Here is a 288,358-nt window from a genome sequence, read left to right as displayed (position 1 = left end):
ACTACTATCTGTCAGTTTCTTTACTTTCCTGTACTGTTCCTTAGTAGTTCTTGTCGTGTTGGTCTTCTTTCCCGACCTGCAGACTCTTGCTATATGTCCCATCTTCCCGCATTGCCTGCATATTTTGTCTTTAAACCAGCAGTCCTTCTGCTCATGGGTTGTTCTGCCGCAGCGATAGCACTTTTCGGCTCCATACGCCATTTCGTTAGCGCTGTATTCTTGTGGTTTCTGTTGTATTTCCGCAGCTCCCTGTGCTGCTGCTTCATAGGATACTGCCACGCTGAAAGCCTGTTCTAGCGTCAGGTCCTTTTTTGAAAGTAGTCGTTTCTGGGTTCCTTCACTCTGGAGCCCGCAGACAAACGTATCCCGTAAGGTGTCTGCCAGTCCTGCTCCGAACTGGCAGTGCTTCGATAACTTGCGTAGTTCCGTAAGATAGTCAGCATTGCTCTCATCTTTGTGCTGGTTTCTTTTATGGAACTTGAATCTTTCTGCTATCAGCAGTGGTGTAGGGCTTAGATGTTCCTGTAAGATATGAACAATCTCCTCAAAACTTTTCTCCATTGGTTTAGCTGGGGTAATTAAATTCCGCAATAGGCCGTACGTACCCGCACCCATCAGATTTAATAATACCGACGCCCTCTTTCCATCAGCCACCACATTTGCCTTGCAGTACACTTCAATTCTTTCCACATACGTGGTCCAGTCTTCTACCTCGTTGTCGAAAGCAGTGATACTGCCACTTTTCGGCATCTTGGGCGATTTAAAATGGCGCCTCCCGCGCTTTTGCTTCTTCCCCAATGGAATAAAATGGCGCCTCCCGCGCTTTTGCTTCTTCCCCAACGGGATAAAATGGCGCCTCCCGCGCTTTTGCTTCTCCCCCTTACTGCCATGCTGCTCCTAGCGTTCTACGGGGTAATGGCGGCGACCCGCAGCTTCAGTGCGTCTCGCTTTCCTTCCCCCCCGTTTAGTCTCTTTCCGCTGTCCTGTTCTCGAGCCCTGTGCGCTCCACCCTCTCTCTCTTGTTTTCTTTTCCCGGCGATGCTGCGCGGCCCGATTTGTAGAGCCGTTCGATCGAGCTTGAGCCCGCCACAGTCCGGAAGGGTCAGCGCGCTACCTGCCACCAGCACGATTCGCTGGAACCACAGTCTCTCCCGCAATTCTCCAAACACCGATGGATTCTTTGGGCGGTTGCCCTCGGTCGACGCCCGTTGCTCAGACTACGACCTTCCAGGACCTTTTTTTCAGGCGAGATCCCCGTGAGATGATGCCACACTGCAGGTGAGTGTAGTGATCAATAGCATGTCATTCTATAGTGGACACTAGGTGGAGCTGTATATAGCTGTATGTTTAAGACTACATTACCCATGAGGCACTAGGCTACCCAGAAGGCAACAGTCAAGATGGCAGCCTGCACACAGGAGCACACATGGAAGCCTCTACAGATACTGTACCTAGAGAACATGTACTGAATAAATAACTAGCTAGAAGCTAGCTGTGTTCATAATAAGAATGCCTAGTTATTAATGAACATAACATGGTACCAGGGTGGTGAAGATCTGCTGAAAATTGTGAAAAGCGACATGGAGAATTTGAAGCCACCAGGAGGTTTGAATCTCGAGGGAAATGTCGACTACAATTGGCGGATTTTTTAAACAACAATTCGAACTCTACATTGCAGCCATCGGATTCGGTACGAAGCCAGACGCAAGGAAGATAGCGTTGCTGCTTACGGTTGCAGGCCCACAGGCGATAGAGGTATTTAATACATTTGTATTTAATCCAGCGGAGAACAGAGAAAAATTAGAAGATGTGCTAAAAAAATTTGATGCACATTGCTCTCCCAAAAAGAATGAGACGTATGAAAGATACATCTTCCGTTCTCGGACACAGCAACAAAATGAGACTTTTGTTAGCTTTATAACTGATCTGAAACTGAAAGCACAGGCATGTAATTTCTCTGAGCTCAAAGCATCCATGATTCGTGACCAGATTGTGTTTGGTATTCATGATAAAAAAGTCAGGGAACGTCTGTTGAGAGAAACCGAACTAAATTTGGAAAATGCAGTGAAAATATGCAAAGCCAGCGAGTTAGCTCGAAATCACGCGAAGACTTTCAGTGAAATCAATAATGATGCGAATGTAATGAGTGATAATGCTGCTGTCGGTGCTGTGTCCTACAAGGGGAAGAAACGTGGGCAGAACAGAAATGAAAAGCAATCGGAGGATGAAATTTTTAATTGTAAACGCTGTGGTTACAAACACCAGTTAAGACAATGCCCAGCGTTTGGAAAAATGTGCACAAAGTGTAATGGAAAGAATCACTTTGCCAAACAATGCTTTTCAAAAGTAAAAACGACGAAAGGGCAACGAGTTAATGTGATTGAGGACATTGATGTAAGTGAGACATTTTTTGTAGGAATGGTGTCATGTGACGATATCAAAAAAGATACAGAAAATGTGCAGCCCTCAGAAATAGACAATGCTGAACATAAAGTTAATGCAGTAAAAGAGGACAAATGGATGATCCCACTGCAGATAAATGGAGCATTAGTTACATTGAAACTGGACACTGGGGCAAAAGCAAACTTAATCAGTATGAGTGATATTAACAATATGAAAGAAAAGCCCAAAATACAGAAAAAGTCAGTACTACTGAAGGACTATAATGGACAGAAAATAGATAGCTTCGGTGTATGCAGACTTAAAGTGACAGTCAAAGACAAAGTGCATCATCTCATGTTTTCTGTTGTGGCTGAAAGGCTTGATTCACTACTGGGTGACAAAGCTTGTGAGGACTTAGAACTGGTCAAAAGAGTCTACCGTATAAACTGTGCCATAAGCAGACCAGATGACTCGGTGGATTCTGTAGTGAATAATTTCCAGGATGTGTTCAAAGGATTTGGAGTTCTACCATTCATTTACAAGATCCAGCTAAAGCAGGATGCTCAGCCAGTGGTACATGCTCCACGAAGAGTTCCAGCACCCCTGCGTGACCGGCTCAAGAATGAACTGGACAGAATGACCACACTAGGAGTCATCAGGAAAGTCGAAGAGCCAACAGACTGGGTTAACTCCATGGTATGTGTAAAGAAAAAGAACAATGATCTAAGAATATGCATGGATCCAAAGGACTTAAATGCAAACATAAAACGTGAACACTACCAGATTCCCAAGCGAGAAGAAATCACCAGTGAAATGTCAGGTGCCAGATACTTTACAAAGCTCGATGCCTCACAAGGATTTTGGCAACTAAAACTGGATGAAGAGAGCACCAAATACTGTACCTTCAACACACCATTTGGCAGGTATTGTTTCCTCAGAATGCCTTTCGGGATAATATCTGCATCTGAAATCTTTCATAGAGCGATGGAACACATAATTGAAGGTCTGGAAGGAGTTCGGGTCTATGTTGATGACATCATCACCTGGGGCTCCACACTGAAAGAACACAATGAGAGACTGACTAAAGTGCTACAGAGCATACGCCGGATTGGACTGAAGCTCAACAAAGCCAAGTGTCAGTTTGGCGTCCAGGAAGTCACTTTCCTAGGAGATAATCTATCTGGTAAAGGAATAGAGCCAGATATGGAAAAAGTAAACGCCGTACTCAAAATGCCCCGACCCACTGACAAAAAAGGAGTGCTACGCATCATGGGGATGATAAACTTCATTGGAAAGTTCATTCCTAACTTGTCAGCCAAGACAGCCTGTCTGCGAGACCTGCTACATAAAACAAATGAGTTCGCATGGACAGAAAGACATGAACAAGAGTGGATAAACCTCAAAACAGTGCTGACAACCACACCTGTACTCACCTTCTTTGACCCAACCAAAAGAATCAAAGTGTCAACGGATGCATCAAAAGATGGCCTAGGTGCGGTCTTGCTACAAGCAGATGGTGAAGATTGGAAGCCTGTTGCCTATGCCTCCAGGCCTATGACTGATACTGAGTGTCGATACGCCCAGATTGAAAAGGAATGTCTAGGCTTGGTAGTTGGACTAGAAAAGTTTCATGGCTAAATATATAGACTTCCCACCTTCACAGTTGAGACAGACCACAGCCCTCTGGTTGCCATCATAAAAAAAAACCTGAATGAGATGTCTCCAAGGATTCAACGACTCATGATGAAGCTGCAAAGATATGACTTTGAACTGATCTACACACCAGGCAAATACATAGTGTTAGCAGATGCACTATCCCGAGCACCCACAATGAGTCATGTGAGCTCTACTGAAGAAGACGTGGATGTTCATGTGAGTATGGTCACTGCTGCGCTGCCCATGTCAGACACAAAATCAAAGCAAATAGCAGAAGAAACAGTAAAAGATACAGTATTACAAACAGTAATAGAGAACATTCATCATGGTTGGCCAAAAGGTTCCTGTCCAAAATATTTTCACATAAGGTCAGAATTGAGTGTCGCAAGTGGACTATTACTAAAACAGAACAGAATAGTCATTCCACAGGCTCTACGTCAAGACATGCTCAAAAGGATTCATGAGGGACACCTCGGAATTGAAAAATGCAAAAGGAGAGCAAGAGACACTGTTTATTGGCCTGGTATAAATAAGGACATTGAGAACATGATAGGCAAATGTGAGACATGTCAGAAACACCAAAGCAAACAAACAAAGGAACCAATGATAGTAGCTGACATACCAACAGCAGCATGGCAATAGGTTGGTATGGACCTTTTTCATTTAAATGGTAAAGACTATCTAATAGTGATTGACTACTATTCTAACTATCCTGAGATGGCGCTGCTCTCGAGCACCACAGCAAGCAGTGTCATAATGCATGTGAAATCCATCTTCGCCAGACATGGAATTCCCAGGATTGCCATTAGCGACAATGGTCTGTGCTTCAACTGTAAGGAGTGGCAACAGTTTGCAGCACATTATGACTTTCAGCACATCACATCCAGTCCTTTGTATGCTCAGTCAAATGGTAAGGCAGAGAAAGGTGTTCAAGTTCTCAAGCAGCTACTGAAGAAAGCGACAGAAAGCAAGTCTGATCCTTATCTCGCCCTGCTGAGCTACCGAGCCTCACCTTTAGACTGTGGTTCTTCACCTGCTGAACTACTAATGGGTCGCAAGTTGCGCACCACGCTACCCTGCTGTGCAAAAGAACAGCAAAGTAAGGAACTGAGACAGAGACTTCAACTGTTAAAGCTGAAACAGAAATCATGCTATGACAAGTCATCCAAAACTCTAAAACCATTGACAAAGGATGATGTTGTCAGGATTGAGGATCCAGATGCATGGAACAGGAAAGCTACAGTTCTTGAGGAAGTAGGACCAAGGTCATACACTGTTAGAACTGAGGAAGGACAGATTCTCAGGAGGAACCGCCGTTCCCTCCTAAAAATACCAGAGACTATTCAAGACCAGATTGATGACAATGCCGCAACTGCATCTTGTCATTCACCGCCAGAACAATCTCATGAAGACACATCAGACTTACCCGTGTTGAGAAGATCCACACGTGAAGTAAAAGAGCCTGATAGACTTAATCTTTGAGTACAATGTAAAGCTTTGAAAATGTGTTGACTGTTTTGAAAATGTTTATGTTTATAGAGCACTAACAAAAGTGTCACTGATATTATCTTTATTGTTTTCTTGAAAGTTGATTGATATTGATTTTGTTAAACCTCAAAGAAAGGGGGATGTAGTGATCAATAGCATGTCATTCTATAGTGGACACTAGGTGGAGCTGTGTAGAGCTGTGTATAGCTGTATGTTTAAGACTACATTACCCATGAGGCACTAGGCTACCCAGAAGGCAACAGTCAAGATGGCAGCCTGCACACAGGAGGACACATGGAAGCCTCTACAGATACTGTACCTAGAGAACGTGTACTGAATAAATAACTAGCTAGAAGCTAGCTGTGTTCATAATAAGAATGTCTAGTCATTAATGAACATAACAGTGAGTTTGAACTTACTCGTCGCCACTTTAAAGTCCGCGCCTCAATAATACACGGACTTTGGGAGAACAGTTTAACAGGTACTTTACTGAACAAGAGGCAGCTTGAAACTGAAACTACAGAAGCCTGCTAGGGCCTTTTATACAGGGGTGGTCACTGCCGGTACTGCAGTCTAAGACCAGTTATTCCCTTAAAGGTACATACACAACAGTAACAAAGGCACGGATGGGGGCCTCAGCAGCGGCTGAGCTGAGGCAGGGACGGAGTCGGGCGATGTTCTGGAGGTGGAAATAGGCGGCCTTAGTTTCTAGATGTACTTGATTGAGTTTTACCCAGTGGTGCAGCACCAGATCCTTTGGCCAAGGACCAAACTCAAACAAAAAGGTCAGCAGAACCTTTCTCTTAACTTTGGACAAACAAAGACAAAAAGGGAAAAGCTTCCTCGAAGCTACTCGTGCCAGCGTGAGTGGAGATTTCCCTCTAATTAATCTGCACTTGTTTCTGCACTTAACCGCTAATTATTTTCTGAATGCAGTCTTTCAATTCTGGTGCCCTTGCTCAGTCAATTTCCAGGGAGTTTCTCAGGTCTTTAAAATCATTTATTTCCTTGCCCTGTATTTCTACATATTGCATCACCTTTAGTTTAGGTATTTATTACTTGCCGGCCTCCCATGACAATGCATATGCATGGCACCTAGACCCAAGTGCTGTCTTCAGGTGAAATGGGGCTAATCCTGCAGTTTTGGGTGGGTTAAGTACAATGTCATCATGGGACCGCTCGGGTGTCATGGAGAGAGAGAGAGAGAGAGCAAGAAAAGAGATTAATTTTTAAATAAATAGCTAACTTCTGCCCACTGTCGATAGTGTTCGCTGTGGCTCAGTGGGTAGCACTCTCGCTTCTGAGTCGGAAGGTTGTGGGTTCACGTCTCACTCCAGAGACTTGAGCACATAATCCAGCTTGGCTCTGCCAGTGCAGCGCTGAGGGAGTGCTGCACTGTCGGAGGTGCCGTCTTTCGGATGAGACGTTAAACCGAGGCCCCGTCTGCTCTCTCAGGTGGATGTAAAAGATCCCCTATCAGTATTTCGAAGAAGAGCAGGGGAGTTCTCCCCGGTGTCTTGGGTCCAATATTTATCCCTCAACCAACATCACTAAAACAGATTTAACTGGTCATTATCGCATCAAAGTCACAAGTGACATCCTTTGTGACTGTGACAAAGGTAAACTATCCCTCCTCGTCCTTCTCGACTTGTCTGCAGCCTTTGACACGGTTGACCACTCCATCCTTCTCCAACGCCTCTCCACCGTCGTCCAGCTGGGTGGGACTGCACTCGCCTGGTTCCATTCTTATCTATCTAATCGGAGCCAGAGAATCACCTGCAACGGCTTCTCTTCCCGCTCCCGCATCGTTACCTCTGGTGTCCCCCAAGGATCTATCCTTGGCCCCTCCTATTTCTCATCTACATGTTGCCCCTTGGCGACATCATCCGAAAACGCAGTGTCAGTTTCCACATGTACGCTGACGACACCCAGCTCTACCTCACTACCTCTTCTCTCGACCCCTCCACGGTCTCTAAATTGTCAGACTGCTTGTTCGACATACAGTTCTGGATGAGCAGAAATTTTCTCCAATTAAATATTGGGAAGATCGAAGCCATTGTTTTCGGTCCCCGCCACAAACTCCGTTCCCTCGCCACCGACTCCATCCCTCTCCCTAACATCTGTCTGAGGCTGAACCACACTGTTCGCAACCTTGGTCTCATATTTGACCCTGAAATGAGCTTCTGACCACATATCCGCAGCATAACTAAGACCGCCTACTTCCACCTCCGTAACATCGCCCGTCTCCGCCCTTGCCTCAGCTCATCCGCTGCTGAGACCCTCATCCATGCCTTTGTTACCTCTAGACTTGACTATTCCAGCGCACTCCTGGCTGGTCTCCCATATTCCACCCTACGTAAACTTGAGGTCATCCAAAACTCGGCTGCCCGTGTCCTAACTCGCACCAAGTCCTGTTCCCCCATCACCACCCATGCTCGTTGACCTACATTGGCTCCCGGTTAAGCAGTGCCTCGATTTCAAAATTCTCACCCTTGTTTTCAAATCCCTCCATGGCCTCGCCCCCTCCCTATCTCTGTAATCTCCTCCAGCCCCACAACCCCCCGAGATATCTGCGCTCCTCTAATTCTGCCCTCTTGAGCCTCCCTGATTATAATCGCTCAACCATTGGTGGCCGTGCCTTCTGTTGCCTGGGCCCTAAGCTCTGGACCTCCCTGCCTAAACCTCTCCGCCTCGTTACCTCTCTTTCCTCCTTTAAGACGCTCCTTAAAACCTATCTCTTTGACCAAGCTTTTGGTCACCTGGCCTAATTTATCCTTATGTGGCTCAGTGTCAATTTTTTTGTCTTAAAATACTCCCGTGCGGAGCCTTGGGACGTTTTGCTATGTTAAAGGCGCTATATAAATACAAGTTGTTGTTGTTGTTGCTGTTTGTGGGATCTTGCTGTGTACACATTGGCAGCTGCGTTTCCTACATTACAACAGTAACTACACTAAAATAGTACAGTGCTTGGCTCTAAAGTGCTTTGGGATGTCCTGAGGCTGTGAAAGGCGCTGTATAAATGCAAATTTGTTGGCTAAAGCCTGTTATTGGAAGGATGATGGGGTGGGAAAGGTAATATTGCGTTCAGTTTACATGTCCAGAGTCACAAAAAAAGTAAACCGGAGGTTAAAAGACTAATTAAAAAGAAAAAAGATAATAAAATGGAACCTATTCTGTTAAAACAAAAGGTTAAAACTTAGATGCAAAACTTACCTGCTGAGCACTCAAGATGGCAGTTCCAACCTCTCAGTTATTTTAGAGGGGCTGAGAAGCTGTTAACAGTATAAAAGCAGGGAAGTCCTGCTCCAACTGTACAGGGTATTGGTGAGGCCACACCTGGAGTACTGCGTACAGTTTTTGCCTCCTTACTTAAGGAAGGATATACTTGCATTGGAGGCAGTTCAGAGACGATTCACTAGGTTAATTCCTGAGATGAGGGGGTTGACTTATGAAGAAAGGTTGAGCAAGTTGGGCCTATACTCATTGGAATTTAGAAGAATGAGAGATGATCTTATTGAAACATATAAGATACTGAGGGGGCTCGACAAGGTAGATGTAGAGAGGATGTTTCCCCTCGTGGGGAATTCTAGAACTCAGGGGGCATAGTTTCAGAATAAAGGGTCGCCCTTTTAGAAATGAGATGAGGAGGAATTTCTTCTCTCAGAGGGTCGTAAATCTGTGGAATTCTCTGCCCCAGAGAGCCGTGGAGGCTGGGTCATTAAATACATTTAAGGTGGAGATAGACAGATTTTTGCAAGATAAGGGAGTGAAGGGCTATGGGGAGCGGGCAGGGAAGTGGCTTTGAGCCCAAAACAACGCAAAATCGTCGAGCAGAAACTGATAGCCAAGTTCCGCACCCATGAGGATGGCCTCAACCGGGATCTTGGGTTCATGTCACGCTACATGTAACCCCACCTGACGCAGGGTCATCCAGACTCGAGTCGTCGTTGGCTTGTTCTCTCTACACGGATGTGGCCGGACCTGCTGTGATTTCCAGCAAAAAAAATGTTTTTTGTCTGTTTTTTTGTTTTTCATACAGACCCCAGCATCTGCAATATTTGACCCCTTGTGACCCCACCTCACTGTTCTTTGATGTAATGTTTTCCTGACTGACCTGTTTTGACGCCATTCACACCTTTGACTGCTGTGATTATCTCTCTGCCGAGGTGTGATAAATGGCAGTTGACAAGATTACCTGTAAACATCTGACATGATTCTCTGACTATATAAGCTGTGTCTTTATGCATTTCTCCACTTCACCTGACGAAGGAGCAGCGCTCCGAAAGCTTGTGATTTCAAATAAAGCTGTTGGACTATAACCTGGTGTTGTGTGACTTCTTACATTTGTCCACCCCAGTCCAACTCCGGCATCTCTACATTATGTTCTTATAACAGACTGGGCACAGAGCCACCCGGTGGTCACCATGTGCAACTACAGCATGACACATTTACATAGGCAAAACGCATTATAACTGTTGACATGGGGCAAAGTGTGGCAAAGGAACGTGACAGCAGGAGGCAAAGGAGTGCAGACTGGAAGTGCAATGCAGACACAACATTTTCCATATATTGTGGATGAGCAGATCTCCTGTGGCCATGCTCACAGGTAGTCTGAGGTCTGGAGCGCAGTTATGCTGTTTAGATGTGAACCTGATCTGTTCTTACTGCATAACTACTCACTGTGTAGGGGCATAGTGTAAGTGGACAAATCCAGATAATTGCAGTCGTTTAATAATCCCAAAGTTAATCACGGGCCAAACATAACTGCTTGTAAATTTCAGGCTTTGGGTTTGAAAGATTGTTTCTGAAATAGGAGCAGGAGTCGGCCATTCGGCCCCTCGAGCCTGCTCCGCCATTCAATAAGATCATGGCTGATCTTCGACCTCAACTCCACTTTCCCGCCCGATCTAAATATCCCTTGATTTCCCTGGAGTCCAAAAATCTATCGATCTCAGCCTTGAATATACTCAACGACTCAGCATCCACAGCCCTCTGGGGCAGAGAATTCCAAAGATTCACCGCCCTCTTGAGTGAAGAAATTCCTCCTCATCTCAGCCTTAAACGGCCGACCCCTTATCCTGAGACTATGACCTCTAGTTCTAAACTCTCCAGCCAGGGGGAAACAACCTCTCAGCATCTACCCTGTCAAGCCCTCTCAGAATCTTATCTGCTTCAATGAGATCGCCTCTCATTCTTCTAAACCCCAGAGAGTATAGGCCCAATCTAGTGTGACTTTTGGAGTGTGACGAATGTGTGCTTGGAGCAAGACTTTATAATCTATATATAACAGATCTCCTGTGGTGTTGTTCATGGTAAGTTAAATGATGCATTGTTTTCTAAAGACAGCAATGTTACACCATGTAATCCATAAGGCGTTATTCTGTTACGGTGGATTTGTGTCTCTTTAAAACCAAATCGCCCAATTGTTAAGTAAACACAGGGTATAGAGACTGTATCTTCGGGGAACTTTGAAGATTAGAATGTACTTGTCAATTTCAGGCTGAAAAGAGTTTGTGCAATTCAAGTTCAGTTTTATTTCAGCTTTCAAAAAACTCGGAAACTCTGTTAGATCAAGGGAGAAAGTCGTTGAGAAAAATAGATAAATTTTCTGTAAACCATGATTGCTTTTATCTTGGTCTAATCACATACCTGTCCGTGCCTCTCCATGAGATGGTATCTCCGCCTAAAGTAAGAACTTGTTGGAAACTAAAGTAAGAAGTGTTGGTACCTTGGAGCCTGTCGCCAGTTGGCTGAGGAAACAAGTATTTGGAGTGACTTAATTGGTACAGTTTCTGTTTTATTTTCATTAACAGATTTTCTGCAGTTCTCATCGGTGATCAACGGTAGAGTTCACCATAATAGGGTAAACGTTATATAATCTTCTTCTCTTAGGCAGTCCCTCGGAACCGAGGATGACTTGCTTCCACATTAAAAATGAGTTCTCAGGTGACTGATGAGCCCAATGCGGGACCTACAGTCTCTGTCACAGGTGGGGCAGACGGTGGTTGAAGGGGCGGGTGGGTGGGGTGCTTGGGTTGATGTGCGCTCCTTCCGCTGCCTGCGCTTGGCTTCCGCTTGCTCCCGGCGAAGAGACTCGAGGTGTTCCGCGCCTTCCCGAATGCTTCTCCTCCACTTTGTGCGGTCTTGGGCCAGGGATTCCCAGGTGTCGGTGGGGATGTTGCACTTTTTCAAGGAGGCTTTGAGGGTGTCCTTGAAGCGTTTCCTCTGCCCACCTGGGGCTCTTTTGCTGTGTCGGAGCTCTGAGTAGAGCGCTTGTTTTGGGAGTCTCGTATCGGTCATGCGGACGATGTGGCCCGTCCATCGGAGCTGATTGAGCGTGGTCAAAGCTTCGATGCTGTGGATGTTGGCCTGAGCAAGAACACTGACGTTGGTGCGTCTATCCTGCCAATGGATTTGCAGGATCTTGTGGAGGCAATGTTGGTGGTACCTCTCCAGTGCTTTGAGGTGCCTGCTGTACATGGTTCATCATAATAGGGTAAATGTTATATAACATATATATAATGTAATGTATATGATGTGTAGCAGTTTATTCCCTGTCAGTGTAATAACTAGCATAAAAGAAAAAACTTGCATTTATATAGCATCTTTTTTCACTTCAGGATGGTACAAAGGGCTTCACAGCAAATGTTCCCTCTAATATTTTTTCGTGTGTGTGTGTGAACATAAGAACATAAGAAATAGGAGCAGGAGTCGGCCATTCGGCCCCTCGAGCCTGCTCCGCCATTCAATGAGATCATGGCTGATCTTCTGCCTCAACTCCATTCACTGGCCCTATTGCCATATCCCTTGATGCCCTTACTAGTCAGAAATCTATCGACTTCTGTTTTGAATATACCCAATGACTGAGCCTCCACAGCCCTCTGGGGTAGAGAATTCCAAAGATTCACCACCCTCTGTGTGAAGAAATTTCTTCTCATCTCAGTCCTGAATGGCCTACCCTTTATCCTGAGGCTGTGGCCCCTGGTTCTAGACTCCCCAGCCAAGGGAAACATTCTCCCAGCATCCACCCTATCAAACCCTGTAATAATTTTGTATGCTTCAATGAGATCCCCTCTCATTCTTCTGAATTCAAGAGAATACAGGCCTAGTTTACTCAATCTCTTCTCATACGACAGTCCCGCCATCCCAGGAATCAACCTCGTGAACCTTCGTTGCACTCCCTCTATGTCAAGTATATCCTTCCTTAGGTAAGGAGACCAAAATTGTACATAGTACTCCAGGTGTGGTCTCACCAAGGCCCTATATAATGGGAGTAAGACTTCTTTACTCCTGTACGCAAATCCTCTTGTAATGAAGGCCAGCATACCACAGGAAACTCTTTGGTATCCGGCACCGACGGGACCGGCGTGTTGCCGGTTGATCAAAAATTACGGATGACGGAGAGGGTTATCTACCGAGGCTATTTTTAACAAAGAAAAATAAAAAAATCAAGAAATGTGCAATATACAGTAATTGGGTACTCACCTACAGAATGTTGTGTTAAAGGGATGGTGGAAGATGCTTGATTAAGTACAGTACTGCCAGTTGAGGGTAATGCAATGCAATGACTACCAGCAGCGTGGGAGACACACAGTACCCCTGTAAAATGGCGGATCAGAAGAGACTACCGGCAGTGCGGGAGAGTCAGACTCCTGTTGTTGAGGTGTTCCGACTTCCGACAGCGCCAAGAAGCCGAGTAGTGTCAATTTGGAGAACTACCCCCACTGACTAACTCGGCCACCGCGGGAGACTCGGACTCGGACTCCGCAACATTGCCGGTTATTGAGGTGTTGTTTTCGGAGTGAGAATTTTGCCGGTTAATAGAGAATTCCGGATATTTAGGTGCCGTTTAAACGAGAGTTTCCTGCATTTGCCTTCCTAATGGCTTGCTGCACCTGAACATTCACTTTCAGTGACTCATGTACCAGGACACCCAGGTCCCTTTGAGCATCTGCATTCCCCAATCTTTCACCATTTAGGAAATACTCTGCCTTTCTGTTTTTTCTACCAAAGTGAATAACTTCGCATGTATCCACATTATATTCCATCTGCCATGTTCTCGCCCACTCACTGAGCCTGTCGAGATCCCCTTGAAGCCTCTTCACATCCTCTTCGCAACTGACACTGCCACCTAGTTTTGTATCATCAGCAAATTTGGAAATGTTACATTTAGTCCCCTCATCCAAATCATTGTGTGTGGTCCCTTTAAATTTACTGCACAGCGTGCATGCGCGGTCACTTCCAATGGGAGCAGTTGGTGAGCGGCCTGCGCGGGACCTGCCGTTTGATGCCCTGCCCCTTAGGGGAGGGAACATCGCCTCCCAGCCACTAAAGCGCTTTGGGGATGTCCTGCAGTCATGAAAGGCGCTATAGAAATCCGAGTCTTTCTTTTTAAGAGCAGGAACCCGCCTAGATTTCTTTTAGTACCCCACCTCCCTCAGCACCGGGAGGGTGCAGTCAGCTGTCCTACCCTGGCACTACCTCAGTTGAACAAACTCAGCACAGACAAAGGATGGAATTTCCTGTGTAAGTGACTCAATTCCGCACCATGTGGTAGCTTTCGCTGTTCAAGATATCGGGGAATAACCATTTACCCTTTCTAAAATAAACTGTAGATTACAAGCTGTATTGGAAAGAATAACAGGAACACGCTATGGAATTTAAAGCTGTAATTTGATCTGGATTACTTGTGTGTGACTCCATGCCAGTTGTTTATGGTCCTATCTTATGCTCTTTGGGTGTTAATAATACTCACTAGCCAAAACTATGTTGACTGACTGGAGTAATGACAAATATATATTTCTCTGACTGCTTGCAACCTTGACCTCCTATTGGACCCAGAGATGAGCTTTCTTTTTTTTTAAACATGAAGGAGGAACAACACCCAACAAAATCACAATCTCGCGGTCGGTGATGTGGCTCATGTCCCACCGGTCGCGGAAAGCTCCGAGCTGGCATCCGCCTGGTCACTCAACGGGACCGCCAGGGGCGGCCACGAGGCCTTGGGAAGGGAAGCGGGCAAGTCGGAGCGACCCACTCCGTCCCCAGGACTGCCTACGTCTACCCCCCCCCCACTGTAACTTCGCCCGTCTTCGCCCCCTTGCCTCGGCTCAGCTGCTGCGGAAACCCTCAGCCATGCCACTGCTCCCGCTAGACTCGACTGTTCCGATGTTCTCCTGGCCGGCCTCTCACCTTGTACCCTCCGTAAACTTTCAAGACGGAGGTCGATAGGTTTTATGTTGGGTAAGGGTGCCAAGGGATATGGAGCAAAGGCGGGTAAATGGAGTTGGGGTACAGATCGGCTGCGATCTAACTGAACGGCGGAGCAGGCCGGAGGGGCTGAGTGGCCTCCTCCAGTTCCTATGGTCCTAAACACATAGGGGGAAAAATTCGGTATCGCCCCATTTGGGGCGCCATTATCGGCCGTGCGCAAAGTTTAGCGCCTGGCGCTAATTATCGCCTCCGACAGCAAACTTGGCTTTTATCGCCCCTGGAGGTGATTGGAGCGCTAAATCAGGCGCTTCACACCTATCTTAAGGCGCAAAGGCCGAGGAGCGAGGTGCTACCTCAGAGCGCTGGCGAAGCAAGGAAGGGCAAATCAAAATAAACCTGCAAAGTGCTGCTCAGTACTCAAAACTCCTTCACACAGCGTTGAATCTCTCCAGAAGTCTCTCTCTCTCTCTCTCAGAATGCGTGGTGCAAAAATGTCACCGACAAAAAAAGGCAGGAAGCGGTCGCCTTTAAATAGCGCTCCCCCAGTCCCTTTCTGACAGCAAAACGCTCCCCTCAACCTGTCGTTGCTAGCGGCAGGCGGTAAGGCAGGGGACGCCACTCAATTTCCGGTCCGGGGCGTTGCGCACTCGACTGACGTCACGATCTGCCGGCGCAGGAGATCGTGGCGGTAGCGTTTAGCGCCGCTGCAAAATGTCTAGTTAATTTCGCGAGCGGCGCAAACATCGCCGCGCCCGGGTGTTAGTTGCTTTGCGCCCCATTAGCGCCCTCTTAAGGCACTAACGGGAGGCGCAAACAACTGAATTTTTTCCCCATATTTTTTAGCAAGTGAAGGGAAATCTACCTCTAAATGGTGGAGTCCGTGAAGGAGCAGGTTGTACAGGACCAATGGGATTTTACTCTTACCATTTGAATCTTACATATTTCGTGCTTTTTTTCCAATGTCTCCGCAGCGTTTCTTTTTCAATTTCTTGACGCACTGTTGGATTATTATACTGCAGTACAATCGCTCTTTGTTTGTTCCCCTTCAGCTCTTGTCCTCCCCCTTCATTTTCTCTCTTCTGTTTGCTCCAACGCTGCTGCTCTCGCCCTTTAAGCTTGAGGGGCAGTTCCGCGGGTGCCTTCTGCTACTGTGGCCATCGGGCAGACGTGAGTCGGGCCCGAGCTCATCCGCACGGGAGGTCTCCATATGGACAGTGATTGGGACCTTTTGGCCCTGGTTAAGAACACAAGAAATAGGAGCAGGAATAGGCCACTTGGCCCCTCGAGCCTGCTCCACCATTCCATGAGATCCCGGCTGATCTTGGGCTCAAAGCCACTTCCCTGCCCGCTCCCCATAACCCTTCACTCCCTTCTCTTGCAAAACTCTGTCTTGAGAGTTGGGGCCCTCCCCTGCTCTTCTTCGAAATAGTGCCATGGGATCTTTTACATCCACCTGAGAGAGCAGACGGGGCCTCAGTTTAACGTCTCATCTGAAAGATGGCACCTCCGACAGTGCAGCGCTCCCTCAGTATCACACTGGGAGTGTCAGCCTAGATTTTTGAGATCAAGGGCTAGATTTTCGGGGCGCCGTCAGGCGGGGTTTCACGCATGTGGGGGGAAATCCCGAATTTGGGGGTCCCGCCACCATCCCGCCCAAAACCCCGCCCCACGTAAGTTTCAGGGGCAGCGGGTACCCGCCCCGCACTGGGACCCGCCGAAACCAGGCGGGAAGGGATTAGTGCCAATTAACTGCCTGTTAACAGGTAGTTAGTTAACAGGCAGTTTTTAGCCTAATCCCTATTTTGAGGGGTTTCGTGTGGGTTTCCCGACGGCTCCAAACCACGCCAGGTTGGAGCAGCGGGCCGTCGGGTTGAAGGGGTCGCGATGTCGGTGCTCAGGTGAGTGATGGGTGCATGAGTGTAAAGGTAAGTGTGTTTGGTGTGTCTAAAGTGTGTAAAGAACTTTTACTTACCTGTACTTACCTTAACAGCCTTTCTTCCTGTAGCCGTCGGGAGCCCATCATTCAGCCGGCACTTAAAGCTGAACGGCTGCGATCTGTCAAAAGTGACAGCCTTCAGCTTTGAGTGCTGCTGCGAGTTCGAACTGAGTCTGCGCAGAAGGACTCATGTCAGAACTCAGACTGTCAGAGTTTCACAGCTTCAAACAGCTGTAAAACACTGATATTTCATCTGTCAAGAACTCTTGACAGATGAGATTGCAGTCTGCGACGTCACCTGTTGCTGGGTGGCCCTTAATTGGCCTGCTGAGCCCGCTGGGCGGGCTCAACAAGGTCAATCAAGGGAAAATCGCGCGGATTGGCCGGACGTCGAAGTAGGCGGGTCAAAAACCCGAAAGGGGAAGTCCCGCCTTCTTCCCGACAGGTTCGGCAAAATCTACCCCCAAGTCTCTGGAGAGGGGACCTTCTAACTCAGAGGCACGAGTGCTACCCACTGAGCCAGATGAATTGGACCAACTGTTAAGAATGTTTTATTAGTGGGGTGGAGGGTGGGGCACTTGTAGTGATGTCACTGTCCTGGCGACACTGGGTTCCCACAGTGTCACCCTTTCTGGTCCAATTAAAATAGTCCCAATGCTGGGGCACTGAGGCCAATTGTGGTACCCCCTTATCTTAGTCCCATTTGAGATCAGTTCAGTACAAGACAGGATCAAACTTGGGACCAACCTTGGGTGTTTGACTAAGCTTCAAGGGACTTGAGCACCTAAATCGAGGCTGACACTCCCAGTGCAGTACTGAGGGAGCGCCGCACTGTCGGAGGAGCCGTCTTTCGGATGAGACGTAACACCGAGGCCCCGTCTGCTCTCTCAGGTGGATGTAAAAGATCCCACGGGCACTATTTCGAAGAAGAGCAGGGGGAGTTCTCCCCGATGTCCTGGGGCCAATATTCATCCCTCAATCAACATCACAAAAACAGATGATCTGCTCATTATCACATTGCTGTTTGTGGGAGCTTGCTGTGCGCAAATTGGCTGCCGCGTTTCCCACATTACAACAGCGACTACAATTCAAAAAGTACTTAATTGGCTGTAAAGCGCTTTAGGACATCCAGATGTGGCGAAAGGCGCTATAGAAATGTATGGGTTTTTTTTCTCACTGCCTTAACCTTTGTGGAAGCACTTTACAGCTTCACCTCCCCTCCCCTCTGTTTCCACAGGTCTCCTGTCCTCTGCACATTGTGTTTTTCTCCACACTTTTTTTCATGTCTCAATTTTCTCTCCCTCCCTCCCTCTCTCTCTCTCTCTCTCTCTTTCTCTGAATTTCCCTAACTTGAGTTCCGGAACCGCACCTCCCACCTGCTATTTCACAGGCCAGTGGGGACCGTGAATCACACAAACTTATTCCGACCCACCCCTCTCCTCAAGCCTGTGAACAATCTCCACTTCAATCACCCGGCCGCAACAAACGCTCGGCTCCACACACACACACACACTTTGACCGGCCCGCCCACTGCCCAAAAAAAAACACGTTTTCCCCCCTTTTTTTTTGGGTTAAATACAAAGGGACGGTGAATGTTTCTTTGCAGTTGCAGTTACTGTCACTTGTGATCCTGCGAGACAGAAGGAGTTCAAGCTAACACACGAGTCTTAAAACTTTTAAAACTTTGCTTAAGGTAAGAGAAACTTCTTTGAAAGTTTTGAATGCCATTACTTTGTTTTTATTCTTAGCATAAGTTTGTTGTTTGGAAATTGGTGTACTTCCCTCTCACAGTAGCTCTGATCAATTTCCGTATCGAATCGAAACTGCCTTTTGATCGATTTCTGTATTAACTCTACATGGGAGTTACAACTAACTTTATTTATGTTTGAAGTTCTGAACTCTTGGGATTGCGGCTTCACTTGCTGGGTCGTCGCCTCGCTTGTGTCAGACACACCGCTTTGCAAGACAAGCTTACACTGCGATTTTATAGCCCAGTAAAGTGGGGCTCATTTCGTGGAGTGGCTCTGTGTGTTTAAAAAGACTTGCATTTATATAGCGCCTTTCACGACTGCAGGACGTCCCAAAGCGCTTTACTGCCAATGAAGTACTTTTTAAAAAAGTGCAATCACTGTTATAATGTAGGCAGCCAATTTGCGCACAGCAAGCTCCCACAAACAGCAATGTCATCATTACCGGATCATCTGTTCTTTGTTATGCTGATTTGAGGGATAAATATTGGCCCCGGGACCAAATGTTCCCTTTAATTCTTTTTTCCGGGTGCGTGGCCCCTTTAAGCGGCTGCATGGCCAACTCCAAAAAACACGCATGGAGGGTTTATCCTATTTAAGAGCTGGCTGCGTGGGGACACGCAGAGTGCCGTGTGGCCACGCCGCTTTAAGGGGACATTGGCCAGGACACGGGGGAGAATCAGCTCTTCATTGAAATAGTGCCGCGCGGGGATCTTTTACGTCCACCTTAAGAGGGCAGACTGGGACCTCGGTTTGACGTCTCATCCGAAAGACGCCACCTCCGACAGTGCAACGCGGCACTGCAGTGTCCGCCTAGATTTTGCGTCCAAGTCCCGGGGTGGGAATTCTTTTTAAATGACCTTTTATCCCTGTCTGGCTTTGACGCGTCTCTGTACATCAATAGATTGCACGGGACCCTGGATAGATTTTCTGGTTCACCTACTCTCCCACCTGCGCACAAGTCAGCGTGCGCCTGTGTGCGTGGTGGACCAGATAGTCTATTTTTTGAGGGGCTTGACCGGGTAGATGCAGAGAGGATGTTTCCCCTCCATGAGGGGAAACTAGAACTATTTCAGAATAAGGGGAAACCCTTTTAAATCGGAAATGAGAAGGAATTTCTTCTGAGGGTGGTGAATCTTTGGAATTCTCTTCCCCAGAGAGCTGTGGAGGCGGGGTCATTGAATATATTTAAAGAGGAGATAGACAGATTTTTGAACGGTAAGGGAGTCAAGGGTTACGGGGAGTGGGCAGGGAAGTGGAGTTGAGGCCACGATCAGATCTGCCATGATCTTATTGAATGGCGGAGCAGGCTCGAGGGGGCCGACTGACCGACTCCTACGTCTTATGTTCTTCTGTTAAGTGGTGTTGATTGAGGGATAAATATTGGCCAGGACAACGGGGAGAACTCCCCTTCTCTGAAATAGTGCCGTCTGATTTTTCCGATCATCTGAGCGGTCACTGCAGTTCAATAATTCATTGTATGCAAAGTGCTTTGAGATTATTCTGAGCCCTAATAAGATTTTTATGAACACATCTTTTTGTGTGTGTACCCAAATCCATCTATTTGTAATTTCTGCAATTGCTCATGGGCTCAGAGGTCATGGGCTCAGATGAACGATAGTTAACGGCCCAGAAATTCGGGTCCCAACGCGTGAGTACGCACGGGGTACCCGAGAGAACGTGATTGAGGGGTGTGATGGAGAGCAGTGTATGGTATTAATATTTGGCACTAGGTGAATTTCAATGCTGTCTTCTATCTTTTTGTATAGTCCTGTATAATCTTTGTTTCCACAGCAGGGTAGTGTATATAATCATCCATGCCATTGTTCCCTCTAGACTCAACTATTCCAATGCTATCGTGGCTGACTCCCTAGAACTCTGCTCTCCCTAGAACTCTCCAAGGCCTGTTCACCCATCACCCCTGTGCTTGCTAACCCACATTGGCTCCCGGTTCAGCAACGCTTTGATTTATTTAAAAAAATTAAAACATTCTCATCCTTGTTTTCAATTCCCTCCAGGGCCTCTTCCCCCCTCCCTATCTCTGTAACCTCCTGCAGCCCCTACAACTCGCAGATCTCCGCGCTCCTCCAATTCTGGCCTCTTGCGCATCCCCGATTTCCTTTGACCCACCATTGACGGCCGTGCCTTCAGCTGCCTGGGCCCTAAGCTCTGGAATTCCCTCCCTAAACCCCTCCGCCTCGCTCCTCTTTAAGACGCTCCTTAAAACCGACCTGTTTTGACCAAGCTTTTGGCCACCTGTCCTAATATCTCTTTATGTGGCTCGGTGTCAAGTTTTGTCTGATAATCGCTCCTGTGAAGCGCCTTGGAACATTTGACTATGTTGAAGATGCTATATAAATGCAAGTTGTCATTGTCTCTGTGTGTGTCCCTGTCTCTTTCTGCCTCCCATCTCTTTTTCCACCCCCCACCCCTCCGTTTCCCCCTTGGTAAATTCCAGTGAAGTAACAGTGCCCCAATGTGCAGTGACTCTTTTCAGATTCTGACGAGGCTTGGTGAGAGACCGTGGTTTACCCCAGAATCAACCACTAAATAATCACATGATCGCTGCCAGTGAGCTGCTCACTCTTTTGAGTTCAGCAATGTGGTTGAGTTGGGACCTGTCTGCATTGCTAAGTTGTACAGGCCAGAAAGCCTGATTTCCACCCTGTTGATGTTGCTGATTATTGGCATCCACACCCCCAGGTTATGGAGGGCGGACTAATCGGCCAAGACTTCTGCTCTATCCACCCCTGGTAGAAGGACATAGAATCATAGAACGGTTACAGCACAGAAGGAGGCCATTCGGCCCGTCGAGCCAGTGCCGGCTCTCTGCAAGAGCACTTCACTAGTCCTACTCCCCTCCCCGCCCTATCCCCGTAGCCCTGCAATTTTGTTTCCTGCAGGTACTTATCCAATTCTCTTTTGGAAAGCCACGATTGAATCTGCCTCCACCACCCTTTCAGGCAGTACTTTCCAGATCCTCACCACTCGCTGCGTAAAAAAGTTATTCCTCATGTCGCCTTTGGTTCTTTTTGCCAGTCATCTTGATGTGTCCTCTGGTTCTTGACCCTTCTGCCAATGGGAACAGTTTCTCTCTATCTATTCTCTCTAGACCCATCATGATTTTGAACACCTCTGTCAAATCTTCTCTGCTCTAAGGAGAACCACCACGAGCTTCTCCAGCCTATCCACGTAACTGAAGTCCCTCATCACTGGAACCATTCTTGTAAATCTTTTCTGCACCCTCTCGAAGATCTTCACATCCTCCCTAAAGTGCGATGCCCAGAATTGGACACAATACTCCAGTTGAGGCCAAACCAGTGTTTTTTTTAAATAAAGGTTCATCATAACTTCTTTGCTTTTGTACTCTATGCCTCTATTTATGAAGCCCAGGATCCCGTATGCTTTCTTAATCACTTTCTCAACCTGCCCTGCCACCTTCAACGGTTTGTGCACATATACCCCCAGGTTCCTCTGTTCATGCACCCCTTTTAGGATTGTACCCTTTAGTTTAGTTTATATTGCCTCTCCTCCATTCTTCCTACCAGAATGTATCACTTCGCACTTTTCTGCGTTAAGTTTCATCTGCCACGTGCCTGCCCATTCCACCATATCTATGTGTCCTCTTGAAGTCGATCGCTATCCTCCTCACTGTTCACTATACTTCCAAGTATTGTGTCATCTGCAAATTTTGAAATTACACCCTGTACTCCCAAGTCCATGTGTGTAGACCTCTGGTGAGGACGGGACCAGGCTCTGATGATCTCCACAGTTGAGTAGATTGTCAACGCTCACTGTCTTAGGCTTCCCCATGAAGACTGGCCAGTCGAGTGAGGTGCTGGAGTTGTTGCCCCCTGCACCCATAGAGCGCGGGATGCCAGTGAGACATCTGGAGCGATCAAAGCAAAACCACACTTTCAGTACTTTGTATCGCAGTATGGCAGGGACTTGAGCACATAAAGCTAGGCTGAGACTCGCAGTGCTGAGGGGGTGCAACACTGTCGGAGGTGCCATCTTTCGGATGAGACATTAAACCGAGGCCCCCGTCTGCCCTCTCCGGGGGATGTAAAAGATCCCATGGCTTTATTTGGAAGAATAGCAGGGGAGTTCTCCCCGGTGTCCTGGGCCAATATTTATCACTCAATCAACATCACTAAGGGTGGGATATGTGTAGGGGTTACGGGGATCAGGTGGGATATGTGTCGGTGCAGGCTCGATGGGCCGAAATGGCCTCTATCTGCACTGTGGGGTTTCTGTGATTTCTGTGAAAACAGATTATCTGGTCATTACCACGTTGCTGTTTGTGGGAGCTTGCTGTGTGCAAATTGGCTGCTGCGTTTCCCACATTACAACAATGACTACACTTCAAAAGTACTTCATTGACTGTAAAGCACTTTGAGACGCCTGAAAGGCGCTATAGAAATGCAAGTCTGTCTTTTATGGCATAGGGACAAGTAGAGGGAGATCTGGTGGTGAGCAGAGTATTTCTGTAATGCTGATTATTATAGTGTGTGTGTGTGTTGCCTCTGAGTCAGAAGGTCGTAGGTTGAAGTCCCACTCCAACACGAAATCCACGCTGATGCTCCCAGTGCAGTGCTGAGGGAGCGCCGCACTGTCGGAGGTGCCGTCTTTCAGATGAGACATTCAACCGAGGCCCCGTCTGCCCTCTCTGGTGGACGTTTTTAAAAAAAAAAAAAAAAAAAAAAAAAAAAAAAAAAATCGCATGGCCACTATTTTGAAGAAGAGCAAGTGGCCGGGGGTGGGGGGAGTTCTCCCCTGTGTCCAGGGCCAATATTTCTCCTTCAGCCGACATCACTAAGAACCGATTATCTGGTCATTTATCTCGCTGCTGTTTGTTGGGAGCTTGCTGTGCGCAAATTGGCTGCTGCGTTTCCTACATTCCAACAGTGACCACACTTCAAAAAAGTACTTCATTGGCGGTAAAGTGCTTTGAGATGTCTTGAGGTCATAAAAGATGCTTTAGAAATGCAAGTTCTTTTAAAGGAAGAGGGACATGTACTTATGTGATCCAGTTTGCTTTTGAGACTGTTTGTCCTCTGATGAGGGAGTGCAGAACAAGAGGGCATAATCTTAAAATTCAGAGTGAAATCGGGAGGCATTTTTCTCAAAGGGTAGTGGAAATCTAGAACTTGCTCCCCAAAAGGCGCTGAATGCTGGGAGACAATTGAAATTTTCAAGACTGAGATTTTTTTGCTAGGCAAGGGATAGGGATCAAAGGCTGGTAAATACAGGAAACTTTCGATTAACCAGCACCTAAATAACCGGAAATGTCGGTTAACCGGCAAAATTCAGGAGTAGGTTCAGGTAACTTTTTTTACTCCATTTGTTGCTGTGCAAGGGTGTGGCTGCAGCTGTTGCTAAGCTACAGAGACACTTGCAGCTTGTGCCCATTGTTCTGAAGCACAGGGTTTGTTGCTTTATATGGAGCGCTCAGCTCCGTATCTTTTACTACAGCGTTCGGTTATCCGGAATTTTTGATGAACCGGCACCACGTCGGTCCCGTCCGTGCCGGATAAAAAAACGTTTCCTGTACAGGAAACTCGTTTAAGCGGCACCTAAATATCCGTAATTCTCTAATAACCGGCAAAATTCTCACTCTGAAAACTACAGTATACAGTCGTTTATAAGTTTTGTTTTACTGTTAAGTAATTAATTAAAGAGTTATGGATTACCCTCAACTGGCATTACTGTACTTAATCAAGCATCTTCCACCATCCATTTAACACAACATTCTGTAGGTGAGTACCCAATTACTGTATACTGCACGTTTCTTGATTTTTTTAAATTTTTGTTTGTTAAAAATAGCCTCGGTAGATATACCTCGCCGTTATCCGGAATTTTTAATCAACCGGCACCATCCCGGTCCCATCAGTGCCGGATACGAAAGAGTTTCCTGTAGAGCCGAGGTAAAGATCAGCCATGTTTTAATTGAATATCTACTTGCTATGGATACTTGAGTCTGCTGGATGCGGGTGGACCCCAATTGTAAAGGGCAGGTGGGGGCCTCTTTCGCCTCGGTTGCAGCCCACCTAAGAGAAGGTATTCCGAGTTTTTTTTTAAAAAACCCTGAGGTAGGCAACGGGAAACCACCTCAAACAAATCTTCCCTAGTAAGTGGCTCAAGAACCTCGTGCGTGAGACTTGAGTTAGGAGCTGCCCCAGGGATAGAACGCAGTGGACGGACGGGCTTGGTCTGATGTGGGGGAGGGCAGTTACAAGACCAAAGGAAACCCTGGTCAAAGGGCACTGAAGCAGCCCAACTGCTGGTTTTATCAGCGGACTCTGCCAACCCTGGGACCATCTGGTTTGTCTTTTTTTAAAAATCAGTGGAGCCTCCTAGCACTAGAGGTTTGCTTCCAAGTGCTTTTGGGTGCTGTAAACATCTCAATTTGAGAAACAACACCATGGACATTGTAGGGTCCACTAGGAGGAGGGGAGGTGGTCCTTCAAATTCCCTGAAAAATCCTCGTGAGCGAGCAAGGAGCCCTCCATGATCAAGTGGACGTTTAAAAATTACCTTTTCAGGATGTCCCAAAGCGAGTTTACAGCCAATGAAGTGCTTTTGAGGTGTAGTCATAGAAACATAGAAGATAGGAGTAGGCCCTTCGAGCCTGCTCCGCCATTCAACGAGATCATGGCTGATCATCCAAACCCTAGCACCCGGTCCCTACACCGACAGCCATCCCACCCAAGCCCTACCCCCGTAACCCCACGTATTTAATCCCCCCTAACACTAAGGGCCAATTTTTATCATGGCCAATCAACCTAACCCGCACATCTTTGGACTGTGGGAGGAAACCGGAGCACCCGGAGGAAACCCACGCAAACACGGGGAGAATGTGCAAACTCCACACAGACAGTCACCCGAGGCCGGATTTGAACCCGGGTCCCTGGCGCTGTGAGGCAACAGTGCTAACCACTATGCCACCGTGCTGCCACTGCTGTCATGTAGAAAAAGACAACATCCATGATTCACGTGCATCTCAAAATTGTGCAGAGATGTTTTACTGCTTTTCCATTCGGGCACAGTACCGTTATTTTTTTGGAGAAACCTGGGCCTAGAAATTGGGTTGAGGTGCCAAGTTCGCCTGGGCGCTGGTTTTTGTGCAGCGTTCGAAGCTGTAGCGATCGTCGGAAATTCAGTTGAAGTGCCCCTAGAGGGAGACGGGGCGAGGCTCGAGGCGCTCCGTGCCCCTCTTAGGGCGCTGAAACTGAATATCGCAGCGCAACGTGCCGCAGCGCCACACGCTGCGGCACGGCACGCTGCGGTACTGCAGGCCTTCCTCCCACTGTTAAGGGGGCGGGGCCTGCAACAGCGCGAACCCCGATCGCGAGTGCCGGCAAAAGAGCCCGGCACCAAGAAGTGCCGGGCTCTCGGGAAACAGCCGGCAATGCCGTGGCGGGGGGGGGGGACCAGGAGGCCGGGGACGGAGGTGCTGGCAGGCGGCCGCCAAAAAAGCGGCCGCCCCGCACCTCCACCTTAACTTGCGCCTCTGCCGGCGCAGCAAGGCCCCGTGAACCGGGCACGGGTAGCGCGTTCGCTACCAAATATTGCGTTTGGGGCGCTGCGCACACTGATGACGTCATCGGTGGCGGTGCAGCACAAATGGCTAACTCCACCATTAGCGCCCCTGCTGAATATCGCGGGAGGCGCAGCCAGTGGCGCTACAGCCACTGACTACCTCTTTAGGCGCTAACAGGTGGCGCTACTCACCCAATTTTTCCCCCAAGTCATTCCATCTAGAGAGAGCTGAGGATATTTGTTAATCCACTGCTTGGCTTCAGTTTCAAGCAAATGATTAAACCCATCATTTGAACATCAGCTGGAGAATCGGCTTGTGCAATGTGCTTACTTCCTTGGCTGGTGGGGTATCACCAGGAGAAATTAGAATGTGTTTTTTTTTTTGTCCATGCTCTGACCTGACCAAATGAGCAAAGGGATTCTCGCCGTATTACTTGCAAGGAAGAGATCTGGGATTAGGTGTGGCGAGGGAGGGGGAAATATTCCCCAACAGCACAGTTGATGTGTGGAATAAGCCCCCTTTTTTTTTCCCCCACAAGAAACAACTGAATCGGGGATTGAGGGTTATAGAGATACTGGGGTCGATTTTCATTAAGCTGTCGGGAAGGAGGCGGGACTACAACTTTCGGGTTTTAGTCCCGCCTACATCGACGTCCGGGCAACCCACGCTATTTTCCCTTGATTGACCTTGTTAAGCCCGCCTAGCGGGCTCAGCAGGCCAATTAAGGGCTACCAGGCAACAGGTGACGTCACAGACTGAAATTTCATCTGTCAAGAGTTTTTGACAGATGAAATATCCGCGTTTCACAGCTGTTTGAAGCTGTCAAACACTGACAGTCTGACTTCTAACCTGAGTCCTTCTACACAGACTCAGTTCGAACTCTCACCGGCACTAAAAGCTGCAGGCTGTCACTTTTGACATCGCAGCCATTTTGCTTTCAGTGCCGGCTGAATGATGGACTCCCGACGCCTACAGGAAGAAAGGCTGTTGAGGTAAGTACAGGTAATTTAAACTTCTTTAGACACACCAAACATACTTCGCTATGCACCCATCACTCACCTGAACACCAACATCGCGACCCCTCCAAGTCCTTCAACCCGACGGCCCGCCTGCTCTAACCTGGCGTGGTTTGGAGCCGTTGGGAATCCCACACGACACCCCTCAAAATAGGGATTAGGCTAAAAACTGCCTGTTAACTACCTGTTAACAGGCAGTTAATTGGCACTAATATCTTCCCGCCTTTTTTCTCTCTCTCTCTCTCTCTCTCTCTCTCTCATACAGCTAGGTAGGGGCGAGCAGCATGGTGCCAGGTTGCTAGGAGACTTTCCCTTCCCTCTCCCCGCCCCCCCCCCCCCCCCCCCCCCCCCAAAGTGTGTGGAGAGCTCTTCAATTGATTGTGTTGACTTGCAGATCAGGCCTGAGGGCCGTGCTAAGTGGCTAACCAAGTATTTCCTTGTGTTTTAAAGAGAGAAGTCTTTAATTGTGGAATGTAAAGCGTGGAGATGTTGAGATGAAATTTTATCCTGTATGTCCGAAGAGCTCATTAAAGGAACAACGATTGACGGTGAAGGAGCTGCTTGTGAGTACTTCCTCCCCTCCCGCCCTGTTCTATATTTGTTCCCCACTTCAATTTTCCAGTAGAGTAGTGACTCCCATGGTAGAATCATACAGCACAGAAGGAGGCCATTCGGCCTGTCGTGCCTGTGCCAGCCCTCTCAAACGTGCTACCAATTAGTCCCACTACTCAACGCTTTCCCCATCGCCCTGCAACTCTTTCCTTAAGTATCTGTCCAATTCCCTTTTGAAAATTACTATGGAATCTGCCTCCAGGTGTGGGCTCACCAGGGCCCTGTACACTTGCCGCAAGACTTCCTTACTCTTATACTCCAACCCCCTTGCAATAAAGGCCAACGTGCCATTTGCCTTCCTTATTGCTTGCTGTACCTGCATGCTAGCTTTCTGCGTTTGTGTACAAGGACACCTAAATCTCTCTGAACATCAATAGCTTCTCGCCTTTTTAAAAAGATATTCTGATTTTCTATTCTTCCTACCAAAGTGAATAACCTTATATTTCCCCACATTATACTCCATCTGCCACTTTCTTGCCCACTCACTTAACCTGTTCTATTCCTGTTGCAAGCTCTCTGTGTCCTCCTCGCAGCTTACTGTCCCACCTAGCTCTGTATCGCCCGCCAACTTGGATACATTGCACTCGGTCCCTTCATCTAAGTCATTGATCTAGATTGTAAATGGCTGAGGCCTAAGCACTGATCCTTGTGGCACTCCGAGTAACAGCCTGCCAACCCGAAAATGACCGGTTTATTCCTACCCTGTTTTCTGTCCTTTAACCGATCCTCTATCATAACAAATCACTGCATTTAAGAAAAAAATTCTCCTCATCTTCCCCTCTCGCTTTTATGTTCTTGAAAAGGAAAACCAAATCTCTGTTGAGTGATGGGAATACTGATATTGGAAGCTATTTTCTGGTTTTCCGGCTCCATGGGGTGGCATCTGGACAATAAAGTGACTCCGTAAGGGCAGACGCCTGATACAGGTGGAATATCGGCTCTTGACGTGGGTGCAGCATTTGCTTAAGTCTTGTGTAAATTTAATGTATTGACCCTGTGCTCGGAACCAAGGGTTATTCATCGTGGCTTGCACATGATGTCACGATCAGCCATACTGTCACGTCCGTTGAGGCGACTCATCCGCTTGTCATCCAACAGGGATTTTTCTGTTCGTGTTTTAAGAGCCAGTGTACAGATTCTCTCCATTTTAGATCAGTGGGCCCAAACATAAGAAATAGGAGCGGGAGTCAGCCCTTTGAGCCTGCTCCGCATTTCAATAAGATCATGGCTGATCCTCTACCTCGCCTCCACTTTCCCCATATCCCTTGATTCCCTTAATATTCAAAAATCTATTGATCTCTGTCTTGAATATACTCAACGACTGAGCCGCCACAGCCCTCTGGGGCAGAGAATTCCAAAGATTCACCGCCCTCTGAATGAAGAAATTTCTCATCTCAGTCCTCGATTGGGCTTATACTCACTGGAGTTTAGAAGAATGAGAGGGGATCTCATCAAAACTTATAAAATTCTAACAGGACTAGACAGACTAGATGCAGGAAGGATGTTCCCGATGGTCGGGGAGTCCAGAACCAGGGGTCACAGTCTAAGGATAAGGGGTAAGCCATTTAGGACTGATGAGGAGGAATTTCTTCACCCAGAGAGTGGCGAACCTGTGGAATTCTCTACCACACAAGGCAGTAGAGGCCAATTCATTAAATATATTCAAGAAGGAGTTGGATATATTTCTCAAGGCTAAAGGGATCAAGGGATATGGGGAGAAAGCAGGGACAGGGCACTGAATTTGGATGATCAGCCATGATCGCATTGAATGGCGGAGCAGGCTCGAGTGGCCTACTCCTATCTTCTATGTTTCTAAATGGCCGACCCCTTATTCTGAGACTGTGACCCCTGGTTCTAGACTCCCCAGCCAGGGGTAAACATCCTCCCTGCATCTACCCTGTCAAGCCCTGTAAGAATTTTGTATGTTTCAATGAGATCACCTCTCATTCTTCTAAACTCCAGAGAATATAGGCCTAGTCTACTCAATCTCTCCTCATAGGACAATCCCCTCATCCCAAGAATCAGTCTGGTGAACCTACGTTGCACTCCCTCTATGGCAAGTATATCCTTCCTTAGGTAAGGAGACCAAAACTGTACAGACTTGATCAGGATGAGCTCTCTCCCCCTCTCTCTTATTTGGATGAATGCCCTCTTCACTTGCTAGGTCCACTATGTGGAGCTGAGTCGTGCAGACCCCACGGTCACGGGTTTGACTACCGAGCGCTTGGTTTGAGTATAAAACAAGGCTTTACTCAACTGTTTCACAACCATGAGCTTTCTAGTTACATCACTAGTTCCTGGTTACAGAAACATCCTGAGCAAGCTGGGCCCAGGCCCGAGTATTTATACTCCTTGGACGGCGCCACCAGCTGGCTGCCCAGTGTTACTTCATGAGTCATGATCAGATTCATGACAGGGGGGTGGGGGTAGTGGGGGGGGAGGGGGTGAAGCAGTCCACGATCACAACTCTATGTTGCTGATCTTTGTTGCATTGCTTCTGTGTGTTGCTCGGGGAGGGGAGCAAGAACATTAGAACATAAGAAATAGGAGCAGGAGTCGGCCATTGGGCCCCTTGAGCCTGCTCCGCCATTCAATAAGCTCATGGCTGATCTGATCTTGGCCTCCACTCCACTTCCCTGCCCGCGCCCCATAACACTTGATTCCCCTGGTTTTTCAAACATCTACCTATGTCCGTCTTGAATATATTCACTGTCTCAGCCTCCACAGCTCTCTGGGGCAGAGAATTCCTTGGTTCACGATCCTCCGAGAGAAGAAATTCCTCCTCATCTCTGTTTTAAATGGGCAACCCCTTATCCTGAAACTATGCCCCCTAGTTCTAGATTTCCCCACGAGGGGAAACATCCTCTGCATTTACCTTGTCGAGCCCCCTCAGTATCTTATATGTTTCAATAAGATCACCTCTCATTCTTCTAAACTCCAATGAGTATAGGCTCAACCTTTCTTCATAAGTCAACCCTTTCAACTCCGGAATCAACCTAGAGAACCTTCTCCGAATATTGCTACTGGGGGGTGGAGAGAGGAGGGATTGACCTTGTTCCTCCAGAGGGGCAGAAATGAGGGGTATTTGTTTCTAGCCCCACCGGTGCACTTCCTGGTGACCACTTTGTAAAAGAAGACTGGAGACCTGTGAGATGGAGGGGGAGGCTGAAGGGGACAAAATGGGGGAGAGAATATCCTGTCTTTTTTTTAAATTGAATTTGTTGTAAAAGTAATTTTTTTTCTTTCCCAGGTGACTTTCTTCTTCTTAATTCTATTTTTATCAGAAAGATGTCGAGCTTGCGACTTTGGTAATTTTCGACCGCACACATCAACTTACGACCAGAGCATCGAGAAGCTGGTGAGTGCGGGGGACAGGGCGCGGTTACCTGCTCATCGAATCAGACAGCGCAGGAGGAGGCCATTCGGCCAATCATACCCGAGCTGGCTCTTTGCGAGAGCTATTCAATTGGTCGCATTCCCCTGCGCTCTTTCCCCCCCCGCCCCCCACATAGTTCTGCAAATTTTTCTTTTTCAAGTATTTATCCAATTCCCTTTTGAAAGTTATTATTGAATCTGCTTCCACTGCCCTTTCAGGCAGCACGTTCCACTCATTGCATAGAAAAAAATTCTCCTCATCTCATTTCCCCTTTTTGCTCCTTTCTCTCGTTACTGGCCCTCCGGCCAGTGCAAACAGCTTCTCCTTATTTACTCTATCAAAACCCTTCATAATTTTGAACACTTCCATTTAAATCTCCCCTAAACTTCTCTACTCTAAAGGAGCACAACCCCCCCCAACTTCCAGCCTCTCCACAGAATTGAAGTCCCTCATCCCTGGTACTGTTCTAATAAATCTCTGCACCCTCTCAAGGCCTAGATATCCTTCATAAAGCGTGGTGCCCAGAATTGGACACACATTCTCTCTGGTCTTTTCCTGAAGCTGAATCAAGTACATCGGGGTGCTAGGCTAGAAGCCCAGGCCCAAATTGCAATTCTTCTCCTGCCCCTCCACCCCAACCCCCTCCCCCTAATCCTCTTCTGAAGATGTTGCCTCTTGTGTTTTCTCCAATTAAATATTGGGAAGACCGAAGCCATTGTTTTCGGTCCCCGCCACAAACTCCGTTCCCTAGCCACCGACTCCATCCCTCTCCCTAACATCTGTCTGAGGCTGAACCACACTGTTCGCAACCTTGGTGTCATATTTGACCCTGAAATGAGTTTCCGACCACATGTCCGCGGCATAACGAAGACCGCCTATTTCCACCTCCGTAACATTGCCCGTCTCCGCCTTTGCCTCAGCTCATCCGCTGCTGAGACCCTCATCCATGCCTTTGTTACCTCTAGACTTGACTATTCCAACGCACTCCTGGTTGGCCTCCCACATTCCACCCTCCGTAAACTTGAGGTCATCCAAAACTTGGCTGCCCGTGTCCTAACTCGCACCAAGTCCCGTTCGCCCATCACCCCCTAGTGCTCGCTGACCTACATTGGCTCCCGGTTAAGCAGCGCCTCGATTTCAAAATTCTCATCCTTGTTTTCAAATCCCTCCATGGCCTCGCCCCTCCCTATCTCTGTAATCTCTTTCAGCCCCCCCTTCCGCCTTGCCCCCTTCCTATCTCTAATATCAAAGCTTAGCCCCACAATCTCCTGAGATATCTGCGCTCCTCTAATTCTGCCCTCTTGAGCATCTTTGTTTAATTCGCTCAACTTTTGGTGGCCGTGCCTTCTGTTGCCTGGGCCCTAAGCTCTGGAATTCCCTGCCTAAACCTCTCCGCTTCGCTACCTCTCCTCCTTTTAAGATGCTCCTTAAAACCAAGCTTTTGGTCACCTGCCCTAATTTATCCTTATGTGGCTCGGTGTCAAATTTTTTGTCTTAAAATACTCCTGTGCAGCACCTTGGGACGTTTTACTATGTTTAAAGGCGGTTAAGAAGGGAAATGGTATGTTGGCCTTCATAGCGAGAGGATTTGAGTACAGGAACAAGGATGTCTTGCTGCAGTTGTACAGGGCCTTGGTGAGACCACACCTTGAGTATTGTGTGCAGTTTTGGTCACCTTATCTGAGGAAGGATGTTCTTGCCATGGAAGGAGTGCAGCGAAGATTCACCAGGCTGATACCTGGAATGGCAGGAATGACGTATGAGGAGAGATTGGGACGATTGGGCTTGTACTCGCTGGAGTTTAGAAGAATGAGAGGGGATCTTATTGAAACTTATAAAATTCTGACAGGACTGGAGAGACTAGATGCAGGAAGGATGTTCCCGATGGTCGGGAAGTCCGGAACCAGGGGTCACAGTCTAAGGATAAGGGGTAAGCCATTTAGGACAGAGATGAGGAGGATTTTCTTCACCCAGAGAGAGTGGTGAACCTGTGGAATTCTCTACCACAGAAGGCAGTAGAGGCCAATCCATTAAATATATTCAAGAAGGAGTTGGATATATTGCTAAAGGGATCAAGGGGTTTGGGGAGAAAGCAGGGACAGGGTACTGAAATTGGATGATCAGCCATGATCGCATTGAATGGCGGAGCAGGCTCGAGGGGCCGAATGTTGATGAGGTGACTGCCAGATAGAGAAGCAACAACTTTGCAGTACATTACACTAGCCAGTTCCTGCTTGGGCCTTAGGCCTGTGGTTGATTCCAGCCCACCTGAGAGGCAGGGTGACAGTCTTCAGTCCATTAGTGTACCCCTCTAATGGCGAGTGGACTAGGCGGAGGCTTGGCAAGGAGTCACCTGCTATCCTGGTCACAGTGGAGACGCGCAGGGAGAGAAGTGTTTGAGGAGGAGGAGGGAGCAGAGAATAGAGGAAGTCCAACCTTCATTTTAAAAAATCTATCTGGGTAGCAGGGCTGCATACTTTGTATAAGGCCGCACATTCTCGAAATTGGGAAGCGCTTTCTCACACAAAGGGTAATGGCAATGTGGAACTCTTTCCCCCTCCGAGTCTTGAGATTGACAGATTTTATTTTAATTAGGTAAGGGCATCGAGGGATATGGGTCAAAGGCGGGAAGATGGAGTTGTGGCACAGATCTGCCAGGATCTAATTGAATGGCGGAACAGACTCGAGGGGCTGAATGGCCTCCTCCTCTGTACTTGGGAATGAAGTAAAACTTTACGTTTTATTTCTGATCTCGCTCATAATGGCATTTAACTGGCAGTCGAATGGTTTTCTGGCGAAGGAAGGGATGTGAAAGGGAGCAAAGGCTGTCGTATAATAACTGATCAAGCGGCTTTTTCCTGTTGTCAAAATGTGTTTTTTAATTCAATTAAAGCACCTGTCCTTTTTTTAAATTTAAAAGAAAAATCTCGCAAAATGAAGTTCTTTAAAAAAGAAATGTTTTTATTTTCAGAGAACCAGTCTTCCTACTGACTACAATCTCACCATATTCTTGCAGGACACTGCCAGTCTGGTAAGTTGCAGTTCACCCTGTTCTATTTACAGGAGAATTAGATTGTTCCGGGAGGTGGGGGGGGGGGGGCGGGGCGGGGTGGAGTCAATCCTCTCAATTGTGAAAGAGATTTTGCACAGGGACCAGAGCCTCTCGCTCTCCTGGGGAAATATTCTACACACTGACTGGATTCCCTCCTTCCATTGCCTTCCCTTTGGGCTCACCTTGGTTCCTATTCACGATGACCCCCTCCAGGGGAATTTTCTCAAACATTGAATCCCTGGCTACCTTTTTTTAACCAGTAGTTTGTAAAACATGAATTTATCCCGTTCCTTTTCTTCCTCTGTCTCCGCTGTGGCTCGGTGGGTAGCACCCTTGCCTCGGAGTCAGAAGGTTGTGTGTTCAAGTCCCACTCCAGGGACTTGAGCACATTTATTTAAAAAAAAAAAAAAAAAATCCAGGCTGACACTCCCAGTGCAGTGCTGAGGGAGTGCCGCACTGTCAGAGGTGCCGTCTTTCGGATGAGATGTTAAACCGAGGCCCCGTCTGCCCTCTCGGGTGGAGGTAAAAGATCCCATGACACTATTTTGAAGAAGAGCAGGGGGAGTTCTCCCCAGTGTCCTGGGCCAATATTTATCCCTCAATCAACATCACAAAAACAGATGCTCTGGTCATTATCACATTGCTGTTTGTGGGAGTTTGCTGTGCGCAAATTGGCTGCCGCGTTTCCTACATTATAACAGTGGTAAAGTACTTCATTGGCTGTAAAGCGTTTTGAGGCGTCCGGTGGTCGTGAAAGAGGCGTCCGGTGGTCGTGAAAGGCGCGCTAGAAATGCAAGCCTTTCCGTCTTTCTAAGTAACGAGGAATGAAAGATTTTCTGAAATTCAGAAGTGCGTATAAATGTCGTGGTTGTTTGTTTATAATAAATAGTCAGCTTGGCTTTCAAAAGGGAAAGTTTTTTTGGGGGGGATTTCCTCACGCTCTTAATTACACAACACAAAAGCAGGCATTTCGGTGTTCAGTCTTCACGGGAATATTTACCCTCTCCTACATGTTCGTTCTGCTTTTTAAATCGAGACTGTGCTGGCGTTCATCCTTTTCCCTAACCCCCTCCTCGATCCTTCCTTCCTCCGACCGACTACAGGAGGCTTTGAAAATCCATATTGATGTCGTCTGACCACGTCCTGATTTTTTTTTTTTTTCTTGGCCATTGTCTCTTTTCTCCTTATTCTCAACGTTTGGTTACCCTGCACAAAGAAATAAAAATGTTTCATTCAAGTACGCAGCCCACAGAGTTTAAATTATACATGTTCGCAATGTCTTTCTATCCTTTTGTGTGGGCCAGCACTCCGAAGCATGCTGGATAATACTCTGTAAATGGCTCTTTTTCAAAAGGTGTCGTATGAGGATGAAAACTGTCTGCTGAGCATGTTGTTGGGCACAGTGTGTGCTCCAGTTTAGTTGTACTTTATTATCTTTCATGCAACTTTGCAAACCAGAATTTATAAAAACAACTTTTAATTCAGTTGTGCTGCTGTTTCTTTGCACCAGATTGTCAATACGAGCTGTTTGAAGTCTCGAGGGTGGGAAAGTGCTGAACTTCACTTTCTTTGCTGTTGCAATAATTTATCTCAGATAAAAGATGAGATTTGCTCTTTACTTCCTCTGTTTATCTTCTGTCCCCTCACAGGCAGAAGTAGATAGAGCTTTACTCTGTATCTAACCCATGCTGTACCTGCCCTGGGAGTGTTTGATGGGACAGTGTAGAGGGAGCTTTACTCTGTATCTAACCCGTGCTGTACCTGCCCTGGGAGTGTTTGATGGGACAGTGTAGAGGGAGCTTTACTCTGTATCTAACCCGTGCTGTACCTGCCCTGGGAGTGTTTGATGGGACAGTGTAGAGGGAGCTTTACTCTGTATCTAACCCGTGCTGTACCTGCCCTGGGAGTGTTTGATGGGACAGTGTAGAGGGAGCTTTACTCTGTATCTAACCCGTGCTGTACCTGCCCTGGGAGTGTTTGATGGGACAGTGTAGAGGGAGCTTTACTCTGTATCTAACCCGTGCTGTACCTGCCCTGGGAGTGTTTGATGGGACAGTGTAGAGGGAGCTTTACTCTGTATCTAACCCGTGCTGTACCTGCCCTGGGAGTGTTTGATGGGACAGTGTAGAGGGAGCTTTACTCTGTATCTAACCCGTGCTGTACCTGCCCTGGGAGTGTTTGATGGGACAGTGTAGAGGGAGCTTTACTCTGTATCTAACCCGTGCTGTACCTGCCCTGGGAGTGTTTGATGGGACAGTGTAGAGGGAGCTTTACTCTGTATCTAACCCGTGCTGTACCTGCCCTGGGAGTGTTTGATGGGACAGTGTAGAGGGAGCTTTACTCTGTATCTAACCCGTGCTGTACCTGCCCTGGGAGTGTTTGATGGGACAGTGTAGAGGGAGCTTTACTCTGTATCTAACCCGTGCTGTACCTGCCCTGGGAGTGTTTGATGGGGCAGTGTAGAGGGAGCTTTACTCTGTATCTAACCCGTGCTGTACCTGCCCTGGGAGTGTTTGATGGGACAGTGCAGAGGGAGCTTTACTCTGTATCTAACCCGTGCTGTACCTGCCCTGGGAGTGTTTGATGGGACAGTGTAGATGGAGCTTTACTCTGTATCTAACCCGTGCTGTACCTGCCCTGGGAGTGTTTGATGGGACAGTGTAGAGGGAGCTTTACTCTGTATCTAACCCGTGCTGTACCTGCCCTGGGAGTGTTTGATGGGGCAGTGTAGAGGGAGCTTTACTCTGTATCTAACCCGTGCTGTACCTGCCCTGGGAGTGTTTGATGGGACAGTGTAGAGGGAGCTTTACTCTGTATCTAACCCGTGCTGTACCTGCCCTGGGAGTGTTTGATGGGACAGTGTAGAGGGAGCTTTACTCTGTATCTAACCCGTGCTGTACCTGCCCTGGGAGTGTTTGATGGGACAGTGTAGAGGGAGCTTTACTCTGTATCTAACCCGTGCTGTACCTGCCCTGGGAGTGTTTGATGGGACAGTGTAGAGGGAGCTTTACTCTGTATCTAACCCGTGCTGTACCTGCCCTGGGAGTGTTTGATGGGACAGTGCAGAGGGAGCTTTACTCTGTATCTAACCCGTGCTGTACCTGCCCTGGGAGTGTTTGATGGGACAGTGTAGAGGGAGGTTTACTCTGTATCTAACCCGTGCTGTACCTGCCCTGGGAGTGTTTGATGGGACAGTGTAGAGGGAGCTTTACTCTGTATCTAACCCGTGCTGTACCTGCCCTGGGAGTGTTTGATGGGACAGTGTAGAGGGAGCTTTACTCTGTATCTAACCCGTGCTGTACCTGCCCTGGGAGTGTTTGATGGGACAGTGTAGAGGGAGCTTTACTCTGTATCTAACCCGTGCTGTACCTGCCCTGGGAGTGTTTGATGGGACAGTGTAGAGGGAGCTTTACTCTGTATCTAACCCGTGCTGTACCTGCCCTGGGAGTGTTTGATGGGACAGTGTAGAGGGAGCTTTACTCTGTATCTAACCCGTGCTGTACCTGCCCTGGGAGTGTTTGATGGGACAGTGTAGAGGGAGCTTTACTCTGTATCTAACCCGTGCTGTACCTGCCCTGGGAGTGTTTGATGGGACAGTGTAGAGGGAGCTTTACTCTGTATCTAACCCGTGCTGTACCTGCCCTGGGAGTGTTTGATGGGGCAGTGTAGAGGGAGCTTTACTCTGTATCTAACCCGTGCTGTACCTGCCCTGGGAGTGTTTGATGGGACAGTGCAGAGGGAGCTTTACTCTGTATCTAACCCGTGCTGTACCTGCCCTGGGAGTGTTTGATGGGACAGTGTAGATGGAGCTTTACTCTGTATCTAACCCGTGCTGTACCTGCCCTGGGAGTGTTTGATGGGACAGTGTAGAGGGAGCTTTACTCTGTATCTAACCCGTGCTGTACCTGCCCTGGGAGTGTTTGATGGGGCAGTGTAGAGGGAGCTTTACTCTGTATCTAACCCGTGCTGTACCTGCCCTGGGAGTGTTTGATGGGACAGTGTAGAGGGAGCTTTACTCTGTATCTAACCCGTGCTGTACCTGCCCTGGGAGTGTTTGATGGGACAGTGTAGAGGGAGCTTTACTCTGTATCTAACCCGTGCTGTACCTGCCCTGGGAGTGTTTGATGGGACAGTGTAGAGGGAGCTTTACTCTGTATCTAACCCGTGCTGTACCTGCCCTGGGAGTGTTTGATGGGACAGTGTAGAGGGAGCTTTACTCTGTATCTAACCCGTGCTGTACCTGCCCTGGGAGTGTTTGATGGGACAGTGCAGAGGGAGCTTTACTCTGTATCTAACCCGTGCTGTACCTGCCCTGGGAGTGTTTGATGGGACAGTGTAGAGGGAGGTTTACTCTGTATCTAACCCGTGCTGTACCTGCCCTGGGAGTGTTTGATGGGACAGTGTAGAGGGAGCTTTACTCTGTATCTAACCCGTGCTGTACCTGCCCTGGGAGTGTTTGATGGGACAGTGTAGAGGGAGCTTTACTCTGTATCTAACCCATGCTGTACCTGCCCTGGGAGTGTTTGATGGGACAGTGTAGAGAGAGCTTTACTCTGTATCTAACCTGTGCTGTACCTGCCCTGGGAGTGTTTGATGGGACAGTGTAGATAGAGCTTTACTCTGTATCTAACCCGTGCTGTACCCGCCCTGGGAGTGTTTGATGGGACAGTGTAGATAGAGCTTTACTCTGTATCTAACCCGTGCTGTACCCGCCCTGGGAGTGTTTGATGGGACAGTGTAGAGGGAGCTTTACTCTGTATCTAACCCGTGCTGTACCTGCCCTGGGAGTGTTTGATGGGACAGTGCAGAGGGAGCTTTACTCTGTATCTAACCCGTGCTGTACCTGCCCTGGGAGTGTTTGATGGGACAGTGTAGATGGAGCTTTACTCTGTATCTAACCCGTGCTGTACCTGCCCTGGGAGTGTTTGATGGGACAGTGTAGAGGGAGCTTTACTCTGTATCTAACCCGTGCTGTACCTGCCCTGGGAGTGTTTGATGGGGCAGTGTAGAGGGAGCTTTACTCTGTATCTAACCCGTGCTGTACCTGCCCTGGGAGTGTTTGATGGGACAGTGTAGAGGGAGCTTTACTCTGTATCTAACCCGTGCTGTACCTGCCCTGGGAGTGTTTGATGGGACAGTGTAGAGGGAGCTTTACTCTGTATCTAACCCGTGCTGTACCTGCCCTGGGAGTGTTTGATGGGACAGTGTAGAGGGAGCTTTACTCTGTATCTAACCCGTGCTGTACCTGCCCTGGGAGTGTTTGATGGGACAGTGTAGAGGGAGCTTTACTCTGTATCTAACCCGTGCTGTACCTGCCCTGGGAGTGTTTGATGGGACAGTGCAGAGGGAGCTTTACTCTGTATCTAACCCGTGCTGTACCTGCCCTGGGAGTGTTTGATGGGACAGTGTAGAGGGAGGTTTACTCTGTATCTAACCCGTGCTGTACCTGCCCTGGGAGTGTTTGATGGGACAGTGTAGAGGGAGCTTTACTCTGTATCTAACCCGTGCTGTACCTGCCCTGGGAGTGTTTGATGGGACAGTGTAGAGGGAGCTTTACTCTGTATCTAACCCATGCTGTACCTGCCCTGGGAGTGTTTGATGGGACAGTGTAGAGAGAGCTTTACTCTGTATCTAACCTGTGCTGTACCTGCCCTGGGAGTGTTTGATGGGACAGTGTAGAGGGAGCTTTACTCTGTATCTAACCTGTGCTGTACCTGCCCTGGGAGTGTTTGATGGGACAGTGTAGAGGGAGCTTTACTCTGTATCTAACCCGTGCTGTACCTGCCCCGGGAGTGTTTGATGGGACAGTGTAGAGGGAGCTTTACTCTGTATCTAACCCGTGCTGTACCTGCCCTGGGAGTGTTTGATGGGACAGTGTAGAGGGAGCTTTACTCTGTATCTAACCCGTGCTGTACCTGCCCTGGGAGTGTTTGATGGGACAGTGTAGAGGGAGCTTTACTCTGTATCTAACCCATGCTGTACCTGCCCTGGGAGTGTTTGATGGGACAGTGTAGAGGGAGCTTTACTCTGTATCTAACCTGTGCTGTACCTGCCCTGGGAGTGTTTGATGGGACAGTGTAGAGGGAGCTTTACTCTGTATCTAACCCCTGCTGTATCTACCATGGGAGTGTTTGATGGGACAGTGTAGAGGGAGCTTTACTCTGTATCTAACCCGTGCTGTACCTGCCCTGGGAGTGTTTGAGGGGACAGTGTAGAGGGAGCTTTACTCTGTATCTAACCCATGCTGTACCTGCCCTGGGAGTGTTTGATGGGACAGTGTAGAGGGAGCTTTACTCTGTATCTAACCTGTGCTGTACCTGCCCTGGGAGTGTTTGATGGGACAGTGTAGAGGGAGCTTTACTCTGTATCTAACCTGTGCTGTACCTGCCCTGGGAGTGTTTGATGGGACAGTGTAGAGGGAGCTTTACTCTGTATCTAACCCGTGCTGTACCTGCCCCGGGAGTGTTTGATGGGACAGTGTAGAGGGAGCTTTACTCTGTATCTAACCCGTGCTGTACCTGCCCTGGGAGTGTTTGATGGGACAGTGTAGAGGGAGCTTTACTCTGTATCTAACCCGTGCTGTACCTGCCCTGGGAGTGTTTGATGGGACAGTGTAGAGGGAGCTTTACTCTGTATCTAACCCATGCTGTACCTGCCCTGGGAGTGTTTGATGGGACAGTGTAGAGGGAGCTTTACTCTGTATCTAACCTGTGCTGTACCTGCCCTGGGAGTGTTTGATGGGACAGTGTAGAGGGAGCTTTACTCTGTATCTAACCCCTGCTGTATCTACCATGGGAGTGTTTGATGGGACAGTGTAGAGGGAGCTTTACTCTGTATCTAACCCGTGCTGTACCTGCCCTGGGAGTGTTTGAGGGGACAGTGTAGAGGGAGCTTTACTCTGTATCTAACCCGTGCTGTACCTGCCCTGGGAGTGTTTGATGGGACAGTGTAGAGGGAGCTTTACTCTGTATCTAACCCCTGCTGTATCTACCATGGGAGTGTTTGATGGGACAGTGTAGAGGGAGCTTTACTCTGTATCTAACCCGTGCTGTACCTGCCCTGGGAGTGTTTGATGGGCCAGTGTAGAGGGAGCTTTACCCTGTATCTAACCCGTGCTGTACCTGCCCCGGGAGTGTTTGATGGGACAGTGCAGAGGGAGCTTTACTCTGTATCTAACCTGTGCTGTACCTGCCCTGGGGGTGTTTGATGGGACAGTGCAGAGGGAGCTTTACTCTGTATCTAACCTGTGCTGTACCTGCCCTGGGAGTGTTTGATGGGACAGTGCAGAGGGAGCTTTACTCTGTATCTAACCTGTGCTGTACCTGCCCTGGGGGTGTTTGATGGGACAGTGTAGAGGGAGCTGACAGATGCTCAACTTTCTTGAGGTGGGTGTATCATCAGGTTTGAGTACTGGTGTCTGGGACATGTGTTGCGGTGAAGTGGGGGGTTGGGACTATGAATTGGGAAATATTAAGGAAGGAAAGCTTTAAGTCTTTAAAATTATGAAAGGTTTTGATGGACTCTAGTTTTGCTCTCTCTTCTATCAATATAAGATAGTCACCAAGAAATCCAATAGGGAATTCAGAAGAAACTTCTTTACCCAGAGAGTGGTGAGAATGTGGAACTCGCTACCACAGGGAGTGGTTGAAGCGAATAAAGAAAAAGACTTGCATTTCTATAGCGCCTTTCACAACCATCGGACATCTCTAAGCGCTTCACGGCCAATGAAGTACCTTTTTTTGAAGTGTAGTCACTGTTGTAATGTGGGAAACGCGGCAGCCAATTTGCGCAGAGCAAGCTCCCACAAACAGCAACGTGATAATGACCAGATCATCTGTTTTTTAGTGTTGTTGATTGAGGGATAATGACTGGCCAGGACACCGGGGAGAACTCCCCTGCTCTTCTTCGAAATAGTGGTCATAGGATCTTTTCCATCCACCAGACGGGACCTCGCTTTAACATCTCATCCGAAAGACGGCACTTCCGACAGTGCAGCGCTCCCTCAGATAGTATGGAAGTATTTAAGGGGGAGGATAGATAAGGGAATAGCGGGTTATGCTGATGGAGTTAGATGAGGAAAGACTGGAGGAGGCGCGAGTGGAGCATAAACGCCGGCATGGACTGGTTGGGCCGAATGGCCTGAGTCTGTGCTGTATATTCAATGTAATCCTGTGTAGGAACTTTTTCCTCGTTCTGCCCTTCAACTTCAGCAGCTCCCTGCTGTCGCCCCCGCGGATCTAAGTTAGCTCAGTCCAACAGTGCTTATACACCCATTGTGGCTCTTGACTGCATCTGACCTAGGAATACTTGGTGCTAACACTGGGCACCAGAAATGTTCTATTACCCAACAAAGACCAATTGACTCTGCGTGCAGATTGCGAGAGGGGAAGCAAATGTGTCTTTTTTTTTTAATGTGTTCATTTCCAGTAAGAGACTTCCTGGCACAGAATTTTAGTTTTCATCCCAAGACTTTGAGTAGATGTGGTAGGACATGTGGCTTGTGTGTGGGTGTTGAGAGAGGCGAAGTGATTGACTTGTGTCAAATAATTTGGCAAATAATTCTAAATATTAAATTACTAGGATACTTAAAACTCCAGGTGGGAGCCGGGGGAGGGGTGGTGGTGGGAGAGGAGAACTAGGCATGCAGCAAGTCTCTGTGGAATGTTTGACCTAGCAATGGCCTATTCATAATATCACTGGATTCTAAACAAAATGTATTCCCTGCCCCCTCCATGCTGCCTTGAGCATGGTTTTAATCCTACAGTAGATGCTTCCTTTTAGCGTTTAGGATTGTGGTAATTTAATTTGGACTCTTTTTTTCCGTCTAGCAAAAATTGTATGTTCCTAAAATGGGGAATTTGCAAGAAATGGGAAGGATGCATTTTAACCGCTTGCAGCACCCCCTCCCCCCACCCCACCCAAGCTGTCTCTCCTGCTGATCAGGAAACATAGAAGATAGGAGCAGGAGTAGGCCATTCGGCCCCTCGAGCCTGCTCCGCCATTTAATGAGATCATGGCTGATCATCCAAATTCAGTACCCGGTCCCTGCCTTCTCCCCATATCCCTTGATCCCTTTAGCCTAAAGAACTATATCCAACTCCTTCTTGAATATATTTAATGAATTGGCCTCTACTGCCTTGTGTGGTAGAGAATTCCACAGGTTCACCACTCTCTGGGTGAAGAAATTCCTCCTCATCTCTGTCCTAAATGGCTTACCCCTTATCCTTAGACTGTGACCCCTGGTTCTGGACTCCCCCGCCATCGGGAACATCCTGCATCTAGTCTGTCTAGTCCTGTTAGAATTTTATAAGTTTCAATGAGATCCCCTCTCATTCTTCTAAAATCTAGCGAATACAAGCCCAATCGACCCAATCTCTCCTCCTACGTCATTCCTGCCATCCAAGGTATTGGTTCCAATTCCGCCTACATGGTGGTTAAGTCCACACTGGGAAGCAGACGACTGATTGATTAGCAAATCTGGCGCGATCCTTCGTCAGAACTCCCATTACCAGGCTTGTGTTGTCGGCACTTTAGTGTGACTTGTTTGCGGGACCTTACGGTCAGTGGCCGGTCTTTGCAGTGGACCTGAACCCCTGTGTAGTTCTGATGTGTGTTTATTTTTATCAAGGGGGCTGACTCTCTTCTACATAGAATTTTTCCTAGACCTTGGAGAGGGTGCAGAGAGATTTACCAGAATGGCACCAGGGCAGAGGGACCTCAGTTATGTGGAGAAGCTGGGGCTGTTCTCCATTTAGAGCAGAGAAGGTTAAGGGGCGGTTAAATAGAGGTGTTCAAAATCAGGAAGGGTTTTGGTAGAGTAAATAAGGAGAAAATGTTTCCACTGGCAGAAGGGTCGGTTACCAGAGGACACAGGTTTAAGGTGATTTGGTTAAAGAACCAGGGGAGATATGAGGAAACTTTTTTTTTACACAGCGAGTTGTTGCAATCTGGAATGCGCTGCCTGAAAGGGCGGTGGAATCCGATTCAATAATAACTTTCAAAAGAGAGTTGGATATATTCTTGTAGGGGAAGAATTTACAGGGCTGTGGGGAATGAGCGGGGAAGTGGGATTAATTGGATAGCTCTACCAAAGAGCCGGCACAGGCGCAATGGGCCGAATGGCCTCCCTCTGCTGTATCATTCTATAATTTATAGCACAGTAATGGGCTACTTGGCCCAACAGGCTTGTGCTCCCTGGGAGCCTTCTCCCACCTTCCTTCATCTCGCTTTGTAGTCATTTCTTTCTCCTTCATGCACTAATCTATCTTCCCCTTAAATGCATCTGTGCTATTCGTCTCAACAGCTCCCTGTGGTAGTGAGTTCCAGTCTCTTGAGTAAAGAAGTTTCTCCTGACTTCCCTCTAGGATTTATTAGTGACTACCATATATTTATGACCCCTAGTTTTGGACAAGTGGAAACCTCTTCTCTACATCTACAGTATCAAACCCCTTATTAGGTCAGCTCTCTTTTTTTCTTTTGAGAAGAGCCCCAGCCTATTAAGTCTGTCCCGCCGATTGTGCTGGGAATGATGGTTGATGACTGTTATCTCCTAACCGACCGTGACCTGTCGACCTCTTGTTTCACCCTCAGGACCACTGTTGCGTGGAGCTGCAGGCGATGTTGTCGCTGAATCAATCAATCGGGCACCTGTACCGTCACTCCATGGACCCTCTCCAAACCTTGACCTTCGATGTCCTACAAGAACTGATTTTTTTAAAGGACTGTCCTGTTTGGGTAAGTGTTCCATGTGCTTTTACTGGGGGGGCGGGGAGGGGAGTTCTATCCCTTTTTTTCCCCCCCCACCCCGACTCCTAACTAGCGTTTTGTACAGCTCCATCATAACCTCCCTCCTCTTATTCTATGCCTTGGCTAATGAAGGCAAGTATCCCATATGCCTTTTTAACCACCTTATCTACCTGTCCTACTGCCTTCAGGGATCTATGTACATGCACACCAAGGTTCCTCTGATCCTCTGTCCTTCCTAGGGTCCTACCATTCATTGTGTATTCCCTTGCCTTGTTAGTCCTCCCAAAATGCATCACCTCACACGTTTGAGGGTTAAATTCCATCTGACTAACCCGTCTATATCGTCCTGTAGCCTGAGGCTTCCCTCCTCGCTATTTACCACTCCCCCAAAGTGGAGTGTCAGCCTAGATTATGCGCTCGAGTCTCTGGAGTGGCAACCTTCTGAGTCCGAGGCGACGGCGCCACGGCTGACTCAACACTGAACGGCTTTATTGCTGCTGATTGTAACACTTTCATTTCCCACCCCCAGGAATCCTTCAACTGTGAAATGGGACGATGGAATTCCTCGCATCTTCTCCAGAACTTGATGGGACACTTCGGATCTTTTGATACGAAACACAATCAGAAGAGATGCAACTTTGGACGATGCACTTTATACACCTGCGTGACAGGTAAGGGCAGTCCTATTTCCGCAGCTTCGCTCATTGCTGTGACCGGTGTGTGGGTGGGGGGTCGTACTTCGCACTGGAGGGCAACGGTAACTTTTTGGGGGTGGGGGGGACGCTTAATTTTGGCTTTCACCACTTAGGAGATAACCTGGCTGGGCAATCTTTACCACCTTAGTCATAGAATGATGCAACACAGGAGGCCATTCGGCCCATCATGCTTGTGCCGGCTCTTTGAAAGAGCTCTCATAACCTAAGAAATAGGAGCAGGAGTCGGCCATTCGGGCCCTCGAGCCTGCTCCGCCATTCAATCATGGCTGATCTGATCTTGGCCTCAACTCCACTTTCCCGCCCGCTCCCATAACCCTCGACTCCTCTGTAGCTCAAATATCTGTCTTCTCTCCGCCTTGAATGTATGCAATGACTCCGCCTCCACAGCTCTCTGGTAGAGAATTCCAAATATTCACCACCCTCCAAGGAAATTCCTCCTCATCTCCGTTTTAAAAGGGTGACCCCTTATTCTGAAACTATGCCCCCTCGTTCTAGATTCCCCCACGAGGGGAACCATCCTCTCTGCATCTACCCTGTCAAGCCCCCTCAGAATCTTATGTTTCAATAAGATCCCCTCTCATTCTTCTGAACGCCAATGAGTATAGGCCCAACCTTCAGAAGACAACCCCTTCATCCTAGGCGTCAACCTAGTGAACCTTCTCTGCAAGTGTGCCCCTCCTTAAATAGGGAGACCAAAACTGCACGCAGTACTCCAGATGTGCTCTTCCCCAACTCCCTGTACAGTTGTAGCAAGACTTCCCTACTTTTATACCCCTTGCAATAAAGGCCAATCAGTCCCACTCCCCCTGCTCTTTCCCCATGGCCCTGCAAATGTTTCCTTTTCAAGTATTTATCCTGTTCCCCTTTTTTGAAAGATGCCATTGAAACTGTTTCCACCAAAGAGCCAGCACAGGCGCGCGATGGGCCAAATGGCCTCTTCCTGTGCTGTATGAGTCTATGACCGGCAGCTGTGGGTGGAGCTCGTCACCTGGTGCTTGGCAGTTTAATGTTGTTCCAGCGCACTAACCCTGCAGAGACACCAGTTTTGGGTCATCGTAACCCTCGGGTGTGTTTTATATACGGGAATGGATGGAAATTCCGAAGGAGTGCCTTTGCCCCCAGGCCAGCGATCATTAAGCAACGTTGGCAGAGGTGACGGAGTTCTCTGGCACTGCGATCGGCGAGTAAATCACTCGGTCAGAGAGAGAGGGGGATTATTCCAGCATTTGCTGACTTTCACCCAGTAGAGGCTGTGCCTTGTGTTCTCCCAGTGGCTCAGTCAAGTGACCGTGCTGCATTGTTTGGAACTGACCTGTGTAGAGGTTCCCAGATTTGATTCTGGTCTGCACAGTGCCTGTTTTTATCGGGTGCTAAGAAGGCTCCAATATGGCAGGCAAGAAGCGTGCGCACGTTTGTGGCCGGAAGTGCGCCGCCTGCCATATTGGGCAAGGATAAAGGATAGGCGTCCTTTGCACATGCCTGAAGCAGACGGGCTTTTTGCGTATGCAAATATGTGGGCGAATCTCTCTCTCTCTCTCTCTCTCTCTCTCTCTCTCCTTTTCCCCTTCCCCCCCCCCCATTGGTATCTTTTATTTAATCATTTGCAGGATGTGGGCATCGCTGGCAAGACCAGCATTTATTGGCTGCACTCCGGAAAACCAGACCTAGGGATTGCTAGCGGTGGCCCGATCTTGAACTACTCTTCGCCAGCTCCGTTACAATGAGGCCCAGGATCTGGGGCATGTAACCTGCGCCTCACCCACCCCGCCCCACCCCACACCCAAATATGGCTTAATTGGTAGCACTATCGCCTTTGATCAGAAGAGTGCAGTAGCCAAATAACCTTTTTTACACCCCTCTCGAATGTTTTAGGGCACGTTGAGACGGCTTTACCAACAGTAACACATGGCACATTTGCTTCAGTAGAAGAACCGGGAACTTTCGCCAATGGATCCAATGCCACTCTACCAGCAAGAAGCTACGCAACCAATCGCACTTCATCCTTAACCAATGGCACCCTAGCAACTGGAACCAATGCAACCAATCCCAGTCCATCCTTAATGAATGGCACCCTAGCAACTGGAACCAATGCAACCAATCCCAGTCCATCCTTAACCAATGGCACCCTAGCAACCGGAACCATTGCAACCAATCCCAGTCCATCCTTAACCAATGGCACCCTAGCAACCGGAACCAATGCAACCAATCGCAGTCCATCCTTAACCAATGGCACCCTAGCAACAGGCACCATTGCAACAATTCGCAGTCCATCCTTAACCAATGGCACCCTAGCAACCGGAACCAATGCAACCAATCGCAGTCCATCCTTAACCAGTGGCACCCTTGCAACCGGAACCAATGCAACCAATCGCAGTCCATCCTTAACCAGTGGCACCCTAGCAACCGGAACCAATGCAACCAATCGCAGTCCATCCTTAACCAATGGCACCCTAGCAACAGGCACCATTGCAACCAATCACAGTCCATCCTTAACCAGAGGCACCCTAGCAACCGAAACCAATGCCAGCTCAGCGTCTTTAAACAACAATGTTGGCATTATGGCAGCGACAATTGGGTGCAACACTGCGACCTCTCGCCTGACAAATCAGACAGTCGCGATCATTCTAGTAGCCAGCATCCTCTTCAACATGATGCTCCTCGGATGCTTACTGAAGAGGAACCGGCGGCCGGTAAGTAGACGTTTCCAAGAGATATCTGAATGAAGTCTTCCACAGTGCTCTACCTTTTTTTTGAATTAAGACAGGTGACCAAAAGCTTTTGGGGAGAGGGGGGTGGTGGCAGAAGTAGGTTTTAAGGAGCGTCTTAAAGGAAGAGAGAGAGAGGCGGTGAGGTTTTGGGGGGGTGCCCAGGCAGCTAAAAGCACAGCCGCCAATGTTGGAGCGATTGGAAAATCGGGGATGTGCACGAGGCTGGAATTGGAGGAGCACTGAGATCTCGGAGGGGTTGTGGTGCAGGAGGAGGTTACAGAGATTGGGAGGGGGCGAGGAGGCCACGGAGGGATTTGAAAACCAAGATGACAATTTTAAAATCGAAGCGTTGCTTAAACTGGGAGCCAATATAGGGCAGCGGGGCTGATGGATGAACGGGACTTGGTGTGAGTTAGGATGCGGGCAGTCGAGTTTACAGAAGATGCAAGGTCTGGAGCACTCCAGTTACCATAGATATATTTTTATGGGTCAATTTTGTTTTATGCTGATCAAGGTGAGAGATGTCTATGTTCAGGGGTTTTCTTACACTTGCTGGATGCCATACAGTTAAATGAGAGTAAACCTCTTGTCTGTGTAGAACATTGGAGTCTTTTTTTAAATTTTCGAAGCTCTGACCAACATGTGACCTCTGACCCTCGCAGATAGCCATGCATCTCTGCTTCAGTGTTGCACTACACTCCTTTCTACTTGCCATACAGGAAGTGCAACAAAGGTTCACCAGACTGGTTCCTGGGATGAGGGGGATTGTCCTAATGAGAACATAGAAACATAGGAGTAGGCCATTCAGCCCCTCGAGCCTGCTCCGCCATTCAGTGCGATCATGGCTGATCATCCAAATTCAGTACCCTGTCCCTGCTTTCTCCCCATATCCCTTGATCCCTTTAGCCTTAAGAAATATATCCAACTCCTTCTTGAATATATTTAATGTATTGGCCTCCACTGTCTACTGTGGTAGAGAATTCCACAGGTTCACCACTCTCTGGGTGAAGAAATTCCTCCTCCTCTCTGTCCTAAATGGCTTGCCCCATATCCTTAGACTGTGACCCCTGGTTCTGGACTCCCCCGCCATCGGGAACATCCTTCCTGCATCTAGTCCTGTTAGAATTTTATAAGTTTCAATGAGATCCTCTCTCATTCTTCTAAACTCTAGCGAATATAAGCCTAATCGACCCAATCTCTCTTCATACGTCATTCCTGCCATCCCAGGTATCAGTCTGGTGAATCTTCGCTGCACTCCCTCCATGGCGAGAACATCCTTCCTCAGAAGGCGACCAAAACTGCACACAGTACTCAAGGTGTGGTCTCACCAAGGCCCTGTACAACTGCAGCAAGACATCCTTGCTCCTGTACTCGAATCCTCTCGCTATGAAGGCCAACATACCATTTGCCGATTTAACCGCCTGCTGCACCTGCATGCTTACCTTCAGCGACTGGTGCACAAGGACACCCAGGTCTCGTTGCACTTCCCCTTTTCCCAATCTATTGCCATTCAGATAATAATCTGCCTTCCTGTTTTTGCCACCAAAGTGGATAACCTCGCATTTATCCACATCTGCCCAATCGCCCAACCTGTCCAAATCGTACTGGAGTTTCTCTGCATCCTCCTCACAGCACACACTCCCACCCAGCTTTGTGTCATCTGCAAACTTGGAGATATTGCATCTAGTTCCCTCGTCTAGATCATTAATATATATTGTGAATAACTGGGGTCCTAGCACCGATCCCTGCAGTACCCCACTAGTCACTGCCTTCCACTTGTTAAAAAAAGACCCTTTTATTCCAACTCTTTGCTTCCTGTCTGCCAACCAGTTTTTTCTATCCAAGTCAGTACCTTACCCCCAATCCCATGTGCTTTAACTTTGCATGCTAGTTTCTTATGCGGGACCTTATCGAAAGCCTTCTGCAAGTCCAAATACATCACATCCACTGGTTCTCCCTTATCTATTCTACCAGTTACATCCTCAAAAAATTCCAGTAGATTAGTCAAGCATGATTTACGAGACTAGGCCTATATTCTCTAGGGTTTAGAAGAATGAGAGGTGATCTTATTGAAACATACAAAATTCTTACAGGGCTTGACCGATGCAGGGCTGATGTCTCTCCTGGCTGGCGAGTCTAGAACCAGGGGTCACAGTCTCAGAATAAGGGGTCGGCCATTTTGGATTGAGATGAGGAGAAATTTCTTCACTCGGAAGGTGGTTAATCTTTGGAATTTTCTACTCCAGGGGGCTGTGGAGGCTCGGTCGTTGAGTATATTCAAGATGGAGATCAATAGATTTTTGGATATGGGGATAGTGCAGGAAAGTGGAGTTGAGGTCGAAGATCAGCCATGAGCTCATTGAATGGCGGAGCAGGCTCGAGGGGCCAAATGGCCGACTCCTGCTCCTATTTCTTCTGTTCTGTTGCAGCATTCCCATGTAGAAATCTCCCCCCCCCCCCCCCCCCCCCTCTCTCTAGTTAAGGATTCTCCAGGCCAAGAATCAAGCGAGACACTGTAGTTAATACAAAAAGAAAATACTGCGGATGCTGGAAATCTGAAATAAGAACAGAAAATGCTGGAAATACTCAGCAGGAAAGGCAGCATCTGCGGAGAGAGAAACAGAGTTAACGTTTCAGGTCGATGACCTTTCGTCAGAACTGGAATAAAGCAGGAAATGGAACAGATTTTTAAGCAAGTGTAGGGGCTGGGAAAGGGGGGAGGGGATGAAAGAACAAAAGGGAAGGTCTGTGATAGGATGGAAGGCAGGAGAGATTAAGAGACATTGAGAGATATTCAAGGCGAGAGGAGATGGTAATGGGACAGGTTAAGAAACAAAGGATGGTTCTAGATGAAGTGTAAATTGCGCTGGCAGAATGAAAGACAGCTGCCACGTGGGAGAGAAGAACAGCAGGCACAAACAAAGTGTGGATAAAAAAATGTATATATGATGGGGGCCGAGGTTATGATCTGAAGTTGTTGAACTCCCATGTTGAGCCCAGAAGGCTGTAAAGTGCCTAATTGAAAGATGAGGTGCTGTTCCTCGAGCTTACGCTGAGCTTCAGTGGAACAATGCAAGAGGACGGTGAGGTCTGAGTTGAGCGGATAATTAAAGTGACAGGCGACCGGAAGCTCGGGGTCCCCCTTACGGACTGGACACTAGTTATTTTCTAACTCAAAGAATTTTATTTAACGTTCAGACAACAGTTTTTACCAGAAAGAAAGGTATTGCTTCTCCTACAAGCTTTCTAGCTAGAGCAGCACCAGAGCGAAGGACTGATCTTTCCTTGGGAGATAAGGAGGTTCCTCTCCTATGTGGTCTTGCACAAATATTGCAGGTGGCTCTCCAGAGACTTGAGCACACAATCCAGGCAGACACATCGCGCTGCACTGTCGGAGGTGCCGACTTTCAGATGAGCTGCTAAACCAAGGCCCCGTCTACATTCTCTCTCGGGTGGACATAAAAGATCCCACGGCACCATTGGAAGATGAGCAGGGGAGTTCTCCCCGGTGTCCTGGGCTAATATTTATCCCTCAATCAGCATCACTTAAAAACAGATTACAGGAAACTCTCGCTTTACCGGCACCTAAATAACCGGAAATCTGTTAACCGGCAAAATTCAGGAGTAGGTTCAGGTAAGTTTTACTTCATATTAGTGGCCGTTCCTGCATCTGTGGCCGTGTAACCGGGGTTCCTGCATCTGTTGCTATGCAACAGGGATGCCTGGATCTGTGGCCGTGTATGGGGCTCTCGTACCTTTTAACTATACCTCTCTGTAATCCGGACTTTTTGATAAACCGGCACCACGCTGGTCCCGTCGGTGCCGGATGAAAGAGTTTCCTGTATCTGGCCATTATCTCATTGCTGTTTGTGGGAGCTTGCTGTGCGCAAATTGGCTGCCGCTTTTCCCACTTTACAGCAGTGACTACACTTCATAAGTACTTAATTGGCTGTAAAGTGTGTTGAGACGTCCTAAGGCTATATAAAAGGTGCTATATAAAATGCAAGTCTTTTTAAAAAGTTACTGGGAGCCTGTAGTTTTCTCCTTCTGGCTTGCGAATTTAGGCATGTTTTCCAGTTCTTCAGGCCTTGTATAGCCTACTAAGGTCTCCAACCAGCCTTGCATTCTCTCAAGCATCCTGGACAGTAAACAAAGACCTTGCACTCTGACTTTGGCCAGGCTGACTGCTTTCCTTTGCTGTTCGTTAACCAGGTTGAGGAATCTAGGACTAGGGGGCAGAGTCTAAAAATTAGAGCCCGGCCTTTCAGGAGTGAAGTTAGGAAACACTTCTACACGTGGAAGTTTAGAACTCTCTTCAAATGCCGGTTGATGCTAGATCAATTGTTGATTTTAAATCTGAGATTGATAGCTTTTTGTTGACCTAAGGGGTATATGGAGTAAAGGCGGGTGTATGGAGTTAGGTCACAGATCAGCCATGATCTCACGGGCTCGAGGGGCTAAATGGCCTCCCCCTGTTCCTAAGTTCTGCTCTGTTACCAAGCCCATTCTTTTCTTCCCAACAAGTCCATGTCAACGTCCCAATCCTTCACCCTCGACAACTGGCTGTTGGCAATAGATTGGGTTTCGTTCCTTTTTATCTAAGGATTGATTGTTTGAGAAGAATGGTTGGTTGTTTTGTTGTGCGGCGCTTTACAGCACAAGGAGGAAACATGCTAACTTGGAACGACTTCAAAAACTCTGCATTGAAAAACTTGGGGCCCCAAGGAATAGGTAATTGATTTCAAGCCAATACCACACTTCATTGTGGGCTTCCATGTACACGTGCTGTGTTTCTGTGGCTTCAGAAAACCTCACGCTTGACGTCAAAGCCGCCCCTTGGCTCAGTGGGTAGCACTTGCGTCTCTCCTGTCTGAAGGCTGTGGGTTCAACACCCACTCCAGAGACTTGAGCCCGAAATCTAGGCTGACGATCCCAGTGTAGCACTCCCTCCGTACTGTCGGAGGGTGCCGACTTTCGGATGAGACCGCTAAACCGACTCCCCGTCTGCCCTCCTTGGGTGGACCCAAGATCCCGTGGCCACTATTTCAAAGAAGAGCTGGTTAGTTCTCCCTGGTGTCCGGGCCAACATTTATCCCTCAACCAACATCACCTTTTTTTAAAAAACAACCCAGATGATCTGGTTATTATCTTATTGCTGTTTGCAGGAGCTTGCTGTGTATAAATTTGCAGCTGCGTTTCCTACATTACAACAGTGACTACACAAAAGTACTTCATTGGCTGTAAAGCACTTTGGGGGTGTCCTGAGGTCATGAAAGGCGCTATATAAATGCAAGTTCTTTTGTCCACTTGATCTTGAGGGCTCGATCACAAGGAGTTTTCAGGGAATTTTGGTGGACCACCTGTGCTCCTCACTGTGGACCTTACAATGTCCATTGTGTTGTTCATCAATTTAGACATTTACAGCACCTAATGACGTATGAGGAGAGATTGGGTCGATTGGGCTTATACTTGCTGGAGTTTAGAAGAATGAGAGGGGATCTCATTGAAACTTATAAAATTCTAACAGGACTAGACAGACTAGATGCAGGAAGGATGTTCCCGATGGTCGGAGTCCAGAACCAGGGGTCACAGTCTAAGGATAAGGGGTAAGCCATTTAGGAACGAGATGAGGAGGAATTTCTTCACCCAGAGAGTGGTGAACCTGTGGAATTCTCTACCACAGAAGGCAGTTGAGGCCAAATCATTAAATATGTTCAAGAAGGAGTTAGATATAGTTCTTGAGGCTAAAGGGATCAAGGGATATGAGGAGAAGGCAGGGACGGGGTACTGAATTTGGATGATCAGCCATGATCTCATTGAATGGTGGAGCAGGCTCGAGGGGCCGAATGGCCTACTCCTGCTCCTATTTTCTATGTTTCTATGTAATAGCACTTGGAAGTAAACCTCTAGTATCCTGTGGCTTCACTGGTAAAGGTCAAACCGTTTGATCCCAGGCTATGCCGAGCCCACTGATTTCAACGGCAGCGGTTGGGTTGCTTCAGTGTCCCCTTGGCCAGGGTGCCCGCTGTTGACCCCTGGGCAGTGACACCTAATGGAGCAAGCGCCCGTACAATTGCTGATTTTTGAGGATGGTTTGACGTAGTGTGATGCCTTGCACGGTCGACTCGCCAACCCTCGCGGATGTAGCATGGGCATTTGGACGATTGCCTGAGAGGGTTGTTGGTACCTGTGGAAAAGTTGGTCCCTTCAGGAGAGGAGCAGGAGGCGGAGTAGTAGAGAAACAGACCTGAGGGTCCTGTTATTGGGGTACAAAGTGAAGCTGTGGCAGAGATGTCCACTCTTAGTTTATGAGATGGATGCTGCAATGTGAAAGATGTATTGGCAGGAACTCTGCTTTTGCTTTGTGGAGTCCATCCATTTTGAATCCATGCACCTGGACACTTGCCAATAAGATGTCTGAAGTCCCCATTCCAACCACAGTCAGTGAATCTTGCCCAACGGGACTGAGGCACTTGACCCCAGGCCCCTCCAAAAAGTTTGGTGCGACATTAGTTTGGACGGTTCCAGCCCAGATTGTTTAAGACTTAAAAGAAGGGGGTGGGGAGAAATATGTCCACACTGAATTGTAATTATCCTCAAGCGAGATCATAGATTGCCAGGTGCGAGTAAAGGAAATCCTACTAGTGCAATAGGGAGTGCCCTTCTGAGATTGAACTTGTTGGGACAGAGTAGAGGATGATCCACCACTTCTCTCAACTCCTCCCCACCTTTTTTTATTTGAGTAATTCAAGCTAACAAAGATTCGATCAAGGAGTTGATCAGGTAGATAGAGAGAAACTATTTCCTCTGGTGCGGGGAGTCCAGAACAAGGGGGCATAACCTTAAAATCAGAGCTCCATTCAGGGGTGATGTCAGGAAGCACCACTTCACACAAAGGGTAGTGGAAATCTGGAACTCTCTCCCCTGAAAAGCTGTTGGAGGATCAATTGAAACTTTCAAAACTGAGATTTTGTTAGGTAAGGGTTATGGAACCAAGGCGGGTAGATGGGGTTACGATACAGATCGGCCACAATCTCATTGAATGGCGGAAGAGGTTCAAGGAGCTGAATGGCCTCCTCCTGTTTCAATTCACCAGCACTGATAACCCCTTGCCTTCATGCATTAGGAGTCTCTGGTTCAGTTATATTAAAGCGCTCGCTCGCTCTCTTTTGTCGCATAGGCCCCGCTACATATGACTGAAATGGAGCCATTGTCATCGACCGTTGTGGAGGTTCTGGAGCAATGAGCAAAGCACAGGAAGGAAAGCTTTGGCAAACAATGAAGAGGTGAGTTTCTTGCCTTGAACACCATGACGTAGCAACCAAAGGCAGGTTCTGTGTGAGGTGATTATAGACAACATCGAGGAATTCGCCAGTGAGGCTTATTCTTTTATTTACTTTACTAATTTACAGCCAGTGACCCTTGGTAACTAGGCTCCTGTCTCCCTTGGCAACCACAGCCAGCAAACCGTACCAATAGGACGGAGTCGCTGCAGCTGCAGTGACCCTTTCATACCGTATATGGACCTGGCTCTAAATTAGTTAACTGATTTTTAATGTTGCAAGTTTTAAACAAATAACGCGCTATGCCGACACCCATCACTGTGGTAAGATGCCAGCTCTCTGCTTCCAACAATAGGGCCACAATAACGCCTTGTCTAAGCTTTATTAAAACTTTAAACAAAGGCACGCCTTTAAGTTATCTTGATTTGTGTGTGTGTGTGTGTGCACACGCGTACGTGTATTTTTAACTTCTGCCTCATCCCCTAAAGGCACTGACTCTCTTCACTGGGTCGGAGTTGGAGGGGGGTAATGACCTCTTTCTCTGCCCCACCCCCAATCCCAGTCATTTTTTAAGTTCGGATAACCTGGTTTAAGGTAACACTCGGGCAGGAGGGGGGCGGGGGGTTTCCCAGTTGAGCCCAAATCTGCAATCTCGGCACCTTTTTCCCCACTTCCCCCAGTAAAATTCACCGGCCTGGGATCGGTATTGGAACCTCCCAGCGTTTTTGTTTCTTCCCCCCCCCGCCCAAGCTCTGAGTCACAATTGCCCTGCGGCCTCCCCACCCCGAGGTTAATTAACCCCGCTTAAGTTACACCGAGGTGCCGTCGGCCAACAGTTCGAGTGTGTGTTGTTCTATCGCGTTTACAGCATCTGCACCGTTCGCACTTTAGTGAGCCAAGTGGTTTATGTAATCTGAGGGAGTGGGTGTAGAGGGCGGACGTGAATTTAAAACCTTGGAAGATTGCCCAGAAGAAGGAGCTCCTGTGTAGTCTCATAGAAGTCACAGCACCGAAACAGGCCATTTCATGCCACACGAGCCTCCTCCCGCCCTACTTCATCTCCCCCCCCCCCTATCGGCATGTCCTTCTATTCCTTTCTCCCTGATGCGCTTGCCTCGCTTTCCCTTGGATGCATCCCTGCTATTCGCCTCAACTACTCGCTGTGGTGGCGAATTCCACATTCTCCCCACCATCTCTTAGTGTTATTGAGGGAATTAATCTGACTGCAGACAAAAGCAGAATACTGCAGATGCTGGAAATCTGAAATATAAGCCGAAAATACTCCGCCGGCACAGGCTGAATGGCCTCCTTCTGTGCTGTAACCATTCTGTGACCAGTCGGGCAGCATCTGTTTGGGTGGGGGGGGAAGAGCGAGAGAGAGAAGAGAAACGGAGTTAACGTTTCAGGTCGATGACCCTTTTCGTCAGAACTGGGAAAAAAGTTGGAGATGTAATGGGCTTTAAGCGAGTGCAGGGGCAGGGAAAGGGGTGAGGGGGAGGAAAGAACCAAAGGGATGGGGTGGAAGGCAGGAGAGATTAAATGACAAAAGGGATGGTGGTACAAAGTGAAAAAGGGGTGGTAATGGGACCAGCAAAGAAACCAAAGATGGGTCTAGAGGAGGTGTAAATGGCAACAGCAGAACTATTGCTATGTGGGGGGAAAAAATGGGAGCGGTGGTTTTACGATCTGATATTGTTGTACTCCATGTTGAAGGTTGTTAAACTGGTGGCTGTGGAAGTGAGTTTTTAGTTGCTACTGCCCAGAAAGCCCATGTTGTTCAAGCCTTGTATTTCAACAAGGTGCCATCTGATGGTCCCAGCCGCAGAAGATCTTCCTGTTCCATTGACTATCTGAATATCCTTCTTGCTATTATATCTGATGAGGGTTTATTGTTTCTTTTTTGTTACAGAGAATGTGCAAAGCAAGATGACTTCACAAGGAGCTTCTATGTTGAATGAGCCCTGCTTCACGCCATGTTCAAAGTCTCCAGCACGTGTCGTCTGGTCTATATTCTATGTCTTGTGCTGCTGTTGTGCCTCAACTCTTGTCCCCCCCCGCCCCCTCTTTTTTTTAAATTGCAAAATGGACTCTCCATCGGCAAGCTGAGGTGGGGGGAAAAGCTTTTCATTCATGGATAGAAAGGATGGTCAATCTAACGGACCTTTGGGGGAAGTGGGCGGAGGGGGACCTTTTGCCAAGAGAACTGTCGATCCCATTTTTTTTTGGTTCCCGCAGGCGATTTTTAAGACTGCTTAAATTTTCACTCCAGAGACAATTGGCGCCTTCACCGTAGAAAGCAGCCAACGACAATGTGTCGCGAGCGTGCAGGAGCGCGGCCCTCCATCTCCCAGTCCCCCTCCCCAAACCACAGGAAGGGAAGGAACTCCGTGTCGGAATTGAGCGGTAACCCCTTGGCCTGCTGCATTGTACAGAATTTTTACAGCACAGACAACAGGCCACACTCTGCCCGACAGGACGCATTGTAGTGACACGGAAGAGGAGAAAGCCGCTTTGTACAAAGCATTCGCACCGGTTGCTTCTTGGTTTTCTGATGCACCGTCACCTGTGAGGCTGCCCTTGCTGCTGGACACCGACCGGCTCAATGTTGATCCAAAGAAATGCACTGAAGATATTTTAACTATTGACTTTTTTTTTTTGCTGTTGTGTTTTATAATTTTTTTGTTGTTCTTGTTATCGATTTGTGTCTGTTCCTGCCTCGCTCGTCGTTCAGTATGGCTTCCACTCGGACTAGGGAGCAAACCTGGGCCACGAGGTCCATGGGACTAGACATAGACATAGAAGATAGGACATAGAAGATAGGAGCAGGAGTAGGCCCTTCGAGCCTGCTCCGCCATTCAACGAGATCATGGCTGATCATCCAAACCCTAGCACCCGGTCCCTACACCGACAGCCATCCCACCCAAGCCCTATCCCCGTAACCCCATGTATTTAATCCCCCCTAGCACTAAAGGTCAATTTTTATCATGGCCAATCAACCTAACCCGCACATCTTTGGACTGTGGGAGGAAACCGGAGCACCCGGAGGAAACCCACGCAAACACGGGGAGAATGTCTGTGTGGAGTTTGCACAGTCACCCAAGGCCGGATTTGAACCCGGGTCCCTGGCGCTGTGCGGCAACAGTGCTAACCACTATGCCACCGTGCTGTTGGGAGGTGGCACCATCTGATGGCATACTTGCTGTGGGTCTCCCTTCCGCTGATCCAGAATGAGGATGGAGCTGGGTTGGGGCAGCCTGGGAGGAGGGAGTGCCTGACTGAATTGGGAATGCCTTGAAGGAAGGAGACAAATGGCTATAGAAACATAGAAGATAGGAGCAGGAGTAGGCCATTCGGCCCCTCGAGCCTGTTCCGCCATTTAATGAGATCGTGGCTGATCATCCAAATTCAGTGCCCTGTCCCTGCTTTCTCCCCATATCCCTTGATCCCTTTAGCCTTAAGAAATATATCTAACTCCTGTTGTAGATAGTGGAGGAGGGGGGGGGGGGGGGGGTGGTGAATCTTCTGGAATATGATGTGGAGGGATGCACCAGAGAGGGGAAATGGCTGGGTTAGGAATGTGGAAGGAGCAATGGGGTTGGAATAGGGGCGGGAGGGAGGGAAAAGCTGGGGAAAGAATGTGCTGGACCATCTCTTGAAGAGAATAAAAATTTGAAAGCGCTCTTCTGGAGCAATGAAGATATAGTAGATGTGCCTTTTATTAAAAAAAATTGTATTTATACTCTGTGGTAAACCACTGTTTGTATTCCACTGTGTACATGTCTGTACATGCCTCGGCTGACTCCTCCCACGAGTCCAGGTATAAAGGTGACTGCTCCACAGTCCCTCTGTATTCTGGACTGGTCGACCACTCGAGGCACACCTTCATTCTCTTGTTAATAAAAGCCTGTTAGTTACTCGCTTAACCTCAGTCTTTTGAGTAATTGATAGCGCATCATACTCCCTATTTCATATGGAGTACACCGCCCTGTCAGGAGAGCTGGGAGGTGTTAGTGGATAGGCAAACCAGTCACTGGGTTTTGCCAACATCGAACGTCTTGGCTTCCGCTTGCGAACCCTGGCAATGTGGAGGATCCAGAGCGCGTTCCTCCGAGCCTGTTCCTCCACATTTGGAACCGTCATTGACCCACACCCAAGGGTCTCGTTGCTATTGGTCCAGGGTGCCAAGACTTGAGTCAAGCTAGTGACTGTACCAAATGGTAGATCTGAATGGCGTTACTGACTGACTGGTGCCTCCGCCATATGCGGGGTTCAACGCAAGGTGCTGTCGTGTGTTTGAAGTCTCGCTCAATGGCGAGCCGCATGGCTTTTCTCCTCCTGTGATTCATCAAGGGTTTGATAGCATGATCTCATCGGGGACATGCTGTGAGTTGTTGTGGTTTTTAAAAAATATATATAATGTATTACGGCTGTGCTGTATCATGCCCAGAGAATGTGAGCTTATAAAACAGATATTTATTTTTCATTCTTTAAAATAAAAGCAAATTTTGATAGTGATGGATTTTTTTGTTGTTGTTGTAAATAAATGCTTTCCTTTTTGGTTCTGATGGGTCTTATCGTGTTTGGGTACTGTGAGGGGGAGAGCGGGGTTTCTTGGATTGCTGTTGCACACACTACAGTTTTTTATTCGTTCCTGTGATGTGGGCATCATTGCCCATCCCTAATCGCCCTCGAGAAGGCGGTGGTGAGCTGCCATCTTGAACCGCTGCAGTTCGTGAAGTGAAGGTCTTTTCCTAGCGGTTTGATACGTACTTGAGTGGCTCGCTAGGCCATTTCACAGGGCAGTTAAGAGTCAACCACATTGCTGTGGGGGTCTGGAATCACATATCGGCCAGACCGGGTAAGGGTGTCAGATTTCCTTCTCGAAAGGGCATTACTGAACCAGATGGGGTTTTTACGACAATCCGGTAGTTTCATGGTCACCATTACTGATGCTAGCTTTTTTATTCCAGATTTATTCAATTAAATTCCAAATAAACTGATGTCTTCCGGGTCATTAGTCCAGGCCTCTGGATTACTAGCCCAGTAACATAACCACTATGCTACCGTTAAATCACTCTCGTAGGTGAGTTCTTAGCTCCTCGCATCCTTGAGTTACTGTCCTTGACATCTGGTTAAATTTTGGCAACATCCTCCAGATTAAAAAAACAGAACTTCTTTAAAATTGGTTACTGGAACTGTCTGCTTCAATCAAATCTGTTTCACTTCTTCAAAAAGTGGCGAAGTGTCACAACACCAGACCTTGAGTCAGTCTTTATAAACTATCAAGCAAATTATTCAAATAAACTAATTATAGGCTCTATAAAACCTTGTTTCCCATTGTCACATTTTTGTGTCAACTTTTCCCATTGTAAATACGGACATAGGAATTTATAATGTAAACTGCCTATGTAAACTTGTCACGCTGTAGTTACCTCCTTCTGCCAGTGGTGGTGTTGTAGCAACTCATTTTTGCATCTTCCAGCTCCTCCACCTGTACCACATAGAAACTCCTATATGCCAACCAACTCTCCCCAGATTGCAGTCAGTTTTGCTATTTAATTATAAATGATATACATATTATGTAAAAAAAAAGACAGAATTTATTACTTTAAAAAGCTTGCACTTTTGGTCCAAACTTAGTGAGCTGGTCAGACTCCAGAGTTGGCACTTTACGGAGAGGAGGAAGAGAGATCAATTAAGAAAAATAAGGAGGTCACCTATTGGGAAAATAAGAATCTAAATGGGGTAGAGGAGCAAAGGGAACTCGGAGTACAAATCCACAAATCACTAAAAGTTGTGGCACAGGTTCACAAGGCAAACCAAGCACTAGGGGGTTTATTTCTAGAGAGATAGAATTGAAAAGTAGGGAAGTTCTGCTAAACTTGTATTGAACCTTGGTTAGACCACACTTGGAGTACTATTATAAAATTGATTTTGAGGCACTGGAAAGGGTGCAAAAACTTTTTTTTACAAGGTTACCAGAAATGCGAGGGTATACCTATCAGGAAAGGATGAACAGGCTGGGTCTCTTTTCTCTTGAAAAGAGAAGGCTGAGGGGTGACCTAATGGAGGTCTTTAAGATTAGGAAAGGTTTTGATAGAGTGGATAGAGAGAGAATGTTTCCACTTGTGGGGAAGAGCAAAACTAGAGGCCGTCAATATAAGATAGTCACCAAGAAATCCAATGGGGAATTCAGGCGAAACTTCTTTACCCAGAGAGTGGTGCGAATGTGGAACTCGCTACCACAGGGAGTGGTTGAGGCGAATAGTATAGATGCATTTAAGGGGAGGCTAGACGAGCATATGAGGGAGAAGGGAATAGAGGGTCGTCGTCATACGTGTCTTCACACTGTTCCCTTTGGGGAACTGTATGAAGTGGTGGAAGGATTTCTGGCCGCGATTAACGCTTCTTCCGTGACCGTAACCATCTTCGTACCAGCCATTAGGGTGGTTAGTCCTATGGCGGGAGGGTTTTATGGGCTCCCACAACCCATACGAGGGGGCACCCACACCCATGGACGCAAGTATCCCGCTGAATGTCAACCCAGAATTTAGAGCCGGAGCTCCGACTCCACTTGCCGGGACTGTCTGGAGCGGGGTTTGGAAACCCTACGCCTTCTGGCCCAGCGGCGGGGATGCTACCGCTACGCCAAAGGCCCACTCCAATAGAGGGTTATGTTGATAGATTTAGATGAGGAAAGACGGGAGGAGGCTCGAGTGGAGCATAAACGCCGGCATAGACTGGTTGGGCCGAATGGCCTGTTTCTGTGCCGCACGTTCTATATAATTGTATGTAAAGTGGCATTTATTCCTGTTTTCACTTTCTGTGCTAAAATGGACCTCAAAACCGAGCCAGTTCTGATGAAAGACCATTGACCTGATTGATGTCTCTCCACCGATGCATATTTCCAACCATTTTCTGTTTTTACTTCAGATTTCCAGAGGCCGCACTATTTTGCCTTTCACAGAATCATGGAATGATGCAGCACGGAAGGAGGCCATTCGTCCCATCGTGCCTGTGCCGGCTCTTTGAAGGAGCTCTCCAATTAGTCTCACTCCGCCCCCCCCCGCACCCCCAGCCCTGCTCTTTCCCTGTAGCCCTGCAAATGTTTACCCTTCAAATATTTATTCAACTCTTTTGAATGTTATTATTGACTCTGCTTCCACCGCCCTTTCAGGCAGCGCATTCCAGATCACAACAACTCGCTGTGTTTAAAAAAATTTTAAAAAAAATTTTCCTCGAGTTTAGTTCTTCTGACAATCACTTTAAATCTGTGTCCTCTGGTTCGCGACCCTTCCGCCAATGTGAACAGTTTCTCTCTATCTACTCTGTCTCGACCCCTCATGATTTTGAACGCCTCTATCAATTCTCCCCTTAGCCTTCTCTGCTCCAGGAGAACAACCCCAGCTTTTCTAATCTCGCCACAGTAGAGAGACATATTTTTTGTCTTTGAAACATGCGGGTGCGTTTAGGGACAGAATTTTGTATGGCGTTGCCAATATATTACTGGAAGTCTGCTAAAGGTTATTAATCAACAGTCTGGGCTTCTGCCAAGGAGCAGACTCTTAAAGGGGCGTGTCTTTTTTTTTCTCTCATAGAAATATTGTTCGACTAACATTTTCTGTCTACAAAAGGAAAAGAGATAGAAGAGGCATGTATCCTAACCCGCACCGAGTCCCGTTCACCCATCACCCCCTGTGCTCGCTGCCCCGTGTCCTAACCCGCACCGAGTCCCGTTCACCCATCACCCGCTCTGCTCGCTGCCCCGTGTCCTAACCCGCACCGAGTCCCGTTCACCCATCACCCCCTGTACTCGCTGCCCCGTGTCCTAACCCGCACCGAGTCCCATTCACCCATCACCCCCTGTGCTCGCTGCCCCGTGTCCTAACCCGCACCGAGTCCCGTTCACCCATCACCCGCTCTGCTCACTGCCCCGTGTCCTAACCCGCACCGAGTCCCGTTCACCCATCACCCCCTGTGCTTGCTGCCCCGTGTCCTAACCCGCACCGAGTCCCGTTCACCCATCACCCTCTGTACTCGCTGCCCCGTGTCCTAACCCACACCGAGTCCCGTTCACCCATCACCCCCTGTGCTCGCTGCCCCGTGTCCTAACCCGCACCGAGTCCCGTTCACCCATCACCCCCTGTACTCGCTGCCCCGTGTCCTAACCTGCACCGAGTCCTGTTCACCCATCACTCCCTGTGCTCGCTGCCCCGTGTCCTAACCCGCACCGAGTCCCGTTCACCCATCACCCCCTGTACTCGCTGCCCCGTGTCCTAACCCGCACCGAGTCCCGTTCACCCATCACCCCCTGTACTCGCTGCCTGGTGTCCTAACCCGAACCAAGTCCCATTCACCCATCACCCCCTGTGCTCGCTGCCCCGTGTCCTAACCCGGACCGAGTCCCGTTCACCCATCACCCCCTGTACTCGCTGCCCCGTGTCCTACCCCGTACCAAGTCCCGTTCACCCATCACCCTCTGTGCTCGCCGGCCTTCATTGGCTCCCGGTTAAGCAACGCCTCGATTTTTAAAATTCTCATCCTTGTTTTCGAATCCCTCCACGGCCTCGCCTCCCCCTCCCTATCTCTGCAATCTCCTCCAGCCCCACAACTGCCCCGAGATCTCTGCGCTCCTCTAATTCTGGCCTCTTTGCGCATCCCCCGATTTGCATCACTCCACCATTGGTGGCCGTGCCTTCAGCTGCCTGGGCCCCAAGCTCTGGAATTCCCTCCCTAAACCTCTCCGCCTCTCCACCTCTCTTTCCTCCTTTAAGACGCTCATTAAAACCGACCTCTTTGACCAAGCCTGTCCTAATATCTCCTTATGTGGCTCGGTGTCAAATTTTGTTTGATTATCGCTCCTGTGAAGCGCCTTGGGACGTTTTACTCTGTTAAAGGCGCTGTATAAATGCAAGTAGTTGTTGTTGTTTTGATCTCTGTGATATTGCGTGCAAATGGCCGGTTTCAACCCCACTTGGCTTTCCAACAGATGTTTTATAAGTGCTTCTTCATTGGGAGGTGACTGGCAAGGTGGAGTTCTGGAAGTGAGAGCGAGAGGGAAAACAGCGAGAGTAATTTCTACCTGACACAAGTGCAATAGACGAGAAGGGAATACAACCAAACGCAGGAGAACTATCTCCGCAAGGAATCCTTCAAAATAAATCAGACGCAAGTAAAACAATCAACCTCATTAACAGGAAATTGTCTGTGGTTGATGACAGATTGTGGCAAGCTGGGGGAAATTCCAGAACACCAAGACAATAATCTAATTAGGACTATTTGCAATTCAGTGCTGACGTTTGTACTGGACCTAATCATAGCTGTTAAGTCTGTGTGTTATAGTGAGAATTACTACACAGACCACAAGAGTAAATTTTAACAGGTCTTTACTAGTCGAAGGTCAGGGCGGAACTGCCCAATAAATCATTACACAGCACTTATATACCGGTGTGGTCACCACCGGTATTACAGTATACAGCAGCCAAGATAAAGTAGTGCAACCCTTAAAATAGTTCTCTTAAAGGTGGAACGGTTACATACACTACAATCCTCCCTTTTTAGCTTAACAGTATATATTCCCCGTTAAACATAACATCATAACATATATACACAACTTCATGTAAAAACAGTTCACAGATTCAGTCTCTCTGGAGGCTTCCTGACTCGGTCCGGATAACGCCTCGGTGGTGTAGTAGTTTTCGGTGGTGTAGTAGGTTCTCGTTGCTGGGGTGACTCATCTAATAGTCCTTCACTGGACTTAACAGCTTGAACTTTCGTAACTTCAGAACCAGCATTGTTGACTTCTAAAGGCTCGAGTACCTTGGGAAGTTTTTCTACTTCCAGACTGATTTGGCTCAGTTCGGAGGGACCATGTGCGTGACCTGGTAGGGGTGATAATGGTTCAGATGAGTCATCATCTTCTGCTTCTTCTCTATTGTCTTCTATTTCCTCCATCACTTCAGCTTTTGCCTCTGCCACCAATTCCCTGAGTGGCTTATTACTGCTGACACTGCTCACAAAAGGGTGCTCTTTCTTCTTAGCTTTCAACTGATCGATGAATTTGACATATTTCCGTTCTTGCTCAGCTTGATTCGTTTGGCCTCATCGCGCAGACGGTTTGTGTGTTCCTGTTCCATTTTCTCAATCAGCTGCTTCTGCTGTCTTTCCAGATTCCCCCACTCTGTGTCAAAGAACTTTTTCTTTGCATTCATCTCTTGTTCAAAACGGCGAATCATTTGTTCTAATTGCTGTTGTAGTTTGAAATTGAGTTGAGTTCGAGCCCGGTGTTCCTCAGAAATGTGCATGTCTGTAGACTGGACAGACTCAGAATTCTCTGTCAAACTATGTTGTTGTTGTTCAGTGGAATTCTGTTCTGATACTTTGTTCTCTTCTGAAGCATTTATGCACTCCTTCGTTTTTCCATCATTAGTCTGCAAGTCCATTTTAGACTTGTCTTTTGCACATGGGCTGGTCTTACCATCATCAGTTCCAGAGTCTGAGCTGATTGTCTTCACCGAGTTCTCACTCTCTGCTTTGTCACTGTCACTGCTGCATATGCCCTCATCCAATATTCTGGACAATCGTTCAGGTTTGACATCTTTTTTTTTTCTGGAATCTACCGTTATTGCTTTTAGGGAGTGCCAGTCCATATTTATTATCCTGATCCACTCCCGTCCCAGAAGTGGTGGACCTCCCTCAGGTAGTACATATATGTCCATTCCTTGGTGTTCTTTGCCCTTGTGTACCACCTTGACTTTTATCTTTCCGATGGGGTATACTCTTTGCCCCGTGTATGTCTGCAATACTATCTCCGTATCCCGTAGGGGAATATGTGTGAATAACCTTTTGTAATCTTGCTTATTCATGACCGTCAACGCCGATCCGGTGTCCAATTCCATCTTCACTTGGACTCCTGCTATCTGAAGTGTGACCCAGATAGTTTGTAGGTCAGCTTCCTTACTCACATTGTGAATTCTCAGACTACCCAGTTCCTTGCTGTTGGAGTCCGAATCTGAATTCTGTTCATCCGAACTCTTCTCAGCCACCTTATGTACCTTTCTGCACTTTTCCTGCGGTGACTTTTTGTTGCTGGTCTTCTTTCCGGACCGGCATACTTTAGCTATGTGACCAAGCTTGCCACATTTTCTACATTCCTGGTTTTTAAACCAGCATTGGTTCTGATCATGTGTTGTCTTCCCACAACGATAACATTTCGTTGTACCCAAAGCCATTTGATCTACGCTGAGTACCGCTGCCTTCAGCTGCATTTCCGCAGTGCCTCTCGCTGCGGCTTCGTGCGATGCTGCAATAGTGACAGCCTTATCAAGTGTAAGATCATTCTCTTCAAGTAGCCGCTTTTGTGTTCCTTCTTTCGACAATCCACACACGAATTTGTCTCTCAGTGCCTCTGTCAGTCTTTCCCCAAACTGACAGTATTTCGCTAGCTTACGCAGTTCAATTAAATACTCCGCGTTGCTTTCCTCTTTCCGTTGCGTTCTCGCATAAAATTTAAATCGTTCCGCTAACATCAGCGGTGTGGGGTTCAAATGATTTCTCAGGACAGCAACAATATTAGCGAAAGTCTGATCCGCCGGTTTAGCTGGTGATAGAAGATGCTTCAATAGCCCGTATGTCTTCGCACCCATTGAGTTTAGTAAGGTTAGTGCTTTATCTTTATTTGATATTTTATTTGCCTTACGATAAATCTCTATGTGTTCTAAATACGTGGCCCAACCTTCAACATCGGAATCGAAATCGTTGATGTTACCACACTTAGGCATCCTTGCAATCTTCTTGAGAAACAAAAATAAATTTTTCTTTTATTTATTTATTTTTTTTCAAAATGGCGGTTTCCCGCGCTTGTCTTCTTCCCCCGCCTACGAAAATGGCGGTGTCCCGCGTTTGCCTTTCTCCTCCGCTGGCTGTAATGGCGATTGCCGTATTGCTGCGTTCGCCCTCCCCAGCGGTTTTCAAATCGTGCCTCCCAGCCCCTCTTGCAGTCCAGTCCTTTCCCCCGGCTGCGGCTGAGTTCTCCGCGTTTTTTTTTATTTTCTCCCGCGCCTTACGCTGACCCGGTCGCTGCGCCTCGCGGCCTCGGTAGCTGCCCGGCCTTTTTCACCGGTCGCGGTCGAGCTCTCTCTCGACGCTGTTGCGTCTCCCAGCCCGCTTGCAGCCCGGTCTTTTACACCGGCTGCGTTTGCATTCACCGCGGCTCCCGTGCCTTACGCTGCCCCAGTCTCAGCGCCTCTGGCCCCGACTTCTGTCCGGCTCTTTTCCCCGGCCGTGGTCGAGTTCTCCGCCCTTATATCCTCCGTTTTTCCCTCCCCTACTTCACAGCCAACGTGGCCGACTTGCTGCTCGTCGCTGATCGGCTTACCCACCACCGTGATAGAAGGGATGATCACTGCCTGTTGCTGATGGAAGGCTTCGTGTCAGAATTCTTCCTTTGCTCTTCAAACCCGTGTCTTTTCTCAGCAGGATGATGAGGGCGGATGCCTCCTCTCAACGTCCGTTAAACTGCCTTGGATGTATCTCTGCCGCAGGGTAAGATCGTACTCGTCGCCACTGTTAAGTCTGTGTGTTATAGTGAGAATTACTACACAGACCACAAGAGTAAATTTTAACAGGTCTTTACTAGTCGAAGGTCAGGGTGGAACTGCCCAATAAATCATTACACAGCACTTATATACCGGTGTGGTCACCACCGGTATTACAGTATACAGCAGCCAAGATAAAGTAGTGCAACTCTTGAAATAGTTCTCTTAAAGGTGGAACGGTTACATACACTACAATAGCAATAGGGATTTAAAAAAAAATTAACTTTCTTCTCTTCAGCTGTGGCCCAGTGGGCCACACCCTCACTTCTGAGTCAGAAGGTTGTGGATTCAAGTCCCACTCCATGAGACTCGAGCACAAAAATCTCGGCTGACACTCCCAGTGCACTGTTGAGGGAGTGCTGCACTGTCGGAGGGGCAGTACTGAGGGAGCACTGCACTGTCGGAGGGGCAGTACTGAGGGAGTGCTGCGCTGTTGGAGGGGCAGTACTGAGGGAGCGCCGCACTGTCGGAGGGGCAGTACTGAGGGAGCACTGCACTGTCGGAGGGGCAGTACTGAGGGAGTGCTGCACTGTCGGAGGGGCAGTGCTGAGGGAGTGCTGCGCTTTTGGAGGGGCAGTACTGAGGGAGCAGTGCACTGTCGGAGGGGCAGTACTGAGGGAGTGCTGCACTGTCGGAGGGGCAGTACTGAGGGAGCACTGCACTGTCGGAGGGGCAGTGCTGATGGAGTGCTGCGCTGTCGGAGGGGCAGTACTGAGGGAGCACTGCACTGTCGGAGGGGCAGTACTGAGGGAGCGCTGCACTGTCGGAGGGGCAGTACTGAGGGAGAACTGCACTGTCAGAGGGGCAGTACTGAGGGAGTGCTGCACTGTCAGAGGGGCAGTACTGAGGGAGCGCTGCACTGTCAGAGGGGCAGTACTGAGGGAGCACTGCACTGTCGGAGGGGCAGTACTGAGTGAGTGCTGCACTGTCGGAGGGGCAGTACTGAGGGAGTGCTGCACTGTCGGAGGGGCACTACTGAGTGAGTGCTGCACTGTCGGAGGGGCAGTACTGAGTGAGTGCTGCACTGTCGGAGGGGCAGTACTGAGGGAGTGCTGCACTGTCAGAGGGGCAGTACTGAGGGAACGCTGCACTGCCGGAGGTGCCGTCTTTCGGACGAGACGTTAAACCGAGGCCTCCGTCTGCTCTCTCAGGTAGACGCAAAAGGTCCCGCGGCAACTATTTCGAAGAAGAGCAGGGGGGAGTTCTCCCTGGTGTCCTGGCCAGTATTTATCCCTCAACCAACATCACTGAAACAGATGATCTGGTCATTATTACATTGCTTTTTTTTGGGACCTTGCCGTGTGCAGATTATTTGCTGCGTTTCCTACATTACAACAGTGACTACACTTCAAATGTTGGCTGTAAAGCGCTTTGGGATGTCCAAGGTCGTGAAAGGCGCTATATAAATGCAAGTCTTTCTTTCTTCTCCATAGCCAGCTGCCTTTTTGTCCAAGTGTTCTTCGTGCACAAGTCTTGATAAGCTATTCCACTATGGTGTGGGGTCACCACTGAGCCCCATCCTGTTGTCATCTGATGTTCATACCCGCGAGCAGGGGGCTACCAAGTAGTGTTGTAAGCTGTTCCGCCATGGGGGCAATCAGAGCTGAGCCCCATCTTGTCCTTAGCCAACATCCATGCACAAACACTTCACAACAGGAGTTAGCAGGACTGCGTTCGGGAGCAGGGTCCCAGGCTGTACTGGTTCCCCCACCCCGGGGAGAGAGCACAGTGTACACAGACTTTGACAGGCTGTTATATGGGAGATTATTAGAGCAGATTAAGAAGTATGGAAATGGGGAGAGGATGGCAAAGTGGATTAAGAATTGGTTAGAAGGGAGAAAACCAATAGCAGGAGTTAAGGGCAGTTTTTGGAAGTGCGTAGTGATGTCCACTTCTGTTCACTCTATAGAAACATAGAAAAATAGGAGCAGGAGTCGGCCATTCGGCCCTTCGAGCCTGCTCCGCCATTCAACATGATCATGGCAGATCCTCTATCTCAATACCATATTCCCGCTCTCTCCCCTTGATGCCTTTTGTGTCCAGAGATGCCTTTTGTGCATATCAATATCAATGACGTGGATCTCGGCTGAGAAGGAGTGCGTCAATATTTGCAGACGATACCAAAATATGTGGTATAGCTAATTCTTAAGAAGATCAAAGGAAGCTACAGAGATGCATTGATAAGACGGGGCGAGTGAGCTCGAAGGTGGTCGATGGAATTCAATGTCAGTAAGCATGAGGTGGTCCATTCTGGTTAAGAAAGCGCCAGCAGTATTTATGCTCTGAATAGAAGTGGGCTCAGTGCTGTGCAAGAGCAGAGGGATTTGCGGGGCGGGGGGGGGAGGTGGGGGGACAGGTTCACAGGACAGGAAAGGCAGAACTTCAGACTGATAATAAGGCTGCTATAAAGAAGCTAATGACATTCTACGTTTTATTACAGAGGGGCCATAGAATACGAAAGGCAAGAGCTATGCTGAGCCTTTATGAAACCTCAATAAGCCATCACTTAGAGTGCTGTGTGGCTTATTGGGCTCCGCACTATAGGAAGGATACAAATTATACGAATGTATATTTATACACTCAGGGATATATCTGTTTATACACTGTATGGATAGATCTGCGGTTATGTGTTCAACCATAAATGTTTTTCGATGCTTTGGCAACATAAGATGTACCTTGTCATGCCAATAAAGCGATTTGAATTTGAATTTGAATTTGAATTACTGAGGCTTCAGAGAGGGTACAACGCAGATTCACCAGAACGCTTTGCGGAACACCTCCTTTCAGTCCGTAAGGGTGACCCCGAGCTCCCGGTGGCCCGTCACTTTAATTCTCCGCTCCACTCCCACTCAGACCTCACCGTCCTCGGTCTCTTGCATTGTTCCACGGAAGCTCAGCGTAAGCTCGAGGAACAGCACCTCATCTTCCGATTAGGCACTTTACAGCCTTCTGGACTCAACATAGAGTTCAACAATTTCAGATCATAGCCTCGGCCCCTATCACATACATATATATATATTTTCTCTATTTTTTAATCCACACTTTTGTCTGGGCTTTTTTCTTCCCTCCCACAGGGCAGCTGTCCTTCATTCGGCCAGGGCCATTCACACTTCATCTAGAGCCATCCTTTGTTCCTTGAATATCTCGTAATGTCTCTCAATGTCTCTTAATCGCTCCTGCTTTCTGTTTGTTTTTTGTTTTAGGCAGTCCCTCGGAACCGAGGATGATTTACTTCCACATTAAAAATGAGTTCTCAGGTGACTGATGAGTCCAATGCGGGACCTACAGTCTCTGTCACAGATGGGGCAGACGGTGGTTGAAGGGGCGGGTGGGTGGGGTGCTTGGGTTGACGTGCGCTCCTTGCGCTGCCTGCGCTTGGCTTCCACTTGCTCCCAGCGAAGAGACTCGAGGTGTTCGGCGCCTTCCCGGATGCTTCTCCTCCACTTTGTGCGGTCTTGGGCCAGGGATTCCCAGGTGTCGGTGGGGATGTTACACCTTTTCAAGGAGGCTTTGAGGGTGTCCTTGAAGCCTTTCCTCTGCCCACCTGGGGCTCTCTTGCCGTGCCGGAGCTCCGAGTAGAGCGCTTGTTTTGGGAGTCTCGTATCGGGCATGCGGACAATGTGACCCGTCCATCGGAGCTGATTGAGCGTGGTCAGAGCTTCGATGCTGGGGATGTTGGCCTGAGCAAGAACACTGACGTTGGTGCGCCTATCCTGCCAATGGATTTGCAGGATCTTGTGGAGGCAATGTTGGTGGTACCTCTCCAGTGCTTTGAGGTGCCTGCTGTACATGGTCCATGTCTCTGAGGCATACAGCAGGGCGGGTATCACTGCTGCCCTGTAGACCATGAGCTTAGTGCCGGGTTTGAGGTCCTGGTCTTCAAACACTCTCTTCCTCAGGCGACCGAAGGCTGCACTGGCACACTGAAGGCGGTGGTGGACTTCGTCGTCGACATCTGCCCTTGTTGACAGTAGGCTCCCGAGGTATGGAAAGTGGTCCACGTTGTCCAAGGCCTTGTCGTGGATTTTGATAATCGGGAGGCAGCACTGTGTGGCGGGGGCAGGTTGGTAGAGGACCTTTGTCTTACGGATTCTTTAGCGCAGTCAAGACCATCTACGGCCCAAGCACTCAAGGCCCTTCCCCACTGCGGGCCAAGAACGGAGAGGTGCTCATCAAGGACAGGGAAGCAGTCAGTGCCCGCTGGAAGGAGCACTTCGAAGATCTCCTTAACCACGACTCCTGCTTTCTATCCTATCACTGACCTTCCCTTTTGTTCTTTCACCCCCTCCCCCTTTTCCCAGCCCCTATTTGCTGTAAAATCTATCCCTCTTCCTGCTTTTTTCTTCCAGTTCTGACGAAGGGTCATCGACCTGAAGCGTTAACTCTGTTTCTCTCTCCACCGATGCTGCCCTGGCCTGCTGAGTTTTTCCAGCGTTTTCTGCTGTTATTTCACCAGAATGCTGCCTGGTTTGAGGAAATACAAATAAAAGAAGAAAAAAACGTCTGAGATATCTTCTGAAGAAAGAAAGACTTGGCATTTCTATAGCGCCGTTCACGACCACCGGATGTCTCAAAGTGCTTTACAGCCAATGAAGTACTTTTGAAGTGTGGTCACTGTTGTGATGTAAGAAAGGCAGCAGCCAATTTGTGCACAGCAAGCTCCCACAAACAGCAATGTGATAAATGACCAGATCATCTGTTTTTAGTGATGTTGGTTGAGGGATAAATATCGGCCCCAGGACACCGGGGAGAACTCCCCCTGCTCTTCTTCGAAATAGTGGCCGTGGGATCTTTTACGTCCACCTGAGAGAGCAGACGGGGCCTCGGTTTAATGTCTCATCCGAAAGGCGGCCCCTCCGACAGCCCAGCACTCCCTCAGAGTGACAGCCTAGATTTATGTGCGCAAATCCAACTCAGGAACCCACAACCTTCTGACTCAGAGGCAATGGTGTTACCAACTGAGCCATTTGGAAAAAATGAGGTCTTTTTTCATTAGAACAGCACAGATTAAGGGGCAATATGATAGAAGTGTTCAAAACTATGAAAGGATGGGACAAGGCAGATAGAAGCAGACTGTTCCCAGTAGTTGAGGGGGCCAAGGGGCCATAGATACAGATTTTACATCTAAGGAATTTAGCACAGCGGGCAGGGGGAAACTTCTTTACGCAGAGAGTCGTGAGGCTGTGGACTTCACTTCCAGGATTAGTAGTTGAGGCAGAAACGAGGTCAATCTTCAAGATTAGGTTGGATAGGGGAATGAAGTAAAAGGTGATAAAGGGATATGGGAAGTGGGCGGGTAAGTGCGATTAGGACTCTTTGCTCTCGTCATCAACACTGATTGGTGGGGTGGAATGGCCTGTTTCCATGTTGTAACTTCTATGCATAAATTGAAGAAAAGCAGAGGAGAACTCCTGGTGTCCTGGCCAACATTTATCCTTGAACGAATATCACCAAACACAGATTATTTGGCCAACTATCTCTATGCTGTTTTGTGGGATCTTTCTGTGCACAAGTTGGCTGCCATGTTTGCCTACAGAGCAACAGTGACTACATTTTAAAAGCAATTCATTGGTTGTGAAGCACCTTTCGGAGGGCTTGAGGCTATGAAAGGCGCTGTGGAGATGCAAGTCCTCTCCTTTCTTTGGTGACAATATTTGAAAATGGGCAGAGCTGGGGCGGCTGAAATAGAAACATAGAAAACATAGAAGATAGGAGCAGGAGTAGGCCATTCGGCCCTTCGAGCCTGCTCCGCCATTTAATGAGATCATGGCTGATCATCCAAACTCACTACCGTGTCCCTGCCTTCTCCCCATACCCCTTGAACCCTTTAGCCTTAATAAATATATCTAACTCCTTCTTGAAGATATTTAATGAATTGGCCTCAACTGCCTTTTGTGGTAGAGAATTCCACAGGTTCACCACTCTCTGGGTGAAGAAATTCCTCCTCATCTCTGTCCTAAATGGCTTACCCCTTATCCTTAGACTGTGACCCCTGGTTCTGGACTCCCCGGACATCGGGAACATCCTTCCTGCATCTAGAAATTCAACACCGATTACACATTGGGATCGTGTGTTGGGGGTGGGGTGGGGTGGGGGGTGGTGAGGTAAAGGAATGGGAGACACTGGATTATGCCCCTATTCATAGTCCAGGAGGGAACAATCTAGCCCACTTAAACTCAACGAATTTTGTTTGAGCCAGTTAGGAAAGAGGCTGTGTTGGGAGTGTGATGGTTAGGCTTCTGCTGAGACATGGTGGGATGAGTGCTCGCTCAATTGGAACACCACAGGAATCTCTAATAATGGAATTGAGCCCCTGGGCCACGTTGGGGTCTGGGAGCTTATCGAAGGGGGTGGGGGCAAATGATGTGCTGCTGACCAAGGGTTAGGGGAATATTCAAAGGGATACAGCCACTTTAAGGGTCAACATTAACCGTGTCAGTCTTTAAAAAAGCATCTTTGAGCCTTTTCAAGATGGTTTTGGGGCAAAACCAGTGGTTGCTGTAATCAACACGGAGGTGGGAAGCAGCGTATGGGTTAGGGACAGCACTGCGTGTGGAGGAGAAAGTGGTGGCTTGTTGGCTGGTGGAGTTCCAACACAATTTTTTTTTAATTATTCATTCTGGGAAGGTGGGCATCGCTGGCGTTCATCAGAAATCCCCAGTTGCCCCTTGAGAAGGTGGTGGTGGGCCTTCTTCTTGAACCGCTGCAGCCCGTGTGGTGAAGGTGCTCCCACGGTGTTGTTGGCTGGGGAGTTCCAGGATTGTGACCCAGCGACGGTGAAGGAACGGCCGGTACATGTCCAAGTCAGGACAATGTTTGGAGGGGAACTTGGAGGTGATGGTGTTCCTTGTTGGTGTTGCTGCCCTTGACCTTCTAGGTGGTGAAGGTCACAGGTTTGGGAGGTGGTGGCGTTCCCCATGCACCTGCTGTCCTTGACCTTCTCGGTGGTGAAGGTCACAGGTTTGGGAGGTGGTGGTGTTCCCCATGCACCTGGTGCCCTTGACCTTCTCGGTGGTGAAGGTCACAGGTTTGGGAGGTGGTGGTGTCCCCATGCACCTGGTGCCCTTGACCTTCTAGGTGGTAAAGGTCGCAGGTTTGGGAGGTGGTGGTGTCCCCATGCACCTGCTGTCCTTGACCTACTAGGTGGTAAAGGTCGCAGGTTTGGGAGGTGCTGTCAAAGACCAGCAGGAAATGGAGCCGAGGAGAGCGCGCGGGTAACCTTCCTAAAAAAATATCTTCTGCCTAAACATTGGAAATGCAAACAACAGCAACTGCAGCTTGCGACTTTTGACGTAGAAAAACATCCCAAGGCGCTTCACAGAGGTGTAAGCTGAAGAAGGAGAGGTTAGATGGGGCAACGGAAAGCTTAGTCAAAGAGCTGGGTTTTAGGGAGGGTGTTAAAGGAGGTGGGGCAGAGGGGGTTTAGGGAGGGAATTCCACAGCTGAGCCTGATCAAAGGCCTTAATCAGCATACAGCATCTGTGGTTATCAAGACTCGCTCTCAAATGGAGAGGAAGTGATGGGCACCAGTTTATAGTCCCAACAGAAATAAGTGCAGCGTCGGCTTTGAGCCTAGGTTCCGGATGTGAAAGACCCGCTATGTCATCAGTTCCCTGTTTTAGTGCTGAGTGCGCTGCAACTCCCGGTTAAACCAGGAGCAGGAACGCGGTTGGTTTTCTGAGCTGACGTTTTCTTTTTTGTTCCTCCTTCCTTCTCGTTTCAAGATTAACTTGACACTTTACTGTTCAACTTGAAAACAAGGTGGGTGCAAAGGTTGAACGCGCCCGCTGGGGGTCCCATTCGCTCTTTCCCCCTCCCCCTTTATTTGATCATGGGGAGATCGGGCATACCGAGGCTGGTGAAGTTGGATCTCGCAGTGCCTCTTTTCCGGGTGCAAAGAGGTCCAATTGAAGAGGGCCAACCTCCCGCTCCCGAACAGCGCCAGGAAGACATCCAACGTCATATTGGTTCGGGCGCTGTAGAGGCGTCCTTTCTGGCTAATAAGGGGCCGACCGCCTGTTTTAGGACCCAGACGTTTGCCCCGGACGCGGTACGTTCAGGATTACCAGACCCGCCTGTGGGCTAACCAGTGGTCCTTAAAGGGACCACCACCAAGAAGACGCGCTTTGCAATAAATGCTTACCTTAATGTGGGGTCGGCAGGAGCGGGAGATCCCACTGTCGGCTCCACATCCATAAAAACATAGAAAACATAGAAGATAGGAGCAGGAGTAGGCCATTCGGCCCCTCGAGCCTGCTCCGCCATTCAATGAGATCATGGCTGATCATCCAAATTCAGTACCCTGTCCCTGCCTTCTCCCCATACCCCTTGATCCCTTTAGCCTTAAGAAATATATCCAACTCCTTCTTGAATATATTTAATGAATTGGCCTCAACTGCCTTGTGTGGTAGAGAATTCCACAGGTTCACCACTCTCTGGGTGAAGAAATTCCTCCTCATCTCAGTCCTAAATGGCTTACCCCTTATCCTTAGACTGTGACCCCTGGCTCTGGAATCCCCGCCATTGGGAACATCCTTCCTGCATCTAGTCTGTCGAGTCCTGTTAGAATTTTATAAGTTTCAATGAGATCCCCTCTCATTCTTCTAAACTCCAGCAAATATAAGCCTAATCGATCCAATCTCTCCTCATACGTCATTCCTGCCATCCCAGGTATCAGTCTGGTGAATCTTTGCTACACTCCTTCCATGGCAAGAACATCCAAACTGCGGGCTGCTGCCGCCCACCACTCGCCGTCCAAATCATTGCCTCCCTCCCCAACCGACGCACCCTCAATCTCGCTCCCCTTGCGACCGGTGACCTGCGGCTCGCCGCTATTTTCCTAATCAGAGCGCTGGGCCAAATTGCCATGGACCTCCCACTGGCCACATTAGAAAAGACAGACTTGCATTTATACCGCGCCTGTCATGACCTCAGGCTGTCCCAAAGCGCTTTACAGCCAATGAAACAGTTTTGAAGTGTAGTCGCTGTTGTAATGTCGGAAACGCTGCAGCCAATTTGCGCACAGCAAGCTCCCACAAGCAGCAATGTGATAAATGACCAGATAATCTGTTTTTCAGTGATGTTGGTTGAGGGATAAATATTGGCCCCAGGACACCGGGGAGAACTCCCCCTGCTCTTCTTCGATGAACGCCATGGGATGTTTTACGAGAAGACAGACGGGGCCTCGGTTTTTTTTTAATTCATTGATGGGATGTGGGCATCGCTGGCTAGGCCTGCATTTAGTGCCCATCCCTAATTGCCCTTGAGAAGATGGTGGTGAGCCGCCTTCTTGAACCGCTGCAGTCCATATGGTGTAGGTACACCCACAATGCTGTTAGGAAGGGAGTTCCAGGATTTTGGCCCAGCGACAGTGAAGGAACGGCGATACAGGTCCAAGTCAGGATGGTGTGTGGCTTGGAGGGGAACTTGTAGGTGGTGATGTTCCCATGCGTCTGCTGCCCTTGTCCTTCTAAGTGGTAGAGGTCACAGGTTTGGAAGGTGCTGTTGAAGGAGCTTTGGCGAGTTGCTGCAGTGCATCTTGTAGATGGTACACACTGCAGCCACAGTGCGCCGGTGGTGGAGGGAGTGAATGTTTAAGGTGGTGGATGGAGTGCCAATCAAGCGGGCTGCTTTATCCTGAATGGTGTCGAGCTTCTTGAGTGTTGTTGGAGCTGCACTCATCCAGGCAAGTGGAGAGTATTCCATCACACTCCTGACTTGTGCCTTGTAGATGGTGGAAAGGCTTTGGGGAGTCAGGAGGTGAGACACTCGCAGCAGAATTCCCAGCCTCTGGCCTGCTCTTGTAGCCACAGTATTTATATGGCTGGTCCAGTTCAGTTTCTGATCAATGGTAACCCCCAGGATGTTGATAGTGGGGGATTCAGCGATGGTAATGCCGTTGAATGTCAAGGGGAGATGGTTAGAGTCTCGCTTGTTGGAGATGGTCATTGCCTGGCACTTGTGTGGTGCGAATGTTACTTGCCACTTGTCAGTCCAAGTCTGAATGTTGTCCAGGTCTTGCTGCATATGGACACGGACTGCGTCAGCATCTGACGAGTCTCGAATGGTGCTGAACAGTGTGCAATCATCAGCGAACGTCCCCACTTCTGACCTTATTTAACGGCCCAACTGAAAGACCGCACCTCCGACAGTGCGGCACTCCCTCAGCACTGCACTGGGAGTGTCAGCCTAGATTTTTGTGCTCAAGTCTCTGGAGTGAGACTTGAACCCACAACTTTCTCAGGCGAGAATGCTATCACTCAGCTAAGACTAGTGTGTATTGTGGATGCCATCTGTATGATATGTTTGGATGTACATTTGTATAGTGCCTTTGATGTAGAAAAATGCCCCAAGATGCTTCACAGCCGGAGTGGGGTGGGGGGTGGGTCAGACCTGTGCTAGAATATGAGGGGAGCTTGGACCTTCTTTCAGCCCAATTGATACCAGGGCTAAAAGGGTTAAATTATGAGGACAGGTTGCATAGACTGGGCTTGTATTTCCTTGCATATAGAGGATTAAGTGGTGATCTAATTGAGGTGTTTAAGATGATTAAAGGATTTAATAGGATGGATAGCGAGAAACTAGTTCCTCTGATGTGGGAGCCCAGAACAAGGAGGCATAATCTCAAAATTAGAGCCAGGCCGTTCAGGGGTAATGTCAGGAAGCACTTCTTCACACAAAGGGTAGTGGAAATCTGGAACTCTCTCCCCCAAAAAGCTGTTGAGGCTAGGGGTCATTTAAAAATGTCGAAACTGAGATTGATAGTTTTTTGTTAGGCAAGGGTATTAAGGGATAGAGAATCAAGGCAGGCAGATGGAGTTAAGGTACAGATCAGCCATGATCTCATTGAATTATGCAGACGACACAAAGCTGGGTGGGCGTGTGTGCTGTGAGGAGGATGCCGAGAAACTCCAGTACGATTTGGACAGGTTGGGTGATTGGGCAGAAGCATGGCAGATGCAATATAATGTGGATAAATGCGAGGTTATCCACTTTGGTGGCAAAAGCAGGAAGGCAGATTATTATCTGAACGGCAATAGATTGGGAGAAGGGGAAGTGCAACGAGACCTGGGTGTCCTTGTGCACCAGTCGCTGAAGGTAAGCATGCAGGTGCAGCAGGCGGTTAAGAAGGCAAATGGTATGTTGGCCTTCGTAGCGAGAGGATTTGAGTACAGGAACAAGGATGTCTTGCTGCAGTTGTACAGGGCCTTGGTGAGACCACATCTTGAGTATTGTGTGCAGTTTTGGTCGCCTTATCTGAGGAAGGATGTTCTTGCCATGGAGGGAGTGCAGCGAAGATTCACCAGACTGATACCTGGGATGGCAGGAATGACGTATGAGGAGAGATTGGGTCAATTGGGCTTATACTCGCTGGAGTTTAGAAGAATGAGAGGGGATCTCATTGAAACATAAAATTCTAACAGGACTAGACAGACTAGATGCAGGAAGGATGTTCCCAATGTCCGGGGAGTCCAGAACCAGGGGTCACAGTCTAAGGATAAGGGGTAAGCCATTTAGGATAGAGACAAGGAGGAATTTCTTCACCCAGAGGGTGGTGAACCTGTGGAATTCTCTACCACAGAAGGCAGTGGAGGCCAATTCATTAAATATATTCAAGAAGGAGTTAGATATATTTCTTAAGGCTAGAGGGATCAAGGGATATGGGGAGAAGGCAGGGACAGGGTACTGAATTTGGATGTTCAGCGATGATCTCATTGAATGGCGAAGCAGGCTCGAGGGGCCGAATGGCCTACTCCTGCTCCTATCTTCCTATCTTCTATGAATGGCGGAACAGGCTCGAGGGGCTGAATGGCCTCCTCCAGCTCCTTTGTCCCTAAGCGTGTGACCAAAGGCAAAGTCAACAGGATTGTGAAGGTGGGGGAAGTTGTACCAAGGGGGAAGAGCTTTGGAGTTTGCGGACATTATGGCTGATGCTTCTGCCATGGATGGTAGGGTTGAGGGAGGAGGAACCTGGGATGGGGGGATTGTCCTATGAGGAGAGATTGAGTAAACTAGGCCTATATTCTCTGGAGTTTAGAAGAATGAGTGGTGATCTCATTGAAACATACAAAATTCTTACAGGGCTTGACAGGGTAGATGCAGGGAGGATGTTTCCCCTGGCTGGGGAGTCTAGAACCAGGGGTCACAGTCTCAGAATAAGGTCGGCCATTTAGGACTGAGATGAGGAGAAATTTCTTCACTCAGAGGGTGGTGAATCTTTGGAATTCTCTACCCCAGAGGGCTGTGGAGGCTCAGTCGTTGAGTATATTCAAGACAGAGATCAATAGATTTTTGGATATCAATGGAATCAAGGGATATGGGGATAGTACGGGAAGGTGGAGTTGAGGTCGAAGATCAGCCATGATCTTATTGAATGGCGGAGCAGGCTCGCGGGGCCGAATGGCCTACTCCTGCTCCTATTTCTTATGTTCTTATGTAACTTACGCTAGATCAAGGTTGGATGTCAGGATTGACGAGGCTGCAGAGCTTGCCTTCAAGAGGGAGCTGGATGGGGCAGGGATCGCATCATAGCGAAGGTAAGTGTCTTTATTAGTTGATGTGATCTCCTGGGCTGGTTTCAATCATCTGACGAATTTTCTTCCCCTTGTCGGTCCTGGTTTTTTCTCAGGTTTTTATTGCCTCTCTGAGGTGATTACATGGCAATGTTACTTCCTCTAGGAAAGGATGTGGGAGGGGAGGGGAGGGGAGGAGTGGGGGGGGGTGATGAGGGATGTTGCAGCACAGACCAAGGAGGAAGTAAACATTGGGCCAGAATGCAAGCGGAGTGGCACATTTAAAAAAAAGCTGGGCCAATCCAGGAGAGTTGGCAGCTGGTTGGGGCGGGGGGGGGGGGGGGCGGCAGGGAAGGGGTGATGGGGGTGGGGAGGGGGATGTAAGTGGTTAGTTACGATTACATAAGGTATATGGCACAGAAACAGGCCATTCGGCCCAACCAGTCCATGCCGGCGTTTATGCTCCACTCGAGCCTTTTTCTCCCAGGATTTGCTCTCGACAGTGCCTTGGGGATTAATCTTCAATTCCTGGAGTCTCCAGGGCCAATCCAGGAGGGTTGGCAACCCTATTAGACATTCATACGACCTCTCACTTGTGTACCAACAGGGACATTCCCCAGCCAAGTCCCCACCTGACCAGCTGCATTACACTTAGCCCAGCTTCTTTTAAATGAGTCCCTCAGCTTCCATTCCTGGCCCAATGCTCACCTCCTTCTCAGTCTGTGCTGCAACAGCCCCCAGGCCCCCACCTCCCCCATCCCCGCTCCCTTCCCCACATCCTCTCTTTCAGGAAGTATCATTGCAACACATTGAATGACATCACCACTTTCCGTCCTTTTTTTCTTAATCCCAACTTCCTTCTTCAAAAGACTTTGTTTGTTTTTCAGTTATGTATTACGGATCAGACATTAACTCGGCCAAGCTTGAATTACTTATCCTGCTGATTGTTTGAGGATATTCCCTCTGCGCCTCCAGCACCAGTGTTGTCTTTCATAAGCCGCCAATTAATTGTGTACACCAAGGTCACGAGATCTCAGGACTTGAGGATGGGACACGTAAGAACATAAAAAATAGGAGCAGGAGTAGGCCATACGGCCCCTCGAGCCTGCCCTGAGTAAACAGGGGTGTCCTGGCCAATATTTACCCCTCAATCAACATCAATAAAACAGATGATCTGGTCATTATCACATTGCTGTTTGTGCGAGCTTGCTGTGGTCAAATTGGCGGCCATGTTTCCTACATTACAAAAGTGACTACACTTCAAAAAGTACTTCGCTGGTTGTAAAGCGCTTTGGGACGTCCTGAGGTCACGAAAGGCGCGAGATAAATGCAAAGCTTTCTTTCTTTTGCAGTAAAGATCCTTCTGCATTGCCCGATAAAGCACCACCTAGCTACAACATGAGTTAGATACAGAGTAAAGCTCCCTCTACACTGTCCCATCAAACACTCCCAGGGCAGGTACAGCACGGGTTAGATACAGAGTAAAGCTCCCTCTACACTGTCCCATCAAACACTCCCAGGGCAGGTACAGCACAGGTTAGATACAGAGTAAAGCTCCCTCTACACTGTCCCATCAAACACTCCCAGGGCAGGTACAGCACGGGTTAGATATAGAGTAAAGCTCTCTCTACACTGTCCCATCAAACACTCCCAGGGCAGGTACAGCACGGGTTAGATACAGAGTAAAGCTCCCTCTACACTGTCCCATCAAACACTCCCAGGGCAGGTACAGCACAGGTTAGATACAGAGTAAAGCTCCCTCCACACTGTCCCATCAAACACTCCCAGAGCAGATACAGCACAGGGTTAGATACAGAGTAAAGCTCTCTCTACACTGTCCCATCAAACACCCCCAGGGCAGGTACAGCACGGGTTAGATACAGAGTAAAGCTCCCTCTACACTGTCCCATCAAACACTCCCAGAGCAGATACAGCACAGGGTTAGATACAGAGTAAAGCTCTCTCTACACTGTCCCATCAAACACCCCCAGGGCAGGTACAGCACAGGTTAGATACAGAGTAAAGCTCCCTCCACACTGTCCCATCAAACGCTCCCAGGGCAATTACAGCACGGGTTAGATACAGAGTAAAGCTCCCTCTACACTGTCCCATCAAACACTCCCAGGGCAGGGACAGCACGGGTTAGATACAGAGTAAAGCTCTCTCTACACTGTCCCATCAAACACTCCCAGGGCAAATACTGCACAGGTCAGAGAGAGAGTAAACCTCCCTCTACACTGTCCCATCAAACACTCCCAGGGCAGGTACAGCACGGGTTAGATACAGAGTAAAGCTCCCTCTACCACGTCCCAACAAACACTCCCAGGGCAGGTACAGCACAGGTTAGATACAGAGTAAAGCTCCCTCTACACTGTCCCATCAAACACTCCCAGGGCAGGTACAGCACGGGTTAGATAAAGAGTAAAGCTCCCTGTACACTGTCCCATCAAATACTCCCAGGCCAGGTACAGCACAGGTTAGTTACAGAGTAAAGCTCCCTCTACACAGCCCCATCTAAAACTCCCAGGGCAGATACAGCATGGGTTAGCTACAGAGTAAAGCTCCCTCTACACTGTCCCATCAAACACTCCCAGGGCAATTACAGCACGGGTTAGGTACAGAATAAATCTCCCTGTACACGGTCCCATCAAACACTCCTGGGGCAAGTACAGTATGGGTTAGATACAGAGTAAAGCTCCCTCTACACTGTCCCATCAAACACTCCCAGAGCAGATACAACACTGGTTAGATACAGAGTAAAGCTCCCTCTACACTGTCCCATCAAACACTCCCAGAGCAGTTACAGCACGGGTTAGATACAGAGTAAAGCTCCCTCTGCACTGTCCCATCAAACACTCCCAGGGCAGTTACAGCACGGGTTAGATACAGAGTAAAGCTCCCTCTACACTGCCCCATCAAACACTCCCAGGGCAGGTATAGCACGGGTTAGTTACAGAGTAAAGCTCCCTCTACACTGCCCCATCAAACACTCCCAGGACAGATACAGCACGGGTTAGATACAGAGCAAAGCTCCCTCTACACTGTACGAAAGGCTGATTTTTAAAGATATTTAGTCGATGAGAATCATATATGTATAGCTTTAAGTGTAGCCATTGACCAAATAATATTACCCATAATTACTCCTGTGTAACTAAAAAAAAAAGACTTGTTCAAAATGCAGCTGCGGGGACAGTCAAAAGCAGTTTTGACTAAGTTTTGATAACAAACAGCCATAGACTGCAAGTGAAGTTCAAATCATTAAATTGCTAAGAAAAACATATTGTAATGCTGAAGAGAACTTAGAATTCGCTTAACAAAACTAATTGCAACAATATTTAATGGATAATGAGTATAAATTCCAATAAAATGAGGGAGATCATGGAAGTTAAGGTATTTATCTGGTAGATTAAAGTGAGATAGTCTGGATACCTATCGCGACTAGTGAAACAGTGCTGAAATATTGGGCTGGGCCCTTGGTGTAGAGAAAGGCCTTGTGCTACTTGAAGCTGGAAATTAAAGAGATAAAATAAATTCCAATGGGGTGACAAGCTATAAACAAGATAACACGACAGCGGAACAGAGTTAATGGAAATATACCGGAAAAGGAGTGATCAGGTTACTAGCCTTAACCTGAGTGCCAATGGTATTTTGACCATTAGAACCAATTAAAGAAGGTGATTTTGTTGAAGACCATATATGGACACTGGCCAAACGAACTGTTGATAAGGAATGGGTTAAAACCTCGATATTCAAACAACAGTTTCACACAGAGATTTGCTGCAAAGATAAGGAACAGACCTGCGACGATGTTGCCCGTGTCCGAAGGGCTCCAGAAACCAGGGGCTGCGAACTATTCGTTTTATTATCGCCTAATGTTAAGTATTAATTACGCTGTAAGCTTAATAAATCTGATCTATTGCTCAAGCATACTGGCTGCTGCCTGTTTGTGTCTTGTCCAAGAATTCTGAGTGGTCACTTGACTGACTCACAAAGCTGTCCCATCAAACACTCCCAGGGCAGGTATAGCACGGGTTAGATACAGAGTAAAGCTCCCTCTACACTGTCCCATCAAACACTCCCAGGGCAGGTACAGCACGGGTTAGGTACAGAATAAATCTCCCTGTACACGGTCCCATCAAACACTCCTGGGGCAAGTACAGTATGGGTTAGATACAGAGTAAAGCTCCCTCTACACTGTCCCATCAAACACTCCCAGAGCAGATACAACACTGGTTAGATACAGAGTAAAGCTCCCTCTACACTGTCCCATCAAACACTCCCAGAGCAGATACAACACTGGTTAGATACAGAGTAAAGCTCCCTCTACACTGTCCCATCAAACACTCCCAGAGCAGTTACAGCACGGGTTAGATACAGAGTTAAGCTCCCTCTGCACTGTCCCATCAAACACTCCCAGGGCAGGTACAGCACGGGTTAGATACAGAGTAAAGCTCCCTCTACACTGTCCCATCAAACACTCCCAGAGCAGATACAACACTGGTTAGATACAGAGTAAAGCTCCCTCTACACTGTCCCATCAAACACTCCCAGAGCAGTTACAGCACGGGTTAGATACAGAGTAAAGCTCCCTCTGCACTGTCCCATCAAACACTCCCAGGGCAGGTACAGCACGGGTTAGATACAGAGTAAAGCTCCCTCTACACTGCCCCATCAAACACTCCCAGGGCAGGTATAGCACGGGTTAGTTACAGAGTAAAGCTCCCTCTACACTGCCCCATCAAACACTCCCAGGACAGATACAGCACGGGTTAGATACAGAGTAAAGCTCCCTCTACACTGCCCCATCAAACACTCCCAGGGCAGGTATAGCACGGGTTAGTTACAGAGTAAAGCTCCCTCTACACTGCCCCATCAAACACTCCCAGGACAGATACAGCACGGGTTAGATACAGAGCAAAGCTCCCTCTACACTGTACGAAAGGCTGATTTTTAAAGATATTTAGTCGATGAGAATCATATATGTATAGCTTTAAGTGTAGCCATTGACCAAATAATATTACCCATAATTACTCCTGTGTAACTAAAAAAAAAAGACTTGTTCAAAATGCAGCTGCGGGGACAGTCAAAAGCAGTTTTGACTAAGTTTTGATAACAAACAGCCATAGACTGCAAGTGAAGTTCAAATCATTAAATTGCTAAGAAAAACATATTGTAATGCTGAAGAGAACTTAGAATTCGCTTAACAAAACTAATTGCAACAATATTTAATGGATAATGAGTATAAATTCCAATAAAATGAGGGAGATCATGGAAGTTAAGGTATTTATCTGGTAGATTAAAGTGAGATAGTCTGGATACCTATCGCGACTAGTGAAACAGTGCTGAAATATTGGGCTGGGCCCTTGGTGTAGAGAAAGGCCTTGTGCTACTTGAAGCTGGAAATTAAAGAGATAAAATAAATTCCAATGGGGTGACAAGCTATAAACAAGATAACACGACAGCGGAACAGAGTTAATGGAAATATACCGGAAAAGGAGTGATCAGGTTACTAGCCTTAACCTGAGTGCCAATGGTATTTTGACCATTAGAACCAATTAAAGAAGGTGATTTTGTTGAAGACCATATATGGACACTGGCCAAACGAACTGTTGATAAGGAATGGGTTAAAACCTCGATATTCAAACAACAGTTTCACACAGAGATTTGCTGCAAAGATAAGGAACAGACCTGCGACGATGTTGCCCGTGTCCGAAGGGCTCCAGAAACCAGGGGCTGCGAACTATTCGTTTTATTATCGCCTAATGTTAAGTATTAATTACGCTGTAAGCTTAATAAATCTGATCTATTGCTCAAGCATACTGGCTGCTGCCTGTTTGTGTCTTGTCCAAGAATTCTGAGTGGTCACTTGACTGACTCACAAAGCTGTCCCATCAAACACTCCCAGGGCAGGTATAGCACGGGTTAGATACAGAGTAAAGCTCCCTCTACACTGTCCCATCAAACACTCCCAGGGCAGGTACAGCACGGGTTAGATACAGAGTAAAGATCGCTCTACACTGTCCCATCAAACACTCCCAGGGCAGGTACAGCACGGGTTAGATACAGAGTAAAGCTCCCTCTACACTGTCCCCATCAAACACTCCCAGGGCAGGAACAGCCCAGGTTAGATACAGAGTAAAGCTCCCTCTACACTGTCCCATCAAACACTCCCAGGGCAGGTACAGCACGGGTTAGATACAGAGTAAAGATCGCTCTACACTGTCCCATCAAACACTCCCAGGGCAGGTACAGCACGGGTTAGATACAGAGTAAAGCTCCCTCTACACTGTCCCATCAAACACTCCCAGGGCAGGTACAGCCCGGGTTGCATTAGCTAGTCTCAGACATGGTAGCAGTTGTTTTGCTGCCGAAGTTTCCAGTGCCCTTGGTCAGGTGACCAAACCTGCACAGGTTCGCAGTGACAATCACAATGCAGTGCCCCCCCCCCCCCCCAAGCTGGTGGGTGTGTTTGTGTGGATGAATGGTGAGGACAGGAGCGGGTTCTGTTGTGGTGCCCGCCATGACTGAATAGCCTGTCAAAGCTCCCAAACAATGAACGGCCCCTAAGATAAGGTACTGGCGGGTTTCTAGCACGCCTGTACTCTATGCCAGGAAGAGCCGATGCCTTCAAGCAAAGAGGGAAGATAAAAGATGAAGAATATTCACTTGTCTTATAACACACCTGTGAAGCGCCCTGGGACCTTTAATTCTGTTATAGGTGCTATATAAATGCAAGTTGTTGTTGTTGTTGTGATCAGCCAATGCCCATTGGATCATAAATTCCCAAAGGTTGCTATGACAGAGCTGGGAAATACATAAATGCAGTGCATTACATGCAGCGCTATGCTGCAATGTATGGTATGGCTGCACTTGAAATCATAGAAATTTACAGCACAGAAGGAGGCCATTCGGCCCATCGTGTCAGTGCCGGCCGACAAAGAGCTCTCCAGCCTAATCCCACTTTCCAGCTCTTGGTCCATAGCCTTGTAGGTTACTTCAAGTGCATATCCAAGTACCTTTTAAATGTGATGAGGGTTTCGGCCTCTACCACCCTTTCAGGCAGTGAGCTCCAGACCCCCACCGCCCCCTCAAGGGGCAACTTGGGATGGGTAATAAATGCTGTCCTTGTCAGCAATGTAATGCGTTCAGTTCCCTTCTGCCTTACAAGGATTCTTGGACTCTGGATTTACAGGAACAAAATATACACGACACAAAGGTTTAGGCTCAACCCAAAACTGTTAGTTTATTCAAACCAACAAACCACAGACAAAAACCCCTTCGAGATTTGGCTGGAACTTACAATCAGCTATGCGGCTGGTCGTTACCGATGTTGATTGTAGGCCTGGATCTGGAGGCGACCGGTCCCCCGTCCTTCTTCACCTGACTGCAGCAGTGTCCACGGGGCGATGTCGCTCCTTCTTAAAGTTCTTCAGTCACCTGGCCCCACGTCTGGGCCTCCCCCAACCAGTTTCGGTGGTCGGTTTGCTGAACTGTCCAACATTCACACCGCATCAACCCCTAATTCAATCACCGGAGGTATACAGAGCTGTGAGATCGAAGATAACTCCTTATCTTCTTTCCTGCTCTCTGTAACGCATGCACAATGTAATTTCTATTACTGTTGATGGGCGGTTAGCTGTTTGTCTGCTCAGGACCAGTGTGTCTTCCATTCATGTCAGGAAGTCGATTGCGACCCCATTATTTCAGTTAAGCTCAGAGCATTGTCCAGGTGCTAATTTTTCCCGTTGAAACCAGGACTAGTGTGTCTTCCATTCATGTCAGGAAGTCGATCGTGACCCCATTGCTTCAGTTAAACTCAGAGCATTGTCCAGATGTTAATTCTTCCCATCGAAACCAATCATGATTCAAGGCCTCACAGTTCAATGTCAATGTCTTTTTCATAGTTAATCATGAGTCAAAGCTTTCTTTGTCCAGTATCGATGTGTTTTCCAAGAACTGCAAACTTTAGATGACAGGCACCTTTTCTGTGCCTCGAAGTTTAACCGTTTCATGCCCTTCAGAGTTGGGGCCAAACTGTTCCATGAAACTGACAGCGGCGCCCAAAGACTGATAAAAAGATAGGATTAAACAGGAGACCAATTATGCAACTTTTATTGTTTAACTTTTTGCTTGACTTCTAAGGCAGTCCCTCGGAACCGAGGATGACTTGCTTCCACATTAAAAATGAGTTCGCAGGTGACTGATGAGTCCAATGCGGGACCTACAGTCTCTGTCACAGGTGGGGCAGATGGTGGTTGAAGGGGCGGGCGGGTGGGGTGCTTGGGTTGACGTGCGCTCCTTCCGCTGCCTGCGCTTGGTTTCCGCTTGCTCCCGGTGAAGAGACTCGAGGTGTTCGGCGCCTTTCCGGATGCTTCTCCTCCACTTTGTGCGGTCTTGGGCCAGGGATTCCCAGGTGTCGGTGGGGATGTTGCACTTTTTCAAGGAGGCTTTGAGGGTGTCTGAAGCGTTTCCATATACATTTCAATGAGATCACTTCTCATTCTTACTCCCTATTCTAATTAACATGCTCGTCTGGCATTCCACTGCCTGATATTTTTACAGAGGCATTTAAAATAAACAGGTTTAATGTCTCAAATGAAAGAGCAGGAAGGAGGAACCTCACACAAACGTGTTAAGTGTTCATCTACTAATATTGGCAGGTGACTGATGAGTCCAATGCGGGACCTACAGTCTCTGTCACAGGTGGGGCAGACGGTGGTTGAAGGGGCGGGTGGGTGGGGGTTGCTTGGGTTGACGTGCGCTCCTTGCGCTGCCTGCGCTTGGCTTCCGCTTGCTCCCGGCAAAGAGACTCGAGGTGTTCGGCGCCTTCCCGGATGCTTCTCCTCCACTTTGTGCGGTCTTGGGCCAGGGATTCCCAGGTGTCAGTGGGGATGTTACACTTTTTCAATGAGGCTTTGAGGGTGTCCTTGAAGCGTTTCCTCTGCCCACCTGGGGCTCTCTTGCCGTGCCGGAGCTCCGAGTAGAGCGCTTGTTTTGGGAGTCTCATATCGAGCATGCGGACAATGTGACCCGTCCATTGGAGCTGATTGAGCGTGGTCAAAGCTTCGATGCTGGGGATGTTGGCCTGAGCAAGAACACTGACGTTGGTGCGCCTATCCTGCCAATGGATTTGCAGGATCTTGCGGAGGCGGCGTTGGTGGTACCTCTCCAGTGCTTTGAGGTGCCTGCTGTACACGGTCCATGTCTCTGAGGCATACAGCAGGGCGGGTATCACTGCTGCTCTGTAGACCATGAGCTTAGTGTCGGGTTTGAGGTCCTGGTCTTCAAACACTCTCTCCCTCAGGCGACCGAAGGCTGCACTGGCACACTGAAGGCGGTGTTGGACTTCGTCGTCGACGTCTGCCCTTGTTAACAGTAGGCTCCCGAGGTATGGAAAGTGGCCCATGTTGTCCAAGGCCTTGTCGTGGATTTTGATGACCGGGGGGCAGCACTGTGTGGTGGGGGCAGGTTGGTAGAGGACATTTGTCTTACGGATGTTTAGTGTAAGGCCCATGCTCTCATACGCTTCGGTGAAGGTGTTGACGATGGTTTGGAGTTCGACCTCCGAGTGAGCGCAGTCGTAAGCGTCGTCTGCATACTGTAATTCGACGACAGAGGATGGGACGACCCTGGATCTAGACTGGAGGCGACGGAGGTTGAAGTTTCCCGTTTGTTCTGTAGATTAGCTCCACTCCTGTGGGGAGCTTACTGAGGGTGAGATGGAGCAATGCAGCAAGGAAGATCGAGAAGAGCGTTGGTGCGATGAGACAGCCTTGCTTGACCCCGGTTTGTACGTGAATTGGGTCTGTGGTGGAACCATTAGTCAGGATCACGGCTTGACTATAATAGCAGACACTCTCTTCCGAAACCGCAACTTTTGTTTGAATCGCGGCGAGACCGTTCCAATGTGTGCCAAGGCTCTGCCGCATCAGTGCAAATATTTTTTTTATTAATGCAGCCGTTTCTATACTTTTTTGTTTTGTTGCACGAGTGAAGGGAATTCGTTCACATTTTCGGAAACCGTCTCAGACGGGATGGAATTCCGTGAAAAGGTTCCTGACCTTCTGCTCTGAGACCCTGACCTGTGAGTGAAGTGTGCTACAGTGAGCAGGCTTACTTGGTGAACAGGCATGCAGCTTAAAGCTGCCTCGTGTAGGCCATCTAGTGGTGCTTTCAGATAATGGCAGTCGCTTCATCCACTTCAGAGAGCTGTGCTTACAGTCCACCTATTACATAGAAAGAAAGACTTGCATTTCTATAGCGCCTTTTACGACCTCGGGACATGCCAAAGCTCTTTACAGCCAATGAAGTACTTTTTTGAAGTGTCGTCACTGTTGTAATGTAGGAAACGCGACAGGCAATTTGCGCACAGCAAGCTCCCACAGACAGCAATGTGATAATGGCCAGATAATTGTTTCTTGGGTGTTGGTTGAGGGATTAATATTGGCCCCAAGGGAAGAATTCACCTGCTGTTCTTCGAAATAGTGCCTTGGGATCTTTTACGTCTATCTGAGAGGGCAGACGGGGCCTCGGTTTAACGTCTCATCCGAAAGACGGCACCTCCGACAGTGCAGCACTCCCTCAGCACTGCACTGGTAGCGTCCGCCTGGATTTTGTGCTCAAATTTCTGGAGTGGGACTTGAACCCACGACCTTATGACAATATTTCAGTGGGCAAGTGGTCAATCTATGGAACAGGCTTCCTAGGGAGACAATGTAAGCTGTTAGTATTGATTCATTCAAATGCAAATTAGATTACATTCAGAAAATAACATTTGGGGATCCAGTATCTGAGTAATTGGAGACATGACGTGTGGGGAGTGTAGTGTGCTCGGGAGGAACAGGTGACTTTGGGCCTATGGTTCCCAAAGCTCTCCACCACTGGGGGTTTTCCTCACCTCATGTCTGGGTCTGTTGTATACTCATTGATAGAGATCGATTGCTGTGATTAGTCAACAACTCCATTATCGTTGTATCGTGTGACTACCAGGATGGTAGAAGGGGAACTAGATGCAGGAGTTCCTCAGGACAGTGTCCTAGGTCCAACCATCTTCAGCTGCTTCATCGATGATCTTCCCTCCATCATAAGGTCAGAAGTGGGGATGTTCACTAAAGATTGCACAGTGTTCAGTCCCAATCGCGACTCCTCAGATAATGAAGCCATCCATGCCTGCATGCAGCAAGACCTGGACAACATCCAGACTTGAGCTGATAAGTGGCAAGTAATGTTTGTGACACACAAGTGCGAGTCAATGACCATCTCCAACAAGAGAGAATCTAACCACCTCCCCTTCCCCTCCAAGTCACACACTATCCTGACTTGGACATAAATCGGCCGATCCTTCGTCGTTGCTGGGTCAAAATCCTGGAACTCCCTCCTTAACAGCGCTATGGGAGCACCTTCACCACACGGACTGCAGCAGTTCAAGAAGGCGGCCCACCACCACCACCTTCTCAAGGGGCAATTAGGGATGGGTGATACACCCACATCCCGAGAATGAATAAATAAAAGAAAAGATGAACCTTGGGTCTCTCTTCGTCTAGCAATATCCTATGATCCTCGAACCGACAGCACTGCCAAGTCCCTGATCGCTACCTCTTTCTACTTCTCCATTGACCTGCTCTTTTCCATTCACCTTCATCTTTATAACTGCTTTAACCTGTCTGCTCATATTATCTCACTGGCCCCGCATTTTCTTTCACTCTTTTATTCTCTGAGGAACAAAGTGCAAACTCGGGAGTCTTTTGGGGAGTTCCTGATTTCTATTTAAGATTCGAATGGATTTCCTAATAGATCTTCACGCACAATCGACGCACATTCCATGTGCTACATTGCACTGTTTCCTCATCAATCTGTTTACGCTGTGCTTTAATCTTCCCATCTAATCCCTTGTTCATCAACTGCCCACCTCTGACAGTGCAACAACAATGCTTTTTTTCCAGTTCTGACGAAGGGTCTTCGACCTGAAACGTTGACCCTGTTTCTCTCTCCACCGATGCTGCCCTGGCCTGCTGAGTTTTTCCAGCGTTTTCTGTTGTTATTTCGGATTTCCAGTATCCGCAGTATTTTGCGATCGTATTAACAACGGTATGTCTGCCCTTTCCATTCTCTCGCTTATTCCTCTCTGCCTCTGTTCCTCTTTCTCTCTCTCTTTTAGGTTCTAGCTCTCTCTCTCGCGCACGTATACACACACGCCCACGAATTCCAGACACCCAGGGCTGAATTGTGACACTGGAGGCGTGCAGGAGGCGGGACTACAACTTTCGGGGTTGTAGTCCCGCCTTCATCGAGTTCTAGCCAACCCACGCGATTTTCACTTGATTGACCTTGTTGAGCCTGCCCAGCGGGCTCAGCAGGCCAATTAAGGGCCACCCGGCAACAGGTGACGTCACAGATTGACGTTTCATCTGTCAAGAGCTTTTGACAGATGAAATATCAGCGTTTGACAGCTCTTTGAAGCTGTCAAACACTGACAATCTGTACACTAAGTTAATTCCTTCCTCTCAGGCTGATTTAGAGATCTCTCCAGAACAGAAAGCTGAGGCTGCAACTTTTGACAGCTCGCAGCCATTCTGCTTTCTGTGCCGGTGAGATGAGGGACTCCCGAGACCTGAATGAAGGAAGGCTGTAAAGGGAAGTAAAGGTAAGTAAAACTTCTTTAAACACTTTACACACACCAAACACACTTACCTCTGCACTCATGCACCCATCACTCACCTGAACCCGACGGTCCGCCTCGCTACCTTGGCGTGGTTTGGAGCCGTCGGGAATCCCACACTTCAGGAATAAAAATAGGGATTTGGCTAAAAACTGCCTGTTAACTACCTGTTAATAGGCAGTTAATTGGCACTAATCCCCTTCCTGCCTCGGGGAGGCGGCTCCCAGCACAGGTCGGGTATCTGCCTCCTTTGAAAGTGGCATGAAGACGGGTTGGGGGGCGGGATGGGTTCGTGCCCCCCCCCCCGATTGTGTGATTTTAACCCCCCAAATGCCTCCAATCCCGCCTCCACAGCCCAAAGAAAATCCTGCCCTCAGCGCCTGATTAAATGATCTCTTTGCTCCTAATTCTGTATGGACAATTGTTGATTAAATTGAACTGGCCAAGGACCTATATTAGATGCACAGATTCTCTCTCACCCTCTCCACTAAAGCAACGGAGAGTCCTGAGTTATTTTTTTAAAAAGACCTCGGCCCCTTTCCAAGCTGAGTTGGATTAATTTATTTGAACATGTGTGCTCACTGACGCAAAAGCCGGCATTTATTTGATGCTGAGTGTGTCCTCCACTTACCCGCACATCTGGAATGTACTGTACTTGCTGCGGACATAGACGGACCGGCAGAGGTGAGTTTATTTCCTGCTTTTGGGCCAAACGGGAAGGTTTGGACTGAGAAAAAAGATGAGAACAGATTATTGTTCTTTGAACCCCTCGAGAGATGATCAAGTGGAGGGGCGATGGGGAAATGCAGCACTTTCCTTTTCAGGCACCCAGCGTCAGTGTCAAGCCTGAGTTTAGATAGAAAGGGGGGGAAAATTGCGTATCTTATAGCTTCTCGCAAATATAAATCATTAGCAGTGGGAACAGAAAAATGCTGGAAATTCAGAGAAGGTCAGAATCTGGAAGGACAGGTTTTAGGTGGGGGGAGAGATGGAAAGAAAAGAAAGACTTGCATTTATATAGCGCCTTTCACGACCACTGGATGTCCCAAAGCGCTTTACAGCCAATGAAGTACTTTTTGAAGTGTAGTCACTGTTTTAATGTGGGAAACGTGGCAGCCAATTTGCGCACAGCAAGCTCCCAAAAACAGCAATGTGATAATGACCAGATCATCTGTTTTTTTAGTGATGTTGGTTGAGGGATAAATATTGGCCCCAGGTCACCGGGGAGAACTCCCCCCTGCTCTTCTTCGAAATAGTGCCAGGGGATATTTTACGTCCACCTGGGAGAGCAGACGGGGCCTTGGTTTAACGTCTCATCCGAAAGACGGCACCTCCGACAGTGCAGCACTCCCTCAGCGCTGCACTGGGAGTGTCGGCCTAGATTTTTGCGCTCGAGTCTCTGAAGTGGGGACTCGAACCCACAACCTTCGGACTCAGAGGCGAGAGTGCGCTGCCCACTGAGCCACTGGCTGACAGGAGATGGCGAGAGGGAGATAGAGAGAGGGGAAAGAGAAATGCAGGAGCTGAATGGTCTGCACCTGAGATGCTAACCTGTCTGGTGGGCCTGCCGAGCATTGCCACCATTTAAAATTTGCTTTTCAGATTTCTAGCACTTGCAATTTTTTTTTCTTTATCTCTTGCTGTGTGGGCTTTTAGTGATGAATATTACACGGCCCCATCTGAGAAATACATGGAACCACCAAACAGTTACTAGGATGAGTGCAATAGAAACAAAAAAAAAATAGTTTGGATTTTCTGCCAGTCAATAAATTTTTGTCTTTAAGGGGTTAAAACATGATTACGTTCAAAACTAAATGATCGTGTGAGGTAAAATATGATTGAACATGAACTTAGAAATTTTAACTGTGACTTAACATGAATGTAGGAATTCCCCCATTCGACGGTCCTGGCAAGGGACAAGGAATGCTGTTTAGGAAACAGTGGGATTTCAGTTTCCGATCAATGCCCCCTGAGATTAATGGTCCATGCCGGTAGCTTCTGATAGGGGAATCAGCCTGTATACTTGTCCAGCTATGGATAAAGTAACACACTTCTAATGAGATAAGCAACATTTCTATTCAGTAACTTAGCAATCACCAGTAGTGATGAAGTGGTGCCAAGGCTGAACAAGCTGTTGTCTAATTCCTTGCTGCCATCTCGGATCGCTCGATATGAAGGTGACAAGCGGTCTTGCGATGATGTCTCTCATCGTGCATTCCGGCCCGCATCTGTGAAGCGGTTTCATGGTCTCGGGGTCCCTCCTTGCAGTTACTCAATCACAAGGCAGGTTTCTGAGGAACAATCCCTTGCACCAAGTCTCTTAACCATCGGATCTCAGCGAAAGTCCAATTATGCAGGGTTCAAAATTATGAGGGGTTTTGATCGAGTAGCTAGGAGGAAAGCATTTCCACTGGCCGGAGGGACAGTAACCAGAGGACGCAGATTGAAGATAATTGCCAAAAGCAGCAGCAGGGAGATGAGGAGAACTTTTTAATTTTTATTTTACGCAGCGAGTTGTTGCGATCAGGAATGTGCTGCCTGAAAAGGGCGGTGGAAGCAGATTCAGTAGTAGCTTTCTGAAAGGGAGTTGGATATATAACATAAAAAATATAAAAATTTGCAGGGCTATTGCGGGGGGGGGGGGGAAAGAGCAGGAGGAGTGGGACTGACTGGAGAGCTCTACCAAAGAGGCAGCACAGGCATGGTGGGCCGAGTGGCCTCCTCCTGCGCTGTATCATTCTATGACAGTCCAGTTCACTCCACAAAGAAACCAGAATGGGTTGCCTTGCCGTGTGTTTGTCTCACTCTACAGAGTGAGGGGTGGCTAGGCCGTCCCTGTTGGCCATTCAGTGCCCAATGGCAGTGATGGATCCAGGGCTGGAGATAGAGCCTGTGCAGTGGTATTATAAGTGTACAGCGCGTGCAGTTACTGCAAATACTGATATTCCTATCTCTTTGTCAATGTAACTAAGTGCAAGTATGAACCCATGTACAGGATGCATCTCCCATATTTCTCTCATTCTCAACCCATCGTATTTCTCTCTCTCTCTCTCTCGGTCTGTCTCTCTTTCTTTCATGCTAGGCTGTAAGACTCTCCAATGTCTTACTGCCTAGAATGTCCTGGGGCCAATATTTATCCCTCATCCAACATAATGAAAACAGATTATCTGGTTATTGTCACATTGCTGTTTGTGGGACCTTGCTGTGCGCAAATTGGCTGCTATGTTTCCTACATTACAACAGTGACTCCACTTCAAAAAAGTACTTCATTGGCTGTAAAGCGCTTTGAGACGTCCAGTGGTTGTGAAAGGCGCTATAGAAATGCAAGTCTTTCTTTCTCCGTGATTTGTCCGATTAAGTCACAATGGATAACACAAGAGGAACTGTATGAGCCAAGCAGCGTGTGGACTGAAGAGTGTGTTGCTTGGTGGGGTGGGGTGGGGTATGGACTAGACAGTGTGTTACCCAGAGTAGTTGTATGCAATAAACAGCATGGTACACGTGTCCTCGGCCTCTTACACTGTTCCAGTGAAGCTCGAGGTAAGCTCGAGGAACAGCACCTCATCTTTTGAATAGGCACTTTACAACCTTCTGGACTCAACATTGAGTTTAACAATTTCAGACCATAATCTCTGCCCCCATTTTTTCAGGTGGCAGCTGTTGATGATTCTGCCATCCCCATTTGCAACGTTTAATCGCTCCTACCTTCCATCCTAGCACAGACCGTCCCTTAAGTTCCTTCCTCCTCTCCCACCCCCCTCATTCCCTGTCTCTGCACCTTTTAAAACCTGTTACCAGGCTGACACCTGGGATGGCAGGAATGACGTATGAGGAACGATTGGGTCGATTGGGCTTATATTCACTGGAGTTTAGAAGAATGAGAGGGGATCTCATTGAAACTTGTAAAATTCTAACAGGACTAGACAAACTAGATGCAGGAAGGATGTTCCCGATGGCGGGGGAGTCCAGAACCAGGGGTCACAGTCTAAAGATAAGGGGTAAGCCATTTAGGACTGAGATGAGGAGGAATTTCTTCACCCAGAGAGTGGTGAACCTGTGGAATTCTCTACCACAGAAGGCAGTTGAGACCAATTCATTAAATATATTCAAGAAGGAGTTAGATATATTTCTTAAGGCTAAAGGGATCAAGGGATATGGGGAGAAAGCAGGGACAGGGTACTGAATCTGGATGATCAGCCATGATCTCATTAAATGGCGGAGCAGGCTCGAGGGGCCGAATGGCCTACTCCTGCTCCTATCTTCTGTGTTTCTATGTTACATCCCTAACTTTTTCCAGTTCTGACGAAGGGTCCCAGACCTGAAACGTTAACTCTGTTTCTCTCTCCACGGATGCTGCCCTGAACTGCTGAGTGTTTCCAGCATTTTCTGTTGTTATTTCAGATTTCCAGCATCCGCAGTATTTTGTTATGGCGCACAGGGGAGATGTATTGACCAGGCAGTGTTGCACAGGAGAGGTTATGGGACTGGACAGTGTGGTTCATTGGGTTGTGATCAGGAGCAGGAACCTTGATTGATTTTTGTCTCCCTCTGTAACTCGATAAAGAAATGCTTCCTGATTTCACTCCTGAAAGGCTCAGCTCTAATTTTATGATGTCCCCTTGGGTCTTGATTCCCCCAGCCAGAGGAAATAGTTTCTCCGTCTCTACCCTACCGAATCCTTTTAACATTTTAAGCACCTCGATCAGATCACCCCTCGATCTTCTAAACTCAACTGAATACAAGCCAGGTTTATGCAACCTGCCCTTGTAATTTAACCCCCTAAACTCCGGTATCATTCTGAAAAGCGACAAGCTTTTTAAATCTCTGTGTATTCTCTCTGAGCGGCAAAATACTGACTGCCCCTTTAAGAAGTACAGCAGCCGGGATTATTGCAGATTATTTAACATGGATGTTGGGAGGGATATGAAAAGCTTTCTTAACAAGGATCAGTGGCATCGCCCTGGCCCCAGATGCTACCCTTGGTTTTACGCTTGTGTTACTAATCCTGTTCAGAGACTCAGTAAAGCAGGCAGGATTCCTGATGCCACAGTAGATCAATCCAGTGAGCTAAATTTAACCGTGCCGTTTTATTTTAATGACAAGGATTTTTTAAAAACATTTCTTGTTTAGATTTCGCTCTTCAAGAAAGAAAGACTTGCATTTCTATAGCGTCTTTCGCGACCTCAGAACATCTCAAAGTGCTTCACAGCCAATGAAGTAATTTGAAGTGTAGTCACTGTTGTAATGTAGGAAACGCGGCAGCCAATTTGCGTACAGCAAGCTCCCACAAACAGCAATGTGATAATGACCAGACAATCTGTTTTAGTGATGTTGGTTGAGGGATAAATATTGGCCCAGGACACCGGGACGAACTCCCCCTGCTCTTCTTCGAAATAGTGCCATGGGATGTTTTATATCCACCCGAGAGAGCAGACGGGGGCCTCGGTTTAACGTCTCATCCGAAAGACGGCACCTCCCTCAGCACTGGCACTGGGAGTGTCAGCCTAGCTTTTTGTGCTCAAGTCTCTGGAGTGGGACTATGAAGCCACAACCTTCTGACTTAGAGGTGAGAAAATGCGACCCATTGAGCCACAGTCGACACAGGCCGCTCGCCCCGTGGGAGAAACCAATTTCATGCCTCCTGCCCCTCCAGCGGCAGCCATCAGAGTGTTCCCGGGAGTGGGGGCTAGTGTGGGCTATTGGGTTGGGGGCATGGTGTGGGGAGGGGCCAACCATGACTCCTATGGATTCGGGGGGTTGGTGGGGGGGGGGAGCACTCCTGCCCAGATTAAGGTTAAAGAAAGAAAGGACTTGCATTTCCAAAGCGCCTTTCATGACCTTAGGATGTCCCAAAGCGCTTTACAGCCAATGAAGTACTTTTTGGAGTGTAGTCACTGTTGTACTCTGGGAAACACGGCAGCCAATTGTGCACAGCAAGCTCCCACAAACAGCAATATGATAATGACCAGGTAATCTGTTTTAGTGATGTTGGTTGAGGGATAAATATTGGCCAGGCGTAAATAGAAACTAGAATAAAATAGTCTAGACTTTTATACTGTGCATCATCTACACTTTGTGGTTTATTTTTATCTCTTGCTCTTGCCTGGCCTGACTCTAAAGGCTTTGGTTGATCTCTTCAATTTCTGCCAGGCAGGCCTAGAAAAACCAAACAAATCTAAGTAGCCACCTGCTGAACTCAAAAAGCATTGCCAATAAAAGACATGATTGACCCAATCTCATAACACGTTTGTATTTGAATTTAATGGTTTTACCCTTCCCTTGTGCCCCTGGCTGATTCTACAACCATTATATATGCTAATAAACCAGGCCATGTTTATGAATGAAGATGGCTTTTTAAACCACTTATCTATCGTGGCTTTGAGGAACAAACCAATATCATGATACATGTTGGACAAATTGACTTCAGCAAAGGAGACCGAGAAAATGAATGGATATTTTTAAGTGCTATGTGGCCAATGCGGCATTACCTCGTCCTGCCATGGATGGGACAGCTTGTGGGTAGCGTGATTCCAGCTCACTGCTGGCTTACGACTTGTCTAGGCATCTGTGCTACAACGAGGGTGTGGTCAATGTTACTGAGAGTTACGCTGAGGGCTGTGGGCTATGTTGGTCCACTGAGGGGTGTGAGGTGAGTGATCTAGATGAGGGAACTAGATGTAATATCTCCACGTTTGCAGACGACACAAAGCTGGGTGGGCGCGTGTGCTGTGAGGAGGATGCCGAGAAGCTCCAGTATGATTTGGACAGGTTGGGTGATTGGGCAGAAGCATGGCAGATGCAGTATAATGTGGATAAATGCGAGGTTATCCACTTTGGTGGCAAAAACAGGACGACAGATTATTATCTGAACGGCAATAGATTGAGAGAAGGGGAAGTGCAACGAGACCTGGGTGTCCTTGTGCACCAGTCGCTGAAGGTAAGCATGCAGGTGCAGCAGGCAGTTAAGAAGGCAAATGGTATGTTGGCCTTCGTAGCGAGAGGATTCGAGTACAGGAGCAAGGATGTCTTGCTGCAGTTGTACAGGGCCTTGGTGAGACCACACCTTGAGTATTGTGTGCAGTTTTGGTCGCCTTATCTGAGAAAATATGTTCTTGCCATGGAGGGAGTGCAGCGAAGATTCACCAGACTGATACCTGGGATGGCAGGAATGACGTATGAAGAGAGATTGGGTCGATTAGGCTTATATTCACTGGAGTTTAGAAGAATGAGAGGGGATCTCATTGAAACTTATAAAATTCTAACAGGACTAGACAGACTAGATGCAGGGAGGATGTTCCCGATGGCGGGGGAGTCCAGAACCAGGGTTCACAGTCTAAGGATAAGGGGTAAGCCATTTAGGACAGAGATGAGGAGGAATTTCTTTGCCCAGAGAGTGGTGAACCTGTGGAATTCTCTACCACAGAAGGCAGTTGAGGCCAAGTCATTAAATATATTCAAGAAGGAGTTAGATATATTTCTTAAGGCTAAAGGGATCAAGGGATATGGGGAGAAGGCAGGGACAGGGTACTGAATTTGGATGATCGGCCATGATCTCATTAAATGGCGGAGCAGGCTCGAGGGGCCGAATGGCCTACTCCTGCTCCTATCCTCTATGTTTCTATGTGCTACAATCTCACTACAATGTTACGTTTTTTTTCCTCCAGTTTCCAGTGCATTTACAGAGATGACAAACCAATCAGACATTCATATTCCAGGCCGTCGCCAGAGCCTGGATGAATTGCCCAAACCTGGCTCTTCAAAGCACTGCAATTGGCTGGAAAGAAACCTGCTGCTCTTGCTGACCATCTTTGGTAAGACTGCGTCATCACTACTTGCGATTTAAGTTTCACCTCTTTACAACCTGATACCGGCGAGGGAAGGGAGTGTTAAATGAGATCTATTCTCACCCCAGATAATACAAGGGCTGGAATGTGACACACAGAACACTATAAAAACTTGCATTTATATAGCACCTTTCAGGACGTCTCAAAGCACTTTACAGCCAATGAAGTACTTTTTTTTTTGAAGTGTAGTCACTGTTGTAATGTGGGAAACCCGGCAGCCAATTTGCGCACAGCAAGCTCCCACAAACAGCAATGTGATAATGACCAGATAATCTGTTTTTAGTGATGCTGATTGAGGGATAAATATTGGCCCCAGGACATCAAGGGATAACTCCCCCCCCTACTCTTTTTCGCAATAGTGGCCGCGGGATCTTTTACGTCCACCTGAGGGGACAGACCGAGCCTCGGTTTAACGTCTCATCCGAAAGACGGCACCTCCCTCAGCACTGCGCTGGGATAGAAACATAAAAGATAGGAGCAGGAGTAGGCCATTCGGCCCTTCGAGCCTGCTCCGCCATTCAACGAGATCATGGCTGATCATCCAAACCCTAGCACCCGGTCCCTACACCGACAGCCATCCCACCCAAGCCCTATCCCCGTAACCCCATGTATTTAATCCCCCCTAACACTAAGGGCCAATTTTTTTTTTCATGGCCAATCAACCTAACCTGCACATCTTTGGACTGTGGGAGGAAACCGGAGCACCCGGAGAAAACCCACGCAAACACGGGGAGAATGTGCAAACTCCACACAGACAGTCACCCGAGGCCGGATTTGAACCCGGGTCCCTGGCGCTGTGAGGCAACAGTGCTAGCCACTATGCCACCGATGCACCAGCCTAGATTTTTGTGCTCAAGTCTCTGGAGTGGGGACTATGAACCCACAATGTTTCGACTCAGAGGCAAGAGTGCGCTGCTCACTGAGCCACGGCAGCCAAGTTGTGCGCAGCAAGATGCCACGGAGAGATAAATGACCCGATGTTTTGGGTGGTGTTGGTTCGAGGGATGAATGTTTGCCAGGACACTGGTGAGAACTCCCCGGCATTTCTCGAAACAGTGCCATGGGATCTTTAATAAGACATCATTTGAACCATGTCAGACAGGTAGCAGTGACCTCTCATAAACTTATGAGAGTGGCTTTTATTAAGAACAGCAGACCCCACTGAGACGTGTTTGCTCCTTGTCACATGCTACAGTGTGTCTTGTACTGTATATCACATAGAAACATAGAAACATAGAAGATAGGAGCAGGAGTAGGCCATTCAGCCCTTCAAGCCTGCTCCGCCATTTAATGAGATCATGGCTGATCATCCAAATTCAGTACCCTGTGATGTAAGAAAACTACTAGGCACTTGGTCTAAGCGTTAAACAAAGCTTTAATCAACTGTTTTACAACATGGAGGTCTAGTTGTGTCCTTCACTAGTTCCTGTTAAGAATGTCCTGCGCAAGCTGGGCCCGTGCCCGAGTATTTATACTTTCCCTGGACAGCGCCACCCGTAGGCCGCTCAGTATTATTTCATAAGTCTTTCTTTCATGAATGACTGATTCATGTCACCCTGTCCCTGCTTTCTCCCCATAGCCCTTGATTCCTTTAGCCTTAAGGATTATATCTAACTCCTTCTTGAATATATTTAATGAATTGGCCTCCACTGCCTTCTGTGGTAGAGAATTCCACAGGTTCACCACTCCCTGGGTGAAGAAATTCCTCCTCATCTCTTTCCTAAATGGTTTACCCCTTACCCTTAGACTGTGACCCCTGGTTCTGGACTCCCCGCCATCGGGAACATCGATCCTGCATCTAGTATGTCCAGTCCTGTTAGACTTACTTTTATACAGCCTTTCCTGACCTCAGGATGCCCCAAAGTGCTTCAGGGCCATTGAAGTACTTCCTGTTGTAATATAGGAAACGCAGCAGCCAATTTGTGCACAGCAAGCTCCCACAAATGTGTTAAGTGACCAGATAATCTGTTGGTTGAGGGATAAATATTGGCCAGGACACCGGGGATAACTCCATGGTGTCATGGGATCTTTTACGTCCACCTGAGAGAGCAGACGGGGCCTCGGTTTAACGTCTCATTCGAAAGATGGTCAACTCCGACAGTGCGGCGCTCCTTCAGTACCACACTGGAGTGTCAGCCTAGATTATGTGCTCAAGGCTCTGGAGTGGGGCTTGAACCAATGATCTTCTGACTCGGGCAGGTGTGCTACCCACTGAGCCGCACCTGACACCTCAAGGCATTAGCGGGCTAAGATGTGCAGTTGTTGCACCGTAAGGCAGAAGACTTCTTTCTGTGAACTTGTGCGGGACTCAACCTCTCTCCTGGGCTCAGTGAGCAGGAGAGAGCCATATTGAAGGATGCTAGGCCTCTCCGAGAATGTAGCAGTATACCGAACTCTTGTTCTCATTCTTGTTCCTGTTTGGTGGGTTAATTTGGAAGGAGGATGCAGAGGACACCAGTCACTGAAAAGAGATCTCTATGAGGGATGGACTGAGAGACACCAGTCAGTGTACAGATATCACCCTGAGAGAGGGGGACTGAGAGACACCAGTCAGTGTACAGATATCTCCCTGAGGACGAGGGACTGAGAGACACCAGTCAGTGTACAGATATCTCCCTGAGAGAGAGGGTCTGAGATGCACCAGTCAGTGTACAGATATCACCCTGAGAGAGAGGGGACTGAGAGACACCAGGCAGTGTACAGATATCTCCCTGAGAGAGAGGGACTGAGAGACACCAGCCAGTGTACAGATATCTCCCTGAGGGAGAGGAACTGAGAGACCCCAGTCAGTGTACAGCTATCTCCCTGAGGGAGAGGGACTGAGAGACCCCAGTGAGTGTACAAATATCTCCCTGAGAGAAAGGGACTGAGAGACCCCAGTCAGTGTACAGATATCTCCCCGAGGGAGAGGGACTGAGAGACACCAGTCAGTGTACAGATATCTCCCTGAGGGAGAGGAACTGAGAGACACCAGCCAGTGTACAGATATCACCCTGAGAGAGAGACAGAGAGACACCATTCAGTGTACAGATATCTCCCTGAGGGAGAGGGACTGAGTGACACCAGTCAGTGTACAGATATCACCCTGAGGGAGAGGGACTGAGAGACACCAGTCAGTGTACAGATATCTCCCTGAGAGAGAGAGACTGAGAGACACCAGCCAGTGTACAGATATCTCCCTGAGGGAGAGGAACTGAGAGACCCCAGTCAGTGTACAGATATCTCCCTGAGAGAGAGGGGACTGAGAGACACCAGGCAGTGTACAGATATCTCCCTGAGAGAGAGGGACTGAGAGACACCAGGCAGTGTACAGATATCTCCCTGAGAGAGAGGGACTGAGAGACACCAGCCAGTGTACAGATATCTCCCTGAGGGGGAGGAACTGAGAGACACCAGTCAGTGTACAGATATCTCCCTGAGAGAGAGGGACTGAGAGACACCAGTCAGTGTACAGATATCTCCCCGAGGGAGGGGGACTGAGAGACACCAGCCAGTGTACAGATATCACCCTGAGAGAGAGACTGAGAGACACCATTCAGTGTACAGATATCTCCCTGAGAGTGAGGGACTGAGTGACACCAGTCAGTGTACAGATATCTCCCTGAGAGAGAGGGGACTGAGAGACACCAGGCAGTGTACAGATATCTCCCTGAGAGAGAGGGACTGAGAGACACCAGGCAGTGTACAGATATCTCCCTGAGAGAGAGGGACTGAGAGACACCAGCCAGTGTACAGATATCTCCCTGAGGGAGAGGAACTGAGAGACACCAGTCAGTGTACAGATATCTCCCTGAGAGAGAGGGGCTGAGAGACACCAGTCAGTGTACAGATATCTCCCTGAGAGAGAGGGGACTGAGAGACACCAGTCAGTGTACAGATATCTCCCTGAGAGAGAGACTGAGAGACACCAGTCAGTGTACAGATATCTTCCCGAGAGAGAGGGGACTGAGAGAAACCAGTCAGTGTACAGATATCTCCCGGAGAGAGAGGGACTGAGAGACACCAGTCAGTGTACAGATATCTCCCTGAGAGAGAGGGACTGAGAGACACCAGTCAGTGTACAGATATCTCCCTGAGAGAGAGGGACTGAGAGACACCAGTCAGTGTACAGATATCTCCCTGAGAGAGAGGGGACTGAGAGACACCAGTCAGTGTACAGATATCTCCCTGAGGGAGAGGAACTGAGAGACCCCAGTCAGTGTACAGATATCTCCCTGAGAGAGAGACTGAGAGACACCAGTCAGTGTACAGATATCTCCCTGAGAGAGAGGGACAGAGGGACACCAGTCAGTGTACAGATATCTCCCTGAGAGAGAGACTGAGAGACACCAGTCAGTGTACAGATATCTCCCTGAGAGAGAGGGACTGAGAGACACCAGTCAGTGTACAGATATCTCCCTGAGAGAGAGGGGACTGAGAGACACCAGTCAGTGTACAGATATCTCCCTGAGGAAGAGGAACTGAGACACCAGTCAGTGTACAGATATCTCCCTGAGAGAGAGACTGAGAGACACCAGTCAGTGTACAGATATCTCCCTGAGAGAGAGGGACTGAGAGACACCAGTCAGTGTACAGATATTTCCCTGCGAGAGAGGGACTGAGAGACACCAGTCAGTGTACAGATATCTCCCTGAGAGAGAGGGACTGAGAGACACCAGTCAATGTACAGATAACCAGAGTGAGGAGGGGACTGAGAGACACCAGTCAATGTACAGATATCTCCCTGAGAGAAAGGGACTGAGGGACACCAGTCAGTGTACAGATAACCAGAGTGGGGAGGGGACTGAGGGACACCAGTCAGTGTACAGATATTTCCCTGAGGGAGAGGGACTGAGAGACACCAGTCAGTGTACAGATAACCAGAGTGGGGAGGGGACTGAGAGACACCAGTCAGTGTACAGATAACCAGAGTGGGGAGGGGACTGAGAAGTGCCAGTCATTGTCAGACATCTCTCTCTTTTTAATGCTGAAGATTATGTGGCAATTTTCAAGACTAGAGCTGCTCTTCAAAAGAAGATTACAGATCGAATTGAACCCAAGACCAGCATCACGTGCTTTGACTTGAATCGGCGAGCATGCCTTTAATTCATGTTTCTCTTGACCCCTTTGACGGTCCTGTAATTGCTTCTCGATCAGAAGGGATTTGAATTTCATTAGGGCTTCAATGTTCCTGCGTCAATACGAGGTAAATAAGAAATTAAAGTGGTAACAAATCCCTTGGACGGCTGTTGTTGGTTTATTTTTAAATCAGTCTCTGTCGGCATTTGAGGAAAGGAAAAGATGGTTGTCTCAAAGCCATTGAGTGTCACAAACCTGCCGTCCCAAGCATACTAAGTGTGCTCGCAATTCATTGAGTGAAACCACTTTGCTATTCATTAACCAGGTTTAAAACTAAATACCAGATTTAGATCTGCGAAAAATCTATTCTAAGCCTAGGTTGTCAGGGTACATTTTGTTGGTTGTAAGGTGGATGGTATCAGTGGGTCGCACCCACGCTCTCTGAGTCAGAAGGTTGTGGGTTCAAGTCCCAATCCAGAGACTTGAGCACATAATCCAGGCTGGCACTCCCAGCGCGGTACTGAGGGAGCGCCGCACTGTCGGAGGTGCCACCTTTCAGATGAGACGTTAAACCGAGGCCCCCGTCTGCCCTCTCAGGTGGACGTAAAATATCCCAAGGCCACTGACGTAATAAAACTCACTACACACTTGGTTTGAGTATAAAGCAAGGCTTTAATCAACTTGTTTCAGAACATGGAGGTCTAGTTGTATTTCACTAGCTCCTTGTCTTACAAAATGTCCCTGGGCAAGCTGGACCCACGCCCGAGTATTTATACTCCTTGGACGGCGCCACCAGCTGGCCATCCAGCATTATTTCATGAGTAGTTTCTTTATGAATGATGAGATTTATAACAGCCACTATTTCAAAAAAGAGCAGGATTTATCCCTCAGCCGACATCACTAAAAACAGATGATCTGGTCATTTATCACGCTGCTGTTTGTGGGATCTTGCTGTGCGCAAATTGGCTGCCGCGTTTCCCACATTACAACAGCGACCACACCTCGAAAAAAAAAAGCCGTTAATTGGTTGTAAAGTGCTTTGGGATGTCCTGAGCTTGTGATAGGCGCGATAGAAATGCAAGTCTTTCTCCAGTCTGTCCGTCGAGCCCATGTGTGTGTGTGTGTGTGTGTGTGTGTGTGTGTGTGTGTGTGTGTTTGTGTGTGTTTGTGTCAGTCTAGGGTTTGACACTTGCGAGTCTGACCGTGGTTTTAATCTGTGTGCTGCAGGTGTGATCCTGGGCGCAGTGTTCGGGTGTCTCCTGCGCATGGGGCCCGAGCTCGGCCCCAACTTTCTCCTGCTGGTCTCCTTCCCCGGCGACCTCCTCATGCGGATGCTGAAGATGCTGATTCTCCCGCTCATCGTCTCCAGCCTGATCTCAGGTGAGCAAACCCCCCCGGGTCCTGTTGCGTCTCCAGCGGTCTCCTCGCCTCCTCTTGCTCCTGTGGCTGCTGGTTCACAGAGCGGGGCAGCTCAATGGGCTCAGCGGACCGCTCCCCACCACACCCCCAGCGCCATACTCGTTCTTCAGCTGAGAGTCAGCAGGCTATTCAACCATGGGGGGCGGTACAGTAAGCCCCTGATCCTGTCCTCACCTTGAAGAGAGGTTAAGGCCAACTGTAACCTTCCTACCAACAACCTTGCTGAGATCAGTGAGCTCTAGGATGCACTGCCTGAGAGGGCGGTGGAAGCAGATTCAATAATACAGGAAACTTTCGATTTACCGGCAGCTAAATAAATGGAAATCTCGGTTAACCGGCAAAATTCAGGAGTAGGTTCAGGTAAGTTTTACTTCATATTGTACTTGCCTTCCTCATCTGTTGCTGTGCAAGGGTATGGCTGCAGCTGTTGCTAAGCTACAGAGACGCTTGGAACTTGTGGCCATTGTTCTGCACTTGTTGCTAAGCAACAGGGTTTGTTGCTTTATACGGAGCTGTCAGCTCTCCGTATCTTTTACTATAGCTTTCGGTTATCTGGAATTTTTGATGAACCGGCACCACATCGGTCCCGTCGGTGCCGGATAAAAAAAAGTTTCCTGTAATTTTCAGACGAGGAGCTGGATAAATACTTTTGAAGTGGAAAAATTTACAGGGCTATGAGGAAAGAGCGGGGGAGTGGAATTGGATAGCTCTTTCAAACCCGTGACATCCCCCCTCCCAAACCAGCGACCTCTACCGCCTAGAAGGACAAGGGGCAGCAGGCGCATGGGAACACCACCACCTCCAAGTTCCCCTCCAAGTCACACACCATCCTGACTTGGAAATATATCGGCCGACCCTTCATCGTCGTTGGGTCAAAATCCTGGAACTCCATCCCTAACAGCGCTGTGGGAGCACCTTCACCACACGGACTGCAGCGGTTCAAGAAGGCGGCTCATCACCACCTTCTCAAGGGGCAATTAGGGATGGGCAATAAATGCTGGGCCTTGCCAGCGACGCCCACGTCCCGTGAACAAATTTTTAAAAAATAGCCGGCACAGGCACAATGGGCTGAATGGCCTCCTTCTGTGCTGTATGATTCTATGAATACCGTTTGGGGGGGGTGGGAATCTCACCGGGACTGTCCTGCTCTGAATTGCCCTTGTGGGGGAATCTAGAACAAGGGGGGCATAATTTCAGAATAAGGGGTCGGCCATTTAGGACGGGGATGAGGAGAAATTTCTTCACTCAGAGGGTGGTGAACCTGTGGAATTCTCTGCCCCAGAGGGCTGTGGAGGCGGAGTCGTTGAGTATATTTAAGGTGGAGATGGACAGATTTTTGAAAAACGGGAGTCAAGGGTTCTGGCGAGTGGGCGGGAAAGTAGAGTTGAGGCCAAGATCAGGTCAGCCATGATCTTGTTGAATGGCGGAGCAGGCTCGAGGGGCCGAATGGCCGACTCCTGCTCCTATTTCTTATGTTATTTTGACTCCAGACCACCTGTGCAGTGCGTTGACCAATGATAGGGCTGGATGCCAACCCTCCAGGAATGTCCTACAGTCTCTTGGAAATAAGACTGAATCTCCCGGACATTGCTGCAGGTAGCTTGGGGAGAAACGTTGCAAGGGGCGTTGAAAAACAATTGCGTGGTTTTCTCTTTGAACACTTTCATTTTATCAATTCTAAAAAATATTGGGGCGGGGGGTGGGGTGGGGGGGGGGGGGAAAGAGGCTGTTTGACCGGGGTGGGGCTATTGGAGGGGAGAGGTCATGTGATGAATCCTCCAGGACTATGTCCAATCCTACCAATAAACTGCCTCAGATGTGAGCACACCAGTACTGAGCCCTGACAATTGCTTAATTTGGACGGGGGGAGGAGGGGGTGTTTTCTGAGTTGACATCCAGCGGGATACTCACGTCCAGTTGGTGTGGGTGGTCAACCCCCCAACCCCCCGGCCCCTTCTCCCATCGTGCTGATTGGGGGAGCCCATTAACCCCTCCCGCCATTTCGGACTAACCCCCATTATCGGCCGGTAGAAAGGCGGTTATGGCCACGGAAGGAGTGTTCGCACCCCGGCCCCTGTCAGACTGTCAATCAGCCTGCAAATCCTCCCACTCGTTCACACTAAGGGAAGAGCGAAGATGTGAGAAACAAACCCAATCCCCATTTCCTACTTCGGAAAAGTCCAGCTCTTTCAGGTTCATTCACATCTACCTTGTAGCTGGTCAGGTAGATAAGGTGGTTAAGAAGGCCTTTATTAGCTGAGGCATGGAATATAAGAGCAGGGAGGTTGTGCTTGAACTGTATAAAACACGAAAATAACAACAGAATGTGCTGGAAACACTCAGCAGGTCAGGTAGCATCGATACTGCCTGACCTGCTGAGTGTTTCCAGCACTTTCGGTTGTTATTTTAGATTTCCAGCATCCGCAGTGTTTTGCTATTGTATAAAACACTAGTTAGGCGGCAGCCAGAACACTGCGTGCAGTTCTGGTCACCACATCACAGGAAGGATGTGATTGCACTGGAGAGGGTACAGAGGAGATTTACGAGGATGTTGCCTGGGCTGGGGAATTTTAGCTATGAGGAAAGATTGGATAGGCTGGGGTTGTTTTCTTTGGAACAGAGGAGGCTGAGGGGAGACTTGATTGAGGGGCCTAGATAGAGTGGATAGGAAGGACCTATTTCCCTTAGCAGAAGGGTCAATAGCCAGGGGGCATAGATTGAAAGTAATTGGTCGGAGGTTTAGAGGGGATTTGAGGAGAAATTTTTTCACCCAGAGGGCAGTGGGGGTCTGGAACTCACTGCCTGAAAGGGTGGTAGAGGCAGGAACCCTCATCAAAAGTACTTGGATATACACTTGAAGTGCCGTAACCTACAGGGCTACGGACCAAGACCTGGAAAGTGGGATTAGGCTGGAGAGCTCTTTGTCGGCCGGCACGGACAAGATGGGCCGAATGGCCTCCTTCTGTGCCGTAAATTTCTATGATCCTATATTCAGGTTCATTCACATCTACCTTGTGCCTCTACAATACACTGAGAGAGTATAACTCTCAGGAAAGAGTGAACAGGCCGGGGTTCTTTAGGAAAGGCGAGGCTGAGGGGGGTGGCCTAATTAAGGTCTTTAAGATTATGAAAGGGTTCGATAGGGTAGATGTGGAGAAGATGTTTCCACTTGTGGGGGAGACCAGAACTAGGGGCCATCAATATAAGATAGTCACCAATAAATCAAATAGGGAATTCAGGATAAACTACTTTACCCAGAGAGTGGTGAGAATGTGGAACTCGCTACCACAGGGAGTGGTTGAGCTGATTAGCATAGATACATTTAAGAGGAAGCTAGATAAACACGATGGAGGAAGGAATAGAAGGATATGGTGATAGGGTGAGATGAAATAGGGTGGGGGGAGGTTCGTGTGGAGCATAAACACCGACATAGACTAATTGGGCCGAATGGCCTGTTTCTGTGCTGTAAATCCTGTGTATCCCTCCATTCCCTGATGAAGGAGGCATTTATCAACCAAAACTGCATTTACTGAGCTGAGTGGCAGTCTGTTACTATTCATGGACAATCTAGTCCAACCACATCAAGAGAACATCCTGCCCTCCTCCCCCCACCACAGCCGCCCCAAGGAAATTCCCGGGGTTAGAGTTCTACCGAACAACAATGAAGGCCCAAATCAGGATGGCATGTGACTGGGAGGTGACGGCGTTAAGCAATGGAAATAAAACAACAAATTGGTGGCCTCGCAAGGTCAAAGAAATCCGAGCTTGAGTCTGAATTACTGCAACAAAAAAATTGTTTCATAAGAACATAAGAATTAGGAGCAGGAGTCAGTCATACGGCCCCCTCGAGCCTGCTCTGCCATTCAATAAGATCATGGCTGATCATCGGCCTCAACTCCACTTTCCCGCCCGATCTCCATATCCCTTGATTCCCTTAATATCCAAAAATCTATCGCTCTCAGTCTTGAATGTACTTGAATATGTAATAGATCTCAGTCTTGAGTGTGTATTGGGTACTAACAGAAACCGCTGCGAATTACACGGCAAGTCAGCCAGCAGTGGAAAGGTTGATGTCGTGAGTGACATGATTTCATCAGGATTCACAAATCTCTCGCGCTGCAACGTGACCCTGATCATTGCTCTCTTGGCTCTCCAGGTCTTGCTGGCCTCGACGCCAAATCAAGCGGCCGGATGGGCTCCCGGGCCATGGCTTATTACATGTCCACGACGGTCATTGCAGCGGCTCTCGGTGTAATTCTGGTGATCACCATCCACCCTGGGAACCCAAAGCTCAAGAAGCAGATAAGCATGGCGTCTAAGAATCCGGAGGTGTCGAGTCTGGATGCCTTCCTGGATCTCATTCGGAATCTATTCCCGGAAAACCTCGTGCAAGCGTGTTTCCAACAGGTGACCCTCTTTTGCACTTCAAGTTATTAGCCACTTGGTTAGCCAATAGCATTGAGCCAACTCCCACTTCAGGTGCACTGTCCCATTTAAAAAAAAAAGCTTGCATTTCAATAACACCTATTCATGACCTCCCAAAGTGCTTTACAGCCATTGAAGTATAGTCACTGTTGTAATGTAGAAAGCACAGCAGCCAGTTTGCACACAGCAAGCTCCCACAAACAGCAATGTGCTAATGACCAGATAATCTGTTTGTTAGTGATAAATATTGGGCAGGATAGCAGGGAGCACTCCCCTGCGCTTTTTCAAACAATGCCATGGGATCTTGTACAGCTACCTGAGAGGGTAGGCTGGGCCTCGGTTTAACTGAAAGACGGCATCTCTGACAGTGCAGCACTCCCTCAGCATTACGCTGGGAATGTCAGCATAGATTTTGTACTCAAGCCTCAGACGCGGAACTTGAACCCACGACCTCTGACTCTCAAGGCAAGAGTGCTACCCACTGACCCACGGCCGACATCTGTTAAGCATTCGCAGGTGAGGTTATAGGAAAGCTTCCTCTGATCCACCCCGCCAACCACTTCCAGGTCAGGTACAACACAGGATAAATGTAAATCCACCTCTACACTGTACCAGGTATAGCGTGGGTCAGAATAAAGGTCCCTCTACACTGTCCCATCAAGCATTCCCAGGTCAGGTACAGCACAATTTCAATGCAGAATTAACCTCGCTCTACACTGTTGCATTAGACATGCCCACCTCAGTTACAACATAGATTAGATACAGGATAATGACTCCTATATTATTGTTTCAATAATGCACCTTAACCTTCAATTCAAATGAATTTTTCCCTACTTTATCACTTCCTACTTAATGTCTTGTGACCTCTCTGAGAAAGTTTGCCAGTTTAGCCGTGACTCAGCGGGCAGCACCCTCGCCTCTGAGTCAGAAGGTCATGGGTTCCAGGTCCCACTCCAGAGACTCGAGCACAAAAATCTAGGATGACACTCCAATGCAGTGCTGAGGGAGTGCTGCACTGTCGGAGGTGCCGTCTTACAGATGAGACAATAAACCGAGGCCCCGTCTGCTCTTGCAGGTGGATGCAAAAGATCCCATGGCCACTATTTTGAAGAAGAGCAGGGGGAGTTCTCCCCGGTGTCCTGGGGCCAGTATTTATCCCTCAACTATGAAGGTATGAGAGCGGAATTCAGTAGTGTGGATTGGGAAAATAGATTAAAGGGTAAGACGATACATGATCAGTGGTGTACATTTAAGGAGTTATTTTACAACTTCCAAAAAATATATATTCCACTGAGAAGAAAAGGGTGTAAAAGAAAAGACAACCATCCGTGGCTAAGTAAAGAAATTAAGGATAGTATTCGACTAAAAACAAGGGCATATAAGGTAGCCAAATCTAGTGGGAGGATAGAGGATTGGGAAAACTTTAAAAGACAGCAAAAAATAACAAAAAGATTGATTAAGAAAGGGAAGATAGATTATGAAAGTAAATTAGCAAAAAATATAAAAACAGATAGTAAGAGTTTTTATAGTTATATAAAAAGAAAAAGGGTGGCTAAAGTAAATGTTGGTCCCTTAGAGGATGAGACCGGGAAATTAATGGTGGGAAATATGGAGATGGCAAAAACACTGAATGAATATTTTATATCAGTCTTTACAGTAGAAGACACTAAGAATATCCCAACACTGGACAAACAGGGGGCTAAAGGGGGGGAGGAGCTAAACACGATCAAAATCACTAAGGAAGTGGTACTCGGTAAAATAATGGGACTCAAGGCGGATAAATCACCTGGACCTGATGGCTTACATCCTAGGGTCTTGAGGGAAGTGGCGGTAGGGATTGTGGATGCATTGGTAATAATTTTCCAAAACTCCCTGGACTCGGCAAAGGTCCCGGCAGACTGGAAAACTGCTAATGTAACACTCTTATTTAAAAAGGGCAGTAGACAGAAGGCTGGAAACTATAGACCGGTTAGCCTAACATCTGTGGTAGGTAAAATTTTGGAGTCCATTATTAAGGAGACAGTAACAGGACATTTGGATAATCATAATTTAATAGGACAAAGTCAGCATGGTTTTATGAAGGGGAAGTCATGTTTGACAAATTTGCTGGAGTTCTTTGAGGAAGTAACATATAGGGTGGATAAAGGGGAACCAGTGGACGTAGTGTATTTAGACTTCCAAAAGGCATTTGACAAGGTGCCACACAAAAGATTATTGCTTAAGATAAAAAATCACGGGATTGGGGGTAATATTCTGGCATGGATAGAGGATTGGCTATCTAACAGAAGGCAGAGAGTTGGGATAAATGGTTCATTCTCAGACTGGCAATCAGTAACTAGTGGTGTTCTGCAGGGGTCAGTGCTGGGTCCCCAACTCTTTACAATCTATATTAACGATTTGGAGGAGGGGACCGAGTGTAACATATCAAAGTTTGCAGATGATACTAAGATGGGAGGGAAAGTAGTGAGTGAGGAGGACATAAAAAACCTGCAAGGGGACATAGACAGGCTAAGTAAGTGGGCAGAGATTTGGCAGATGGAATACAATACTGGAAAGTGTGAGGTTATGCACTTTGGCAGGAAAAATCGTAGAGCAAGTTATTATCTTAATGGCAAGAAACTGGAAAGTACTGAAGTACAAAGGGATCTGGGGGTCCTGGTGCACGAAACTCAAAAGGTTAGTATGCAGGTGCAGCAAGTGATTAAGAAGGCCAATGGAATGTTGGCTTTCATTGCTAGGGGGATAGAATATAAAAATAGGGAGGTATTGCTTCAGTTGTACAAGGTATTGGTGAGACCGCACCTGGAATACTGCGTACAGTTTTGGTGTCCATACTTAAGAAAGGACATACTTGCTCTCGAGTCAGTACAAAGAAGGTTCACTCGGTTAATCCCGGGGATGAGGGGATGGACATATGAAGAGAGGTTGAGAAGATTGGGACTCTACTCATTGGAGTTCAGAAGAATGAGAGGCAATCTTATTGAAACATATAAGATTGTGAAGAGGTTGGATCGGGTGGATGCGGGGAGGATGTTCCCGATGATGGGTGAAACTAGAACTAGGGGGCATAGTCTTAGAATAAGGGGCTGCTCTTTCAAAACTGAGATGAGGAGGAACTACTTCACTCAGAGGGTGGTAGGTCCATGGAATATGCTGCCCCAAAAAGCTGTAGAAGCTACATCATTACATAAATTTAAAACAGAAATAGACAGTTTCCTAGAAGTAAAGGGAATTAAGGGTTACGGGGAGCGGGCAGGAATTTGGACATGAGTCTAGGTTCGGATCGGTCATGGCCCTGTGGGTAGCGAAGCGGGCCCAGGGGCCGTGTAGCCTGATCCTGCTCCTATTTCGTGTCTCTAATTCTGTTAGATTCAGGAGATGGTTCTGTGATAGTGGATTGGCGGTTAGGATCAGATCAGCCATGATCTTATTGAATGGCGGAGCAGGCTCGAGGGGCCGATTGGCCTACTCCTGCTCCTATTCTTATGTTCTTATCAACATCATAAAAACAGAATATCTGATCATTATCGCATTGCTGTTTGCGGGAGCTTGCTGTGCGCAAATAGGCTGCTGTGTTTCCAACATTACAACAGTGACTACACTTCGAAAAGTACTTCATTGGCTGTAAAGCGCTTTGGGACATCCTGAGGTCGTGAAAGGCGCGATATAGAAATGCAAGTCTTTTTTTTGTGTAGAGGGAGACTACCCGTGGTCACTTCATTCACCAACAACACAAAATGGATTTTTTCATGGTTCTGGGCTGGGTTTGAAGTGGGATCTGTGGCAGAGCTCCGAATCACTGACAGCGAGGAGTTTCCCCTCCCACCTCACCCAAATCATATAAATTCCTCCACGGTCTCCACCATCCTGTCTCTGCAGTTCCCTCCAATACTCTGATCATCTCGCTCCGCTCCACCCCGCTCTCTTCGCCCCACTACTGTGGGCAGTCTTGTGGGCCACCTCAGCCCTATTCTTCGGAACTCCCCTCCCTAAACCTTTTCACCTCTCTCTCTCTCCACCTTTAGGATGCTTCAGCCGCCTGGGCCCCGAAGCTCCGGAATTCCCTCCTTAAACACCTCCGCCTCTCTGCACCTCTCTCCTCCTCTAGGACGCTTCTTAAAACCTACATCTTTGACCAAGCCCTGTCCTAATATCTCCTCATGTGGCTCGGGGTCAAATTTTGTTCGCTAACGCTCTTGTGAAGCGCCTTGGGACGATTTGCTACTTTAAAGGTGCTGTATAGATGCAAGTTGTTGTTGTTGTAAATAGAAAGACATAGATAGATATTGGACGGATAGATCACACTGTCGATTTTGATGTTAATCTTAACTGTGAATATTGAAAGAAGCTCCAGAGCTTGATGGCTAAACTATGCTCAAAAAATCTGTGTTCTATGTTCTTTTTATTTACAATTTCTTTAAAAAAAAATCAATTGGCCTGTCCTACATTCTCTCTATCGTTGCCAGGGCCACCATTTTGAAATAGAAGATAGAAGCAGGAGTAGGCCATTTGGCCCCTCGAGCCTGCTCCGCCATTTAATGAGATCATGGCTGATCATCCAAACTCAGTACCCTGTCCCTGCTTTCTCCCCATACCCCTTGATCCCTTTAGCCTTAAGAAATATATCTAACTCCTTCTTGAATATATTTAATGAATTGGCCTCTACTGCCTTCTGTGGTAGAGAATTCCACAGGTTCACCACTCTCTGGGTGAAGAAATTCCTCCTCATCTCTGTCCTAAATGGCTTGCCCCTTATCCTTAGACTGTGACCCCTGGTTCTGGACTCCCCCCGCCATCGGGAACAGCCTTCCTGTATCTAGTTTGTCTAGTCCTGTTAGAATTTTATAAGCTTCAATGAGATCCCCTCTCATCCTTCTAAACTCCAGCAAATATAAGCCTAATCGACCCAATCTCTCCTCATACGTCATTCCTGCCATCCCTGGTATCAGTCTGGTGAATCTTCGCTGCACTCCCTCCATGGCAAGAACATCCTTCCTCAGATAAGGCAACCAAAACTGCACACAATACTCAAGGTGTGGTCTCACCAAGGCCCTGTACAACTGCAGCAAGACATCCTTGCTCCTGTACTCGAATCCTCTCGCTATGAAGGCCAAGATACCATTTGCCTTCTTAACCGCCTGCTGTACCTGCATGTTTACCTTCAGCGACTGGTGCACAAGGGCACCCAGGTCTCGTCGCACTTCCCCTTTTCCCAATCTATTGCCATTCAGATAATAATCTGCCTTCCTGTTTTTGCCACCAAATCAGGTCTCTGAATGGATTAAGCAGTCCCAGCATGCATCTGGGGTAGTGCCACATTAAACCTATATATCTAATGGAACGGGTTATTGGAAAATATTTCGGTAATGTATTTATTTTGCTGATCAATATGATTTGTTTGGGCACCTTAATTAGGTACAAACCGTATCAAAGAAGGTTCCAGTTGCTCTCCCCGATGCAATCAAACCCAACAACATAAGCCAGGCCCTGATGCCGAACGCCTCCTCGCTGAATGGAACACTTCCTGCTGTCAACGTCCGACAGATCTTCGTAACGAAGAAACAATTGGAACTCAAATGGGGAATGAATGTCCTAGGTAGGACTTTGGTTCACTGGCTCAAACCATGTTAACTCATTCTATTTCGCAGGAGGATTCGGTGAAACAGGGATGCCATATTGGAAGATCTCCAGATGGGACTCTCCTTTTGTAGTTTTCCGCGCTAGTGTCCCACACTATAATTCTTTCTGTCTTCCTCATTTTCAAAGGAGGAACAGCCGATATATTTCCAAGTTGGGATGGTGTCTGGCTTGGAGGGGAACGTGGAGGTAGTGGTGTTCCCATGCGCCTGCTGCCCTTGTCCTTCCAGGTGGAAGAGGTCGCGGGTTTGGGAGGTGCTGCCGAAGAAGCCTTGGCGAGTTGCTGCAGTGCATCTTGTAGATGCTACACACTGCAGCCACGGTGCACCGGTGGTGGAGGGAGTGACTGTTCAAGGTGGTGGAGGGGGTGCCGATCCAGCGGCCTGGATGGTGTCGAGCTTCTTGAGTGTTGTTGGATCTGTACCCATCCAAGAAAGTGTGTTTTATTACCCTACATTAATAGAAAAAGTGCACCTATGAATGATATTTGATTCTGCAGGGTCAAATCCCTGCTTTGAGAAGGGTTCCCACTCTATTGACTCACCCTGATAGGGGAAGTATTGGGCTCAGCGCTGATCTTCCAATGGGTTGCATACCATGCTGGCCTTACTGTCTAGGAGCACAGATGAAGATTAGTCACTTTGGTGAGATACTGGAGCTTAGCCAGTGCTTGCGGAGCCATAGTCCAGCAAGAGTTTAATTAACCAAAGGACTTTCTTCACCCAAACCTCTTTGAGTTGGTACCTTCAGGAGAGGAAGGTAGAAAAATGAAAGGAACCTCAACATATCTGCCGGTTGTACGACATGTTAGTTTACACCTCTCGCTGCCTTCGTGACCATCCATTTGTGTTTCTAATTAGAATTATTTAATTTTTTTTAATGTCATTTGCCCTCTAGGCCTGATTGGATTCTTCATTGCCTTCGGTATTTCCATGGGGAAGATGGGCGAAAGGGCTCAAATCGTGGCCGAATTCTTCAACGTGCTCAATGAGATCATCATGAAGCTGATCACGATGATCATGTGGTAAGGATGGCTAGCGTGACAAGCGCAGGTAGCGGCCACCGACCCAGGCGCAGATAACAAAAAGGAAATATACCGCATTTCGCAACCTCAAGATGTCCCAAGGCGCGTCGACAGCCAATGAAACACCTTTGAAGTGTAGTCACTGTTGTAGTCTGGATTTTGAATGGGGACTGTTCAGTGTTGGACTGGAAGCAGTCTGGGATTTGGTTTGGAGCCAGTCCGGATTTGATGGAGGCAGATTTCTGGATTTCAGAGGCAGATTTAAACTTGACACCAAAACTCTGGGTATTGAAGTCCATTCCCCCAATTACTCCCATGTTCAAATTTCTCTCCACGGATGTTGCCTGACCTGCTGAGTTTTTCCAGCATTTTCTGTTGTTATTTCGGATTTCCAACATCTGCAGTATTTTGCTATCGTACTTCATGACGGGATTGTTCATTTTTAAATTATTCTTTGGGATGCGGGCGTTGCTGGCAAGGCCGGCATTTATTGCCCATCCCTACTTAAAAGAAAAAACACTTGAATTTCTATAGCGCCTTTTCATGACCTCAGAACATCCCAAAACACCTTACTACAACAACAACAACTTGTATTTATATAGCGCCTTTAATGTAGTAAAACGTCCCAAGGCGCTGTTCAGGAGCATTTTAAGACAACAAATTTGACGCCGATCCACATAAGGATAAATTAGGGCAGGTGACCAAAAGCTTGGTCAAAGAGGTAGGTTTTAAGGAGCGTCTTAAAGGAGGAGAGAGAGGTAGCAAGGTGGAGAGGTTTAGGCAGGGAATTCCAGAGCTTAGGGCCCAGGCAACAGAAGGCATGGTAACATTTACAGCCAATGAAGTGTTGTAATGCAGGAAGCGCAGCAGCCAATTTGCACACAGCAAGCGCACGTAAACAGCAATGACCCACCCATCTGTTTTAAGTGATGTTGGTTGAGGGATAAACATTGGCCCCAGGACACCGGGGAGAACTCCCCCTGCTCTCCTTCGAAATAGTGCCCGTGGGATTTTTTACATCCACCTGAGAGGGCAGACGGGGGCCTCGGTTTAGCGTCTCATCTGAAAGACGGCACCTCCGACAGTGCAGCACTCCCTCAACACTGCACTGGGAGTGTTAGCCTGGATTTTGTGCTCAAGTCAATGGAGGGGGGACATGAACCCAAGAACCATTTGACTCAGAGGTGCGAGTGCTACCCACTGGGCCACGGCTAATCCCTAAGTTGCCCTTGAGAAGGTGTTGGTGGGTCTTATTGGTTACTATGGTCTTCGATGAGTCTTTCTCATCGGCAAATGAAACATCAGGACCTTTGCTGTGGACCCACCACCCTGCACTAACCATCCTTGCCCAACTTGCTTTGGGTCTTGGCAGCGGGCAGCAATTAGACGCAGAAGAGCGGAGCCCAGGGTAATGAGTGAATGTATTCCGTAGGGACCGCTCCCTCCGAGACACCCTAGTCCACTCCTCTATCACCCCCAGCACCCCTTCCCCTTCGCCTGGCACCTTCACGTGCAAGCGCAGGAGATGCAACACCTGCCCTTATACCTCCCCCCTTCCCACTGTCCAGGGCCCCAAACACCCCTTCCAGGTGAAACAGCGATTTACTTGTACTTCTTGCAATCTAGTATACTGTATTCGCTGCTCACGATGTGGTCTCCTCTACATTGGGGAGACCAACGCAGATTGGGTGACCGCTTTGCTGAACACCTCCGTTCAGTCTGTAAGGATGACCCCGAGCTTCCGGTCGCCTGTCATTTCAATTCACCACCCCATTCCCACTCAGACCTCACCATACTCGAGCTCTTGCATTGTTCCACGGAAGCTCACCGTAAACTCGAGGAACAGCACCTCATCTTCCGATTAGGCACTTTACAGCCTTCCGGACTCAATATCGAGTTCAACAATTTCAGATCATTACTTCGGCCCCTATTACATTTTTATTTATACTTTTTATCCACACCTTTGTTTTGGCCATTTCCCCCCCTCTTTTTCTCTCTCCCACATGGCAGCTGTCTCCCATTCTGCCAGCGCATTTCACACCTAATCTAGAGCCGTCTTTTGTCTCCACTAGTCCTATCACCATCTCGTCTGGTTTTGAATACCTCTTAATGTCTCTTCACTTCTCTCTTGTTCTCACATCCCCATTTCCCGGCCCCCAAACTGGCCTTTTAATCTGTTTCATTTCCTGTGCTTCTTCAGTCTTGACAAAGGGTTTTGACCCGAAACGTTGACTCTATTTTCTCTCCACGGATGTTGCCCTGGCCTGCTGAGTTTTTCCAACATTTTCTGCTGTTATTTCGGATTTCCAGCATCTGCAGTATTTTGCTAACATAATGAGTGAGTGTGTTCTGTTGCCAGGTATTCTCCAGTGGGAATTGCTTCCCTGATCTGTGGGAAGATTGCTGCCATCAAGGACCTGGAGGCTGTTGCTAGGCAGCTGGGAATGTACATGGTGACTGTGATAGTGGGCCTTATCATCCATGGCGGGATTATTCTCCCTTCCATTTATTTCATTATCACGAGGAAGAACCCGCTGGTGTTCTGCGGTGGAATATTTCAAGCCTGGATCACAGCTCTCGGAACAGCATCCAGGTGAGACTATCTCTTGGGTCTGGGGCCCCATTTTGAAGGAGGAAGCAGGTGTCAAAGTTGATTCCAAATGATAACCCGTGCTGTACCTGCCCTGGGAGTGTTTGATGGGACAGTATAGTCACAGGCAGAGAAATACTGATGAGTGATGAATGGAATATTTCATCACAGGGAGCTTTACTCTATATCTAACCTGTGCTGTACCTGCTCTGGGAGTGTTTGGCGGGATAGTGTAGAGGGAGCTTTACTCTGTATCTAACCCATGCTGTACCTGCCCAGGGAGTGTTTGATGGGGTCAGTGTAGAAGGAGCTTTACTCTGTATCTAACCCGTGCTGGTCCTGCCCTGGGAGTGTTTGATGGGAGAGTGTAGAGGGAGCTTTACTCTGTATCTAACCCGTGCTGTACCTGCCCTGGGAGTGTTTGATGGGGACAGTGTAGAGGGAACTTTACTCTGTATCTAACCTGTGCTGTACCTGCCCTGGGAGTGTTTGATGGGACAGTGTAGAGGGAGCTTTACTCTGTATCTAACCCGTGCTGTACCTGCCCTGGGAGTGTTTGATGGGACAGTGTAGAGGGAGCTTTACTCTGTATCTAACCCGTGCTGGTCCTGCCCTGGGAGTGTTTGATGGGAGAGTGTAGAGGGAGCTTTACTCTGTATCTAACCTGTGCTGTACCTGCCCTGGGAGTGTTTGATGGGACAGTGTAGAGGGAGCTTTACTCTGTATCTAACCCGTGCTGTACCTGCCCCGGGAGTGTTTGATGGGACAGTGTAGAGGGAACTTTACTCTGCAGCTGATCCATGGAGCAGCCATTACTGTAACTCTCATTCCTTTTCTTTCATACAGTGCAGGTACTCTACCTGTGACATTCCGGTGTCTTGAAGAAAACCTGCAAATCGACAAACGGGTGACCAGATTCGTGCTTCCGATTGGTGCCACCATAAACATGGACGGGACAGCCCTATATGAGGCCGTGGCGGCCATCTTTATTGCTCAAATGAATGGGATCGTGCTGGACCTTGGGCAGATAGTTACCGTGAGGTAAGTGATCCTTTACATGACAATTCCCCTTCCCAGTGATGCTACGTACTGTACGACTGAAGCGACTAAAAGCTTCACACAGCGTTCGAAATTGGCCGCTCCCCACACAAATGTCCCCTTTCAATTGCTGGGGTAGATTTTTTGATTCTTCCATTGTACTCCCCTCCTCTCTAATAGACAATGGGCCAGAAATTCAGGTCGGAGGCTTCCCACGGGTGCAAGCCCCCGACCTGCACTTACCTCGCGTGCCTGCCGTTGAGCTGTGGGCCCGCGTGGGATTCCGATCCTGGGCCTCCTCCAGCTGCCGGCGTGCAGTGCTCGCGTATCCCAGGGGCGCAGTTAGTTCGATGCGTCCCCTGGGATCACGTGGGCCATGGGGAGCCAATTGAAGCAGGGAATCTCCATTCATAGATTTGACAGGAGGACCTGTCAAATCTATGAATAGAGATCGGCCCCAAAACCTAAGTAAAACTTCAAATACATTTTTTTTTAAATCACATTTTTAAAATAACTATAAATTACATAAATTAACTATTTTAAACAAAAAATTAAATTTTTGAAAAAATTAATTAAAGTTTTTAACGGGGCTAAAAATAAACTTACCTTTCTTTAAAGTATTTTAAAATAATAAACCTGTGGAAAAAATGTTTTAATTTTACTTAATTAACCTCTTACCTTGTTAAAAGCAGGCCTTGCGACTGCTTTTTAAATGCGTAGTTGCTGGAGACTTACCCTCCCGGAGAAACCTGTAAAAAAATCGGAAGTTCCAGGTGTACGTGCTGCCTCTCCGGCGCACGCGTTTGACCTGTGAACCCCTTCCTTCGAAGGAATGGAAGTTCCGGTTTCCCGCGCCTGCGCAGTGCATGCACGAAACCGGCACTTTCGTTGGGCCTACGGGTGAGTACACAGCGCGTACTCACCCGTGGGGACCCGAATCTCTGGCCCACTGCCTCTTGCCGTGGAATAGAGCTTTGCTCAGTTATATAGAGCCTTGGCCAGACCTCATCTGGAGTGACTATGTTCAGTTCTGGGCTCCGCACCTCCGGAAGAACATGTTGGCCCTGGAGGCGGCGGGGGCTGGGGGGGACAGCACAGATTCACCATAATGGGACCGGGGCATAAAGGGTTAAATTATGAGGACAGGTTGCATAGACTAGGCTGGCACTCCCTAGAGTTTAGACGGTTGAGGGGTGATCTAATTGTGTAAAATGATAAAAGGATTCGATAGAGTAGATACAGAGAAGCTATTTCCTCTGGTGGCGGTGCGGGGGAGTCCAGAACAAAGGGGCATCACCTTAAAATCAGAGCCAGGCCGTCCAGGAGTGCATTCAGGAAGCACCTTTTCACCCAAAGGTGGTGGAAATGTGGAACTCGCTCCCCCCCAAAAGGCTGTGGATGCTGGGGGGTTCAATTGAAATTTTCAAGACTGAGATCGCTGGATTTTTATCAAGTAAGGGTATGAAGGGATATGGGATCAAAGGCAGATAACTGGAGATGAGGTACAGGTCAGCCATGATCTCATTGAATGGCGGGGCAAGCTCAAGGGGCTGAATGGCCTTCTCCTGCTCCTATCTTCTATGTTTCTATGACAGGCTCGAGGGGCCGAATGGCCTCCTCCTGTTGCTACGCCCCACAGGGACCAGACATGCTCCAGTACCTCACCCAGGCTGCAGGTGTCAACAGACCATGTGAGCTCAGGCAGTCAAACTCTGCAAGATATTTGACCATGGGGGACCTCACCGCTGAACCCAAAGCGGTCCTCCTCCGCCCACCCCCTCCCCCCTCCCTCAAAGACCACACGTGAGTGTTTTTTTTGCTTTTATTTGCTCTTGGGACGTGGGTAACACTGGCAAGGCAGCATCTATCACCCATTCCTAGGCAATGGGCTAGATTCTCAGCTTGCCACCCGGGCGCAAGACCGGCGCTGCGGATCGAGCGCCCGTTACAGACACCGCCTGATTTTTCAGTCCCATCGATTTCAATGGAAATGAAAAAAGCCAACAGTTCCTGTAAAGGGCGGGTGACCCGCAACGCTGACCTTACGCCCGGGTATCAAGTTGGGAATCTACCTCGACATGTAGGCTAGACCAGGTAGCGGCGAAGTGCATTAGTGAACTGGTTCCATCGAAGCCAGTGGAAAGGTCAATCAGACGGGGGATGTAGCGGGCAGGCGGCCTGCTACTGCCAGTTTGAGCCCCGCCAGAGCTGAACTGCAATCCCGTTGGGGGATTTTTTGCTGGTGCCAGCCCACAAATGGCCAACGTGCGGCGATGGGATTTGAACTCGCAAGGCCGTCTACGCTCATTCGGCTAAGATGCTGGAGGTGACTGGAGTCCCGTGGGTTTTTTGCACCTGATGGGGATGATGGAGCTAGCGATAGACGATCGGGGTGGAAAGTTGAATTTGGCAACTAATCTTTCGGACGTGTTTTCTGACTTCCTGCTTTGTTTGCTTTTCTCGCTAGCCTGACCGCCACCTTGGCGAGTGTTGGAGCGGCCAGCATCCCCAGCGCCGGCCTCGTTACAATGCTCCTCATTTTGGCGGCTGTGGGGCTTCCGACCCAGGACATCAGCCTTCTCATCGCAGTCGACTGGCTACTGTGAGTAGATCCTACGAGGGAGAGTTGGAGTGTAGAGCTGGAAGTGAAATGTGGGCCTGGAGGATGTTGGAGGAGTAGGGCGGGGTCATAGGAACATAGGGAAAAAAGACAGACTTGCATTTATGTAGCGCCTTTCACGACCACCGGATGCCCCAAAGCGCTTTACAGCCAATGAAGTACTTTTTGAAGTGCAGGCACTGTTGTAATGTAGGAAATGCGACAGCCAATTTGCGCACAGCAAGCTCCCACAAACAGCATTGAGATAATGACCAGATAACCTATTTTAGTGATGTTTGTTGAGAGATACATTTTTGGCCAGGACACCGGGGAGAACTCTCCCTGCTCTTCTTCAAAATAGCAGCATGGGATCTTCTATGTCCACCTGAGAGAGCAGACGGGGCCTCGGTTTAACTTCTCATTTGAAAGACGGCACCATCTGACAGTGCAGCGTTCCCTCAATACTGCACTGGATTCGTCAGTCTCGATTTTTGTGCTCATGTCCTTAGGGTGGGACTTGAACCCAGAACTTTCTGACTCAGAGGCAAAGGTGCTACCAACTGAGCCATGGATGGAATCATAGGACCTTAGGAAGGAACATAGGAGCAGAGGAAGGAACATAGAAATAGGAGAAGGCCATTCAGCCCCTCGAACCTGTTCCTCCATTCAATTATTTCATGGCTGATCATAGACAAATTTATCGAGCAGGAGTTTGAAATCAGTGCACTGAGCGATGGGGAATCAGTGGAGATCAGTGAGGACTGGGATGGTAGGTGAACATGGCCTCGTACAGGGTAAGGTGAGAATGATTGGGCTTTGGGACCAATTGGGGTTTGTGTTGGGTGAAGCTCGGGATGGCCGTGAGCAGGGTTTTGGGGAAGTTGAGCTGAGTGAATGGGAATATCTGCAGCGGTTTCACCATGATCAGATATGGAACAGAATTGACCATTGGTGATAGGATGACCACTGTGACCAATAGTGACAGGAGGACCATTGTGACCAATAGTGACAGAGAGGACCACAGTGACCAATCGTGACAGGAGGACCATTGTGACCAATAGTGACAGGGGGACCACTGTGACCAATAGTGACAGGAGGACCACTGTGACCAATAGTGACAGGAGGACCACTGTGACCAACAGTGACAGACAGGACCACTGTGACCAATAGTGACAGGAGGACCACTGTGAACAAAAGTGACAGGAGGACCACTGTGACCAACAGTGACAGACAGAAGCACTGTGACCAATAGTGACAGGAGGACCACTGTGACCAATAGTGACAGGAGGACCACTGTGAACAACAGTGACAGGAGGACCACTGTGACCAATAGTGACAGGAGGACCACTGTGAACAATAGTGACAGGAGGACCACTGTGACCAACAGTGACAGGAGGACCACTGTGAACAATAGTGACAGGAGGACCACTGTGAACAATAGTGACAGGAGGACCACTGTGCCCAATAGTGACAGGAGGACCACTGTGAACAATAGTCATAGGATGAGTACTGTGACCAACAGTGACAGGAGGGCCACTGTGACCAATAGTGACAGGAGGGCCACTGTGACCAATAGTGACAGGAGGACCACTGTGGCCAATAGTGACAGGAGGACCACTGTGACCAATAGTGACAGACAGGACCACTGTGACCAATAGTGACAGGAGGACCACTGTGACCAACAGTGGCAGGAGGACCACTGTGACCAATATTGACAGGAGGACCACTGTGACTAGTAGTGACAGACAGAACCACTGTGACCAATAGTGACAGGAGGACCACTGTGACCAACAGTGACAGGAGGACCACTGTGATCAATAGTGACAGGAGGACCACTGTGACCAATAGTGACAGGAGGACCACTGTGACCAATCATGACAGGAGGACCATTGTGAAGAATAGTGACAAGAGGACCACTGTGACCAATAGTGGCAGGAGGACCCCTGTGACCAACAGTGACAGGAGGACCCCTGTGACCAACAGTGACAGGAGGACCACTGTGACCAATAGTGACAGGAGGACCATTGTGACCTATAGTGACAGGAGGACCACTGTGAACAATAGTAACAGGATGAGCACTGTGACCAACAGTGACAGGAGGACCACTGTGACCAATAGTGACAGGAGGACCACTGTGACTAGTAGTGACAGACAGAACCACTGTGACCAATAGAGACAGGAGGACCACTGTGACCAACAGTGACAGGAGGACCACTGTGACCAATAGTGACAGGAGGACCATTGTGACCTATAGTGACAGGAGGACCACTGTGACCAATAGTGACAGCAGGACCACTGTGACCAATAGTGACAGGAGGACCACTGTGACCAATAGTGACAGGAGGACCACTGTGACCAATAGTGACAGGAGGACCACTGTGAACAATAGTGACAGGAGGACCACTGTGACCAACAGTGACAGACAGAACCACTGTGACCAATAGTGACAGGAGGACCACTGTGACCAACTGTGACAGGAGGACCACTGTGACCAACTGTGACAGGAGGACCACTGTGACCAATAGTGACAGGAAGACCACTGTGAACAATAGTGACAGGATGACCACTGTGACCAACAGTGACAGGAGGACCACTGTGAACAATAGTGACAGGAGGACCACTGTGACCAATAGTGACATACAGGACCACTGTGACAAATAGTGACAGGAGGACCACTGTGACCAACAGTGACAGGAGGACCACTGTGACCAATATTGACAGGAGGACCACTGTGACCAATATTGACAGGAGGACCACTGTGACCAACAGTGACAGGAGGACCACTGTGACCAATAGTGACAGGAGGACCATTGTGACCTATAGTGACAGGAGGACCACTGTGAACAATAGTAACAGGATGAGCACTGTGACCAACAGTGACAGGAGGACCACTGTGACCAATAGTGACAGGAGGATCACTGTGACCAATAGTGACAGGAGGACCACTGTGACTAGTAGTGACAGACAGAAGCACTGTGACCAATAGTGACAGGAGGACCACTGTGACCAACAGTGACAGGAGGACCACTGTGACCAATAGTGACAGGAGGACCATTGTGACCTATAGTGACAGGAGGACCACTGTGACCAATAGTGACAGGAGGACCACTGTGACCAATAGTGACAGGAGGACCACTGTGACCAATAGTGACAGGAGGACCACTGTGACCAATAGTGACAGGAGGACCACTGTGACCAATAGTGACAGGAGGACCACTGTGACCAATAGTGACAGGAGGACCACTGTGAACAATAGTGACAGGAGGACAACTGTGACCAACAGTGACAGACAGAAGCACTGTGACCAATAGTGACAGGAGGACCACTGTGACCAATAGTGACAGGAGGACCATTGTGACCTATAGTGACAGGAGGACCACTGTGAACAATAGTAACAGGATGAGCACTGTGACCAACAGTGACAGGAGGACCACTGTGACCAATAGTGACAGGAGGGCCACTGTGACTAGTAGTGACAGACAGAACCACTGTGACCAATAGTGACAGGAGGACCACTGTGACCAACAGTGACAGGAGGACCACTGTGACCAATAGTGACAGGAGGACCATTGTGACCTATAGTGACAGGAGGACCACTGTGACCAATAGTGACAGGAGGACCACTGTGATCAATAGTGACAGGAGGACCACTGTGACCAATAGTGACAGGAGGACCACTGTGACCAATAGTGACAGGAGGACCACTGTGAACAATAGTGACAGGAGGACCACTGTGACCAACAGTGACAGACAGAACCACTGTGACCAATAGTGACAGGGAGACCACTGTGAACAATAGTGACAGGATGACCACTGTGACCAACAGTGACAGGAGGACCACTGTGAACAATAGTGACAGGAGGACCACTGTGACCAATAGTGACAGGAGGACCACTGTGAACAACAGTGATAGGATGAGTACTGTGACCAACAGTGACAGGAGGACCACTGTGACCAATAGTGACAGGAGGACCACTGTGACCAATAGTGACAGGAGGACCACTGTGACCAATAGTGACAGGAGGACCACTGTGACCAATAGTGACAGGAGGACCACTGTGACCAATAGTGACAGACAGGACCACTGTGACCAATAGTGACAGGAGGACCACTGTGACCAACAGTGACAGGAGGACCACTGTGACCAATATTGACAGGAGGACCACTGTGACCAATATTGACAGGAGGAGCACTGTGACAAATAGTGACAGGAGGCCCACTGTGACCAATAGTGACAGGAGGACCACTGTGACTAGTAGTGACAGACAGAACCACTGTGACCAATAGTGACAGGAGGACCACTGTGACCAACAGTGACAGGAGGACCACTGTGACCAATAGTGACAGGAGGACCATTGTGACCTACAGTGACAGGAGGACCACTGTGACCAATAGTGACAGGAGGACCACTGTGACCAATAGTGACAGGAGGACCACTGTGACCAATAGTGACAGGAGGACCACTGTGACCAATAGTGACAGGAGGACCACTGTGACCAATAGTGACAGGAGGACCACTGTGACCAATAGTGACAGGAGGACCACTGTGACCAAAAGTGACAGGAGGACCACTGTGAACAATAGTGACAGGAGGACCACTGTGACCAACAGTGACAGACAGAACCACTGTGACCAATAGTGACAGGAGGACCACTGTGACCAATAGTGACAGGAGGACCACTGTGACCAACTGTGACAGGAGGACCACTGTGACCAACAGTGACAGGAGGACCACTGTGACCAACAGTGACAGGAGGACCACTGTGACCAATAGTGACAGGAGGACCACTGTGACCAATGGTGAAAGGAGGACCACTGTGACCAATAGTGACAGACAGGACCACGGTGACCAATAGTGACAGGAGGACCATTGTGACCAATAGTGGCAGGAGGACCACTGTGACCAATAGTGACAGGAGGACCACTGTGACCAATAGTGACAGGAGGACCTGACCAATAGTGACAGACAGGACCACTGTGACCAATAGTGACAGGAGGACCATTGTGACCAATAGTGACAGACAGAACCACTCTGACCAGTAGTGACAGGAGGACCACTGTGACCAACAGTGACAGACAGAACCACTGTGACCAATAGTGACAGGAGGACCACTGTGACCAACAGTGACAGGAGGACCACTGTGACCAATAGTGACAGGAGGACCACTGTGACCAATAGTGACAGGAGGACCACTGTGACCAATAGTGACAGGAGGACCATTGTGAACAATAGTGACAGGAGGACCACTGTGACCAATTGTGACAGGAGGACCACTGTGACCAATAGTGACAGGAGGACCACTGTGACCAATAGTGACAGGAGGACCACTGTGACCAATAGTGACAGGAGGACCACTGTGACCAATAGTGACAGGAGGACCATTGTGAACAATAGTGACAGGAGGACCACTGTGACCAATAGTGACAGGAGGACCACTGTGACCAACAGTGACAGGAGGACCACTGTGACCAATAGTGACAAGAGGACCACTGTGACCAATAGTGACAGGAGGACCATTGTGAACAATAGTGACAGGAGGACCACTGTGACCAATAGTGACAGGAGGACCACTGTGACCAATAGTGACAGGAGGACCACTGTGACCAATAGTGACAGGAGGACCACTGTGACCAATAGTGACAGGAGGACCACTGTGACCAATAGTGACAGGAGGACCATTGTGAACAATAGTGACAGGAGGACCACTGTGACCAATAGTGACAGGAGGACCACTGTGACCAATAGTGACAGGAGGACCATTGTGACCAATAGTGACAGACAGAACCACTCTGACCAGTAGTGACAGGAGGACCACTGTGACCAACAGTGACAGACAGAACCACTGTGACCAATAGTGACAGGAGGACCACTGTGACCAACAGTGACAGGAGGACCACTGTGACCAATAGTGACAGGAGGACCACTGTGACCAATAGTGACAGGAGGACCACTGTGACCAATAGTGACAGGAGGACCATTGTGAACAATAGTGACAGGAGGACCACTGTGACCAATAGTGACAGGAGGACCACTGTGACCAATAGTGACAGGAGGACCACTGTGACCAATAGTGACAGGAGGACCACTGTGACCAATAGTGACAGGAGGACCACTGTGACCAATAGTGACAGGAGGACCATTGTGAACAATAGTGACAGGAGGACCACTGTGACCAATAGTGACAGGAGGACCATTGTGAACAATAGTGACAGGAGGACCACTGTGACCAATAGTGACAGGAGGACCACTGTGACCAATAGTGACAGGAGGACCACTGTGACTAGTAGTGACAGACAGAACCACTGTGACCAATAGTGACAGGAGGACCACTGTGACCAACAGTAACAGGAGGACCACTGTGACCAATAGTGACAGGAGGACCACTGTGACCAACAGTGACAGGAGGACCACTGTGACCAATAGTGACAGGAGGACCACTGTGACCAACAGTGACAGGAGGACCACTGTGACCAACAGTGACAGACAGAACCACTGTGGCCAATAGTGACAGGAGGACCACTGTGACCAATACTGACAGGAGAACCATTGTGACCAATAGTGACAGATAGAACCACTGTGACCAATAGTGACAGGAGGACCACTGTGACCAATAGTGACAGGAGGACCACTGTGACCAACAGTGACAGACAGAACCACTGTGACCAATAGTGACAGGAGGACCACTGTGACCAATAGTGACAAGAGGACCACTGTGACCAATAGTGACGGGAGGACCATTGTGACCAATATTGACAGGAGGACCACTGTGACCAATCGTGACAGGAGGACCACTGTGACCAATAGTGACAGGAGGACCACTGTGACTAGTAGTGACAGACAGAACCACTGTGACCAATAGTGACAGGAGGACCACTGTGACCAACAGTGACAGGAGGACCACTGTGACCAACAGTGACAGACAGAACCACTGTGACCAATAGTGACAGGAGGACCACTGTGACCAATAGTGACAGGAGAACCATTGTGACCAATAGTGACTGATAGAACCATTGTGACCAATAGTGACAGGAGGACCACTGTGACCAATAGTGACAGGAGGACCACTGTGACCAACAGTGACAGACAGAACCACTGTGACCAATAGTGACAGGAGGACCACTGTGACCAACAGTGACAGGAGGACCATTGTGACCAATAGTGACAGGAGGACCACTGTGACCAATAGTGACAGGAGGACCACTGTGAACAATTGTGACAGGAGGACCACTGTGACTAGTAGTGACAGACAGAACCACTGTGACCAATAGTGACAGGAGGACCACTGTGACCAACAGTGACAGGAGGACCACTGTGACCAATCGTGACAGGAGGATCACTGTGACCAACAGTGACAGGAGGACCACTGTGACCAATAGTGACAGGAGGACCACTGTGACCAACAGTGACAGACAGAACCACTGTGACCAATAGTGACAGGAGGACCACTGTGACCAATAGTGACAGGAGGACCACTGTGACCAATAGTGACAGGAGGACCACTGTGACCAATAGTGACAAGAGGACCACATCCCGTGGCGCCACCCTTGTCTCCCCCTCTGCAATTCTATGAAGAATGCTACGTAGAAGCAGGAAGGACGAGGGTGATGGGGTTGGGAGAGCAGTGATTGGGCTTAAAAGGGAAAGAATGTGTTTGCAAAACTGAGTTTGAATAAAGCTGAAGAGAAATTACTCCTTTTACCAGATTGTGGGGGTGAAATTTGTTTTGGGCTGTCATGTAAAATGGGCAATAGTGAATTTCCAGCTTGCATTCCACCAGAATTTCTTTTCCATTGACTTAAAAATGGGCGATTGGCTATTGCCCGTTCTGCGCGACCGCCCAAGTCGATTTTATTTAGCACTTGGCAGCTGAACTTTGTGGTGTAGAACATTTAACTTCTGAAGGTGAAGGACAAGCAACTTATACAGCACCTCATCACGTCTCTCAAAGCACTTTATACTCAACTAATGACTTTGAAGTGCGGTCAAACACATCAGTCAGTTCTCATGCAGCAAGTACCTGCAAACAGCAATCACATGAATGCTCAGTGAGTCTGTTATTATTGAAAGAAAGACCTTGCATTGATTATAGTGCCTTCCACAACCTCAGGACATCTCAAAGTGCTTCATAGCCGATGAAGATTAATGAAGGGAGAACTCCCTCCTCTTCTTTTGTTCAATGACCTGGGGGGGGCGGGGGTGTAGTTTTATGGTCTCATACAATATTACCACACTCCCTCAGTGCTGAAGTGCTAGTCTAGGTTAAGCACTGAGGTCGTACTTGAACCCATGACCTTCTAACTTAGAGGCAAGTGGGCTACCAACTCAGCCTTAAGCTCGGAAGATGGCAGCTGAACAACGATCTTGCATTACGGATTGTTTTCTCTTTATTAAGCAGTTGCGTTAGAACTTGTTGATCCTCTACCTCTTAGCCAGAAGCACGCCAAATTACGAAGTGTTTACAGCACAGAAACTGGCTGACATGAATCAGTCATTCATGAAAGAAAGACTTATGAAATAATACTGAGCGGCCTGCGGGTGGCGCTGTCCAGGGAGAGTATAAATACTTGGGCATGGGCCCAGCTTGCGCAGGACATTCTTAACAGGAACTAGTGAAGGACACAACTAGACCTCCATGTTGTAAAAAGTTGATTAAAGCTTTGTTTAACGCTTAGACCAAGTGCCTAGTAGTTTCCTTACGTCACTGGCCATTCAGCCCAACTGGTCCGTGCCGGCGTTTATGCCCCACACGAGCCTCCTCCCACCCTTCTTCATCTCACCCCATCAATACAGCCTTCTAGTCCTTTCTCCCTCGTGTTATCTAGATCCTCCTTGAATGCATCTCTGCTGTTCGCCTCAACCACTCCCTGTGGTGGTGAGTGCCACAATCCCACCACTCTCTGGATAAAGAGGTTTCTTCTGAATTCCCGATTGGATTTAGTGGTGACCATCCTATATTTATGGCCGTTAGTTCTGGTCTCGTCCGCAAGTGGAAACATCTTCTCTACATTTACCTTATCAAACCCTTTCATAATCTTAATGACCTCTATCAGGTCACCCCTCAGTCTTCACTTTTCTAGAGAACTGAGCCCCAGCCTGTTCAATCTTTCCTGGTAGGTATAACCTCTCCGTTCTGGTACTGTTCTAATTAATAACAACCATATCTTCAGTCCTCTGCCGGGTGCCTTTTCCTTTAACACATTTCACCGTCAGGTTTTTGTATTTGCAGAGATCGTTTGAGAACATCGGTGAATGTGGTCGGCGACTCCTTTGGTGCTGGGATAGTGCACCATCTCTCCAAACTAGAACTGGCAGCCATTGATGCCCAGCACGCAGACCAAAATGACTTGGAAATGATTAAACTCCGGCCATCGCTTGATGATGAAAGAATCTACAAGATGGAGATCACAACCCTGCTTCCCTACGTGGGATATAATTCGATACCAACTGATGATTACGAAGTAAAGTTTCCCTTTGATCCACTTTCTATCAGCCATTCACGGGTTCGATGCTTAGCATTGGAGTATTGTGTCCAATTCTGGGCACCGCACTTTAGGAAGGATGTGAAGGCCTTAGAGAGGGTGCAGAAAAGATTTACGAGAATGATTCCAGGGATGAGGGACTTCAGTTACGTGGATAGACTGGAGAAGCTGGGGTTGTTCTCCTTAGAGCAGAGAAGTTTGAGAGGAGATTTGATAGAGGTGTTCAAAATCATGAGGGGTCTAGACAGAGTAGATAGAGAGAAACTGTTCCCATTGGCGGAAGGGCCGAGAACCAGAGGACACAGATTCAAGGTGATTGACAGAAGAACCAAAGGCGACATGAGGAAAAACTTATTTACGTAGCGAGTGGTTAGGATCTGGAGGGCGCCCGAGAGTGTGACGGAGGCAGACTCAATCATGGCTTTCAAAAGGGAATTGGATAAGTAACTGAAGGAAAAAAAATTGCAGGGCTACGGGGAAAGGGCGGGGGAGTGGGACGAGCTGAAGTGCTCTTGCAGAGGGTCGGCACGGGCTCGACGGGCCGAATGGCCTCCTTCTGTGCTGTAACCATTCTATGATTCTATACTTTAAGACTGCTAGAGAAAGAAAGACTTGCATTTATACAGCACCTTTCACGGCCTCAGGACGTCCCAAAGCGCTTTACAGCCAGTGAAGTAGATTTGCAGTGTAGTGACCGCTGTAATGTAGGAAACAAGTTCTCACAAACAGCAACGACCAGATAATGCTTTTAGTGGTGTTGGCTCAGGGATAATAACTGGCCAGGACACTGGGGAGAACTCCCCTCCTGTTCTTCAAATAATGCCATGGGATCTTTTACGTCCACCTGAGAGGGCAGACGGGGCCTCGGTTTAGCGAAAGACGGCACCTCTGGCAGTGCAGCACTCCATCGGTACTGCTCTGGAGTGGCAACCACTCTTTGCAACCCTTTGCGTACTCTTCACATAGGTTTCCCAATAGTGACATCGAAGAGCCCCAAATTAATCCTGCATCTCGTTTACATTACAGTCTTGGGGAGCTACTGCTGTTGACTGATACTGGCTTGGTCACCAGCGCTAACCCCGCTGATCTTTGTAGTTGTATTGTGTGCAGTTTTGGTCGCCTTATCTGAGGAGGGATGTTCTTGCCATGGAGGGAGTGTGGCGAAGATTCACCAGACTGATACCTGGGATGGCAGGAATGACATATGAGGAGAGATTGGGTCGATTGGGCTTATATTCACTGGAGTTTAGAAGACTGAGAGGGGATCTCATTGAAACTTATAAAATTCTAACAGGACTAGACAGACTAGATGCAGGAAGGATGTCCCCGATGGTCGGGGGGTCCAGAACCAGGGGTCACAGTCTAAGGATAAGGGGTAAGCCATTTAGGACAGAGATGAGGAGGAATTTCTTCACCAAGAAAGTGGTGAACCTGTGGAATTCTCTACCACAGAAGGCAGTGGAGGCCAATTCATTAAATATATTCAAGAAGGAGTTAGATATATTTCTTACGGCTAAAGGGATCAAGGGATATGGGAAGAAAGCAGGGACAGGGTACTGAAATTGGATGATCAGCCATGATCTCATTGAATGTCGGAGCAGGCTCGAGGGGCCGAATGGCCAACTCCTGCTCCTATCTTCTATGTTTCTATGTTTCTATCCTTTGCGGTCTTTCATTACTGACTAACTGTTGCTTATGATAATATCTCATCGCAGACCACAGACATCAAGAATGATAGCACAGAGCAAGATGACAATGAGCCAGGAGACATGGAGGAAGCAGACGAACTGCAGAACAACGAAGAAACAGAAAAAATGCCCAATTGTGATAAGGAAAAAGGAAACAAAGAGAGAGATGAGAATGGGGAAGAGGAATAATGTAATCTGTGAAATTGTTTAAAGCCTTTTCCCTTCTTAGAGAGCAAAAAAATAATCTTAGTCTAAAATAGAAGCACAGGAGTACTGTACAGTCAACCCTGTATTAGATGGCTAACTCATATTGCTGGTGAGGTTCGTGAGATGGGTTCCCATTAACCTTTAGCTTTAAATAAAGCACTTCAGTGTAGCTTAGTGGTTGCCAGCTCCTCCAGGATTGCCCTGGAGCCTCCAGGAATGAAAAATTAATCGCCTGGACCATGATCTGAGCAACCCAGGAAAGAAATCGTAGCGGCGTTAGAAATTGTGTTTTTTTAACAAAATGTTTTCTTTGAATACTTTTGTTATAAAGGTGTCGGACATGAGGGAATCAAAGCTGTCTGACTGACAGTCAGGTATCGCCCAGTGGGGTATTGAAGAGCCTACTCGCTTTCCGATGGGAGGCGGGGGGTTGCTTGCGAAGATGAGCGTGGTCGGGCGACCAATGGCAGGAGTTTGAGGGTGGGTGGGGGGCGGTTGGAGGTCATGTGATGGCACCTCCAGGAATATGTCCAATCAGAGTTGGCAACCCGAGTGTAGTTGCTTAAATTTTGTGGGGAGATTGAAATCCTGAGGGAAGAGCGGGGTGGAGGAGGGGGGCGTGGGAGGGGGTGGGGTTGGGGGGGTGGGAGGTGAGATTTATTGAGGAGATCAACGGAACCGAGAAAAGACAGAAGGAAAGAAGATAGTGTGAGGTAAAAGAGGCAATATTGAAATTGTGTGTGTATATATATATGTTGCTAAACGTGCCACTTGTATTTAATCGATGTGAGCTGAAGGTGTATATGTACAGGAAACTTTTTTTTATCCGGCACCGACGGGACCGACGTGGTGCCGGTTCATCAAAAATTCCGGATAACCGAACGCTATAGTAAAAGATACGGAGAGCTGAGAGCTCCGTATAAAGCAACAAACCCTGTTGCTTAGCAACAGGTTCAGAACAATGGCCACAAGCTCCAAGCGTCTCTGTAGCTTAGCAACAGCTGCAGCCACACCCTTGCACAGCAACAGATCGAGGAAGGCAAGTAGAATATGAAGTAAAACTTACCTGAACCTACTCCTGAATTTTGCCGGTTAACCGAGATTTCCGGTTATTTAGGTGCTGGTAAATCGAAAGTTTCCTGTACATACTTCCAACAATATTGTTTAGCCGTGATTTACATTTTAGAAAAATGATTTCTTTTGTTCCAAATCTGCCCGAACGTGCTGTAAATTTTGAGCTGTCCAGTCCGATGGATCCTGTGCCAATGTGTCGTGGAGAATGACGAACGTTTCTTCACTGGCAGGATGAAGCCATTGCTTCCTTGTCGTGCAGTGCATGATGAGAAGGACGACCTCGTTGTATCTTGGTTCAGCAGCCAACATAGATTTCCTTACGTTGTTGTTGCGTCGAATGACGTCGGTATTTCCAGGTTTGCTTTGCACCAGGCAGTATTGGCCTAGAAACGGTTTGGTGCCGGGGCATCTTGTAGAATAACCCTTGACGTAAGAAAACTACTAGGCACTCGGTCTAAGCGTTAAACAAAGCTTTAATCAACTGTTTTACAACATGGAGGTCTAGTTGTGTCCTTCACTAGTTCCTGTTAAGAATGTCCTGCGCAAGCTGGGCCTGTGCCCGAGTATTTATACTCTCCCTGGACAGCGCCACCCATAGGCCGCTCAGTTGATTTCATGTCAATCCTTACTTGCTCTTGCCATCAGTTTCAGCACAATGTCAATGAAAGGCCCCGTTTTTGAGGAAAGATTCGCGACATTTGGGGTTTTCAGTCTTGACAGGTGGCAGGGGAAAGGCGACCCTTTGGAGTCTGTAAGAAGGTCAAAGGTATAGAAAGAGTAACCCTGGAACGTTACGTCAAACTGGACCATGACAGTAGGACCAGAGGGCACAGAGGTTGAACTAGAAAAAAGGCAAATTTAGCACTCACGTCAGGATGTCCTTCTGCAGAGAAAGAGTGATCAACACAAGGGACCGATTCCCAGGTGAAATACTGGGGGTTAGATCCTGGAGTCATTTAAGGAATCATTGGATGCTGAAATGAAGGGATACTGTAGATTTGTTCCGAATGGATGAGCCAAGATAGGAAGACTAGCCTTCCTCAACTGTATAAATCTTGTGGTGTCATAGGATTATCATAGGAACCTACAGCACAGAAGGAGGCCATTCAGCCCATCATGTCTGTGCCGGCTCTTTGAAACAGCAGTCCAATTAATCCCACTCCCCAGATTATTCTCCGTAACACTGCAAATTAGCCCTCTTCAACTACATGCCCAATTGCCCTTTGAAAGACCCTATGAAATCTGATTCCACCACCCTTTCAGCTAGTGCGTTCCAGATTATAACATAGAAACATAGAAGATAGGGGCAGGAGTAGGCCATTTAGCCCCTCGAGCCTGCTCCGCCATTTAATGAGATCATGGCTGATCATCCAAATTCAGTACCCTGTCCCTGCTTTCTCCCCATATCCCTTGATCCCTTTAGCCTTAAGAAATATATCTAACTCCTTCTTGAATATATTTAATGAATTGGCCTCTACTGTCTTCTGTGGTAGAGAATTCCACAGGTTCACCACTCTCTGGGTGAAGAAATTCCTCCTCATCTTAGTCCTAAATGGCTTACCCTTATCTTTAGACTGTGACCCCTGGTTCTGGACTCCCCCGCCATCGGGAGCATCCTACCTGCATCTAGTCTGTCTAGTCCCGTTAGAATTTGATAAGTTTCAATGAGATCCCCTCTCATTCTTCTAAACTCTAGCGAATACAAGCCCAATCAACCCAATCTCTCTTCATACGTCATTCCTGCCATCCCAGGTATCAGTCTGGTGAATCTTCGTTGCACTCCCTCCATGGCAAGAACATCCTTCCTCAGATAAGGCGACCAAAACTGCACACAATACTCAAGGTGTGCTCTCACCAAGGCCCTGTACAACTGCAGCAAGACATCCTTGCTCCTGTACTCAAATCCTCTCGCTATGAAGGCCAACATACCATTTGCCTTCTTAACCGCCTGCTGCACCTGCATGCTTACCTTCAGCGACTGGTGCACAAGAACACCCAGGTCCACAACCCCCTGTGTGAAGAAATTTCTCCTCAATCCCCCTCTATTTCTTTTGCCAACTATTTTAAATCTATGACCTCTGGTTACTGACCCACTTGCCAGAGGAAATAGTTTCTCCCTACTTGTTCGACCAAAACCCCTCACAGTTTTGAATATTTCCTGTAAACCCTTATTGGACATGGCTGAAGATACTCAAGTTTAGTGTCAGCCTTGGCTCAGCTGGTTGCCTTCTCACCTTTGTGTCAGAGTTTGTGGGTTTGAGTCCCACTCAAGGACTTTCTAACAGCCAAGAGTCTTTCAAGATATTAAGGGGAACCGATAGGGTAGATAGAGAGAAACTATTTCCGCTGATTGGGGATTCTAGGACTAGGGGGGCAGAGTCTAAAAATTAGAGCCAGACCTTTCAGGAGTGAAATTGGGAAACACGTCTACACACAAAGGGTGGTAGAAGTTTGGAACTGAGATGAGGACAGAGATGAGGAGGAATTTCTTCACCCAGAGAGTGGTGAACCTGTGGAATTCTCTACCACAGAAGGCAGTTGAGGCCAATCCATTAAATATATTCAAGAAGGAGTTAGATATATTTCTTAAGGCTAAAGGAATCAAGGGATATGGGGAGAAAGCAGGGACAGGGTACTGAATTTGGATGATCAGCCATGATCTCATTAAATGGGGGAGCAGGCTCGAGGGGCCGAATGGCCTACTCCTATCTTCTGTGTTTCTATGGAACTCTCATCCACAAACGGCAATTGATGCTACATCAATTGTTAATTTTACATCTGAGATTGATAGCTTTTTGTTAACCAAAGGTATTAAGGGATATGGGCCAAAGGCGGGTAGATGGAGTTAGGTCGCAGATCAGCCATGACCTCATTGAATGGCGGAACAGGCTCGAGGGGCTGAAGGGCCTCCTCCTGTTCCTATGCTCCTAAACCAAACTAGTGGGAAAGCCACCCAGATAGACTCTCTGTCTGCCTAATATGATGTGGACACCCTTTCTGCAGGGAAACACGCCACAAAAAATGCAAACAAAGCACTGAGGTTCATTTCTAAAGGAATAGAATTGAAAAGCAAAGAAATTATATTAAACGTATATAGAAACTTGGTTAGACCATATTTAGAGTGCTGGGCGCAGTTCTGGTCTCCGTGTTACAAAAAAGGACATAGGCGCACTGGAGAAGGTGCAACAAAGGATGACACTAGAACTGAGAGGTTATAACTATCAGGAAACACCGAACAGGCTGGGGCTCTTTTCTCTAGAAAAGAGAAGGCTGAGGGGTGACCTGATGGAGGTCTTTAAAATTATGAAGGGGTTCGATAGGGTAGATGTAGAGAAGATGTTTCCACTTGTGGGGGAGACCAGAACTAGGGGCCATCAATATAAGAGAGTCACTAATAAATCCAATCAGGAATTCAGGAGAAACTTCTTTACCCAGAGAGTGGTGAGAATGTGGAACTCGCTACCACAGGGAGTTGTTGAGACGAATAGCAGAGATGCATTTAAGGGGAAACTAGATAAACACATGAGGGAGAAAGGAATAGAAGGACATGTTGATAGGGTGAGATGATTTAGGGTGGGAGGAGGCTCGTGTGGAGCATAAACACCACATGGATCAGTTGGGCTGAATGGCCTGATGCTGGGCTGTACACTCGATGTAATTCCACTTAAGTAAACCCAAGGATCGTAGATACAAGATGGCAGGAGCGGAGGAGTTGGGTCTCCGAGTGTGTTTAGGGACTCTGTTGCTGTTTAACCAGCTAAAACCGAGCACTGGTAAGCCTTCGGCTTCTCACCTAATTACAGCCACCCTACCCATCTGGGCCATTATCTTGTATGATTACGGATTAGGGAAAGACTCTCAGTCCCCAGTGACAGGTCGAGCCTCCACATCTCATCAAGGAACCATCATGGTTGGCCAATCGTGAACAGTGCCCAGGAGTGCTGTGGACCCGTCTAGCTCAGGTGTCTGGTTATCAAGTCTGACGCAAAGGGTGTTCTTGGCTCTACTCTTCCGTCTTGGAGCCAACTGAACCCCAAAGGGACATATGAAAATGAAGGACATGAAAAGTCCGGCTGGTCCATTAAGCCTGTTCCACGCTGTCACGGTGTGACTTTTCCACACGCCATCACCCACATCCGCCCCTCCAACACCAAGAGGGAATGGCGATGATCTTCCCAAAGAACTAAGTCCAGTTTGAAACCAGCTTTACTTACGGGCACGCTGGTATCTGGCTATCAGAGGGTGAAAGACGGGCAGGTGGCAGAATGAAGAGCCATAGAAAAACCCCAATAATTAATGTCTCCGCGTCACCAGTCACAGGACAAAATGGGAAATGAATTATAAAGGAAAACCTGGTCTTTGGGTTCTGTTTCCATTTCGGGATGTTTCGGACAACGCACTGAGAAAGAGCTCTCCGCGCAACACCAGGCAGGTGGCATGTCAACCAATCCACCAGCGAGGGGGCATCCCCTCTCCCACAGGAGAGACTGGACCTACTGATGGCAACTGGTTCTCAACACTCAGGGCTGGATTTTGTCAAGGGGGAGCTTTTGGAGGCGGGACTCCCACTTGTCGGGTTTTAGTCCCGCCTCCATTGACTTGTGGCCAACCCACGCTGTTTTACCTTGATTGACCTTGTTGAGCCCGCCCAGTGGGCTTAGCAGGCCAATTAAGGGGAAGCCGGTTACAGAGAACGTCAGCGTATGACGTTTCATCTGTCAAATTTTTGACAGATGAACTGTCATCGTTTGACAGCTCTGTGAAGCTGTCAAACACAGACATTCTCTGTTGTTTGATGAGTTCTTGAATTCAAGACTCATCAAACCTCTTTTGTGAGCAGAAATTAAATGGTTGTTGCGTCGGAGAATGCAGCAGCCATCTGTCATCTCTGCCGGTGAGATGCGAGGGTCTTCACATCCCCAACGTTTGAAGCCTGCAGGAAGAAACAAAGGTAAGTAAACATTTTCTATCACTTTCCACTCACCTCACATACTCACCTCTCCACACTTGCACCCATCACTTACCTCCACAGCGCACTTTTGCACCCCTCCGACCCCCCGCAGACCCACTGCTCGCCTCGGTGACCCTGGCGGAGTTTCCCGACGTCGGGAAGCCCGCGCCTCTGGTGGAAAAATGGGGATAATCCTCTTAACTACCTGTTAACTTTTTAACTACCTGTTAACAGGCAGTTCAGTGGCTGTAATCCCCTTCCCGCCTCCAGGAGACGGGACACGGCGCGGGTTGGCTACCCGCCTCCTGGGACGATGGCACGGAGGCGGGTTGGGGGTGGGATGGGCACCCGCCCCCAGATTCTGCCATTTTCCCGGCAGTCCCGCCTCCAAACCCGCCTCCCCAGGGCGGGCAAGATCGCGCCCCCTCAGTGTCTGTGTCTTTAGAAAACATTGGCGTGTAGTTGCAGTTCTGTAGCTGCTAGCGGCCATTCTATTCTGTTCGCCGTGTCACGTACTGTATTCACTGCTCTCTTGATGTTCCTGAAGTAACTGCAATAATATCGTGTTGTTTTAATAAACATTTGGGTGCTGTTCCATCACAGAACACTTTTCCGTTCTTCTGTTATGTGTGTGTCTGGATAAGTGTTTGCAAATGTGTGCGTGTGCATATGTGTGTGTGCACCCACATGTGTACCTGTGTACGTGTATGTACAAGAAGGTGCCTCACCACCACCTTCTCCAGAGCAATTGAAACATATAACATTCTTACAGGGCTTGACAGGGTAGATGCATGGAGGATGTTTCCCCTGGCTGGGGAGTCTAGAACCAGGGGTCACAGTCTCAGAATAAGGGGTCGGCTATTTAGGACTGAGATGAGGAGAAATTTCTTCACTCAGAGGGGGTTGAATCTTTGGAATTCTCTACCTCAGAGGGCTGTGGAGATTCAGTCATTGAGTATATTCAAGGACAGAGATCGATAGATTTTTGAATATTAAGGGATATGGGGATAGTTCAGGAAAGTGGGGATGAGGTAGAAGATCAGCCACGATCTTATTGAATGGCGGAGCAAGCTCAAGGGGCCAAATGGCCGACTCCTGCTCCTAATTCTGATGTTATGTAATTAGGGATGGGTGATAAATGCCGGCCTTGCCAGCGACGCCCACATCTCATGAACTAATTTTTTTTTTAAATGTGTGCACGCAGATGTGTGCGTGCTTTGTGTGCGTGTCTGCGCGTATGTGTGCATGAGCATGTATGTGTGCACGTGTGTGTCTACGCATGTGCACATGCGTGTGTGCACGCGTATGTGTGAGCACTTTGGCTCCTTGGACTTAACCAGAACAAGTGAATTTTACCAACTACATAATTCAGAAGCACTGATGCGGCTAAGAGCATCCAATCAAAATCTGGGTATCACATGAGAGATGCATTGCTCTCATGGACCAATGAGAGTCGTAGATTGTTTTCCATTTATTACTGACTTTCTTTTAAATAAACACAGATTGCCTACAAAAGAGAACAATATCACTCATGTCTTTATTAACTCATTGTCACCTCATTGAAGATTTTGTCGAAGATCCTGTTTTATTATTCTTAATTAAGTCATTGGCGGCTTATCCCCATGAACGATCAGCTCTGAGATTCGAGAAAGATTGGTTGAGGCCTTGGTGAGACCACACCTTGAGTATTGTGTGCAGTTTTGGTCGCCTTATCTGAGGAAGGATGTTCTTGCCATGGAGGGAGTGCAGTGAAGATTCACCAGACTGATACCTGGGATGGCAGGAATGACGTATGAAGAGAGATTGGGTCAATTGGGCTTGTACTCGCTGGAGTTTAGACTGAAACGTATAAAATTCTAACAGGACTAGACAGACTAGATGCAGGAAGGATGTGCCCGATGACAGGGGAGTCCAGAACCAGGGGGCACTGTCTAAGGATAAGGGGTAAGCCATTTAGGACAGATATGAGGAGGAATTTCTTCACACAGAGAGTGGTGAACCTGTGGAATTCTCTACCACAGAAGGCAGTTGAGGCCAAATTATTAAATATATTAAAGAAGGAGTTGGATATATTTCTTAAGGCTAAAGGGATCAAGGGATATGGGGAGAAGGCAGGGACAGGGTACTGAATTTGGATGATCAGCCATGATCTCATTAAATGGCGGAACAGGCTCGAGGGGCCGAATGGCCTACTCCTGCTCCTATCTTCTATGTTTCTATGAAACGGAGTCTCCTCTTATTCCTGGGATGTGATGGCAAGGTGAGTAAGCGGTTCAAAGTCTCGGTGCTGTTGTGGCAGGGAGTCAAAATGCCTCCCAGCTCGCAGTCCAGACATTATTGGCATTCCATAGCTGTTTGCCCAGTCTGGGGGGTGGTTAGGGCAAGAATGTCGGAGCGGCACCGTCACTAAGATTGGCTGCAATAGAATTCCATAACTCCCACCAGAATGATATTCTGGTCTCCATGTTAAAGAAAATGGATGTACAGGCATTGGAGAAGGTGCAAAAAGAGATTTACAAGGATGATACCAGAACTGAGAGGTTAGAACAAAGACCGAATAGGCTGGGGCTTTTTTCTCTAGAAAAGAGACCTGACAGAGGTCTTCAAGATTATGAAGCAGTTTGATAGGGTAGATGTAGAGAAGATGTTTCCACTTGTGGGGCTGTCCAAAACTAGAGGTCATAAATATAAGATAGTCTCTAATAAATACAATAGGGAATTCAGGAGAAACTTAGCATGTGGAACTTGCTCCATGAGCAGTAGTTGAGGTGAACAGCATCGATGCATTTAAGAGGAAACTAGATAAACACATGAGGGAGAAAGGAATACAGGAAACTTTCTGGTATCCGGCACGGACGGGACCGACGTGGTGCTGGTTCATCAACAATTCCGGATAACCGAACGCTGTAGTAAAAGATATGGAGCTCAGCGCTCCGTATAAAGCAACAAACCCTGTTAGCTTCAAAACAATTGGCACAAGTTGCAAGCATCTCTGTAGCTTAGCAACAGCTTCAGCTACACCCTTGCACAGCAACAAATGGAGTAAAAAAAGTAATAAAAGTAAAAAAAGTTACCTGAACGGACTCCTGAATTTTGCTGGTGGATAAAGCGTTCCAGTTATTTAGGGGCCGGTTAATCGAAAGCTTCCTGTAGAAGGATATCCTGATAGGGTGAGATGAAGAGGGTGGGAGGAGGCTCGTGTGGAGCATAAACGCCGGCATTGTTTCTGTGCTGTAAAGTCTATGTAATTCTATGTAAGTACCCCTGTATCATGCAGACATAGGATGCTTTGGGGGGGGAAATAACAGGGTGGGACTTCTGGCAAGTATTGACCTTCTGTCGGAATCTCACTTCATGGTAAAAAAAATAAGGGGGGCTGAATTGGGTCCTGTGCTAAATTCCAACCCCCGCCTCCCCCCCACCTCACCCCGCTCCCTGCCCAGCTCAAGCTTTAGCAGTGCCCTCGGGGGCCGCAGGAAGAAAGTTGACCAACAACTCAGCAGCCACGAAGTCCGCAAGAAATGCTATGGTGGAGATGAGGAGCGTTTGCGAAACAGTTTGGACAAGTCTCCCACCATTGTGGGGAATGGACCTACCCAGAGGCGCGACCTCGTGTTAAGGCTGGCGGGAGGAACGTCACGGGCAATTCGCAGAATTATAGAGCAAGATGGTATCCATGGCAAAATAATAATAATAATTGAGGGGGTCATGACCCCCCTCGTTCGCCACCTCCTCCCACCCCCCCCACAACACTGGTTGTGTTCATGGACCTGGGTGGTGTAACGGAGTTTTTCGGAAGCTAAAGTATTTTCATTGTCCATTATGACCCTTCCCTGATTCTTGCAAACTGGGAAGAGACTCAACAAGCTGGCCTCCCGGAGGTTGGTGTTTCCTTGTATTGCGGTGGAACTGTAAGATTTAGAAAGAAAGACTTGGATTTCTATAGCGCCTTTCACGACCTCAGGACGTCCCAAAGCGCTTTACAGCCAATGAAGTACCTTTTGAAGTGTAGTCACTGTTGTAATGTAGGTAACGCGGCAGCCAATTTGCGCACAGCAAGCTCCCACAATCAGCAATGTGATCATGACCAGATAATCTGTTATTTTTAGTGACGTTGGTTGAGGGATAAGTATTGGCTTCAGTATCACCTGCTCCGCTTCAAAATAGAGCCATGGGATTATTTACGTCCACCTGAGGGGGCAGTCGCAGCATCAGTTGAACGTCTTATCCGAAAGACGGCACCTCCGACAGTGCAGCACTCCCTCAGCACTACACAGATATTTATTTCATATACGGAATGAGGCTTGGGAAATATTCCATTTCCCAGTACCTACGCAGGTATAAAAGTAATAGGCCTCAACTGAGACCAGATGTTACAGGAAACATATCCCCCCACCGCCCCCCCACCGTCCCCAGATAGTGGACACGTGGAAACAAAGTCCCAGCAAGGGACTCAGATGACCAACTTCCTTCAACAGGGACTGAGCAAATATCTCATTGCGAACTGATGGTTGCAGGGACAGGTCCAGACTGAGATGATCAGATACACATGAGGGCAATGGCCCAAGTATTGCTGAGGGGTGGGGCGGGGGGCGGAGGGTATGTTGTTTGAAGGCCAGCAGGACAGAAGTGAATAATGGAGACGTGTGGAAGGATAAATACTTTAGAGTGTCAATGACTGCCTCTGGGATCTGAGTGTCTTTATGCCCAACTTTTCCCTCAAGAGAGTAAGGCTATTTTTACCGTGAATTTAACTTGTGTAAAGTAAGCTGGTTAAGTCCCGCATTAAAATAGCAGGGAGAGGAAGTTCATACAAATGCCTTAAGTGTAATATCGCAGAGTATAATTTAGAGTCCATGATGGGGTGGAGTCCATTTCCCTACCTCCCTTCACCCAACTATTGGAGGTTGGGCCTTCAGCTGCTTTAGGCCCTGCTCTCTAGAATGCCCTCCCTGTAGTCTCACCACCTCCTTTAAGGACCCTCCTTAAAACGCACTTCCCCCGACCAAGCTATTGATCATCCCTTCCAAATCTCTCCTCCTTCACAGCTTTTAGTGCACATTCGTTCTTCCAAATTCATTCATTCCATGGAACGTGGGCTTTGCCAACAAGGCCGGCATTTATTGCCCATCCCTAATTGACCTCGAGAAGGTGCAACCTATCATTGAAACAACTGACTGGCTGGCCGGGACATTTCAGAGAGCAGTTAGGAGTCGACCACATTGCTGTGGGTCTGGAGTCGCATATCGGCCAGACCGGGTCAGGGCGGCAGATTTCCTTCCCTAAAGGACATTAGTGAACCAGATGGGTTTTTACAACAATCCGGTAGTTTCATGGTTCCCATTACTGATACTAGCATTTTATTCCAGATTTATTTAATTAACAGAATTTAAATTCCCCGGCTGCCGTGGTGGGATTCGAACTCACGTCTGACTGGATTATTGGATTAACTACGACATAACCACTACGCAACCGTACCCCTTAGGCTGCCGCAAAGTGCCTGGGGATCTGTTTCCCACGTGGAGAAAATTGTTGTGGTCCGTGAAAAGGTATCGGGCTAGATGGTCGGATGGACGATTCCCGTCCAATACTGATGTTTCATCACCAAGCAGAGAAGAGCAAATAAATAAGTCGCAAAGCAAATGAAGCCATTTGGAGCGTAGAGCACCAACTAGAGGGACACCAAGCCAAAGGCAGCACATTTTCACTGTCTGTCACTGTAGAGTTTATTGACTTTACACACAGAAGCAGGCATCACCCAGACTAACAGAAATAAAAACAGCAAATGCTGGAAATAGTCAGTAGGTCAGGCAGCATCTGTGGTGAGAGATACAGAGTTAATGTTTCAGGTCTGTGACCCTTCGTCAGAACTCTGAATCTCATCGACCTGAAACGTTAACTCTTGTTTCTCTCTCCACAGATGCTGCCTGACCTGCCGAGTATTTCCAGCCTTTGCTGTTTTTATTTCAGATCTCCAGCATCCGCAGCATTTTGCTTTTGTGCCCAGACTAACAGTCCTGGTTCTAAAGAGTGAAAAATAAATAGCAGCATTTGAGGACACTGATGGCAATCCCCGCATCATCGCTCAGGGCCTCGTTCAGGATGGACTCGGGCTTCTGTTGCTGGAAGGTAACAATCGTAACATAGCGGCAGCTGCTGGACGAGCAGCTACAGCGGCAAGAGAAGGTTGGTTCATCTTTTACCATAACGTGACCGTCACCACTGAGCTCCACCGGAGAATTTCTCGGCACAGTCCTACGTTCTGGCTATTGCATTCTGTGCCGAAATTGCGAGTCATTGCTTTATAATAAATATGCAAAAAAAAAATCCTGTTAACATAAGAAATAGGAGCGGGAGTTGGCCACACGGGCCCCCTCGAGCCTGCTCCGCCATTCAATAAGATCATGGCTGATCTTCTACCTCGACGCCACCTTTCCCGCCCGCTCCCCACGTCTCCACCTAACGCTGCCCTCGCCCTCTCTAGTGATGTGAGCGCTAGTGTCGTACTTCAACATAAGTCCCGCTCCTGCCAGCGCGCGACTCGTTTCTTCCCACCTCCCCGCCCCTCCACCCTCGCTCTCAATCCGTAGGGCAAACTGGCAGCCTTGGCATAGCAAACCTTTGCCAGTGCCTCACGGGAGCAGTTGATCTGCAGATGCATATTTTTTTTTTGGTTTCGTTCCTGGGATGTGGGCGTCGCTGGCGAGGCCCAGCATTTTATTGCCCATCTCTGATTGCCCCTTGAGAAGGTGGTGGTGAGCCACCTTCTTGAACCGCTGCAGTCCATGTGGTGAAGGTACTCCCACACAGTGCTGTCAGGGAGGGAGTTCCAGGATTTTGACCCAGTGACGATGAAGGATCGGCCGATATACTTCTAAGTCAGGCTGGTGTGTGACTTGGAGGGGAACTTGGAGGTGGTGGTGTTCCCATGCGCCTGCTGCCCTTGTCCTTCTAGGTGGAAGAGGTCGCGGGTTTGGGAGGTGCTGCCGAAGAAGCCTTGGTGAGTTGCTGCAGTGCATCTTGTAGATGGTACACACTGCAGCCAGGGTGGGAGGAATCATTGAAGGACCATCTTCTAGCCCTAGATTCCCTTTCCCCAACTCCATGTAGTCAGTATCTGTCGTGGAAAACCCCCTTTTAAGGGTTTTTTGGTGAACTAAGTCTAGGTGCCAATAGGCCAAGCTTCCTGTTGGCACAAGGTCGCGGCACTAATTGGCTTTGGCGACTTCAGATGCTAATCTAGCTTTCTGGCACCAAGCTACGAGACATCTTGGTCATTATCTCTCGTGCCCTTCATCGTCGCTGGGTCAATAGCCCGGAATTTCCTACCTAACACCGTCATGGGAGAATCTTGACCACACGGACCACAGCGGTTCAAGGAGAGGACCCAATACCTTCTCGGGGCAACTAGGGGACGGGTGGATTAACGCAGCCTTGCCGCACCCCGGGAACAAGTAATAAAAATGATGGGGTCGTCACGTTGGTGTCCTAGAGAGGTGATGGGATTCCTTGTCAGGGTAACATGGGGTGGGGGAATGGGAAGCTATGTTAAAGGAAGACTAGACTTGGCTGGCTCCAACCAAGAAAATTGGGAGCGCTCTGTCGCGAAAAGCGTTTGCTCTTGTAAACAATCAAAGCCACCTTCAGAAATCTTCATCAACCCTACTTTACGCTTCTTTCAAACCTTCATTATATATTTTTAACTGAATAATTACATGTGCAGCCACCAAGCAAACAGCCACAAAAATGCATTTCTGAATATAATATCAAAATCTTATCAAAAGCTTTTACATTGACCCATAAATTCAATTTCTGTTTCTATTCCTCTGATTTTTTTCCCCCTGTCCTCTCTCTTCGTCAGGCTCGGCTAGGATGGGACAGCTCCCTCCGCAGGCCAGGGTCTTTCGATAGATGCTTGTCGGCTCTCGGAGATCATTGCAGCGGACATGGCCTCCCTCTGTAACAACGAGTCAAGTTGCTGAAGGACCCTTTGTGGAAAAAATAATTGGTTCCCTTGGCTCAAAATTGCTCACTGGTCCCAGCTCCATATCGACCAAATCTCAAAACCATTCTACTGCGATAGAGAGGCGGACATTTTCCAGTCATAGTGGAACATGCAAATGACGACAATTTCAGATCTGTACAACTCCATCCCTTAAAATGGCTGATTCTTATTATTGTACGTGCAGAACCGAAGATCAATCTACATTCTATGTACATTATTTTTTTTTTGGTAACTTGTGTTGTGAGGGCTACAATACTAATGTCACACATCTGCACACCTGATCACGGCAGCTGAGGTGTCCAAGGATTTGCCTGAAAAAAAAATATATAGTCTCTGTTCCTGGAATAAGTGTGTTTCCTCCGCCCCTCACAAGCTGGACGTTTTTATTTCAGAATCCACTTTTCTCTTCTGCTTTTCCATTATGGCTTCCAACTCTGTTATGTTCCGATTTTCCTGTGAGAAATTCGTTAACAAGAATGTTTTTAGGAATTGGGATAAAAAAGGCCTTTTAGACCCAACCGGGCCTTTCCATGCTTGATAGGTCAACATGACTGGCCCACCTTCTCACCATATTCCTCAATCTCGTTAGAAATGCCCCCCCCGCAAAGAAAGAGAAATCACAAGCTTAAAATGTGACTAAGGATATTTTTTTTTCCCTGGAGCAGAAACAGAAAATGTGAGAAATTCTTGGGTATCCAAAAAGAGAAGGCAGGTCCGATAAAGAATCTCTACTTGAAACATTAAAAAGAAAAGAAAGACTTGCATTTCTATCGCGCCTTTCATGACCACCGGACGTCTCAAAGCGCTTTACACCCAATGAAGTGCTTTTTGGAGTGTGGTCACTGTTGTAATCACGGCAGCCAATTTACGCACAGCAAGCTCCCACAAACAGCAATGTGATCATGACCAGATCATCTGTTTCTGTTATGTTGATTGAGGGATAAATATTGGCCCAGGACACCGGGGAGAACTCCCCCCTGCTCTTCTTCGAAATAGTGGCCGTGGGATCTATTAACGTCCACCTGAGAGGGCAGACGGGGGCCTCGGTTTAACGTCTCATCTGAAAGACGGCACCTCCGACAGTGCAGCACTCCCTCAGTGTCAGCCTAGATTTATATGCTCAAGTCTCATAGAATGGGGCTTTGAACCCACAACCATCTGACTCAGAGGCAAGTGTGCTACCAGCTGAGCCACGGCTTTCATGTTGACAGACGTACTGTGTATTCCCTACACTTCAGATCTAATCCTTCTTGACTGGGCTGAATGGCCTCCTTCGGTGCTGCATCATTCTATGATTCTATGATCCCTTTGGTTAACAAAAATCTATCAATCTCAGCCATTTAGACAAATGGGTTTCCGCCAACGGTTTCTGGTTAAAAGCAACAGAAATATCCTCTTACCTCGAGCAGTGATTTCTGAACCATTATCTGGCTGTAGACCCGAGATCCCTCCTCCGGACTCACTGACCGCAACTCGTCTTTCTGTAGGGAGAAGAGCTGAGCACCGGTCAGAATCCCGAGGGAATTCACCGTCCTGAGAGAGAGAGAGAGAGAGATGGGGATTACCGTCTGCTGTCGCTGGTGGTCTCCATTCTCTTCCACACTGTGTTGTAACTATGGTGTGCTTTAACCCAAGCGAGAGTAATGGGGGGGGGCAATCAGACGCTTCCCATTTACTCCCCCTCCTCGCTCCCGCCCCCCCCCACCCCCCACATACCAACAGCTTCCCTCCTGGCAGAATTGCAGAGCAGGAGTGAGAGAATCCTCACCTGGGTTCTGTCTCATAGGATTACATCGGGTCTACGGCACAGAACCAGGCCATTCGGCCCAACCAGTCCATGCCGGCGTTTATGCTCCACTCGAGCCTCCTCCCGTCTTTCCTCATCTAAATCTATCAGCATCACCCGCTATTCCCTTCTCCCTCATATGCTTGTCCAGCCTCCCCTTAAATCCATCGATACTATTCGCCTCAACCACTCCCTGTGGTAGCGAGTTCCACATTCTCCCCACTCTCTGGGTAAAGAAGTTTCTTCTGAATTCCCTATTGGATTTCTTGGTGACTATCTTTTATTGACGGCCTCTAGCCATGCTCTTCCCCACAAGTGGAAACGTTCTCTCTGTGTCTACTCTATCAAAAGCTTTCATAATTTTAAAGACCTTTATTAGGTCACCGCCTCAGCCTTCTCGGTTCAAGAGAGGGAAGTATGAAGCATTGGCCAGCTGCAGAGTGGCTCAGGCAGAGGCCTAGGGGTAGGGCTTACATCCTGACTACTAGGCCAAGGATTGTGTGTGGTGTAAGGAGAGGACGGGAGGAGAAGGAAGCAGCAAGTATTAAGGTAAATGACAAAAAGGTATATAGAGGCACTGGAGAAGGTGCCAAACATAGATTTACTGAGATGATACCAGAGGTTATACCTATCAGGAAAGACGGAACGGGCTGGGGCTCTTTTCTCTAGAAAAGACTGAGGGATGATCTGATAGAGGTCTTTAAGATTATGAAAGGGTTTGATAGGGTAGATTTAGAGAAGATGTTTCCACTTTCAGGTGAGACCAGAACTAGGGGCCATCAATATAAGATAGTCACGAATAAATCCAATAGGAAATTCAGGAGAAACTTCTTTACCCAGAGAGTGGTGAGAATGTGGAACTCACTACCACAGGGAGTGGTTGAGGCGAATAGTATAGATGCATTTAAGGGGAGGCTGGGTAAACACATGAGGGAGAAGGGAATAGAAGGATATGCTGATAGGGTGAGATGAAGAGGGGTGGGAGGAGGCTGGTGTGGAGTATGGCCTGTTTCTGTGCTGTAAATACAATGTAATATGTAATACATCCCCCCTACCCCCTCCACCATGCAATAGAAACAACCCAAGCCCATGAGGAACGGGGTTAAGATTTGCTAAAATGTCCTGTGGGATTTCACCCATCAGTCTGGGTTGCATTGGACCCCAGTTGAATGGGCACTCCGCCACCTAGCGGCTTAGTGACATATGGCAACAACACAAGAGGATTTAACTGGCGTCATCTCCATGGAAGCTGCATTGGCCCAGGAATTCGGGTCTCCACGGGTGAGTACGCACGGGGTACTCACCCGTAAGCCCAATGGAAGTGCCGGTTTCCTGCATGCACTGCGCATGCGCGGGAAACCGGCACTTCCGTTCCCCTGAACGAAGGGGTTCAGAGGTCGAACGCGTGCGCAGGAGAGGCAGCGCGTGCGCATCGCACTTATGTTTTTTTTGCAGGTTTTCCCGGGAGGGTAAGTCTCCAGAAGTTACACATATAAAAAGCAGTCGCAAGGCCTGCTTTATACAAGGTAAGTGGTGAATTAATTAAAATTTAAACATTTTTTCCACAGGTTTATTATTTTTAAATACTTTAAAGAAAGGTAAGTTTATTTTTAGCCCCGTTAGAAAATAACATTATTTTTTTCAAAAATTTATTGTTTAAAATAGTTATTTCATGTAATTTATAGTTTATTTAAAAAATGTGATTTTTTTTTTAAATTTATTTGAGGTTTTAGTGATGTTTTGGGGCTTATAGTATTTATGGTATTGACAGGTCAAACTTATGAATGAAGCATTCCCTGCTACCATTGGCTCTCCATGGCCCACGTGATCCCAGGGGACGCTTCGAACTAACTGCGCCCCTGGGATACACAAGCACTGCGCGCCGGCAGTTGGAGGAGGCCCAGGATCGGAATCCCACGCGGGCCCACAGCTCAACGGCAGGCGCGCTAGGTAAGTGCAGGTCGGGGGCTTGCACCCGCGGGAAGCCCCCGACCCGAATTTCTGGGCCATTGATATCGGTGGGCAAGGAACCAAGGCCGCATTTCCCAAGGCTACGCCGGCGGTTTTGGACACAGACTCTCCAGCATTGCCGGTGCCTGGGATTACACTGGACTTGTCTTCCTGTCATAGCCGGAAACAGGGGGTCACCAACTCTGGTGAGACGTATTCCTGGGAGGCTTCATCACATGACCTCCTGCCTCCAATCCCCCCCCCCGCCCCCACACTCTCGCCATTGGTCGCCCGACAGGAACATCCTTGCAGCGACCCACCGTCCCGCGCCAAGCGAGCACACTCTTTGTTATCCCATTGGATGATTTGTGACTTTGGAGTCAGGCCGCCTTGCGTTCTCAATCACCGATATTTTTTTGAATACACTTGTGAATTTTGCACCCGGGTGTTGCTTGCAAGAGTGTCCCGGAGATTAATCTTTAATTCCTGGACAATCCAGGAGGGTTGGTGAGCCTATAGCTGGACAGTGACCCAACTTACAGCTGGTTAAAGCCTTTGGCCTCCAGCCAGGCCTTGACCTCACTTGGGGAGGAATTGTAGTTCAGAGGTACTGAGGTATCAAGCGTCTTCTGGACTTGGAAGGTCTTGTGTTGTGTCGTCCGCCCATGTGCTATCCTCAGCAACAGCTCTTCATTGATTACGTTGATCTGGGTGTTGCGCTCTAAGGGAACAACATACAACGTAAGTTACTGCCAGTCTAGATCCGGTGGATGGCAGGCATCTTATACAAAGAAGGAGAGGAAGACTTGAGGACAATGAGCATTGATTGGCCTTGTGGGTAGATGCAGGGCTCACTGCAGTACCGAGCCTCTCACACCAGCCAGGTCCAGACTCATTCCCAGCCTGCGCTGAGCTAGCGGATCTGAACAGGGCGGGGGGTGGAGGGGCAGCGGCAGAGGTGATACACCGGGGCCGCAGGGCTCCTGGGCTGCTGATGCCCAGAATCGGCCAGGGTTCCTGTGCCTGTTCGTTATCCAGTGATGCCTTCTGGAAAGTGCATGTGTGTGTGTGTGTGTGTGTCTGCAGATGTGTGTGTGTGTGTGTGGGGGGGGGGGGGTGGGGGTAGGGGGGTATGGTTATATTAATATATACAGGAGTGTTATACCTGGTTACACACATTGCATTATTATATTATATATATATATATATACACAGGAGTGTTGTATCCAGTAACAAACGGTGCGTTATCTATATATATAAATCGGTACTTCTGTCATTCTGTCTGTCTATCTGTCTATCTGTCTATCTGTCTGTCATCGCGTGTGCGTTGCGGGTATGCACTCGAAAGTTACAGGGCGTACCTATGCGCGCGTTACCTCCAAAGAAAGCTTACGCTTCCGAGACGGTTTTAAGCGTATTTACGTTTCGGCCGGGCTAAAATTGCGCCCGCGGTATCCCAAAAACCTTCAACATTCCGCTCATTAGCATCTCATTATCCGCTCATTAGCGACAGAGTGACCTCGAGCTCGACCAATCGTACACCGGGTTGCTGGCGTGTGCCGCCAGGCCAATCGGTGCGCGTGTGGCCAGGCTTTATCGTTCTGAACCGAGGTGAGTCGCCGCCATCTTGATTCCAAACTTTTCCTTTCTTTTTCCCGCTTTCTGCGTCTTAAAAAAAAAACGTTGCTTTTAAAACACATTGTTTTTTTAAAAAATGATTTAGAAAGTAATTAACTTATCTAATCTCATTAATTTTCCTACCTTTCCCCCGTTTTTCCAGGTAGGCCTAGAAGCCTCGGCGTCTCCTCCGCACCCACGCCCGAGCTAGGCACCTCCCGGCCCCACTCGAAGGCTGGAGGGCCGAGCCTCAGCCCAGCGCCGCTAGGGTGCGCGCGCAGCAGAAGCTGAGACGTCTCTCTCTGCCGGGGCTTGCTGAGCGTCCAGCGTTACCCTGGCAACGGGCGCAATCGGCGGTCTTCACCTCGGGGGGAGGGGGGGCGGCCGCGACCCTCAGGGGAGGGGGGGGCCGCGACCCTCGGGGGGGGGGGGCCCGCGCGCGCAGCAGGAGCAGCTGAGACGCGGCGTCTCTCTCTCTGGCTTGGTCAGCGTCACGGTTGCCCTGGCAACCGGGCCCGCCGGCCGAGAGAGACGCCGCGTCTCAGCTTCCTGCTGCGCGCGCAATCGGCAGTCTTCACCTCCGGGGGGGGGGCGCGACCCTCGGGGGCCGCGACCCTCGGGGGGTGCGCCCGCCGCCCTCCCTCCCCTCCGCCCTCCATCCCCCCTCCCCTCCCCCGCCCTCCCTCCCCCCCTCCCGCCCTCCCTCCCCCTCCCCCCCCCGCCCTCCCTTCCCCTCCCTCCCCTCCCCCCCGCCCTCCCTTCCCCTCCCCTGCCCTCCCTTCCCCCCCTCCCTCCCTTCCTTCCCCCCTCCCCTCCCCCCGCCCTCCCTTCCCCGCCCTCCCCCTCCCTCCCTTCCCCGCCCTCCCCTCCCCTCCCCCACGCCCTCCCTTCCCCTCCCCCTCCCCTCCCTCCCCCTCCCCCTCCCCTCCCTCCCTCTCTTCCCCCCACCCCTCCCCTCCCTCTCTTCCCCCCAGTCGCTCTCATCTCTTCCCCCCAGTCGCTCTCTTCTCTTCCCCCCAGTCGCTCTCTCTCTCTCTCTTCCAACAACAACATGCCCTCGAAAAAGCCTCGGCACCGCCGGGCACTTCAGCTAGTATAATATATACAGGAGTGTTATACCCGGTAACACACGGTGTGTTATTTTATAATATATACAGAGTTTTATACCAGTAACACACGGTGTGTTATTATATAATATATATACAGGAGTGTTATACCCAGTAACACACGGTGTGTTATTATATAATATATACAGAGTTTTATACCCAGTAACACACGGTGTGTTATTATATAATATATAAACAGGAGTGTTATACCCAGTAACACACGGTGTGTTATTATATAATATATACAGAGTTTTATACCCAGTAACACACGGTGTGTTATTATATAATATATACAGAGTTTTATACCCAGTAACACACGGTGTGTTATTATATAATATATAAACAGTAGTGTTATACCCGTAACACACAGTGTGTTATTATATAATATATCCAGGAGTGTTATACCCAGTAACACACAGTGTGTTATTATATAATATATCCAGGAGTGTTATACCCAGTAACACATGGTGTGTTATTATATAATATATACAGGAGTTTTATACCCAGTAACACACGGTGTGTTATTATATAATATATCCAGGAGTGTTAAACCCATAACACATGGTGTGTTATTATATAATATATACAGGAGTTTTATACCCAGTAACACACGGTGTGTTATTATATAATATATCCAGGAGCATTATACCCAGTAACACACGGTGTGTTATTATATAATATATCCAGGACTGTTATACCCAGTAACACACGGTGTGTTATTATATAATATATACAGAGTGTTATACCCGGTAACACAGGGTGTGTTATTATATAATATATAAACAGGAGTGTTATACCCGGTAACACACGGTGTGTTATTATATAATATATCCAGGAGTGTTATACCCGGTAACACGTGGTGTGTTATTATATAATATATACAGGAGTTTTATACCCAGTAACACGCGGTGTGTTATTATATAATATATATACAGGAGTGTTATACCCAGTAACACATGGTGTGTTATTATATAATATATACAGGAGTTTTATACCCAGTAACACGCGGTGTGTTATTATATAATATATCCAGGACTGTTATACCCAGTAACACACGGTGTGTTATTATATGATATACACAGGAGTGTTATACCCGGTAACACACGGTGTGTTATTATATGATATACACAGGAGTGTTATACCCAGTAACACACGGTGTGTTATTATATGATATACACAGGAGTGTTATACCCAGTAACACACGGTGTGTTATTATATGATATACACAGGAGTGTTATACCCAGTAACGCACGGTGTGTTATTATATAATGTATACAGAGTGTTATACCCGGTAACACATGGTGTGTTATTATAATATATACAGAGTGTTATACCCAGTAACACAGAGATAGAGAGAGAGGGAGCTCACACTGTGTTAGTCTAGGTGTGTTATGTTGCTCACCTTTCTCTTTTTGAGTGACGACTACATTCTCGGGGTTAGAGTCCCAGGCCACGGGCATGCTGTTGGGTTGGATCACTTTTTTCGGGAGCGTGAGGGGAGGGGTGCCCTTTGTACTTTGTCGCTTCTCCTGCAAAACACAGAGGAGCGTTGAATGTCCCGGTGTCCGTCACACTTGAACGCTGAAACATTAAAACTTAGCTTCTGCTGGGTCAGTGTACGTGCATAGAATTATTTGCAGATTTTATTCCCCTATCTTCAACTCTAACCCCACAATTTTTTTTATCTTCCCCCTGCCCTCTCTTGTGAAAGAAAAAAAAGAACAAACTTGCATTTCTATAGTGCCTTTCACAACTTCAGGACGTCCCAAAGCGCTTTACAGCCAATGAAGTACTTTGTGAAGTGTGGTCACTGTTGTAATTTAGGAAACACGGCAGACAATCTGCGCACAGCAAGCTCCCACAAACAGCAATGTGATAATGACCAGATAATCTGTTTTACCGATGTTAGTTGAGGGATACATATTGGCCCCGGGACACCGGGGAGAACTCCCCCTGCTCTTCTTCAAAATAGTGCCGTGGGATCGTTATATTATTACATCGTTAAATGGAACTATTTGTTACATCATTATATGGAACTACTTTGGTTAGTGTATTTATATTGCTATGTGGCACACTGTGAAAGGCAGTGCGCAGCACAAGGTCGGACAGCTTGTATCACTCCGCTCCATGCGGCAGCAACATCATAAAAGCAAGAATACAACTGAGTGAAAGTCGTAAAGTAAATGAGTTAAAAGTGTCTGTATTACATAGTAATAAGAACACAAGGAGACACAACAAGTGCCGTGGGATCTTTTACTTCCATCCAGACGGGGCCTCGGTTTAACGTCTCATCCGAAAGACGGCACCTCCGATAGTGCAGCACTCCCTCAGCACTGGGACTGGGAGTGTCAGCCTGAATTATGTGCTTTGAGTCTGTGGAACAGGGCTTGGAACCCACAACCTTCTGACTCAGAGGCGAGAGTGCTGCCCACACGGAGCCACGGCCGGCATCGATTAGAACAGGACAATTAGGGGACTGATGTGGGGGAGGAGGAAGCAGCGAAGCGGGAAGGGTTCGAGAACAAAGATCGAATGCAACGGGAGAGAAACAGGTGCCGAGAAACGATTTGTAACCGGACCCACATTCTGTCAGTGGAGTGAGAGTGGCCTATACTGCTGGGGGAGTGCGGGTTACCTTGGGGAGCACTTGCGCATACAGGGCGGGGCTGTCGACCACATCCTGACCAGGAACGGGCTCCAGGATATTGAAGGGAACGTAGCCAATCTGCCCACTCTGATTCATCACCTTCCACCACCGTTTGGAGTCATCCAACACCTAGAGAGAGAGAGAGAGACAATGCAAGTCAGGCACCGCGGGGTATCGTAGAAATCTATCAGCACGTCCAGTGACAAATGGGAGGACTTGCTCTGTGAGTTGAGCGCCATTAGTGGACGGGTGAACAAACTCAATTCTAATAAGGAACAGGAAGAGGCCATTCCGCCCCTCGAGCCTGCTCGGCCATTCAATTAGATCATGGCTGGCCTACACCACAACAGATTCTAGTAACCCCCTGCTCCCTAGTTCCATGTTAAGGCGTCATGGCATGGTTCCTTCCGTGGAACATTAAATGAAGGTCCCACCTTCATGGTAGATCAAGTCCCACCGTCAATCATCACCAAGTAGAGTTCATCCCAAAATCTGACCACGGTTCTCCTCAAAGGCTCTCCCGGTGTAGTCCCTCCTTGTACTTTGTTAAGTCTGTGTGTTCTAGTTATTGTTAATAAGAATCACTGCACACAGACCACAAGAGTAAATTCAACAGGTCTTTACTAGTCGGAGGTCAGGCTGAACTGCCCAATAAATCATTACACAGCACTTATATACCGGTGTGGTCACCACCAGTATTACAGTATACAGCAGCCAAGATAAAGTAGTGCATCTCTTAAAATAGTTCTCTTAAAGGTGGAACGGTTACATACACCACAATCCTCCCTTTTTAGCTTAACAGTATATCGTCCCCATTAAACATAACATAATAACATATATACACAACTTCATGTAAAAACAGTTCACAGATTCAGTCTCTGAGGAGGCCTCCTGATCCGAGACGGATAACGCCTTTCAGGGGTCTCTGGTTCTCGTTGCTGGGGTGACTCATCTAGTTGATCCCCTATGGATAGGACATCATCATCAGGTATATTCACTTCTGAGGTAGATGCTTCAGGTTCACTAACTTCCTCCACGGTTGTCTCAGTCGTAACCATGGGCTCGACCCTTGTTCTCGATCCCACCAGTTGGTCAGCATGACGTCGCATTACATTTTCACCAACATCTACCGTGTACATCAGGGGTCCTTGTCTGGCCCGAATTGTTCCAGATTGCCATTTCTCGTTTTTATAGTTCCTGGCTAACGCCGGTTGTCCTATTTCAAAACTCCGAGTGGGCTTGTTATCGATATGCTGGAACTGTTTGTTTTCGACTTCCCTCCGCACATTTGGTTTTAACAAGTCCAACCTGGACCGCAACCTCCTGTTATAGAACATCATGGCAGGACTTTGGTTTGTTGTTGCATGGGTGGCGTTTCGATATGCCAGTAGGAAATTGTCCACCTTGTGTTGCAGTGGAATCTGATCTTCACTCATGGCCTTTATTGCCTTTTTGAACATCTGTACAAACCTCTCGGCCAGCCCATTCGTAGCTGGATGATATGGGGCAGAGGTATAATGCTTCACCCCATTCTTCTTCAGGAATTTCTGGAATTCCTCTGACACGAACTGTGGTCCGTTGTCTGAACATATTTGCTCTGGCAATCCATTTCTTGCAAATATCGTTCTTAGCACCGCGATCGTCTTCTCCGAGGTAGTGGTAGTCATTTTAATCACTTCTGGCCATTTAGAATGTGCGTCCACCGCAATTAAAAACATGGAATCCGTGAATGGACCAGCAAAGTCAATATGTACACGTTGCCATGGGGTTGCAGGCCATTCCCATGGATGCAGCGGTGCAATTGGAGGTGCATTTTGGACTTTTTGGCACCCTGAGCAGCTTTTCGTCAGATCCTCTATCTGTTGGTCGATACCCGGCCACCACACATAAGCCCTAGCAAGGCTTTTCATCTTGACTCCCCCCAGATGACCTTCATGTAGTTCTTTTAGAACTCTCTCTCTTAACTTAGGAGGGATAATCACCCTTGTTCCATACATCAATGTTCCCTGACAGATGGACAGCTGTTCTCGTCTTGCTGAGAATGCCGGTAACAGTGGATCACCATGGGCTGGCCATCCCTTTACTGTCAATTCGTAGACCCGGGACAGTGTCGGGTCATTCCTAGTCTCCCTTTCAATATTTGCATTGGTGACAGGTAAACATTCGATGATGGTCGAGTGAAATAACTCCACCGGGTCAACCGTCGGTGCCTCCTCCTCAGTAGGTAGTGGCAGGCGCGACAGCCCATCAGCATTACCATGCTGCTTTGTACCTTTGAATTCTATCTGATATTGATGTGCCCCTAGGAAAAGGGACCATCTCTGGAGCTTCTGTGCTGTCATCACCGAAACACCCTTCTTAGGGTTAAAAATGGATACCAACGGCTGGTGGTCTGTCAGCAGTGTAAACTTCTGGCCCTGCAGGTAATGATTAAACTTCTTTACTCCCCACACAAGGCTGAGAGCCTCCCTATCTATCTGAGCATAGTTGCGCTCAGCGGAGGTCAATGATCTGGATGCAAATGCGACTGGCCTTTCCAAGCCATTTGGCAACTTGTGTGAGAGTACTGCCCCAATACCTTATGGAGAAGCATCACAAGCTAAACGAATAGGTAGCGTTGGGTTGAAGTGAGCCAACACTTCCTCTGAGGTGATCAATGCCTTGCTTTTGCGAAAGGCCTTCTTACAGTCCTCGCTCCACTTCCATGGTACTTCTTTCTGCAAAAGAGCGTTCAGCGGGTGCAGCACCGTGGATAGATTTGGCAGAAACTTATGGTAATAGTTAATCAACCCTAGGAACGACCTCAACTGGGATACATTTTCCGGAGCGGGAGCCTTCACAACAGCTTCGATCTTGTCAGGTGACTTGTGCAGCCCCTCCTGGTCAATGACATGACCACAGTACGAGATCCGTTTCTGAAAGAACTCACATTTCTGGCGATTAACTCGAAGTCCATATTCCTTCAATCTGGTGAGCACCAGTTTCAAATTTGCAAGGTGTTCCTCATCGTCATCTCCTGTAATCAGGATATCGTCCAAGTAACATTGAGTGCTTGGAATTCCCTGTAATACCTGCTCCATGGCCCTCTGCCAAATTGCTGGAGCCGAAGCCACTCCAAAAACCAGTCTATTATATCGATACAAGCCTCTGTGCGTGTTGATTGTGAGATACTGGCGCGACTCTTCCTCAACTTCCATCTGTAAGTACGCTTGCGCCAGGTCTATCTTGGTGAAGTGTTTCCCACCAGACAATGAAGCAAAGATATCCTCAATCCGCGGAAGCGGATATTGCACCGTGTGAAGCACCGGATTAACCGTGATCTTGAAGTCTCCACAGATGCGGACCTTCCCCGGTTCCCCTGGCTTGTTACTCGATGAACGTTTCATGACGGGAACAATGGGCGTGGCCCACTCACTCCAGTCCACCTTAGACAGTACTCCTGAACGTTCTAGCCCTTCCAGCTCAGCTTCCACAGCAGGTCGTCTCGCATAAGGTACTGGTCTGGCTTTGAAAAATTTTGGGTTTGCATGTTCTGCAATCTTGATTTTTGCCGTAATTCCTCTCAGTGTTCCCAGTCCCTGTTGGAACACCTCTTTAACCTCATCCAATATTCTGGACAATCGTTCAGGTTTGACATCTTTTTTTCCGGAATCTACCGTTATTGCTTTTAGGGAGTGCCAGTCCATATTTATTTTCCTGATCCACTCCCGTCCCAGAAGTGGTGGACCTCCCTCAGGTAGTACATATAAGTCCATTCCTTGGTGTTCTTTGCCCTTGTGTACCACCTTGACTTTTATCTTTCCGATGGGGTATACTCTTTGCCCCGTGTATGTCTGCAATACTATCTCTGTATCCCGTAGGGGAATATGTGTGAATAACCTTTTGTAATCTTGCTTATTCATGACCGTCAATGCCGATCCGGTGTCCAATTCCATCTTCACTTGGACTCCTGCTATCTGAAGTGTGACCCAGATAGTTTGTAGGTCAGCTTCCTTACTCACATTGTGAATTCTCAGACTACCCAGTTCCTTGCTGTTGGAGTCTGAATCCGAATTCTGTTCATCCGAACTCTTCTCAGCCACCTCATGTACCTTTCTGCACTTTTCCTGTGGTGACTTTTTGTTGCTGGTCTTCTTTCCTGACCGGCATACTTTAGCTATGTGACCAAGCTTGCCACATTTTCTACATTCCTGATTTTTAAACCAGCATTGGTTCTGATCGTGTGTTGTCTTTCCACAACGATAACATTTCGCTGTACCCAAAGCCATTTGATCTACGCTGAATACCGCTGCCTTCAGCTGCATTTCCGCAGTGCCTCTCGCTGCGGCCTCGTGCGATGCTGCAATAGTGACAGCCTTATCAAGTGTAAGATCATTCTCTTCAAGCAGCCGCTTTTGTGTTCCTTCTTTCGACAATCCACACACGAATTTGTCTCTCAGTGCCTCTGTCAGTCTTTCCCCAAACTGACAGTATTTCGCTAGCTTACGCAGTTCAGTTAAATACTCCGCGTTGCTTTCCTCTTTCAGTTGCGTTCTCGCATAAAATTTAAATCGTTCCGCTAACATCAGCGGTGTGAGGTTCAAATGATTTCTCAGGACAGCAACAATATTAGCGAAAGTCTGATCCGCCGGTTTAGCTGGTGATAGAAGATGCTTCAATAGCCCGTATGTCTTCGCACCCATTGAGTTTAGTAAGGTTAGTGCTTTATCTTCATCTGATATTTTATTTGCCTTACAATAAATCTCTATGCGTTCTACATACGTGGCCCAATCTTCAACATCGGGATCGAAATCATTGATGTTACCACGCTTAGGCATCCTCGCAATCTTCTTGAGAAACAAAAAGAATTTTTTTTTTTTTTTTTCAAAATGGCGGTTTCCCGCGCTTGTCTTCTTCCCCCGCCTACGAAAATGGCGGCTTCCCGCGTTTGCCTTTCTCCCCCGCTGGCTGTAATGGCGATTGCCGTATTGCTGCGTTCGCCCTCCCCAGCGGTTCTCAAATCGTGCCTCCCAGCCCCTCTTGCAGTCCGGTCCTTTCCCCCGGCTGCGGCTGAGTTCTCCGCGTTTCTTTTTATTTTATCCCGCGCCTCGCGGCCTCGGTAGCTGCCCGGCCTTTTTCCCCGGTCGCGGTCGAGCTCTCTCTCGACGCTGTTGCGTCTCCCAGCCCGCTTGCAGCCCGGTCTTTTACACCGGCTGCGTTTGCATTCACCGCGGCTCCCGTGCCTTACGCTGCCCCAGTCTCAGCGCCTCTGGCCCCGACTTCTGTCCGGCTCTTTTCCCCGGCCGTGGTCGAGTTCTCCGCCCTTATATCCTCCGTTTTTCACTCCCCTACTTCACAGCCAACGTGGCCGACTTGCTGCTCGTCGCTGATCGGCTTACCCACCACCGTGATAGAAGGGATGATCACTGCCTGTTGCTGATGGAAGGCTTCGTGTCAGAATTCTTCCTTTGCTCTGCAGACCCGAGTCTTTTCTCAGCAGGATGATGAGGGCGGGTGCCTCTTCTCGACGCCCGTTAAACTGCCTTGGATATATCTCTGCCGCAGGGTAAGATCGTCATCGTCGCCACTGTTAAGTCTGTGTGTTCTAGTTATTGTTAATAAGAATCACTGCACACAGGCCACAAGAGTAAATTCAACAGGTCTTTACTAGTCGGAGGTCAGGCTGAACTGCCCAATAAATCATTACACAGCACTTATATACCGGTGTGCGCAGCGTCCCGGTTGCCATGCCGACGGGCCCCAGCGCCGACATTCAGTTGCGGCCGCCTCGCCCGTGGCAGCCGCAACTAAGACTCTGGCAACAGAGTCCAACATGTGTTTGCGCCGGCGCATTAAAGGCCCCGTGGCGGCCGGCCGCTTTCCCGCCGGCCGCCTGCCCGCAGCTCCCTCCCCGGACTTCTCCCCCGCCCCCCCCCCCCGGAACAGATGCAAGCCCGGCACTTGTCCGAGGTGCCGGGCTCATTTTTAAACAGATTTGCGCGGGACGCGGCCGGGTGCAGGCAGCTCCTCCTTAACGGAAGGAGGAGGCCTGCACTTCCCCAGCCTGCCGCACCACATCGGGTGCCGCAGCGCCGGAATTGCAGCGCTAAACGGCAGTTAGCGCCCTTTTCCAGGCGCTAAGACCCTTCAGTAGCGCCGGCAGCCGTTTGGGCGCGGCGCTACTGAATTTTTGGCGCGCGCAGGGGGACTTAGCGCCGGCACTAACTTCCGGCGCTAAAGCCCTGGCTAAGCCAAAACCCAATTTCTAGGCCAAGGAGTTTAAAGGATTCAACTAAAGGTTTTTAATCACTAAGAACATTGCAGGTCTTTACACATCGGGTTCGTCTGATAGAATGACTCATACAGCTCTTGAGACCTTTATATGACAAAAGACGGGGCGTAGCCAATACACACAATAGGAAAAAGGGGGCGGTACACACAATACAAAGCAGGTAAAACACACGGGCTGATGAAGGCATATATTTCATCACATTCACCCCTTCTACAGATTTAGTCTGTCCGGGGGTGTGATAGTCCTTCCTGAACGTCGCAACAGTACCTCGGGTTCCGACCGGGAGTCCGTGTTGCCCTCCTGGGCATACCCATGTGTTGGGGGTGTTGCGGGTACTTCTGGGGGTGGTGAGCCTGGGGATGGTGGAGGTTCTTCTGGGGATGGTGGTGATGGGTTGTCGTCGCTTCCTGCCGAGGCGAGGTCCTTTATGGACACGGTGTCCTCACGCCCGTCGGCGTGCTTGACGTACGCGTACTGTGGGTTTGCGTGGAGTAGGTGTACTGCTTCCACGAGTGGATCCGTTTTGTGGCCCCTCACATGCTTTCGTAATAGGACTGTCCCTGGGGTGGAGAGCCATGAGGGTAGGGACACTCCTGAGGTTGATTTGCAGGGAAAAACAAACATCTTCTCGTGAGGAGTGGCGTTAGTAGCAGTACACAGTAGCGACCTTATCGAGTGGAGTACGTCTGGGAGGACCTCTTGCCAGCGGGAGGTGGGGAGGCCTTTAGACCTTAGTGCTAAGGTGACCGCCTTCCACACTGTCGCGTTCTCCCTCTCCACTTGCCCATTACCCCGGGGGTTATAACTAGTGGTCCGACTCGTGGTTATCCCCTTCGACAGCAGGTATTGGCGCAGTTCGTCGCTCATGAACGACGCCCCCCTGTCAGTGTGGATGTAGTTAGGCATGCCGAACGTGCAAAACAGGTTGCCGAGGCACTTGATGACCGTGGCACTGGTCATGTCTGGGCAGGGGTAGGTGAATGGGAAGCGGGAGTACTCGTCCACAATGTTGAGAAAGTACACATTGCGGTCGGTGGAGGGGAGTGGTCCCTTGAAATCTAAGCTCAGGCGCTCGAATGGCCGTGTAGCTTTGATCAGGTGGGCTCGGTCAGGCCTGAAAAAACAGGGCTTGCATTCCGCACAGGTGCGGCAGTCCCTGGTCATAGACCGGACCTCCTCGATGGAATAGGGCAGGTTACGGGATTTTATAAAGTGGAATAGCCGGGTGATCCCCGGGTGGCAGAGGCCATTGTGGAGGCCCTGTAGCCTGTCCCCCTGAATGGTGGCACACATCCCTCGTGATAGGGCGTCGGGGGAATCGTTGAGGGCCCCCGGCCTATATATTATGTCGTACTCAAACGTGGAGAGTTCGATCCGCCACCTGAGAATTTTGTCGTTCTTGATCTTCCCCCTCTGTTTGTTGTTAAACATGAAGGCTACCGACCGCTGGTCGGTAAGCAGGGTGAAGCGTTTGCCGGCTAGGTAGTGCCTCCAGTGCCGCACTGCCTCCACTATGGCCTGGGCCTCCTTCTCTACCGAGGAGTGCCTGATCTCGGACCCTTGGAGGGTTCTTGAGAAAAAGGCTACGGGCCGCCCATCCTGGTTGAGGGTGGCTGCTAAAGCGAAGTCGGACGCATCGCTTTCGACCTGGAAAGGGATGTTTTCGTCCACTGCCCGCAGCGCGGCCTTCTCAATGTCGTGTTTAATGCTGTTGAAGGCGGCGTGGGCCTCGGCCGTGAGCGGGAAGGACGTTGATTTCAGGAGGGGACGGGCCTTGTCGGACTAATTGGGGACCCATTGGGCGTAATAGGAGAAGAACCCCAGGCACCTTTTCAGGGCCTTGGGAGTGTTTGGTAGGGGTAGCTCCCGTAGGGGGCGCAATCGGTCGGGATCCGGACCGATTTCCCCGTTTTCCACCACGCAGCCCAGGATACAGAGGCGCGTGGTGCTAAAGACACACTTATCCTCGTTGTAGGTGAGATTGAGTCTGAGGGCGGTTTTCAGAAATCTCGCGAGGTTCGAGTCGTGGTCTTTCTGGTCGTGGCCGCAGATGGTGACATTGTCTAGGTATGGGTAGGTGGCTGTTAACTGGTTCTCATCGACCATGCGGTCCATCTCCCGCTGGAAGACCGAGACCCCATTCGTTACCCCAAAGGGGACTCTGAGGAAGTGGTAGAGGCGTCCATTCGCCTCGAAGGCGGTGTATGGACGGTCCTCCGGCCTAATGGGGAGCTGGTGGTATGCCGATTTTAGGTCGATGGTGGAAAACACCCGGTATTGCGCGATTTGGTTAACCATATCCGCTATGCGGGGCAGAGGGTAGGCGTCTAGCTGGGTGTATAGATTAACCGTCTGGCTATAATCTATCACCATCCGCTTCTTTTCGCTACCCTTAACCACTACTACCTGGGCGCGCCACGGGCTGGTACTGCATTCAATCATACCCTCCCGCTTGAGTCTTTCTACTTCCGACGCAATGAACCGTCTGTCCCAGCTGTACCGCCTACTCTTGGTCGCTATGGGTCGACAGTTGGGTGCGAGGTTGGCGAACAGAGAGGGCGGCTTGACCTTCAGGGTAGCCAGACCGCACACTGTGAGGGGCGGCTGGGACCCACCGTAGGTAAGCGTGATACTTTGGTGGTGGCACTGGAAGTCCAGACCCATGGTCACGCTCACACAGAGATCTGGCATTATCAATAGTTTAAAATCTCTGTAATCAGTGCCTTTTACCGACAACATAACCGCGCAGAAACCTGTAATTTTTGAGGTATGAGTCTTATCAGCCATGGCGATTTTGCCCTGTGTGGGGACTATCGTTAGTGAAAGTCGTTTTACCAGGCTAGGATGAATAAAGCTTTCGGTGCTCCCGCAGTCAATCAAGCATTTAACCTTGTTCCCGTTTACCTCTATGTCCATCATCGATTTAGACAACGGATGCGGCCTGGATTGATCCACTGTGATCGAGGCCACCAGTGGGTCCTGGAGGTCCGTGTAGTCGGGGCAAGATGGTGGATTCCATGAGGGTGGACAAGATGGCGTCCAAGATGGCCGCTCCCACGGCGCGCACGCGGCGGTGGTGGAGTTGGAGGCGGGGTTCCCTCTGCAGACTTTGCTGAAATGTCCTTTCTTCCCGCATTTAAAACAGGTGGTGCCCTTCGCTGGGCACAGATGCCTGGAGTGTTTGTCCTGGCCGCAGAAGTAGCATTTCGGGCCCCGATGCATCGCGGCAGTAGTGGGGCTCCTGGGTGGGGGCTGGGGCTCCGATGCTGCTGGGCTGGCCTGAGACCTGGGAGGTGAAGATGGCTTCCAAGATGGCGGCCCCCACGGCGCGCACAAGGTGGAGTGGGCCGTGTGGCCTGAGGAACAGGATTCAGAGTTCCTCGGGGCCATATCCAGCGATCGCGCTATACCCATAGCCTGTTTTAAGTCCAGTCCCTCCTTTTCAAACAGTTTCTGCCGAATGTAATTTGAACTGAGGCCCGCAATAAAGGAGTCTCGGATCAGCTCCTCCGTGTACACGATGGCAGACACGGCCTTACAGTTACAGTCTCTGCCCAGTACTTTTAGGCTTAGCATAAAGTCCTCTAGTGACTCACCATGCCGCTGCGTGCGAGTAGTCAGAAGATGCCTGGCGTACACCTCGTTTATTGGCCGCACGTAGTGGGCCTTCAGAATGGTGCAGGCATCCCCGTAGCTGATGGCATCTTGGATGAGAGGGGAGACCCGATGGCTCACCCAGTTTCGCAGGATTCCCAGTTTCACGCCTCCGGTGGCGGTTGCGGCTGCTATGGCGGTGGATGAGTTTGCAATGAAAAATTCGAAGCATTGGAACCAGTGTCCGAACTGTGTGGCTGCGTCTGAGGCATGGGGGTCCAGATCCAAGCGCTCTGGTTTCAGGAGTCGATCCATCTTGGTGTTTTAGTGATTAAAATTGATGTGCCATCGATAACTCAAAGACAAGGGCCTAGAAATTGGGTTTTGGCGCAGCGACGGCTTTAGCGCCGGAAGTTAGTGCCGGAGCTAAGTCGCGCTGGGCGGGCCAAAAATGCATTACTTCTGCGCCCAAACGGCTGCCGGCGCTGCTGAAAGCTGTTAGCGCCTGAAAACTGGCGCTATGCGCTGAATTTCGGCGCTATTCCGGCGCTGCGGCGCCCGCTGCGGTGCGGCAGGTTCGGGAAGTGCAGGCCTCCTCCTTCCCTTAAGGAGGAGCTGCCTGCACCCGGCCGCGGCCCGCGATAATCTTTTTAAAAATGAGCCCGGCACCTCGGACAAGTGCCGGGCTTGCTTCTGTTCCGGGGGGGGGGGGGGGGAAGTCCGGGGAGGGAGCTGCGGCCAGGCGGGCGGCGGGAAAGCGGCCGGCCGCCGCGGGGCCTTTAATGCGCCGGCGCAACGTTCTGTAAGGCACCTCTGCCAGAACGTTGCTTGCGGCTGCCACGGGCGAGGCGGCCGCAACTCAATTTCCGAGTTCGGGCGGGTTACCATGGCAACCGGGACGCTGCGCACACCGATGACGTCATCGGTGCCGGCGCAGCGCTACCGGCCTAACGCCGATTTAGGGCCCCTGTCAATTTCAAAACTGGCCATAACTTCGCCGCTAGGCCCTCTAGCGCCTCAAAAGCGGCGCTAAGGCCAGTGAATTTCTAGGCCAAGGAGTTTAAAGGATTCAACTAAAGGCTTTTAATCACTAAGAACATTGCAGGTCTTTACACATCGGGTTCGTCTGATAGAATGACTCATACAGCTCTTGAGACCTTTATATGACAAAAGACAGGGGCGGAGCCAATACACACAATAGGAAAAAGGGGGCGGTTCACACAATACAAAGCAGGTAAAACACATTGGCTGATGAAGGCATATATTTCATCACAAGTTCCACGGGCGCTGGAAGCCCTCCAGCATCCAGCCCAAGGGACCATTGTCCATGTTTCAGCCTTGACAATGAGTAGTGGCAAGCTATGCATTTGAATCTGGAGAGCATCAAGACCCAACCTCATCCTACTCCCACAGGAGGTCCACACACATGGACTTTCCAATAGGGGGAGGGGAGGAGTCACCAAACACCAAGCTGGAGCAACCATCTGACTGATTTCTCCCCTCTGTAAATAGGAACATAAGAAATAGGAGCAGGAGTCGGCCATCCAGGCCCTTCGAGCCTGCTCCGCCATTCAATAAGATCAGGACTGATCTTCTACCTCATCTCCCACCCGATCCCCATATCCCTCGATTCCCCTAGAGTCCAAAAATCCAACGATCTCTGTCTTGAATATACTCAACGACTGAGCCTCCACAGCCCTCTGGGGCAGAGAATTCCAAAGATTCACCACCCTCTGAGTGAAGAAATTCCTCCTCATCTCAGTCCTAAATGGCCGACCCCTTATTCTGAGACTGTGACCCCTGGTTCTAGACTCTCCAGCCAGTTAATGCAGTTACATAATATAATTTATGAGGACAGGTTGCATAAACTTGGTTTGCATTCCCTCGAGTATAGAAGATTAAGGAGTGATCTAATCGAGGTGTTTAAAATGATAAAGGGATTCGATTGGGTGGACAGAGAGAAACTATTTCCTCTGGTGGGGCGGGGGGGGGGAGTCCAGAACAAGGGAGCATAACCTTAACATTAGAGCCAGGCCGTTTAGGAGTGAAATCAGGAAGCAAATCTTTACGCAACGGGTGGTGGAAATCTGGAACTCCCTACCCCCGCAAAAGGCTGTGGACGCTGGGGGTCAATTGAAACTTTAAAGACTGAGATCGATAGGTTTTTGTTGGGAAAGGGTATCGAGGGATTATGGAGCCAAGGGGAGAGGGGGGGGCGGGGAATGGAGTTGAGGAACAGATCAGCCACGATTTAATTGAATGGCGGAGCAGGTCCCAGCAACTGAACGGCCAACCTCCTGTTCTTAATATCTTCAACTGACGAGGCCGTGACCAGTGAACTCACCTCGACCACTTCGCCGGATATCACGGCGAGTTCGCTGCTGTTTCGGGCCACAAAGTCGTAACTGCATCTCATGTATTTCACCGCCACCTCGTGATTCCTGAAGGGGGGAAAGATTGACTCTTTTTAATCCCGGGAACGTGGAACAACTGTACAACATGACAAGAGGCCACCGTGTAGCCCGATTCATGAGTGAGGGGCGGGGGGCGTTGCTCCACCGGGTACGAGGCTCCACTTGAAATTTTCTCTTTCAATTGTTGACTTGACATGTTGGTGTGCAACCTTTAGAAATTTGTGACAATTGAATGTTCCCCTTTATAAATGACAATCTTATCATTAGAGTGTACTTGGAGACAGGAGCCTCTCAGTCCTCTTGAAGAGAGTTGAGTACTGATGACTTAGGGCGCGATCGGGCCCGCCCTGGGGAGGCGGGTTTGGGGGCGGGACTGCCGGGAAAATGGCAGAATCTGGGGGCGGGTGCCCATCCCGCTCCAACCCGCCTCCGTGCCATCTTGCCAGGAGGCGGGTAGCCGACCCGCACCGGGTCCCGTCTCCTTGGAGGCGGGAAAAGGATTACAGCCACTTAACTGTTTGTTAACAGGTAGTTAACAGGCAGATAAGAGGATTATCCCCATTTTACCCACACAAGTGTGGGCTTCCCGAAGGCTGCGAACCCCGCCAGGGCCACCGAGGCGAGTGGTGGGTCTGCGGGGGTCGGAGGGCTGCAGAAGTGCGCTGTGAAGGTAAGTGATGGGTGCAAGTGTGGAGAGGTGAGAATGTGAGGTAAGTGGAAAGTGTGAGAAAAAGTTTACTTACCTTTGTTTCTTCCTGCAGGCTTCAGTCGGTGGGGATGCGGAGAGTCTCGCACCTCCGCGGTAGAGATGCCAGATGGCCGCTGCATTCTCCAATGCAGCAACCATCTAATCTCTGCTAAAGAAAGAGGTTTGATGAGCTCTTGAATTCAAGAACTCATCAAACTACAGAGAATGTCAGTGTTTGACAGCTTCACAGAGATGTCAAAACGATGACAATTCATCTGCCAAAAATTTTTGACAGATGAAACGTCATACGCTGACGTTCTCTGTAACCGGTTTCCCCTTAATTGGCCTGCTATGCCCGCTGGACGGGCTCAGCAAGGTCAATCAAGGGAAAATAGCGTGGGTTGGGCACAAGTCGATGGAGACGGGACTGAAACCCGACAAGTGGGAGTCCCGCCTCCAAAAGCTCCCCATTGGCAAAACCCAGCCCTTAACTTGAGTACTTTTGAGATAAGGGTCCCTTGGTTTCCTGGCTATTTTATTAAGCTGAAATGGCACTTACCCATTGGTTTGAGGAATGGGGATAGTCTGCGGACCTGATTGCTGAAACACAGGAGACAAGAGAGTTAGAAACAGATAAACACACTCAATAAATGTCAGGACTGAGCAGAACTGGAAGCTATGAGGTAAAACGCATATGTATTATAAAAGATTGGATAGGCTGGGGTTGTTTTCTGTGGAACAGAGGAGGCTGAGGGGAGATTTAATTGAGGTGTATAAAATTATGAGGGGCCTAGATAGAGTGGATAGGAAGGACCGATTTCCCTTCGGAGAGAGGTCAATAACCAGGGGGCATAGATTTAAAGTAATTGGTCGAAGGATTAGAGGGGAGTTGAGGAGAACTTTTTTCGGGTGGTGGGGGTCTGGAGCTCACTGCCTGAAAGGGTGGGAGAGGCAGAAACCCTCATCACATTTAAAAAGTACTTGGATAAGCACTTGAAGTGCCAGAACCTACAGGGCCACGGACCAAGAGCGGGAAAGTGGGAAATGGCAACAGAAAATGCTGGAAACACTCAGCAGTTCAGGGCAGCATCCGTGGAGAGAGAAACAGAGTTAACGTTTCAGGTCTGGGACCCTTCGTCAGAACTGGAAAAAGCTGGAGATGTAAAGTGGGATTAGGCTGGGGCAGCTCCTTTTCGGCCGGCACAGGCAGGATGGGCCGAATGGCCTCCTTCTGTACCATAAATTTCTATTATTCTATAATTAGCAAATGAAAGATGCTTTGCCCAAAGTCATGTATTTAATCTTTGAACTCTGGACTGTTCATAGTTTCTGATAATCAAATTACTCTTAAATTCTGTGCTTTGTTAATAGAGAAATCAAGGTGAAGTCTCAAAATTTATAGTACTGTACAAGGGTGTCAGTAGGTTAGAAAAGAGTAAACGGAAACATGAGGTAAATCAGGACGCAGTGATCAGGTGATGCCAGTTTGGGTATTGAAGGTCTGAAGATTGTAAGAGTGAGATAGGCAGGTGGGAGAAGGAGACAGACTTAAAAGGGTCTCGCAATCACCTCAGTACGCTCTTGATATCCAGTGTCTGTGAGGCAGGTGTGGTCCAAAGAATTACATAGAACTTACAACACAGAAACAGGCCATTCGGCCCAACCAGTCCATGCCGGCGTTTATGCTCCACTCGAGCCTCCTCCCGTCTTTCCTCATCTAACTCTATCAGTATAACCCTCTATTCCCTTCTCCCTCATATGCTTGTCCAGCCTCCCCTTAAATCCATCTATACTATTCGCCTCAACCACTCCCTGTGGTAGCGAGTTCCACATTCTCACCACTCTCTGGGTAAAGAAGTTTCTCCTGAATTCCCTATTGGAATTCTTGGTGACTATCTTATGTTGATGGCCTCTAGTTATGCTCTTCCCCACAAGTGGAAACATTCTCTCTGTATCCACTCTATCAAAACCTTTCATAATTTTAAAGACCTCTATTAGGTCACCCCTCAGCCTTCTCTTTTCAAGAGAAAAGAGACCCAGCCTGTTCATCCTTTCCTGATATGTAAACCCTCGCATTTCTGGTATCATCCTTGTAAATCTTCTCTGCACCCTCTCCAGTGCCTCTATATCCTTTTTATAATATGGCGACCAGAACTGTACGCAGTACTCCAAGTGTGGTTCAACCAAGGTTCGATACAGGTTTAGCATAACTTCCCTACTTTTCGATTCTATCCCTCTAGAAATAAACCCTAGTGCTTGGTTTGCTTTTTTATGGCCTTGTTAACCTGTGTCGCAACTTTTAGTGATTTGTGTATTTGTACTCCGAGATCCCTTTGTTCCTCTACCCCACCTAGACTCGCACCCTCCAAGTAATAAGTCTTTTTATTATTCGTTCATGGGATGTGGGCGTCGCTGGCAAGGCCGGCATTTATTGCCCATCCCTAGTCGCCCCTTGAGAAGGTGGTGGTGAGTCGCCTTCTTGAGCCGCTGCAGTCCGTGTGGTGAAGGTGCTCCCACAGTGCTGTTAGGGAGGGAGTTCCAGGATTTTGACCCAGTGATGATGAAGGATCGGCGATATATTCCCAAGTCAGGATGGTGTGTGACTTGGAGGGGAACCTGGAGGTGGTGGTGTTCCCATGCGCCTGCTGCCCTTGTCCTTCTAGGTGGAAGAGGTCGCGGGTTTGGGAGGTGCTGCCGAAGAAGCCTTGGTGAGTTGCTGCAGTGCATCTTGTAGATGGTACACACGGTGCGCCGGTGACCTCCTTATTCTTCCGACCAAAGTGTAATACCTCCCATTTATCTGTGTTGAATTATGGAAGATTGAAGGTACGTTTACACCGCACGAGGCCTTTCAAACAGAGTGCCGCCTATCCACAGGGCAGAAGGTGCCACGTGGCCTCTGTTCACCAGATGCATTTGGGCAGCATCACCCCTTAGAACTTCTCTTTAAATCTCAGTTATTCTGACGGGAGTCGGGCCCCAAAATTATCCATCTCTGCAGCCGTCAGGTCCGAAGAAAGCTCATTTGTCTGTGCAATAACTCTTTCAGTTGATTATTAAAAATGAATAATTGAATATGATACGCTTGCTCTTAGTTGTGGGGGAGGGGAAAATGCTATATATATTTTATTTGCCCCCCGCACCTCCCAATATAAAATGCAATTGGAGCTCCAGCAGTTTATCAGTTTGAGCTACACTACCACTAAACTCCTGCTGGTGGCAGTGTTGGGCTTCACGAACAACCACAGGTTTCTCGGTGTCGCCGCCTGTAGGTAACAATGGAACTGCAGCCCTCGTTCCAAAACAAAGTGCATCCATTTTGGGGGGGGGGAAATTAGACTTGTATTTATACCGGGCCTTATCGTGTCTCTCACCTCCTGACTCCCCAAAGTCTTTTCACTATCTACAAGGCACAAGTCAGGAGTGTGATGGAATACTCTCCACTTGCCTGGATGAGTGCAGCTCCAACAACACTCAAGAAGCTCGACACCATCCAGGACAAAGCAGCCCGCTTGATTGGCACCCCATCCACCACCTTAAACATTCACTCCCTCCACCACCGGCGCACCGTGGCTGCAGTGTGTACCATCTACAAGATGCACTGCAGCAACTCGCCAAGGCTCCTTCGGCAGCACCTCCCAAACCCGCGACCTCTTCCACCTAGAAGGACAAGGGCAGCAGGCGCATGGGAACACCACCACCTCCAAGTTCTCCTCTAAGTCACACACCATCCTGACTTGGAAATATATCGGCCGATCCTTCATCGTTGCTGGGTCAAAATCCTGGAACTCCCTCCCTAACAGCACTGTGGGAGCACCTTCACCACACGGACTGCAGCGGTTCAAGAAGGCGGCTCACCACCACCTTCTCAAGGGGCAATTAGGGATGGGCACTAAATGCTGGCCTTGCCAGCGACGTCCACATCCCAGGAACGAGTAAAAGAAGAAACATCTCAAAGGGTTTTATACACAATGAATCATTCCGTAAAGCAGTCACTGTTATTCTGCAGGCATATCAGTGTTGAATTAGAAATTGCATTTATATTGTACCTTTGACGACCTAAGGACATCCCAAAGTAATTTGAAGGGTAGTCACAGTGGGGAAATGTGGCTCACAGCAAGATCCCGCAAACAGCAATCAAATAAATGACCAGGTGATCTGTTGGGACTCCAGGAGAACTCCCCCTGCTCTTCTTCGAAATAGTGGCCATGGGATGTTTTACGTCCACCTGAGAGAGCAGACGGGGGCCTCGGTTTAACGTCTCATCCGAAAGACGGCACCTCCGACGGTGCAGCACTCCCTCAGCACTGCACTGGAGTGTCAGCCTAGATTTATGTGCTCAAGACTCTAGCGAGGGATTTTATACCCACAGCAAGGTCAGAGTGCGACCCACTGAGCCAGGGCTATTTTTCAACAGTCACTTGAAAGAAGTTCCCGGGCTGTTTCGTTTAGTACGAAGTTTGTAAGAGAGAGAGCAGCATTGTGGATTTCAGATGGCTGCACAGTAACCAGCACATGTGTCAGCTGGGTCTCAGTGGGGAGCACCCTTGCCTCTGAGTCAGAAGGTCGTGGGTTCAAACATGCCGGTGCAGCAAGCAGTTAGGAAAGTAAATTGGTATGTTGGCCTTCATTACAAGAGGATTTGAGTACAGGAGCAAGGATGTCTTACTACAGTTATACAGGGCCTTGGTGAGACCACACCTGGAGTACTGTGTGCAGTTTTGGTCTCCTTACCTAGGAAAAGATATACTTGCCATAGAGGGAGTGCAGCGAAGGTACACCAGACTGATTCCTGGGATGGCAGGACTGTTGTATGAGGAGAGATTGGGTCTACTCGGCCTGTATTCACTAGAGTTTAGAAGAATGAGAGGGGATCTCATTGAAAAGTATAACATTCTAACAGGGCTAGACAGACTGGATGCAGGGAGGATGTTTCCCCTGGCTGGGGGGGTCTAGAACGAGGGGTCACAGTCTCAGGATACAGGGTAGGACATTTAGGACTGAGATGAGGAGAAATTTCTTCACTCAGAGGGTGGTGAACCTGCGGAATTCTCTACCACAGAAGGCTGTGGAGGCCAAGTCACTGAATATATTTAAGAAGGAGATAGATAGATTTCTCGACACAAAAGGCATGAAGAGGTACGGGGAGAGAGCGGGAATGTGGTATTGAGATGGAGGATCAGCCGTGATCATATTGAATGGCGGAGCAGGCTCGAGGGGCCGAATGCCCGACTCCTGCTCCTATTTTTCTATGTTTCTATGATTCTAAGTCCCCACTCCAGAGACTTGAGCACAAAATCTAGACCGACACTCCAGTGCAGTGCTGAGGGAGTGCTGCACTGTCGGAGGTGCTACCTTTCCGAGGGGACTTTAAACCAAGTCTTGTCTTGCTCTCTCAGGTGAATGTAAAAGATCCCGCAGCCACTATTTCGAAGAAGAGCGGGGGGAGTTCTCCCCGGTGTCCTGTGGCCAATATTTATCCCTCAATCAGCATCACTAAAAACAGATGATCTGGGTCATTATCACATTGCTGTTTGTGGGAGCTTGCTGTGCGCAAATTGGCTGCCGCGTTTCCCACATTACAACAGTGACTACACTTCAAAAAGTACTTCATTGGCTGTAAAGCGCTTTGGGACACCCTGAGGTGATGAAAGGCGCTACAGAAATGCAAGCCTTTCTTCTTTCTTTTACTAACTCTGAAATATTTTATTGATTACAGGCCAGTTGTAAATCACAATTACATAGACCGCGCTAATGCGGCAGCGATTATGTCAACAACAAGCACTCGCACAAAGCAGTGTGCTGAATGTCCAGTTAATCAGGTTTGTTTGGTGGTGTTATTTGAGGGAAGAGTGTTGGCCAGGATTCAGGGAGAGACTCCCTGCTATTCCTCAAACTCTGCCATGTGGTCACTAACGTACACCTGGGTGGACGACCAAGACAACTCCCATTTATACCACACCTTTGATGTAGAAAAACATCCCGAGGCACTTTGCAGAGGCCCGATCAAAACAGAGTCAACGCTGAGCCAAAGAAGGAGAGGTTAGGAAGGAGCGGGGCGGGGCGGTGGCGGGGGCGGGGGGAGGGGCGGTGATCCAAAAGCTTGGTCAAAGAGCTGGGTTTTTAAGGAGCACCTTAAAAGGGGGAGAGCGAGTCAGATCCCAAACGTGGCATGGCCCCTCTCCGACAATGCACCTCCCTCACCACTGCCAGCCTAGATTGCTTGCCCAAGTCCCAGAGCCTGGGGCAGTAAACTCACAACTCTCTGATGCGGAGGTGACGATGCGAATAAGTAAAGAAAGAACTTGCATTTCTATATTCGCTAAAGTTTAGAAGAATGAGAGGGGATGTCATTGAAACTTATAAAATTCTAACAGGACTAGACAGAGGAGGGTTGTTCCACGATGGCGGGGGAGTCCAGAACCAGGGGTCACAGTCTAAGGATAAGGGGTAAAAGCCATTTAGGGCTGAGATGAGGAGGAATTTCTTCACCCAGAGAGTGGTGAACCTGTGGAATTCTCTACCACAGAAGGCAGTTGAGGCCAATTCATTAAATATATTCAAGAGGGAGTTAGATATATTTCTTAAGGCTAAAGGGATCAAGGGATATGGGGAGAAGGCAGGGACAGGGTACTGAATTTGGATGATCAACCATGATCTCATTAAATGGCGGAGCAGGCTCAAGGGGCCGAATGGCCTACTCCTGCTCCTATAGTGCCATTCACCACCTCAGGACGTCCCAAAGCACTTTACAGTCAATGAAGTACTTTTTCAAGTGTAGTCACTGTTGTAATGTAGGAAACACGGCAGCCAATTTGTGCACAGCAAGCTCCCACAAACAGCAATGTGATAATGGCACAGATAATCTGTTTTTTAGTGATGTTGATTGAGGGATAAACATTGGCCCCAGGACACCGGGGAGAACTCCCCCTGCTCTTCTTCGAAATAGTGCCATGGGATCTTTTACATCCACCTGAGAGAGCTGACGGGGCTTCGGTTTAACGTCTCATCTGAAAGACAGCTCCTCCGACAGCGCTCCCAGAGTATTCTAGAGTCATAGAGCTATTGGGGTGTCAGTCTGGATTTATTGACTGGAGTGGGACTTGAACCCACAACCTTCAGTGAGTTTAAAGACAAGGGTGCTGCCCACTGAGCCAACCTGACACACAGGTGCTCGCCAGATTCTTTTCTATCCAGACCCAGTGCCAGGTTAAGGTGTTGCAGGAGCATTAGAATGCAATGTTGACAGCCCCATATGTGTGACATATGTGCTCAAAAATGGTTTTTGATTGTCTAGCTGTGGACGTCGACAGCAAAACTATCGATACTGACTTTTTCTTTTAATGACTCTTGATATGAGATGGATTGATGTTTTGACATTAATTTTTTTGTTGTTTTTTTTGGTCAGATTTCAACATAAAAGTTGCTAGAACCCCGTCTGTCTTTTAGTGCATTGTTTGCGGTCGTTTAAAGGGCGAGCACTGTTTAAAATGTTTTTGTTCCAAGGCTATGCTTACAGATTGGGAAGATCCCAGGTTTGGACCTTACTCTGTTGAGAGCTAAGAGATGGTAGCAGTCTGGTGCTACAGATGGCCTCCGGGCCCCTGGGTTTCTTCTGTTAAGGATGCGTGTGTACAGGATTTCACCAATCTATGGTGCCTGTCACTGTTTACTAGCCTGGTAACATTCAGTGCCTAGGTTGCATAGGAAGAATAACTGAGTTATATCTATCAGGAAAGGATGAACAGGCTGGGTCTCTTTTCTCTTGAAAAGAGAAGGCTGAGGGGTGACCTGATAGAGGTCTTTAAAATTATGAAAGGTTTTGATCGAGTGGATACAGAGAGAATGTTTCCACTTGTGGGGAAGAACAAAACTAGAGGCCATCAATATAAGATAGTCACCAAGAAATCCAATAGGGAATTCAGGAGAAACTTCTTTACCCAGAGAGTGGTGAGAATGTGGAACTCGCTACCACAGGGAGTGGTTGAGGCGAATAGTATCGACGCATTTAAGGGGAGGCTAGACAAGCACATGAGGGAGAAGGGAATAGAGGGTTATGCTGATAGAGTTAGATGAGGAAAGACGGGAGGAGGCTCGAGTGGAGCATAAACGCCGGCATGGACTGGTTGGGCCGAATGGCCTGTTTCTGTGCCGTATATTCAATGTTATTCAACGTTGCCTGTCTGCTGGCAATACTAACACATAACAACAACAACCACTTGCAGTTATACAGCGCCTTTAACATAGTAAAACATCCCAAGGCGCTTCACAGGAGCGTAAATCAGTCAAAATTTGACACCGAGCCGCATAAAGAGATATTAGGACAGGTGACCAAAAGCTTTGGTCAAAGAGATTGGTTTTAAGGAGCATCTTAAAGGAGGAGAGAGAGGCGGAGAGGTTTAGGAAGGGAATTCCAGAGCTCAGGGCCCAGGCAGCTGAAGGCACGGACACCAATGGTGGGACAATGAAAGCCTTCGCTGGGCCGCGGTTGCCAAGGACGACGTATATTCTACTCTTCTTAACCGACCAATCAGGATGACACTGTGTCGCCCCAGCTTCAGCAACCCAAATCAAAAATAACTGAACGAAAGGGCCCTCTTTTCAAAAGGGGCACAAACAACAAATACCCAAAGTAAGGTAGCTCAATGAATTAAATTCCAATATTTACACCGTCTACTATACACTCCAGTCCATGTGGTGCCCACCGGCCGCAGTAGGCCTCAGACGTACCGACGGACATCGGGCGCTCCCTCTCTGGGGGAGGGGGGACACACGGGTGCGGACAAGGCGGCGGAGGAGAGGCGGGCAGAGCGACCAATCGCGCCCCCCACCTCGGGGCGGTGTCCAACATGGTCCACCTCGGCCAGGCCCGGGAGCAGACTGACGAGGACGCCTCCGACTTGCCCGCTCCCCCTCCCAACTCCTCCACCGCAACTCCCCCCACAACTCCTCCCCCCAACTCCTCCCCCCCGCAACTCCTCACCCCCGCAACTCCTCACCCCCGCAACTCCCCCTCCCCCCAACTCTCCCCAATTCCCCCTCCCCCGCAACTCCCCCCGCAACTCCCCCCCCCAACTCCTCCTCCCCCGCACAACCCCCTCCCCCCCCCCCGCACACAGATCAGGCGACGTGCGTTCTAATGCCGAGCAGCCACTTGGTTACCGGGCGCGTCCCCCCATCCCTTCCGCACCTGCATCCGGAGTAACTCGTGCTTGTGTTGCAGTTCCACCGGATCCTCCCACGGCGCCCCGTTGGGGTCCAGAATGTCCGGCTGCCACCCCGACATGAATTGTATATTGTAGGGCGCCCCCCAATATTCGGCCGGCCATTCCAACCTGCGGAGAAGCAATAAAAAGGTCCAATCAGTTTGGGGTGACCCCCCACCATCAGGAATACAGTGCGACTCCGAGAATAGCGCCGCGGGCAAGAGGTGGTACGGGGCTATGACCAGGCCAGGAAGGTGCAGAATCCCCTGTGTTCTCTACTCAATTACCTCACGTCAACCAAGGCAGCAGTTGGGAGGCTGCATTGTGCTTGACTCCCACCGCACACCCCCCCTCCCCCACCCGCCATTGTGTTATTGGGAGAAGATGGTGGGGACGAAGAGGATATCAGCCCGGCTCCCTGCTCCCGATCGCACTCCACTGACCCCTGCGAGAAAGGTGAGTTGTACGGGCATCGATTGAAGACCGAGCTCGCAACACACGATCAGCTGAGGCTCACCACCCCACTGATATACCTATCAATTCGTCCAATGAAAAGCGACGAGTTAGGAAAGTAACCATAGGTTTTTATTGACTAAATAACAGAGCCCACCCTCATGGGTGATCGGATCCAACAAGGAGGAATACCAGCCAGTCGACTACCTTTATACCTGGGCAGGTAGGTGGAGCCATGGGCGGAGTCAGTGATGGTCAGCCCAGGTATAACAGTGTGACAAGAGGCGACCTCGTATAGTGATACAACCGTGAGAACAGTGATAACAATATAACAGTGATAACTATAGTGTAACGATAGTGAACGATAAAAGTGGTTTACCACACCCACCCACCCGCAAGATTGGCCAATTGGTTGGCAGACCTGGTGACCTTTGACACTGCATCGGAGCAGGAGTCGTCACCTTCAAGTGAGGGAGGAGGGGCAGAGATTGGAGGGGGAAAAAAATACACATACCCTGTGAGCTCAGTCCAGTGAACCTCCCCCCCGGGCAATCATAGAAACATAGAAGATAGGAGCAGGCCATTCGGCCCCTCGAGCCTGCTCCGCCATTCAATGAGATCATGGCTGATCATCCAAATCCAGTACCCTGTCCCTGCTTTCTCCCCATACCCCTTGATCCCTTTAGCCTTAAGAAATATATCTAACTCCTTCTTGAATATATTTAATGAATTGGCCTCAACTGCCTTCTGTGGTAGAGAATTCCACAGGTTCACCACTCTCTGGGTGAAGAAATTCCTCCTCATCTCTGTCCTAAATGGCCTACCCCTTATCTTTAGACTGTGACCCCTGGTTCTGGATACCCCCGCCATCGGGAACATCCTTCCTGCATCTAGACTGTCTAGTCCACTCCGCTCTTGGAGTCTCCCCAAACCATTAACCTGCAAAAGCAAGGTGAATGTCCGCAGGAAGGATTCGCATCAAGGGCTCCTGCCCGGAGGTAATGGAGAGGGATCTGAAGGGAAGGCCACAGTCGGTGCTCGGCCCAGGTTGATGGGCGGAAGGAATGGCCGCAATGCTCAGTACAGAATCACACAGCACAGAAGGAGGCCATTTGGCCCATCGTGCCTGTGCCGGCTCTTTGAAAGAGCTCTCCAATTAATCCCACTCCCCACCCCTCCCGCTCTTTCCCCACAGCCCAGTAAATTTTTCCTTTATCCAATTCCCTTTTGAGAGTTACTATTGAATCTGCTTCCACCGCCCTTTCAGGCAGCGCGTTCCAGATCACAACAACTCACTGCGTAAAGAAAATCCTCCTCCTGTCCCCCGCACCCCTCCAACCCTGGTTCTTTTGCCAGTTATCTTAAACCTGTGTCCTCTGGTTACTGACCCCGCTGCCCGTGGAAACACTATCTCCCTATTTACTCGCTCCAAACCCCTCATCATTTTGAACACCTCTATTAAATCTCCCTTTAACCTTCTCCGCTCTAAGGAGATTCGCTAAGAACGTCGAGAGAGGTTTTTCCGCTTGTGTGGGGATCCTTGCTTGCTGAGAGCACAGACTAGAAATTCAGGGGCCGGTGGGGGGGGTGGGGGGGTGGTGGTGGGTGGTCAACTGGCCATGCTTTTCCGCTTGGCGTGTTCTCGGAGGACGAGCCTCCCCCACCAGGAACACAAAACCAGATGACCCCATTTACATAGAATTTACAGCACAGAAACAGGCCTTTCGGCCCAACGTCGGTGACATGAATCAGTCATTCATGAAAGAAAGACTTATGAAATAATACTGAGCGGCCTGCTGGTGGCACTGTCCAGGGAGAGTATAAATACTCAGGCACGGGCCCAGCTTGCGCAGGACATTCTTAACAGGAACTAGTGAAGGACACAACTAGACCTCCATGTTGTAAAACAGTTGATTAAAGCTTTGTTTAACGTTTAGACCAAGTGCCTAGTAGTTTTCTTACGTCAGTCGGTGTTTATGCTCCACACCAACCTCCTCCCACCCCTCTTCATCTCACCCCATCAACATATCCTTCTATTCCCTTCTCCCTCATGTGTTTGTCCAGCTTCCCCTTAAATGCATCTATACTATTCGCCTCAACCACTCCCTGTGGGGGCGAGTTCCACATTCTCACCACTCTCTGGGTAAAGAAGTTTCTCCTGAATTCCTTATTGGATTTACTAGTGTCTATCTTATATTTATAGCCCCTAGTTTTGGACTCCCTCACAAGTGGAAACATCTCTACGCCTACCCTATCGAACCCTTTCATAATCGTAAAGACCCCTCAGCCTTCTCTTATCCAGAGAAAAGAGCCCCAGCCTGTTCAACCCTTCCAGCTAGTTATAACCTCTTAGTTCGGGTGATATCCTTGTAAGTCTTTTTTGGCACCTTCTCCAGTGCCTCTATAGCCGTTTTTGTAACATGGAGACTAGAACTTTGTTCCAACGTGAGGACACGGGCTGGTGGCTCCTACCTTGGCTTAGTCCAGTTCTCCCCCAGTGACTGCCATTGTGCCATCTCCGTCTCGTTGAGGGTGTTGGTCAACAGGTGGACGGCGTCTTTGGTCAAGAACGGGGTGGCAACTGAGCCGGCAACTTCCAAACCGGCGGTCTGCACCATCTGTGCTGGAGCAAAACAGAAAAAAAAACCCGGAAACACCGTTAAAAACCCGGCTTTGTTCAACCGAAGCTATACATGGACAGATATGTCAAAGAAGGGGAAGGGTCGTGATGCCTTTCTCAACTTATGTGGTGTGTACCATCTACAGGCTGCACTGCAGCAACTCTAAGGATAAGGGGTAAGCCATTTAGGACTGAGAAGGAGGAATTTCTTCACCCAGAGAGTGGTGAACCTGTGGAATTCTCTACCACAGAAGGCAGTTGAGGCCAATTCATTAAATATATTCAAGAAGGAGTTGGATATATTTCTTAAGGCTAAAGGGATCAAGGGATATGGGGAGAAGGCAGGGACCGGGTACTGAGTTTGGATGATCAGCCATGATCGCATTGAATGGCGGAGCAGGCTCGAGGGGCCGAATGGCCTACTCCTGCTCCTATCTTCGATGTAACTCGCCAAGGCTTCTCCAACAGCTCCTCCCAAGCCCACCACCTCCAAGTTCCCCAACAATTCACACACACTATCCTGACTTGGAAATATATCGCCCGTCCCTTCATCGTCGCTGGGTCAAAATCCTGGAACTCCCTCCCTAACAGCGCTGTGGGAGCACCTTCACCACACGGACTGCAGCGGTTCAAGATGGTGGCTCAACACCACCTTCTTGAGGGCTAATTAGGGATGGGCAATAAATGCTGGGTTTTGCCAGCGATGCCCACGTCCCAAGAATGAATGAAAAAAAAATTAAAATTGGCTCGATTGGTAACTCCACTGCACAAATCTTGGGTCTGTGCTCTTCGGGGATCTCCCGGCGCAACAGTTCATTTGTGCCAGTTCGCGCCTGGGCCGGTAGATGGCGCACTCTGCGGAGCTGTCGTTACGGAAAAGTCCACGAGACCCTCTGGGGGTTAGCACAAAATGGAGGCGGCGCGCAAAATGGAGGCTGCGCCGCATGCCGTCCCGCGGGCTAACTGGAGGAGAGGAGCAGCTGGCACGAAGCGAGGATTGTCGAAAGCCACCGTGCTTACCGTGGTGAGGGGTCCCAACAGGATGTGGATCAGTTCAGCGGCGTTGGGGTTTACGATGTGGCTCTTCACACGTGCCTAAAAACAAGAGCAAGCGCCGGTCAGGTTGAACCTCCCGGATCGACCAGTCAGCACAAAATCCCCAACCGCTCCCTCAACCCGCTCAGACCCACACACCTGCAAATTCTACACATCATTCACTTTAAAATCGCTCAGCGTCTATTTTTATTCTTTTGGTTTTTAAGGTCTTTGCTTTCTTACCATAGGCTCAAGGTGATAGATCTTACTATTGCGGAATGGAACAGCCCTCCACTCTGCACCCAGTGCCAGTATCAAACACTCCCAGGGCAGATACAGCACGGGTTAGATACAGAGTAAAGCTCCCTCTACACTGTCACATTAAACATTCCCAGGGCAGGTACAGCACGGGTTAGATACAGAGTAAAGCTCCCTCTACACTGTCACATTAAACATTCCCAGGGCAGGTACAGCACGGATTAGATACAGAGTGAAGCTCCCTCTACACTGTCTCATCAAACACTCCCAGGGCAGGTACAGCACGGAGTTAGATACAGAGTAAGGCTCCCTCTACACTATCCCATCAAACACTCCCAGGGCAGGTACAGTACGGGTTAGGTACAGAGTAAAGCTCCCTCTACACTGTCCCATCAAACACACTCAGGACAGGTACAGCACGGGTTAGATACAGAGTAAAGCTCCCTCTACACTGTCCCATCAAACATTCCCAGGGCAGGTACAGCACCGGTTAGATACAGAGTAAAGCTCCCTCTACACTGTCCCATCAAACAATCCCAGGGCAGGTACAGCACGGGTTAGATACAGAGTAAAGCTCCCTCTACACTATCCCATCAAACACTCTCAGGGCAGGTACAGCACGGGTTAGATACAGAGTAAAGCTCCCTCTACACTGTCCCATCAAACACACTCAGGACAGGTACAGCACGGGTTAGATACAGAGTAAAGCTCCCTCTACCCTGTCCCATCAAACACTCCCAGGGCAGGTACAGCACCGGTTAGATACAGAGTAAAGCTCCCTCTACACTGTCCCATCAAACACTCCCAGAGCAGGTACAGCATGGGTTAGATACAGAGTAAAGCTCCCTCTACACTATCCCATCAAACACTCTCAGGGCAGGTACAGCACAGGTTAGATACAGAGTAAAGCTCCCTCTACACTGTCCCATCAAACACTCCCAGGGCAGGTACAGCACGGGTTAGATACAGAGTAAAGCTCCCTCTACCCTGTCCCATCAAACACTCCCAGGGCAGGTACAGCACGGGTTAGATACAGAGTAAAGCTCCCTCTACACTGTCCCATCAAACACTCCCAGGGCAGGTACAGCACGGGTTAGATACAGAGTAAAGCTCCCTCTACCCTGTCCCATCAAACACTCCCAGAGCAGGTACAGCATGGGTTAGATACAGAGTAAAGCTCCCTCTACACTATCCCATCAAACACTCTCAGGGCAGGTACAGCACGGGTTAGATACAGAGTAAAGCTCCCTCTACACTGTCCCATCAAACACTCCCAGGGCAGGTACGGCACGGGTTAGATACAGAGTAAAGCTCCCTCTACACTGTCCCATCAAACACTCCCAGGGCAGGTACGGCACGGGTTAGATACAGAGTAAAGCTCCCTCTACACTGTCCCATCAAACACTCCCAGGGCAGGTACAGCATGGGTTAACATAAAGACAAGCTCCCTTTTTCCTCCCACAGCAATATAATGTAACCACAACATCAGAGGTCTTCGCATCTGCACCTGGGTGACATTTCCATTGCTCACGTTAGTCATCATCCCACCCCCTCTGAGTAAGAAAGATAATTGAGTGGAATTGGTAATGAATTATTGACAGTTTTGACCTAAAGACTAGTCTTTACTGTCAACTTAGTTGGGGCTGCCTTTAACTTATTTCATAAGGGCATATTACGACCGAGAGACAGAGGACAGTCCCATCCATCAGTCTGGGATGGATTTAAACTCAGGTCCCCGACACGAAAGATGGTGTTTAACCCACACTAGCATCCAATTCCGAATGTCTGGTTTAGTTGAATACCAGTCACTCTCTAGGTGACTGGCAGAGGTGTGTCACGAAGATGAAGGAATAAAGAATAGAGAGAATTCGGTCTGTAAACCGACAAATTCCCTACATTCAGCAGGGTAAGGATTACTCACTGTGTAACTGGACAGAGTCACTGTTTATTCAGCAGGTTAAGGGTCGCTCACTGTGTAACTGTATGAGTTCCTGTTTATTCAGCAGGGTAAGGGTCACTCACTGTGTAACTGTGCGGAGTTCCTGTTTATTCAGCAGGTTAAGGGTCACTCACTGTATAACTGTGCGGAGTTCCTGTTTATTCAGCAGGGTAAGGGTCACTCACTGTATAACTGTGCGGAGTTCCTATTTATTCAGCAGGGTAAGGGTCACTCACTGTGTAACTGGACAGAGTCCCTGTTTATTCAGCAGGGTAAGGGTCACTCACTGTATAACTGTGCGGAGTTCCTATTTATTCAGCAGGGTAAGGGTCACTCACTGTGTAACTGGACAGAGTCCCTGTTTATTCAGCAGGGTAAGGGTCACTCACTGTGTAACTGGACAGAGTCCCTGTTTATTCAGCAGGGTAAGGGTCACTCACTGTGTAACTGGACAGAGTCCCTGTTTATTCAGCAGGGTATGGGTTACTCACTATATAACTGTGCAGAGTTACTGTTTATTCAGGGTAAGGGTTGAGGCAGTCTCGCTGAAGTGATTGCCACTTGTCCCTGAGAGCCACAGTTGACACTGCAACTGAGAGCTTCAAGGTGATCCCTTTAAACACAACAACCGATTTAACATCACCAGCGCGATTCATTAACTGCAAACCTCTGCGGCCGCCAAGAATTTAAGTGGCGCTGAGAAGGCTGCTCTCAGTAATAAAAAAAAAAATTAATGACAAAACCCACAGCGACAACGCCCCAGAAAGGCATTCAGCGCTGACGTTTAGCTGTGAGCTAGGCAGGTTTGGCTGGTTGGGGAGACAAACTGCAGTAAGGTCATACGCGCTGGCATTCGCTACAGTCACACCGAGCCCCTTTTTGAAAGGCCCCAGGGCCTTTCTCTCTGCTTGACGTCTTGCTTACCAGCAGGCTGAAGGAGTATTTGTACTTCTGAAAGGCATTAACAAACTCCTCCTGGGTCGGGGGTCGAGCTCTCACCGTCAGCAGGCCCTCTGAAATCGGGAGGAAATTCGATTTTGAAGGCAACAATGCAAGCTTAACGCAAGTCTTTCCTTTCTTTACAAAAACAGGCAAAAAAGCTGTGAAGACTGGGAACACGGGAAATAAAAACAACAAAAAAAACCCCCAAACCATGACATGCTGCAGACACGCAGCCCGTTGAGCAGTATTTGAACGTGGAAGGGATCGGGGTCTAGACTACAGGTCTGACCTCTCATCGGAATCGCGGCCAGCCGTCTGGCTTTTCCGCGGAGAGAACTTGCATTTCTACAGCGCCTTTCAGCCCGTCGCAAAGCGCTTCACAGCCAATGAGGTGCTTTTTTTTGGCGAAGCATAGTCGCTGTTGTAATGTGGGCACACGTGGCCGCCAATCTGCGCACAGCAAGCTCCCACAAACAGTAATGTGATGACGACCAGATCATCTGTTTTCTCGTGATGTTGGTTGAGGGATAAATACTGGCCCCAGGACACCGGGGGAGAACTCAACCCCCCACCCCCCCCCCCCCCGCTTTTCTTCACAATAGTGGCCGCGGGATCTTTTTACGTCCACCTGAGAGGGCGGACGGGGCCTTGTTTTTTTAAATCCGCTTATGGGATGTGGGCGTCGCTGGCAAGGCCGGCATTTATTGCCCATCCCTAGTTGCCCCTTGAGAAGGTGGTGGTGAGCCGCCTTCTTGAACCGCGGCAGTCCGTGTGGTGAAGGTACTCCCACAGTGCTGTTAGGGAGGGAGTTCCAAGATTTTGACCCAGCGACGATGAAGGATCGGCGATATACTTCTAAGTCGGGATGGTGTGTGACTCGGAGGGGAACTTGGAGGTGGTGGTGTTCCCGTGCGCCTGCTGCCCTTGTATTTCTAGGTGGAAGAGGTCGCGGGTTTGGGAGGTGCTGCCGAAGAAGCCTTGGTGAGTTGCTGCAGTGCATCTTGTAGATGGTGCACACTGCAGCCACGGTGCGCCAGTGGTGGAGGGAGTGAATGCTTAAGGTGGTGGATGGGGTGCCGATCACACAGGCTGCTTTGTCCTGGATGGTGTCGAGCTTCTTGAGTGTTGTTGCAGCTGCACTCATCCAGGCAAGTGGAGAGTATTCCATCACACTCCTGACCTGTTTAAAGTCTCATCCCAAAGACAGTGCAGCGCTCCCTCTGTACTGCACTGAAGTGTCAGCCTCGGCTGTGGGCTCAAGAGCTGAAGTGGGGCCTTGACCTCAGAAGGTCGGGAGTGAGAGGCGAGCTGGCTACAACAGAGCCAAGGTTGATGCAAAGCTTCCCAAACTACTTGGCATTGACATTATTCAATTGCACTTGCGTCAATGCAAAGCGCTGCACTTCTAACGCAGTGAAACCGCCCAAGGCGCTTCACAGGAGCGATTATCAGACAAAAATTTGACACAGAGAAGATACAGGTTGAGTGTGTCCAAAATCCGGAGTTCCGGAATCGGTAAAATGTTCCGGAATCCGGACACCCTGGGGGAGGCTTACCAAAAATCGGAAATAGCGCAACCTGGGCCCAGGCATTTCCGGACTCGGCACGTGTTTCTGATGTCCGAAGTCTGGAAATATCGCAACCTGGGCTCGGGCGTTTCCGGACTTCGGACATCAGAAACAGGTTCCGAAGTCCGGAAAAACCCTCTCGGCCTCGGTCCCGAGATTGCGGGTTTCGGGACACTCAACCTGCATTAGGACTGGTGACCAAAAGCTTGGTCAAAGAGCCAGGTTTTAAGGAGCATCTTAAAGGAGGAGAGAGAGGCGGAGAGGTGTTGGACGGGAATTCCAGGGCTTAAGGTCTGGGCGGCTGGTTGATCAATCTAACCCAGAGACACGGAAGCCAATTGTAAAGCCTCCAATTGACACTTTGGTTGAGGTCTGACAGGAAATTGGACTTGAATTGGGGGCACTTCCATAGATGTCTCCCCACCCCCTCGGCAACAGCCTCGAAGGGCCCAGTTGGAGCCTGCCTCTGCTCTACCTACATACCCCCAGTGTCTTTTTGACTCTTCTTCCTCCCCATTCTGCTCTTCTTCCTCTGGTCCAGTATCTTGAAAGCTTCTGCTGTTTTTTGAAGCCTTGTCATGAAGTTCTCGATATCGTCGAAAGCGTGATTGAGAATTATCTGGCAGAGGAGGGAAACAAAGGGGTTCGGTTAACATCTATCACCAAAGCCAAGTTCCTGCACGTCCCTTCCTGCCAACTTTTGAACAGCCCCCAACCCCCCTGTTATAAATCTTATGATCCATGAAGAAAGACTCATGAAATAACACTGGACGGCCAGCTGGTGGCGCCGTCCAAGGAGAATAAATACTCGGGCGTGGGCCCAGCTTTCCCAGGGACATTTTGTAAGACAAGGAACTAGTGAAGTACAACTAGACCTCCATGTTCTGAAACAAGTTGATTAAAGCCTTGCTTTATACTCAAACCAAATGCGTAGTGAGTTTTATTACGTCACCCCTCCAATAGTCTCCCCCATCTATATGTGTGTTTAGATCCATACCCACCCCACGACCCCCATGTCTTTGAAGATCTGTGCAACCCCTTCTCCCACTCTACCCCCTTACACGTCTGTCCATTCAGGGCTTCCCTTCCTCCCCGCGCCCCCCCCAAACCTGCCTGTTCATGTAGAACTGCCCCCCCTTTCTGCCCACTTATCCATAAGGAAGTAAAGGCTTGCATTTCTATAGCCTCTTTCAGGACGTCCCAAAGCACTTTACAGCCAATTGAAGTACTTTATTGAAGTGTAGTCACTGTTGTAATGTAAGCAACACGGCAGCCAATTGGCGCACAGCAAGCTCCCACAAAGAGCAATGTGATAATGACCAGATCATCTGTTTTTATTTAGTGATGTTGGTTGAGGGATAAATATTGGCCCCAGGACACCGGGGAGAACTCCCCCTGCTCTTCTTCGGAATAGTGGCCGTGGGATCTTTTACCCCGAGGGGGCAGACGGTTCAATGCCTCATATGAAAGACGGCACCGCCGACAGTGCAGCACTCCATGTAGTGCTTCTCCCTCCGCCCCCCTCCCCTCACATGCCCGTTTGTTCTGCGCATTCCCCCTCATCCGTCTGCCAATAGCCTTCCCAGCTTGCTTATCCCTTTGTAAAGCCCAGCTCTGACTGACCATCGCCGATTCTCCAGAACGATACCGGGGCTTCGCGGGTTAAGTTATGAGGACAGGTTGCATAGACTAGGCTGTATTTCCTTGCGTATAGAAGATTAAGGGAGATCTAATTGAGATGTTTAAGATGATTAAAGGATTTGATAGGGTAGAGAGAGTGAAATTATTTCCTCTGATGGGAGAGTCTAGAATCTTAAAATTAGAGCTAGGCCGTTCAGGGGTGATGTCAGGAAGCACTTCTTCACACAAAGGGTGGTGGAAATCTGGAACTCTCTCCCCCAAAAAGCTGTTGCGTTTTGGGGGTCAGTTGAAAATGTAAAAACTAAGATTGATAGATTTTTGTTGGGCCAGGTTATTAAGGGTTACGGAACCAAGGCGGGTAGATGGAGTTAAGAGTCAGATCATCCATGATTGAATTGAATGGCGGAACAGGCTCGATGGGCTGAATGGCCAACTCCTGTTCCTATGAGAATGGCCTAAGTGAGACTGACCATTGAGAATGGGAGTCCAGTGAACGGTCAGTCCTGAGCTGTCAAACTCACCACATCGCGAATTGTCCTCTGTTCGGCTGTGTCCATTATGGCTCCACTGGTACCATTGGGTTCTACAACGAGAATAAAATATTGACAACAAATCAATAGCAGCGGTCAACTGAGACTGCAGCGCAATGAATGGCCTAATGTTTGATTAAATAAAAGTGATTACGTTTTGTTCAGTATTGGCCACAGCAGGGTCACTATCTATTGCCCAAGTCCAACACCATATGGCTAGGAGTGGATTAGGGTCGGGACCAGAGTGGGATTGGGATGGGAACTGGAGTGGGATTGGGATGAAGACTGGAATGGGATTGGGATGGGGACTGGAGTGGGATTGGGATGGGGACTGGAGCAGGATTGGGATAGGGACTGGAGCGGGATTGGGATGAGGACTGGAGTGGGATTGGGATGGGGACTGGAGTGGGATTGGGATGGGGACTGGAGCGGGATTGGGATGGAGACTGGAGCGGGATTGGGATGGAGACTGGAGCGGGATTTGGACGGGGACTGGAGCGGGATTGGGATGGGGACTGGAGCGGGATTGGGATGGAGACTGTAGCGGGATTGGGATGGGGACTGGAGTGGGATTGGGATGGGGACTGGAGTGGGATTGGGACGGGGACTGGAGCGGGATTGGGATGGGGACTGGAGAGGGATTGGGATGGGGACTGGAGTGGGATTGGGATGGGGACTGGAGTGGGATTGGGATGGGGACTGGAGAGGGATTGGGATGGGGACTGGAGCGGGATTGGGATGGGGACTGGAGCGGGATTGGGATGGGGACTGGAGCGGGATTGGGACGGGGACTGGAGCAGGATTGGGATGAAGACTGGAGCGGGATTGGGATGAGGACTGGAGCGGGATTGGGAGACCTTTTTTACTTATTGTAATGTCACTTTTTCTTTTACTTTCTATCTTGCTATTGCTCTTTGCTCTCTTATTCTCCCTTTCTCACTCACTCACTATTATTCCTTTCACTCTTTCCGTCCTGTCCTTAATCATTCTCACTTTCTCACAAATCCCTTTTCTCTTAATCTCTCTCATTCTCTCACTTTCTCTCTCACGCACCTGTTGTTCTCTCCCACTTCCTGACTCCTTCTTGCACTCAATCTATCTCCCCAGTTGTCTCACTCTTTCTCTCACTCATTCTTTCATTCTGTCTTTCATGTGCCCTTCCGTTGTTGCTTTCCATCACTTTCTTTCTTCCTTTCTCTCTTTCTCTCTCACTCACTTCTTTCCTTTTGCAATCTCTAAGTTGAATGCATGCTGAGCTATCAACATTTGGAGAGTCTTCACAGTGTTATAGGTAAGAGTGACACAGATTGCAAACCCATTTAAAGCATATGGCACTAAGTTTATTTTTGACTGTGACATACATAGCCAGTTCCCCGCAGTGACATTGTTGCATGAATTCATAAGATGGCCACATCAGAAATTGCCTCACTCTTTTAAAATGTTAAGGTAAGTAAGCTTGCAGACCTCAACGCACACACTGAATCATTTCTCTCGAGGTCAGATATGAGGAGTTTAATGACTCGATATACAGCTGTTTATACCTTTATCCGACTGAGTGAGAATCAGTTGCTTGCTTGATGTTAAGGAACGTTTCAGGGGAAATCTACCTTAGGAATCCCATAAATGTATATATGAGAGCTGTGAGTCTTGTCCAGGAGCTTTAATTCTCCATTGGGCTGTCTCTTTGTAACTGAAGTAGTCTAGATATCTAACAACTTACATTTATATAGCGCCTTTAACATAGTCAGATGTCCCGAGGCGCTTCACAGGAGCAACAAAATTTGGAGCCACATAAAGCGATATTAGGGTCAGGTGACCAAAGGTTGGTCCAAGAGGTCGGTTTGAAGGAGCGTCTTAAAGGAGGAGAGAGAGGCGGAGAGGTTTAGGGAGGGAATTCCAGAGCTTAGGGCCCAGGCAGCTGAAGGCGCGGCCGCCAATGGTGGAGCGATTAAAATCGGGGGCGGGGGGGATGCGCAAGAGGCCAGAATTGGGGGGGCGCAGAGATCTCGGAGGGTTGAAGAGCTGGAGGAGGTTACTGAAATAGGGAGGGGGAGGCGAGGAGGCCACGGAGGGAATTGAAAACGGGGATGAGTCGAGGCGTTGCCGGACTGGGAGCCAATGGATGTCGGCGAGCACAGGGGGCTGATGGGTGTGGTAAACCACTGTTATACCTGCCTGTGTGGGTGTTTGTATTCCACTGTGTACATGTCTGTACATGCCTCGGCTGACCCCTCCCACGAGTCCAGGTATAAAGGTGACTGCTCCACAGTCCCTCTGTATTCTGGACTGGTCGACCACTCGAGGCACACCTTCATTCTCTTGTTAATAAAAGCCTGTTAGTTACTCGCTTAACCTCAGTCTTTTGAGTAATTGATAGCGCATCAATGGGTGAACGGGACTCGGTGCGAGTGAGGAGACGGGGCAGCAGAGTTTGGGATGAGCTGAAGTTTATGGAGGGTGGAAGATGGGATTCCGGCCAGGACTTATACTTAATTGTAAATAAGTATAAAAACACGAGCTTCGTTCCTTACCCATGGCAGCCACTGCAGTCGCTGTTAAATATGATGCTGGTAATGGCGAGGTCCTTTGAATCTTGTTCAAGGCATTGTAGGTCGCTGGTGCCGTGGGGGCCATATTTTGGGGAGGTGAGGGCGGTGAGCTGCTTTGTTCTTTCATTTTCTCCTGGTTAAATCTGGAAAGAAGAATAACAGGAAAATGTGATCCTTTCATAGAATCACGCAGCACAGAAAAAAAAAAGAAAGACTTGCATTTATGTAGCGCCTTTCATGACCACCGGACATCTCAAAGCGCTTTACAGCCAATGAAGTGGAGTCACTGTTGTAATTTAGGAAACACGGCAGCCAATTTGCGCACAGCAAGCTCCCACAAACAGCAATGTGATGATGACCAGATAATCTGTTTTAATGATGTTGGTTGAAGGATAAACATTGACCCCAGGACACCAGGGAGAACTCCCCCTGCTCTTTTTCAAAATAGTGGCCACGGGATCTTTTACGTCCACCTGAGAGGGCAGACGGGGCCTCGGTTTAACGTCTCATCCGAAAGACGGCACCTCCGACAGTGCGTCGCTCCCTCAGTACTGGCACTGGGATTGTCAGCCTAGTTTTATGTGCTAAAGTCGCTGGAGTGCGGACTATTGAACCCACAACCTTCTGACTCAGAGGCGAGGGTGTTGCCCACTGAGCCACAGCTGACACTACAGGAGGCCATTCGGCCCATCGTGCCTGTGCCAGCTCTTTGAAAGAGCTCTCCAATTAGTCCCACTCCGCCCCCCTGCTCTTACCCCCGGGACGTGGTACAAGGGCGGCAGAGTTTTGGATGAGCTTAGGGAGGGTGGAAGATGAGAGGCGGGCTAGGAGAGTGTTGGAATCGCCATCAGCACCGCACTGGGCAGACACTAAGCCATTGGGGTCGGGGAGGAAGACAGGCCCAGTTCCGTACTTGACCCTCTCACTCTTTTCCCCCCTCCCTTTCCAGAAACTCACCTGAGAGCGTTTGGTCTCTCTGTTCTTCTTCCACTTCTCAGATCTGTGATCGCACTTTTGATATCGGACTTAATCAGGTCAGCCTGCAGAAATAGAACAGCGAGGCAGCGCTTAGTCAATGTTTAGTCGGTGCCTAGCTCGATCGCAGAGCCTCTGCTTTATGTTCCTTTGATTTCCATTAATCATAAACGTTAGTAATTTAATCTCCGACATAATTCTACACTAATTGCTGCCCCAGTGCTCTATTAGGTAAAAGGGAACAATTTGTTCCCCTCTGGTACTGTTCGGCTTGTGTGTCTGTTTTCAAATAGGCAGAGTGCACCCTCGATTGAAAAGGAATTGTTGACACTTGGGTACTGTACGCCTGGTGCCTCAGTGCCAGGGCTCGTACATGTACGGCACACATGAGGCGGGGGGTGAGGGGGTGCTGCTTGTGGGGAGAGGGAAACTATTACTCCTGTCTGGGACCATACATAAGAACATAAGAAACAGGAGCAGGAGTCGGCCATTTTGGCCCCTCGAGCCTGCTCCGCCATTCAATAAGATCATGGCTTGTGTGTGTCTCAGTGTCCTCTCCTGCACAAATGCAGCCTCTGCTGTTCTTTTGTGGGCCTTTGTCTCTGTATTAAACATTAGTACAACATTCATTTAACGATTGAAATATGCCTTTTGGGGTTGAATTTTCATTCAGTTCTGCCGATTTATGAAGGGGTTTTTTGATGGAGTAAATAAATGTTTCCCCTGGCAGGAGGGTCGGTAACCAGAGGACACGGATTGAAGATAATGGGCTGAAGAGCCAGAGGGGGCAGACGAGGAAACATTTTTTTACGCAGCGAGTGGTTGTGATCTGGAACGCGCTGCCTGAAAGGGCGGTGGAAGCAGATTCAATAGTAACTTTCAAAAGGGGAATTGGGTAAATACTTGAAGAGGAAAAGTTACAGTGCTCCAGGGAAAGAGCGGGGGAGTGGGGGGGGAGTGGAACTAATTGGATCGTGCTTTCAAAGAGCCGGCACAGGCATGATGGGCCGAATGGCCTCCTTCTGTGCTGCACCATTTTATGATCTCCAGCTGTAATGTGGTGGAAGATCAGCAGAGACCCAACACAATCGGCCCTTTAGGACAAAGCGCCGTCGAATTTATGGTGGGACAACAGAAGACCGCCCATGGAAATTCAATCCTTTACGTATGTCTGTCCTCCTGGTGGGTACTGCACCGCCATCCCTCCCATGCCCACACCACCCACCATTCGGACTGCCAACCGATGCCAATTGTGCCTTTATAACCACTCCCAGTAGGTAGACTAGGACAGCCAGGTTGGTGCTCAATCCAGTTTCCCTTGGACGCGATCGATCCCACAGGTAGGACGATGGGAATGAACCTCAGACTGGGAGGCACAGCAAACCAAAGGCCAAGTTTACAATTAACCCCACCCGCCCACCCCACCCACCCTTCAAACCGTTAGAGTGGGAGAGAAATGAGGTTGGCGTTTCCCCCCCCCCCCTCGCCTTCGCTCTGGCACTCACCCCGACCTCGGAGCACTGGAAGAAGTGGATGTCGGGTTTGGTCTGGTGGGCCTCCTTGCAGACGAGGATCAGCATCGAGTCAAACCTCCAGTTGTTCAGCAGCGAGTCGCACTGCTCGATCACAGCCAGCGGGTAGTTCTCCAGCTGGTCCTAAGTGGTGAAGAGCAACCGGTCAGAAGAAGGCGGTCACCAGCCACGGCGGAGATGACCAAGGCCCATTTAATTTATTTTTTGACCGCTTCGCCGTGGCAAAAAAAAACCCACGAGGTCCAATCACCAGCAGAAGAACCGTGCACGAGACCCCCTCCCCCCAGACTAGCGGTGGGCAATGCCCGCCGAGGCCGGGTAGTCCCCGAGGGCACTGGCGGGCGTACCTTGGACTCGATGTCCAGCAAGCTGACGGCCGAGCTGTTGACTTGCAGCAGCATCTCCTGTGTCCAGATTTTTCCTTTGCTGTCCAACATCTTCAGCTTCTTAATGGAATCCTCCACAGTCTGCGTCTCCTCCCCAGGACCCAGGGGGAAGGTGGTCAGGTGCTGCAGGGAACAAGCAAACGGTGGCGGAGAATTTGAAAAAAGGGAAAACCCGGACGGAAGTGAAAGGAGCATTTAGGACTGAGGTGAGGAGGAATTTCTTCACTCAGAGGGTGGTGAATCTTTGGAATTCTCTGCCCCAGAGGGCTGTGGATGCTGAGCGAGGATGGTAGTGTAGTGGTAATGTCACTGGGCTAGTAATCCAGAATTTCTGAACTAATGATCCAGAGACATGAGTTCAAATCCCTCCCACCAGTAGGTAGGGAATTAAAATTTATCAAAAAGGAGTTAAATATATTTCTTAAGGCTAAAGGGATCAAGGGATATGGGGAGAAAGCAGGGACAGGGTACTGACTTTGGATGATCAGCCATGATCGCATTGAATGGCGGAACAGGCTCAAGGGGCCGAATGGCCTACTCCTAGTTTCTATGAGTCGTTGAGTATATTCAAGGCTGAGATCGATAGATTTTTGGACTCTAGGGGAATCGAGGGATATGGAGATCGGGCGGGAAAGTGGAGTTGAGGTCGATGATCAGCCATGATCTTATTGAATGGCGGAGCAGGCTTGAGGGGCTGAATGGCCGACTCCTGCTCCTAATTCTTATGCTCTTATGTACCACATCATGTGGCCCAGGAGCATTGCAGGGGACTAAAGGAAAGATGACCATTCTTCCAAACTCTAGGGAATATAGGCCTAGTCTACTCAATCTCTCCTCATAGGGCAATCCCCCCCATCCCAGGAACCAGTCTAGTGAATCTTGGTTGCACTCCCCCTATGGCAACATAGAAACATAGAAGATAGGAGCAGGAGTAGGCCATTCGGCCCCTCGAGCCTGCTCCGCCATTCAATGAGATCATGGCTGATCATCCAAATTCAGTACCCTGTCCCTGCCTTCTCCCCATATCCCTTGATCCCTTTAGCCTTAAGAAATATATCCAACTCCTTCTTGAATATATTTAATGAATTGGCCTCAACTGCCTTCTGTGGTAGAGAATTCCACAGGTTCACCACTCTCTGGGTGAAGAAATTCCTCCTCATCTCAGTCCTAAATGGCTTACCCCTTATCCTTAGACTGTGACCCCTGGTTCTGGACTCCCCCGGCCATCGGGAACATCCTTCCTGCATCTAGTCTGTCCAGTCCTGTTAGAATTTTCTAGAGAGCTGTGGATGCTCAGTTGTTGAGTATATTCAAGGCTGAGATCGCTAGATTTTTGGACTCTAGGGGAATCAAGGGATATGGGGATCAGGCGGGAAAGTGGAGTTGAGGTCAATGATCAGCCACGATCTTATTAAATGGCGGAGCAGGCTTGAGGGGCCAAATGGCCAACTCCTGCTCCTATTTCTTATGTTCTTATGAGCATAGGGAGCAGCAAATATTGGGGTTGTAAGGCGAAAGGTCAGCGCGCCAACACACCATGTCATCTAGACGTCCATGAAATGAACTCTGAGGGAGTAATTAGTTTGGGCCTGTTTTTTGGGCAGCAGGTGGCCGAGCAAAGAAAGCAGGTCCTGAAATTGGTCCCCCGGGGCCTACATCTTCGGGCCGAGCTGGCGGCACTGGGTCGTACCTCCATCGGCAGCTCGCTTCACTAGAAAAATTACAACAGGTAAATTTGGAGGCGGATAGGGGTTGGGGGGGGGGGAGTTGGATCGGGCAACGGTGAGGGCAGCTGATCGCGAGGGGTGCAGAGGGCGAGGGAGCACTCCTGCTCCTCCTGGCTCCGCGGAAAACTTTCTCGAAAATATTAATTTTTTTTGAATACTTCTACAGGAAACTTTGTGCTATCCGGCACCGACGGGACCGAACTGCTGCCGTCCCATCAAAACTGCCGGACAAACCAACGCTAATGTTAAAACATATGGAAGCTTTTGAGCTCCGTATCTAGCAACAAACCCTGTTGCTTAGCAACAGCTTCTAAACAGTCGGCCGTAGCTTGCAAGCGTCCCTGTAGCTAAGCAACAGCTTTAGCTAGACCTTGCAGAGCCTGACTAGTGAAAAAAAAGCAACGAAAAGAAAAAAAACTTACTGAACCAACTCCTGAATTTTGCCGGTGGATCGAGCATTCCGGACAGTTAACCTCCGGATAAACCAAAGTTTCCTCTAGTTGGTGGCTGGAGAATGTTGAGGGTGGGTGGGGGAGGGTGTGGGGGAGTGCTAGGCCCGAAGCCTGCCCCGCTCACTGGTAACGGATCCTGTAGAGGTGTCCTTCAATGGGCGTTAGGACCCTCGCTGACATATTTAAAGGGTCTAATGCCTGTTTTAGGCACCCGCCTGGGTCCCGCCATGTAGAAGCGGGACCAACGCTTGCGCAGTTTGGGCGCCCGCCCGTCCCCACTGCTAAATCGGCCCGTCTTGCGCCGCAGGCTGTGTGAGGTGCTGGAGGGCTGTTGCTGTCCTTTGACCACTAGGCCAGTAAAGGGTAGGAGGGAAATAAAAACAGAAAATGCTGGAGACACTCGGCAGGTCAGGCAGCATCTGCGGAGAGAGAAACAGAGTCAACGTTTCAGGTCGATGACCTTTCGTCAGAACTGGAAAAAAGCCGGAAATGGAACAGATTCTTAAGCAAGTTTAGGGGCTGGGAAAGGGGGAGGGGAGGAAAGAACAAAAGGGAAGGTCTGTGATAGGGTGGAAGGCCGGAGAGATTAAGAGACATTAAGAGATATTCAAGGTGAGAGGAGATGGTAATGGGACAGGTTAAGAAACAAAGGATGGCTCTAGATGGAGTGTGAATTGCGCTGGCAGAATGAAGGACAGCTATGGCAGGAATGACGCATGAGGAGAGATTGGGTCGATTGGGCTTGTACTCGCTGGAGTTTAGAAGAATGAGAGGGGATCTCATTGAAACATATAAAATTCTAACAGAACTAGACAGACTAGATGCAGGAAGGATGTTCCCGATGGCGGAGGGAGTCCAGAACCAGGGGTCACAGTCTAAGGATAAGGGGTAAGCCATTTAGGACAGAGATGAGGAGGAATTTCTTCACCCAGAGAGTGGTGAACCTGTGGAATTCTCTACCACAGAAGGCAGTAGGGGCCAATTCATTAAATATATTCAAGAAGGAGTTGGATATATTTCTTAAGGCTAAAGGGATCAAGGGATATGGGGAGAAAGCAGGGACAGGGTACTGAATTTGGATGATCAGCCATGATCTCATTGAATGGCGGAGCAGGCTCGAGGGGCCGAATGGCCTACTCCTGCTCCTATCTTCTATGTTTCTATGTGGGAGAGAAGAAAAAAAGACACAGACAAAAAGTGTGGATGAAAAATATATATATGATTGGGGCCGAGGTTATGGTCTGAAATTGTTGAACTCTGTGTTGAGTGCAGAAGGCTGTAAAGTGCCTAATCGAAAGATGAGGTGCTGTTCCTCGAGGTAGGAGGGAATTGGAGGAGGAGGCCCCAGGCTCCTCAAACAGACCCCCCCCAAATCAAAAAGTAACCCAAACATTTGTCAATTTTACCAAGAAAATGTGAATGAGGTTCGCAGAGACGGGTGTGGTTACTTACGTTCACGTAGTACTGAGACTGATCGTCCATTATGAAATTGGAGTTTGAATATTTCTTCCTTTGTTCTGTAAGTCAAAATAAGCGTACTGTGAGGACAGGGCCTGGTGACAGCAATGTGAACAGACTGCTTCGGGCAGGAGTGCTACTTAAGATTTAGCAGGTGCAGGCGTGGCAAGTTAAATGTGACTCCCTCGTTATGCTAATCCAGCTACTCAAATTCAAATTCAAATTCAAATGCTTTATTGGCATGAAAGTTACTCTCTGTGCATGCCTGAAAGCACACGGATATTTGCAGTTTCTTTCAATGTCTTTCTCCCTGTTCTCTCCCTCCCTCTCTCGCTCTCTCCCTCCCTCTCGTTAACAGCATTGCCTTCAGCGTCTCTGCAGGGGAAATTGGATTAAATTGCTGCTGGCAAAAATGACCTTTTGCAGGATCTCAAAGGGAGTCTCTCTCGGATTCCTAACGCTGCCTGCAGAATCAGCTTCTCATTACCTGTTAAACCAGACCGTCAGGTTTCTGTTCATGGGAAAGGCAGGGACTGTTATCACTGGAACATCTCTGGATGCAATCTTTGCTTTTCCATTTACTGAGTCATGGTTACCTGACCGTGGACGACCTCTCTAAAAGATCGGTTGGTTTCTATTTTCTCTCCTTCTCCTCTCTCCATCTCTCGCTGGGAAAGGGGCAAAGCTCCACGGGCACTGATTGGCACCCCATCCACCACCTTAAACTTCCACTCCCTCCACCACCGGCGCACCGTGGCCGCAGTGTGTACCGTCTACAAGATGCACTGCTGCAACTCGCCAAGGCTTCTTCGGCAGCACCTCCCAAACCTGCGACTTCTTCCACCTAGAAGGACAAGGGGCAGCAGGCGCACAGGAACACCGTCACCTCCAAGTTCCCCTCCAAGTCACACACAGCATCCTGACTTGGAAATATATCGGCTGTTCCTTCATCGTCGCTGGGTCAAAATCCCGGAACTCCCTCCCTAACAGCACTGTGGGAGCACCTTCACCACACGGACTGCAGCGGTTCAAGAAGGAGGCTCACAAATCAAATCAAATCAAATCAACTTTTATTGTCATTGTTAGTGCACAAGTGCAGTACAACGAAATGTAGGCTTGCGGCTCCCGAGAGTGTACATTTGGATTAAGACATTTAAACATTCAACATACATTTGGCTTGTAGTATATTAACATAAATATGACCATAATAAAGTGCATTGGCAGATGTGCAGGCTTTAGAGTTTATTTGTGGAGTTCAGTAGGATGAAAGAAGCTGTTCCTAAATCTGGTCGTATGGGTGCGAATGCATCTGTAGCGTCTCCCAGATGGCAGGAGGGCGAACAGACTGTGGCTGGGGTGGGTAGGGTCCTTGATGATGGACCGTGACCTCCGTAGACAGCGTTTCTGGTATATGTGCTCTATGGTCGGTAGCCGGGTGCCGGTAATGCGTTGGGCAGTTTTGACTACCCGCTGCAGGGCTTTCCGGTCATAGTAGCTACAGCTGCCATACCATACTGTGATACAGTTCGTCAGGATGCTCTCTATTGTGCAGCGGTAAAAGTTAGAGAGGATCAGGGGTGACAGGTTACATCCCTTCAGCCTCCTTAGGAAATATAGGCGCTGCTGGGCCTTCTTCACCAGAGAGGAGGTGTTGAGGGACCAGGAGAGGTCCACCACCTTCTCAAGGGGCAGCTAGGGATGGGCAATAAATGCTGGGCCTTGCCAGCGACGCCCACATCCCGTGAATGAATAACTTAAAAAGAACACCCAACTGATCACTCTTCATGTGCCAAGCCAGACATCAGCAGGCTATTCAACCATGGTGGGAGCATCATAGCGAAACCCGACCTCTACATGCGCCCACATAGTGGGGGGGGGGGAGGCGGCGGAGGGAAGCGTTCACTGTACAACGATCGGGGCAGGGAATTCAGGCTGATTTATTCCCTCCTCCCCTCCTTCATATCCGAGGGGACAATGAGGCAAAAATCTCAGCAAAGCCATCGCTGCTCCCGTCTCAGATTGGCAAGGGTAGAGCGGACCAGGGATCAAACCTGGGACCATCTACCCACCGAGCCAACAGGAGTGTCCCGGCAGCAATGTATACCCCAGTCACTGGGTTGGCTCCTCTTGATTTTCTGATTGCTTTTGTTGAGTTTTTCTGGCCCCCATCACCCAGCTCTCCCTCGATGACGAAAACAGCAGCCAGCCTCGAACGCTCCGGGAAATGACAGGACCCATGATGGATCGCCGCTCCCTGCACTGCCTTGGGGAAGGGAAAGAGACACTCGCAAGGTGTCAGCCATGGCTCGGTAAGTAGCACTCTGAGTCGCAATGCCTTTGCTTCAAGCCCCACTCCAGAGACTTGAGCCCAAAATCTAGGCTGACACTCACAGTGCAGTACTGAGGGAGCGCTGCACTGTCAGAGGGGCCGTCTTTCGGAAGAGACGTTTGCCCTCTCAGGTAGACGTAAAAGATCCCATGGCCACTGACAAGAAAACTACTAGGCACTTGGTCTAAGCATTAAACAAAGCTTTAATCAACTGTTTTTCAACATGGAGATCTAGTTGTGTCCTTCACTAGTTTCTGTTAAAGAATGTCCTGAGCAAGCTGGGCCCATGCCCGAGTATTTATACTCTCCCTGGACAGCGCCACCAGCAGGCCGCCCAGTATTATTACATAAGTCATTTCCACATGAATGACAAGGTTCATGTTGGCCACTATTTTGAAGAAGAGCAGGGGGAGTTCTCCCCGGTGTCCCGGGGCAATATTTATCCCTCAACCAACATTGCTAAAAAAACAGATTATCTGGTTATTCTCATATTGCTGTTTGTGGGATCTTGCTGTGCACAAATTGGCTGCCGCGTTTCCCGCGTTACAGCAGTGACCACACTTCAAAAAGTACTTCATTGGCTGTAAAGCGCTTTGGAACAACCCGAGGCTGTGAAAGGCGCTACATAAATGCAAGTTCTTTCTTTTCCCCTCAGGTCCGATTCCTGATCTCAGCCGGGGAGACAGTTGGCGAAATAATCAGCCCGAGTGAACCTGGATTGGGGAGCAAAAGTCAGCCAGGGTTGCCGTTCCTGATCCCTGTCCTTCTGGAAACGTCGCGATGAGGATAAGGCAACAACAACAGCAACTTGCATTTATATAGCACCTTTAATGTAGTAAAATGTCCCACGGCGCTTCACAGGAGCGATTATCAAACAGAATTTGACACCGAGCCACAAAAGGAGATATTAGGACAGGCTGGTCAAAGAGGTAGGTTTTAGCAGCATCTTCTTCTTCTTAGGCAGTCCCTCGGAAGCGAGGATGACTTGCTTCCACATTAAAAATGAGTTCACAGGTGACTGATGAGTCCAATGCGGGACCTACAGTCTCAGTCACAGGTGGGGCAGACGGTGGTTGAAGGGGCGGGTGGGTGGGGTGCTTGGGTTGACGTGCGCTCCTTGTGTTGCCTGCGCTTGGCTTCCGCTTGCTCCCGGCGAAGAGACTCGAGGTGTTCGGCGCCTTCCCGGATGCTTCTCCTCCACTTTGTGCGGTCTTGGGCCAGGGATTCCCAGGTGTCGGTGGGGATGTTACACTTTTTCAAGGAGGCTTTGAGGGTGTCCTTGAAGCGTTTTCTCAACCCACCTGGGGCTCTCTTGCCGTGCCGGAGCTCCGAGTAGAGCGCTTGTTTTTGGGAGTCTCGTATCGGGCATGCGGACAATGTGACCCGTCCATCGGAGCTGATCGAGCGTGGTCAAAGCTTCGATGCTGGGGGATGTTGGCCTGAGGAGCGAGAACACTGACGTTGGTGGAGAGGCGGAGAGGTTTAGGGAGGGAATTCCAGATCTTAGGGCCTCGGCAGCTGAAGGCACGGCCGCCAATGGTGGGGCGATGAAAATTAAGACCGGGTTCAGCCGCGATCGAGTTGCCTGACGGCGGCGCCCCTCGAGGCTGGCACACAAGCAATGGGGGCACTCGGTGAGAAGTAGGTGAGTGCCCGCGGGGACCAAAGCCCACCAAGGAGCCAACGCCCTCAGGAGAGGGCAGGAAGGACGAGAGAAAACAAACAAGCGTCTAAAAGAAACAGTTTCTGCCAGACAATGTATTCTTGGGCCAATTGAAGGATCGCTTTGTCTTGTTCACATTGATTCCTGGAGTCATTCTTCATCTCTGAAACCGGCACCACAAAAGCTGGAGCCGAATAAAAGGAACCAATTTGCTGGCACTTTCAATATCTATCGTTTGTGGAGGAGATGTGTTTGATTTCAACAAGCAGCTTGTGTGGGTGTAACTCGACACCCCTTTGAATGTATCACACCAGTTGCCCAGTGGGTTTCTTGCGAAACGTTGTCGCATCGTTCTGATTTCAGCCACCGTCACCTGCTCCTGGTTTTCTTATGCTCATTGAAGTGAGGTTTCGTTTGGTCCCCCAGTGTCGGCACCAACCAATCTGACCTCCAACTCGGATGAATCGGGCTTGGATGAACACCAAGGCTCCTTCATAGCAACAGGAGGGGGCCATTCAGCCCCCTCGAGCCTGCTCCGCCATTCAATGAGATCCAGGCTGATCTGCGACCTAACTCCATCTACCCGCCTTTGCCCCACATCCCTTAATACCTTTGGTTAACAGAAAGCTATCAATCTCCGATTTAAAATTAACAATTGATCTAGCATCAATTGCCGTTTGCGGAAGAGAGTTCCAAACTTCTACCGCCCTTTGTGTGTAGAAGTGTTTCCTAATTTCACTCCTGAAAGGTCTGGCTCTAATTTTCAGACTCTGCCCCCAGTCCGAGACTCCTCAACCAGCGGAAATAGTTTCTCTCTATCTACCCTGTCAGTTCCCCTTAATATCTTGAAAACTTCGATCAGATCACCCCTTAACCATCTAAATTCTAGGGAATATAACCCTAGTTTGTGTAATCTCTCCTCGTAACTTAACCCCTGGAGTCCAGCTATCATTCTGGTAAACCTACGCTGCACTCCCTCCAAGGCTAATATATCCTTCCTAAGGTGTGGTGCCCAGAACTGCTCACAGTGCTCCAGGTGTGGTCTAACCAGGGCTTTGTCCAGCTGCAGCATAACTTCTACCCCCTTGTATTCTAGTCCTCTAGATATAAAGGCCAGCATTGCATTAGCCTTTTTGATTATTTTCTGTACCTGCCTTCCTCTCTGCCCCAACAAGGGCCCGGGTGTGGATATTGCCTGCACTCTCTATTTCTAGCAAAATGATAAACATTTGCCTCAGTCCCAACCTCAGAAGACTGTGCAACATTGTCCCTACTGCAGTTTGACGTTATTCCATTTCCCTAGTCAACCATCCCATGGCCTCTCTGAGTTAGAATGTGGGCTCATGCCCACCCGGAATTGGGTTGGTTGTTTTTGGGAGCTTGCTGTGTGCAAATTGGCTGGCGCGTTTCCTACGCAACAGCAGTGACTACACTTCCAAAAAGTGCTCACGCTGTTCCAATGAAGCTCAACACAAGCTCGAGGAACGGCACCTTGTCTTTCGATTAGGCACTTTACAGCCTTCTGGACTCAACATTGAGTTCAACAATTTCAGATCATAACCCCGCCCCTATTTTTTCACACGGCAGCTGTTGATGATTCTGCCATTCCCATTTACACCTCTTCTAGACTCATCTATTGTTCCTTTACTTGTCCCATTCACATCTCCTCGCACCATCATCCCTTTTGACATTGAGGGCTGGATTTTGATACTGGAGGCGTGTAGGAGGCGGGACTACAACTTTCGGGGTTGTAGTCCCGCCTCCATCGAGCTGTGGCCAACCCACGCGATTTTCCCTTGATTGACCTTGTTGAGCCCGCCCAGCGGGCCCAGCAGGCCAATTAAAAGCCACCTGGCAACAGGTGACGTCACAGATTGACATTTCATCTGTCAAGAGCTTTTGACAGATGAAATATCAGCGTTTGACAGCTGTTTGAAGCTGTCAAACACTGACAATCTGTACTCCCAAGTTAATTCCTTCCTCTCAGGCTGATTTAGCAATCTCTCCAGAACAGAAAGCTGAATGCTGCAACTTTTGACAGCTCGCGGCCATTCTGCTTTCTGTGCCGATGAGATGAGGGACTCCCGAGACCTGAAGGAAGGAAGGCGGTAAAGGGAAGTAAAGGGAAGTAAAACTTCTCTAAACACTTTACACACACCAAACACACTTACCTCTGCACTCATGCACCCATCACTCACCTGAACACCGGACATCTCGAACCCTCCAAGCCCTTCAGCCCGACGGCCCACCTCGCTAACTTGGCGTGGTTTGGAGCCGTCGGGAATCCCACACTTCACCAATAAAAATAGGGATTAGGCTAAAAACTGCCTGTTAACTACCTGTTAACAGGCAGTTAATTGGCACTAATCCCCTTCCCGCCTCGGGGAGGCGGGTCCCAGCACGGGTCGGGTACCCGCCTCCTGGGAAACGGGCATGGAGGCGGGTTGGGGGCGGGATGGGTTCGTGCCCCCCGATTTCGCGATTTTAAACCCCCCACACGCCTCCAATCCCGCCTCCACGGCCCAATGAAAATCCTGCCCTCAATCTCTCCTGCCTTCCACCCTATCACAGGCCTTCCCTTTTGTTCTTTCCTCCCCTCCCCCCTTTCCCTGCCTCTTAAAACCTATTTACGTCTCTAACTTTTTCCAGTTCTGATGAAGGGTCATTGACCTGAAACAATGGCCCAGTAATTCGGGTCCCAACGCGTGAGTACGCACGGCGTACCCACGCGTGGACCCGATAGAAGTGCCGATTTCTTGTATGCACAGCGCATGCGCGGGAAAACGGCACTTCCGGTCCCCTGAAAGCAGGGGTTAAGAGGTGAAACGCGTGCGACGTATGAGGCAGCGCGTGCGCGTTGAACTTCCTTTTTTTTGACAGGTTTGCCCGTGCATGAAGGCCTCCACCTTTTATACATTAAAAAAGCAGACGTAAGGACTTCATTTTAAAAGGTAAGTGGTCAATTAATTAAAATTAGAACATTTTTTCCACAGGTTTATTATTTTTAAATACTTTACAGTAAGGTAAGTGTATTTTTAGCTCTGATTTTCAAAAATTTAAAATTATTGTTTAAAATGGTTATTTAATGTTATTTATAGTTGATTTAAATAGTGTGATGTTTTAAAAAAAATTATTTTAAGGTTAAGTACTGTTTTGGGCGCCCAGAGTTTTCATGAGCTTGACAGGTCTTATGTCAAACTCATGAATGGACTTTCCCTCCTCCGATTGGTTGCCCAGTGCTCACGTGATCCCAGCCGACGCATCGCACTAACTACGCCGCTGGATCACGCCAGCACAGCGCGCCGGGAGCTGGAACGGGCCACCGACAGGAAATCCACGCAGGCCCAGGCCTCAACTGCCGGCGCGCTATGTAAGTGTAGGTCGGGGGCTTGCACCCGCGGGAAGCCCCCGACACGAATTTCTGGGCCGTTAACTCTGTTTCTCTCTCCGCAGATGCTGCCCGACCTGCTGAGTGTTTCTGTTTCTACTTCAAAAGTACGTCGTTGGTTGTAAAGCGTCGGGGGACGTCCTAAGGTCATGAGAGGCGCGACGCAAATGCAAGTCTTTCTTTCTTTCCTTCCTTCCTCCCTTCCTTCCTTCCTTCATCAACAATCTGGCAAACAGTAGATCTCAAGAGAGCCGCTCTGCAGCAGAAGAGCCATTGTTTACGAAGCTCACCTCTGTCGTGTTTACGTCTAGTTTGGTAATTCACCCCAAGAGAGCAGTCATCAAGAACTCCGTGTTCCGAGACTGAAGGGAACGAAAGTGAGGGTTTCACTATTAAGTCAAGGGTTGGCACATTTTGCAAGTCTCAAACTGGAGAAGGGGATGTGAATTCAGCAGAAAGAGCAGAGCAATATGACTTAAAGTTCCGGGATTGGCTTGACTGTTGCTGAGATTATGAAGGGATCTGAAGTCTCAGCGAATGATGTCTCGATGGTGTGGGAGAAGCAGACTTTTGGGCCTCCATTTTAACTGACCCGTGGAGTCGGGATTGGAGATGTGCGGGGGGTTAAAGTCCTGAATTCGGGGGTCCCGACACCATCCCGTCCCAAACCCGCCTCCATGTAAGTTTCAAAGGAGGCGGGGACCCGCCCCGCACTGGGAGCCACCTCCCCGAGGCGGGAAGGGATTAGTGACAATAAACTGCCTGTTAACAGGTAGTTAACAGGCAGTTTTCAGCCTAATCCCTATTTTAAAGCTTGAAGTGTGGGATTCCCGACTGCTCCAAACCACGCCAAGTTAGAGGAGTCGGGCCGTCGGGTTGAAGGACTTGCAGGGGGTGCGATGTCAGTCTTCAGGTGAGTGGTGGGTGCATAAGTGCAAAGGTAAGTGTGTTTGGTGTGTCTAAAGTGCGTAAAGAAGTTTAAATTACCTGTACTTACCTTTTTAGCCTTCCTTCCTCTAGGTTTCGGGAGTCCATCATCCAGCCGGCACAGAAAGCAGAACGGCTGCGAACTGTCAAAAGTGACAGCCTGCAGTTTTCTGTGCCGGTGAGATTTCTAACTGAGTCTGTGTAGAAGGACTCAGGTTAGAAGTCAGACTGTCAGTGTTTGACAGCTTCAAACAGCTGTAAAACACTGATATTTCATCTGTCAAAACGTCTTGACAGATGAAATTTCGGTCTGTGACGTCACCTGTTGCCGGGTGGCCCTTAATTGGCCTGCTGAGCCCGCTGGGCAGGCTCAACAAGGTCAATCAAGTTAAAATCGCGTGGATTGGCCGCATCTCAATGGAGGCGGGACTACAACCCCGAAAGTTGTAGTCCCGCCTCCTTCCCGACTTCTGAGTGAAAATCACCCCCATGGTACCCAGTTTACAATTTGGAACGTTCCAGAAAGCTCACTCCAATTCCAGCTAAGTTGCAACCCTTCGTATTAGTGGAGGGAGTTAGGCCTATTGGGATTAGCCATTCTCCCTGGCAGTAAACCGCTCCAGAGACGTGAGCGCATAATCCAGGTTGGCGCACCAGTGGCGGTGCTGAGGGAGTGCAGCACTGTCGGAGGTGCCATCTTTCAGATGAGATGATAAACCGAGGCCCCGTCTGCTCTCTCAGATGGACCTGAAAGATCCCGCGGCCACTATTTAGAAGAAGAGCAAAGGAGTTATCCCCGGTGTCCTGGGGCCAATATTTATCCCTCAGCCGACAGCGAAAAAAAGATGATGTGGTCATTATCACGTTGCTGTGTGTGGGAGCTTGCTGTGCGCAAATTGGCTGCCGTGTTTCCCACATTACAACACTTCACAAAGTACTTCATTGGCTGTAAAGCGCTTTGGGATGTCTTGAGGTTCTGAAAGGTGCTATAGAAATGCAAGTCCTGAACAGACCCCCTCTCCTACCCCAGCTCAGTTTTAATCTCTCCTGCCTTCCACCCTATCACAGACCTTCCCTTTAGCTCTTTCCTCCCCTCCCCTCTTTCCAAGCCCCTGCACTTGCTTAAAACCTGTTCCATCTCTAACTTCTTCCAGTTCTGACGAAAGTGTCACCGGCCTGCACCGTTAACTCTGTTTCTCTCTCCGCACAGGCTGCCTCCCGGACCCTGCTGAGCGGCCCCAACGTTTTGCTGCTTTTCATTTCAGGTACGCGGGGCTTGGCTCGCGGGGCTACATTTGTAGGGAAGGCCTGGCTGCTGTGGCTTTCGGCCGTGGCTGCAGCAGCCTCTGACCCCGCTGCCCTCTATGACTTGTGAGGTCACAAGGCAGGAGGGACTGCGCTGGGGCCGATCGGCAACCGGCCCGGGGGCTGAGCCGCTGCTACAGTGGAACGCCCACCAGCGCTCCCGAAAGCACTGACTCGTCCTGGGGAATGGTTCCCCTAGTGCGAGCTCTGGCGCGCGAGCTCCTCCTGGATTCCTGATAGAATCAGAGAACGATTCTTCTTAGGCAGTCCCTCGGAACTGAGGATGACTTGCTTCCACACTAGAAACGAGTTTGCAGGTGACTGATGAGTCCAATGCGGGACCTGCAGTCTCTGTCACAGGTGGGGCAGACGGTGGTTGAAGGGGCGGGTGGGTGGGGTGCTTGGGTTGACGTGCGCTCCTCCGCTGTTTGCACTTGGCTTCCGCTTGCTCCCAGCGAAGAGACTCGAGGTGTTCAGCCCCCTTCCTGGATGCTTCTCCTCCACTTTGTGTGGTCTTGGGCCAGGGATTCCCAGGTGTCGGTGGAGATGTTGCACTGTTTCAAGGAGGCTTTGAGGGTGTCCTTGAAGCGTTTCCTCTGCCCACCTGGGGCTCTCTTGCCGTGTCGGAGCTCCGAGTAGAGCGCTTGTTTTGGGAGTCTCGTATTGGGCATGCGGGTGATGTGACCCGTCCATCGGAGCTGATTGAGCGTGGTCAAAGCTTCGATGCTGGGGACATGGACCATGTACAGCAGACACCTCAAAGCACTGGAGAGGTACCACCAACGCTGCCTCCGCAAGATCCTGCAAATCCATTGGCAGGATAGGCGCACCAACGTCAGTGTTCGCGCTCAGGCCAACATAGAATGATACAGCACAGAAGGAGGCCATTCGGCCCCTCGCGTCTGCGTCGGCTCGTTCGAAGAGCAATCCAGTTAGTCCCACTCCCCCGTTCTTTCCCCACATCCCTGCAATTTTTTCTCCTTCAAGTATTTATCCGACTCCCTTTTGAAGGCTACTATTGAATCTGTATCCACCGCCCTATCAGGCAGCGCAGTCCAAATCCTAACCACTCGTTGCATAAAAGAAGGTTTTCCTCGCATTGCCTCTGGTTCTTTTGCCAATCACCTTAAATCTGCGCCCTCTGTCCTTCAGCCAGTCGTAAACATTGTGTTGAAAGGAGTGACTGGCACCTCATGATACTAGACTCCCTGTTAGCGCTGCAACAGGGGTGACGAGATAGCAAGCAGAGCACCCGCCTGATAGATTTGCCACTGCCCGGCCTCACCCTGCTGGAGAGCTGCTAACTTGGCACAGACGAGGGAATCAGTTCGGGTTTCTTTCTGCACAGGGGGGGTGACATGAATCAATCATCCATGAAAGAAAGACTTATGAAATAATACTGAGCGGCCTGCGGGTGGCGGTGTCCAGGGAGAGTATAAATACTCGGGCACGGGCCCAGCTTGCGCAGGACATTCTTAACAGGAACTAGTGAAGGACACAACCAGACCTCCATGTTGTAAAACAGTTGATTAAAGCTTTGTTTAACGCTTAGACCAAGTGTCTGGTAGTTTTCTTACATCAGGGGGTTTGCAAATCGAGTTGCCACACCCTCCAGGATTGCCCTAGTGTCACCATGAATCACAGATGACTCGCCCGAACACTGCCAGCAGACCCGGGAGAAAAATCAGAGGCATATATTAAAACAAAATGTGTGTCTATATGGGTGATGGCTGTTTGACTGATAGTCGAGATTCATCTAACCGGATAACAGAGAGTCTGCCCGCTTTCCAATTTCTTTTTCTTTTATTTGTTCATGGGATGTGGGCGTCGCTGGCAAGGCCAGCATTTATTGCCCATCCCTAGTTGCCCTTGAGAAGGTGGTGGTGAGCCGCCTTCTTGAACCGCTGCAGTCCGTGTGGTGCAGGTACTCCCACAGTGCCGTTAGGGAGGGAGTTCCAGGATTTTGACCCAGCGACGATGAAGGATCGGCCAATATATTTCTAAGTCAGGATGGTGTGTGACTTGGAGGGGAACTTGGAGCTGGTGGTGTTCCCATGCGCCTGCTGCCCTTGTCCTTCTAGGTGGAAGAGGTCGCGGGTTTGAGAAGTGCTTCCGAAGAAGCCTTGGCGAGCCGCTGCAGTGCATCTTGTAGATGGTCCACACTGCAGCCACGGTACACCGGTGGTGGAGGGAGTGAATGTTTAAGGTGGTGGATGGGGTGCCAATCAAGCGGGCTGCTTTGTCCTGGATTGTGTTGAAATTCTTGAACTACACTCATCCAGGCAAGTGGAGAGTATTCCATCACACTCCTTACTTGTGCCCTGTAGATGGTGGAAAGGCTTTGGGGAGTCAGGAGGTGAGACACTCAATGCCGAATACCCAGCCTCTGACCTGCTCTTGTTGCCACTGTATTTATGTGGCTGGTCCAGTTGAGTTTCTGGTCAATGGTGGCCCCCAGGATGTTGACAGTGGGGGATTCGGCGATGGTAATTGGAACAGGAAGGCGAGGCCCGAGCAAGAGTGGACGTGTCGGGCGAACAATGGCGGGAGGATTGGAGGTCATGTGACAAAGCCTCTTGGGATACTCCCAGCCTTTGTTGGCAACCCGTACCTCTACATGAATTTGGAATTGACCCAGTACAAATCCAGCTGGACTTTGGCTGCAAGCTCGATATGGATAAAGAGTGTTGGATTGATATGAAAATATAAACAAATGTGCCACCTGTTTTCTGCAGTATCATCGGGTAGCGGTCACGCCCCGCGGCCTGCTCATAGGCTGGTCTGAAGCCGGCAGGCAAATTCGAAACTCAAGTGCCGAACAATTTGATTGCAGTTGATCTTAAAGGGGCAGCCCGCCATCCCTTAAAGGGGTAATGTTTGGCAAACCACTTTTTCTTTCGCAAGGTGGTAAATCGAATTGCACCCCTGGCGCGCAACATCGCCACGACGGAAATAACGCACCTGAGATCTCTGGTCCTCCTCCTCATACTGAAAAGAGAGGTTTGCCAGACATCTTTGCAGGAGGAAGAGAGCGTCTTTACATAGCAGCATTCATCATTGGCAAGGCCCATTGGGCCAGAAATTCGGGTCCCCACGGGCGAGTACGCGCTGGGTACTCACCCGTAGGGCCAACGAAAGTGCCGGTTTCGTGCATGCACTGCGCAGGCGCGGGAAACCGGAACTTCCGTCCCCTTGAAAGAAAGGGTTCACAGGTCGAACGCATGCGCCGGAGAGGCAGTGCGTACGCCTGGAACTTATCTTTTTTTTCCAGATTTCTCCAGGAGGGTAAGTCTCCAGCAGCTACGTTTTTAAAAAGCAGTCGCAAGGCCTGCTTTTAACAAGGTAAGTGGTGAATTAAGTAAAATTAAAACATTTTTTCCACAGGTTTATTATTTTTAAATACTTTAAAGAAAGGTACGTTTATTTTTAGCCCCGTTAAAAACTGTAATTCATTTTTCAAAAATTTAAATTATTGTTTAAAATAGTTATTTTATGTAATTTATAGTTATTTTAAAAATGTGATTTAAAAAAAAATTTATTTGAAGTTTTAGTGATGTTTTGGGGCTGATTTGTATTTGTAGTTTTGGCAGGTCTTCCTGTCAAATCTATGAATAGAGATTCCCTGCTACCATTGGCTCTCCATGGCCCACGTGATCCCAGGGGACGCTCCGAACTAACTGCGCCCCTGGGATACACAAGCACTGCGCGCCGGCAGTTGGAGCAGGCCGAGGATCGGAATCCCACGCGGGCCCACAGCACAACGGCCGGCGCGCTAGGTAAGTGCAGGTCGGGGGCTTGCACCCACGGGAAGCCCCCTGACCCAAATTTCTGGGCCATTAGGGATGATATAGGGAAAGGGGAATGCAAAATCCAACAGTGTTCTACACAATATAAATTAAACTTGTTCTTTCTCTCGGTTGTCTTCCCAATCTATGTAATCTATCCACATCGCTCTCTCATGTATATAGAAATATAAATGATGCATCTAACTTCATTTTAGACATCAAATTTTAAAAAGAAAAACAGAAATGCTTGCATTTCTATAGCACCTTTCACGACCTCAAGACATTCCAAAGCACTTTACAGCCAATGAAGTACTTTTTGAAGTGTAGTCGCTGTTGTAATGTAGGAAAGGCGGCAGCCAATGTGCGCACAGCAAGCTCCCACAAACAGCAATGTGATAATGAGCAGATAATCTGTTTTAGTGATGTTGGTTGAGGGATAAATATTGGCCCCAGGACACTGGGGAGAACTCCCCCTGCTCTTCTTCGAAATAGTGGCCGTGGGATCTTTTGCGTCCACCTGAGAGAGCAGACGGGGGCCTCGGTTTAACGTCTCGTCCGAAAGACGGCACCTCCGACAGTGCGGCACTCCCTCAGCACCTCACTGGGAGCGTCGGCCTAGATTTATGTGCTCAAGTCTCTGGAGTGGGGACTTGAACCCACGGCCTTCTGGCTCAGAGGGGAGAGAGTGGTGCCCACTGGGCTGACCCAACAATCTTTAAGGAATAAAGAAAATCAGTCTGATTTTTATTGTTTTGTTTAACTTAATATAACCCAGGGGCTGAAGTTGGAGAATTTACATGCAGCTGCCTACTTTCAGAAACATCTTTTGGCAACCAGTCTCGAACTGTCCTGATTTAGACTACTTCCCTGCCAGGACTACCTGAGCAGGGACCTCAAAGGGAAAGGCCGGATTTAACACAATTCCACCTTAGCAGCTGAACGTCACATCCTATATGCACCAAACTCCCAGTTGAGCAATGCTACTGGAGATCAGCGTGTGTGTGCGTACATCTATACAATAATCCTCTGAGTCTGAAGGGTTGTGGGTTCGAAGTCCCCACTCCAGAGACTTTAGCACAAAAATCCAGGCTGACACTCCCAGTGCCAGTGCTGAGAGAGTGCCGCACTGTCGGAGGTGCCGTCTTTCGGATGAGATGTTAAACCGAGGCCCCATCTGCTCTCTCAGGTGGATGTAAAAGATCCCGCGGCCACTATTTCGAAGAAGAGCAGGGAGTTCTCCCCGGTGTCCTGGCCAATATTTATCCCTCAACCAAAAAAACCAGATTATCTGGTCATGCATCTCATTGCTGGTTGTGGGATCTTGCCCTGCCAAATTGCAGCCGTGTTTCCTACAGTGACTACACTTCAAAAAATACTTAATTGGCTGTAAAGCGCTTTGGGACGTCCTGAAGTTGTGAAAGGCGCTATAGAAATGCAAGTCTTTCTTATAAACCAGCTGTTCTCCCATGTCATTACAACCTAACGGCAAAATTGTTTTCAAATCCCTCCATGGCCTCGCTCCCCTTGCCTATCTCTGTAACCTCCTCCAGCCCTACAACCCTCCGAGATCTCTGCGCTCCTCCAATCCTGGTCTCCTGCGCATCCCCCGATTTTAATCGCTCCACCATTGGTGGCCGTGCCTTCAGCTGCCTGGGCCCTAAGCTCTGGAATTCCCTCCCTGAACCTCTTCGCCTCTCTACCTCTCTCTCCTCCTTTAAGACGCTCCTTAAAACCTACCTCTTTCACCAAGCAGTTGGCTGTCTGCCCTAATATCTCCTATGTAGCTCGGTGACCAATTTTGTTTGATAATTGCTGCTGTGAAGCACCTTGGGACCAGGGACAGGGTCACCAGCTCAAGGCTTGGAAGCTAAACAGAGCCAGGCCTGGTTGGTACCTGGAGGGGTGACCATCAGGGAAGACCAGGTGCAGAAGGTCATGGAAGGAGCCCCGAGGAGGGGTGAGAAGGTCACGGAAGGAGCCCCGAGGAGGGGCGGTTGGTGAGAAGGTCACGGACGGAGCCCCAGGAGGGGCGACTGGTAAGCAGGCCCGGGCGTTGGGCTGAAGATTGTCGGACAGGAGGAATGGTGGAAATGGAATGGCGGCGCACACAGACGCAGCGGCTTTGCTTCTCCCAGGACGGTGCTATTTACGTTTAATGTTATTTGTACTGGACTCATGGGAGCTTGCAAGATCACATTTCGTTGTACAATGACAAAGTTGAATTATTATTATTTACTACATTAAAGGCACTATATAAATGCAATTTTTTGTTGTTCACTCTGAATGTGCCCCCTACAATCAGGAAACCCAGATTCAATCAGGAGTGTAGCTCTCCCCTAAAACGCATTAAGCCTAATTTGAAAAATGAAGGACGACTATTAATCACCCAGAAGCTCCAATACAAAAAGTGTAGCTTTTTATTCCCCTCTCTCTCTCTCTCTCTCTCTCTCTCTCTCCTGTTGCCCGACTAAAGCTGAAGGAAAGGAGCCAAGTTTGCAGCCTGTTCTCTGGTGACTTTCAAAGGATAAAGGCAAGCGAGAACAAAGCACGAGACACTGGCACTAAGTTGTTCTTCACCCCACCCCAAAAAAAAACCTTTGGGGAGAGAAAATTCAAATACACCGTCGCCAAGCCAAGGATTATGGGGGAAGGTGTGTCTGTGTGCAGCGCTCTCCCACTTCCTGAAGCTTTCGTCTCCCTCACTTAAACCTCAAGCAGCAAGCATGCAGCTACCCTTTCAAAGTCCGATTGCTTACCTGCTTATAGGTGAGAGAGTTAGTCGGTGCGCCTGAAAACCTCTTTTCTCTGTGGCTAATTGGTCTGAGAGAAGGAACTGGCGATGCCTGTCTTCGCAGAGTGAATCTTTGTACTGCCTCAGAAAGGGAGTTCCTGGGCAGGTAACAGGTGAATGATTTCATCACCTTTTTTTTAAAATATATAATTTTAAAGGCAGGGCTAGAGTCAGGGATTAACCCCGTGAGTGCTTTCCTTGTCTGAGTCCCAGGCAGCCTATGTAGTGTGTGGAGCATTCGGTCTCCTGTTGTTTAATGAGCAGCAGGAATATATCAACAAATGCCATTTTCCGCGTCCCCCCCGGCCTCCCTCCGACACGACATAAGAACATAAGAATTAGGAGCAGGAGTCGGCCATACGGCCCCTCGAGCCTGCTCCACCATTCAATAAGATCATGGCTGATCTTCGACCTCAACTCCACTCTCCCGCCCGATCTCCATATCCCTCGATTCCCCTAGAGTCCAAAAATCTATCGATCTCAGTCTTGAATATACTCAACGACTCAGCATCCACAGCCCTCTGGGGCAGAGAATTCCAAAGATTCACTACCTTCCGAGTGAAGAAATTCCTCCTGATCTCGGTCTTAAATGGCCGACCCCTTATCCTTAGACTATGCCCCCTAGTTCTAGACACTCCAGCCAGGGGGAAACAACCTCTCAGCATCTACCCTGTCAATCCCCTTCAGAATCTTGTATGTTTCAATGAGAGCACCTCTCATTCTTCTAAACTCCAGAGAGTATCGGCCCATTCTACACAATCTCTCATCATAGGACAACCCTCTCATCCCAGGAATCAATCTAGTGAACCTTCGTTGCACCGCCTCCAAGGCAAGTATATCCTTCCTTAGATAAGGAGACCAGAACTGTGCACAGTGCTCCAGGTGTGGTCTCACCAAGGCCCTGTACAATTGTAGCAAGACTTCCTTACTCTTATACTCCAACCCCCTTGCAATAAAGGCCAACATGCCATTTGCCTTCCTTATTGCTTGCTGTACCTGCATGCTAGCTTTCTGTGTTTCTTGCACGAGGACACCCAAATCTCTCTGAACACCAACATTTGAAAGTTTCTCACCATTTAAAAAATATTCTATTCTTCCTACCAAAGTGAATAACCTCACATTTCCCTACATTATACTCCATCTGCCAACTTACTGCCCACTCATTGGGCAGGATTTTCACTGGGCCGTGGAGTCGGGATTGGAGGCGTGCGGGGGGTTAAAATCCCGAAATCAGGGGTCCCGACCCCATCCCGCACCCAAACCCACCTCCATGCCAGTTTCAAAGGAGGCGGGTACCCGCCCCGCACTGGGAGCCGCCTCCCCGAGGCGGGAAGGGGATTAGTGCCAATTAACTGCCTGTTAACAGGTAGTTAACAGGCAGTTTTTAGCCTAATCCCTATTTTTATTCCTGAAGTGTGGGATTCCCGACGGCTCCAAACCACGCCAAGTTAGAGGAGGCGGGCCGTCGGGATGAAGGGCTTGGAGGGGTCGAGATGTCCGGTGTTCAGGTGAGTGATGTGTGCATGAGTGCAAAGGTAAGTGTGTTTGGTGTGTCTAAAGTGATTAAAGAAGTTTAAATGACCTTTTCTTACCTTTTCAGCTTTTCTTTAGATTCCGGGAGTCCCTCATCTCACCAGCACTGAAAGCAGAATGGCTGCGAACTGTCAAAAGTGACAGCCTTCAGCTTTCTGTGCAGGAGAGATTTCTAACTGAGTCTGTGCAGAAGGACTCAGGTTAGAAGTAAGACTGTCAGTGTTTGACAGCTTCAAACAGCTGTGAATCGCTGATATTTCATCAAAACCTCTTGACAGATGAAATTTCAGTCTGTGACGTCACCTGTAACCGGGTGGCCCTTAATTGGCCTGCTGAGCCTGCTGGGCGGGCTCAACAAGGTCAATCAAGTTAAAATCGCGTGGGTTGGCTACAACTCGATGGAGGCGGGACTACAACCCCAAAAGTTGTAGTCCCGCCTCCAACCTGACTCCTGAATGAAAATCCTGCCCATTTAGTCTATCTATATCCCTTTGTAGACTCTCAAGGGTGTTCTTTTCGCAGCCTACTGACCCCCTCTGATGTTACGGTTAGGTCCCCTTGTCCTAGGAGCTAACCTTAAAATCAGAGCCAGGCCGTTCAGGAGTGAAGTTAGGAAACACCTCTTCACGCAAGGGGTGGTGGAAGTGTGGAACTCTCTCCCGCAGAAAGCAGCAGATGCTCAATTCATAATTTTAAATCCGAGATCGATAGATTTTTGCTCATCACGGGTATGAAAGGATATGGAGCCAAGGTAGATAGATGGGGTTAAGATACAGACCAGCCACGATCTCTTTGAATGGCAGAACAGGCTCGAGGGGCTGAATGGCCTCCTCTTGTTCCCATGTTCCCCTCCCAAGTTTCCAAATCTGGATAACGCTTAGTGACATGAATCAGTCATGAAAGAAAGACTTATGAAATAATACTGAACGGCCTACGGGTGGCGCTGTCCAGGGAGAGTATAAATACTCGGGCACGGGCCCAGCTTGCGCAGGACATTCTTAACAGGAACTAGTGAAGGACACAACTAGACCTCCATGTTGTAAAACAGTTGATTAAAGCTTTGTTTAACGCTTAGACCAAGTGCCTCGTTGTTTTCTTACGTCACTTAGTTTAACATTTTTTAAAGGATTGGATAGGGTAGATACGGAGAAATTACTTCCCCCAGTGGGGGAATCGAAAACAATGGGACATAATCTTAAAATTAGAGCGAGGTTGCTCAGGAGCGGAAATCAGGAAGCACTTTTTCCGCACAAAGGGTAGTGGAAATCTGGAACTTGCTCCACCAGAAGGCCGCAGATGCCGGGAGAAAATTGGAGCGGTGAAGACTGAGACAGAAAGACTTCTGTTGGGTGAGGGCATCTGGGGATATGGAGCTAAGGCGGGTAAATGGATTTGCGGTGCAGATCAGCCATGATCTAATTGAATGGCGGAGCAGGCTCAAGGGGCTGAACAGCCTCCTCTTGTTCCTAACACTGCAAAGGGATTATAACTCAACTTTTAAATTGAGCTTAAGTTACTACTTGGGATTGGCAGAGTCAGTGGCAAATCAAACACAGGGATGTAGGAATTGCCAGATGGAAAATGGTCCAAGGTCCATCTAGTTTGACTCTCCCATCCTGGTAGTCGCACGGTCCAACGATAATGGAGTTGTCGACTAATCACAGCGATCGATCTCTATCAGTGAGTCTACAACAGACCCAGACACGAGGCGAGGAAAACCCCCAGTGGGGGAGAGCTTTGGGGAACCAGAGGTCCAAAGTCACCTGTTCCTCCCAAGCTCGCTACACTCCCCGCACGTCATGTCTCCAATTACTCATATACTGGATCCCAAAATGTTATTGGCTACATATAGTGACACCAAAAGTCCTGGCCAGATGGAGATGATTGGGTAATTTCCTCCGTCAATCAAGCCTGGGGACCGCACTGCTGGTCTCTGCGTTCCTTCAATTCCGGCCTCTTGAGCATCCCCTATTTTCATCGCTCCGCCATTGGCGGCCGCTCCTTCAGCTGCCTAGGCCCTAAGCTCTGGAATTCCCTCCCTAAACCTCTCTGCCTCTCTCCCCTCCTTTAAGACTCTCCTTAAAACCGACCTCTTTGACCAAGCTTTTTGTCACCTGCCCTAATATCTCCTTATGTGGCTCGGTGTTAAATTTTACACAGGATTAAATAGGATATACAAGAGAGAAACAGGCCATTCGGCCCAACCAGTCCATGCCAATGTTTATGCTCCACTCGAGCCTCCTCCTGTCTGTTCTCATCCAACTCTATCAGCATCACCCTTCTCCTTCATGCTTATCTAACCGCCCCTTAAATGTATCTATACCATTCGCTTCAACCACTCCCTGTGGTAGCGAGTTCCACATTCTCACCACTCTCTGGGTAAAGAAGTTTCTTCTGAATTCCTTATTTGATTTCTTGGTGAATAGCAGCTTGTAATTTACTTCAAATTTAAATCACCACCATCAGCACTGACCTCAAAGTTTAAAAAAGCAGCCCTTGGTATTTCCAGTATATTTTGTCTAATAAATAACAGGTGCCCTGGAGTGACTTCATACCTGTGTCGAATGGTCCCATCATCTGCACCTAGTTGACATTGCGGCGTTCGAATTATTCCCAGGGATCTGGATAATTTTAGTAAGTAAATTCTGATTTACGTTATCGTGCCTTGCACTCTTTTCAACCTCGGTGGTGTCCCGCACTGTGAACCTTGGCCTTTCACCTTGGCTTCCCATTAACCCCTGCTGGTCTAGCAGTTATGTGTGTCCGTTATCCACCCTGGCGATCTGCCCCGCGCCACTGTGGAGCTGAAATAGGAGCTGTATGTAGCCTTGGGGCAGTGAATGGACGAGCCCACCTCGCACCACTCCGCACGTCACCTGTTGGCGCTCCTGACCGGCAGCACTTGATTTTAGCAGGAAAAGGATCGGCCAACAACTGGCTCAAAAATAAATCAGGCAGGATTTCAACCAGCGATCGTGCAAAGATCCGCAACACGCCATCAAAAACTCATCCGATGGCTTGCTCAACAATCGTGCAAAAAAAAAACCTCCAACCAAACGAGACAGCCAAGTAAAGCAGGCCTTAGGCTGGGATGGAGGGAGACATTGGGTGGAGCGTGGAAGAAGCCGCCGCTTGTACCTAAGATCGGCTCTTGATCTGAAACGTACGCCTCAGCCCGCAGCCTGTCAAGAGTCACCCCGCGGCCGTTCACCTTAACCCGTTCTTTCTCGGCTGCTCAAAGCTGCCAAGCACCTTACTGAGGGGGACTCGACAAGGTAGATGCAGAGAGGGTGATTCCCCTCGTGGGGAAATCTAGAACTCGGGGGCACAGTCTCAGAATAAAGGGTCGCCCTTTTAGAACCGAGATGAGGAGGAATTTCTTCTCTCAGAGGGTCGTAAATCTGTGGAATTCTCTGCCCCAGAGAACCGTAGAGGCTGGGTCATTAAATACATTTAAGGTGGAGATAGACAGATTTTTTTACAAGATAAGGGAGTGAAGGGTTATGGGGAGTGAGCAGGGAAGTGGCTTTGAGCCCAAGATCAGCCATGATCTTACTGAATGGCGGAGCAGGCTCGAGGGGCCAAGTGGCCTATTCCTGCTTCTATTTCTTATGTTCTTATGTCCCTCAGCGACCCCTTCCTACTACAATCTGTCGGATTTTGAAGCCCAATCTTGCCTCATCCAACCACCGCCACCATGAGTTAGCTTGTTCCCTTTCCTACGCTTTTCAACCTTGGTGGACTATGGGCCTTGACCCCCTCACTTCAGTTTCTCATCTTAAAGCAGTCCCACTTAACAAGCTGACGATGGAAGAGTGGAATGAAACTTACCATATATGGACCTGCCACTGGGCTTAGACACAACCTCGCTGTAACATGGAACAGAGAAAAAGGACTGGTTATGAATTTGGTCAAAATGTAATCCAAACTTTCTGTTATATCACTAACACAAAAGCAAAATACTGCGGATGCTGGAAATCTGAAATAAAAACAGAAAATGCTGGAAATGCTCGGCAGGTCAGGCAGCATCTGTGGAGAGAGAAAGAGAGTTAGCGTTTCAGGTCGATGACCCTTTGTCAGAACTTGCCCCATTACCATCATCCCTTTTGTCTCTTAATCTCTCCTGCCTTCCACCCTATCACAGACCTTCCCTTTTGTTCTTTCCTCCCCTCCCCCCTTTCCCGGCCCCTACATTTGCTTAAAAACCTGCTCCATCTCCAGCTTTTTCCAGTTCTGACGAAGGGTCATCGACCTGAAACGTTAACTCTTGTTTCTCTCTCCACAGATGCTGCCTGACCTGCTGAGTATTTCCAGCGTTTTCTGTTTTTATTTCTGTTATATCATCCTGTTTTGCCAGGGCCTTTTCAACAGGAATTTCCTGTCCAAACCAATAGCTTGCAATTGGAGCTTCCTGTTTGTAGGAAGCGTTTGCAATAGGACTCGAACTAATGTCATAATATCCAGCTGTTGGCCTAAAAAGACCATGACAGCCCGTTCCAAGTTGCTATGGTAATGATGTCATGAAGGCCGAGGCTCCAGCCACTGTTATATTTCTGATGTCCCAGTGTGTGGACAACGCCCAAATTATTTTCCCCAAATTTCTTCTCTTCCTTTCACGGAAGTATTGACTCTCCCTGGGGTGTAATCCCATAGGAGCGAGCAGCTCTCTGGTACACCACCTGGTCATTCTTCACAGATGAGCAAAGACAGTGGGTGTTGGGCTGTGCCATTTTACACATGCATGCGTGGATACACCAACAAATGCGCACACCAACATACGCTCACAGGCACCAATGCGCGCGCAGCAACGTACACCCACTCCTCGTGCGCACACACCAACACGCACAAACACACACCAACACGCACAACCACACACTTGCAAGCTCATAACACGCGCACACACACCAACACGCGCACACTAGCACCAACACGCGCAGACACACACCTGCAAGAGCACCAACACGCACACACGCGCCAACACACGTGCTCACACCAACTCGTGCGCACACACCAACACACACACGCCAACACGCGCACCGACTCATGCACACACACCAACACACACACGCCAACACATGCGCACACACCAACACACACACGCCAACACGTGCACACATACCAACACGCGCACACTAGCACCAACACACGCAGACACACACCTGCAAGAGCACCAACATGCGCACACATGCCAACACACGCGCTCACACCAACTTGTGCACACACACCAACACACACACACCAACACGCGTACCGACTCGTGTGCACACACACCAACACGTGCGCACACACCAACACACACACGCCAACACGTGCGCACACACCAACACACACACGCCAACACATACCCACACACCAACACGCGCACCAACTCATGCACACACACGCCAACACACGCACCAACACGCGTACACACACCAACACACACGCCAACACGCGCACTGACCCATGCACACACACCAACACGTGCGTGCACACCAACACACACATGCCAACACACGCGCACACACCAACACACACACGCCAACACGCGCACCGACTCATGCGCACACACGCCAACACACGCACCCACTCGTGCGCACACACGCCAACACGCGCACCCACTCGTGCGCACACAGCTAGATAGTTTTTTTTTTCCCTTTCCCTGATCCAGGGCCACATTTAAAATTTGACTGCTGTCTTATTGCTTTTTTTTTTGCACTTTAATAACTCAGTCAAGAGTCAGTCTAAAATAAGACACATCACCAAATCAACAAGCGCCGTTAACAGAACATAAAGTACTCCAAGGGGAACAGCCAATGTGCGTGGGTTGCTTGGACAATTATGACTACGGCTAAATGGTGCTAATTAACTCAATAAGGAGGAAATGAGATCCTTAACCCTTTCACTACCCTTTTTTCATTACATAACTCTGCTGCATTTGCTCTCCAGGCTGGTGCGGAGTTAGGTATTCCGTAACGTAAAGCAGGGCCAAAGTGATCTCCTGGACTGGTTTTGATTGCCTGAGGGGGTCAGAGAGGAAGTTTTTAGTTTTTTTGCCCCGCCCCTAATTTCCTCCTTGGGTTTTTAAAACATTTTTTTTTTGCCTCTCTCAGGAGATTACATGGTGGCGTTGGGATGGACGTGTCTTAATCGTGATGCGTAAGACATCACGACTGTGTGGGGCAGGCTGGACGGACCAGTAGATCTTTCCCTGTCTGTCATTTTAGGATAGTTGTAAGTTCTTTACACCATGGGGCAGGACAAGATGAGGGTAGGCTGAGCTGATTAGCAAAGGAATTACAATTGAAGTTTAGGAAAGGCTTGGATGTAGCAGATTCGGATTGGATATTCAAAATGGGTACTGGTGGTAAGATTAATGGTTATGCCTATTAAGCACATAGATAAAAATTAACGATAAATGCCAGACTATCTCCTTTCTCACTTGGTTCCTTGTCAGGTTACCACAGATACATAGAATTACATAGAATTTACAGCACAGAAACAGGCCATTCGGCCCAACCAGTCCATGCTGGCGTTTATGCTCCACTCGAGCCTCCTCCCGTCTTTCTTCATCTAAATCTATCAGCATAACCCTCTATTCCCTCCTCCCTCATATGCTTGTCTAGCCTCCCCTTAAATGGATCTATACTATTCGCCTCAACCACTCCCTGTGGTAGCGAGTTCCACATTCTCACCACTCTCTGGGTAAAGAAATTTCTTCTGAATTCCTTATTGGATTTCTTGGTGACTATCTTATATTGATGGCCTCTGGTTTTGCTCTTCCCCACAAGTGGAAACATTCTCTCTGTATCCACTCTCTCAAAACCTTTCATAATTTTAAAGACCTCTATTAGGTCACCCCTCAGCCTTCTCTTTTCAAGGGAAAAGAGACCCAGCCTGTTCATCCTTTCCTGATAGGTATAACCGCGCAGTTCTGGTATCATCCTTGTAAATTTATGCTGCGGTTCTTTCAGAAGAAACATGCCAAGTTCCTTAGGAAGGACAGCACTGAGGTCTATCGGGGGAGTGCGCCTTAGTTAAGTTCACCATGGGTTCCTGGTGCTTCCTTGATTGCTTTATGGAGTTGGGGAAGAATTTCCGAGCATTTTTCCTGAGGGAATTTTATTCCCCTCCATGTTTTCCATGAGGAGTTTAGGTGTCCTTGTATGTGAATCACAGAAAGTTAACATGCAGGTACAACAAGCAATTAGGAACACAAATGGTATGTTGGCCTTTATTGCAAGGGGGTTGGAGTATAAGAGTAAGGAAGTCTTGCTACAATTGTACAGGGCGTTGGTGAGACCACACCTGGAGTACTGTGCACAGTTCTGGTCTCCTTATCTAAGGAAGGATATACTCGCCTTAGAGGGGGTGCACCGAAGGTTCACTAGATTGATTCCTGGAGTAAGAGGGCTGTCCTATGATGAGAGATTGTGTAGAATGGGCCTATACTCTCTGGAGTTTAGAAGAATGAGAGGTGATCTCATTGAACTGTATAAAATTCTTAAAGGGCTTGACAGGGTAGTTGCTGAGAGGCTGTTTCCCCTGGCTGGGGAGTTGAGAACTAGTCTCAGGAAAAGTGGTTGGCCATTTAGGACCAAGATGAGGAGGAATTTCTTCACTCAGAGGGTGGTGAATCTTTGGAATTCTCTACCCCAGAGGGCTGTGGAGGCTCAGTCGTTGAGTATATTCAAGACTGAGATTGATAGATTTTTGGATACTAAGGGAATCAAGGGATATGGGGATCGGCCGGGAAAGTGGAGATGAGGTCGAAGATTAGCCATGATCTTATTGAATGGTGGAGCAGGCTCGAGGAGCCGAATGGCCTACTCCTGCTCTTATTTCTTATGCTCCGCTCCCCGTCTCCAGAGTTATCATTACAGGAGGTTGGGGAGGGCGCTGTAAGAGGCGGCACCCCCTAATGGATGGGAGTAGTAATTGTTGGGCCTGACAGCCTTTTCTCGGCCTTCTTTTTATTTGTTCACATTTGTACAAAAGTCGCAAACAGCCTATCATCAACAAACAGACGTATCTAACTTCTGAATGGGCCCTTTGGATGGCTTATCAATCAGGAGCTGGGCCTTTGTAGGCCAAGGAAGCCCTGGGTTTGATCTCTGGCATGTGCTAAAATTAGTTAGCCTCAGTCAGGCCTCACAGTAGCTGGGCTAGGGAAGGGAGAAATTAGTCAGGGCACCTGCTCCTGATCACTAGCCAGTGACTTCCAGTGGGATGTGTACTGGGTTGCCAATCCTCCAGGATTGTCCCAGAATCTCCACAGGGATTCAAGATTAAAGACTGCTGTGAGCAACCCAGGAGAAAAAAAATCAATGGGGCATTAAAAAGATGGTTTTATTAGTTATAAAAATGATGGAGGTGGGGAAAAAAGGTGCTTTGACTGACATTGAAGAATCATCCAATCAGGTAATCAGATCAACCATGATCTCATTGAATGGCGGAACAGGCCCGAGGGGCTGAATGGCCTTCTCCTATTCCTATGCTCCTATGGAATGAAGAGTCTGTTCGCTTTCCAATCGGCCGTGGGGGAAGGGGCGCTCTCCGAGGATGGATGTGTTGGCCGACCAATGGTGGGAGAGTTGGGGGGGGGGGGGGGCGGTTCGAGGTGAGCGGTCATGTGATGACACCTCCAGGAACATGCCCAACCAGTGTCAGCCAGTGGCTCAGTGGGCAGCGCTCTCGCCTCTGAGTCAGAAGGTTGTGGGTTCGAGTCCCACTCCAGAGACCTGAGCAGACAAAGCTAAGCTGACACTCCCAGTGCCAGTACTGAGGGAGTGCTGCACTGTCGGAGGTGCCGTCTTTCGGATGAGACATTAAACCGAGGTCCCGTCTGCTCCCTCAGGTGGACGTGAAAGATCCCAAGGCACTATTTCAAAGAAGAGCAGGGGGAGCTATCCCCGGTGTCCTGGCCAATATTCATCCTTCAACAAACATCACTAAAAAACAGATGATCCGGTCATTTTCACATTGCTGTTTGTGGGAGCTTGCTGTGCACAAATTGGCTGCCACGTTTCCCACATTACAACAGTGATTACACTTCAAAAAAAAAGTACTTCATTGGCTGTAAAGCGCTTTGGGATGTTTGGTGGGTTGTGAAAGGCGCTATAGAAATGCAAGTCTTTCTTTTTGACAACCCTGGTTGCATAGACTTGACAAAAGGTGGCAACCCCGTCTCTTCAAAAAGAACTTGCGCTACATTGCAAGGACTGTGAAGAGCATTGCGACCATTTGTACAACGGAGCTCGCACCAGTATCTGGTATTACAATGAGTCCCAGATCCACAGAGATCTAAACAGGTTTGAATACGAAGGGCTGCCTCTGGCCTTGAAACCAGGCTGCCTGCCAACCAGTGCTGACTGCATAGCATAGGTATTTGCCTCTCGATTCAACAAGGGCCGGGTTTGAGCGTGGACTGGGGGAGCGGGGCGGCTTATGTGGACTGACAAGTTCTCAGGTATAACAACACAGGCGAGGTTGCTTTGTGGCCGTGTGAAGAAAAGCAGTAAAAAAAACCACAATTTTGGCAAAAGAAAGGTTTGTGTTTATACGGCGCTTTGTCATGACTGTCAGAACCACCTCCAAGCAGTTGACACCCCGGCGAATTACTTTGAAGTGTGGTTACTTGTCCTGTGAGCAAAAGTGGCAGCCATTTTGTGCACAGCAAGATGCCACAAAAAAAAACCAGCAAAGCGCTGGGTGGATGAATAGCAGCGGGGAATTAATAAGTAATGAGAAGGACACTACGGATGAGGGACTTCAGTTAACCGGAGAGACTAGGGAAGCTGGGATTGTTCTTCTCTGAGCTGCGAAGGTCATGGGGAGATTTAGCCGAGGTGCTCAAGGTCATGATGGGTTTTTGATAGGGTAAGTCAGGAGAAACTGTTTCCACTGGCAGACGGGTCGGTAACCAGAGGTCACGGATTTTAAGATAATTGGCAAAAAGAGATGAGGAGGAGAATTTTTTTTTTACGCGGCGAGTTGCCGTGATCTGGAACGCCTTGCCCGACAGGCTGGTGGAAGCAGATTCAATAGTGACTTTCCAAAGGGGAATTGGATAAATACTTGAAAAGGAAAAACATTTGCAGGGCTGTGGGGAAAGAGTAGAGGGGGGGGGTGGGGAGCTGCATTCCTGCTAAGCTGCGGTCTGGCGGTCCCGCGCAGGCTGTTATAATGGTAGAAACCGCGCCCGCGCGGAAATCTGAACGGGCCGCGCAGCCAGTTAAAGGGAACGCGCGCGAAAAAAAAAATTCGAGGGTACATTACAACAGAAAACGCTGGAAAAACTCAGCAGGCCAGGGCAACATCCGTGGAGAGAGAAACAGAGTTAACGTTTCAGGTCGAAACCCTTCATCAGAACTGAGAAAAAAAACAGGAAAGGGGACAGATTTTAAAGCAAGTGTAGGGGCTGGGAAAAGGGGGAGGGATGAAAGAACAGAAGGGAAGGTCGGTGATAGGATAGAAAGCGGGAGAGATTAAGAGACATTGAGAGACATTAAGAGATATTCAAGGCGGGAGGAGGTGGTAATGGGACAGGTTAAGGAGCAAAGGATGGCTCTAGATGGGGTGTGAATGGCGCTGGCAGAATGAAGGACAGCTGCCACGTGGGAGGGAAGAAAAAGCCCAGACGAAAGTGTGGATTAAAAAAAAAGAAGAAAAAAATATATATATATGTGATAGGGGCCGAGTGGGGCTGATTGGATAGTTCGCTCAAAAAAGCCGGCACTGGCAAGATGGGCTGAATGGCCTCCTTCTGTGCTGTAAGATTCTATGTAAGGAGCTGGGGCCAATCTATGAGGGGAGTCTGAAACACGGACAGCAAGAAATGATCGAGAATAAAAATGGTGCAAGGCTCTCAAAAAACATCACATTCAGCAGAGGTGGAACGTGACAACTCGGGAGCAGGGGGGGGAGTTCTCCCCCGGTGTCCTGGGGCCAACATTTATCCCTCAACCAACATCACTAAAAAACAGATGATCTGGTCATTTATCACATTGCTGTTTGTGGGAGCTTGCTGTGCGCAAGTTGGCTGCCGCGTTTCCCACATTACAACAGTGACTCCACTTCAAAAAGTACTTCATTGGCTGTAAAGCGCTTTGAGATGTCTGGTGGTTGTGAAAGGCGCTACATAAATGCAAGTCTTTCTTTTTTCTTTAACTCACGGCCAATTTTTCTCCGTTTGAGCATGTAAGCGATGGCTTATTCTTGGATGCCAATTTAATTGCCTTCAATTCTCATTGACACTGGGCGGCAAACCGAACACGCCATCAAAACCTGCCTTGCCCGAGTCTGGCACATCAACACATGCACACACACTATAGGAGGCCCTTAGTTGAGCACACACACACCGATGCGCAATCGCTCACACACACTCCATCACTCACTCTCCTTCTTCAACCCCACTCTACATAAACGCACACACTCAACGGATGACGTGTGGTATACATAAGCTCCCTGATGCAGCATTGAGTAATAGAGACAGACACCTACCCATCCTGGAGGAAGCCTTTTAGACCTCTGGACCCGTAACTCATCGCTGATCTTCTTCTTGGCAGAACTCTGAAGAAAAAAAAAGGAATTGTTAAAATAGAAAAAATAATGAAAGGTTCCATAGCAACCATTGCCTCTTGCTTAATTCACCCTCATCTCCATCTCTTCCCACACTCAACACGGTCCATTTATTTATCCTGGAAGGTTCCTGGCCTTCATGTGCTCCCTCTATCATGATTGGCTACAGGAATTGGCTGGTGTGAAAATGCCAATTTCACCCTGGTGTTTTTCTAACACTGGGGTTAAGGTACAATGGTTGGGTTGAGAACATAGGGGCTTGAGATAGATGTGACTGTAAGAAATGAATATTATACCTGCTTGCCAGGAAAGCACAAACAATGGATTCCAAATGCAACAGCTGTGGCAAAGAGGGCAACAACAACAACAAGTTGTATTTATATAGCGCCTTTAACGTAGTAAAGACAGCGGGAGCCCAGGAGAGCGAGAGTTCAGAGCTACTAAAACAACGGCAGCCCAGGAGAGCGAGAGTTCGGAGTTACTAAAACAGCGGGACCCAAGAGAGCGAGAATTTGGAGCTACTAAAACAGCGGGAGCCCAGGAAAGCGAGAGTTCGGAGCTACTAAAACAGCGGGACCCAAGAGAGCGAGAGTTCGGAGATACTAAAGCAGCGGGAGCCCAGGAGAGCGAGAGTTCGGAGCTACTAAAACAGCGGGAGCCCAGGAGAGCGAGAGTTCGGAGATACTAAAACAGCGGGATCCCAGGAGAGCGGCTACGACAGACCGGTGAGTGTAAAGAAGTAAAAAGCAATCGAAGTGCGATGTCACCAGAAAGCAGCTAAGTGATTGGTTGGTGAGTATTTCTATATTTCTCACCTTTTTTTCCAAACTTGAGCATCTAAATTTAAGTGCCTTGGTGTAGATTAAAAGATATACGTGTTCCAAATTTTAAAACGAATTAATTAATTAATTGAGATGGGAGACCAGGCAAAGTGTTGTTGTTGTTGCTGCATGTGGGAGCTGGTGGACACCATTGAGGTCCAAGGCGACCAAATCTGCAGCAAATGTTGGCTGCTCGAGGAACTTCGACTCAGAGTTGATGAGCTGGAGTCCGAGATTCAGACACTGCGACACATTAGGGAGGGGGAGCGTTACCTGGACACTAAGTTCCAGGAGGCAGTCACACCCACTAGAGTAATTACTTCCAATTTGGCCCATGGTCAGGGACAGGAGGGTGTGACTACAAGCGAGGCAGGTATTGGGATCCAGGAGGTAGTGATGGAGGAGCCTCTGCCCTTGGCCTTGTCCAACAGGTACGAGATTCTTGCTCCCTGTGTGGACGAGGGCAGGAACTGCAGGGAGGATGTGCAAACTGACCACAGCACCGTGGTACAGGGAGCCATTCAAGTGGTGGGAGTAAAAAGAAATGTTGTAGTGATAGGGGACAGTATAGTGAGGGGGTTAGATACTGTTCTCTACAGCCGAGAGCGTGAATCCCGAAGGCTGTGTTGCCTGCCCGGTGCCAGGGTTAAGGACATCTCCTCTGGGCTGGAGAGAAACTTGGAGTGGGAGGGGGAAGATCCAGTTGTCATGGTCCACATAGGCACCAATGATATAGGTAGGACAAAGAAAGAGGTTCTGCTGAGAGAGTATGAGCAGCTAGGGGCTAAATTAAAAAGTAGAACCACAAAGGTAATAATCTCTGGATTACTACCTGAGCCATGAGCTAATCTGCATAGTGGTGCTGAGGGCCAAAACTCCTTCGGACAGCGTTAAAACCAAAAATTTTGCCGACAAGAAAAGGCAGGAAGCGCCCGCCTTTAAATAGCGCTCCCCCAGCCCCTTCCCGACTTGAAAACGTTCCCCTCTACCTGTCATTCCTAGCAGCAGGTGCTAAGGCAGGGGGCGCGACTCAATATCTGGTCTGGGGCACTGCCGGGGCGTTGCACGCTCGACTGACGTCACGATCTGCGGGCGCAGGAGACCGTGGTGGTGGTGTTTAGCGCCGCCGCAAAACGACTGGTCAATTTCGCGAGCGGCGCTAAAATCGCCGCGCTCGGGCGCTAACCAACCGAATTTCCCCCCCCACCCACAGTTTTAGTTAATAATCATTAACAGGGCCTTAACAAGGAAAGATCAACTTTTCACCAATATGCATTAATCCACTTTTGGAGGGTACGGTGAGCTTCGAAAAGCATTACCCAGGGTCAAATAGCCTGTTCAACTCCCTTCAATCACATTCCGCCATTTTTTAACACTGGTCAAACCCCTCATTAAATTCTTTCTCTCACTGGAACTCACTCCCTAACAGCACTGTGGGAGCACCTTCACCTGCAGCGGTTCAAGAAGGCGGCTCACCACATACGTCTGGAGGGCAATTCCGGATGGGCAATAATTGCCGGCCTTGCCAGCGACGCCCACTTCCTGTGAATACATTTCAAAACAAACCAGGCGCCTCCGTTTTATAACCTTGGTCAAACATCTCATTAAACTCTTTCCAACTACACCACGCTGCTGCTTAGCATTGTCTAAGAAGTATGGGAGGAGGCTGGTGTGGAGCATAAACACCAGCGTGGGCCCTATTGGGCCGAATGGCCTGTTTCTGGGCTGTAAATACTATGTAATACTTTGTAGTCCTGTTCTGCTGGAATGAACAATGATGTTCAGGCTTTAATTTTCAGCACCAGTACAGGATGTGGGTGTCGCTGGCAAGGCTCAGCATTTATCGTCCTTCCCTAATTGCTCCTCAAGAAGGTGGTGGTGAGCCGCCTTCTTGAACCGCTGCAGTCCGTGTGGTGAAGGTGCTCCCACAGTGCTGTGAGAGAGGGAGTTCCAGGATTTTGACCCAGCGACGATGAAGGATTGGCCGATATACTTCTAAGTCAGGATGGTGTGTGACTCGGAGGGGAACTTGGAGGTGGTGGTGTTCCCATGTGCCTGCTGCCCTTGTCCTTCTAGGTGGAAGAGGTCGCGGGTTTGGGAGGTGCTGCCGAAGAAGCCTTGGCGAGTTGCTGCACTGCATCTCGTAGATGGTACACACTGCAGCCACGGTGTGCCGGTGGTGGAGGGAGTGAATGTTTAAGGTGGCTGCTTTGTCCTGGATAGTGTTGAGTGTTGGAGTGCGTACATCACATCCCGAAATATAGGTTACACCAGTGGATGCAATGAACCCACAATTTAAATTTCATAAAAAGCCGAGTCAGCACAAAATCTAGGCTGACACACCCAGCGCTGTGCTGAGGGAGTGCTGCACTGCCTGAGGTGCCGTCTTTCGGATGAGATGTTAAACCGAGGCCCCGTCTGCTCTCTCAGGTGGATGTAAAAGATCCCGGGGCACTTATATCAAAGAAGAGCAGGGGAGTTCTCCCCGGTGTCCTGGCCAATTTTTATCTCTCAATCAACATCACCAAAAACAGATTATCTGGTCATTATCACATTACTGTTTGTGGGAGCTTGCTGTGCGCAAATTGGCTGCTGTGTTTCCTACATTACAACAGCGACTACACTTCAAAAGTACTTCATTGGCTGTAAAGCACTTTGGGATGTCCTGAGGCTGTGAAAGGCGCTATATAAATGCAAGACTTTCTTTTAATTTTCATTAACTCCCATGGTAAAGAAACCAAATGGACCCTACCTCTTGCCATTCACTCCCACTATATATAATTTCATATTATTCTGCATAATGTACATCACACTGAGCCCAGCTAACCCCAGTGTCATATCTCACCTGGCGACACCATAACATTGTAGAAAGCCGGTTACATTTCTTTATCGCAAGCTGCGTGTGGGTTTCATTGTGATCCATGAGCTGATTAAACAGTTATTATCAAAATGTTTTTTTCCCCCCCTCCTAATGTTTGTCTTGCAGCAGAGGTCAGTGCCCTGAATGTGTAGCTGTGCAATCACCATGAAAATTTCATCCTGCATTAAATTAGGAGACATTCGTATTTTCTTATATGGCTTTAGATGTACGGGGTAAATTCTTTAGAGTTAAGATGGAAGCGTTCTTATTTTTTAACTAAACTTCAAAAAATGGAGAGCAGAATCAAGCTATGTATAAGTAAGCAGGCTGGGATAATTAAATAATTAACAGATCTGGTAATTAACAGGTAAGAGGTGCTATCAGCGGGCAAAAGTTCAAATGTGCACTGTTTAAAGCTTGGTGGAAGTGAATCTGAAGTTCAGCCTCATCTTCCGATTCGGCACTTTACAGCCTTCTGGGCTCAATATCGAGTTCAACAATTTCAGATCATAACTTCGGCCCCGATTACATTTTTATATATTTTTTATCCACACCTTTGTTTTGGCCCTTCCCCCTTTTTCTCTCTCCCACATGGCAGCTGTCTCTCATTCTCCCAGCGCATTTCACACCTAATCTAGAGCCGTCTTTTGTCTCCACTGCCCTGTTACCATCTCGTCTGGTTTTGAATACCTCTTAATGTCTCTTCACTTCTCTTTTGTTCTCTCATCCCCATTTCCCAGCCCCCAAACTGGCCTTTTAATCTGTTTCATTTCCTGCTTTTTTCTCAGTCCTGACGAAGGGTTTCGACCTGAAACGTTGACTCTATTTCTCGCTCCACCGATGCTGCCTGGCCTGCTGAGTTTTTCCAGCGTTTTCTGTTGTTATTTTGGATTTCCAGCATCCACAGTATTTTGCTATCATAAGAGTGTTAACGTATTCATTCGTGAACCAGGGAAGTTCTTTGTATAACATCTTTGTTCTTGAGGGACGGTATCTGTTTTTGGAGAATTGGATAAGAGCTGAGAGATTTACCTTGGGCAAGATTTTAACTCAGGAGTCAGGTTGGAGGCGGGACTACAACTTTCAGGGTTGTAGTCCCGCCTCCATCGAGATGCGGCCAATCCACACGATTTTAACTTGATTGACCTTGTTGAGCCCGCCCAGTGGGCTCAGCAGGCCAATTAAGGGCCACCCGGCAACAGGTGACATCACAGACTGAAATTTCATCTGCCAAAAGGTTTTGACAGATGAAATATCAGCGTTTCCCAGCTGTTTGTAGCTGTCAAACACTGACAGTCTTACTTCTAACCTGAGTCCTTCTCCACAGACTCAGTTAGAAATCTCTCCTGCACAGAAAGCTGCAGGCTGTCACTTTTGACAGTTCGCAGCCATTCTGCTTTCTGTGCCGGTGAGATGAGGGACTCCCGGGACCGAAAGGAAGGAAGGCTGAAAAGGTAAGAAAAGGTAATTTAAACTTCTTTAATCACTTTAGACACACCAAACACACTTACCTTTGCACTCATGCACACATCACTCACCTGAACACTGACATCTCGACCCCTCCAAGTCCTTCAACCCGACGGCCCGCCTCGGCGTGGTTTGGAGCCATTGGGAATCCCACAGTTCAACCTTAAAAATCGGGATTAGGCTAAAAACTACCTGTTAACTACCTGTTAACAGGCAATTAATTGGCACTAATCCCTTCCCGCCTCGGGTAGGCGGGTCCCAGTGCGAGGTGGGTTTGGGTGCGGGATGGGGTCGGGACCCCTGATTTCAGGATTTTAATCCCCCCCCCATGCCTCCAATCCCGACTCCACGGCACAATGAAAATCCTGCCCATAATCTTTAATCCAGGTCAATATTTGTTTGAATCTAGGAATATCCCACCATCCATGAACAGATATCAAGTCAGAAAGTCGTATGATTTCTCCCAGATTTAAATCTTATAATTATGGGTAAGAAATATGTTCTAAAGATGTTCCAAAGGCTTATTTTCTGATTTTATCCTTATTATTTTCTGAATATTTCTCTTCTCTCTCTTCTCTTAGGCAGTCCCTCGGAACCGAGGATGACTTGCTTCCACATTTAAAATGAGTTCGCAGGTGACTGATGAGTCCAATGCGGGACCTACAGTCTCTGTCACAGGTGGGGCAGATGGTGGTTGAAGGGGCGGGTGGGTGGGTGGGGTGCTTGGGTTGACGTGCGCTCCTTGCGCTGCCTGCGCTTGGCTTCTGCTTGCTCCCAGCGAAGAGACTCGGTGTTCGGCGCCTTCCCAGATGCTTCTCCTCCACTTTGTGCGGTCTTGGGCCAGGGATTCCCAGGTGTCGGTGGGGATGTTGCACTTTGTCAAGGAGGCATTGAGGGTGTCCTTGAAGCGTTTCCTCTGCCCACCTGGGGCTCGCTTGCCGAGCCAGAGCTCTGAGTAGAGCGCTTGTTTTGGGAGTCTCGTATCGGGCATGTGGACGATGTGGCCCGTCCATCGGAGCCTGAGCAAGAACACTGATGTCCTCTGAATATTTACATCATTAGTATTTTGCTATGTTTTTCTATTTCTGTGTAATTATCCTGCTAGTAACTAAATCTGACCACTAGTTTTAGCCTGAATATGATGACCCAATAGTGGCTATTTACCACCTTTTGGAATAGACAGGAGAGCTTCCTGGGGATATTCCACATGGCCTGAGATCTTCAACACCCACCTGAACATACAGACAGAAGTCTGGTTTACTATTTCACCTGAAGGAGGGCACCTCCGACAGTGCAGCCCTCCCTCAGTGCTCCCTCAGGCACTAGAGTGCCAGATGAGATTCTGTGCTCAAGTCTCTGGAGTGGGACTTGAACCCGTGACTTTCTGATCTTGCTGTGGATCAAAAGGCTGTCTCCATAACAATATTCACTGCACTTCAGAGTGATTCATTGTGTGGGGAGTGCTATGAGACATTGGTGAGAAAATGAAGAAGGTGCAATATAATCACAAGGCTCCCTACTGATCAGCACCAAAACGGTATCTGCCACAAGCCCTCATAATGATGTTGCTGTGTGACAGTGATGCGGTGTGACAGTGACGCGGTGTGACAGTGACGCGGTGTGACAGTGACGCGGTGTGACAGTGACGCGGTGTGACAGTGACGTGGTGTGACAGTGACGTGGTGTGACAGTGACGCGGTGTGATAGTGATGCGGTGTGACAGTGATGCAGCGTGATAGTGACGTGGCGTGACAGTGATGCAGTGTGACAGTAACATGGCGTGACAGTGACACCGCGTGACAGTGGCGCATTGTGACAGTGACGCGGTGAGACAGTGATGCGGTGTGACAGTAACATGGCGTGACAGTGACACCACGTGACAGTGACACGGTGTTACAGTGATGCGGCGTGACAGTGACGCGGCGTGACAGTGATGCAGCGTGACAGTGACGCGGCGTGACAGTGATGCAGCATGACAGTGACGCAGCATGACAGTGACGCGGTGTGACAGTGACATGGCTTGACAGTGATGTCGTGTGACAGTGGCGCGGTGTGACAGTGACGCGCGTGACAGTGACGCGTGTGACAGTGTCGCGGCGTGACAGTGACGTGGCATGACAGTGACGCGCTGTTACAGTGGCACGGTGTGACAGTGATGTGGTGTGACAGTAACATGGCGTGACAGTGACACCACGTGACAGTGACGCGGTGTTACAGTGACGCGGCATGACAGTGACACGGCATGACAGTAACGTGGTGTGACAGTGATGTGGCGTGACAGTGACACGGCGTGACAGTAACGTGGTGTGACAGTGATGTGGCGTGACAGTGACATGGTGTGACAGTGACATGGCGTGACAGTGATGCCGTGTGACAGTGTCGCGGCGTGACAGTGATGCGGTGTGACAGTGACGCAGTGTGACAGTGACGCGGTGTGACAGTGACACAGTGTGACAGTGACGTGGTGTGACAGTGACGTGGTGTGACAGTGACGCGGTGTGATAGTGATGCGGTGTGACAGTGATGCAGTGTGACAGTAACATGGCGTGACAGTAACACCGCGTGACAGTGGCGCATTGTGAGAGTGACGCGGTGTGACAGTGACATGGCTTGACAGTGATGTCGTGTGACAGTGACGCGGTGTGACAGTGACGCGCGTGACAGTGTCGCGGCGTGACAGTGACACGGCATGACAGTGACGCGCTGTTACAGTGACACGGTGTGACAGTGATGTGGTGTGACAGTAACATGGCGTGACAGTGACACCGTGACAGTGACGCGGTGTTACAGTGACGCGGCGTGACAGTGACACGGCGTGACAATGACGTGGTGTGACAGTGACACGGCATGACAGTAACGTGGTGTGACAGTGATGTGGCGTGACAGTGACACGGCGTGACAGTAACGTGGTGTGACAGTGATGTGGCGTGACAGTGACGTGGTGTGACAGTGACATGGCGTGACAGTGATGCCGTGTGACAGTGTCGCGGCGTGACAGTGTCGCGGCGTGACAGTGATGCGGTGTGACAGTGATGCGGTGTGACAGTGACGCGGTGTGACAGTGACGCGGTGTGACAGTGACGCAGTGTGACAGTGACGTGGTGTGACAGTGACGTGGTGTGACAGTGACGCGGTGTGATAGTGATGCGGTGTGACAGTGATGCAGCGTGATAGTGACGTGGCGTGACAGTGATGCAGTGTGACAGTAACATGGCGTGACAGTGACACCGCGTGACAGTGGCGCATTGTGACAGTGATGCGGTGTGACAGTGACATGGCTTGACAGTGATGTCGTGTGACAGTGGCACGGTGTGACAGTGACGCGCGTGACAGTGACGCGCGTGACAGTGTCGCGGCGTGACAGTGACGTGGCATGACAGTGACGCGCTGTTACAGTGACACGGTGTGACAGTGATGTGGTGTGACAGTAACATGGCGTGACAGTGACACCACGTGACAGTGACGCGGTGTTACAGTGACACGGCGTGACAGTGACACGGCGTGACAATGACGTGGCGTGACAGTGACACGGCATGACAGTAACGTGGTGTGACAGTGATGTGGCGTGACAGTGACACGGCGTGACAGTAACGTGGTGTGACAGTGATGTGGCGTGACAGTGACGTGGTGTGACAGTGACATGGCGTGACAGTGATGCCGTGTGACAGTGTCACGGCGTGACAGTGATGCGGTGTGACAGTGACACGGCGTGACAGTGATGCGGTGTGACAGTGACATGGCGTGACAGTGACGCCGCGTGACAGTGACGTGGTGTGACAGTGACGCGGCGTGACAGTGACGCGGCGTGACAGTGACCCGGCGTGACAGTGACCCGGCGTGACAGTGACGTGGCGTGACAGTGACCCGGCGTGACAGTGACCTGGTGTGACAGTGATGCGGTGTGACAGTAACGTGGTGTGACAGTGACCCGGCGTGACAGTGACCTGGTGTGACAATGACCTGGTGTGACAGTGATGCGGTGTGACAGTGATGTGGTGTGACAGTGACCCGGCGTGACAGTGACAACTTGCCAAAGAAGACTTAAGTTCACAAGTCAGACTGTGATCAAAAGAGAGCTGCCCATCACTAATGCAGAAGACATGGGCTATTTGCTGAACCCTTGTGAGATACCAACTAATCCCAGCCGCATCAGCTACGCAGCCTGACCCCTCCCCAGCGTACCCAGTTTACAGGGTACATTTACACGCATGGGCTATTCAGTATCAGATGGGGAGGGCGGAACGACTGGTTCCTTTTAACCCGGTGTATACTGCACACGTACAAGGAGCCGGCACTGAGACACGCACTGAGCCCATACACAAGTGAATTTCTCTACATCTGCCCTTTGCACTTGTGAACAATGGGAGGCGCAGGGGATGGGAATCCATGCAGGCAGGTGAAAGGGGAGTGTTGAAAAGCAAGGTGCGGGAGAGAAAAATTTCAGTCAGTTTCATTACGCCCAGAAAGGTTTTGCAATAGAATTCTGCAAAATGTGAACCAGCCTCTTTTGCAAACAGAGAATGTTTGAAGAGTTGCTGCTTACATCAGTCTGTGATGTTAAGGCGTGTGTCAGCTGCAGTGATTGTGTTGGCCCTAATGACCTCATTGCAATTGGGGAGTTCAAAGGTCAGCTTTACACAATAATATCCAGAACTGTTGGACAGTGAGTCACCACTGAGTTATCACACTCTTATTTTTAAGTGTTTCCGATTCCCCACCGCGTTTCCATGGCTACCACTCGACTGTCCTGATTGAATTCCGACAATACAGCCTGACAGAAGTTTCAGTAATAATTTCTCTCAGCGTCTTTCACAGCCTCAGGACCTCACAAAGCGCTTTACAGCCAATGAAGTACTTTTTGAAGTGTGGTCACTGTTGCAATGTAGGGAAACACGGCAGCCAATTTGCGCACAGCAAGCTCCCACAAACAGCAATGCGATAATGACCAGATCAGCTGTTTTTAGCTGTTGGTTGAGGGGAATATATATCGTTTATTTGAAGGGGAGAACTTTTCTTCGAAATAGTGGCCGTGGGAACTTTTACGCCCACCTGAGAGAGCAGACGGGGGCCTCGGTTTAACGTCTCATCCGAAAGACGGCACCTCCGACAGTGCGGCACTCCCTCAGCTCTGCACTGGGGAGTGTCAGCCTAGATTTTTGTGCTCAAGTCTCTGGAGCGGGACTTGAACCCACAACCTTCTGACTCAGAGGCGAGAGCGCCGCCCACTGAGTCACGGCTGATAATCATGAGAGTCTTAAGACTCCCGGGTTGGCAGCATTAGCAAATGCATCGGTTCCACAGAAATTCGACCAACCACCCCCCCACCACCCCACCCCAAGAGCCAATCCGAATTAAACCCATTAAAAAAAAAAGTCTTTTTGCTTGCACATCGATGTGAGCGATATCAGTGGTGGGGGATGGGACATAGACAATACGTGTCATCATTAAGCACTCCCAGGTCAGGTACAGTCTGTCAGAAGCAGAGTAACGCTCCCTCTACTCTGCCCCAAACACATACCTTATCCCCAATCTCGGAAAACAGAAGACAAAAGAAAGACTTGCACCTTTCATGACCTCAGGACGTCCCAAAGCGCTTTACAGCCAATTAAGTACTTTTTGAAGTGTGGTCACTGTTGTAATGTAGGAAATGCGGCAGCCAATTTGCGCACAGCAAGCTCCCACAAACAGCAATGTGATAATGACCAGATAATCTGTTTTTTAGTGATGTTGGTTGAGGGATAAATATTGGCCCAGGACACCGGGGAGAACTCCCCTACTCTTCTTCGAAATAGTGGCCGTGAGATCTTTTACATTCACCTGAGAGAGCAGACGGGGCCTCGGTTTAATGTCTCATCTGAAAGACGGCACCTCCGACAGTGCGGCACTCCCTCAAATCAAATCAAATCAACTTTTATTGTCATTGTTAGTGCACAAGTGCAGTACAACGAAATGTAGGCTTGCGGCTCCCGAGAGTGCAGTGGGAGTGTCAGCCTAGATTTTTGTGTTCAAGTCTCTGGAGTGGGACTTGAACCCACAACCTTCTGACTCAGAGGTGAGATCGCTACCCACTGAGTCAAGGCTGAGGAGCTCACCTCCCCCCTTCTCCTCCTTCCCCAGTGCCCAGGTGCCAGTTTCCCAGTTCCCACGCCAGCCTCCATCACACCATTCCGAGTGACATCGGCAGTCAGTGCCAATGTGCCCGCTTTCCACAGACAAGCCCCACTCCAGAGGCTCGAGCACACAATCCAGGCTGACACTCCAGTGCTGTACTGCGGGAGTGCTGCACTGTCGGAGGTGCCGTCTCTTCAATAAAACCTTAAACGGAGACCCCGTTTGCCTGTTCCAATGGTGTAAGTGGGCGTGAAAGGTCCCAGGTACTATCGAGCCAAGCACCAAGTTCCTTGGGTCTCCAGATAAGCATTCCTCCCTCAACCAGCCCCACCAGACAAAGAGACCAGATTAACAGGCCATTTCTCTTCTTGCTGGCTGTGGGAGCTTGGTATATTGCTGCGCTTGTCTGTACAATAACAGTGACGGCATTTCAAAAGTAATTCATTGGCTGTGAAGCACTTTGGAACATCCCAAGAATTTGATGAAGTTCTTATATAAGCGGAAGCTCTCTCTAATCCTCACCCAATGCCCACATATACAGCTGAAATCATAGAATATTGAGAGAGTCTTTAGCAGTGCATATGGGATCTTGGGCTTCATAAATAGAGGCACAGAGTACAAAAGTAGAGAAGTTATGCTGAACCTTTATAAAGCGCTGGCTAGGCCACAACTGGAGTATTGCGTCCAGTTCTGGTCACCACACTTTAGGAAGGATGTGAAGGCCCTTGAGAGGGTGCAGAGGAGATTTACCAGAATGGTTCCGGGGATGGTGGATCTTAACTACAAGGACAGGTTGGAGAAGCTGGATTTGTTTTCATTAGAGCAAAGGAGGTTGTGGGGTGATTTGATAGAGGAGTACAAGATTATGATGGGTTTGGATAGGCTAGATGGGGAAAGGCTGTTCCCACTAGTTGATGATACAAGGACTAGGGGACACAGATATAAGGTTTTGGGCAAGAGATACGGGGGGGGGGGGACGTGAGGAAAAACTTTTTTACGCAGTGAGTGGTGAGGACCTGGAACTCGCTGCCGACGGAAGCGGTGGAAGCGGAGACACTCGATGTTTCAAGGGGAGACTGGATAGGCACTTGAGGGAAATAAACTTGCAGGGCTACGGGGATAGAGCGGGGGAATGGGACTGACTGGATTGCTCTACAGAGAGCCGGCACGGACTCGATGGGCCGAATGGCCTCCTTCTGTGCCGTTATGACTCTATGACTAATGATGCAGCACAGAAGGAGACCATTCGGCCCATCGTGCCTGTGCCAGCTCTTTGAAAGAGCTCTCCAATTAGTCCCACTCCCCCCTGCGTACAGTTTTGGTGTCCATACTTAAGAAAAGACATACTTGCTCTCGAGTCAGTACAAAGAAGGTTCACTCGGTTAATCCCGGGGATGAGGGGATGGACATATGAGGAGAGGTTGAGTAGATTGGGACTCTACTCATTGGAGTTCAGAAGAATGAGAGGCGATCTTATTGAAACATATAAGATTGTGAAGGGGTTGGATCGGGTGGATGCGGGGAGGATGTTCCCGATGATGGGTGAAACTAGAACTAGGGGGCATAGTCTTAGAATAAGGGGCTGCTCTTTCAAAACTGAGATGAGGAGGAACTACTTCACTCAGAGGGTGGTAGGTCCATGGAATATGCTGCCCCAAAAAGCTGTAGAAGCTACATCATTACAAAAAATTAAAACAGAAATAGACAGTTTCCTAGAAGTAAAGGGAATAAAGGGTTATGGGGAGCGGGCAGGAATTTGGACATGAGTCTAGGTTCGGATCGGTCATGGCCCTGTGGGTAGTGGAGCAGGCCCAGGGGCCGTGTAGCCTGATCCTGCTCCTATTTCGTGTGTCTAATTCTGTTAGATTCAGGAGATGGTTCTGTGATAGTAGATTGGCGATTAGGATCAGATCAGCCATGATCTTATTGAATGGCGGAGCAGGCTGGAGGGGCCGACTGGCCTACTCCTGCTCCTATTTCTTATGTTCTTATGTTCTTATGTTCTACTCTTGCCCCACAGCCCTGCAAAATTTTTCCTTTTCAAATGTATATCCAGTTCCCCTTTTGAAAGTTACTATTGAATCTCCTTCCACCGCCTTTTCAGGCAGCGCATTCCAGATCATAACTGGCTGCGTAAAAATTTTTTTTTCTGATCTCTCCTCTGATTCTTTTGCCAATCACCTTAACTCTGTGTCCTCTGGTTACCGACCCTCCTGCCACTGGAAACAGTTTCACCCTATTTACTCTGTCAAAACCCCTCGTGATTTTGAACACCTCTGTCAAATCGCCCCTAAACCTTCCCTGCTCTAAGGAGAACGACACCAGCTATTCCAGCCTCTCCGCGCAACTGAAGAGACCCTCACCCTTGGCACCATTCTCGCAAGTCTCTGCTGCAGCCTCGCCAAGCCCTTGGCATCCTTCCCAAAGAGTGCTGCCCAAAATTGAACACAATGCTCCAATTGAGGTCTAACCCAGTGATTTGTAAAATCACTAATTAACGATCACCTTTCCCTAGCCTCGAGGCGCTGCTGCCGATTGTAGCACTCAAACTGCAGCCCCGACAGAGTCATAGAAACACAGCACAGGAGGAGGCCATTCGGCCCGTCGAGCCCGTTCCGCCATTTAATGAGATCATGGCTGATCATCCAAACTCAATACCCTGTCCCTGCTTTCTCCCCATATCCCTTGATCCCTTTAGCCTCAAGAAATATATCTAACTCCTTCTTGAATATATTTAATGAATTGGCCTCAACTGCCTTCTGTGGTAGAGAATTCCACAGGTTCACCACTCACTGGGTGAAGAAATTCCTCCTCATCTCAGTCCTAAATGGCTTACCCCTTATCCTTAGACTGTGACCCCTGGTTCTGGACCCCCCCGCCATCGGGAACATCCTTCCTGCATCTAGTCTGTCTAGTCCTGTTAGAATTTTATAAGTTTTAATGAGATCCCCCCTCATTCTTCTAAACTCCAGCAAGTATAAGCCCAATCGACCCAATCTCTCCTCATATGTCATTCCTGCCATCCCAGGTATCAGTCATGGTCAGTCCCACACCCCCGCTTTTTATCCGTAACCCTGTAAGATCCTCATCCTCAATTTCATCTAAAATTATTGATGGAATCAGCTTCCACCACCTTTTCAGGTGGAACGTTCCAGATCCCGACAACTCTCCGAGTGAAAAAAATCCTCCTCGTCTCCCCTTCGAGATCTTTTGCCAACGATTTTAAATCTATGACCTCTGGTTTTTGACCCACTCGCCAGAGGTCAACTAACTCAGCACAGTCCGAGGAACACCTCGCAAACCCGCGACCTCTTCCACCTAGAAGGACGAGGGCAGCAGGCGCATGGGAGCACCGCCACCTCCAAGTTCCCCTCCGAGTCACACACCATCCTGACTTGGAAGCATATCGGCCGTTCCTTCATCGTCGCTGGGTCAAAATCCTGGAACTCCCTCCCTAACAGCGCCGTGGGAGCACCTTCACCACACGGACTGCAGCGGTTCTAGAAGACGGCTCCCCACCACCTTCTCAAGGGCGATTAGGGGATGGGCAATAAATGCTGGGCCTTGCCGAGCGACGCCCACATCTCCGAAAATTCGTTTTCACAAGTATCAAAGCTGGGTCCGAATGGCCCAGTGTTTCACCAAGCCATGTTTTCCTTACCGTGTCAGCCGTGGCTCAGTGGGTAGCACTTTCACTTCTGAGTCAGAAGGTTGTAGGTTCAAGTCCCACCCCAGGGATTTGAACATAAAAATCCAGGCTGACACTCCCAGCGCAGCATTGAGGGAGTGCCGCACTGTCGGAGGTGCCATCTTTCAAATGAGACGTTAAACCGTCTGCCCTCTCAGGTGGACGTAAAAGGTCCTGTTGTACTATTTATCCCTCAACCAACATTAGTAAATCAGATGATCTGGTCATTATCACATTGCTGTTTGTGGGAGCTTGCTGTGCGCAAATTGGCTGCTGCGTTTCCCACATTACAACAGTGACTACACTTCAAGAAGTACTTCATTGGCTTTGAGACGTCCTGAGATCGTGAAAGACGCTATAGAAATGCGAACCTTTCTTTTTTTTACATGAAAAGGTCAGCCAAGTAATGCAGATAATGTCGTCGCATACCAGATAACATTATTTGAGTCAAAAGGGGTGACAACAGATAGCTGATATGTTGAGGTAAAAACTAATTTTGGCTGCTCCCAGATGTTGGGAAGACCCAGTTGTAAAACGGGGCCCGAGAGAGGGACAATTTGCAGTTAAGTCCTCAAAACAAACGGTTCTCCCGGGCACAATGTGGGAGGGAAGCTGTCCCTTCCCCCAAAGCCCCCTCCCTTCCACCTTGGAAGGGAAGGATTTGGTCGGGGGGGGGGGAACCACTTGACTTGTTGGTTGAAAAAGCAGACGCAATGCACTGGAGAGGGTTAACAGCAGCTAAAAAAATATAAACTCACAAAGCAATTCGCCAGCCTTGTCCGCAGTCAATTCAATAAAATCCACAAACGCAGTAGTAACACTCCAACGGTAACGCCAAAGATCTTGCAGGTCCCAGTGAGTGGTCTTCCTCTTGCGTGTGCCTGTGCGGTGTGTGCACTTTTATTTTTGTGCGACTTGCAGCTCTTTCCGAGTTAAGCTCATGCACGAGGGTGTGGACCCAGATCACTGACCTCATGACTCAAAACAGTAACACACGCAGACGATCGTGGCCCCGCCTCATGGAGCTATTGCACCTGCCATTTCCCCCCTCTCCTTAAAAATCTAACGGCACCACATTCCATCGCTGCATTTTTTTTTTGCCAAGGAGGGGCACAGTCCTGCTTGTCAACCTGCTGGATTTCAGAATCAAAGGCTTTGACAAGTCGTAAATCCAGCCCCACTCGACAGCAGGTTTATTATTAACCGACCGGCTCGGGAGGCCGATCTCCTGAGGGCTTCTTGTCCTTCGACAATGTAGGCCCGAGCTTTCTTTGTTTATTACCAAACAGAATCTTGTTACTGGGCCGCCTGCAACCGCAATCCACAGTAACAACTTATGACGAGGTGCTGTTTGCACTGTTTCACCTTTCTGGCAAGAGGCTAATTCAACCTTGTCATTGTTACTGCTAAAGTTTAACCTTTGCTGAGGTGACTTATTGCATCTCACACATACCCAGCAGTTGATTTTGAACTCGAAACACTGGGGCTGTAAAGGACTGTGTTTGAGCACAAGGGTGAAATATGCTGGACACTCTAGAACATAGAAACATCGAACATAGAAAAATAGGAGCAGGAGTCGGCCATTCGGCCCTTCGAGCCTGCTCCGCCATTCAATATGATCATGGCTGATCCTCTATCTCAATACCATATTCCTGCTCTCTCCCCATACCCCTTGATGCCTTTTGTGTCTAGTTTGAATCCTGACCCTCCTTTAAGAACATAAGAGTTAGGCAGGAGCAGGCCATTCGGCCCTTCAAACCTGCTCCCCCGTTCAATAAGATCATGGCTGATCTTCTACCTCAACTCCACCTTCCTGCACTATCCCCAAATCCCTTGATACCCTTAGTATCCAAAAATCTACCGATTTCTATCTTGAATATATTTGCTCTGTGCCCCTCTCCACTCCATCCCCTCCCCCGCCACCCTGGCATGTACCCATCAGTAGGAAGTTGATGCTCCTCTCTCCCTCGCCCCCAGAAACCCCAACGAACCCTTGGAATAGCAAGCCGATGATTATGGCTGGTTGTCCACGAGCACAAGATTAAGGCATGGGGAGAACAATCAGGCGAAATGCCCTCTCTCCAGATACACTCCGCACATTGGGACTGAGGCATACAGACCAGGGGTGTCGGGGGTTCGGTTTCTGGTCAGTAGGAGTGATAGGCACTTAGACATGGCTCAGTTGGTAGCACTCTCACCTCTGAATCATGAAGGTTGTGGGTTCTACTCCCACTCCATAAATAAGACTTGAGCTCAAAATCTAGTCTGACAGTCCAGGGCAGTACTGAGGGAGTGCCGCACTGTCGGAGGTGCCGTCTTTCAGATGAGATGTTAAACCGAGGCCCCCGTCTGCCCTCTCAGGTGGACTTAAAGGACCCCATGACACTATTTCGAAGAAGGGCTGGGGAGTTCTCCTGGCCAATATGTATTCCTCAACCAACACCTAAAACAGATGGGCCTAGAAATTGGGTTGGGGCGCCAAAGTGGTGCAAAAGTCGCCTGAGCGCAGGATTTAGCGCAGCGATCGGAGTGATACCGATCGCCAGAAATTCAGTTTCAGTGCCGCTCGAGGGAGACGGGGCGAGGCTCGAGGCGCTCCGCGTCCCTCTTAGGGCGCTGAAACTGATTATCGCAGCGCAACGTGCCGCAGCGCCACACGCTGCGGCACGGCACGCTGCGGTACTGCAGGCCTTCCTCCCACTGTTAAGGGGGAGGTGCCTGCAACAGCGTGATCCCCGCTCGCGAGTGCCGGCAAATGAGCCCGGCACCAAGGAGAAGTGCCGGGCTCTCGGGAAACAGCCGGCAATGCCGCGGGGGGGGGGGGCGGTTAGGAGGCCGGGGACGGAGGTGCTGGCAGGCGGCCGCCGGAAAAGCGGCCGCCCCGCACCTCCACCTTAACTTGCGCCGCTGCCGGCACAGTAAGGCCCCGTGAACCGGGCGCGGGTAGCGAGCGGCGCAACTGCGGCGTTCGCTACCAAATATCTCGAACGGGGCACAAATGGGGCGCTGCGCACACCGATGATGTCATCGGTGGCGGCACAGCGCAAATGCCTAACGCCACCATTAGCGCCCCTACTGAATATCGCCGGAGACGCAGCCAGTGGCGCTACAGCCATTGCCTGCCTCTTCAGGCACTAACAGGTGGCGCTACTCACCCAATTTCTCCCCCATGGTCTAGTCATTATGACATTGCTGTTTGTGGGAGCTTGCTGTGCACAAATTAGCTGCCGCGTTTCCTACATTACAACAGTGACTACACTTCAAAAAGTACTTGATTGGCTGTAAAGTGCTTTGGGACATCCTGAAGTTGTGAAAGGTGCTATATAAATGCAAGTTCTTTCTTTCTTTCACGGTCTCAGTGACAGGGTCAGTCAATTCCGTTGCCGTTTGACAAGATTTGTTCCCTCCCTTTTCTCAGAGCGCCTCGTTTCTCTTCTCCCGCAACCCCCCGCCTCCTCTCAGCAACTGAAGCTGGCGCCTGGCTCCACGGGCACAGCTCTTGCCCAGGTGGCTGCCCCCGGCACACCGATGCCTCCCAGTGCCGACCGGCGGGTATTGGGTGTTGATCCTTGGGGATCTTCCCGGCCTCTGTGGCCCAGTACCACATCGGGCGGCAACATAAGAACATAAGAAGTAGGAGCAGGAGTAGGCCATACGGCCCCTCGGGCCTGCTCCGCCATTCAATAGGATCATGGCTGATCCGAACCTAGACTCACGTCCACTTCCCTGCCCGCTCCCCGTAACCCCTAATTCCCTTATCGGCTAGGAAACTGTCTATCTCCGTTTTAAATTTATTTAATGTCGCAGCTTCCACAGCTCTCTGAGGTAGCAAATTCCATAGATTTACTACCCTCTGAGTGAAGAAGTTTCTCCTCATCTCAGTTTTGAAAGGGCAGCCCCTTATTCTAAGATTATGCCCCCTAGTTCTAGTCTCACCCATCAGTGGAAACATCCTCCCCGCATCCACCCGATCAAGCCCCCTCACAATCTTATATGTTTCGATAAGATACCTTTTCATCCACCGCGTCACCGCGAGTGTTTGGCCTGGCTGCAGTCCCGGCACTGGAAGGGTTACGGCGTCAGCTTATGTGGAACCCTGCACAGGTAGCCCGTGTGTTTACAGTAACCAGCAGCACTGGGCGAGTGCGGGGTGCGGGCCTATGGCTGCAAGCACACACAAGCAAGGAGTCCGGCTCAATCAATCACCTGAAAAAGGGGGAGGGGGTTTAACCTCACCTAGGTGGGGGAGGGGCGGGGAGGGGCCGCAGGGAGACACAGTTTCTTGAACAGGCTGTAACATTAAAGTTGCCATTGGCAACCCCTGGTCGAAGGTATTCACACGGTCTCCCACTCCTCCGCCCACCCCCCGCATCTCTCTTTCCAATTGTTTCCACCTCCTCCCTCCCCCTCTCCTCACACTGTTAGTTATGGTTCCGCCAATCCCAACTCTCCCCTGGCACCAACACCTCGTTAAGGCCCTTAGCAACGCTGGTCACCGAGGCTGCCCTTACTGCCGAAGGGGAAGAATTTAATCAATTTTGTTCCACAAACTTGCCTCCGGCCCCCGACCCCCAAACCCAGCCCATCCTCCTCCCCACCCCACCCCACTCTCCCCCCACCCCCTTCTCTGCTCCAAGGAGAACAATCCCAGCTTCTCCGGCCTCGCCACATAACTGAAGTCCCTCATCCCCTGGTACCGTTCTGGTGAATCTCCTCCGCGCTCTCTCCAAGGACAGTGCAATTGAGCTCAGCATTCCCGGGGCGCTTGGATGGCGGGGGTGGGAAGGGGAAATCAGTCAGGGTTCCCTGCTCCTGTGCACTATTCAGGAAGCCTGATGGATGAGGACTGGTTTGGGGGGGGGGTGCATGGGGGGGGTGTCAGCTGATGCCTTCCGTGGTCGAATAGCCATTCTTCTTCTTCTTAGGCAGCCCCTCGGAACCGAGGATGACTTGCTTCCACATTAAAAATGAGTTCGCAGGTGACTGATGAGTCCAATGCGAGACCTACAGTCTCTGTCACAGGTGGGGCAGACGGTGGTTGAAGGGGCGGGTGGGTGGGGTGCTTGGGTTATAGAAACATAGAAGATAGGAGCAGGAGTAGGCCATTCGGCCCTTCGAGCCTGCTCCGCCATTCAACGAGATCATGGCTGATCATCCAAACCCTAGCACCCGGTCCCTACACCGACAGCCATCCCACCCAAGCCCTATCCCCGTAACCCCACGTATTTAATCCCCCTAACACGAAGGGCCAATTTATATCATGGCCAATCAACCTAACCTGCACATCTTTGGACTGTGGGAGGAAACCGGAGCACCCGGAGGAAACCCATGCAAACACGGGGAGAATGTGCAAACTCCACACAGACAGTCACCCGAGGCCGGATTTGAACCCGGGTCCCTGACGCTGTGAGGCAACAGTGCTAACCACTATGCCACCGTGCGCTCCTTGCGCTGCCTGCGCTTGGCTTCTGCTTGCTCCCGGCGAAGAGACTCGAGGTGTTTGGCTGCCTTCCCGGATGCTTCTCCTCCAATTTGTGCAGTCTTGGGCCAGGGATTCCCAGGTGTCGGTGGGGATGTTACACTTTTTCAAGACTAGACACATGCTAGACTGACTATAGCACAGGGAGAATGACCATTTGGGCAAGGTACACGAGGAGCCTGCTGGGTCCCTTGGAACGGGAACCGTGCATGAGTCAACACCTTCAGGAGAGAAGGGGACTGGGTCTCGAAGTAGGGGTCACAGTCTCAGAATAAGGGGTCGGCCATTTAGGACTGAGGTGAGGAGAAATTTCTTCACTCAGAAGGTTGTGAATCATTGGAATTCTCTGCCCCAGAGGGCTGTAGATGCTCAGCTGTTGAGTATATTCAAGGCCGTGATCGATGGATTTTTGGTCTCTAAGGGAATCAAGGGATATGGGGATCGGGCGGGATCGAGGTCGAAGACCAGCCATGATCTTATTGAATGGCGGAGCAGGCTCGAGGGGCCGAATGGCCTACTCCTGCTCCTATTTCTTATGTTCTTAAAAGGTGGTAACTGTAAGTGCCAGAGTGTCTGAGTATTAAATACAGACACAGAAAGATCCAAAAATGATGCATGTGATGAATGTTTACATGCCACTCGATAAGAAACTTGAGTATGTGCATGCTTAGAGAGGGTGTAGGTCGCAGAACTGCCTGTGAAATTCTTTGTGCATGAGACAACATAGATATCAAGATCTACTGTCTTTACCTGAAGGGGGTGAGGCCCAGAAATATTTGTTACTGTGCATACATCAGAGGGAAATAGACAATGAGCCTTTGATCCCTCTGCTTTCCTGCGAGCTGGACTCCAGCTCTGGAGATTGGACCACACCCTCGAGGATTGCCATTAGCAAATTCCACTGGGATGCAACAGGGATTCGAAGCCAATCTAAGATTCTCGGGGGGAAATTTAACTTCTGGCGACAGCGCAAAATGGACAAGAACTGAACGGCCGCCCGTTATGTAACTCTCCCGATTCTGCCCAGCCGTTGACTTCAATAGAAAAAGAACTTGCATTTCTATCGCGCCTTTCCTGACCTCATAGAAACACAGAAGCATAGAAGATAGGAGCAGGAGTAGGCCATTCGGCCCCTCGAGCCTGTTCCACCATTTAATGAGATCATGGCTGATCATCCAAATTCAGTGCCCTGTCCCTGCCTTCTCCCCATACCCCTTGATCCCTTTAGCCTTAAGAAATATATCTAACGCCTTCTTGAATATATTTAATGAATTGGCCTCAACTGCCTTCTGTGGTACAGAATTCCACAGGTTCACCACTCTCTGGGTGAAGAAATTCCTCCTCATCTCTGGCCTAAATGGCTTACCCCTTATCCTTAGACTGTGACCCCTGGTTCCAGACTCCCCGACCATCGGGAACATCCTTCCTGCATCTAGTCTGTCTAGTCCTGTTAGAATTTTATAAGTTTCAATGAGATCCCCTCTCATTCTTCTAAACTCCAGCGAGTATAAGCCCAATCGTCCCAATCTCTCCTCATACGTCATTCCTGCCATCCCAGGTATCAGTCTGGACGTCCCAAAGTGCTTTACAGCCAACGAAGCACTTTTTAAAGCGTGGTCACTGTTGTAATGTAGGGAAATGCGGCCGACAATTTGCGCACAGCAAGGTCTCACAAAGAACAATGTGATAATGACCAGATAATGTTGGTTGAGGGATAAATATTGGCCCCGGGATACCCGGCGGGAAATTACCCCCGCTCTTCTTTGAATGGTGCCGTGGGTCTTGGGCAGGTGTCGGTTTAATGTCTCAGCCGAATGACGGCACCTCCGACAGTGCAGCACTCCCTCAGTACTGGCACTGGGAGCGTCGGCCTGGGTTATGTGCTCAAGTCTCTGGAGTGGGGCTTGAAGCCACAACCTTCTGACTCAGAGGCGAGATGTGTTAGCACTGAGCCACGGCCGGCGCCGGAAAGAAAAATTGGGCCTGGTGTTTACCGGACGGTTAATTGGATAGCGCCCATTTCACGCTATCGCCCAAACTTGAAACGCCCCCTGTCTGAGCGAGCCGCGGACCTGGCCCCTAAAAAAGAATGTCGTAGCTAAGATTTCCACCGTAACTGATTCCAATCCCCACCCAAGTCCAAAAGGCCTGCACACACTAGGGGCGGAGCGCCCGAGAAAGCCGCAACCTTCACAAATTAAAAAAAAGTCTCAGTATAAAAGGTTCGATGGTGTGGGCAAAATTGGCCGAGGGAAAGCTGCCTGCTTTGTATTGCCAAGCTGGCAGAGCAGGCGGGGGTAGGCACTGGAGGGTGGGGCAGCATGTCAGAGATATTTACAGGGCGGGACGGTCAGAATGGGAGGCAGGAGTCTGCCCTGCTAACATCTTTCCTGTCACAAATGTTTCCATTGCACAAATATAATACAGGGATCTATTAATAGATGAGATGTCAATCATTATCTGATTTTTTTTTAAATCTCCCGGTCAACAAATATTTAGCGGGGCGGTGAGCTCATCCGACTGATGGGTATCGGGGCTGGTGAAAGAAAAAAGAAAGACTTGCATTTATATAGCGCTTTTCACATCCTCAGGATGTTCCCAAAGCGCTTTACAGCCAATGAAGTACTTTTTAAAGTGTAGTCACTGTTGTAATATGGGAAACACGGCAGCCAATTTGTGCACAGCAAGCTCCCACAAACAGCGATGTGAAAATGACCAGATCATCTGTTTTAGTGATGTTGATTGAGGGATAAATATTGGCCCAGGACACCGGGGAGAACTCCCCCTGCTCTTCTTCGAAATAATGCCGCGGGATCTTTTACGTCCACCTGAGAGAGCAGACGGGGGACCTCGGTTTAACGTCTCATCGGAAAGACAGCACCTCCGACAGTGCAGCACTCCCTCAGCACGGCACTGGGGAGCGTCAGCCTAGATTTTTGTGCTCAAGTCTCTGGAGTGGGGACTGTGAACCCAGAGCCTTCTGTCTCAGAGGTGAGAGTGCGGCCCACTGAGTCACGGCTGCAAAACTGAAGCCAGAACTATCCCCGTATCAGCCACGTCAGTATCACCAGCGATCTCCAGTGTGAATCAGCCGTGGCTCAGCGGGCCGCACTCTCGCCTCCAAGCCAGAAGGTCGTGGGTTCATCAGACCCACTCCAGAGATGTGAGTGCACAGTCTAGGTCGACACTCCCAGTGCGGTGCTGAGCGAGTGCTGCACTGTCGGAGGTGCCGTCTTTCAGATGAGACATTAAAACCGAGGCCCCGTCTGCTCTCTCGTGGTGGATGTAAAAGACCCTGACATGAATCAGTCATTCATGAAAGAAAGACTTATGAAATAATACTGAGCGGCCTACGGGTGGCGCTGTCCAGGGAGAGTATAAATACTCGGGCACGGGCCCAGCTTGCGCAGGACATTCTTAACAGGAACTAGTGAAGGACACAACTAGACCTCCATGTTGTAAAACAGTTGATTAAAGCTTTGTTTAACGCTTAGACCAAGTGCCGAGTAGTTTTCTTACGTCAGACCCCATAGCCACTATTTTGGAGAAGAGCAGAGGAGTTCTCCCTGGCTTTTAAATTTTGTTTGGTAATTGCTCCTGTGCGGCGCCTTGGGACGTTTTACTACGTTAAAGGCGCTATATAAATGCAAATTGTTGTTGTTGGTGTCCTGGCCAATATTTATCCCTCAAACAGCATCCGATTAAACCCAGATGATCTGGTCATTAACACATTGCTGTTTGTGGGAGCTTGCTGTGCGCACACTGGCTGCCGCGTTTCCCACATCACAACAGTGACACCCGTTCAAAATTGGCTGTTAAAGCCCTTTGGGACGTCCTGAGGTCGTGAAAGGCGCGATATAAACCCAAGCTCTTTCTTTCAGTCACATGGCACGTTGTCACTATTGCTGACATGGCGTAGGTCATGTGGCACCCTCAGTCTGCGATGTCACGGCAACGCTAGCCAATCTTCTCCCACTTTACCGCTTCCATTAGTTACTCGCTCGCTCGGTAACATTAGCACAGAATCCACTGCTGTCCTATACACACCTGCTCCTCCCTCTCTAATATATACAAAGTCTAATATTTCCTATAATATGCAGCATCCATTCCTAAGTATCCATTATTTCTACATACATAGATAGATTCCAACCTGAAACCCACACCCAGGTATGGGTTATGTAAATCACTGAGTGAGTCACATTCCATTTCAAAGTGCCATTGATAAGCTCTAGATCAGCTTTCTCAATGGGATAACCCATTATAAAAGTGTCAATATTTATTGCAGTGCACAAGACCATAAGAACATAAGAAATAGGAGCAGGAGTCGGCCATTCGGCCCCTCGAACCTGCTCCGCCATTCAATAAGATCATGGCTGATCTGATCTTGGCCTCAACTCCACTTTCCCGCCCGCTCCCCATAACCCTCGACTCCCCTGTAGCTCAAATATCTGTCGATCTCCGCCTTGAATATATTCAATGACTCCGCCTCCACAGCTCTCTGGGGAAGAGAATTCCAAAGATTCACGGCCCTCTGAGAAGAAATTCCTCCTCATCTCCGTCTTAAATGGGTGCCCCCTTATTCTGAAACTATGCCCCCTAGTTCTAGATTCCCCCACGAGGGGAAATATCCTCCCGGCATCTACCCTGTTGAGCCCCCTCAGTATCTTATATGTTTCAATAAGATCACCTCTCATTCTTCTAAACTCCAATGAGTGTAGGCCCAACCTGCTCAACCTTTCTTCAGAAGACAGCCCCTTCATCTCAGGAATCAACCTCGTGAACCTTCCCTGAACTGCCTCCAATGCAAGTATATCCCTCCTTAAATAAGGAGACCAAAACTGTACGCAGTACTCCAGGTGTGGTCTCACCAACGCCCTGTACAGTTGTACCGGTTATGCCAGTAGAGGTGAAAGACGTCACCTCTGGCAGTGTGTCCCTCTCTGACGTGTCTGCCCCAATAGGGTGGCCAGTGCCCCAAGAACTGTTCTCCAGTGAGAGTCAGTATCGTCAGGAGAGGTGGAGAGGATTGAGTGAGAGGTTGAGCGTCTGATCTACAGATTCATTCCAAGGGATGGGGGGGGCATTGAATTATCAGACTTGACTGAGAGCTCCAGTCCTCCCTCATCAGCCAGTGGCTCAGTGGGCAGCACTCACGCCTCTGAGTCAGAAGGTCGTGGGTTCATAGTCCCACTCCAGAGACTTGAGCAGATAATCTAAGGCAGACACTCCCAGTGTAGTACAGGAAACTTTCTGGTATCCGGCACTGACGGGACCAAGCTGGTGCCGTACCATTAAAACTGCCGTAGAAACCAGCACTAATGTTAAAACATATGGGCCTAGAAATTCAGTTGTTTGCGCCAGCTGCTAGCGCCTTAGGAGGAGGAGATGTGGGGCACTAGGCGGCTAGCGGCCGGGCGCAGCGCGATCTGCGCCTCTCCCCAACTTCAGTAAAGATTTAGCGGCGGCGCAAAGCCTTTGCGCGCGCTCAGCTGCGCGCGCAGATCCTGACGTCATTTCATCGTGCAACGCCCTTTGTGCGCCCCAAACCGGAAATTCAGTGGCGCCGGCCTATTGTGCGCCTGGCGCCCCTAGCGGCTGGTAGAGGGGAACGGTTCCCAGTCGCTGCGGGGCGCGGGGGGCGCAAATTAAAGGGCACTCCTCCTGCAGTAGAAAAGGCAGCCATTTTGCAAAACTCCTTCTTTGTGAGAGACGGACCTTTGCAGAGAGACAAAGGTAGAGAGCTTTCTGGTTTGGCTCAACACTCGCACAGGTACTTGTGGCTTCAGGCCACAGCTTTGCACTTGTCTTTAACTTCAGAGCCAAATCATTGATTGGAAACATATAATGGGGGCTGCAATGGGTGCAAACGTTGGCCTTCTCCATTGCATTCAAAGGGCTCAGAGACGCCGTGAGAGAGTGGCAGTCATGGCCAGACGGAGAGGGGGCAACAGGCGTCGGCAAAGGAGGCCTTACCCACCCAGGGTGTACCGCCAGCAGTTCTCATATCTGAACATGTCTGACGAGCAGTGTGTTCGGAGGCTGCGATTCCGAAGGGCGGTGGTCACTGAGATCTGCCACCTGCTTCGCGGAGATCTGCAGCCACATCTGAGGAGCAGGACGTCTCTGTCGGTGGCAGTGAAGGTGACGGTGTCTCTCAACTTCTATGCCACCAACGCCTTCCAATCCGCTACTGGGGACATTTCCAACATCTCCCAGTTTGCCGTACATTGCTGCATCTGCCAGGTGACCAATGCCCTTTTCAGAAGGAGACGTCAGTTCATCTCCTTTTCCATGGCCCTTGTCAAGCAGCAACAGCGTGCAATGGGCTTTGCAGCATTAGCGGGCTTCCCCATGGTGCAGGGCGCCATTGACTGCACGCATGTGGCTTTGCGGGCACCTCTAGAGAATGCCGAGGATTACCGCAACCGGAAGGGCTACCATTCGCTCAACGTGCAGTTGGTGTGTGACCACAGGCAGCTCATCCTAGCTGTCAATGCCCGCTTTCCAGGCAGCAGCCACGATGCCTTCATCCTGCGCCAGACTTCTGTGGCAGACATGTTCCAGGCCCAGCCTCACCCACGAGGATGGCTTCTCGGGGACAAAGGCTATCCTTTGTGCACCTGGCTGATGACCCCGCTCCGTGCGCCCAGCACCCCTGCTGAAGAGGGATACAATGACAGCCATCAAGCAACCAGGAACCTCATTGAGCAAACAATCGGCGTCCTGAAGCAACGGTTCCGCTGTCTGGATCGTTCCGGAGGAGCCCTACAGTATTCGCCTGAGCGAGTCTCCCATTTCGTGGTCGTGTGCTGCATGCTGCACAACCTGGCTATCCGCAGGACTCAGCCACTGCCACCAGACATTGGAGGACCACCAGAGGAGGAGGAGGAGGAGGAGGACCAGCACAGGAGGGAGGCAGAAAGTGCAAGGGCCGCCCGTCGGCGGCTTATTGAACGTCGGTTCTAGGCCCCCTCTCAGGGAATGGCTTGTGCCAATGCACAAGATGAATGTAGCCACTCCACAAGCCCTCAGCCGAGCAGGGCAACCAGGACTTCCAAAAGAAAGCATGGACAGTGCGATTTAAGAACATTTATTACTTTGATACCTCTGCCCTTCCCACATAACAAACTAATGGAGAGAAGCCCCCCCAAAAAACACAAATCGACCAGTCTCGGCCTTTCAAAAAACACAAATCGACCAGTCTCGGCCTTTCAAAAAACACAAATCGACCAGTCTCGGCCTTTACATGTGAAACAAAACATTTGGGCACACCTTCTACTTTTTGCCCTGCGAGGGTGATGCCTTTCGCATCCGTGACTGGCCCCTGCCCGCCCTGCAGCTCCTCCTCAATGGGACCCCAGTGGCTGCAGCAAGGCTGGGGGAAGGCTGCTGAGGGTCAGATGGCGAGACGGCAGATGCCCTTGGGGGTCGGCCTGGACCAGCTCTGGCCCTGGAGGGGCCGGCTGCTGACTGCTCCAACTCTGCTTGTGCGGCAGCAGTCTGTCCAGCGGCTGGTGGCAGCTGCAATGGAGGAGTGGCAGTGCCGGCTGCAGGAATGCTGCCAACCTGACAGATCACAGGTACTCCCTGGTCGCCTGAGACAGTGGCACTCGCACGGGCCAGCACTGCAGCATGCGCAGCAATCTGCTGAAGCACAGACTGCTGGGCTGCTGCTGCATGGCGAGTGCCCTGGCGATGCCTGGCCGATCCAGTGAGGGTGGCAGCAGTTAGTGCCCGTGTGGCCCTGGTCTGTGTCCACATGACACCAGCCAGTGAATGGACGGCACGACTGAGCACTTGGCTAGAAGCCGCCTGTGCTGCCCTGAATTCCTGCACACTCCTTGACAGTGACTCTATGGAGTCAGGCATCCTTGCCACTGCAGCCATGAGCTCAGTGTGCCTGCGCTCAGCCTGGGTGGCCATTTCCTCTAGGAGCCGCACCTCCTCTGCGCTCACCGTCGCAGGACTGGAGGCCGCACTCACCCTCCGGGGAGAAGTCCGCCGAGCTTCCCCACCCCTCCCGCGTTGCTGCAGGCCGCTGGGCCCCGGAGCTTCACTCTCCTCCGACCCTTCCCCCCGGCTCCCCTCCAGGGAAGACGTGTCCCCATCATCGCCATGGGCTGCCTCGGCTGAGGGTGGCACTGATGGTCCGGCTTCCTCTTCCTCTTCCTCCTCCTCGCCCTCCGATTCACTCACAGTGCCAGGTTGAGGGCCCGCCTCCTCACCTGGCGATTCAGCATCTGAAAGCAGGGAGGCACAAGAGTTGCTTTAGAGTGAGGACAGGGCGGCAGCGAGGGAGGCATGAGTGCTGCTATGCACTGCATTGGTCGGACAGTGGCAAAGGATGCTGTTCTGAGGCGCAAGTGGAAAGAGAGAGGTCAAAAAGGTGATGCCCTTACCATTGGGGCCCAGAACAGGGTCGGCATCTCCACTGGCGACGGGGCCAATCAGCCGGCCTGACATAATGCGCTCCACACGCTGGTCCAGGCCGGAGAGCTGTTTGAGGTCAGGATGGACTCCCCCGGTCTCACGCTGCTGCCTTCGGTTGTGCGCCACCTTGGCCTGCAAGAGAAAGGACGGCCTCTAAGTACAGTGTGAAGCCCTGATCTTGTCTGCACTGCCTCCCATGGTGGACTAGCCCTGACAGTGTGAAGCCCTGATCTTGGTTGTACTGCCTCCCATGGTCGAAGAGCTGGTACAGTGTGTAAAGTGCTGAATGTGCAAGTGATTTTCATGACAGTCCCATAGCTGCTGGATGTGGGCTGGTCATTAGGGCTTTCAGGTCCCTTTGCCCATAAACTGAGGTGCACATGCAGGGATGAGGAGGACACTGCAAAGGGTACTCACCCTGACAACCCGAGTGAGGTCGTTGAACTTTTTCCGGCATTGCACAGGAGTCCTGGCAACCACGCTGTTGGAGGTCACCCTGTTTGACACCTCCCTCCAGGCTTTCCGATAGGCGCTGGGCAGCGGCCTCCTGCCACCTTCAGGGAACAGAACATGGCGCCTGCGCTCCACTGCGCCAACCAGCACCCTCAGGTCACCTTCGCTGAAGCGCTGCGCTCTCTCCCTGGGCCTTCTCCATAGTCCTGGGCGTTGCACAGATCAAGCAGCAGTGGTCAGGCCTTGCTTCAGGGCTGCAGTGTGCAGGGCGTGGCAGGCAAACAAATCCACCCTCCCCCTTTAAGAGCTCACCGGCGCCAGAGTGTCTACCGTCAATCAGCAACTCGCCACACCTGCGCTGCGCCCGCCCTCGGGGGTTTCGCCCCGGGCCGCCGGCTTAGCGCCTAATGATAGTCGTGCATCGCCTGTTTTAGTGCAGCAGCAACCTCTTGGGGCGATGCCACTGAATATCGGCGAAGGTGGCGCGAAGTTGCGCCGGGCGCAAACTTTAGCGGCCGCCCGGCTGTAGCGCCCCAAACGTGGCTATACTGAATTTCTAGGCCATGGAGCTTTTGAGCTCCGTGTGAATCAACAAACCCTGTTGCTTAGCAACAGCTTCAAAACAGTCGGCCGCAGCTTAAAAGCGTCTCTGTAGCTAAGCAACAGCTTCAGCTAGACCTTGCAGAGCCTGACTGGAAAAAAAAAGCAATGAGAAATAAAAAAACTTACAGGAAACGGCTCCTGAATTTTGCCGGTAGATAGAGCTTTCCGGACATTTAACCTCCGGTTAAACGAGAGTTTCCTGTACTGAGGGAATGCCGAACTGTCGGAGGTGCCGTCTTTCAGATGAGAAGTTAAACTGAGCCCCGTCTGCCCTCTCAGGTGGATGTAAAAGATCCCACGGCCACTAGTTCGAAGAAGAGCAGGGGGGAGTTCTCCCCGGTGTCCTGGGCCAATATTTATCCCTCAACCAAACAGATTATCTGGTCATTTATCACATTGCTGTTGGTGGGACTTTGCTGGGTGCAAATTGGCTGCCACGTTTCGTACATTACGACAGTGACTCCACTTTAAAAAAGCTTCGAAGCGCTTTGGGACGTCCTGTGACCATGAAAGACGCTTTGTAAATGCAGGTTTTTCTTTCTGGGGCACAGACACTAATCAATAGGAGCCTCCGATGCTCTGAGTTGGATGTCTAGCCGCTGGCTGTCTAACTGATTGAGCAGTAGCTCGACAACAGGTCAATAACTTATGGACCCTCTCCACTTCAAAGCAAGCAATTTAGAAATGATTTCTCCTTATGGATCAGCCCTGTGATCAGGTGATGCCCAGTGGAGATGACATTTATTGATGGGAATTAATCCTGATTTAAACATATTTAATTTTCTTAGTAAATCGTGCTTCAAAAGCCATGGAACTGGAGGCTGGCTGGATCTGTCACCGTGTGAATCTGTGGCAATGCATTCTCGTATAATGGTCACTATTCATTATTATCCTGTCTTCTGTACTGCTTTATACTACCTTCTGTTATTCGTCATATACTAGCTGATCTCCTGCGGCATTGCTCATGGTAAGTCAGATGGAGCATCATGCCATGCCGTGTGCAGTGTATTATTCTGCTGGTAAGTATGTTCCAATGACGACCACAAGACCAAATTACCGATGGAGGCTGACTCCTCCTCCGTAGATCTCGAGGTCAATTAGAGGTTAATTGTTTCTCTGTGGGTTGGCGGCTGCTGGTAAATCCGTGCTCCTCCCCAAAGACAGGACAACCAATTGCAATCGATTTTCCAATTTTAAAATTGTTTTACATCTATAACACCTGATAGGCTCAGAGTGTGATGGATTGAAAATCTGTGTGTGTGTGTGTGTGTGTGTGTGTGTACGTGGATTTCCCTTGGCAGCAGAATTGTGCACCATGTAACAAAGTATTATTCTGCTGCTAAGGTGTGTCCCGATATGGCTGCAGGAGCTAATTTTTCTATACTCTTGAAATGAATGTTCAGGTCAGATATGTTGTGGAAGTTACCCACAGTTTAATTGTTTGGTCAGGGACCTTTAAGTCCTGACTTTAACTGTGGGCGGGAAACGGGTGGCAGGGTCGCACAGCAAACGCCCCCTGATGACGCCAGCGTGAGACTTGGGCACAATTAACTCCCGGGCCTCATTTTGTAGGCCTCAGGTCACTTTCCGGCCCACAGGAGTGCCGTTAGGGAAACGGGGGTGATCAGGGGAGGGGAGAGGAAGCCCAGGGCTCCCTATGATATCTGTATCTGTGTTCCTGTCTGATATCTGTATCTGTGTTCCTGTCTGATATCTGTATCTGTGTTCCTGTCCGATACCTGTACCTGTGTTCCTGTCTGATATCTGTATCTGTGTTCCTGTCTGATATCTGTATCTGTGCTCCTGTCTGATATCTGTATCTGTGTTCCTGTCTGATATCTGTATCTGTGTTCCAGTCTGATATCTGTATCTGTGTTCCTGTCTGATATCTGTATCGGTGTTCCTGTCTGATATCTGTATCTGTGTTCCTGTCTGATACCTGTACCTGTGTTCCTGTCTGATATCTGTATCTGTGTTCCTGTCTGATATCTGTATCTGTGTTCCTGTCTGATATCTGTATCTGTGTTCCTGTCTGATATCTGTATCTGTGTTCCTCTCTGATATCTGTACCTGTGTTCCTGTCTGATATCTGTATAGGTGTTCCTGTCTGATATCTGTATCGGTGTTCCTGTCTGATATCTGTATCTGTGTTCCTGTCTGATATCTGTATCTGTGTTCCTGTCTGATATCTGTACCTGTGTTCCTGTCTGATATCTGTATCTGTGTTCCTGTCTGATATCTGTATCTGTGTTCCTGTCTGATATCTGTATCTGTGTTCCTGTCTGATATCTGTATCTGTGTTCCTATCTGATATCTGTATCTGTGTTCCTGTCTGATATCTGTACCTGTGTTCCTGTCTGATATCTGTACCTGTGTTCCTGTCTGATATCTGTAACTGTGTTCCTGTCTGATATCTGTATCTGTGTTCCTGTCTGATATCTGTATCTGTGTTCCTGTCTGATATCTGTATCTGTGTTCCTATCTGATATCTGTACCTGTGTTCCTGTCTGATATCTGTATCGGTGTTCCTGTCTGATATCTGTATCGGTGTTCCTGTCTGATATCTGTATCTGTGTTCCTGTCTGATATCTGTATATGTGTTCCTGTCTGATATCTGTATCTGTGTTCCTGTCTGATACCTGTACCTGTGTTCCTGTCTGATATCTGTATCTGTGTTCCTGTCTGATATCTTTATCTGTGTTCCTGTCTGATATCTGTATCTGTGTTCCTGTCTGATATCTGTATCTGTGTTCCTGTCTGATATCTGTATCTGTGTTCCTGTCTGATATCTGTATCGGTGTTCCTGTCTGATATCTGTATCTGTGTTCCTGTCTGATATATGTATTTGTGTTCCTGTCTGATATCTGTATCTGTGTTCCTGTCTGATATCTGTATCGGTGTTCCTGTCTGATATCTGTATCTGTGTTCCTGTCTGATATCTGTGATATACCTATCAATTCATCCAATGAAAAGCGACGAGTTAAGAAAGTAACTATAGGTTTTTATTGGCTAAATAACAGAGCCCACCCTCGTGGGTGATCGGATCCAACAAGGAGGAATACCAGCCAGTCGGCCACCTTTATACCTGGGCAGGTAGGTGGAGCCATGGGCGGAGTCAGCAGTGGTCAGCCCAGGTATAACAGCGTGACAAGAGGCGACCTCATGCAGTGATACAACAGTGTAACAGTGATAACCATAGTGTAACGATATAACAGTGGAAAACATAGTGTAACGATAGTGAACGATAAAAGTGGTTTACCACATTCACCCCTTGTTTAGATTTGAGTCCGGCGGGGTGAAGTGTATTACCAGTTCGGGTATGTCAGTCTGTCCGGAGGCCTCGTAAGCCTTTCCGATCGTTGCAGCAGCGGCGGCGGTGTTGCAGTATTCGATGTTGTTGCTGGTGTCTGCGTGGTCGGCGAAGGCTCGTGGGGTTCCGGCATGCCATCTACCTGGGCTGGATTAGGGGGGGTGGTGGGGGGGGGGTAGCGGTGGTGTCTCAGGAATGCCCGAGGGTGCGAGGTCTCGTAAAGAGACTGTGTCCTCCCGCCCGTCTGGGTACGCCACATAGGCGTACTGGGGGTTGGCTTGCAGGAGGTCCACCCTCTCGACCAGGGGGTCCATTTTATGGGCCCTCACGTGCTTTCGCAGCAAGATGGGCCCCGGAGAGGTCAGCCAGGTTGGTAGCGTGGTTCCCGTAGTCGACTTCCTGGGGAAAACGAACATTCGTTCATGGGGGTTGGCGTTAATGGCAGTGCAAAGCAGTGACCGGATGGAGTGCAGCGCTGCCGGGAGGACTTCCTGCCAGCGAGAGGTTGGGAGGCCCTTAGACTTTAAGGCTAAGAGGACGGCCTTCCATACAGTCGCGTTCTCTCTTTCCACCTGGCCGTTCCCTCGGGGGTTGTAGCTGGTGGTCCTGCTTGCAGCAATACCTCTCGCTAGTAGGAACTGGTGAAGTTCCTTGCTCATGAAGGAGGAGGCCCGGTCGCTATGTATATAGTTTGGGAACCCGAACAAGGCGAAGAGGTCGTTCAGGCATTTGATGACCGTGGTACTGGTCATGTCTGGGCAGGGGAAGGCAAAGGGGAAACGGGAGTACTCATCAATAATGTTGAGGAAGTACACATTACGGTCAGAGGACGGGAGGGGCCCCTTAAAATCGATCCTCAAGCGCTCGAAGGGGCGGGTGGCCTTGATCAGGCTTGCTCTGTCCGGCCTAAAGAAATGCGGTTTGCATTCGGCACAGGTTTGGCAGTTCCTGGTCATGGTCCTGACCTCCTCGATGGAGTATGGCAGGTTGCGGGCCTTAATGAAGTGGTAAAGTCTGGTGACCCCGGGGTGGCAGAGGTCGTTGTGGAGGGTCTGCAGTCTATCAATTTGCGCGTTGGCGCATGTACTTCGTGATAGGGCATCTGGGGGTTCATTCAGTTTACCAGGCCGGTACAAGATGTCATAATCATAGGTGGAGAGCTCGATTCTCCACCTCAAGATCTTGTCGTTCTTGATTTTGCCCCTCAGCTTGTTATTAAACATAAAAGCGACCGAACGCTGGTCGGTGAGGAGGGTAAATCGTTTGCCTGCCAGGTAGTGCCTCCAGCATCGTACAGCCTCCACAATCGCCTGGGCCTCCTTCTCGACCGAAGAGTGTCGGATCTCAGGGCCCTGGAGGGTCCTTGAGAAGAAGGCCACCGGTCTCCCCTCCTGGTTAAGGGTTGTGGCTAGGGCGAAGTCGGATGCATCGCTCTCCAATTGGAATGGGATGGACTCATCCACCGCGTGCATTGTGGCCTTAGCAATGTCTCCCTTAATGAGGGAGAAGGCTGCGCACGCTTCCGCCGTAAGGGGGAAGGAGGTGGACTTCATGAGGGGTCTGGCTTTGTCTGCGTAATTGGGCACCCATTGGGCATAGTAGGTGAAGAGCCCCAGGGTTCTCTTCAGCGCCTTTGGACAGTGGGGGAGGGGTAACTCCATGAGGGGGCGCATTCTTTCGGGATCGGGGCCGATGACTCCGTTCTCTACTACGCAGCCGAGGATGGCAAGGCGCGAGGTGTTAAACACACATTTCTCCTTATTGTAAGTGAGGTTCAGCCGTTGGGCTGTACGGAGGAATCTTTCCAGATTAACATCATGGTCCTGCCGGTCGCGGCCGCAGATGGTGACGTTATCTAGATAGGGGAACGTGGCGTGCAGCCCGTTCTGGTCAACCATCCGGTCTATCTCCCTTTGGAAGACCGAAACCCCGTTGGTGACGCCGAAGGGAACCCTAAGGAAGTGGTAGAGGCGGCCATTCGCCTCGAAGGCGGTATACTGGCGGTCCTCGGGGCGGATAGGGAGTTGGTGGTAGGCCGACTTAAGGTCGATGGTAGAGAATACCCGGTACTGCGCAATCTGATTGACCATATCAGATATGCGGGGAAGGGGGTATGCATCCAGCTGGGTGTACCGGTTTATGGTTTGGCTGTAGTCGATGACCAGGCGGTTTTTATTGCCGGTCTTAACGACTACGACCTGGGCACGCCAGGGGCTGGTGCTCCCCTCAATGATGCCCTCCTTCAGGAGACGCTGCACCTCAGAGCTAATGAAAGCTCTGTCCCCGGCGCTGTACCGCCTGCTCTTGGTAGCGACGGGTTTACAGTCGGGGGTGAGGTTAGCGAACAGGGAAGGGGGCGGGACCTTGAGGGTGGAAAGGCCGCAGGTGTTACGCGGTGGGCGGTTTAAAAGCTGCTGGTTGTCGACTGTGAGTGGGGGGAGGGGTCCACCGTATGCCAAAGTGACACTTTGAAGGTGGGATTGGAAGTCCAGCCCTAGTAGGACGGCAGCGCAGAGCTGGGGCAGGACGAGGAGTTTAAAATTTTTATACTCCGTGCCCCTAACCGACAGGGTCACAACACAGTAGCCGCTGATGTCTGTAGAATGGGACCTCGATGCCATCGAGATCCGGTTGCGCGTTGGCCGGACAGTGAGGGAGTAGTGGCTCACCGTGTCTGGGTGGATGAAACTCTCCGTGCTTCCGCTGTCAAACAGGCAGGTCGTGGCGTGGCCGTTTACTCCGATGTCCATCATGGACTTGGACAGGTGATGCGGGCGAGCTTGGTCCAGTGTGACGGAGGCTAGTGTATGGCTGAGTGAGCTGCTGTAGTCTGCAGACGAGGCGGTGGTCGGGTCTGGAGGCGAGGTGGCGGTCGAGTGTGGTGGGCAAAATGGCGGCGCCCACGAGGTTGGATAAAATGGCGGAGAAGATGGCTGCCCCCACAACTCACATGAGGCACTGCTGGTGTCGGTGGCCTTGATCAAAGATGGCCGCCCCCACGATTCACACAAGGGGATGCTGGCATCTGTGGCCACCTTGATTAAAGATGGCCAGCCCCACAACTCGCATGAGGCACTGCTAGGGTCTGTGGCTCTCCCTCTGCAGGCCTTAGCGAAGTGGCCTTTCTTCTGGCAGCTGGAACAAGTCGCGTTTCTTGCCGGGCAGCGCGACCTCGGGTGTTTCGCCTGGCCACAGAAGAAGCAGCCGGCGGCCCGATTGCGGGGCTCCGATGTCGCGGCCGGTACCGGGGGTGGCGGTCCCGATCGGGTCCGGGACGTCGACGCTGAGGTAGGTCCCAGGGGCGGCGTTGCGAGGGGTATTGCGGCCGGGGTCAGGCCCGAGTCCCAGGGTCGCGCAGTACAGTACCTTGAATACGCCTCGAGGTCCCGATGGGCCACTTTCAGGGAGCGAGCGAGGGCTGCAGCTGTGTTCAGGTCGAGGTCCTTAGATTCAAGCAGTCTTTGCCGTGAGTAGTCAGACTGCAGGCCTTTCACGAAGGAATCGCGGATATTATCTTCGGTATTTTCTGCAGCCGTTACCGCTTTAAAGTCACAGTCCCTGCCGAGTGTTTGTAGCGCCCGTAAAAATTCATCTACAGACTCTCCTGGCTGTTGCGGGCGGGATCTTAGGAGATGTCTGGCATACATGGAATTTACCGGGCTCCGGTACTGCTGTTTCAGCAGGTTGATGGCGGCGTCGTATGTAGTGATGTCCTGGATGAGTGCGAATACTTTAGGGCTCGCTTGGGCGGTCAGAACTCTTAGTTTGGATCTCTGAGGTACGCCGGATTCTTCCAGGTAGGATTCGAAGCAGCTCAGCCAGTGTTTGAAGTCGAGGGCTGAGTTTGCTGCCTGTGGGTTTAGATCCAGGTACGGCGGTCGGAGGGCTCGCAGCCAGGCCGGTTGCTGTGGCTGTTGTAGCTGGGCGTCTGACTGGTCTGACGGTTCGGTAGACATTTCAAAATTTAGCCAATAAAATTGATATACCTATCAATTCATCCAATGAAAAGCGACGAGTTAAGAAAGTAACTATAGGTTTTTATTGGCTAAATAACAGAGCCCACCCTCGTGGGTGATCGGATCCAACAAGGAGGAATACCAGCCAGTCGGCCACCTTTATACCTGGGCAGGTAGGTGGAGCCATGGGCGGAGTCAGCAGTGGTCAGCCCAGGTATAACAGCGTGACAAGAGGCAACCTCATGTAGTGATACAACAGTGTAACAGTGATAACCATAGTGTAACGATATAACAGTGGAAAACATAGTGTAACGATAGTGAACGATAAAAGTGGTTTACCACAATCTGTATCTGTGTTCCTGTCTGATATCTGTATCTGTGTTCCTGTCTGATATCTGTATCTGTGTTCCTGTCTGATATCTGTATCTGTGTTCCTGTCTGATATCTGTATCTGTGTTCCTGTCTGATATCTGTACCTGTGTTCCTGTCTGATATCTGTATCTGTGTTCCTGTCTGATATCTGTATCTGTGTTCCTGTCTGATATCTGTATCGGTGTTCCTGTCTGATATCTGTATCGGTGTTCCTGTCTGATATCTGTATCTGTGTTCCTGTCTGATATCTGTATCTGTGTTCCTGTCTGATATCTGTATCTGTGTTCCTGTCTGATATCTGTATCTGTGCTCCTGTCTGATATCTGCATCTGTGTTCCTGTCTGATATCTGCATCTGTGTTCCTGTCTGATATCTGTATCTGTGTTTCACCAGAACTGGTCCAGACAGGGAATGGTAACCCATCCTTATCGGGGTGCCAGAGAAGCTCCTTAATAGGACTGACCAACAAAGAGGGGTGAAGAGATCTAAAGTTGGAGCTCTCGAGTTAGTTAATGGGTTTAATGGCCAGTAAATGGCCTTTACAATGTAGGAAAGAGGTGAAAAGTGCCCCGTGATGCTCAAGATCAATTCGGTCTGATTGTGGAAAAGTTTTAGAAAGGTGTAAACAGTTGTGAAATAGGAGGAGTCCTGACCTTTATGACTTCACAGTACAGACACTCGCGAACCCACCAGGAGCCATAAGAATAAGACAGTCGCTAATCAATCCAATGGTTAACTCAGGGGGAACTCCTTCACCCAGAGAGTGGTGAGAACGTGGGACTCGCTAGCACAGGGAGTGGTTGAGGCGAAGAGCACAGAGGCAGTTAAGCAGAAGTTAGCTAAACATGTGAGGGAGAAAGGAATAGAAGGATATGCTGAAAGGATGAGCTGGAGAAGGGTGGCCTCGGCCCCTATTACATTTTAATATATTTTTTTTATCCACACCTTTGTTTTGGCCCTTTTCCCCCCCCTTTTTTTTCTCTCCCACATGGCAGCTGTCTCTCATTCTCCCAGCGCATTTCACACCGAATCTAGAGCCATCTTTTGTCTCCACTAGTCCTATCACCATCTCGTCTGGTTTTGAATACCTCTTAATGTCTCTTCACTTCTCTTTTGTTCTTTCATCCCCATTTCCCAGCCCCCAAACTGGCCTTTTAATCTGTTTCATTTCCTGCGCTTTTTCTCAGTCCTGACGAAGGGTTTCGACCTGAAACGTTGACTCTATTTCTCTCTCCACGGATGTTGCCTGGCCTGCTGAGTTTTTCCAGCATTTTCTGTTGTCGTTTCGGATTTCCAGCATCTGCAGTATTTTGCTATCGTAAGGGTGGAAGGAGGCTGGTGTGGAGCAGCAACACCGGCACGGACTGGTTGGATTGATTGGCCTTGTTTCTGTGCCTTCAGCTGCCCTGGGCCCCTAAGCTCTGGAATTCCCTCCCTAAACCTCTCCGCCTCTCTCTCCTCCTTTAAGACGCTCCTTAAAACCGACCTCTTTGACCAATCTGCCCTAATACCTTCTTAGGTGGCTCGGTGTCAAATTTTGTTTGATAAACACTCCTGTGAAGCACCTTGGGATGTTTCACTAAAATAAAGGCGCTATATTAATGCACGTGGTTGTGCACACTATGTAATTCCCTACGTAGACGCAGTGAAGCAGCGTTCATAGGGAAAAGTATCTAATGCTCCACAAACGAGACTTAACTCAGTAATTTTTCCTTATGTAGGCCGGTTTGCTCTCTAGATGTTCCCGAAAGGCAGGCATTTCATCAACTTTTACAGCTTGTCAGCTGGCTGTTTATAATAACACTGTAATTACGAACACCCCCAGCTAGCCCATGTGAACGTGTGAAATTAGCCCTCTGGTGCTCTGCAGTGGGAAGTGAGCAAGTTGGAGAATCGCAATTTAAAAGATATTCATGTGGGCTAGAAATTCGGCTCATTTGCGCCTGCTGTTAGTGCCTCCGGGGGGGCGCTAACGGGGCACAAAGGGCTTATCACGCTGGGGGTGGGGGGGTGGGTGGCGAATAAAAGGCGGCTCCCGAGAAATTCGGCGGGGGCGTTGCTGAGGCGTTACCCGATAGCGCCGCGCCCCCGCCGCCCCCCCCCCCGGCGGTAACATCATCGCCGTGCGCTGCAACCCCTTAGCGCCCCGCAGCAGAAATTCGGCTGCGTCCCCCCGCGAGGCTGCCGCGGGCGGTATTTAAAGGGGAGGTGCGCGCCGCCCTGGTGGCCCTGCGGAGTGGCCCATCCTGAAGGGGGATGGGGTTGAAACGCGGCAGCGCTCCAACGTCGCCTCAGAGAGCACCCCGAGATTGCGCTCCACTTCCGGTGCGGGGCGGTAAGCCGGATTTAGCAGCCGGGGCGGAACTTGCGCGCTGGGCGCTAAATGTCCGGCCTTAACTCAGTCACAGCCCCCAGACGGGGCGTCACCAAATTCCGCGCCCATGAAATCAAAATGGAGCCGGAGCAGGAATCGAACGCCTTTGCGAAGTCGGGGCTCCGGTTTCTCTGTTGCCGGGGAGACGCGCTCGTGTGCTGCTGGTGTCCAATTTGTGCAACGCTTCGAATTTGGTCTTCAGGTCTTACACTTCAATCACTACAGCCTTAGATCAACAAAGAGCGCGCGCTCCTTATTCTCTCCCCCACCTCCCCAACCCTCGCCCATTCCTCTTCCTTGTCCTATCTGCCCCCCCACCCCACCACAGGCGCACGAACGTAGGGACTTCGACCACATATCCGCGCCATCACTAATTTTGCCTATTTCCACCTCCGTAACTTCACCCAACTCCTTCCTTGCCTCAGCTCATCCGCTGCTGAAACCCTCATCCCTGCCTTTGTTACCTCTAGACTTGACTATTCCAACGCACTCCTGGCTGGCCTCCCACATTCCACCCTACGTAAACTTGAGGTCATCCAAAACTCGGCTGCCCGTGTCCTAACTCGCACCAAGTCCTGTTCACCCATCGCCCCTGTGCTCGTTGACCTACATTGGCTCCCGGTTAAGAAACGCCTCAATTTTAAAATTCTCATCCTTGTTTTCAAATCCCTCCATGGCCTCGCCCCCTCTCCTCCCTATCTCTGTAACCTCCTCCAACCCCACAACCCCCCGAGATATCTGCGCTCCTCTAACTCTGGCCTCTTGAGCATCCCTGATTATAATCACTCCACCATTGTGGCCGTGCCTTCTGTTACCTAGGCCCTAAGCTCTGGAATTCCCTCTCTAAACCTCTTTGCCTCTCTCTCTCTCCAACTTTAAGAAGCTGATTAAAACCTACTGACATGAATCAGTCATTCATGAAAGAAAGACTTATGAAATAATACTGGGCGGCCTGCTGGTGGCGCTGTCCAGGGAGAGTATAAATACTCGGGCACAGGCCCAGCTTGCTCAGGACATTCTTAACAGGAACCAGTGAAGGACACAACTAGACCTCCATGTTGTAAAACAGTTGATTAAAGCTTTGTTTAACGCTTAGACCAAGTGCCGAGTAGTTTTCTTACTTCACCTACCTCTTTGACCAAGCTTTTGGTCACCTGTCCCAATATCTCCTTATGTGGCTTGGTGTCAAATTCTGTTTGATAATCGCTCCTGTGAAACACCTTGGGACGTTTTACTACGTTAAAGGCGCTATATAAATACAAGCTGTTGTTGTTGATAATTGGAAATTGTTCTGCCTCCTCCCCGGTGGGTTGGTGGAAGCATAGAAACATAGAAGATAGGAGCAGGAGTCGGCCATTCGGCCCCTCGAGCCTGCTCCGCCATTCAATGAGATCATGGCTGATCATCCAAATTCAGTACCCTGTCCCTGCCTTCTCCCCATATCCCTTGATCCCTTTAGCCTTAAGAAATATATCCAACTCCTTCTTGAATATATTTAATGAATTGGCCTCTACGGCCTTCTGTGGTAGAGAATTCCACAGGTTCACCACTCTCTGGGTGAAGAAATTCCTCCTCATCTCTGTCCTAAATGGCTTACCCCTTATCCTTAGACTGTGACCCCTGATTCTGGACGCCCCCGCCATCGGGAACATCCTTCCAGCATCTAGTCTGTCTAGTCCTGGGGTACCACCTGCTACTGAGCCACACCGGCCAGGACAGTCCCAGGGTTTGTGATTCTTGCTCCGCACTGACTCAGCGAAGGTTTTCTTTTGAACAATTTGTCGCCAGATAAACATTAATTCTTTCAAAGGTGCACGGGCAAAGATAAACCCCTCAGTGCGCAGCGAGAGTCCAATGTAGAAAGCCGAGAAAGAAAGACTTGCATCTATATAGCGCCTTTCACCACCTCAGGACGTCCCAAAGCACTTTACCGCCAATGAAGTACTTTTTGAAGTGTAGTCGCTGTTGTAATGTAGGAAACGCGGCAGCCAATTTGCGCACAGCAAGCTCCCACAAACAGCAATGAAATAAATGACCAGATAATCTGTTTTTAGTGATGTTGGTTGAGGGATAAATATTGGGCCCAGGACACCGGGGGAGAACTCCCCTACTCTCCTTCGAAATAGTGGCCGTGGGATCTTTTATGCCCACCCGAGAGAGCAGACGGGGGCCTCGGTTTAATGTCTCATCCGAAAGACGGCACCTCCGACAGTGCGGCACTCCCTCAGCACCGCACTGGGAGGAGTGGGGACTCGAACCCACAACCTGTCTGGCTCAGGAGGTCGAGAGAGAGAGTGCTACTGAGCCACGACTGACACAGGGGAAGGTGTCTCGAATGTTAATGGGCAGCGTGCAGCAAGAAACGCAGTTGCTTGTCTCTCACATCCCAAATGAACGTTTGTAACAGCCTCCCTGTATTAACTCTGCTGCAGTCAGTGACAAACTTAATTGATGCCGTGTTTCTCCGACAGCTCCCAACTAGGACAGAGCACAATACAACCAACTTAGCTGGTGCAGTCAAAGCTTTAACAGCACTGCATGCTGCTCATTAACCTTCAAGTCACCTTTGCTTTTTAATTAGCTTAGAATCACAGAATCTGACCGCACAGAAGGAGGCCATTCGGCCCATCGTGCCTGTGCCGGCTCTTGGAAAGAGCGCTCCAATTAGTCCCACTCCCCCCCCCGCCACTGCTCTTGCCCCCACAGCCCCTGCAATTTTCTCCCTTTCAAGTATTAATTCAATTTCCCTTTTGAAAGTTGCTATTGAATCTGCTTCCAACAACCTTTTCAGGCAGCGCGTTCCAGATCACAATAACTCGCTGAGTAAAAAAAAAAAAAAATCTCCTCATCTCCCCTCTGCTTTTTTTTTGCCAGTTATCTTAAATCTGTTTCACCTGGAAGGGGTGTTTGGGGCCCTGGACAGTGGGAAGGGAGGAGGTAAAAGGGCAGGTGTTGCATCTCCTGCGTTTGCACAGGAAGGTGCCGGGCGAAGACCAAACGCAGATTGGGCGACCGCTTTGCGGAACACCTCCGTTCAGTCCGTAAGGGTGACCCTGAGCTTCCGGTCGCCTGTCACTTTAATTCACCGCTTCACTCCCACTCTGATCTCTCCGTCCTCGGCCTATTACATTGTTCCAATGAAGCTCAACGTAAGCTCGAGGAACAGCACCTCATCTTTCGATTGGGCACTTTGCAGCCTTCCGGACTCAACATTGAGTTCAACAATTTCAGATCATAACCTCGGCCCCCATTTTTCATGCAGTATGATTTTGCCATTCCCATTTGCAACATTTTCACAGGATGTTCTTTCAATTCCTTCCTCCCCTCCTAAACACCCGCCCCCCCCCTGTCTCTGCATCTGCTTAATATCTGTTACATCTCCAGCTTTTATCCAGTTCTGACGAAGGGTCCCAGACCTGAAACGTTAACTCTGTTTCTCTCTCCACGGATGCTGCCTGGCCTGCTGAGTATTTCCAGCGTTTCCTGTTGTTATTGCAGATTGTAACAACTTTTTTGATCATGTTGAGATTCAGTGATGTTGGTTGAGGGATAAATATTGGGCCCAGGACACCGTGGGGAGAACTCCCCCTGCTCTTCTTCGAAATAGAGGACCGCGGGGTCTTTTACGTCCCCCTTGGGAGGGCAGACGGGGCCTCGGTTTAACGTCTCAGCCGAAAGACGGCACCTCTGACAGTGCGGCACTCCCTCAGCACTGCGCTGGTTGTGTCAGCCTAGATTTTTGTGCTCAAGTGTCTGAAGTAGGGCTTGAACCCACGACCTTCTGACTCAGAGATGAGTGTGCTGTGAGCTATGGCTGACACCTGTTAACGAGATTGGTAGATCCCACAAGGGTGTTCCTGAGTCCTGAGGTGATTGCCTCACATTCTCACATAGAAACCTAGAAGATAGGAGCAGGAGTAGGCCATTCGGCCCCTCGAGCCTGCTCCGCCATTCAATGTGATCCTGGCTGATCATCCAAATTCAGTACCCTGTCTCTGCCTTCTCCCCATATCCCTTGATCCCTTTAGCCTTAAGAAATATATCTAACACCTTCTTGAATATATTTAATGAATTGGCCTCAACTGCCTTCTGAGGTAGAGAATTCCACAGGTTCACCACTCTCTGGGTAAAGAAATTCCTCCTCATCTCAGTCCTAAATGGCTTACCCCTTATCCTTAGACTGTGACCCCTGGTTCTGGACTCCCCCGCCATCGGGAACAGCCTTCCTGCATCTAGTCTGTCTAGTCCTGTTAGAATTTTATAAGTTTCAATGAGATCCCCTCTCATTCTTCTAAACTCTAGCGAACATTAGCCTAATCGACCCAATCTTTCTTCATACATCATTCCTGCCATCCCAGGTATCAGTCTGGTGAATCTTCGCTGCACTCCCTCCATGGCAAGAACATCCTTCCTCAGATAAGGCGACCAAAACTGCACACAATACTCAAGATGTGGTCTCACCAAGGCCCTGTACAACTGCAGCAAGACATCCTTGTTCCTGTACTCGAATCCTCTCACTACGAAGGCCAACATACCATTTGCCTTCTTAACCACCTGCTGCACCTGCGTGCTTACCTTCAGCGACTGGTGCACAAGGACACCCAGGTCTCGTTGCACCTCCCCTTTTCCCAATCTACATCCTTGTACGTCTTTGTTTTCTCACCCTTTTTACAGACCTCAGAAACGTGGGCCTCTTTCCATTCTTCAAGCCGCCCTCCCCCCTCTGACCTTCAGGCTTGTCGTCACCGGATTCGCCACTTCTTGAACGACCTCATCCTCTCTCACTCTGTTTGACCTTGGTGCTGTCCTGCACCCTTGGCCTTTGACCCTTCCACTCAGCTGCTCAAAAGGTGGCAGCCAGACACCCTGAGGCCTCTGAAAATGGTGCCGATGAGGCAGCCACTGGGAGGTGAACAAGAGGAACCGGGGGTGGGGGCAGAGTGGGGGAAGCAGTGGTTCGGTATTGGAACTTCTCCTGCATCGGTAAGCAGAGGTCATAGATTTTAAATAATTGGCAAAAGAACCAGTGGGGAAATGAGGAGAAATGTCTTCACACAGGGGACTTTATCATCTGCAGTGCACTACCTGAAAGGCTGGTAGAATTAGTTTCCATAGGAACTTTTAAAAGGCAATTAAAAAAAAAATTGTTTATGGGATCTGGGCGTCGCTGGCGAGGCCCAGCATTTATTGCCCATCCCTAATTGCCCCTTGAGAAGGTGGTAGTGAGCCGCCTTCTTGAATCGCTGCAGTCCGTGTGGTGAAGGTGCTCCCACAGTGCTGTTAGGGAGGGAGTTCCAGGATTTTGACCCAGCGATGATGAAGGATCGGCCAATATATTTCCAAGCCAGGATGGTGTGTGACTTGGAGGGGAACTTGGAGGTGGTGGTGTTCCCATGTGCCTGCTGCCCTTGTCATTCCAGGTGGAAGAGGTTGCGGGTTTGGGAGGTGCTGCCGAAGAAGCCTTGGCGAGTTGCTGCAGTGCATCTTGTAGACGGTCCACACTGCAGCCATGGTACGCTGGTGGTGGAGGGAGTGAATGTTTGAGGTGGTGGATGGGGTGCTGATCAAGCGGGCTGCTTTGCCCTGGATGGTGTCGACGTGTATTTGAAGAGGATGAATTTTCAGAGTTATGGGGGTGCAAAAGCTGAGGAGTGGGACTAAATTGGAGAGCTCTTTCAAAGAACCAGCACAGGAATGACGGGCTGTAAGATTCTATCCCTGGGTAGTGGGGGGAATGGCCGACACTTCCCACAAAAACTTTCATGGTGTAGTTAGCATAGCTTTGCCTCATTGAATTGAATCAACAGTCTTTGAGTCGAGGGGCGTGGTCGTTGCTAATGTTCCAGGGTTTGGAGAGCAGTTCACCTTCTAGCTCAATGCAGCGAGGTCATTGCCTCGCCAATCCAGCTCTACTTGCAGACACAATAAGGAAATTCGCCCCGTGGCTCCGTGATAGCGGCAACGCCCGGTGTAGGCCTGAGTCACCGAGCCCAGCAAGGCCGCAGGCTTTGAGGCCTGTTCTGTGCTCGGTCAGCTGATCTCAGCTCGGGTCGCCAGCCCTCCAGGATTGGCCTGGAGTCTCCAGGAATCGAAGATTCATCTCCAGCACACAGCTGTGAGCAAAAAAAACCCGGGAGAGAAAAATCGTCGGCGTATAACAAAATGTGCGTCTTTTTTCATTTTCTTTGAACACTTCTGTTTGTGAGTCATAAAAATATTGGCGGGGGGGGCGGGATTAAAGGCTCTTTGACTGACGGTCAAGAACCATCCAATCGGGGAACGAGGAGTCTGTTCGCTTTCCAATTGGGTTGGGAAGGCGGGGCTCCGCGAGGATGGACATGCCGGGCGACCAATGGTGGGAGGGTGGGGGCGGGGCCTGTTGGAGACAAGTGCTCATGTGATGAAACATCCAAGATTACGACCAGCCCGAGTTGGCAACCCGAATCTCAGGCTGATATGGCAGTGGAGAAATGTGGCCTGAGGGCCCCTGGAAACGGGGGGGGAAAATGCATCTGGATTTCCTGCGTCTGATCAGCGACTCCCCCTCCTCCCGCTGGAAAGCCCATCGGGCAAAGACAGGATCGGGCTTTGTCTGAGATTTCCCTCAGGCATGTATAAAGAAAGAAAGAAATTACATTTCTCTAGCGCCTTTCACAACCTCAAGATGTCCCAAAGTGCTTTACAGCCAATGAAGTACTTTTGAAGTGTAGTCACTGTTGTAATGTGGGAAACACGGCAGCCAATTTGCGCACAGCAAGCTCCCGCAAACAGCAATGAGATAATGACCAGATAACGTGATTTAGTGATGTTGGTTGAGGGATGAATATTGGGCCCAGGACACCGGGGACAACTTCCCCCCTGCTCTTCTTCGAAATAGCGCCACGGGATCTTTTACGTCCACCTGAGAGGGCAGCAGACAGGGGGCCTCGGTTTAACGTCTCACCCGAGAGACGGCACCTCAGACAGTGCAGCACTCCCTCAGTAACTGCACTGGGAGCGTCAGCCTAGAGTTTTGTGCTCCAGTCTCACGGAGTGGGGACTTTGAACCCACAACCTTCCGACTCAGAGGCGAGAGTGCGACCCACTGAGCCACAGCCTGCCCCCAGTCAATGTCTAGACACAGGCATGAAGAATGGCCACTTGGATGAGGCCTGCCGCTGTCCGCGGAGCCTAATCCAGCAGGACAACGGAGGAGAAATATTAAAGAAATGATAATTATCATGTAAGACACATTGGAGATGATTGCTCTGTGTGCTAACTGTAGTACTTATATAGTTCTAATTAACAATTTTGTTATCCTTGGTACGGAGAGGAAACATTCTCTTATTACCATAGTGACAACAGTCACATGAGTTGCCGGTGATGATTACATTTGGCAACCCACTGCAGTACCGCTGAGAGTCCTCAGGTGGCACTGCTGAGCTTGTAGACATGGCACTGGAGCCCTAGATAAACATAAATTGAATCCAGACAGCGGATGATCTCCATTCACTGCTTCATTGACCCAGTTACTTTGTAACTGTTGTATTTTCAACCAAAAAAAATCACTAAGGCCGAGGTGGGGTGGGGTGGGGTGGGTGGGGGGCGGGGGGCTCGGTGGCACAGTGGGTGAAGACAAGTTGAGTGAGTGGGCAAATACATGGCAGATGCAGTATAACGCGGATAAATGTGAAGTTATCCACTTGGGTAGGAAAAACAGAAAGGCAGAGTATTATTTAAATGGGGCTAGATTAGGAAATGTTGATGTACAAAGGCACTTGGGTGTCCTTGAACACCAGTCACTGAAAGCAAGCATGCAGGTGCAGCAAGCAAATGGTACGTTGGCCTTCATTGCAAGAGGATTTGAGTACAGGAGCAAGGATGTTTTACTACAGTTGTACAGGGCCTTGGTGAGACCACACCTGGAGTACTGTGTGCAGTTTTGGTCTCCTTACCTAAGAAAGGATATACTTGCCATAGAGGGAGTGCAGCGAAGGTTCACCAGACTGATTCCTGGGATGGCAGGACGGTCGTATGAGGAGAGATTAGGTCGACGAGGCCTGTATTCACTCGAGTTTAGAAGAACGAGAGGGGATCTCTTTGAAACGTATAAAATTCTGATAGGGCTAGACAGACTGGATGCAGGGAGGATGTTTCCCCTGGCTGGGGGGTCTAGAACGAGGGGTCACAGTCTCAGGATACGGGGTAGGACATTTAGGACTGAGATGAGGAGAAATTTCTTCACTCAGAGGGTGGTGAACCTGTGGAATTCCCTACCACAGAAGGCTGTGGCGGCCAAGTCACTGAATATACTTAAGAAAGAGATAGATTTCTAGACAGAAAAGGCATCAAGGGGTATGGGGAGAGAGCGGGAATATGGTATTGAGATAGAGGATCAGCCATGATCATATTGAATGGCGGAGCAGGCTCGAAGGGCCGAATGGCCGACTCCTGCTCCTATTTTTCGATGTTTCTATGACCTGGCCTTTCACCAGGGTTTAGCCGGTGACCATTCCGTTCTGTGTTGCAGGACAGATATAACAACAACTTGTATTCATACAGCGCCTTTCATGTAGTAAAATGTCCCAGGGAGCCTCACAGGAGCGTCCTCAGATAAAATTTGACACCGAGCCACAGAAGGGGATGTTAGGACAGGTGAAAGAGGTAGCTTTTAAGGAGCATCGTAACGGAGGAGAGAGAGGCGGAGAGGGAACTCCAGAGCTTAGGGGCCCAGGCAGCTGAAGGCGCAGCCGCCAATGGTGGAGCGATTAAAACCAGGGGGACGCTCAAGAGGCCAGAATTGGAGGAGCGCAGAGATCTCGGAGGGGTTGTGGGGCTGGAGGAGATTACTGAGATCGGTGGGGCAGGGGGGGGGGCAGCGAGGGGCATGGAGGGATTTCTGAAAACAAGGCATGAGAATGTTAAAACTGAGGCATTGCCAGACCGGGAGGCAAAATGTAGGTCAGCAAGCACAGGGGGTGATGGGTGAACGGGGCTATAGGTGAGGGAGGCCAATTGTCTCATCAAACAATATATATTAATGATCTGGACGAGGGAACTAGATGTAATATCTCCAAATTTGCAGACGACACAAAGCTGGGTGGACGTGTGTGCTGTGAGGAGGATGCCGAGAAACTCCAGTATGATTTGGGCAGGTTGGGTGATTGGGCAGAAGCATGGCAGATGCAATATAACGTGGATAAATGTGAGGTTATCCACTTTGGTAGCAAAAACAGGAAGACAGATTATTATCTGAACGGCAATAGATTGGGAGAAGGGGAAGTGCAACGAGACCTGGGTGTCCTTGTGCACCAGTCACTGAAGAAGGTAAGCATGCAGGTGCAGCAGGTGGTTAAGAAGGCAAATGGTATGTTGGCCTTCGTAGCGAGAGGGTTTGAGTACAGGAACAAGGATGTCTTGCTGCAGTTATACAGGGCCTTGGTGCGACCACATCTTGAGTATTATGTGCAGTTTTGGTCGCCTTATCTGAGGAAGGATGTTCTTGCCATGGAAGGAGTTCAGCGAAGATTCACCAGGCTGATACCTGGGATGGCAGGAATGACGTATGAGGAGAGATTGGGTCGATTGGGCTTGTACTCGCTGGAGTTTAGAAGAATGAGAGGGGATCTCATTGAAACTTATAAAATTCTGACAGGACTGGACAGACTAGATGCAGGAAGGATGTTCCCGATGGCAGGGGAGTCCAGAACCAGGGGTCACAGTCTAAGGATAAGGGGTAGGCCATTTAGGACTGAGATGAGGAGGAATTTCTTCACCTGTGGAATTCTCTACCACAGAAGGCAGTAGAGGCCAATACATTAAATATATTCAAGAAGGAGTTGGATATATTTCTTAAGGCTAAAGGGATCAAGGGGTATGGGGAGAAAGCAGGGACCGGGTACTGAATTTGGATGATCAGCCATGATCGCATTGAATGGCGGAGCAGGCTCGAGGGGCCGAATGGCCTACTCCTGCTCCTATCTTCTATGTTTCTATGTAAACGGGATTCGCCGTGAGTTCGGGTACGGGCAGAGGAGCTTTGGATGAGCTCAAGTAAAGGAAGAACAGGAAGTAAGGTTTGTGGACAGGAAGTGGAGGCCCTAAGCAAGACTTTTAATAACAAAAAGATAGAGCTTGAGAACAAATGCGATTCTTTCCCTTTATTGAATTATTAAAAGGAAATCACTTGTTTCAGATGGGAGAAACTAAAAATAAACGCATTAAGGCAGCCTCCCTCACAGATGTAGAAATCATTAAGCCCTAACCTTGTTAAAATTTTAAACAGTACTAAATTACAGCTCTTTCCAACTCTACTTGGTGCCTTGATTCTGGAGTTAGATCTAATTTGCTCTGTTTGAAATCTCGGCTCTTCAACAGTCTCGCTGGCTCGCCATCATCCTCTTCGATGTATCTAAAGCCACGCAGTCCGTGAGGCTAATTTTAGCAGGAAGCATAAACGGGGAGCCTTTGCTTCAGATCGAGGTGGTTTATTTTGGCACGTCTGCCTCTCCCCTCTTATGCTGGGACAGGGTGCGATGCTGATGTAATTTAGGGAGTGGGGGGGGGAGGGGGTAGTATCCACATTGCTACAACAACATCTTGCATTTATATACCGCCTTTAATGTGGTGAGAACGTCCCAAGGTGCTTCGCAGGAGCGATTATCAAACAAAGTTTGACACCGAGCCACAAAAAAAAAGACTTGCCTTTATATTGCGCCTTTCACGACCTCGGGACATCCCAAAGCGCTTTACAGCCAATGAAATACTTTTTTGAAGTGTAGTCACTGTTGTAATGTATGAAACACGGTAGCTAATTTGCGCACAGCAAGCTCCCACAAACAGCAATGTCATAATGACCAGATAATCTGTTTTTCGTGATGTTGATTGAGGGATAAATATTGGCCCAGGACACTGGGGAGAAATCCCCCTGCTCTCCTTCGAAACAGTGAGCGGTGAGATCTTTTATGTCCACCTGAGAGGGCAGACGGGGCCTCGGTTTAACGCCTCATCCGAAAGACGGCACCTCCGACAGTGCAGCGCTCCCTCAGTACTGCCACTGGGAGTGTCAGCCTAGATTTTTGTGCTCAAGTCTCTGGAGTGGGGACTCGAACCCACAACCTGCTGACTCAGAAAAAGGATATTATTAGGACAGGTGACCAAAAGCTTGCTCAAAGAGGTAGGTTTTAAGAAGCGTCTTAAAGGAGGAGAGGGAGGTAGCGAGGCGAAGAGGTGGGGAGATTTAGGGGGAGAATTCCTGAGCTTAGGGCCTAGACGGCTGAAGGCACGGCCGCCAATGGTGGAGCGATGAAAATCGGCGATGCGCAAGAGGCCAGAATCGGAGCAGCGCGGAGATCTCGGAGGGTAGTGGGGCCGGAGGAGGTTACAGCGATAGAGAGGGGTGAGGCCATGGAGGGATTGGAAAGCAAGGATGAGAATTTTATAACTGAGGCCCTTGGGACTGGGCCCTACGCTTAGTGCAACTTCATTTTGGGTGCGGTAAAATCTGAAACCCCTCGTCCCACAATAAACCGAGGAGCCCCTCCCTCCCGTGTCAACCAACGATCCCGTTAAGCCGTGCGGCCGCACAGCAGTCTAGAAGTTCTGCGCAGGCCGCTCGCAGACCTTTCAATACAAGAAACTACACATGCGCGGAAATCTGAATGGGCTGCACAGGAGCCACGCACCCCCAAAAGATTAGAGGGAACATTGATGTCAAGCCTATTTATTTTTCTGATTGTCCCCCCCTCCCCTCCATGAAAAGGCCCATCTCAGTGGAGTACTGTGTACAATTTTGGTCTCCTTACCTAAGGAAGGATATACTTGCCATAGAGGGAGTGCAACGAAGGTTCACGAGATTGATTCCTGGGATGGTGGGACTGTCGTATGAGGAGATTGAGTAAACTAGGCCTGTATTCACAGAATCACAGAAACCCCACAGTGCAGATAGAGGCCATTTCGGCCCATCGAGCCTGCACCGACACATATCCCACCCGATCCCTGTAACCTCTGCACCAACACATATCCCACCCTATCCCCGTATTTAATCCCCCTAACACTAAGGGTCAATTTATCATAGCCAATCAACCTAACCCGCACATCTTGGGACTGTGGGAGGAAACCGGAGCACCCGGAGGAAACCCACGCAAACACGGGGAGAATGTGCAAACTCCACACAGACAGTCACCCGAGGCCGGATTCGAACCCGGGTCCCTGGCGCTGTGAGGCAACAGTGCTAACCACTATGCCACCGTATTCTCTTGAATTCAGAAGAATGAGAGGGGATCTCATTGAAGCATACAAAATTATTACAGGGCTTGATAGGGTGGATGCTGGGAGAATGTTTCCCTTGGCTGGGGAATCTAGAACCAGGGGCCACAGCCTCAGGATAAAGGGTAGGCCATTCAGGACTGAGATGAGAAGAAATTTCTTCACACAGAGGGTGGTGAATCTTTGGAATTTTCTACCCCAGAGGGCTGTGGAGGCTCAGTCATTGGGTATATTCAAAACAGAAGTCGATAGATTTCTGACTAGTAAGGGCATCGAGGGATATGGCGATAGGGCCGGTGAATGGAGTTGAGGCAGAAGATCAGCCATGATCTCATTGAATGGCGGAGCAGGCTCAAAGGGCCCAATGGCCGACTCCTGCTCCTATTTCTTATGTTCATTTTAGATGTATATAGAAAAAAGAGACTTGCATCTGTGTACGACAACTCGTCATATCTCAAAGTGCTTATGAAGGGGTCCGATAGGATAGAGGTAGAGAAAATGTTTCTGCTTGTGGGTGAGAGCAAAACTAGAGGCCATGAATATAAGATAGTCACTAATAAAGCCAATAATGAATTTGTTAACCAGATAGGGGTTAGAATGTGGAACTTGCTACCACACGGAGTAGCTGAGGTGAACAGCGCAGATGCATTTAAGGGGAGGCTAGATAAGCATAGTTGGGAGACGGGAATAGTTTATGCTGATGGGGTGAGATGAAAAGGGATGAGAGGAGGCTCGTGTGGAGCAGAAATGCCGGCACATAGAAACATAGAAGGTAGGAGCAGGAGTCGGCCATTCGGCCCCTCGAGCCTGCTCCGCCATTCAATGAGATCATGGCTGATCATCCAAACTCAGTACCCTGTCCCTGCTTTCTCCCCATATCCCTTGATCCCCTTAGCCTTAAGAAATATGTCCAACTCCTTCTTGAATATATTTAATGAATTGGCCTCAACTGCCTTCTGTGGTAGAGAATTCCACAGGTTCACCACTCTCTGGGTGAAGAAATTCCTCCTCATCTCAGTCCTAAATGGCTTACCCCTTATCCTTAGACTGTGACCCCTGGTTCTGGACTCCCCGACCATCGGGAACATCCTTCCTGCATCTAGTCTCTAGTCACGGACCAGCTGGGCCGAATGGGCCTGTTTCTGTGCTGTACATCCTATGAATGCTTCGTGTACAATGGGATCAGTTTTGACGGTTTCCTACCGGGCGGGCAATGGGCGACAGCGGGTCGGCCTGGCGGTCCATTGACCTCAGTGGGCGACTGACCCACTGCCACCTGGCAGAAGCAGGTAAAATCAACCCCGCTTCCCCCGTGAGTTACTTTGAAGAGCGGCCGCTGTCGTAACAGAGCCAGGTGAAGTGGGACAGCTGCCAGGGCATCAAGAATTCGTAATCTGGCTCGACTACCTGCCTGTGCAGTTGGACAGAAAAGATCCCGTAGCATTCAAAGAAGAGCAGGGGGGGAGCCTTCCCGGTGCCCTGGCCAATACTTAACCCTCAACCAAAACCACCCAAACACAATTATCTGGTCATTTATCTTATTGCTGCTTGTGGGAGCTTGCTGTGCGCAACTTGGCTGCTGCGTACCCCAACTTAACAACAGTGATTGCACTTCAATAGTACTTCAACAATACAATAGCAAAATACTGCGGATGCTGGAAATCTGAAATAACAACAGAAAACGCTGGAAAAACTCAGCAGGCCAGGCAACATCCATGGAGAGAGAAACAGAGTCAATGTTTCAGGTCGCAGACCCTTCGTCAGAACTGAGAAAAAAAGCAGGAAATGGAGCAGATTTAAAAGCAAGTTTAGGGGCTGGGAAATGGGGGGAGGGGATGAAAGAACAAAAGGAAAGGTCTGTGATAGGATGGAAGGCAGGAGAAGTAAGGAGACATTAAGAGATATTCAAGGCAAGAGGAGATGGTAATGGGGCAGGTTAAGAAACAAAGGATGGCTCTAGATGAAGTACAGGAACAAGGATGTCTTGCTGCAGTTGTACAGGGCCTTGGTGAGACCACACCTTGAGTATTGTGTGCAGTTTTGATCGCCTTATCTGAGGAAGGATGTTCTTGCCATGGAGGGAGTGCAGCGAAGATTCACCAGACTGATACCTGGGATGGCAGGAATGACGTATGAGGAGAGATTGGGTCGATTAGGCTTGTATTCGCTGGAGTTTAGAAGAATGAGAGGGAATCTCATTGAAACTTATAAAATTCTAACAGGACTAGACAGACTAGATGCAGGAAGGATGTTCCCGATGGCGGGGGAGTCCAGAACCAGGGGTCACAGTCTAAGGATAAGGGGTAAGCCATTTAGGACAGAGATGAGGAGGAATTTCTTCACCCAGAGAGTGGTGAACCTGTGGAATTCTCTACCACAGAAGGCAGTTGAGGCCAATTCATTAAATATATTCAAGAAGGAGTTAGATATATTTCTTAAGGCTAAAGGGATCAAGGGATATGGGGAGAAGGCAGGGACAGGGTACTGAATTTGGATGATCAGCCATGATCTCATTGAATGGCGGAGCAGGCTCGAGGGGCCGAATGGCCGACTCCTGCTCCTATCTTCTAAGTGTGAATCGCGCTGGCAGAATGAAGGACAATAGTACTTCATCGGCTGTAAAGCGCTTTGGGATGTCCTGAGGTGGTGTAAAGCGTTATTAAATACAAGTTCTTTCTTTATTCTTTAAATGAAGCAATTACTCGTTTCTCGTGGGATGTTCCAGTCTGATATGCCAGCCAGAAAATTATGCTCAACCAAACATTGGTGCAACTTCAGCTATCAAAGCTCTATTAAGGCTAAAGGGATCAAGGGATATGGGGAGAAAGCAGGGACAAGGTACTGAGTTTGGATGATCAGCCATGATCTCATTAAATGGCGGAACAGGCTCGAGGGGCCGAATGGCCTACTCCTGCTCCTATCTTCTATGTTTCTATGATGCTCTTCCAGCTCTGCGGAACCTGCTCTGCTCCCGCAGCCGTGGCCTTCCTTCCATCCATCCATCGTGTCCTGCCCCCCAGAGCAGGTCCCAACTCAAGACTCACCCACCAGACTCTTCAGCCAATTGCTAGGGAAGAGAAGCTGAGGTGGTTACCCCCATCGCCTTGCTTGTGACTTTTGTCGTGATGTTCAATATGATAAGTGCAAGGTGGTACATTTTGGTAAGAAGAATAAAGAGGCCACAATACGCCTTGGATAATAAGTGTCTAATTGGGGTAGAGGAGCAGAGGGATCTGGGGATACAGGTACACAAATCACTAAAAGTAGCGACGCAGGTTAATAAGACCATAAAAAAAGCAAACAAAGCACTGGGGCTCATTTCTAGAGGGATAGCATTGAAAAGCAGAGAAGTGATGTTAAACATTTATAGAACATTGGTTAGACCACACTTGGAGCACTGTGAACGGTTCTGGTCTCCATTAAAAGGATGTAGAGGCACTGGAGAAAGCACAAAAGAGATTTACTAGATTGACACCAGAACTGAGAGGTTATACCTATCGGGAAAGACTGAACAGGCTGGGGCTTTTTTCTCTAGAAATGAGAAGACTGAAGGGTGACCTGATAGAGGTCTTCAAGATGATGAAGGGGTTTGATAGGGTAGATGTAGAGAAGATGAGCGAGGGGTCCACCCGCCCCAATTGGACACACGTTATCCCCCCGCTGGACATCAACCCAGTATTCGGAGCTGGGGCTCTGGTCTCTGCATGTCTGGAGTAGGGTCTGAACCCAACCCTACTCACTCAGAGGCGGGAATACTACCTGACGTAAGAAAACTACTAGGCACTTGGTCTGAGTATTAAACAAGGCTTTAATCAACTGTTTTACAACATGGAGAGCTAGTTGTGTCCTTCACTAGTTCCTGTTAAAGAATGACCTGCACAAGCTGGGCCCGTGCCCGAGTATTGATACTCTCCCTGGACAGCGCCACCCGCAGGCCGCCCAGTATTATTACATAATTACCAGACTGACACCTGGGATGGCAGGAATGATGTATGAGGAGAGATTGGGTTGATTGGGCTTGTACTCGCTGGAGTTTAGAAGAATGAGAGGGGATCTCATTGAAACTTATAAAATTCTAACAGGACTAGACAGACTAGATGCAGGAAGGATGTTCCCGATGGCGGGGGAGTCCAAAACCAGGGGTCACAGTCTAAGGATAAGGGGTAAGCCATTTAGGACTGAGATGAGGAGGAATTTCTTCACCCAGAGAGTGGTGAACCTGTGGAATTCTCTACCACAGAAGGCAGTGGAGGCCAATTCATTAAATATATTCAAGAAGGAGTTGGATATATTTCTTAAGGCTAAAGGGATCAAGGGATATGGGGAGAAGGCAGGGACAGGGTACTGAATTTGGATGATCAGCCATGATCTCACTGAATGGCGGAGCAGGCTCGAGGGGCCGAATGGCCTACTCCTGCTCCTATCTTCTATGTTTCTATGTTTCTATAAGTCATTTTCACATGAATGACAAGATTCATGTCACTACCCAAGCCAGTGGTCACTCCGTCCGGACCCGTGCCCCCCAGTGACTGGATAATGTACCCTTTGATGTTCCGCTTTAGTCGGGCTTATCTAAGCTCTCCCAACGACATACTGTAAGAAATAGCTGTTAGAGTCAAAGATGGGTTTTAATTCTTAGAGCAGAGACTGACAACATGCAGCCGGGAACAGAGAGCAGAAATGCCAGCAAGGTCGAATATCGACCATCAAAAGACAAATAGAAGTGATAAGGGAATCGTAAAATGCAGAACATCACAGGGTGGTGGGATAATAGACAAAAATGGAGCCGAAAAGTCATAAAATGTCCTTAAAGAAACATAACAAAATATTCCTCAGAAAGATAAGAGGGAGGCCTCGTCAGCCATGCAGAAAGGGACAGCGAGGGATGCCTTCCCGCTTCACAATTGGACAATAGGATGGGGATCAAATAATTGACACCAGGTGATTACCAGCCCACCGAAATAAATATAAATATAGACGACCGAGAGAGGAAATCAGGCAGTCAGGGGCGAAGGCTTCCCCGAGGTGGCTACGGCCTAACACCTTGGTCAAGTTTAGCCTCTGAGGTGGCTGACGGCCTAACACCTGCAACAGCTCGAGGGATGACCCAACGGAAGTGACCGCTGCAGCAGACTGCAGGAATCCACCCAATCCGAGACCACCGTACTGCCTCCCCGTCCGTCTGGTCGTGGCATTCCGCTTCGGGAGTCGTAGATCGCTCTCTACTGTCACGGGTTGTATGTCTATTATACTCAGCTTAAACCGTATGTAATATCGGATTATG

The 288,358-nt window shown here is 49.2% G+C and overlaps 3 protein-coding genes across 7 annotated transcripts; 2 read left to right on the top strand and 1 right to left on the bottom strand.

Annotated features, from left to right (window-relative positions):
* Nucleotides 1–18,126: 18,126 nt before the first annotated feature.
* Nucleotides 18,127–58,610, top strand: LOC147099531 (uncharacterized). 4 transcript variants are annotated; one of them, XM_085969762.1, is made up of 10 exons: nucleotides 18,128–18,368; nucleotides 24,250–24,350; nucleotides 27,433–27,545; nucleotides 30,845–30,952; nucleotides 33,942–34,001; nucleotides 44,613–44,756; nucleotides 45,298–45,439; nucleotides 47,357–48,174; nucleotides 55,373–55,478; nucleotides 57,385–58,610. In XM_085969762.1, exons 3-9 carry the CDS (start codon nucleotides 27,477–27,479, stop codon nucleotides 55,436–55,438), a joined length of 1,407 nt encoding a protein of 468 aa, XP_085825888.1. In that variant the 5' UTR covers nucleotides 18,128–18,368; nucleotides 24,250–24,350; nucleotides 27,433–27,476; the 3' UTR covers nucleotides 55,439–55,478; nucleotides 57,385–58,610. The 4 variants fall into 4 exon arrangements, with proteins under 4 accessions (XP_085825890.1, XP_085825888.1, XP_085825889.1 ...); XM_085969764.1 differs by lacking the exon at nucleotides 55,373–55,478 and having other exon boundaries at nucleotides 18,127–18,368; XM_085969763.1 differs by lacking the exon at nucleotides 24,250–24,350.
* A 42,301-nt stretch (nucleotides 58,611–100,911) lies between these two features.
* On the top strand, nucleotides 100,912–136,644 carry LOC147099530 (excitatory amino acid transporter 2-like). The gene is made up of 10 exons (XM_085969761.1): nucleotides 100,912–101,052; nucleotides 107,371–107,523; nucleotides 111,719–111,969; nucleotides 117,403–117,583; nucleotides 118,522–118,648; nucleotides 121,008–121,241; nucleotides 122,085–122,279; nucleotides 124,744–124,878; nucleotides 134,103–134,334; nucleotides 136,071–136,644. The coding sequence occupies exons 1-10, from the start codon at nucleotides 100,926–100,928 to the stop codon at nucleotides 136,230–136,232; spliced, it is 1,797 nt and encodes a 598-aa protein (XP_085825887.1). The 5' UTR covers nucleotides 100,912–100,925; the 3' UTR covers nucleotides 136,233–136,644.
* An 11,339-nt stretch (nucleotides 136,645–147,983) lies between these two features.
* LOC147099529 (epidermal growth factor receptor kinase substrate 8-like protein 1) lies at nucleotides 147,984–247,014 on the bottom strand. 2 transcript variants are annotated; one of them, XM_085969759.1, is made up of 21 exons: nucleotides 246,610–247,014; nucleotides 230,827–230,895; nucleotides 223,177–223,214; nucleotides 201,619–201,683; nucleotides 197,949–198,110; nucleotides 197,575–197,724; nucleotides 196,052–196,134; nucleotides 195,077–195,237; nucleotides 192,537–192,598; nucleotides 190,858–190,993; nucleotides 188,789–188,877; nucleotides 185,653–185,727; nucleotides 184,485–184,630; nucleotides 181,544–181,688; nucleotides 172,913–172,953; nucleotides 171,596–171,692; nucleotides 159,375–159,515; nucleotides 158,142–158,268; nucleotides 154,557–154,737; nucleotides 151,681–151,813; nucleotides 147,984–150,733 (listed from the first exon to the last, which is right to left on the bottom strand). In XM_085969759.1, exons 2-21 carry the CDS (start codon nucleotides 230,868–230,870, stop codon nucleotides 150,647–150,649), a joined length of 2,163 nt encoding a protein of 720 aa, XP_085825885.1. In that variant the 5' UTR covers nucleotides 230,871–230,895; nucleotides 246,610–247,014; the 3' UTR covers nucleotides 147,984–150,646. The 2 variants fall into 2 exon arrangements, with proteins under 2 accessions (XP_085825885.1, XP_085825886.1); XM_085969760.1 differs by lacking the exons at nucleotides 223,177–223,214; nucleotides 230,827–230,895; nucleotides 246,610–247,014 and adding an exon at nucleotides 217,778–217,890.
* Between the last annotated feature and the right edge of the window lie 41,344 nt (nucleotides 247,015–288,358).

The sequence above is a fragment of the Somniosus microcephalus genome, chromosome 28, assembly GCF_052327205.1.
Source record: "Somniosus microcephalus isolate GS21.2 chromosome 28, FLI_Smic_1.0, whole genome shotgun sequence".
NCBI lineage: Eukaryota > Metazoa > Chordata > Chondrichthyes > Squaliformes > Somniosidae > Somniosus > Somniosus microcephalus.
The sequence above is the reverse complement of the archived record's forward strand: the minus strand, read 5'-3'. Positions and strand labels throughout refer to the sequence as shown.

What these genes read in the sequence shown, in the direction of transcription:
- LOC147099531 (XM_085969763.1), top strand. Translation starts at nt 27,477, where the DNA reads ATGAAATTTTATCCTGTATGTCCGAAGAGCTCATTAAAGGAACAACGA. An exon ending in TAAAGGACTGTCCTGTTTGG is followed by an intron (nt 44,757 to 45,297) that starts GTAAGTGTTCCA and finishes TCCCACCCCCAG; the next exon opens with GAATCCTTCAACTGTGAAAT. An exon ending in TGAAGAGGAACCGGCGGCCG is followed by an intron (nt 48,175 to 55,372) that starts GTAAGTAGACGT and finishes TTTGTCGCATAG; the next exon opens with GCCCCGCTACATATGACTGA.
- LOC147099530 (XM_085969761.1), top strand. Translation starts at nt 100,926, where the DNA reads ATGACAAACCAATCAGACATTCATATTCCAGGCCGTCGCCAGAGCCTG. An exon ending in CGTCTCCAGCCTGATCTCAG is followed by an intron (nt 107,524 to 111,718) that starts GTGAGCAAACCC and finishes TTGGCTCTCCAG; the next exon opens with GTCTTGCTGGCCTCGACGCC. An exon ending in CTGATCACGATGATCATGTG is followed by an intron (nt 118,649 to 121,007) that starts GTAAGGATGGCT and finishes TTCTGTTGCCAG; the next exon opens with GTATTCTCCAGTGGGAATTG.
- LOC147099529 (XM_085969759.1), bottom strand. Translation starts at nt 230,870, where the DNA reads ATGAGTTACGGGTCCAGAGGTCTAAAAGGCTTCCTCCAGGATGG. An exon ending in CAGTGGCAGGTCCATATATG is followed by an intron (nt 201,684 to 223,176) that starts GTAAGTTTCATT and finishes TTTGACTTACAG; the next exon opens with AACAAAGGAAGAAATATTCA. An exon ending in AGAGGACAATTCGCGATGTG is followed by an intron (nt 190,994 to 192,536) that starts GTGAGTTTGACA and finishes CTCCTCTGCCAG; the next exon opens with ATAATTCTCAATCACGCTTT.